Here is a 288,358-nt window from a genome sequence, read left to right as displayed (position 1 = left end):
GGCTCTGCACAGTTTCACAGGGTGCCCTGTAGACAGAGGGTGGAGTTGGAGTTGGAGTTGGCGAAAGGACCCTGGGTGAAGACTTCTATGTGAACCAAAAGTGACGGCTAGGAGGTGATCGCCTTTTCTTTTTGTGTATGATAGATGCTACTGAAGGATTATTAAAGGAGACAGGAAATGAAGCAGGCCTGGGGCCGTTGAGCTCACTATGTGGAAGCAGCACTGGTTCTCTGCTCACACTGTATAGATGGGCGTTCAGAGATTCCTGGTTAACTAGGTGCTTGAATGAGGAACAAGGATGAGCTTTGCAATATACTCAGAGGTCATCAGGAGGCAATGGTATGTGGTAGCCTCAGGGGGCATGGTAACTTCTGTTTTAACTGCAAACCAAGGTAGATGAACTGATAAGCCAGCCCGCTTCATTGTTGGACAGCTGTACTTTCAAGATGCATAGTGTTTTGTATTGTTCTGGGGGTGTTAACTCCCCTCCTGAGAGTGAGGGTGTGTCTAAATCCATGGAATTCAAACAAAAAAAACAAATGAAAGGAAAGTAAAATAGAGGTGGTTCAAAAGGGTGGCACCACGACAACACCCAGTGAATTACATGAAAACACGAGGTTTAAATCAAATGCTTTTCAATCAATTTTATAAAAAAAAGATATATTTATATTGGAAAGTAAGCCAATTATTATAAGTGGTTAATGTTTATTTGTAAAGATTATGTGACTTCACCCACGGCCACCACCCTCCTGCTCCACCCTCCTTGCAATTCTACCTTCATCTGCTTGTCTCCACATGACAAATGTGTCAGGCTTCCTTTGTGCTTTTGCTGCCTGTATTTGCCATTTTTCTGTGGGCACAGGAAATCATTTTGGCTACCTGTACACTCACTGAGCTTTACAACAGAAAAGGAAAACTGTTCAGGGCTGTGAAAAAGTATTCATGTCTTTCAGAATGTCCAGACATTTTTCACAGAGATATGCATTTAGATCTTTCTGTGGCTGGAGCTATAAACAAAGCAAAGTTTAAAAAGTCTGCTGTTTATTTCATTTATATGGAACGGAGGATAATGAAATACACTACCTTCAGGTGGGGAAAACATATTGTCTTATTGTATAGGAGAGTGTCATGTATCCTGGGACAGCTGAAAGAAGAACAGAATCCAGGGTATTCTGCATAGTTAGACGGCAGCTTTTGATTCTCAAAGGAAAACATGAAAATATATAAAGTCCATAAGATCAGATCATATCTGAGAAAGCATGCAGCACAACTTCTGGTCCAGGTTTTGGTCCTGTCATGTCTGGACTACTGCAAGCTCGTTTGATTCACAATGTAGAGGCAAGTCTGGTTTTCAGCTAGCCGAGGCAATTACACATTACTCCTATTTTCATGATTTTTCTTTATTTCTAATAAATTTGCAAAAGCCTCAAGTAAACTTTTTTCACATTGTCATTATGTGGTGTTGTGTGCAGAATTCTGAGGAAAAAAATGAATGGAATAAGGCTGTAACATAACAAAATGTGAAAAAAGTGATGCGCTGTGAATACTTTCCGGATGCACTGTATATATATATATATATATATATATATCCATCCATCCATCCATCCATCCTCTTCCGCTTATCCGAGGTCGGGTCGCGGGGTAGCAACAAGCAGAGGGCCCAGACTTCCCTCTCCCGGCCACTTCTTCCAGCTCTTCCGGGAGAATCCCAAAGCGTTCCCAGGCCAGCCGGAGACATAGTCCCTCCAGCGTGTCCTGGGTCTTCCCGTGGCCTCCTCCCGGTTGGACGTGCCCGGAACACCTCACCAGGGAGGCGTCCAGGAGGCATCCTGATCAGATGCCTGAGCCACCTCATCTGACTCCTCTCAATGCGGAGGAGCAGCGGCTCTACTCTGAGCCCCTCCCGGATGACTGAGCTTCTCACCCTATCTTTAAGGGAAAGCCCAGACACCCTGCGGAGGAAACTCATTTCAGCTGCTTGTATTCGCGATCTCGTTCTTTCGGTCACTACCCATAGCTCGTGACCATAGGTGAGGGTAGGAGCGTAGATCGACTGGTAAATTGAGAGCTTTGCCTTACGGCTCAGCTCCTTTTTCACCACGACAGACCGATGCAGAGCCCGCATCACTGCGGATGCTGCACCGATCCGCCTGTCGATCTCACGCTCCATTCTTCCCTCACTCGTGAACAAGACCCCGAGATACTTGAACTCCTCCACTTGGGGCAGGATCTCTCCTCCAACCCTGAGAGGGCACGCCACCCTTTTCCGGCTGAGGACCATGCTCTCGGATTTGGAGGTGCTGATTCTCATCCAAGCTCTGACACCGGTTGTACAGAGACCGAACAGCTCTTATCAGGGGGTCCAGTACCCCATACTCCCGGAGCACCCCCCACAGGATTCCCCGAGGGACACGGTCGAATGCCTTTTCCAAGTCCACAAAACACATGTAGACCAGTCGGGCAAACTCCCATGCACCCTCCAGGACTCTGCTAAGGGTGAAGAGCTGGTCCACTGTTTCGCGACCAGGACGAAAACCACACTGTTCCTCCTGAATCCGAGAGGCCATGGAGAACGACTTTCGGACGGCTTCGAGGAGATTCTGGTCCACCGTCCGGCGTCTCAGGAGGGGGAAGCAGTGCAGTGTCAACACCATATATGGTGGGGATGGTACGCTGCTGACCTCGACTCGGACGTTGTGGGTCGGTGGGAGGAGTACTTCGAAGACCTCCTCAATCCCACTAAAAAAAAAACATATATATATAGTGAGAGAGAGAGAGAGAGAGAGTGATGTTCTATGCTTCTTCTCAAACCGCACAGGTCTGCTAATGAAAGGTGCCAAGTAATGCCATAACTGTGTGCCATTCCAGACTATTTTCATGTGTAGCTTCTAACTGGTGGAACAAGCTACCCACATCCATTTGAAATTCTGATTTCCTCAATGGTTTAAAAAAACGAAGACTCTCTTGTTTGGTATATTTCTGTCTAAATTAAATTAGCTATGACATTTTGTAATCTAAGAATTGTAATGAGCTTGTTTTTTGTTCTCAGATCTTCACTTGTAATGTTGAATTTTGTAACTTTGTCCTATAACACTTGTTTCTAAACAGTCCCTTAGAGTGATGTTTATGCAATTAATGTTGACCTCTTTTGTGGGTCGCTTTGGATAAAAGCAAACGAAAATTAAAATAAAAAACAATACATTGAAATGGAAATGAAAACTATGTTTCAGTTTGTGATAATGATTCTGTAACATTTTCTGTGTTGTCAGTTGACAGACATTTGCAAGGACCTTTCTCTCTGTCACTTGTAGATTTTAAAAACTGAAATGGACATTTTCAAGGAGCTATCTCTCTAAGTGAAAGCAAAGACAGCCCCAGTCAATGAGGCAGCCTGCTATCATAAGTTTAAATATGTGGGGTATAATACAGACAGTAGGACAGGTAGGAGGTTACAAGTAACAGTTCTATAGGTGGTGTCACACATGTGTGCTTGGGAGTCAACCAAAGAGACCAGGAAATGACAATTCCACGAGAAATCCTTCCTGTCCTGGCCCTTAGGATATCACTTCCTGTGAGCCAGCTATAAAAATCCCTCATCCTCCATACTTAAACAGTTCTGTTTTGGACTCTATCCAGTACACATTGTACTCTACTTTAAAGCCTTTTGCAGCCAGGGAAACTATACGGGTGGCTGCCCCAAGCCTTCATTGTGTGTCCGGCTGTCTTTTTTACAGTGGTTTTGACATTTCTTCCTATTCCCTATTTAGAAAAGAAGCTAGGAGGTTAGCTGGCACATTTTGTGTTAGGTGCATGTCATAGGTGAATTTGAATTTCTAATTTAACAATAGACAATAACTTTGACTATCAAGCCAGAGTTGTCAAAACACAGGTCCTTGAGGTCCTTCATAACGTCTTTGAAAGAAATTAATGAAACCTACAAAACCAAATCATTTCTAGTTTTTATACGGAAGTCAATCTTCTCAGTAGTAACTGTACTATTCCAGTCTCTCAAACAAGTGATGCCATTTATCCACAATCTCAGATAACTGGGAAGTGAGCAGTACTGACCTTTATACTGTTGACCTGCTGATGTCACAGGTAGCGACCTCCAGACATCTTATGGCAGCAGTCACTCTTGTAACAGTATACAAAGAACCTGTAAAATGGTAGGGAAAACAAAATACTGTAAGAAATGATTTTCAACACTTTTAAAATGAGTTCAAAAACTAAAAACGCTTGGCAAAAACAGACTCAGTATCACCAAAAACCTATAATTTACATAAAAAACACCAAATAAAGGCTTGGAAAATGAGAAGAAATTTTAAAACAAAACCAGTTTGCAATCATACATTGCTTCTTTCAACCACACTACTTTTGAAAATTTTCTGTCTATCAACAGCTCTCTGTGCGATGAAATACTTGTTAACATTTGTGTGAAAATTACAGTTTAACAACTTCCACTTGTGGTGTACATGTTCTTGTTGAAGAATTAATTTTAAAATAACAGCTGTCACTCAACCTTTTAACTCCCTTTGGTCATGTCACGTCTTCATTTGAAGTTTGATTTACCTTCTCCAGTATCTCCTCTTAGTTCAGGAATCAGTCTGGTAGCTGGCTTTGGACTTTCTCTAGTGCTGTTATGTGTTTTTTTTCAATGTGTAGACCAAAAGTGCAAATTGTCTTACACGTGACTTCACAAATCTGTGGCACAGCATAAACCTGTAAAGAGTGCTTTATAACCCAACATCCTTTGAGTATTTTAATTGCTTTATTATACAGTAATACAGCTGTCTGGAGTTTGTTTTTTGGTTTTTCTGTCCTAGCCATCGGACCTTAGTTTTATTCTATCTTAATTAGTGTTGCCTAATTTTATTTCTTATATATTTTGTCTTTTTTTCTCTTTCTTCATCCTGTAAAGCACTTTGAGCTACATCGTTTGTATGAAAACGTGTTATATAAATAAATGTTGTTGTTGTTACTGTACTGTCCGGTTGGAGTTTGTGACAAATCTAGCAGGACTCTTAACTCACTTGCTCAAATTCTCCACATTTTCTAACAATTCTGAACATTTGCAAAACAAATAATGTTCAGCTAAGTTGCCTGTCCAAGATAAAAAAATAACTATTACGGAATAGCTAGGACTTCATTCCTAACTCAGACGTCATTTCATTTTGTCTTTTTGTTGTCCTTTAAATATTATTTTATTATTGAATATACAGTATTTATTGACTTATGTCCTATGAATATTACTGTGGTTAATAAATACTTTATATTATCATGTTACTGTTATTGTATTCTTTATGTATAATTGTCTTATGTTTCTTTTCTTCTATATGCTGAGCCTAAGGAGGCGAGAACCCCCTGACACTGCAGTCATGGGACCACCCTGTCCTGTTTAAGAGACTAGCAGGACATAAGCTAGCACCTGTAGCATTACTATAAACTTCTGTTCTTCAGCTCTCCTTCTATTGTATGGATTCACACACATTTGGAAGTTCTTATACTCCTTTTGAACTTTGGTTTATTGTGTCTAGATTTGCTTATAGGTTAAGATTTCTGGATGCAGAACTGGTTACTTCTGGTTTGCCTTAGGTATACCTTTTGACGCTCCCTGTTTTTGGATTTTATTTTTATAAGTTCTGTTATTGTGGGCCAGGGTTTTTACAGCTCCAAGTTTTTTTTCAGCCTCAGTTTAATTTTGGCTCATGCAGGCAGTGGACCTGCTTTTTGAGTTTGGGGCCGAGCTGATTTTGCATTCCTGGCCTTATCTGCAGCCTTAAGGTTTATTTTTTGGAGGAAAGCCCTACAGCAATCATATTACTCACCTGTGATTCTACGTGAAACTTCCTCATTCTAATGTTGCATATTAATTGTAATGCAAGTAAGGCCGTGATGTGCTCAGAGTATTTGTCTCTGCTTTCCTGCACATACAGTACTTGACTGAAATGGCAGGACAGAAAATAAGCAAAGTCCAGGAACAAGAAAGGAAGCCATAAAATTATGACCAGGTAAATAGACGAGGCTCAAAGCCTGAAAGGATACCAAGCAAAAAAAATACTAAAAAGCCAAAACTCTAAGCAGAAAACAGACAAAAATGTAGAAAATCACTAGTTTATCTCTATGAAATAATTTGTTTTATTTTCAGAAACATTAACAAGTGTGTTTGCTATTAATTTAATGTTTTTGTTGTCTTTTAAATATCTAGCCATCCATTATCCAACCTGCTATATCCTAACTACAGGGTCATGGGGGTCTGCTGGAGCCAATCCCAGCCAACACAGGGCGCAAGGCAGGAAACAAACCCCAGGCAGGGCACCAGCCCACTGTAGCTTTTAAATATTATTTTGAAAGTGTTATTGATTTTGTCTCTGTTTCTTTTTACTCTTTAAGTTATGTTACTTGTGGACTGTATGTTGAGCCTAGGGTGGCAGGGCCACCTGAAGCGGAAGCTGAAGAACTCTCCCATTGATATGTAAGATGAAACAGCAGTTGACATAGCTGCTTAGTCATGGCTTCTGCTTGTGATTCCAGATTTTGATTACTGACCCTTTATTGGATTTACTGGCTTCAACCCCTGCTAAATTTTTGATAAACCTATTTTTGCTAAAAAACAAGATTTTTTTTTGTTTATAATTTTTCTCATTTTTTACCCTATACAATCTGTAAGCCTGTAATTTTGGGCTTAGGCTGAATGAGATGATCAGGCCTGTTGTGTTGGACCTGACCTATTGTATGAGGCCTGCATCTGTTCTGAAAGGTAGAATCACAACAGTAATGTACTGCCATCTTAAATAGACCTTCGATTGTGATGCCACGTCAAAACACTTGTTGAGGTCATGCAACATCAACGTTGCACCGTTGCTAAAAGGCCATTAAAAAAAAATACAAAATGGCAGTGACTCCGACTCAATACAAAACAGAATATTCCATGGTGGAAACATCATAACCAAGAGGAAAAACTATTTGTGCAAAAACAAAACAAGGTTCCAATTTAGAAATTGTTCCAAATGGTTCAAAACGCTATGTCTTGACACAGCTATTCGTTTGTGACAATGTGGGGTCTAAGAATATGTCGAGATTAATTTGATATAGTACATTTACGGTGAACACCAGTAGTTCTGTACCAAACACCAGTAATTCTGTACCACTTGAACATTTAGTTTAGTCCTTGTGCTGATCCAGGGTTGCAAAATGAGGTTTTGTTCAACTACCACTAATCCTCATAGTCTGTACTTTGTAATATTCTTCCTCATGATGGTGGGAACAGTCAGTAATTCTAGGGGATAACAACACATTTGCTCTGTGCAGCCATTCAAAAGATGATATGAAGCTAATCAATTAACTTCAATGTAACATTTCCAGTCCCACTTGAAAATAAACTGAAAAATACTCTGTAGAAAATCTGAGATCCCAATTAACTTCCTTGTCAATTAATTACTAATGAACTGGCTGATAGCATTTCATGTGAAGCAATTTACTTCAGTCAAATTAAGATTCCCCAATGTAGGTCATGCGTTTTTTTTGGTTTTTTTTTTTACTTATCATTAAATTACGCACAGCTGCAGGAAAAGCTCTCAGCTGAAATCTGTAACTTGGGCTGGCCAACAATTTGTGCATCATGACAGATTAGCCTTGTTAGCATTTGAATAAAATAGCAGTTTGCTGTTTAGGAAGATTTAGAAGAAATCCCAGAATGAACTGCTGTCAAACACTTGCTTTAATGTTTCCTTGGTTCAGTGGAGGAAATACCAAAAACACAAAAAAGAAGCAGGTTAGAAATATTACTAAAATGATGCTTTGCAGACCCGGGTTCGCTTCGCGGGTCCTCTCTCAGTGGAGTTTGCATGGGTTTCCTCCTGGTACTCCGGTTTCCTCCCACAGTCCAAAGACATGCAGGTTAGGTGCATTGGTGATTCTAAATTGTCCTTAGTGTGTGCTTGGTGTGTGTGTGTGTGTGTGTGTGTCTCCTGTGGTGGGCTGGTGCCCTGCCCGGGGTTTGTTTCCTGCCTTGTGCCCTGTGTTGGCTCCAGCAGACCCCTGTGACCCTGTAATTAGGATATAGTGGGTTGGATGATGGATGGATAGATTACCAATGGCCAAGGTGCTTCTTCATTGATATTGCAGATTATGATTTTGAGGGCATGGCTAAGCAGAATAAAATATTTATAGAATTAACAGAAGGTAAAGACAACATTTTCTCATTACTGTTCTGTGAGATAGTAGCGTTCATGTGGATCTGCATATTCTTTCACTGTCACTGGGATTTTGTCTGAGAAGATGGCCCCACAAGTGTCCACGCAGCACAAGGGGAACGTAAATAAGTTAAATGGTGAATGTTTAGAGTATATAAGTTAGTATACTTTTGTCATGAGTGTGAGTAGTTTGCTGCATTTATGAAGCTTGAAACAAGGATAAACAGAGGAAAGAGCAATGCCTAGTGATGAGTGAAACTATCTGTGTGAAATTCACTAGGTTTTGCTTTAGAAAAACATTTGCTTAGTGACCAGCAAACTTTCTGCCATTGACACAAGAAGAAAGCAGTTTAGTTCCTGTCTGGAAACATTTCTTTGCATTCATTCTGCATGCATCTGCCTGTTACTTGCTGTTTAAAATCATTTCCTGATGTGTGCAGACATTTTGTTAAGCCGTCAGACATGTGTTGTGATTTTTCTGGTAGTACCATGCTCGCTTTGCCAATTATAATGATAATCTTGGCAACTGCAATCCTAAAGATGCATCAGAGATAGAAACAATGCTCAGCACTCTCGTCCACAGTGGTTGGAGGTTGCTTATACTCATCTGTAGGAATTATAAAAGCAGGAAAGAGCGGGTTGCTAGGAAACACAAGGGCTTCCTGCGTCATCTGATTTCCTGTGGAGAGCACACATGAATACAGTATGTACTGCGGTTCATTTTGGTGCATCTTCACCTGGAAAATATGAATATTTTTTTAAAAAAAGCACTGTCTTCCTCTACAGGAAGGTGAATGGAAACCATTTACTGATCTGCTTAGGACTACTTGGGTTATGCAGCTGCAGAAAAAATGCAAGTAAAAGCAGAAGTGTGAATGAGGCTTTAGTGAGTAAAATTTCAAAAGAGAAAAGCTAAAGAAAAGATCATGTTTAGTGAGTTCTAACTTTCATGACTGTAAAACTTTATTCAAAATAAGTACAGTCGACCCTTGACATACGATCGGCCTGACATGCGAAAACTTGATTTACGACCAAAATTTTTGTTTTGATTTACGACCAACATCTTGACCCAAATGCGGTCATGTGTATCCGCTTGTGCGATTGTAAACAAACAGCCTGGAGCGTTTGTAAGCGTCAGTCGGAGCCCAGATACATGCGTTTGTGGACGTAATTTCGGTCAGTGCAGTGATTTATCTATATATATAATTCACGAAGACCATGGCAAGCAAGATGCATAATTGCTAAGGAAGGAAGAGAAGGTAACGAAGGTAAAGAAAGCGATTGTTAAGGGATGTTAACTGGCGGGCTGGCACGGCACATGAAGATGTCATCAGGCTGAGTCAGCACCGGCTTGCTTTGGAGTGTATTATTACAGCAGTTCACAACACGGCCAGCTTTGAACTGAGTGCTCGACTACTGTCATTATTAACTTGAGAAACAGCGATCACAATCGAAACGAAGAAGGAAATTGTGCGGAAATATGAGAGTGGTGTTCGTGTGACCGATCTCGCTAATATGTACAGCATGTCGAAATCCACCATCTCGACAATTTTACAAAGAAAAGATTTGCATAAGGAGGCTCCTTCTAAACAATAATCATCTTCCATTTCATTCTCCTCCTCCTCCCTTCCTACAGCCAAAAGATGTCAAATCAAATGGTGAGTACAGTATGAAATTTTGTTTCTGGTAGGCTAGGCACTTTTATAACTTTTGGTTAGTACATTAGAAAAATATTGGTGTTTTGTAAATTATGCGCATTCTACAACCCTTTTTTATTATGAAAAGGTTAAGTAAGTGTTGCTATGGGAGGTTCGGAGCGCATTATGGGTATTTCTATTATTTCTTATGGGAAAAATAGTCATGACTTACAACCAACTTGAGTTACAACCAGCCCTCGCAAATGAATTGAGTTCATAAGTCAAGGGTCCACTGTATTAACAACGTTTTTGCAAAAGTGAGTGAGAAACTAAACAAGTCACAACCTGAACATAAAAATGTTTGTTTCATTCATAACCAGGAAGTCACTGATAAAGAGGAAGAATACTGGCCTTGTGCTGACTCTGCACACCTTTACAATCAATAGCCGGTCACGTAATGACCCACATAAAAGGAAGACCAAGCTCAATCAGCGAGGGAGCACAATAGTGACAGCCGCCAGCATGCTACTGCTCACTATCTACTCATTCAGGCAAGTCATGTGAGTTTTACCACCTGGGACTCTTATCCTACATCCGGTATTTGTGTTTTCATCCACACTGCAAAACCATGCAACACTGCAGGGCCATTCAAAAGATTATGTAGTTATCATGGAAATTTGCCATGAACTAGGTGTCCCAAAAGCACTTCCAAATATTCCCACTCTACTAAAAGAGAAAATCCAATCCAAGGCCTTGGCTAGACACTAAAAGTGCTACAAAGAATCTTTATAAAACAAAAAAGTTTACTTCCACAAAATTCCCAGAGGCACACAAGAAAGCTCTGTGGAGAACAAAAAGACAATCCAAAGCAAACAAGTCCTAAAACAGATTCCAATATCAAAGTCAAAACATATCAACAACAACAACTTTTATTTATACAGAACATTTTCATACAAATGGTGTAGCTCAAAGTGCTTTACAAGATGAAGAAAGGACAGACAAACTAAATAAAAATAAGATTAGGCAATACTAAGTAACAAAGAATAGCATAAGGCCAAGAGAACAGAAGAAAAAAAAAAAACTCACTTGGGCTGAAGAAAAACAAAAACAAAATCTGCAGGGGTTCCAAGGCCATGAGACCACCCAGCCCTCACTGAGCATTCTACCTACCATAAATGATCTAAATTAGTCCTCGTGGTTTTCAGGCTTCAAGTGGAAGAATTTTATGGTGCTTGGTGTGACAGATTAGGTGCTTGCTTGCACCCTTGCACCCTCAGACACCACGTCAGACACCAGGTAAAAGTCAAATAATGATATTTATTATATCAATAATGTGCACAAAGCACCACCACTCCACTATTCTACAATAAACCAAATAAACAATACTCAATCACAATCCTCCACTCCCAGACGCTTAGCCACCCTGCCTCCCAACTCAGCTCGCCGTCTGGGAGCTCCCACTGTCCTTTTATATCTCCCGACCCGGAAGTGTTCCCAATCCAACAGTCCACAAGTCCTTATTCCTTCCGGGTCAGGGTAAACAATGTTTTTCTCACCCCGGAAGCCCGTCACTCTTCCTATGACAAAGAACTCTTCGGTCCTCCCTGCAGCTCCCTCTCGTGGCCCCACAGGCATCCAGCAGGGCGGTGCATAAAAACTCCATTGTCCATGATGCCCTGCTGGTCTTCTGGGGACCTCCATGCTGCAAGGAGGGCTCCACCTGGCGGCTTGGGGGTATTGGCCGGGATAAACAGCCGGCCATCCTCCACATTGGTTTACTGCCTTCAATCCATCAATGTAGGGACTGCCTGGTGCCCTCATCAGGTGGTGGTGGCACAGCCTGGCACCACAGAAAAAAATCGAAAAAGAACAGCAGAGAAAGTAGAGGTGACTATGAAATGTGGAGCCATGGTGAAAATGATAATTCAATGCACATACAGTATAGCTTAATAGAGCTTCACTAAAATTTAGTTATAAGAAAGCCATGTTAAAATAATTGGTTTTTAGCAAAATTTTCACTGTATTAGCCTGTTGAATTTCTGCTGAGAAACTATTCCAGGTTTTAGGTGCATAACAGCAGAAGGCTACCTCACCACTTCTTTTAGGTTTAGGTCTTGGAATCATAAGCAGACACTCATTTGAAGATCTGAGGTTACAATTTGGAGTGTAAGGTGTCAGACATTCCGAAATATAAGATGGAGCGAGATTATTTAAGGCTTTGTAAACCATAAGCAGTATTTTAAAGTCAATTCTAAATGGCACAGGTAACCAATGTAATGACATTAAAACTGGAGAGATGTGCTCGGATTTTCTTTTCCTAGTTAAGATTCTAGAAGCCGCATTTTGCACTCGTTGCAATCGATTGATGTCTTTCTTTGGTAGTCCTGAGAGGAGTAATCTAGCCAACTAAAAACAAAACCATGAAGTAACTTTTCTGCTTCTTGCAAAGTTATAAGAGGTCTAACTCTTGTTATACAGCATTCCTTAAGTGAAAAAATGCTGTCCTAGTAATTTGATTAATATGTGATTTAAAATTCAAGTCAGAGTCAATAATTACCCCTACATTCTTTACCTCTGTCTTGACTTTTAAGCCTAGTGGATGAAGTTTATTTCTAACTAGCAAAATACCCGCGCTTCGCAGCGGCGAAGTACTGCTTTTAAATTTTTATTACGAAGAAAAGTAAACCTTTTTTAAACTGAGGGAAAATATATCAATAATTATTTGTTAAGGAACTCTTTGTATACCACGTTGTCAGTTCAGCACTCCGGTTGTAATATGACCAAGCTGTGTGAGCTTACTCTTGAGCATGCAATGTATAGTTGGCCATGTGAAAAGCAATCTTGCCTCAAATCAATGGCAACCTTTTATAGGGTCTGTCCCAGAGACTTATTGTCATCACGAAGCAAAGCCTTACTGGTAACTGGAGGCATTCGAATTGAAATGGGAGATCAGAGGGTATAACGGGGATGCGAGGAATAAAAACTCTCTCCCCTAACCAACTGCCAGTAAAAATAGTTGCCTCAATTAGGTTCTTCTGCAGACACGTGACCTGAAGTCTCGTGCCGTAACAAAGTTTCGGTGGCTGTAAGTTTTTCAGTAACATTATTGGTGTTCCAACCTTCAAAATTAGATTATGCTCAGGAGTGCCTGGAGGATTCAGAGTGTGGAGAAACTCTAGCGACAGTGTGTCTATTAACTTGTGGATTTTTCTGTGAGTATTTGGCGGCAGCGTCACAAAGTTGTTTCCGCAAGACCGCGTTAGCTGCGGAGCTCAGCTCGGAGCAAAATAAAGTGAATGAAATGAGGTGAATGGGAGGGGAGATGATGACGTAACTCCCCCACCCGCCTTAACTCTCAATCCCTCCACAAACACACAAACACAGTCTCTTGGATCTCAACTCTCCTTTATATAAATCAGTAAAGAAGAGAGGACTAAACACTAAGGAAAAACAACGGCAAGACTGCGTCAGTTGCGGAGCTCAGCACGGAACGAAATGAAGCTAATGAAATGACGTGAATGGGAGGGGAGATGATGACGTGACTCCTCCACCCACCTTAACTCTTCATCCCTCCACATACATAGTCTCTCGGCATGACAAACGCCAGCGGCAGCGTGTCTGTGAACTTAATTTAAAGTTAAGCTTTACACCTTGCTTTCCTATTCGTTTGCATAAGCACAGTCCTTCACCAGCAATTTTAACTCCGTTACAAAGTGATCAAAAGTCTCGTTTATACTCTGCATCTTCTCATTAAACTTATATCTCGCAAATGTCGTATTCGCCTTAGGCATGACAAATGCCAGTGGCAGCGTGTCTATGAACTTAATTTAAACTTAAGCTTTACACCGTGCTTTCCTATTGATATGTCCTCAAAGGCTTGTTCAGCTTTATAGGGTTGTTCCTCTTTTACTGCATCAATAAACAGCTCGTCTTCCTCTTTATCTGAGACATCACACACTGCATGCACAGGTTTACCTTTCCCAGTCCTGCAAACTATAGCGAATTGGTTCAATTTACCACATTTTTTACACTGTCTTCCTTTAGCTGGACATTGACTTTTTCCACGGTGTGCTTTGTTTCCCCAGTTGCTGCACTTATGAATATGCTTGTATGCGTCACTCGCTTCATATTCTTTTGCTGCCTTCTCAATTGTGTAATGCATTTTTTGTTCAGCACTCTTTGGAGCTCTTGCTTGTTGTCTGCGTACTGCGTTCACAGTCAGTTCATGTGTGCCGCTCGGAGTACATGCATCGAAGGTTCTCAGCTGTGCTTGTGCTCTCTTGTGCGATTTTGCAATGTCCATGGCTTTATTTAATGTTAGCTAAGACCCGGCACTTAAAAGTTTCTCTCGCACTTTCGCTGAATTTGTGCCAAACACTAGTCCATCCCTGACCATCTCATCTTCGTTTGCATAAGCACAGTCCTTAACCCGCAAATATTTAGCGGCAGCGTGTCTATTGGATTGCTGCTGACCGACGGCCTTATATGGGCAGACACTCAATTATGTGGGAGGCGTGATGATGTGGGATGCAACTCCGCCTCACACGGCGACCGAGCTGCAGGCTATGGCCGTATATATGTACGTAAGTAGGTTCCACTTATGACCATTACACGTAGAATTTCGAAATGAAACCTGCCTAACTTTTGTAAGCAAGCTGTAAGGAATGAGCCTGCCAAATTTCAGCCTTCTACCTACACGGGAAGTTGGAGAATTAGTGATGAGTCAGTCAGTCAGTCAGTGAGTCAGTGAGGGCTTTGCCTTTTGATAGTATAGATACCATCATTATATCCATTTTGCCAATCACTAAGATTTCAGTTTTCTTCTTATTTAGTTTGTGAAAATTACTACTCATCCATTCAGAAACACAAGTAAGACATTGGGTCAGTGAACCAACAGAGTTGGAGTCATCAGGCGCTATTGATAAATGCAGTTGTGTGTTGTCAGCATAGCTGTGGTAGCTCACGTTATGTCTTGAGATAATCTGACCTAATGGAAGCATGTAGATTGAAAAGAGCAGAGGACACAGGGTAGATCCTTGTAGAACACCATATAGAATATCATGTGTTTCTGAAGTATAATTACCACAACTAACAAAGAATTTTCTACCTGGTAAGTAAGACTAAAACCAATTTAAGTCATTGCCAGGGAGGTCTACCCACTGACTAAGGCGATTTATAACAATATTGTGATCAATGGTATGAAATGCTGCACTCAGATCTGTGAGGATGAAAACAGATAAATGGCCTCAGTCCGCATGCACCCATAAGTAATTTACTACCTTAACCAGTTCAGTTTCTGTACTGTGATTTGTTTTAAAACCTGACTGAAACTTTTCAAGAATAGCATGTTTATTCAACTGTGGTGGGTTGGCGCCCTGCCCGGGATTTGTTTCCTGCCTTGCGCCCTGTGTTGGCTGGGATTGGCTCCAGCAGACCCCTGTGACCCTGTAGTTAGGATATAGTGGGTTGGATAATGGATGGATGGATGTTTATTCAGCTGAGCATTAGATGCGCAATGATTGCCGTTTCTACAATTTTACTTAAGAAAGGCAGGTTAAAGGCAGGCCTAAAATTGTCAAAAACAGAAAAGTTGAGAGTAGAAGAAAAAAAAAATCCAGAATTTTACAAAAAAAAGTACAAAGCACGGCAAAATACACACGCTCACCAACTCCAGAGAGCATTCACAATGAATCGCCAGGAACAGTTGGGAGACCTTCTGGATTTACAGGATGGAGGGCAGTTCCTGGCAGTATCTGGCAGATGTCCCTACCTCTATGGGGAACCACACACAAAAGACATGTAACATAACACAGGCAAACAGAATACAACAGATAATTAACAAAAACGACATAAAACAACTCTGCAGAATCTCAAATCAGCACAATCCCGTTTCAAAGTTTGCTATACATATACCGGTTGCTTGTTTTCAACAAAAAACCACGACCAATCTAAAATTATTAGTAGTCTTGCGCATTTCAGATTCTGTAATGGCAATCTGTGATTTAAGTCCTCAATTTCTGTTCAACTTGCTTCAATGATTGGCAGCATAGTATGCAGAGAATGTTGTTTTATAAATGGCACACCATTCAGATACAATGGAAGAATTTAACAAATGTGGTAATTTCTGTATCTGTAAGCTCCTCTAATTATGTTATAATTAGATTTGTTTTGCCCATAAACACACTTTATACATTTGTTAAGATCTGCTGAATTATTGAAAGAGTCAGAGAGCTATTCTGTTTTTCTATTCATGTGCATTGTCTGAAGTGCACTTCTGATTTTGGAGATAATTCAGATCAACCCTGGTTGGTGTGTTTTTTTTTTCTTATTTTTTATACTTTTTATATATAATCACCACCTAATTGTGTATATTAACCTGCAAGAATTTGTGTATAATGTGTTCAAGCACCATCTGATGATCTCACTTCATGCATGTGATAAAAAGCTGATAGCCAGAATGGAAAAAAATAACTGTGATTGCTGCTTTACCAGACCAAGAACAGCTTGATGGTATTGCATGAACAGGCAATAAATAGCTGGTCTTCACAAGCCCCGTAGTCAGCTGAATGTTTTCCAAGTCATGTTGGCCATCCTGCTGTGACAGCAGGATGGTGCTGATGATCACTGTCTCAGGACGGTCCTCAAGCCTTTTGGAAAGGATACTGGCATTCCAAAGAAACACCACCATGGGGAACTGGCAGCTCACGTGACCAGCTACCTCTTTTCTTATGTCAGTACTTGTCACCACCAATGGGGTATCCTACAGTGACTGCTGCTGAACACATTGAACTAAAGTAGGACTCCATTCACAAGGCACAGAAGATGCTTGCTATTGCCACCACCCCAGCTTGAGTAACTGATGAGTTTTCTCCTGGAGTCGATGACCACTAGATTCACACAGGGAGATGAGATTTACAACTGCAATCTGGACAACATTCTCAAATAGCATACGGCCAGAACAGTGAAGGTGGATCCTCAACATCTGCCATAATTGACTGCCTTGGCATTCTGTACCCATAAACCCTTCCTTTGTTGCACTTTTGATAGATTTTCTCACATTTTCTCATTTGTTCAGTGTCTTTAGTTTTCATTTAGATTGGACCACTTGCTTGTAGATATGCATTTTTTCATGGGAACAAACATTGGGTTATTTCTCCTGCATGTACAATGTAATATTTATTTGTATTTATCAGAAACAAACACACTGCTAGCAGCCTGCTCTCTAATTCAAACTAAGGACTGCCAGAATTCCTTTTCATAATTATGTTCAGCACACTTGTAATTGAATATCCTTTGGATAAAAGTAACATGAATTACATTTATCAGTACAACCAGAAGGAGACACCAAACTCTTCAACCACACTTCAGGACAAGGGTCCAAACTACTGCAAGACTTGCTACTCTTCTGAGGAAACTGATGGCATTTTCTTCAGTCAATTAGCTATACACTGTCAATATGTTCTTCACTATTTTAGGAGAACGTGGCTTTAGCTGAAGTTTCTCCAATATGAGAGGTATGGCAGAATAGTGTGCAGTACTGCACCTCTGCCTTACTCGAACTCTGGTTTGGTTTAAGGGCAGAGGTGTTTCTGCATGATGTTCTCATGTTACCAATTAATCTGTCGACAACTCCAACTCAGAAAAATTTGGGAAGGTATGGAAAATGCAAATAAAAACAGAAATCAGTGACTAGGAAATTATAGTAAATGATCTTTGACCAGAAAACAATATAACTGCCCATTATTTGATATTACAACTAATGAATTTTGTTGTTTTTCAAAAATAATTATTTTGATTTGGATACTTGCAAAATATTCCAAAAAAAGTAAAGAATTTACCTCATTGTAACTTTGCCTTTCCATCTCACGACACTTAAAATAAACATTTAGGTACTGAAGACACTAATATTTCGAGTCTTTCAGGTATAATTTTCTCCTATTCTTCTTGCAAACAAGTCTCAAGTTGTGCAACAGTATGGGGTCTTTGTTGTCACATTCTCAAATGGGGACAGATCAGGGTTGCAGGCAGGCCAGTCGAGCACCTGCACCCTCTTCCTATGCAGCCTTTGTGATAAGTGCAGAATGTGGTTTCCATGTGCATGGGTGTCCATGGAAGAGATGTAGACTTGAAGGCAGCACATGTTGCTCCAAAATCTGTATGTGCTTTTCAGAATTAATGGTGTCTTAACAGAAATGCAAGTTACCCTTTCCCAGAGCACTGACACAACCCCATACTATCACAGGTGCTGGCTTCTGTAACTGGAAACAGCCTGGATGGTCCATTTCTTCCTTGGTTTGGAGGACACAATGTGCATTTCTTCCAAAAAAGACATGAAATATTGATTCATCTCACCTCACTACACATTACTACTATGTGATGCTCCACTGCAAATGCCTCCAAAACCACAGAAGTTGCAGGCACTTCTGGACACCATTAACGTATGGCTTCCATTTTGTACAGTACAGTTGTAACTGGCATTGGTGACTATAACTACGTATAAAGTTACTTGATGAAGGTTTACCAAAGTGCTCAGTCCATGTGGTTATCACTCATTGATGAACGGCGGTTCTTGAAGCAGTGCCCTCTGGACTATCAGAGATCACAAACAGTCAGCTTAGGCTGCCGGCCTTGCCTTTCAAGCATTCAAATTTCTCCTTGAATCTGTTAATTATATTTTGCGCTGCTGAAGCCGAAATACGTAAATCTCTTCCAAAGTTTCTTGAGAAACATTGTTTTTAAACTTCTGAATGATTTTTCCACGCACTTGTTTTGCAAATTGCCGATCCACCTTTGCCTAAAGGACTAGGCCTTTCCTGGATGCGGCTTTTATACAAACACAAGGTTACAGCATCTGCTTCTGTTCTTTGAGCTACTGTTTGTATGAAAATGTGCTATATAAATAAACGTTGTTGTTGTTCACATCGCAAACTCATTATTGGCCCTAAGTTGCTCCATCCCAACTTTTTAAAATATATGTTGCAGGCCCTTAATGGCAAGAATGAATTTATATTATGAAAAAATGAAGATGACCAGACTAAACACGAAATATCTTGACTTTATACTGTTTGTCATGGATTACAAGTCAAAGAGAATTTTGAAATCACTGCTTTCTGTTTTGAATTGCATTTTTCATATCGTCCCAACTTTTTCTGAGTTGGGGTTCTGTTATAAACAAGATTAATTTTGTTTTATCTAATTTTAATAGTATTATATTGAGTGGCAGAACAGGCACCATAATGTAAAACAAATTCACATTCAAAACAGGAGCGGTCAGAAGTCAAGGAATACACATGAAAGGACTCAGTCTGCAATCAATAATATTCAAACAGATCCATTTTCTTTATTTCTTACAGTACTGAAGCTCATCTTCCTGTTATTTTAATTGTTCAGGCAATATGGCAAGTGACCCATGTCCTTCAATCAGACGGCTACCACAACATGTTTGCGCACAAATGCTCAGAAAGATTCATTATCCGTCCATCCATTTTCCAACCCGCTGAATCCGAACACAGGGTCACGTGGGTAGCTGGAGCCAATCCCAGCCAACACAGGGCGCAAGGCAGGAACCAATCCTGGGCAGGGCGCCAGCCCACATACACACACACACCAAGCACACACCAAGCACACACTAGGGACAATTTAGAATCGCCAATGCACCTAACCTGCATGTCTTTGGACTGTGGGAGGAAACCCACAAAGTAACGGGAAGCGAACCCTGGTCTCCTAACTACGAGGCAGCAGCGCCACCCAAAATTAATTATATGCCCAGCAAATATTTCAGCTAATAGAGGAACCATAATGGTGTCCTGAACCTAAAACATTTCTTTTCCAATTTAAAAATCTTTATACAGTATATAATACGCTACCGTGGCTGTCCATTTGTCTGTCCAGGACTTTAAATCACGTGTAGCTCGCAAACCTTTTAAACTATTGACCTGAAATTTGGTGCACATCTACTATGTGACGTCTACTATCCACATTCAGAGTGATAATTGACCTCCAAGGTTATTCCTCTTTTTATTTTTATTTTATTTTATTGTAGAATCAACTCTTGGCAGCAGACTGCAGAACGGCCATACGGTGCATGCGTACAGGAGCCGTTCTCATCCCTACCACCTTCGCCATCACTTCCACTACCTCTTCATATCACACATCATTCCTGAGGCAGATTGAAGACTTAAGTGCCAGCTTAAGTGATAAATGAAGGAAAACGTACTAAGTACAGTTCATCCAGAAAGTATTCACAGCGCATCACTTTTTCCACATTTTGTTATGTTACAGCCTTATTCCAAAATGGATTCAATTAATTTTTTCCTCAGAATTCTACACACAACACCCCATAATGACAACGTGAAAAAAAGTTTCAAGTCTGGGCTCTGGCCGGGCCACTCAAGAACATTCACGGAGTTGTCCTGAAGCCACTCCTTTGATATCTTGGCTGTGTGCTTAGGGTTGTTGTCCTGCTGAAAGATGAACCGTCACCCCAGTCTGAGGTCAAGAGTGCTCTGGAGCAGGTTTTCATCCAGGAGGTCTCTGTACATTGCTGCAGTCATCTTTCCCTTTATCCTGACTAGTCTCCCAGTTCCTGCCGCTGATAAACATCCCCACAGCATGATGCTGCCACCACCATGCTTCACTGTAGGGATGGTATTGGCGTGGTGATGAGCGGTGCCTGGTTTCCTCCAAACGTGACGTCTGGCATTCGCACCAAAGAGTTCAATCTTTGTCTCATCAGACCAGAGAGTTTTGTTTCTCATGGTCTGAGAGTCCTTCAGGTGCCTTTTGACAAACTCCAGGCGGACTGCCATGTGCCTTTTACTAAGGAGTGGCTTCTGTTTGGCCACTCTACCATACAGGCCTGATTGGTGGATTGCTGCAGAGATGGTTGTCCTTCTGGAAGGTTCTTCTCTCTCCACAGAGGACCTCTGGAACTCAGACAGAGTGACCATCAGGTTCTTGGTCACCTCCCTGACTAAGGCCCTTCTCCCCCGATAGCTGAGTTTAGATGGCCAGCCAGCTCTAGGAAGAGTCCTGGTGGTTTCGAACATCTTCCACTTACGGATGATGGAGGCCACTGTGCTCATTGGGACCTTCAAAACAGCAGAATTTTTTCTGTAACCTTCCCCAGATTTGTGCCTCGAGACAATCCTGTCTCGGAGGTCTACAGACAATTCCTTTGACTTCATGCTTGGTTTGTGCTCTGACATGAACTGTCAACTTTGGGACCTTATATAGACAGGTGTGTGCCTTTCCAAATCATGTCCAGTCAACTGAATTTACCACAGGTGGACTCCAATTAAGCTGCAGAAACATCTCAAAGGATGATCAGAGGAAACAGGATGCACCTGAGCTCAATTTTGAGCTTCATGGCAAAGGCTGTGAAAACTTATGTACATGTGCTTTCTCAAGTTTTTTATTTTTAATAAATTTGCAAAAACATCAAGTAAACGTTTTTCATGTTGTCATTATGGGGTGTTGTGTGTAGAATTCTGAGGAAAAAAATGAATTTAATCCATTTTGGAATAAGGCTGTAACATAACAAAATGTGGAAAAAGTAATGCGCTGTGAATACTTTCCGGATGCACTGTAATTGCAACACAAACACTAATTTATTCAGTTTTAACGTGAAAAGATGTCGACAAAAGAAGAGAAGAAGCAGGCTGCTAGGGTGGAGAAAAGAAGAGCTGCTCAGGAAGCAGCAAGCGCAGCAACCTCTGAGCAAACGAATGCTAAATGTACAGAGAGAGAGGATGAAAACTAGGAATGCCCAAGTCAGGTGTATTCACTGTACATTATCATTACTGGTCATTTAATAATATTATCTCTTGGTGTTTATACTGTATATGTCCTAACTGAACTCTCCCGTGCTGCTTCTTGCTTTGCTTTCCTTATTTTCAGCTGCAAAAGGTTCTGGCAAGCAATGTACAGCAGGTCAGGGAAATGACCAGGATTAATTAAGACGGGCCAAGTGCTGCCAGTTTTTAGGTTCTGTCTCCCTCCCTGCTGTTCTGAACTGGAAGAAACAGATTAGAAAATGGGTGGATTGATATGTTAGCTAATAGTCTTTTTTCTGTACCTAAATTTGCTTGACATTAAGCTAGCTGTTAAACAGAAAAGGGAACAGGACACTTAACATGCCATTAGTGTGCTTCTTCTTCAATATGCTAAGCACGGAGACGAAGACTCTTGGCATGCATGGCTGCTCCTATGTAGCCCATAAAATGACAAAGAAAACAGATTTTTCATTATGAGAAAAAATATAAACATCATGCTGCAAGACATTGTTTTGCATGATGAGATTGATTCCAGACGGTGACATGCTCAGCAGCTTTCTTCAGTGAGCGAGAAATAACAAAAAATAAAAACAATAACCTGAAGCAAGCAATTTGTATATTTTACAGCATTTTAAAATTATAGGAAAAACACACACAGTCATGAGTTGAAGATAAACAAACTACGCTCGTTCCTTGTGGACTGTAATTCTTTCTTCTGTAAAAACAAATGCAGGGAAAAGAATGTTTGCTTTATTCCTCAGTACATCAGATGCGACCAATCTGAATGTGACTCTGTGTGAATAGCACTCCTTAGAATTTTTTATCTTTGTAAACGGTTTTACTAGAAAGCCTGTAACCTTTCCGATAATTTCCAGTGTCTTAAAACCTTCTGTGTTTTGTAGTCTAATTTGTGATCTTGAAGGAAAATAAGTTACAGTTAAAGTGAAGCAATTGGGTGAGATATTCAGTGTGTAGGTGAGGGAAGAATGGGAAAGGATTGCAGTCATCAAGATGGAAAGAGTCCGTCTTCAGATTGGATGGCCCAGCACAGACTCTGCTGCGGAATGGCCAGGATTGGGTTTGGCGGCCAGTTGAGGTCTCCAGGACTCTGACCGCGTCTGACCCTTGTCTTGACTTTCTTACCAGTGATTGAGGATCCCACGCCGGTTTATTTTCTTCAGGGATACCTGCTCTGACTAGAGTTTTTGTTTTCCTCTTCACTGTTGTTAACTGGTTTATGCTACCGGTAGTCACTTTCATAATACTTTGTTTTCCTGTGTATTTAAATAAATCTGTGTCTTTATGTGTACTAATTCTGTATTTAGTCATTTGTATAATGTATACTTGTATTTTTCCTGAGAAATTGGCCCAGTACTTTGCACCTCCATGTAATGAAAAGTGCTATACATAAATAAACTGAATTGAATTGGGAAGAGGAAACAATAATTGTCAGTGTGCCAGGTTATAGAAATAATATTTTGAGTTATTAATTATTCATTGTGAATATAAAGCAGTGGGTCTCAATGTCTGTACACAGGTCACATTGAGCCTTGAATTACAATAATGCTGAATGAGAAAGGGTTGCAAATGGTTTGCTGAATGTCTTACGGTGAATAATCCTCCCAGACAACGACTGGTGGCAATTCTTTAAGGAAGAGGATTAACTCCCCCACCCTTCCACCTCTGAGACAGCAACACTGTCAGTTCTCCAATGGAGTTAGCAATTCTCCAAAGGGGTATTTAGCATAACCACTGGATGACAATTGGTGACAAGTTCTGCAATAATATTACTCAGTCTGCATATTTCCATCCATCCATTATCCATCCCACTATATCCTAACTACAGGGTCACGGGGGTCTGCTGGAGACAATCCCAGCCAACACAGGGTGCAAGGAAGGAAGACACCCCAGGTAGGGCACCAGCCTACCGCAGGGCGCACACACACACACCAAGCACACACTAGGGACAATTTAGAATCGCCAATGCACCTAACCTGCATGTCTTTGGACTGTGGGAGGAAACCCACGCAGACACGGGGAGAACATGCAAACTCCACGCAGGGAGGACCCGGCAAGTGAACCCGGGACTCCTAACTGCAAGGCAGCAGCACTACCCACTGTGCCGCCCTCTGCATATTTCCATCTACCTAATATCAGCTGTTTACATCCATCTCTTTCAGCTACCAGCACTTCTATTCTTGTTCATGCGTTGGTTACATCTTGTATTGATTATTGTAATTCTGTCCTCTCTGGTCTTCCTCACAAACTCCTTCACATACTTCAGTTGGTTCAGAACGCTGCAGCTCATATTATTATCAGAGCCCCTTCTACAGAACACATTGCTCCTGTCCTTCAGCAGCTTCACTGGCTCCCTGGTAAACACTGCATTCATTTTAAGCTTCTGCTTATTATTCACAAGACCCTCCATGATCTGGCACCGTCTTGTCTTTTTGATCTTCTTCATATCTCCACTCCTTCCCGTATCCTTAGATCTTCCTCCTCTATTAATCTTATTATAACTCCTGTTCACTTGACTAACTTGGGGTTTAGAGCTCTCAGTCGAGTGGCTCCTCATCTCTGGATTTCTTAATAGGAAGATATTCGTAATTTTGACTCTCTTCCTACCGTTAAATCTCGTCTTAAAACACATCTTTTTAATCTGGCTTATTCTGCTTGCTATAAACTTTAGTTGATATATTTATTTTTAATTTTATTATTATATTTACGTATTCTGGTTTTATTGTACTGTAATATTTCATTAATTTTATATTGTGACTGTAACTATTAATGTGACCTGTAAAGTGTCATTGTTTACCTTGAAAGGCGCCTATAAATAAAATTATTATTATTATTCAGGAGAATGGATCTCCTGTATGATGCTCCTCAGCAACTGTGGGTCACGAAAACACACAAAAGGAAAATCAGTTTGTGAGAAGAAAAAGTTTAAGAACCACCGACATAAAGGGTTTTATTTTTAACATTAGCCACTGCAATTAAGTTTTCCATACTCTGATATGGTTACGTTGTTGGAGACTTGATAGTTCTATGCAACAGCATGTGATGCCATTACAGTGATACTATTTAAGACAGTGGCCTGCACAATGATAGTTAAGGAAGGGGCTATAAATCACAGTTAGGAGCTTTTTTTTTACATTTTGATCATTAATTGTATGCTTTGCATTTGGTATTTTGTTTTTTCTGTGCTTATTTTGCTTTCTAACTGGAGTCCATTTATTAAGTTTTTTTGTTACCGTGTAAATAAAGACCCTAACTTCCTGATCTTTATCACCCCACTCTCCCCCATGTACAGTAGTTTGATTTGGCCTCCAGGAATCAAAATAATCTAAAAAGATAAAAGGAGAAGAAAGCTGGATTAGGGGCAAAGCAGGCCATCTGAGAAGATAAAGTTAGTACTTAAAGGATTAGTGGCTCTTTCAGTACTGTGAAAGTACTTGAAACAAATTTAAGAATAATTTTAGCATCATCTGGTTTTAATAGGATTGTGCAAATACAAAATGCTCCAAATTCGTGGGATTAAAACCCCACTTTGTACATTTTGTGTGCTCTATCTGAATCAGGGTTGTCCCCCGTTATTCTAGTTTCTGAGTTTTTCCCCAGGATGCCCAGGTCAGATAGATTTTTAAATTTAAATTGGCCTGGTGCAGAGTTGCTTTAAATAAGTATGGTCACAAATATGTAAGGTACATATTACTAATTTGGTAATAGGATTCATTACGGGGCGGCACGGTGGCGCAGTGGGTAGCGCTGCCGCCTCGTTGTTAGCTTCCCAGGTCCTCCCTGCGTGGAGCTTGCATGTTGTCCCCTTATCTGCGTGGGTTTCCTCGTACAGTCCAAAGACCTGCAGGTTAGTTGCACTGGTGAGTCTAAATGTTCCCTGATGGGTGTGTGTACCCTGCCCGGGGTTTGTTTCCTGCCTGGCAGTGGCGTAGCTAAGGGGGGGGCGGTTCTCCCTGGGCGGCACATTTTTGAGGGCGGCATTATTGGCCAGAAGGCTCAGTACAATTCGTGTGTAAGGGGGTTCGGAAAAATATCACTCATGAATGAAAAAAGTCAAATTCTCTGATTTTTAACCACAAATGCTTGAAAAATAATGTTCAGACTGTCCATCAGCATCAAACACAGTAGTTGAAAAGTTATGAGGCAATGACAAAAATAAACATAAAAGTTACACCGATAATAATTTCTAGGAAGATAAAGAACTAATTTATAATTTTGTTTCGTTATTAATCCGAATGCGTTCTTGCTCTGCGCAGAAAACATCCCCACCTATTACTTTGGTTCTGGTTTTCGTAGCGTAATTATATTAAACTACTAATTAGAACGCGGCTTATCAGTGCGTCTATACTATATTCTTGTCTAGTTGATGCTTATAAACGTATATAAAAAATTATTGCTGTTTCTTTATATATGAATAAATCTATGCAAAATGTATCTTAATTTTTCTCTATACGTCATTTTAATTTTCTATTGAAATAGTTTAACATATTCAGATATGTTGGAGGGCGGCAAATTGAAGCGCCGCCCTGAGCGGCACGAACTCGAGCTACGCCACTGCTGCCTGGCACCCATATGTTGGCTCGGATTGGCTCCAGCCGGCCCCCGTGACCCTGTAGTTAGGATATAGCGGGTTGGATAATGGATGGATTCATTACTTGTTATAAATTTTTCCTTTTATTATTTGTGTTTATATTGTACTTTTTGAGCCACCAACTCATCTCTTTGCTGTATGTTTGTTTTTATGGGCAACAGCATTTTAGACTGTTTGTTTGCTGTGATGCTATGTGGTTGTGAGACACGTGATGCATGTGTCATGTGACATTTGACCTGTTCTGTCATATTCTAAAAGATAGCGACACACCTTTTACAATGTCCATACTTTAAGTGTTTAAAGAAAAGACTTCACAAGAGACATCCGCTTGAGCAAACTAATAAACTGTTTTTGTCTTTTGTTTTGCTTTGACTTTAGTTTTTGTCCCTTTGAACTCTGACGATAAATCTAATGATAAGCTGTTGCAACTTTAGAAAATGTCTTTGACTAGTTAAGGGAAAATACCCTAAAAAAGACCTTATGTGGTTTCTGCTACTTGTTATAAACAGACTGTCCAATAGCACACACAGCATGTCCAATTTGAACATAACAGCAGGTTGCTGGGCAATATCTGAGCCCAAGGATTATTACAAATACATGACAGGAGAAAAGCAAAATTGTAGTCAAGAATGAGCCAGGGTCAAAACTCAAAAAGAATACCAAAACATCAAAATCAAGAGATAACACAAGTATGAAGATTTAGGACAAAAGAAGGTCAGAACTTAACTTTAAACCTAATAAAGAATTTGTAACACAGAGGAGCACTTTGCTACCGTATTTACACCAGATTGTATAATGATGTCCCTGCTGTGATGAGCACAGCTACGTAGGATCTTCCGATAAGAGTTGCAGTAAACAATCAAAAGAAAAAAAAAGACATTAAGAAATTTTTGAATAGTTAGAAATTGTCGCAAAGTATAACATAATGAAACAGTATATTTAGAATTTCCAGATTTCAGTGCACCTGTCCAAATCTCATTTACAGCAAAGAAATATGTATAACTAGCCATCCCCCACGGCTTCACCGGCGTAATAGTGAAACGGGACAGTGAGGAGGGCCGTCCAGCTCCCTACTCCTGACGTCACGCTTCAACCTCCCGTCGGCCTGCAGCCTCTGTCTCGGATTAGTGCGAATATATCGCTCCTGCAAGCGAACTATGATTCTTAGCACAATGAGAGAAGTCACAAAATCAACCGGATTGTTCAAGCAAAGTACAGAAAAAAAAAGATCTAAATCCGTTAAGTAGTTCTCTCGTTTGCTAACTAAACGGGGTTAAGGTAACGCTCCGAGGCAGACGCGTGAGTGAGGAGGTCCCCACACCCCTGCCCGCAGCCCGATAAGTCTCTCTCGGATTTGCTCTAATAAATCGGTAGCGCAAGCGAACTATGATACTCAGCGCAATGAGAAAGTCGCAAAATCAACGGAATGTTCAAGCAAATTATAGACAAAAACCCAATCTAAATCCGTTAAGTCGTTCTCTCGTGAAAAGCGGACAGACATACAAGCGGGTCTAAAAAACTATAAGAAATTTCACACTTGGACCAAGAAATTTTTAAAACCATTTCTTAGCGAGCATCTATGGGCCAAGGGTCACCTACATTCCAAATTTCAAGTCCCAAGTCCTCATCATTCGGGAGACCTCGTGATGAGTGTGTCAGTGGTATTTGGCTTTTATACAGTATATACAGATTACCTCCCACTGTCCAAAGACATGCAGGTTAGGTGTATTGGCGATCCTACATTGTCCCTAGTGTGTGCTTGGGGTGTGTGTGTGCCCTGCAGTGGGCTGGCACCCTGCCCGAGGTTTGTTTCCTGCCCTGCTCCCTGTGTTGGCTGGGATTGGCTCCAACAGACCCCCGTGACCCTGTAGTTAGGATATAGTGGGTTGGATAATGGATGGATGGATTACCAAACAAACACAATTCATAACAAAAGCCAAGAACATAAACACAGGAATGATGGGAAGAACTCCTTTAAATATCCATGTCACAACATGAAGCTAAGGGCACAAGAAAGTTGTGACTAAAGTGATGAGGCGCAGTCAGAGTGTGGCTGATGATGGGGAAGGGGAGTGATAAAGTCTATAAATGACAATTCTCAAGCATGGTGGCAATGCTTAGCCACATTTTCCTAAGCAGTGGACACTGGGAAACATCTTGTGACAACACATAATCTAGAATAGTGCATCATGCAACACTAACACTGCTCAGCTGTACTTTCATTTACCTTTGTAATGATCGTTCAGCATTTTCAGCACTACAACCAATCATGGCCTTGTTGTCCTTTAAAAAAAAAAAAACATCAAGAAAAGCTCCTGAAAATAAAAACCAACAATTAGTTTTTTTTTATCGGTAAACAAACATTTTTTATTTGCAGATAACATATGGGAGATGGAATAATCCTCTATAATATGCGCTTGTTAGTTGATCTGATTTATTACAGACAGACGTGTCGCACATTCCCAGACACTACCAGGTCATCACTCCACAAGATGGCCTTCCTTCAGGCCCAAACCCCTTTAACCGGCTTCTCTTGAGTTGGAGAGGCAGGGGATCTGGGGACCTCTCATATAGCAGCACTTTCCAACCTATTACTGAGTGAATTTACTGTACATGGGTTTCAAAAATATATATATGTAGACCTCAATTTCGATTAGAAAATCCCAGATATTGGTCTTTGAGAAACCAAGTTAACACACGTTCATTCCTCCATGGGTAACCCGGTTATTTGGTCATGGAAACCTTTTAGCAGGTTGCAGTTAAAGATTTCATAGCCTGTCCACTGCACTCTGTAAGCCTGTGCATGTGTTAGTTTCACATATACATCCAGCAGCCATCGATAGAAAACAGTGGAAGGATCCAAATGCTTGGGTGGCTGAAACAATCTGCCTGATTATATCAGAATTCCCTAAATTTATGTTGGTGAGGCGCAAAGCTCAGATGCACAATCTCGGGAGACGCCAGCTCTGCGCTGGTGTATTAGATTTCACTGTAGCTGTTAATGATGGTTAAACGTTTTTTAGCTCATATTTATGACATCAGAACATTTTTCTAAAGGACATCGATAAATGGACTCATACATGGAAATACGTATTTTAAGAAACCAAGTGTCTGTCTATTCACCTTCTGGTTTTGTGTGTGCATGTGAATGAGTCCAACCACCCTGCACAGGAACTTCATTTCTGCAACTTGCATGTTATTATTTTTATTATTTAAAAGACATCATTACTTAAAATGAAATACAATTTGAAAATGAATGTATTCCTTAATCTTTAATTCATCATTTCATTTAGAATTTAATTAATTCACTCAAAAATAAATGTATCCATACTTACAGACATTTTGTAAATGTAATTTTTCCATTAATAGCAGGAATCCAAACTTCCCAGAATGCCAGTCAGTCTCAAGGGATTTAACCCCATCTCTCCATCTCTGGGTGAGAGGACACCACTACGATAAAGACAGAACATGCAGATTCTACACAGGGAGTGTCTGGGCCGGGATTTGAACCGAGAACACTACCGCCGTAAGGCAGTACAGTAGTGCCGATTGGTGTACTACCATGCCAACCTTTGTGTATTTCGTGCCAACAATAATATTTTATAAATGTTTTCTAAAAACACATGATTTCTGTTCAAAATTGCTTGCACACAAAAGAATGTGAAAACACTTCATGGAGAAGAGACTCTCTGAGATGAAAGTAAGCAGTGCTAATGAGAGTGAATGATTCAGTTAGTTTGAGAGGTAGTTTACTTCATTTTTGAATTTGACAATTATTATTACCATTCATTAATTAAAGCAGGATTTGACTAATTAACTTAGGATTTGTTAAAAAATGATTTTGACTGATGGATCACATAAAAATTGAATAATGTGGTTTTGGAAAAGTTGCAGAAGATGTGACAGCATCAACATTAATAAAAGGATAAATGTCTGTGTGTCCATTCGGTTCCTATGTCTCTGTCATTCCAAAAGATGGCACATCACAAATATTAACACTTCACTCTCGAATCTCACACCAAATAGTATATCACAGAGGCACACACATTGCATGGTGCACTGCAAACGTTAACGCAGAGGTCTACGTTGATTTCTTAGATTTCAATCTGTCCAAGACGGGTGGCACAGCTAGTAGTTAGAATATTAGTCAGTCAGTCATTGTCCAACCCGCTATATCCTAACACAGGGTCGCGGGGGTCTGCTGGAGCCAATCCTAGCCAGCACCGGGCGCAAGGCTGGGAGCCAGCCCAGTGCAGGGCACACACACCAAGCACACACTAGGGACAACTTAGGATCACCAATGCACCTAACCTGCATGTCTTTGGACTTTGGGAGGAAACGTACGCAGACACGGGGAGAACATGCAAACTCCACGCAGGGAGGACCCGGGAAGCAAAATCGGGTCTCCTTACTAATGGGCGGCAGCGCTACCACTGGCCAGTGTGCTGCCCTAGTTAGAATATTTAAATGAAACATTTGCACATAATTTACAATGGAACAAGACTTAAAACTGAACTACATTTTGTAGGTGGGCATTGGTGCCTACAACTAGACGCTATGCCACACCACTCTGGCCGAAGGCAAATGCCAAGGATACGCCATTTGTAGAAGACAACTGAGCCAAACCAATTTTAGCTTATTGCACTGCTATTTCCAATTTTAACATGAACTCCTAAACATTCATCGATTATCTAACCCACTAGTTTCAAATTTGTCGTGGTTTGGGATAGAATTTAACATGGATGGCACTGGGTGCAGGGTAGGAACCATCTCTGGATGAGGTTCATTGTCCATTCCAGATACTTTGAGATGCCAGCCAGTAGTTTACTGTAATCTGCTCACCTTTGGAGTACCTGGGGAAACACCAACATAGACACAGTGAGAACATGTTAACTTCAGACTAACACACTGGCCAGGGATTTGAACCCGGTTTCCTGGAGCTGTGAAACAGAAGTGCTGACCATCATCTTATGAAGTGAAAGAAAAAGAATCCAGAAGAAACGTGACAGGCCTTAAAGCCAACTTTTATTTATATAACGGTTTTCTTTTGCAAAAAAGAACAAAAACGTTACAGACTCCTAGTCCAACTGTTTGCATTCAGTTTGATAGCTGGAGCACAAACAGGTTCACACAATACGTCAGCCTTGCAAAGCAACCAGCATCCTTATGGTTTAAAGGTCAGTTGTTTTCTCCATTAGGCCACAGCACTTTCGGTCAGGGGTAGGCAGCGGTGCCCATGTTAACAGCACCATTCTGTGCCCAGGAAGTTAAATTGCTAATGGAGGAGTGACCTGGACTGAGGCCAGGTGAACAGCAGTCAAAAGCAGGAACTACAACGAGTAGATAAAAGAAAAAGTAATGAAATGAACAACCCAGGTAACAGCACAAGATCCATCTCGGCTACCCTGAACGCTGATGCTGGTCGGGTTCATTATGGCAGCACTACGTCAAAGGATGCTCAAGGGCAGAAGGTCTCATTTTTTGCCTGTGAATTCATGGGCAAGATGTTACTGTGCAGTTTGTTTGCTCTAAAAGCCCTGGGCACATGCTTACTGTTGCTGGGTGTGCCAGGTTACCATGTGCCATTGACAGTTTGCCAGCAAACACCTTAGACAGTGGAATTAGTGGCGTAGCTCACTGCCCAAAGCCAGAAGCCTGCGTGTATAGGCTTGAGCTATAATGCTTAGAGTAAATGGATTCAAAAACTCAGGAAAAAAAAAACTGACAAAAGTATATTATGGTATGTAGAGCCAGCAGTGATCACTTGTCGAAAAGCTTCCAATTGTTTATTATCGAAACCCTTTTCTGCCAGAGTCTAAGAGTAGAGGAAGGTTAATTAGGCCGTGCTCAGTCCACCAAAGCCTGTGCAGTGGGACCTCTGCTGAAAATGTCTGTGTAAATCTTGTCAGGTGGAAAAGTGTAACAACTGTGAACTGCCTCTAGCGTTTAAGATAGGGGTGTCAATAAACATCTCCTGCCATATAGCCTGCCGTTACGTAAACTAACACTAAACACAGGGTGACTGTTTTTTTAAGTTAGATGGCGATGATGAGGGAGAGCCGCTACAAAAGAAGCCTTGATTTTCTGTATGCACTGCGTGGCACTTAGACTTCGAGGCGGCGTGGCAGCAGCGGGTCATCTTGAGCTAGGGATTTACGCATGACTGAATAGTTAGGGAAGGAATTAGTCTTTGCAAAAGGTAGAAAACAAATTGAACGATCACACCAAAGCAGACTCCACACATTGAGAGATCAAAGTATGAACTACTTATCTAACTCTGTTACATTACAAACCCATTCTTATCGCTGAAACCTAATTAATGACGTGAATTGAAGCACAATGGCATTCGCCTAAAACAGAAGACTACATGCTACATGAGAGACACACGGGCCTCTTACCGTAGCCAGGTTGGATCAAGAGCCTGGAATATTTACACATAAGACGATAACGAGTGATAAACATATTAAAAGGAACGAGCGAAGGTATAGTCAGAGACCCGGAAAAACTGTAAGAAAAAGCCAATCGTCACATCCAATCAGCAATGCATTAAGAAAGGCAAAAAAACAGCAACACCAAAACTTGTTTTGAGGGTCTTTTGGCCATCTCCAACACTTACCAACAGAAAGACAGATTTGTGAGCAAGAAAAGGGAAATAAAACACAATACAGTATGTACTGACTCAAACCAAGGTGGTGAAGGTTTGAGTAAAAGGGTTTAGGAGTGGAGGCCGAGGCCTTTACAAAAATATCTAACTGATCTGAAGACAAGTACAAATTCAAGTCAAAAATCAAAGGTCGTAGAAACATAAGTAGGTTTGTATACCAGGAAAACATTTAGTCAGGAACAGAATCACACACCAACAATGTTTTTATCCTAATCTCAGATACTTAAGGGACTCAGGGTGACCTTCAAATGGCTATTCTGATGATGTCACACAAAGCCTTCTCGGAATGATTGTAATGGAAACCTTGATGGTAAATGCAAGAAATGGCAACACTCAAAATAACATAAAACAGAATTGTGAAATAACACTAAAAAAAACTTTTTCCAGAAGCCTTCTGTAAAAAAAGTAATTCCAAAAATGAATGCTTTGAGTAGAAAACCCTTCCAAATAAACTCATATATGTTAAAAAAGAATAAGAAAATGAAATTAAATTCCAGATCATAATACAATAGAGTGCAGCTGTAGATCTCCATAGCGCTGCTCCTTTGACAAGCAAATCAAAATGCACACATACGACAACGTTTAGCTGCCTTTGCATTGCGTGTCGGTCATGTTACGTGACACCTCCAGTCATTTTTGTCTTTCTTATCATACCCTTGATGAGCATCATTCTCATAAGACATTCTTATACTACGGTTAAGGTTTTAACATTTTCAAAGGAGATCTAGCAATTATTTCTATTAGTCTATCTTGTAAAAGAAGGATTTTTGTACTGTGCTTCTGAGTTCTATTTTTTGTCCTTTTTAGCAACTTCCCTTTACCAAAAATGGTTTTTCCTTCCTAAAATTATTTTCCTCTTCTAAATATATAGCAAAATTTAGTCCAATCTTTCTTATCTTTACGGTTACAGTTAGGGTTGTGGGGGAGATTTCTTACTGTTGAGTAATTTTGACAATCGAGTGGACATGTCTTGTAGTAGGAGTGTCAAATAGTGCTGCTCAGAATGTTGGTTATGTAAGTCATGTGACAAAAAAACCCACAATATAATTGGCTGTTTGGCAGAGCTCCTGAATCACAGAACTTCTGAATTACAGAGCTCCGGAGGTCTGCAGCTAGACCGCTCTCAAAAAATTAGGATACTCTCAAAAACTAGGAAACCAAACACAGGCCTTGCCGTCTAAATACGTGGAACACAATGACGTTATGCATCATATGACTTCCATGTCACGTTAATGACAGAGGGTGTGGTTGCAGGTATGAAAAGAAATGCAAAATGGCAACGATGACAAAAAAAAACTAAATGTCACAGTCATAACAATACAAAATATAACAATAAAAGACTGCACAAGTTTTCAAAAATGGAAAAACATAACGAGTCAGCCAAAAAACAGGTTTCCATGTTGTCCCATTCACTACTGTACGGTATTTCCTCCCATCATGTCCTTCACTCCTCATACATGGAACACTTCTGTTTTGGTACTCCAATGTGATCTTCAGGACAGCGTCAGCACCACTATGCTGTGCACTCTTTAGAAATGATTTCTCCTTTCTCTCAGTCAGTCAGTCAGTCAGTCAGCCAGCCAGCTGGACATTTTCTGTTTTTAAAGGTTACTCTTTCCTAGATCCTGTTGACTTTGATCACATTTTTTCAGTTGATGGGCCACCATCATTGTTTTTACTTCATTTGATTAAAAATCAGGAATACAAATACCATAAAGAATTAATTGATTTAATTTTGATGAGGTGCAAATTCCATTACCTCATTTACTTGCTACCTTTCCAGTAGGTGAAGAGCTTCAGTTTGATGAGATGAAAGATGTTGAATCTGATCAATAAAGAATAATTCATTATGTAGAAAACAGAAGATTAATCCAATCATTCATCTTTTATTGAATTTGCTTAATGAAGTTCAGGGTTATGCTGGCTAAAGCCTATCCTGGTTACAATGGGCGCAAGTTAGGTGCCCACCGTAGATAAAGAAACCGTCCACTACAAACACACACAATTACTGATACTGGGCCAATTAACATAAAACATATCTTTAGGGTGAAATACATGCATACACAGAGTGAACATGTCAGCCATAAAGCCAAGGTGTGAACCTTTCCTCCTAACATCTGCTAATTTCCACACATGCCTTTTTTTATTATTAAGGTGTGCCATATCTTTACCACAGGCTCCATGTGACTTTGGTCTGGCTAGTTGGGTCATAAAAATGGTTGGATGGACAATTCACTGATGGACTGTGAATTCCATCCAATCATTTTTAGTCCCTGGTGCAACCAAGCCACAGGGAAGGCACAAACCAGTGTGTTTCTTCGTGCCGGTCCCAAGCCCGGATAAATGGGGAGGGTTACGTCAGGAAGGGCATCGGGTGTAAAATTTTGCCAAATCAATATGTAGACAACAATACAAATTTCCATACCGAATCAGTTGAGCCCCAGGTTAACAACGACCATCACCAGTACTGTTAGCCAACAGGGTGCTGGTGGAAATTGGGCTACAGTTGGACGAAGAAGAGGGGGGAGACGTGTGCGGAGGCAGGAGGAGAGGAGGAAAGTAAAGAGAGAGGGGATGAGGGTAAGAACTTTGAATATTGGCAGGATGACTGGTAAGGTGAGAGAGTTAGCAGATATGATGGAGCGAAGGAAGGTTGATATATTGTGCATGCAAGAGACTAAATGGAAGGGGAGTAAGTCCAGGTGGATCGGAGGTGGATTCAAATTGTCCTATCATGGTGTGGATGGGAGGAGAAATGGAGTAGGAGTTATTCTGAAGGAACAGTATGTCACGAGTGTTTTGGAGGTGAAAAGAATGTCAGGCAGAGTTATGATTATGAAGCTGGAAATTGGAGGTGTGATGATGAATGTTGTTAGTGCATATGCCCGCAAGTTGGGTGTGCAATGGGTGAGAAAGAAGATTTTCGGAGTGAGTTGGATGAAGTGATGAACAGTGTACCCAAGGGACAGAAAGTGGTGATTGGAGTGGATTTCAATGGGCATGTTGGTGAAGGGAACAGTGGAGACGAGGAGGTGATGGGTAGGTATGGTGTCAAGGAGAGGAATGAAGAAGGTCAGAGGATAGTGGATTTTGCCAAAAGGATGGACATGGCTGTGGTGAATATGTATTTTAAGAAGAGGGAGGAACATAGGGTTATGTACAAGAGTGGAGGAAGATGCACACAGGTAGATTACATCCTATGCAGAAGAGTTGATCTGAAGGAGATTGAAGACTGCAAAGTGGTGGCAGGGGAAAGTGTAGTTAAGCAGCATAGGATGGTGGTCTGTAGGATGACGCTGGAGATCAAGAAGAGGAAGAGAGTGAGGGCAGAGCCAAGGATGAAATGGTGGAAGTTGAAAAAGAAAGACTGCAAGGTTGAGTTTAGGGAGGAGGTGAGACAGGCACTGGGTGGCAGTGAAGAGTTACCAGACAGCTGGGAAACTACAGCAGATGTAATCAGGGTGACAGCAAGAAGGGTGCTTGGCGTGACATCTGGAAAGAGGAAGGAGGAAAAGGAAACCTGGTGGTGGAATGAGGAAATACAGGAGAGTATACAGAGGAAGAGGATGGCAAAGAAGAAGTGGGATAGTCAGAGAGATGCAGAAAGTAGACAAGAGTACAAGGAGATAAGGCGCAAGGTGAAGAGAGAGGTGGCGAAGGCTAAAGAAAAGGCATATGATGAGTTGTTTGAGAGGTTGGACACTAAGGAGGGAAAAAGGACCAGTACCGATTGGCTAGATAGAGGGACCGAGCTGGGAAAGATGTGCAGCAGGTTAGGGTGATAAAGGATAAAGATGGAAACGTACTCACAAGCGAGGAGGGTGTGTTGAGGAGATGGAAAGAGTACTTTGAGAGGCTGATGAATGAAGAGAAGAAGAGAGAGAAGAGGTTTGATAATGTGGAGATAGTGAATCAGGAAGTGCAACAGATTAGCAAGGAGGAAGTAAGGACAGCTTTGAAGAGAATGAACAATGGAAAGGCTGTTGGTCCTGATGATATACCTATGGAAACATGGAGGTGTTTAGGAGAGATGGCAGTTTTAACCAGATTGTTTAATGGAATCTTGGAAAATGAGAGGATACTTGAGAAATGGAGAAGAAGTGTACTGATGCCGATATTTAAGAATAAGGGGGATGTGCAGGACTGCAGTAACTACATTGGAATAAAATTGATGAGCCACAGAATGAAGATATGGGAAACAGTAGTGGAAGCTAGGTTAAGAAGTGAGGTGATGATTAGTGAGCAGCAGTATGGTTTCATGCCAAGAAAGAGCACCACAGATGCAATGTTTGCTCTGAGGATGTTGATGGAGAAGTTTAGAGAAGGCCAGAACGAGTTGCATTGTGTCTTTGTGGACCTGGAGAAAGCATATGACAGGGTGCCTCGAGAGGAGCTGTGGTATTGCATGAGGAAGTCGGGAGTAGCAGAGAAGTATGTAAGAGTTGTACAGGATATGTACGAAGTGTGAAGTGGTGAGGTCTGCGGTAGGAACGACGGATGCATTCAAGTTGGAGGTGGGATTACATCAGGGATCTGCTCTGAGCCCTTTCTTATTTGTGATGGACAGGTGGACAGACGAGATTAGACAGGAGTCCCCATGGACTACGATGTTTGCTGATGACATTGTGATCTGTAGCGATAGTAGGTAGCAGGTTGAGGAGACCCTGGAGAGGTGGAGATATGCTCTAGAGAGGAGAGGAACGAAGGTCAGTAGGAACAAGACAGAATACATGTCTGTAAATGAGAGGGAGGTCAGTGGAAGGGTAAGGACGCAGGGAGTAGAGTTGGCTAAGGTGGATGAGTTTAAATACTTGGGTTCAACAGTACAGAGTAATGGGGATTGTGGAAGAGAGGTAAAAAAAAAGAGAGTGTAGGCAGGGTGGAATGGATGGAGAAGAGTGTCAGAAGTAATTTGTGACAGACGGATATCAGCAAGAGTGAAAGGGAAGGTCTACAGGACGGTAGTGAGACCAGCTATGTTATATGGCTTGGAGATGGTGCCATTGACCAGAAAGCAGGAAACAGAACTGGAGGTGGCAGAGTTAAAGATGCTAAACTTTGTATTGGGTGTGATGATGATGGATAGGATTAGAAATGACTACATTAGAGGGTCAGCTCAAGTTGGACGGTTGTGAGACAAAATCAGAGATCTGAGATTGTGTTGGTTTGGACATGTGCAGAGGAGAGATGCCGAGTATATTGGGAGAAGGATGCTAAGGATAGAGCTGCCAGGCTTAAGGCCTAAGCGAAGGTTTATGGATGTGGCGAGAGAGGACATGCAGGTGATGGGTATAACAGAACAAGATGCAAAGGACAGAACAATATGGAAGAAGATGATCCGCTGTGGCAACCCGTAACAGGAGCAGCGGAAAAAAGAAGAAGATTTTAGTCCCTGGTGCCTAATGATTGCTCCTACCTTGCTTGCTGGGAGAGGCTCCAGTTTCCCTCAGGATAAAGCAGAATTGGAAGATGGATGGATGGATAAGTGGATGGTAAACACTTTCATCAGGATTGTGTTAAAAGCAGGCAACAGCTTTGCAGCTTCTTCAGCAAGCCGCTCCTTTTTTTCTTGTTTTTAATCAGCAGTGTTCCTAACAGCTTGAGCAGCGGATGTAATTTCTTTAAAGCGGCATGCATGGCAATGCCGGTCACATGCAGGTGGTTTGTGCTAATCTGTTGTCACAGGATGATTAAATGAGTCCGCTTGAAAGCAGACAAATAACAGAGAGAGACAGCAGCTATTCCAGGGGCCTTCATTTTATCGAGGGTCAATTGTCACCACTGAAAAAACAATTAGAACGCACTCACTAGGAACCTAACCACTAGCCTCATTATCTGATATTTTGCTTGTTTCACCTTTTTACTCCAGCAAATCATGATATATGCTGTTCATTTTGCTTCCTCTCTTTGGTTCATATGGAGAAAAAAAAAAACTGGCTTGTGTGCGATGCTGAATAATTCCTTATCATCATCTGTGCTACTCTGAAAAAATCAATTGGCTATCGACCGGAAAACTCAGCTTCTTCCCCACAGGCAATGTAACACAATTTAGGCAAAGCTTTGTGCTGGCATTTTTGGTCTTTTCTTTGAATAGAAAACTTCTGCATTCATTATGGAGAAGGCTTCAGTCCTTCTGTTGCACTGACAAAAAAGTGTAGTTCAGGTAATAGAAAAAAGGATTCAGGCGAAAACTGGAATATTATAACACATATCCATAAAGCTGAAAACGTTCCCTGATCACTGTATATTTCTTGTGATAAATGACCTGGAGGTAGAGAAAAAAACCAACTGGAGATCCAACAAGAACCCTCATTTATTACAAGAAAGGTGGATAAAAATATTCAAAAATGAACAGACTATGAGATCGGAGTCAGCTTAGGTCATTTTGTATGGTACCTCTGTAGATAATCACCCCCAACTCTCTCTCTGTCTCATTTTACTTCTTCTTCCAAGGCTGTCAGACTCCAAACTGAATGCCGAGGATACTTATGAGAGAAGAAATGGGCAAAGTGGGGACATGAAATCAACACCTGGGTACAGTGGTGCTGTTTTAAGCACTGAGTCCTGGAATTTAACAAAATGTCTTATGTAATAAGTGTGCACAAAAATCCAATGGACCCCCATGCTCTTTGATTTAATACGCATTTTATCAACATGCACAAAGTTCCAAGGATCCATCAACCCTGCTCTACAAATTAATGCATATGTCTACTACACTCACTGAATTAATGAGCTGTGTTCCATTTTGGAATTACATAAATCCAGTGAGTCAATTTCATTTGGGAAGCAGTTGAGATGATCTTTTCCATGTTCCTCCGAATTCCTTTAAGAAAAGGCCCCATAGTAGCCTGAATTTGTAACTCAACATGCTGCATATTCATTTTTAAACCCTATTAGGGTTGTAGGTGGACCACCCCCTACCAAGCAGCCAAAGATACATGGTGGGCACCCCTCTTATAGCCATCACCTACTTTGAGTGCCAGCCATTGGTTTTCTTGCACAGTGGGTTATTCTTTGAAAAGAATTAGAGCAACTTGCTTCTCAAAGGGTTCTGTAAGATCCATTTAAAGATGTCACACCTTGTTCTTTATCTTTAGCTTCAACTTGTTTCTTGTCCTAACTAATTTGTACTTAATGCTCCACATTCAGCAATCACTTTGGTTTTCTCTTCTGCTCACAAGATGTTTAAAGAGGCATCCACTGCTAACAAACTCTACTGTCAGAGCTCTGATAATCTTGGGAACACCATGATCACATTTCATTCAGACCTCTCTACATGGCTTAGGCCTTACCTATACACTGTATTTTCTTTTATTTTGTTCATCACCTAACCATGACTAAAACAAATTTAAGGAGAAGTAACTTCTTGACTTTCTCACGTGAAGATTAGCAGTGTGCTTTATATTGTAACTGAGTCTGAGATTACCTTTAGGGTCTTATCCTACATTTAGGTTGGTGCCCCAGCCTTTATACTCATAGTCCTATATTACAGTTACTGTAGTAATGCCGTTACCTGCAGTGCCATTAATACACCACAAAAAACCAACATGTGGAAATCTGTTATTAATGTCCACCACCAGTTTTTCACTCATGGAGAAGGGCAGCCAGGCCTGTAAGCTGTGTGTTTAGTGTTCACTGTAGCTCATTCGACATTAGTATTTACAGACATGGCACTGTCCATCAAGTCACAAACAACACACAATAGCCTGACCAGTTAGAGAAGATCTTCAGTAGCCAGGTCAGTTAGCATCATCACTTTTACATTCTCAATTTAAATTTTCTGTAATCAGACATTGGTGTCTCTACTGTAACCAAATTCATGTTTGTCCTTAACATTCATTGTATGTAATACTCCCTTTCTGGAATCAGACTCCTGTTTACTAAGTCAGGGGATGGACCACACACATACATACATACACACCCTCCCAGCCTCACCTCAGCACACACACACGCACACACACACCCACGCACACACACACACACACACACCCACGCACACACACACACACACACACACACATACACACAATCTAATTGCCAGAGATAAGATTTGTTAGCTCAGGCAGTTAACATCTCCCTCTCTCTCTGTTTGTAGGTCCTTGCCATGACTGCACCTTAATAGTTTACTGACTAATAAGACTGAGATACTAAGTTTGTAGTTGGAACTTGCTGGTGAACAAGCACCACTTTTATTAAAACAAGGTGACACTGAGATAATGATTAACCCTCCTGCAGCCTTCTGTTTGGGGTTGTAAGGCACGTCCATAAAATAAAATTCCAAACCACTGCTTTGCTGTCCTTCACTCCTCTGCTCTAAGTTTTTACAAGCTCCACATGCTGACTCTCATTCATCAGCCCACTGCCTCTCCCACCTGCTCTCTCGCAGACCCTCCTTCCTCTTCTCTCTCTTTTTGTTGTCCCCCGCCCCCACCTCTCATCTTCTCTCTCTCTTTCTCTCCCTCCACTGGGTGTGCACTTCCTGGGCCTCTCTACAGTAATAAACCAACTCGGAATCGCTTCTGAAAGATGTGTGCTTCACTAACATACAGTAGGCAGCTAACATCCTTGTGTTTTATCACAGGAAGTCACAAGCTGGACACTGTTTCAGTTTATTAACGTAATGGACACTCTCTTGAATATGTACATTATGAAAGTGACCACTAAGGCATGTCATGTCAATCCTAAATGAAACTTTGATGTGATACTCCTCTTGACATACCATTTTTAAACCGACTTAATATTCTTCTGCTTTTCCTGTAAGATGGCAGGACTAACCAGTAAGTCTCAACAAGATAAATGAGCTGTTTTTACCATGATTTCCTATATTTTCATGGTCACAAGCTATACCTGCAGATAAGTAAAGTGCATGATGCAAGTGGCTGCACTGTTTACCATGTTGCCTCAGTTTTACTGGACCTCTTTCTCACTGCAGCTGCTTATGAGTTTCTAGAAATCCAAGTTCCAATCCAAATTGGACACCAAACTCCCACTACTTACAGTTAATCTGACTATTCTCATTTGTAATGGCTGCTCTGGCCCTCTGCCAGTCATCTTTGTTTGCATCACTGTCAACTCTGTCCTCCATCCTGCTAATCAAGTTACAGAATACAGTCTGTAAAACCTCTTCTATCCCACAGTCCAGAATATCTTCTGAGCCCCGGCTCCTTCAGTCTGCTCTTTTCTGTTGTAATGAACAATATCTCAGTTACATTTACCACCCAGGGGTATCTTAAGTTCAAATGACATTAATGCACTGGAAAGAAGGCACACAGTTTTATAAAGTTTACATGACTGGGTTCTTGAAGGCCCTGGATGTTGCTGGACTGCCTTGGCTAGCACGCCTCTTTGACACTGCGTGGAGGCCGGGGACAGTGCCTTTGAATTGGCAAATTGCCATTTTGGTACCCATCTTTAAGAAAAAGGACCACAGGGTGTGTTCCAACTTGAGGGGGCTCACAATATTCAGCCTCCCTGGGAACGCCCATGCCAATGTTCTGGAAAGGAGAATCCTGCTATTGGTCAAACCTCAGATTCTGGAGGACCAATGTGGTCGTGGAACACTAGACTAGCCTTTTACCCTCATATGGACCCTGGAGGATTCCAGTACACATTTGTTTTGTGGACTTGGAAAATTCATACAACCACCTCCATCAGGGTGCCCTGTGCGGAGTGATATCGAAGTATGGGGTCCTGCACCTATCCTGCTGTTGCTGGCTATTTAGCCCCAATACAACAAGAGTGAAAGCTTGATTTGCATTGCCAGCAGTAAATCAGCCTGGATCACAGTGGGTGTGGGACCCTGCCAGGGCTCCCTACTGGCACCAATACTGTTCTGAATTGTTATGGACAGAATTATAGGTGCAGCCAGTTTGTTGACATCAGTATTTCATCTCTGATTTTTTGCAGATGATTTGGTCCTGCTGCCTTCATCAGGCTGTGATTTCAGACAAGAACTGGGGTGGTATGGAGCTGAGCGGGTATGAGAATCAGCACCTCCAAATATGAGGTCATGGTTCTTAGTCCTAAACTGTGTGGAATGCCCTCTCCAGATGTGAATGAGGTGCTGTCTCAAGCAGAGGAGTTTAGGTATCTTGGGGTTTTGTTCACAAGTAAGGTAAATAGGGGGCAAGGGATTGACAGGCAGATCGGAGCAGCGTTTACAGTCATGCAGATGTTATACCAATTGTCAATTGTGATGAAGAAAGATTTCAGCCAAAAGGCAAAGCTCTTGATTTACCGGTTGATCTACATTCCTGCCTTCACCTAGGCCAATGAACTTTGGGTAATGACCGAAAGAACTAGATTGTGAATACAAGCAGCAGAAATGAGCTTCTTCTGCAGGTTGTCTGGGCTCAGCCATAGGGATGGGGTATAGGATAGAGATAAGAGAACCACAGACATTTGGGAGGAGCTCAAAATAGAGCTGCTGTTCCTCCGCATCGAAAAGAGCCAGGTGAGGTGGTTTGAGCTCCTGATCAGGATGTCTCTTAGATGCCTCCCACGGGAGGTATTTCAGGTATTTCCAACAGGCAGGATACATTGGGACAGACACAGGACCTGCTGGAGAGATTATAGCTTTAAGCTGGCCTGGGAACACCTCAGTATGCCCCCAGACGAGTTGGAGGAGATGGTGGGGAAAAGGGACGTCTAGGCATTAAGACATGGACTTCCTGATGTTTAATCCAGTTTTAGATTGGGAGTAAAGCTAGCAAACAATGGAACAGAACCAGCAGAAGCACTGAGCAACAGGTGAGTGAAAGAATCCCATTAAAGCTGATGTCACATTATACGACTTCTAGTCACAGGGTATGTCAGATTTGCAAACTGCATTTGTTGATCTCATCACCAGACCATGTTAATTTACATGACTAAAAATCACTGGGCATGTCAAATTTAGAAACTTCATGCTGACTTTTCAGCACAGCAATGCTTGCAATTTTTGTGACAGCCAATAGCATACTGCTTGATGGAGCTAGGGCCGTATAAGGGTTTAATAGGAATGACAAATTCACTTGTAATCGCTGCCCTTATTTTCTTTCTTCCATTCTGTTGTGTTGCGTAAAACACTTCTGGATTGTATGCATTGTACTTCTGGATGAGTATTCATTGGTTGTAATCTCCCACTATGACCAGGACTGTTACCATATTGTCTGAGGAGGCCTTCCAACAGTTGCAGGACTGCTTCCAGAGAACCGACTGGGAGGTTTTTGATCACCAAGACTTGGAGAACCACACTACGACAGTCCTGGATTACATCAGGTTCTGCAAGGACAATGTCACCAGGGACAGACGCATAAGGATTTATCCCATCAGGAAGCCCTGGATGACAAGGGAGGTCCATAGTCTTCTGAAAGCCAGGAATACTGCTTTCAGGTCTGGGGATGGGGCTCTTTACAGTGTAGCCAGAGCGAACCTGAAGAGAGTCATCCAAGAGGCCAAGGCAGCATACAGAGGACCATCTGAGGAGCAACCAAACCAGGTAGGTGTGGCAGGGTGTCCAGCACAACACTGGCTACAAATCCAGCAACTCCTCGGCCGCTGAGGGAGACACTTCTCTGGCAGAGGAGCTGAACATCTTCTTTGCCCGCTTTGAGGTGACACCAACAGCAGCTCCATCACAGCCGCCTGTTCAAAACATCAACATGCTCACGGTGGAAGAGTGTGAGGTGAGGCGGGTGATGAGGAAGGTGAACCCAAGGAAGGTTGCAGGACCCAACGGTGTGGCTGGATGGGTGATGAAAGACTGTGCAGATCAACTGGCTGGAATCTTCACTAAGGCCACTGTCCCATCCTGTCTCAAGTCCTCCATCATTGTTCCACTGCTGAAAAAATCCATCACAAACGGTCTGAATGATTTCCGCCCAGTGGCACTCACATTTGTCATCATGAAGTGCTTTGAGAGACTGTGGAGTCATATCATCGCGTGCCTGAGCAAAGCAAAGAGATCCACGGAGGACGCTGTGGCCACAGCCCTTCATGCTGCCCTGACCCACCTGGAGCAGCAGGGGAGTTACGTCAGACTGCTCTTTGTGGACTTGAGCTCGGCGTTTAACACCATCCTCTCACAACGACTGGTGTCCAAACTGGCAGATCTGGTACTTCCATCACTCACCTGCAGTTAGATACTGGACTTCCTGTCTGGTCGCTCCCAAAGAGGCAGGCTGGGTCTCCACACATCCACTGCTCTCAGCCTCAACACCGGGACGCTGCAGGGTTGTGTGCTCAGCCCGCTCCTCTACACCCTCTACACATATGACCGTGTCCCTGCTCACCATAGCAACAAAATCATAAAGTTCGCGGATGACACGATGGAGGCCAGACTCATCTCAGGCAAGGAAGGTGAGCTGGCATACAGGGACGAGGTGGAGCGACTATCAGAGTGGTGCAGAGTTAATAACCTGCTCCTCAACACCACAAAAACGAAGGAGCTTGTTATTGACTTTAGAAAAAACAAAACTGACATTCAGCCACTCATCATTGGCAGGGCTTGTGTGGAGAGGGTCCCGGTGTTCAGGTTTCTGGGCATTGAGCTAGAGGATGACCTGATCTGGAGCGCCAACACCAAGGAGCTGCTGAAGAAGGTGCAGCAGAGACTGTATTTTCTGAGAATCCTCAGAAAGAACCATCTCGCCAAAAATCTGCTCCTTGCCTTTTATCACTGTTCCACCGAGAGTGTGCTTACGTACGGACTGTGTGTGTGGTAAGGCAACTGCACTTCCTCAGAAAGGAAAGCGCTCCACAGGGTCGTCAGGACAGCGGAGAGAACAATTGGTTGTACCCTCCCCACTCTGGAGCAAATCTAAACCTCCCGATGCCGCAAAAAAGCAATAGACATTTCACAGGATTCATCACATCCCGGTCACTGCCTCTTCCAGCTTTTGCCATCGGGCAAGAGATACAGAGCAATGAAAACCACGACAGACCGCCTTAAGCACAGCTTTTATCCAAAAGCAATCATGGCCCTGAACTCAGAATAAAACTGCTCCAAATCATTCTCCCAATAAGTCAACAAGTGCAATTTGCATATATAACAAGTGCAATTCGTTTATTTTGTAAAGTACTTTTATTACTATTCAGTTTGTTATTATGTTCTCTCTTCTTGTCATTTCAACTCTTATGCCTCACACTGAGTCGACTGCACCTTCAATTTCATTGTTCCTTTGTAAAAGTGCCAATGATAATAAAGACCAAGAACAAGAAAAGCTTGTGAAAGCAAGTCAAAATTCGAAACCGTGCTCATTGTGTTTTTCGATGTCGACGGTGTAATTTTGGAAGAATGGGTTCCAGAAGGCACAACAGTTAACCAGCATTACTATAAGGAAGTTTTGATAAAGCTGAGAGAAAGAGTGAGAAAAAAACGGCTGCAACTGTGGAAAAATGGTTTCATTCTTCACCAGGACAATGCGCCTGCTCACACAACACTTTCTGTAAAGCAGATTTTGATCGACAAGTACATTACTACACTCAAACATCCTCCATATTCGCCCGATTTAGCACCGTGCGACTTTTATCTTTTCCCAAAGGTTAAATCAGTGCTTAAAGGGACACGTTTTCAGTCAGCTGATGCTGTAAAGAAGAAAACGGCAGATGTGTTAAAACAGCTGACAGAAATTGATTTGCTCCATGACTTAAACAAGTGGAAAACAAGACTGCAGCAATGTATTAGTGCAAATGGGGAGTATATTGAAGGGGACAAGCATTACATTTGTAATACATATAACATATAAATCTATTGTAGGCACAGAGCTGGACAGTTTGACATCCGTGGAAGAGCGACAGGCGCTGAGCAGGCTCCTGTCAATAATGGAAAATCCATTGCATCCACTGAACAGGATCATCTCCAGACAGAGGAGCAGCTTCAGCAACAGACTGCTTTCATTGTCCTGCTCCACTGACAGAATGAGGAGATCGTTCCTCCCCCACACTATGCGACTCTTCAATTCCACCAAGGGGGTAAATGTTAACATAATATAAAGTTATTGTCTGTTATACCTTCATTGTTATCAATCTTTAATTTAATATTGTTTTTTATCAGTATGCTGTTGCTGGAGTATGTGAATTTCCCCTTGGGATTAATAAAGTTTCTATCTATCTATCTATCTATCTATCTATCTATCTATCTATCTATCTATCTATCTATCTATGCATACAGAGTCTACCTCTGCGACTAAAGACAACATCAGACCTGTTTGAATTTATCTAAACAAGTTGCAGACTAGCTGGTGTGAGTCAATAGGTATGTCAGACCACACAATGTCTTCACAGGAGTGACAGACTGACTGCCTCCGACTCTGCTGAGTATATAAATGAAGATAGTGAATGAAAATCACTGGAGGAGTCATCAGATGTTGCTAGACCTTTAAAAAATGCGCTTTATAAGTTTTAGAAATACAGTATATTATTATGTTGCTAAGTGTGGTTGGAAGCAACATCTAATGGAACTTTAAAATTATAATTAAAATTCTGACTTGTCTTTGAAGCACCCAGACTTTTATAATAATACAAAACAAGGCAGGCCAAAACCACCCATAAACATTGTGCCTAAATACAAGATTTTTATTATTTAATGTATTGTATTAAAAATACCTTTATGGAATGAAAATAAACTCCTCTCATAATGCTAAAATTCTAAATTTAAAAACTTTCAAAATAAAATAGTACAAAGAAACAAAATCTAAGAAAGAAATATACTAAAGAACTAAAAAAGAATAAAAGAAGAAAACAAAGAACCAAACCCTAAATCAAAAGATCGTAATGAAACTGGTCAAATGTTCAACAAACTTCCAGTAAAAGTGATTTGTAATATGGAGCTGAACAGAGAGTAGGGCAAAATCACAAATATCGTAAAACATGATAAAACAAACAGAGGAAAAACAAGGACATGGGAAAAATTGCAAAAAGGACCAAACATTAAAAATTAAAAAGACTGAAAAACAAAAACGAATGTTAACAGGAGATTGTATTTGATCTTTTTATAAATGTGTTTCTGCGTATTGAGTTTTTTCACCTGGAGATTTCATTGCTGACTTTAGTTTACATTTAAATTTGTGTTAATTTTTGTTACCATTTTTTTTCTTGTTTACCTCAAGCCATCTTCTTGGCCACGGGTCATCGTGTTCCAGTTATTGTTCTGAAAGGACTTGGGTCACCAGCATATCTACTAATAATATGGTGGCATGCAGCATGTTCAAGTATCCCTCAGTTGATATTCCACCACCTCTAGTTTCTTTTTCAAGTAGGCCGTAGCGGTAGGTGTTTTCTTGGCTCTGAATTATGCTCTCTCTTTTGAGCTTTGATTTTGTCTTTACTCTTTGAATTTGTTTGCTTTTACAGTTGACTTCTTGTCCTTGACCACGTTTTTGATTTGTGTAAAATTTCCTGGTTATTCTTTTGCTCATAACAATTCTCAGGCACCTTTTTGTGTCCTTAGCAGATGCCAAATGGCCTGTTCTTTTAATCCAATTTCTTGTAATGTACATGTGACAACAATGACTGCATATATTTATAATCTGACAAAATTAGCAGGCCAACACTCAACACCACCTCTGAAGTGCAATCCTTTTCAAAAATATTCAACACACCTCTGGTGAATGCTTTTGAAGAATTTGATGAACACTGAAATTGAACTGTGGATTAATTACATAAATGGACCTGGTCGTGATGAACACAAAGTGGAGGCATAGCTGAAACACGAAGCTGCCACAAAAGTAACCCTCAACATCAAAAGCTACCAATAAGGCACATTGTTAGGGTTAAAGCAAACACAAAGTAATAAAATGCAGAAGATGTAAGAAACGTTGGAGAACACTTGAAAGGCAGAAAACGTGAGTAGAAACAAAATGAAGATAAAGGAATGGATGAGTCAAAATACAGTAGTTATCTTAAATAATATCAGTATCAGATGATGTGAGTGCATCAAATCTTGAGCACTCTTGAGTGGTGACATGTTGCATGTTGTTTGAACATGCAAGTAAGAATTTCATTGTACTCGGCACATGAGATAATACTAATACTACTACTGCTACAATAAAAGAGATATCAACAGCTTATGATTTATTTGGTATTTCTTTTAAGGTTTATATTAAATTTTTCAACATGAAATTCTGATTTAAAGTGAAGAGTATTTTCTAAACTTAAAAAAATAATTAGCCCACTATTGATTTATAACTGAGCTTATAGGACTATAAGGATATAAAATATGCTTCATTTCAGAATGACATTTCATGTGGCAAATGAGTATATACCATGATTTTGAAAGAAATAACTTTAAAAAACATATCCTTTAAGCTCACTAACTATACAAAACTGAATTGGAAAAGACTGGGTTGGCAAGCAGGTTGATCTTGTAACTAGAAAATTCATCTTTTTTTTCCCCAAACATTAATATTGGCTTGCCATATAATTCTTAATTATGTGTTTGGCAGGAGTAAATGTGGTTATTTTTCTCTCTATATACCTTTGTCTAATTTTTTACTATTTTTCATTGTTAGGACAGTAACACATTACTATTAAAATCGTGTTTTTTCTTTTTGTTCTGATGTGCCAGTAGTTTTATTTTATGCTATTTAGATGTTTTATGGCACTGCTATTTTTGTGGTGCAGAACGCAGCACATTGCTCAAAGGAAAGACTTTTCTAGAGACTATTGCTCAAACTTTTTCATTTCATTATAACTTTCTACCGCTTATCTGAGACCAGGCCATGATGGTAACAGTCTTAGCAGTGAGGCCCAGACATTCGTTTCCCCAGTCACAATTGCTAACTCATACTGTAGAATCCTAAGCAATTCCCAGACCATCTAATGCCTGTCCACATGTGCACCTTTTTAAAAAAAAAATCTCCACAGGCATGAAAACGCAAAAATCCACTGTGAAGAGCCTGAAACAGGCTTAGATAAAAAAGGGAATATTATCTAGACTAATGTCCATCATCCTTTTTTTTCAAATGTGTGTTCAGCATGAAATTTGCAAAAAAATGGATGTGAACACTACACTGGACACTACACTACACTACAGCGTCAAAAATTGAACACTTGTAATCACAAGTGTATGTTAAGAAAAAACCTCCAATTTCTGTTCAAATAATCCATGAAATTTCTGGATGACTGCTTTATATCTATGGAGAGTTTGATGTAGCAGTGACCTCCGTAGCTAATTCTGTTGCTCAATGTAGTGATAAAGTAATTGTATGTTTAAATATAAACATGTAAAAAGTCCCGTTAACAAGGTTAACACCAGCACTTCTTGGTGCACACTCAGACGTCAAGCAAAGAAGAAACCGGCACACACTCTGACATTACAAGCCAAAAACTCTGTGTTCTCTGTCTACATGTAAACTACTGTATATTTTAAAAAATACCCAGGAACGTTTGGACAGGGTCTCAGAGGTATAATCCTCCCAGCAGGCCCTGGGTGTTCCTTGGTGTCTCCCCACAGCTGGTCCTACCCATAAAATTTTCACAGGGAGATATCTGGTGGGGGTATCTGTATCAAATACCTGAACCATCTCAACTGGCTCATCTCAATGTTGAGTGTCACTTGCTCTACTCTGAGCCCCTCTCAGATGTCTATGCTTCTGACCCTATCTCTAATGGAGAGAGCCCAGCCATATTGCAGAATGAGCTCATTTCAGCTCCTTATACTGTACAAGCAATCTTGTATTTTTGGTTATTACATGGTTCATGACCATAGATGAAAGTAGAGACATAGACTGATTGGTAAATTGAGAGCTTTGCCTTCTGGCTCAGCTCCTTCTTCACCATTATGGATCGACATAGTGACTGAATAACTGCACTTGCCACCCCTAGTCTGTCTATCAATCTCAACACCTTTTCCCCTCACTTATGAACAAGACCTTCAAGATGCTAAAACTCCTCCACTTGAGCCAAAAACTCACCTCCAGCTCAAACAGGACTGTCCAACTTGTTCCTACTGAAGACCATATTCTCAGATTTGAAGGTGCTGATCCTCATCCCTGCTGCTTCACATTTAATTGCAAAACATCCCAATGCGTGCTGGAGTTCAAATCTCGATGAAGTCACCAGGACCTCACTGTCTGCAAAAGCAATGATGCAATTTCAAAGGCCACCAAACTGGACACACTTCCTTCCCTGGCTGGGCCTTGATATCTTGTCCATGAAAATCATGGATAGAAAACAAAGAACAGTCTTTGAGGAGTCCAACACCCACTGATTGCTCAAACATAACTTTTTGGAAAAGAAAACTTGGTGTAGACTCATAGATCATAATGAAACCCATGTCCTAACTCTGTTAATGTTCTGAATTCTCCTAAACGAGAGACCTTTCCAATCTTTTCCACTCACACAGAATACATTTGTCCCCTGAGACTCCTAGCCTTTTTCACCAAACACCTTAGCATAAATGCTTTTCTGGAACTTTGGAGTCATGTTTGTCATGATATGCTGGGTGATATTTAACCCAAAGACTGACTGATGGGTTGAGGTACCATTGAGACATCTTCAACTGCAAGCTATGGTTATCAGTTGCATTTTTCTAGCGGTACTCCAGAATCATCTATCCATTATCCAACTAAGCTATATCCTAACTACAGGGACATGGGGGTCTGCTGGAGCCAATCCCAGCCAGCACAGGGCGCAAAGTGGGAAACAAACCCCGGGCAGGGCGCCACCCACCACAGCTCCAGAATCATAAGACTACAATTTAACGTTGAATGCAAGTTTCTAGCAAATCCACCAATGCTTTTCCTGCTTTCATTTTTTAAGTAGCTAATTGTTTTTCATTTTCTAAACTTAGAAATGGAGAGGTCTAGCATTCCAGTGGCTTGTTCTGGGTACACTTTTTTCTGATACTATTTCACCTTTTGTTTGCTCATTAAGCAACAGTCTTCTATGGGTGGATGTTTGCCCAAAATAGAATAAGAATACAATCAATAACAGAAAAGCCAAAGGCCTTGAAATGTAAAGTCAATAAGAAATATTTACAGTATTATGACAGTAGTCAGGATGGCCATGAAGGAAATAAGAATGGAGTGTTAGAGATCTGTCAGCCTTTAACTGGCTTAGTGACTATTAGGAAACATGTGGCAGTGTCATCACTGGACTAAGAGAATATTCCTGAACAAAAAAATAATTAATTAAATCAAGCTAAAAGATGAAGATGGTGATAAATCAGAGGAGTCAAAAATGACTGCCATCATGCAATTTCATTTTTTGTTTTTTTGCTTTTGACCCAAAAACATTTTTTTAAGGATCCTTTTCTAAAAGGGCAAGGATTTGTGTTAAATTAATCAGTTGTTTGCTGCTGAGGCTGAGCTTCTGGAAACATCATGATAATCACGATACCATGAATAAGACATGAAGCCCATGTGGCTGTTTAAAGCTGCGCTAGTTTCCAGGATGAAGGTATTTCATGTTTGTAGCTTAGACAGTCTCTGACAGGCTCTCTTCTATTTATGCAAGCTCATGAATGCTAACTAGTATGACATTTAATAGAATTAGCTTACAATAAGCATTTCTATTTGTTTTAATGAACCACAAAGAGATCACAGACTTGTCCAATGATGTGATAAATGTCTCTATAAACTTCAAATAAACTAATACTTATCTCATTTTAATTTTTCATCCTGTTTCACATATTTTATATCACTGCTGTACTGTTTTACTAAATATTTTATTATAAATATTAAAATATTAAATTCTATCCCAGCCCGGAACGCCTAGACTGGTTGATGTTTCACACTCCATCATGTGCAGTCCAGAGCATAAAATTGTAAAATGTAAATGTTATTATAATCTACATCTCAAACATTCATCATTTTTTTGAAAACCTGGCCTAAGTTCTTGCACTAAGATACTGAACATGTTTAATCAAATTTAGTAACAGAGTGATGGGATACTTTCTGGATTCCTGCGACCCTGAAACTGCACTGAGCAGGTTCAATCAATTAGTGAACGTATCTACGTATATTATACATTAAGATCTGTCATACATCACCTGTGGACCAGTTTAGCCTCCATGTGCCTCTGGCCTCTTGCCATTGCCTTGCAATCACTCAGTCATCACCTGACCTGCCCTTCAGAGCCAGGGGTCTTCATGGATACTTATCTGAAAACAGTAAAAATGGAAAGAAAGTATCCTGTTTTTGTACTACTTTAAAACAATATAACTACAAATATTACTTGAAGATATTTCATAAAATCTTTGTTTTCTGGGTTTTCCTGACACATTCACTGACACTTTAATGGTGTTTAGAAGCTCATTCCAACATGTATTGAAATAATAATAACATTCAAAGTGCATTTTTTGGTAAAAAATATTACTGACAATTGCATCATATCTGTGCAACACAGCTAATTCTCTAGTTGTAAAAATTCTGAAAGACAAATGTGTGACCTTTATTATGAGGGGTAGAACATGAATAGTGAGTGAAGGATGGTGAATTATCGGCAGTTAAATCAAAGTAGCAGAAAATGGACATAAATGAGGCTGAATTAAAAGGGTTAAGGACTTAGAACTACTCACTTTTTATCTACTTGCTCATATAATTGTTGCAGTTCTAAGCATTTTTTCAGTATTTTGTTTAAATTATTTATTATTAAGTATATTCTCTCAATTTGGCATGTGATCTATAGGATATGGGTGTACATCCATCCATCCATTATCCATCCCGCTATATCCCAACTACAGGGTCACGAGGGTCTGCTGGAGCCAATCCCAGCCATCACAGAGCGCAAGGCAGGAAACAAAACCCGGGCAGGGCGCCAGCCCACCACAGGGCGTGCACACACACACACACACACACACACACACACACACACACACAAGGACAATTTAGAATCGCCAATGCACTCTTTGGACTGTACATGTTTCTTTTAAATAAGTGGCAGTTACTGTGATTATGTTTTAACACAATAATATCTATAAAATAAAAAATACTATATTTATCTGACTGTGGTCTGGGAAAAAAGGAAATCTGGACAGCAGCATTATTTTGTTTAACAAATGACCAAAACAGCTACTAGCCCTTTATTTAGTTTAAGTTCATAAGCTGGAGTATGGGTTCAGGATTATTATGGTGGGTTCAAGGAAAAGACCATTCCACTTGATGGCAGCTTGACAGTCTGCATGTGTACCACCTTACAGGAGAGTAGGCTTGACTTTTAAAATTAAATTAAGCTAAACTCTACTCTTATTCTTACGTGTTATTGAAGTTTCCCAGGTGTGCCACACATAAACTAAGTGGTGAAATAACTGAGTGAGTCGCTTAATCCTACTTAAGCTGTCAAAATTCATCATCAACTGAACAGAAACCATTTTTCCTTAAAATACTTTTGCAGACCTGAGAATTTTTTGTAGTTTCTATTGCTACTTAAAAATAACAAGGATTAACTTTGCAGTATAGAATGCACTTTGCATTATTGAAACAAAGGGAAACTAGCTATTTGTATTTAAAAAAAATTAAGAAAGTAGGTAAAAGAGCATACCCAAAGAAAATGTTCACTGCCAGCAGAGTGCTGCTGAGACACTCGTTTGCCTGCTTGACCTTCCTTTAAAAACAGGACTAAATGTTGCATATATTGATTGGTATGGATTAGTTTGTTTTTTGACTGAATTATTTTTGATATGCATTTTGTGGTTAATCTGACAGCAGTCATATGAACCCTCAATGAACATCTCTCAGTTAACATATTAACGACAATGTAAATCAAACAATCATTCAATCAAGTTTTATGTTATACTGTCTGAAGAACCTGATTTATCATTGTGATAAATGAATAGGGAAAAAACTTTCTTTTGTAGGTTCAAAATGACTAAACAAAACCCCTGATGAGAGAAAAGGGCATACTGATAGAAAAAAACTACAATCCATCCATCCATCTTCCAACCCGCTGAATCCGAATACAGGGTCATGGGGGTCTGCTGGAGCCAATCCCAGCCAACACAGGGCACAAGGCAGGAACCAATCCCAGGCAGGGTGCCAACCCACCGCAGGACACACACAAACACACCAAGCACACACTAGGGCCAATTTAGAATCGCCAATCCACCTAACCTGCATGTCTTTGGGAGGAAACCGGAGCGCCCGGAGGAAACCCATGCAGACACGGGGAGAACACGCAAACTCCACGCAGGGAGGACCTGGGAAGTGAACCTAACTGCGAGGGAGAAAAGGAAACTCTTATCTAGATTAGTTGAGAAGAAAATTCTGTACGCATATGTGATCTTTGTGATTGGGCTTTGGCTAATAGAAAACTTTGTGCCTGTGTTTGATGACACTCTCACAGCCTGCTGACTGATGGGAATTGGAGTCCACACATCGACGCTAGTTTTCGGATGGCCTATTTTTCACGATAACCCCTCTCACCAATATGACATATAGCATATATTTTAAGTCAGACCAATGACAAAACACAAGAAAATTCTGTAAAAATCAGTTTAGTTGTTTTAGTGCAATTATTGAACAGACAGACATTTAAACAGTTTATGATTTTATTTACTGTATATAGATTTCAACTTTCATATTAAGCAATATGAAATGCATTAATAGCTTTAGATGCAGTCTTATGCTTATCTTTTACAATAATAGATCACTTTAATCACCAGTGGGGTTCTTCTTTTACAATATAATACAATTTATTTTTGTATAGCTCAAAATCACACAAGAAGTGCCCCAATAGCTTTAACAGGCCCTGCCTCTTGACAACCCCCCAGCCTTGACTCTCTAAGAAGACAAGGAAAAACTCCCCCAAAAAAAACCCTTGTAGGGAAAAATGGAAGAAACCTTGGGAAAGGCAGTTCAAAGAGAGATCCCTTTCCAGGTAGGTTGGGCGTGCAGTGGGTGTCAAACACAGAACAGAACAAATCCTCAATACAGCATAAAATTTAAAACTTACAAGTATTGAGCAGAATTTAACAGTAGATGATATCACATAATATGATTTGGATTTGTTTAGAGTCCTGAAGACCTCAGCCATCAAGCTGCCTCCCCCATTTGGCCATTCCACAGATGAAGCAGCGCTGGGCCAGCAAATCCGATTAAAGGACCCCTCTAAGTGCCACATTTGGGTACCGAGAAGAGAAACAGAATAGGTGAGGGTTAGTATCCAATTATAACTGTCATATTACTTATGTTTTAGTGTTAATGACTAACAACAGAGATGCAGTATGTACAGTTAATCAGGAGCTCTAGTCAGGATATGCTAAACTGAAGTAGTGAGTCTTCAGCCGGGATTTAAAAGCTGGGACCGAAGGGGCATCTCTTATAGTAGCTGGCAGACCATTCCACAGTTTAGGGGCCCTGTAACTAAAAGCCCGACCTCCCACTGTTATTTTATTAATCCTTGGAATCATAAGCAGACCAGCATCTTGAGATCTTAATTTGCGCTCTGGTTTGTAAGTCATGATAAGTTGAGACAAGTAAGCCGGACATTGGCCATTTAATGCTTTATATGTTAAAAGGAGGATTTTGAAATCTGCCTTAAACTTAACCGGGAGCCAGTGTAAAGATTGAAGAACTGGAGTTATGTGTTCATATTTTCTTGTTCTTGTGATTCTTGCAGCAACATTTTGGATTAACTGGGAGCTGTATAAAGAACAGCTTGAACAGCCAGTGAACACCGCATTGCAGTAGTCAATCCTACTAGAGATAAATGCATGAATTAATTTCTCACAATCCTGTTTATTTAGAAAGCGCCTTAATTTCCCAACATTTTTAAGATGGAAGAAACATGATTTGGACAACTTTGTAATATGCGCTTTAAATGACATGCTAGAGTCAAAGATAACTCCTAAATTGTGGGCTGATTCAGTAAAATGAACAGAGATTCCAACCGAGTTAAATGATGACAAAATATTGTTGTGATCAACGTCATTCCCTCCAACAATTAACATCTCTGTTTTATCTGTATTTAAAGACAAGTAGTTCTCATCCATTCACTCCTTTAATTCACTAACACAACTAATTAAAGACAACATTGGAGAAACTTCATTTGATCTAAATGAAAGGTATAACTGGGTGTCATCTGCGTACGAGTGAAAATTAACATTATGTTTCCTAATGATCGATCCCAATGGAAGTATGTATAGTGAAAACAGTAAAAGTCCCAGTACTGAGCCCTGCGGGACACCATATCTCACTTCTGTGTATAATGATGGAGTACTGTCTGCACATTTCTGTACATACTGGAATCGATTTGATAAATAAGAACTAAACCAGGTGAGCACAGGGCCTGTAAGCCCAACATCATTTTCTAGCCTGTGCAGTAAAATAGAATGGTCAATGGTGTCAAACGCTGCACTTAAGTCTAACAACATAATTACAGTGGAGTTTCCTTCATCAGAGGATATCAGAATGTCATTTATAACCCACGTTAGTACCGTTTCTGTACTATGACCAGTGCAGAAACCTGACTGGAATTTCTCAAACAAATTGTAATGCATAAGGTGTGACTGAAGCTAATTGGCGACTACTTTTTCTAGTATTTTAGAGAGAAAGAGTAAATTTGAAATAGGTCTATAATTATTAAGTATGTGTGGGTCTAGGTCTGACTTTTGAAGCAATGGTTGAATGACTGACAATTTTAGTGCCTCAGGTACTGTGCCATACAATAATGAACTATTGATAATGTTTAGAATAGGTGCTGCAGGAACATCCATTGTACTTTTTACTAGTTTTGTTGACACTGGATCTAGGGAACAAGATAGTGGGATTCACTTTAGAAATTAAAGTTAAGACTTCCTGTTCAGTTACAGGATTAAAATTACTAAAGTGCTGAATGCAATGTGCAGCAGGGTCTGCTAAGCTAGTATTTGGTTTGTACTGTGATGCCGAGATCTGGGATCTAATATTTTAAATTTTCTCATTGAAGAAGTTCATAAAGTCTGTACTGCTAATATCTGTTGGTATTTTGCACTGTAGATCTGAATTCCCATTTGTTAATTTAGCCACTGTTTAAAACAGTACCCGAAGATTTTTATTATTGCTATCTATTTTTGTAGAATAGTATTCTGAGCAAGCTTTAAAGAGAGCTTTTTTATATTTATTAACACTCTCTGTCCATGCAATTTGAAAGAAATGTAGCTTTGCTATTCTCCATCTCTACTCCAGTTTTTCAACACTCTAATTTACAAGCTTGAGTGTTTTCATTAAACCAGGGAGAGTTTCTATGTGCTTTGATCACTTTTGTTTTAAGGGGAGCCACTGTGTCCAGAGCATCTCTCAAAGTCACATTATAATGTGATGTTAGCTGATCTAACTTGAGAAAGTTGCCTTCCCATGTTAGCTTTAGATTAAAACTGTGTATAAATTACAATTAAATTATCATTAACTTTGCCTGTTTCTTTTAGCTTAGCTTGTCATTTTTTGGTATTTTTATGTATAATAAATGAGAATTGGATTTAGCAAGTTCTGTGTGCATTTGAAAGTTAAAGATATAGGCATCCGAAACGTGTATTGGTTAGAGGCAGCTCAAATGTCGTTATAGGAATACATGCTGGGTATCATTTAATTACTGTATATTTCTTTTCTGAAAGACAAAGACACTGTACAATATGCGTGTACATTAACAGAGAACCATTTCAGTTGCCTTGTGCTCTGTAAAAGACTTGGCCTGAGGTTAATCTGCCATGTGAGGGGAAGGTGTAGAATGTAATGATTGTGATTTCCTTTTACATTTTAAATTACTATGAAAAGCAGTGTGGTTTATATAATGTTTACTAATGTATTTACTGTTGTTTGTGAAAATGACATTGCAATTCACTGGTGTCAGGTGACAAAAGATGAGAGGTTACTAGTTCACTTGTGTTGTGTACCGCTGAAATTCTGATTTAACATGGGAACCAACTCCAGTCTTTACTTGAAAAAGTTAATAAAGGAACAAAATAGTAAAAAGCAAATGCAAAGTGCCACAATGCACACTGTATATGATTTGTACTCTGTCAGCCCCCCCAAGTGCCACAATTTCAAGCAAACAATAGTTGTAAACTTAAAAATGGCTTTAAATTGACAGTTTAAACAGGCAGTTGGCAATTAACTATTCATTTGCTGTAATTTTTCACTATACAAAAAAAAGACACAACAAAAGAGCTTAATCCAATTTGAGATCATGCAAATCCATGGTTTACAGTACTGTGAGGTAAAAAAGTCTATACTCTTGTGCCCGCAATTCCACTGTAAAATGACCTTATTGTTTCCTAACTAGAACATGCTATGTCTCCACAATTTTTCCCACAAGAACTCTTAAGATGACATATACAAATGTTTTGGTTTACATTCCTGTCTGTGCCCAGAAGATATTTTAACAAAATCTCTATGTTCAGATGCAGTCATTCAATGGTTGGAAGAGCAGACAATGGGGATGTCCTTTGGCCTTCACTGTCATTCACTCTAAACCATTTTAATATTATGATAGATCTCAGAATAAACAGACAGTTTTCCCCCTTCATCAGTTGATTAACTGGATTTCTCTTGCTAATTTTCTTACACTAAATCATTCCACATATTTATTATTCTAGTTATTTGAATAATTATTCCACATCGCATAAAATACACACTGCTGTGACTGAAGAACTCTATTAAGTCATCTCAAACTGACTGCATGGTGGTCACTGTTGCTGCCTCGCAGCGTCAGAGCCCTGAGTCTGGGATCTGCTCTGCTCGCTGTCTGTGAATTTTGCACATTCCCCTTCATGCCTTTATGGGTGCTTCACTGTATTCTCCTGTTTTCCTTACTCACCCCAAAGCCAGTGACTCAACATTGGCCCTGCATGAGTGAGAATTAATGTGTATGCAAAATGTGTACAGTGATGGACTGGTGCCTTACCAAGGTTGGGTTTTGCAATCAATAAAGCTGACGGCTGTAACCCTAACTGGAGTATATTTGATAAAAAAACTGATGAATGGATGAAAGAATATCAGCAATTCTACTTTTACTTATTTTTTTACTTTACTGACTTTGTAAATTACATTCCAGTGAAGCGGACACACGTCCATCAAGGATACCATCAGTACTACGTGCCCTACACATCAGCCTAAACACTGATCCCCTAAGCAGTCTGGAGAGAACTGTGTGATTAGACAATATCAAAGTAGTCCCTTTTTTCAATTTGAAGTATAACACATCCCTTTCCCACAGATTTAAGGAAGGTGGGTTTCAATTCTTCAAACCGAGTGAGATAAAATCATAAGCAAGCAAAATAATGCAGTTATCTTCTTGTGACAAAATATTGCTCCATCGGGTGTTATTCTGAATAGCGCTGTTAAAAGATCTGAAGTAACTGGGAATCTAAAAATACCTGACTTGAACAAAGACTTGATCTCAGCGTATGCCATTCTCAAAATATAACACCCAGTGAGGCAGGTTCTTGATGACATAAATCACAATCTGGGGCTTGTCACAAATATATTTTGCAGAACCTAAGTTGAGGTAGGTGTGTGCAGTGTACAATGTATGACAATGCTGCACAAACTGATGGGAACTTTACCTTATTGGAGTTCCATTCACTATCTGAGATTCTGACTAAAAGGTTTCATTTTCAAAGTTTGCATTATCTGATCTAGGAATACCTCCTTGAAATAAACTGATACAGGTGACAGAAGCAGTCTGTATGTTTATCATCACTAGATAGTGTGATTTTACACTTTTAACCATAGACACGTATGAGCAGGCTTGTTTTTTTTCTAAACAAAGTTTCTGACTTGTTCATTGCAAAAGAAATATCTTAGTGAAAGACCATGCCTGAGACAAAATTCACCAAAAGATGCAAACATACTGTTGGTACAGAGAGGGGTCTTTAAATGTCAGAATACAAATTGATTTCCATGAATGATATAGTGCATAAGTTAAGGATGGCTGGAACACATAATTATTATGTACTGAAGCAAATGAAAGAAAAATCTCATCGTAAAGTGTGTCCTACATTAGTGCCATATTTTCAGCAAGTGATGAACCACTGAGTAACTGGATAACTGATAATAAGCAATGGCAGGCACACATACAGTAGGAAATCATACACACTTGATCCAAAGTAGGATTTACTTTCCATGGCTAACCATTCAGAATCAGTTTTAATACTCTGTTTCTTTTCATAGTCTTGATTACATGTAAGTCAGGTCAATTTTAGAAAAATTGTCTGTTTTTAATTTTTGTATTTGACATTTTTGTATTTCAAATGAATGAACTTACAGCTGCATCTAATTAAAAATGATTTAATAATACACACACACACACAAGGTATGTCTATTAAATAACGAGACTGTGATTCCACCTAGTAAACAAAGTAGTCAGAACCGGTTATAACTGCATGCGTGGTGACCTCGAACATGTCTGAACCTGCATGACAAGCAGCAACACTCTATGACGTTCAGTTGATTGTGAATCGCCATTTAGTTTGGTTGTGTTTTCTGTAATGTGCTGAAAAGTTTAAAAGTTGAACAACGTGTCAATTTGAAATTTTTAGTAAAATTGCACAAAACACCAACAGAATGTTTTCAAATGCTTACTTCAACTTATGGGAATGACTGCCTGTCTCGTGTGCGTGTGTCTGAGTGGCACAAAAGATTCAGCGAGGGACGTGAGAATGTCAAAGATGATGAACGCTCTGGACCAAGAACGAGAAAAGCTTGTGAAAGCAAGTCAAAATTCGAAACCGTGCTCATTGTGTTTTTCGATGTCGACGGTGTAATTTTGGAAGAATGGGTTCCAGAAGGCACAACAGTTAACCAGCATTACTATAAGGAAGTTTTGATAAAGCTGAGAGAAAGAGTGAGAAAAAAACGGCTGCAACTGTGGAAAAATGGTTTCATTCTTCACCAGGACAATGCGCCTGCTCACACAACACTTTCTGTAAAGCAGATTTTGATCGACAAGTACATTACTACACTCAAACATCCTCCATATTCGCCCGATTTAGCACCGTGCGACTTTTACCTTCTCCCAAAGGTTAAATCAGTGCTTAAAGGGACACGTTTTCAGTCAGCTGATGCTGTAAAGAAGAAAACGGCAGATGTGTTAAAACAGCTGACAGAAATTGATTTGCTCCATGACTTAAACAAGTGGAAAACAAGACTGCAGCAATGTATTAGTGCAAATGGGGAGTATATTGAAGGGGACAAGCATTACATTTGTAATACATATAACATATAAATCTATTGTAGGCACAGAGCTGGACAGTTTGACATCCGTGGAAGAGCAACGGGCACTGAGCAGGCTCCTGTCAATAATGGAAAATCCATTGCATCCACTGAACAGGATCATCTCCAGACAGAGGAGCAGCTTCAGCAACAGACTGCTGTCACCGTCCTGCTCCACTGACAGAATGAGGAGATCGTTCCTCCCCACACTATGCGACTCTTCAGTTCCACCAAGGGGGTAAATGTTAACATAATATAAAGTTATTGTCTGTTATACCTTCATTGTTATCAATCTTTAATTTAATATTGTTTTTTATCAGTATGCTGCTGCTGGAGTATGTGAATTTCCCCTTGGGATTAATAAAGTATCTATCTATATATCTATCTATCTTTCTAAAAAAAAGTTATTTAATCAGCCTTGTTATTTAATAGACACACCTCGTGTATATATATATATATATATATATATATATATATATATATATATATATATATATAGTGGCAGTAGGGGGCGTTAGTGCTCCCTTGAACCCTCAGGTATGACTCCAAACACCAGGTAAAAGTCCAAGATCCTTTATTTTGTTCTTCAGTGCACCAAGCACCCTCCACACTACTCATATAATAAACCAACCACAATAAACACAATAACCACTCCTCCTCGCCCAGACACTTTGCTCCTCTCCCACCCAGCACAGCTCAGTGTCTGGACTGAGCCACAGTCCTTTTATAGCCCCTGACCCGGAGGTGTTCCTGTCCCAGCAGTCCATAGTTCCTTATTCCTCCCGGGTCAGGGCAATCAGTCTTTTTCTTTAACCCGGGAGCACGTCGTTCCTTCCCGTCACGTGACCGTGACGTACCCCCGGGTCATAAGGCACAAAAGAGGCCATAAGCCACCCCAAAGTGACTCCTGGTGGCCCCCAAGGTATCCAGCAGGGCTGTTTATAAATACTACAAAGTCCATGAGGCCCTGCTGGACCTCGGGGCACTATCCTGCTGTCAGGAGGGCTCCTCCTGGCGGCCTGGGGGTGAGGACCGGCATGAGAAGCCGGCAGTCCTCCACAATATATATATATATATATTAACTGCAGACAAGCAGATTTCTTTGAGTTGAGAATGTCATCTTTCATCTCCTCCTCCCGTTCATTGGCCATTATATTCACACAGTCTGTGTGTGTTCAGTTTATTAAATGTAATGCTCATCTTAAGTCATTTAGGCAGGCTAAGCACTATTTCAGCAACCATAAAAACCTCAAGATTACAATTAGTGTTCTTCTCAAAATCATCAAGAGCAGCAAGAGAAACTTCTCAACTTAATTACAGTGCATTGTATGCACTATTGACATAATGGACAGAGGAACCGCTATTTAAGATGTTAAAAAATAAATAAGGTCATCCTGGGAACCAGTCATCTGATAATCTGTTTAACAACAAAAAAAGAAACAGAAGTGCATCCTAAACAATATGCAAAACTTTAACAATGAGAATGGGAATAGTTCAACCAAAATTCAAAAGTTCACTAAATTTTCTTACCTGGTGTATTTTCAGTGAATAAAAGGAATTCTCACTTTTCAGTCTCATTCAATTGTTCTTCAGTATTTGGAGACAGTTCCCATAATGCCCTATGGTCCATAAAATCATACTATGAAAACAATGTGAAAATGTCAGTGCAAGGCTTTCAAAGTCCCGTACTTAATACAAATTTAAGCTCACACATATGGAAGATTATTTGTGCCAAAATTAAACTCAATCTAACGTGTAAACTATGTTGAAAGGCAATACTTGTGTAAGTGGGAGATTTAGTTTTGGCACGCTTTTATTGTATCATAATTAAAAACATATCAACCAAACGATTGAATGTTTTCACTAAGGCATGCACCTTTTGTGTCAGTTTAAAATGCAATTCATACATAATATATATACTGTATATATATATATATATATATATAGTCACACATGAGTGTTGAAGGACCTCCTCACAGGGTCAGTTGAAGTATGTAATAACCCGCTGGGACGAGAGGGGGCACGACTGCTAACAATGTTGTCCCTTTCTCTCCCTGCAGTGCCAAGAAGCTGCCCAAGGAAGCCACTTAACCCCGCCCCTTCCAGTTCAGCCACCATAAAACTCTGGGTGTCCTGGAAGGAAGTGTCATTTGACTGGCCTGAGCAACCGCGAAACGGAGCTCCACTAGATAGAACTTTAATTTTGCTGTTCTGAAGCTTCCTCTGAAGGGATAATGCTTGCAAGTGTCATTATTTTGTTTTTTTGATCTAAATTACTGTCTCGGGAAAACAAATAGGATGACCCGGTTGACGCTCCAAAATTTACTCACGCAGGTTCCAAGCTGACATTACTGCACCCGTCCACAATATATACATATAAACAACTTTAGAAAACTTAACATAAGAGTAAACTTTATCAACAAGATCTAAAAAATACTTTTGCCATTTCAATAATCACTCCACAGTCCATGCTGATTGAAGTTATGTTTGACACCAGAGTATAGAAACTTTTAAAAGTGGAATGCCTCTTCGCTCAACTGTCGAAGCTTCTTGCCACACCTTTTGACACTGATTGGTCATTTGATTATGTTTACTTTTGGCACAAGCATGGTCTTGAATTAAAACGCAACACAAGCTGAGAGCCTCTAAGCAAGGCTCTGCTTTACTTTTAGTTATGACTTACAGTCTATAGACATGAGTTCAAACTGCAGCTTGCTTTTGTATTGCATTTTAAACTGACACATAATTGTGTGCCATAGTGATTGTTTCATTGATATGTTTTTAATTATGTCATGATTAAAACAGTGCCAAAATTAAATGTCCCACTTACAAATGTATTGCATTTTGTGGTATGTAACATGTTGCTGCATTGCATTTAATTTTGGCACAAATAATTTTTCATATACACAAAGGCCTAATATTTTTTTCTTTTTTTTGGCACACATTTACAGACTTCTGTTTAGTAGATCAGGAAACCTGGTTGGCTGTGGTTTCAAGACTGCCTTGTCAAACATGGCATTTTTTCAATTCGTTTTCCAGTATAGGTATTGGTAAATCTCACTCAAATATCTGGTGGCAGCTTCCATGACAGAAATATTCCTGTCTATAAAAACAAAACACCAGGATGTAATTTACGTGGTTGAGAAAATAGAGCCTTGCATTTATATGATTTATTAGCATAGGAATAAAATCATGGCAAAGTAAAATGAGCAATGGAAGGAGAGGAGACCCTCTAGTAGGCAGGTGCCAGCCAGAAGTACATCCAGGACCACCAGAGGGAGTTTAAAGTTTCTGAGGGCTGCCTAGGAGTAATCCCTGGGTGAGTGTTTAGTTCTGCATGTGACAGACAAGTTAGAAAATGGACGGATGGCGTAACATTCAGGTGAGTTCAGCGACTAAGCTATCTGATATGAAATTTGGAGTGGTTCACATTTTTTAGTTACTTGACCTAAGAGTCAGTTGTCATATTTTTGTTTACCACATAGTTTTGTAACAATAAGCCATATTAAAAAATAACGATAATAGAATGCAATTACATGGTTTAGTAGACTACATTAAATATATACTTTGTAACAGCAATTTACAGTGTCACATGGTTAGCTAAATAGGCTTGAGGTGTTTAACAGCTTTCATACACAGCAGAGTGGAATTCAAGTGATGTAAAAATGGCATTGATTGCTGTGTTTTAGCTTTAAAGGCTCTGTAACTGTTATTTAATTTTGTTAAACATAACAGTTTGGAAAGTATACCAAATTGAACAGTACCCAATAATTACCAAAAGAAAAATAACTATTTAATACAAAATGACCAATACTAGCATACAACCACTATCAATATTCCCCTGAAAGGAGAAAAGCAACTGAAATAAGTTTCTCATCTAGTCATTAATATTATTTAGAAACCATTTAATTATTTAAAAATGATATAAAACAAACGGGAGTGGTCTCCCCTAGACTATCTTGTATATTCAGATATAGGGATGGATATTTGAGGAGTATACCACAAGACAATGATTATATTTTTATACGATGTACATTAAAGAACCATCAACAACAAATCAAATCAAATTAATGATATACGGAACAATTCCTATAAAAGTAAAGTTGAATAAATCGTACCACTTCCGGTTAATGTAAATAGCCCAAAAGTTGATAGAAATCTACGTTTTGTACTTAATACTTGTATGCAAAATTTGGGTGACCTAAATGAAAGCGTACTCAAATTATCGTGTTTACAAACACAAACACGGACAGACAGAAACACAGACATAATTCCAAAAATGGTATTTTCGGACGGGGGGAGGTCTAAAACATTGAGACTCATGAAAATCTCGAAATGGAAATTTTGGAGGATTCCAATACTTTCCCTATACCTCATATACGGGAAAGTCAGGGCGGTGTAAAATGTTGAGATTCATCAAAATCTCAACATTGAATCTTTACTGACTCTATACTTCGTATACAAGAAAGTAAAAACTAATATTTTGGAAATTTGATAATTATCTTAAAGATTTTAATTCCAGTCTGAAGACGAATGGCAGCTCTGCAGGCACTGATATGCTGTAAGTCCAGCTCAGTCTGTTGTATGTTCCACCACTCAGGGACTCTCTCAGGATGTGCAAACTGTAATCCTGCTTTCTCCTTGCAGTCTGAGGCACAGTGAGTCTTTTCAGGCACCACTGAAGCTTTAGACCACAGTGCAGTCCCAGCGGCTCTGATATTCTGCCCTCAGATCAAGTGCAGTTCCCTTTCTAAGGCTTTTTTGTACTTTTATGGCTAATTTGCCTAAAGTAGCAGGAGAAGGGTATTACTGTATGAGATGTGTAGGCACGCCGTCCCTGGTGTCTGACTTACTTCTGTTGGGTATCCAAGCAACTGTAGGACAAGAGAAAAAATATACAAAAAATATAAGATGAAGTAACTGTTGTCAAGATGTATTTGAAATGGTAAAAATCTTTCTTACTTTTATGATAGATGAAATTCACCAAAGCTTTTCAATGGGAAATTGCAATAGGTGCTTCTCTCATTATGTGAGAACTCATCCAAAAAAAGGATTGCCTTTAAAAGTACACTTATAACAACTGGTGTCCTTAAAAGGATAGGTTGAAAAAATATCAAGATATGAAGATGGCAGCTGAGAGGCCAAAACAAGAAGGAAACCACAAAGTCAAAACGTATCACACATATAAGCAAAATGACAGGCAAATGTTTTGGTCTGAAAGCAAAGCAAAAAGCTTGAGCCAAAAGACATTCAAAGAAGTAAAGTAACCATAAGTAAAAAGTTTGTATTTTATCCAAATGCTAGGATACTAATGGCATGATTAGGTTTTATGTGAATTCCTTTGGTATTGTCTAATGTCTTGAACACTGTTTTTCAGGTCCTACTTTTGCCGCCATTTTGAGCGCCATTGTTGGTGCCACTTCCTGTGTTGCTAGGGGTGTAGCTTCTGGGGTCATAACCTATGACTAATCAGCAAAATGGGGTAAAAGGTTGGCTTGTGGTTCATTTCATTATTTGATCTGTGGATACAAAGCACCCAAAAATACTTAAAAGAAATATTTTGTTGTAGTGTTTCTTTCAAGTTTCATTTCATTTGACCTCTTTGCTTGTTTTTTCAACTTCGATTCTTGTCTCTCATTAGGATAATTTTATTTGTTTTGGTTTTGATTTCATTTTTATGTTCTTCTCCCGGTTTAGCTCAGTAAATAAATCACCTATCTGTTTCTCGACAAGACATCTAAGCTGGCTATTCCACCATGTATTATAGCCATATGGTGATGGCATCACACGTTAATTGACATCAATCATGTGATTGGGAGTTACTACAGCAAAATTAAACAAACGAACCACAAAATGGCAGCATCCATTGAAATCTATGATGGTGACGCAGTCAAAGAAAAATAAATTAAGTAATTAGAAATGCCCTGCAAAGAAAATATTTATTTCCTGACAACTGGGGATTACAGAGGTTAAAACAGGGGCTGGAATAGACACACAAAGGAACAACAGAAGAGACCCAGGGAGTAATGGGTGTGTTTCTTTGGTGAGAGTGTGGCCCAGGGTCAATGTATGTCATCAGATCCCAACAGGCAGCAGGTCTTTGGTTTTCTACTGCTTATTTGATATTTTTGTACTTTAGTTCTATAGGATAGCACACCTTTTGTTTATCCCTCCTTATGTGCTTAATTTCCTGGTGCTGTTTTACATTTATTTTTAATCTGTTTAGTGTTTTGTCTCACATGTAAGATGCCATGACAGCACATCTTCTTCTTTACTTTGTCATATCCAAATACTCAAAGCTGGGATAAATGTATATTTCTGTGCTGTCATTTTTTTCCCAGAAGGATATTCAAATACAATATTTGAATGTGTGCCCATTATTAATTGGGATTCATTTACAAGAAGCTTTAAAACAGATCTGATTGAAGAGCAATTAAATACAGCTGTTCAAAAGGTCAAAATCTTGGTGCAAGGCCCAAACCTAAAAGTTCATCAGTCTTCAACAGCAAACAGTTTTCTTATGACTTTGCAACACTTAAAGCAGTATTTTTCAGTTAAAATAATGTGCTATTTGGAGAGAGAAAATAAACAGCACAACGTCATAAAATTTCTCAAGGTAGTGTAAGATTTAGCATGAATAACTTAAGGTGATGGATAAAAGAACACAGATGTCACTAGGCGCACAATGTGAAAATCGAGTGTCATAAATGTGATCGTTATATGGAGTTTATGGGGAAAGAAGGTGTGACAGTGACCTATTTGCTTGTTTCATCCCCAGTGCAAAAATCACTGAAGTAGAAGAACCGTGACTGACTTTGGCCACCAGTGCAGTGTTAATTAAGGTTGCCGCTACATCTTGATGAGGTCAGTATCTCCTCATATCACTGGAGACAGGATTTTTCCAACTGGAACTGAAACTTCTCTCTCCGTATAAGCAATGTGCAATTGGAAGTTTAAATCTCACTTTGTCCCCAATAAGCAAATTGTGAATTAGCATAGGGAAATGCACTGAAAATGGTGAAATGGAAGATTAAAGTATTATAAGATACTTAAGTGAGGATCTATTTTCAGGCTCTATTAAATGTTAAAACAGAAAAAGTTCATTGACAACAGGCGATTCAGCCCAACAAGGCTCTCCAATCCTTAATTCTTCCAACATAACATCAAGTCAGATTTTAAATGTCCCTAAAGTCCTACTGGCCACCACACTACATGGTACCTTACTCCCTTTTTTATTTATTTACTAGGGAGCTTTGCCTCCTGCTCGCTTCGCTCGCCCACCCCTAATATCACCCCCCACCTCAACCCCTGGGGCGCGCTATGCACCAGCAACTTTGCGTTTCTGCCGCTCACGTTGTGAAGGGAGTGTCTGAACACACGCTAAGGAGATGCGGTCGGATGAGCTGCTGGCTTGCTGATGCAGAGCTGTGTGTATTGCTTGTCATACTGCGCGTTGTTCATTTAAAACCACAGCAGCTATCCTTTTGTCTCACGGGACGTTAAAGTGTCTCAGAGAAAATTACGTATCGTCTCCTTCCAAGCCTTCCAATATATTTTTTTTATAACAAAGAGATTTATTTATTTTTAAACATTTTATTAATTTTACTAAAATCAAATAACATTCCATACAAGCAAGTCAAGTTTAACAAAACTAGGTTTAAAACACATCAACCCTCACCCATGAGAAAGAGAGCTAGGCCAACAGAATAAAACCTTAAACTAGTAAAAATAAGTAAATAGATTCTAAAATGTTATTGATTAGAGCCTGCCAAGTTTTGAACAGATCATCTAAGTGAGAATTTGATTTTTTCCAATTTCAAATAATATATAACATCAGTTACCCACTGACTTAAAAGAGGTGAGCTACGATTCTTCCAGTTGAGCAAGATAAGTCTACGTGCCAATAGTGTAGTAAAGGCAATCACAGTTTGTTTGTCCTTCTCCACCTTAAGCTCATCTGAAAGTACACCAAACACTGCTGTTAGTGGATTAGGAGGGATTGGGACACCAAAGCTGTCTGAAAGGCACTTAAAGATTTTGGTCCAGAATGATGTTAACTTGGTGAAGGCCCAAAACATGTGACCCAGTGAGGCTGGAACTTGATTGCAGCGTTTGCAGGTAGGATCTTGCCTTGGAAACATTTTGGACAATCTTAAGTGAGACAGATGTGCTCGATATATACTTTTGAGTTGAGTGATTGTATGCTTAGTGCAAATGGAGCTCGAGTGGATTCTGTGCAGTGCTGCCTTACAGTCTTTTTTCTGAAATGTTTAGTGAGAGATCCTTTTCCTATTGTACTGTGGGATCTTTGAAAGGGAGGGACTTTAAAATGTTATTATATATTACAGAAATGCTGACTGAGTCCTCAAAACTGATTAATATTTTTTCCGGAATAGAAGTAGTTGGGAGGTGAGGAAATTTGCGCTTTTTAGAGCCTGGAGAGCAAACTTGCACACATTACTCCAGGCGAGGCCACACCAGTGTGTTATAAAGCTTGAGCATAACCTCGCTGGACTTGTACTCTATACATTGTGCTGTACCACCTAACATTCTGTTAGCCTTCTTAATGGCTTCTGAACACAATCTGGCAGCACTTCTTCAGATTGACTCACTTGAAGAAGAACTGAGAGCACTGCTGACTTACAATATGTCATTGTTGAAGAGAAATGTGTTATGCTCCCGCTTAGGAAACTTTGGACCTGAACCAGAAGGGCACTGCTGTTGAGAGAAGACAGAGAGATTATCCATAATTAGGATATTATCTCTTGGGCAGAATATTTGCTTTAGCCACTGAACACTTGCCACTTCTGTAGAGGTTGTAGGATATAGACCAGGTGCTTTCTTATTTTACAGCCATACCGTTTATAGTGGCTCATAAAAGACGGCCACCCCATAGACAAGCAGATGTTCCTTCTTATATAGTTTACAGGGATAGATTTTAAATGTGCACAGAAAAAGCATTTAGCTAGAACAAGAATAGTGATGTACTATATATATCTGTTTTATCCACAGTCTGGACGTTATCCAACCAGAAGAACACCTGACTCTGCCCACTGGCACAGTTATTGTAAATGTTGCACTGAGCAGCTGCCCAGGTGTATGTAAATTTAGAGGGGATCAACATCTACTCATATTAATTCAGAAGTTGCTGCCAGCACTGAGTTAACCAACACAAACACACACACACACACAATTGCTAAAGATCAATGAAAGTTGGCATTATGTTTTATCCAGGGTCTCTCTCTTGGGTTGTGTTTAAATCCCTTTGCTATTTGCTTTTTGTTTCCATTGCGGTTCTATTGTTTATGTTAATATTGTTTCTTATGTTAATTATCTTCATTATTCTGTGCTTTTATTTGTTTTATATATTATTTAATTTCCATGCGTTTATGCTTCTTCTCTTCTTTTTCTTGTATATTATGGGTAGTTCCCCAAGAGGTGGAGCCACCTGTCCATCTCCATCAATGACAGCCCTCAATCCTATAAAGGCTGAGGAGGCACACAGTCCCTTGCAATACATTGAATACACTGGTACTGATAAGTGCCTCTTTTGATTAATATCTGTTTTGTGGGATTACTGGGTTTTTTAACATCTATGCTCTGGTTTTGACTTTTCCTTCTGGGTTTTTGTTTTCTGGAATTGTTCAAATTGGATTGCCTTTGTTTGTTTAAAGCTGATGTCACATTATGTGACTTTGGCTGTGGGATAAGTTAGATTTGCCAACTGCAGTCACTGATCTTGCCATTAGGCCATGTCAATTTACACAACTAAAAATCATTGGCCATGTTAGATATACCGAATGGGTGTTGACGTTCTAGCAGCGTTGTGCGTGCCCTTTTTTGTGACTGCCAATAGTCGCTGCATGAAAGATTAACAGGTACTGTGGGTTTAGCCACAGTCTCTGTTCTTTTTTTTACTTTTTCCGTTTTCCATGGTACGGAAAACACAAGACAAGAGACAGATGAACTTATTTTGCGTCAGTACAGTATTGGACTTCCGAATGAGCATTCATTGGTTGTCAGCTCTCATGCACAAACTGTCAGCCCCTACAACTAACTTTATCAGAGAGAAACAGACTATTTGGAGTGGTCACTGGACATTATCTGACTGGAGTATGGGGCCGAATCCCTCTGACTCACTAAGATTAAATAAATGAAGGCTATGACTGAAAAATCTCTGGAAAAGTCACGTGACATAGCCTTAAGGCACCTTTGACTTCAGCATGATTTCTTTATGCTTCTGTCTGTTGATAAAGTTCCACCTATATCAGAATCTGCAGCACAGTCGAGCGTATTTATAGTTTTATCCTGTGAATGAGTTTTAGGGTTTACTCACACTAGGCCCATTTGTTCCATACTGTAACCTGAGCACAATTGCCCCCCCCAACCCTGCGCTGGGCTGCACTCGATGTTCTGGGCCCGGGCAAGCATTCATCATGACCACGCGACTTTGTGTAAAGCAAAGAACAAGATACGAACACGGAGGGACAGCATGTATATCAAAGTGATTTTATTTATTTTGTGTTTTTTTGTCGTCATGTCGATCAGGACAACTCTCTGCCCTCTTTCAGATTTATTGAGTGTGCAGCTCAGCATTTTGCTGTTAATCGTGCTGCACATATGAGACAAATGATGTTAAGGGAGGAATTTGCAGCTTTTCTTGCCAACTACAATTCACGCCCATCTGTAAGGTGAGAATAAAAACCTGTTTTTATTTGACTTGTCACATCATTGACGTCAAGTCTGTGTTCCATGCTCAGGCACATTTAGCCATCACATTGTTCCCAAATCCTACTGAACTGTGCTCAGGTCCACCTATTCCAAGTGGGCCAGGGTTATGGTACAGTTGGCCAAGCACGGAGTGATCACACTAGTCAAACAAACTAGACTTTGCAGGTTATACGCGGACAAATATGTTCAAGCATGGAATGTGCTAGTGTGAGTACACCCCTAATTAGAAGCAATTGATCCTCTTTTTATAATCAGTGCCTGACAGTGAGACAAAGATATCAGGAATTACTTTCAGAGTCATTGGTTTTTAGCACTTTCTCTTCACTCTAATATGCTATTATTGGGGTCCCCACTCTCCCTCTTCATCTGTCACTCTTCATCCACCTCTCAACAAGCCTATCAGACAGAGAGCTGTAGAGCTGAGTCAGAAGGCAATATATAGTATTCACAATAATATATGTTATTTCTATAATATAGATGAGAATAGATGAGACATCAGAAACTCATGATCACATTTCTTCTCACAGACATGAATGAAGTAGTATAGAAATGATAGAAAGCCACACTCAGACTAACATACTTTTTGAAGAGGGATAATCCCATTACTTCAGCACTCATACACAGGCATGGGCCACAAAATGCAGTTTGTAATTCACCCTCACCCTAAAGTAAAATTCAGTTTAAACTGTGACTTTGCAAAGAGAAAAAGCCAAATAATGGAACTAGAAACTGATTTGGTTACTTCTCAAGAACAGCGTAAAGTACAAGAAATAACAACATGATGGTAGTTATGTACAATACAGTATATACAGTAGTGAAGAAAACTGTGCCTCCAGAGCTGGGATAGCATAACGTAACACACTTAATCCTACAGAGCTAAAACGAGTTCTGAGCGGGGCCAGGGCCACTTCAAGCAGAATTGGCTCATGAAAGGAACTCCTCCTTGATGGGGCACCTGTCCATCATAGAGCCCACTTACATTATGGACACACCTGCTCCCACAATCACACATCACTGGGCTAGTGTTACAAATGAGCATAACTTCGAAGGAGGAGTTCTTGTTGTGGGAGGAAAATTGAACTCCACAGACAAAAACCTACAAGCAGAACATTTAAACTCCTGATAGACAGCAACTGGGCTCATGAGAAGCACAGACCACAACTTTCCAAAATGGGTGTTGTGACACTTTGGGGCATTGAAAGCACTGGCATAGACTAATATATACCCTTGGAACAACTCCCGATTTCCTTTCTGTACCATATGGACTCAAGTTAAAATAATAATAACAATACATTTTATTTAAATAGCACCTTTCCAATGCTCAATACAATATAATTACAAGGCATATAAAAATGTATTCAACGTTATACAACACTGAATCACAGCAAATTTTGTTTGTCTTTTTTAAATCTGATCAACTGAAAAGTACTCTTTCATGTCAAAGTGAAAACTGATCTCTGCAAAGTGGTCTAAATTAATCACAAATATAAAACACATTAGATCATATTAGTATTTTTCTCCTTCATGTCAGTATTTAGTATTTAGGCTCCTTTGGCAGCCATGACGGTCTTGTGTTTGTGCGCACAAAGCTCTGTTAGCTTTGCACAAGTGGCCACTACAATTTTTCTCCAATCTGATTTGCAAACCTGCACAAGCTCTGTCAGTTGTCTTGGGGATCGTGAGTGAACAGTCTTTTCCAAGTCCAGGTGGATTTACAGTAGATCTGGACTCTGACTCAGCCACCACAGGACATTGACATTGATGCTTTTCTTCTATTCCTGTGCAGCTTTGGCTTTATGCTTGGGGTTGCTGTCCTGAGAGGAAACAAGTCTTCTCCCAAAGACTGGGATCTTCCTCCAGGATTTCCTTCCATTTTGCTGCATTCATTTCACCCTCTACACTGACAAGCCTTCCAGGGCCTGCTGCAGAGGTGACAGCATGATGCTGCCACCACCAGTGTTTGACTTACGTCAAATACATTTTTTTAGTCTGATAGCCAAAAAGCTGATATTTAGGTCCCATTAGACCACAGAACCTTCTTATGGCTGGGGAAACTCAGCCAGGATGTTATGTGTTTTTTAACAACAACTTTCTCTTCGCCACCCTGTCATTAAGCTGCAACTGCTGAAGTACCCAGGCAATAGTTGTTGTTTGCACAGTCTCGCCAATCTGAGTCACTGTGGCTTGTCATTCCTTAAGAATTCTAATGGTGGCCTCCCTCACTAGTCTTCTTTTTGCATGATCACTCAGATTTTGTGAATGGCCTGCTCAAGGCAGATTTACAGCTGTGCCATACTTTTTCCATTTCTTAATCAATGAGTTAACTGGGCTGGCACCCTGCCCTGGGTTTATTTCCTGCCTTGCACCCAGTGTTGGCTGGAATTGGCTCCAGCAGACCCCGTGACCCTGTAGTTAGGATATAGCGGGTTGGATAATGGATGGATGATTTAACTGGACTCCAAGAAATGATAACTGATTTGGATATTTTCATGTCTCCTTCCCCAGACTTGTGCCTTTCAATCACCACTTGATGGAGTTCCTTGAAGTGTTCTTTTGTCTTCATTGTGTTGGTTAATAAAATAAGAAATGACAAGTGATACTGATAAGCCTTGAGGTTCCTACAATGTCTGTTTTGCCTTTAGAATGTATTCAGACCCCTTCACTTTTTACACATTTGAATTGATCAAACAGCGTTCAACACCCCAGAACTACAAAGTGAAAACACGATTTTAGGAATTTGTACAAATTTAATAAAAATAGAATCCTGAAATTTCACATTGAGATGTGTCCAACAAGAGAAGATTAATTCTGCCTTGTTTCAAATGTTTTTAAGAGCTCTATGGTGAGATGTAGATACTAAACTTGAGTGAGAGAAAGGGAGCTGAGAATTAGGTGAAGAAAGGAACAAAAATAAGCAGGTTAAATACTAAGCTAATGGACGGGTATGGGCAGCGGGCCCTTATACTGGCTTTGTATGATGCCATTGTGGAAATGGCCCAGACACAGACAGGCAGACATGTTGCAAAGTCACCACCACACGTTTATTTACAATATTTACAAAAGTCAGGTGCACACAAACCCTCAAAGTCTCCAAAATCCAGGCCTCTCTCACAATCTGCCTTTCCAATTCTTCAGACTGCCTCCACTCTCGTCTTCTGCTTAGTCCTCTCCTCACCAGAGTCCAGCCTCGAATGAAGGGTGGCGGCCCCTTTTATTAGCACCCGGATGTGCTCCCCTGTGTGACGGAAAGAGCCGGCTGTACTCCCGGAAACTCTCCGGGTGTCCCTTCTTCTCTTCCACCAGCACTTCCTGGTGTGATGGAAGTGCTGAGGTCCAGGGCTCCAAAGGCATTGGGGCGCCTCCTGGCGGTGACCATGGTCCCCTACAGGGTTGGGCTTCCAAGCCCTCTACCCGTGGCCCCCAAAGCAACCAGGGTGGCGGCCCCTACATGATCCAGGGCGGGCGTAGACCCTCTTCCGGTCCTTCAGGGCATCCCGGCTGGGTCGTCGCCCCTGGCATCCCTGACACCATCTAAAGTAAGGAGAGTGTGATGAAACAATGCGTCATGTGAGTCCTGTGTCTCATTACCAAAAACGACCATAGCAACAAAAAAGAACAAGGCGGTGGTTATGCAAACATCACACATAATAGTGTAGGTCATACCATACCTAAAAACAAAATGGCATCTTTGGAATAATGTCTTCATTTTGTAGGTTAAGCCACCCTACTGACTCACTACAAGGACTTTCCAGGTAAGGTGCATTTAAACTACACTGACTACAGACGGGTGATCTCCACAGAACCATATTATTTGACTTCTAAAGCCAGTTGACGGCACCAGTGATGGTTTTAGGCATGTCATATAAATACTTATTCCATCAATTTATTTGTGTTTTATATTTGTAATTGATTCAGTGAAATCTTTTCAACTTTACATTAAGGAGACTTTTTCTGTTGATGAATGTCAAATTCAATCCACTTTGATTGAAAACGTCCAAAGGTGTGCATACCTTTTATAGGCAATGTAGGTGGCAATAGCTTTTTCACGTCTTTGTCACCACTGTAAGCCCTCATTATGATGCATGTCCTTGGCGCCGAGTTTCAAGTATGTGTCCATCAGTTAATCAGTAAAAATATAAAAAAATGAAAAGTAAGAAAGAATTGGGTAAGCAACAGAAACTTTTTTCAGGAAAATGCACATCACCTCCACTGCTGTTAAAAAGATGAATAGCTCAGACTTTCCTGCTGTGCTTCAGTGTACACTGAAAGAATGACCGAGCAAAAATACAGCTCCTCTGACATTGTGCATGCTGCCTATGTGACACTTTTCAACTTGTGTGATGCAATTCATTTTGGCAGATTGTCTGCTATCCTTGCAGAATTAATTTAAACCTGTATTTTCCTGCTGTGCCTTTCATCAGCAGATTAAGTTTACATAAAAGAGGTTGTGAGACATGTTGACTGGGCAATTATGAACAAATGAGACCGTGCATGACGCCAAATAGCTAGCCCCACTATGTGGCTCAGGACAAAGTCAAAGGTTTTTCTCCTAAACTATACAGGGGTCAATGGAGGATCACGTCAGGCAGAATACCTACACAAGCGTTATAAAAGCAGCCTGTATATCAGACATTGCCAGTATAGGCTTAGTCAGGCTCTTATGATAAATATTATACAATCATAAATTAAATGTTCCATATGAAAAGCACATCACACCCACCTCTGTCAACAGCACTTGTCAAAAGCGGATTTTGCATAACAGAAATACATTGAGATTCTATAACTCTGATAATTTTGAATCAACAAAAATAAATTTGCAGCATATAGGACCTAATTTTTAACAAAAAAGATGCTGCTGAGCCATTAACTACGTCTCCTGCACAATGTTTTTTTATCAAATATTCCGTGTATCTCTACAGAAACAGCACCACTTGCTCCTGCTACATGAAACCATTTGGTATCCAAGTGAGTGGGTGTCTTTGTGCCTACTCACTTTCATTAATAATGGGTAGGGAAACAGCTGAAAAGAGGCAGCTGAAAGCCATCATGTACAGTATTAAAAGATTTTAAGTTTTTAGTGAAGCTAGATAACAATGGCTTTACAAGAAAATAAAGAAACATCACAGATACTGTGGAGCCCTGTTAAGCAGGAAGACAAAGAATAAAGCAGACTCTCTGGATAATTTGCAATCTCTATTCTCTATTAAACTGAGCTGAACTGTCTTACATATCGACAATACATGCACTGTGTGCAATGGCCTCATCGTGTCTACCTAACAAAGTGACAACCTCACAGGAGAACAAACAGCAAGTTTTTAATTTCTTTTTTTTGACACATTGAAATGTGCACTCAGGTAAGCAGGTACGGGTAGACAGGGAGTCTTTAGGCTTAGGTAATCATCCATCAGTAAAAAAGGTCTTCTAAGCCTTACGAGGCCAACATGTAAATAACATAAGAAATGACAAATGATATTGAAAAGACTTGAGGTGCCTGCAATGTCTGGTTTCCCTTTAGAAAGTATTCAGACCCCTTCACTTTTTACACAATTTGTTATATTGCAGCCTAATGCTAAAATCATTTGAATGAATTCTTTCCCAAATCAAACAGCGTTCAACACCTCAGAACTATAAATGTTAGGAATTTTTATAAATTGAATAAAAACGGAAACCTGAAATTTCACATTCAGGTGTGTCCAACAAGAAAAGATTAATTCTGCCTAATGTTTTTTAAGAGCTCTATGGTGAGATGTAGATACTAAATTTGAGTGAGAGAAAGGGAGCTGAGAACTAGGTGAAGAAAGGAACAAAAATTAGCAGGTTAAATACTAAGCTAATGGACGGGTATGGTCAGCAGGCCCTTATACTGGCTTTGTATGATGCCGTCTTAAGTAAGGAGAGTGTGATGAAACATCGCGTCATGTGAGTCCTGTGTCTCACTACCAACAATGGCCATAGCAACAAAAAAGAACAAGGCGGTGGTGATGCAAACATCACACATAATAGTGTAGGTCATACCATACCTAAAAACAAAATGGCATCCTCGGAATAATGATAAAAAATAATAACATTCAAAAAGCCGAAACAAGACCCTAAAACTGTGTAACTCAGATTCACCACAGACATTAGGACAGTCATCAGCTCCATGCAGTCCTCTACTGGAAAACCAGTTCTGTAGGCCAAGAAAACCCCTAAATAGGATACAACCTTGTAATACCAAATGCTCTTTCAGCTCAGCAGGACATGTTGCTTGTTTTTATGCTCTTAATGTTGGTTGATCATTGAGAGGTCATAGGTTCAAGTTCCAGAGGAGAGGGACCTTTGGCAGGCATGCCACAAACTTTCTACAATATACTATACAGTTAATTAGTGAATTAAAAACGTCATTAAATGATTTGATAGAAACACTATGTACATGAACCACACAGTTATTCATTGACGAGTGTCTAAAAAAATGTAAAAGCAATACAGAATTAATGATGCTAAACAACAGAGCCGGTCTTTATGATCGCAATAAAATCATAAAATATGATGGCAAAAAACAGCAGTTTGAGAATTTTAAGTAAAGCTTAATTTTGATAGTCTACTAAATCTACTGCCACATCACACATTAAACTGCACCCATTGTCACACCTCCCACTTGCCTGTCAGCCATCAACAAAGATTCATTTGTGCTTCATTGTTCTTTCTATTTAAAGGAAGGCAGCTTCTTACTCTCAGCTAATATTCTATCAATGAGTCTTTTTCCAGTCTCTCAAGTTTAGTTTTATTTGTGACCTCTTGTTTTTATGATTTTGAAGTTTCTTATCTTCTTCTTTGCTCATCATTCTTTCTGATCTATGCCTTGATATTTTTGCCTGTTTTTGACCACATTTCTAGCTACTTTCTGGATTTTCTCTTTCTATGCTTTCATGTCCTCATTTTTGGTTCTGACATTGTTTAAACAATGCTTCTAGTGACAATGCCTAAACAGCTATCACCCATCAAGCAGTTAACAGTAGAAGCTCAATATGGAGACATTCTGGTACATCATGATGATGTAAGCTTGTAGTGTTATAGTTAGCACTTAAGAATTTAAGGCAATTCACCCTCTAAAGAAATGCAGCAGCACTCAATGAATAAAAAATGCAATTAGGTTTCCATGTTATAAGGTGCTGCCAGTTGAGAAAGGCTGGCATAGGACAGAACCTATAAAAGAGGATTATCACCTGGTAAGGTGCAAGAAACCATCAGGCATGATGGCAGAAGGAATGCGGCCCAGCAGGTGCCATTGAGTAAAACCAATGAAGAATAACATGAAGGAAGAAGTACAGCCATGCTGCCTTTTTAAGGGTGTGTTCCAGGGGGTCTGGTGGAAGTCCACAGTTTACCCTTGCACAATCAGATGTCAGAACACAGTCAATGAGGAATGTGAACATGAGGCCTTTTAAAGACAAGCAATTCAAAAGCTGTCTATAGCAGGCACAGAGTTTCAATGGTCCTTAAAGATCTCAAGATTTCACAGACCATTTCTTGACTCCATTAGTGATTTTAGGCTTGGCCAGATGTGACCTCAGTAGGATGAGCTTTTTACCACTGTGGCCTCACAGAACCTGGTAAGTGTATGCAGTCTGTACAGCTTTTTTCCAATTGTGCTTTTCCAGTTTACTTTCATAGTCCTAAGATCATGTATGAGTTCTGATTACTTGTGACTCTAAATTGGGCGATGTGAGTGAGTGTGGATGTGAGCATCCGATTCAATAATGTTTGTTGGGAGTTAGCAGTTAGTCTCAGTTGATGGGTAAAGCTAATTTAAATGTATTTAATACAACTTGAAGGACCTCATACTTGAATACATCACCTTCAAGTATCCTCAAAGTCAAGAGCATGGAATGAAATTCGATGTTCAGTCTTAAATTCTTTATACAGCATTCTCAAGAGGCAGCTCCTTGTAGATGAGCAGACACAGGTGCAAATAACAATGTGTTTGTATTTCCAAAAAGGGATACACTGTTATTTGCATCTGTTTTAGTTGTAAGGCTAAACGCGTGAGTCATAATCAGCTGCGTACATTAAAAAAGAAGTGTGTAAAGAAATGAAGAGTAGTATTTTATTGCTTTAGGATAGATTAAGATTGTTTTTTATACACTTCCAACAAATCTGATTTGTGACTGAAAATTGGCACTTTAGCTGCTTTTTTATAAATAGTACATAACTTGAATGCAAGCCAGCAAAAATGCTCCCCTGGCTTGTTAAGTGGCCATTGTTGAGGGACATCAAGTCTCTCACTAAGCACTAAACACCAATCATGGATTGTTAAATCATCTGCTGAACTGGTGGGGATCATATTTGCGTGCCCTGCATTTCTGAAAACCACTCACTGCATTCTGACAGGACGAACCTCAGAAGTGTGAAGCTCTTGTGGTGTTAGGGAAGAATGTGTACAGACAAAAGAGTGGATCGTTCTGGGGGTATCATTTCTAGTGTCTTTGAGTATGCAGGGGGGTAATGTCCTATGCTTATGGAACTGTAGCACAGCCTTACACCCTGGGAATCTTGGAGTTCATCGTTGAACTGATCACTGGTAGAGAAAGATAAGCAACCGATAAAAAGTAAAAGTGAAAAAGTAATAGAGTCTTTATTTAAAGAAGAATTGAACAAATTCAAATCAATAAGCAAAAGTCTATGTTGTGCCATCCAAAGTTAAACATAGTCCAAACAACACACAACCAAAACATAAACAGCCAAGAAAAAAAATAATCAACAAAAAATGGAAAAAGAAATAATGCGTTCATCAGTTGAACCCCACCAAATTCCAGGAGGGGTGTTCATCGGCAAATTATAGGCTCTGTTCTCTTCTCAATGCTCAGAAGGTTTTATATTCTCTGCCCACTGCTCAACAAAACATGACACCTAAGATTAGTCGTTCCCTTTTCTATCGTTGAGGCATTGGCACTACCAATCCTTGATGATGCATGCCCTGTACTCTCCAATTGAGAAACATATAACAATACTCGCTATGACATGCATTCCCCCAGTCCAGAACTCTGCACCTAAGTGCACTCTTCAGCTGAGCAGGCCTGTGGTCTCTCTCTCTCTCTCTCTCTCCATCATTCCCACTTTCTGGTAACCATTTGACTGGGCCCATCAAAACTCTTACAGCTCTTCTGTGTGCTGGCACTTTAATGGTCTTTCATTCTCTCTGCAGCTACAGTAAAGCACAGGCCTCCATGCAGCGACAAAATTGTCGGCTAACTGGAGTCCCAATAAAAGGTAAGTCCCCATTTCATTATTTATAAAGGTCAAGTAAAGCAATAAATTGTTTTCATTCTTTGAACAAAGAAATATTGTCTCACAACCTGTCACACAGGGTCATCCAGATCAATTGAAGCTGCTAAAAAGAGTTTCTTTACATTTTTTGTTTTTTTTTTGGGTATAGTGTGGTTGCTTTTGCTTTTGCCAAATAACCCCTTCTGAGATGTCTTATAGTCACTTTTCTTCAGGGTCTTATCCCACTTGTTACAGAAATTTGGGATTATTGACTAAGCAGGACCTATATTGAACCAGTGGACATCATAATAAATTGTTTAAATTACTAAATGAATAAGGAAAATAAGCAATGTTGTAATATAATGGTATTAAAAATATTAGTGTTAATGTCTAACAGATTGTAGTCAAGGTGTGGTGTTCTGCATATTCTCTGAGTAACTGTGTAGACTTACATGTTACATTGCCATGGGAGCACTGCTACCTTATAGTAAGATCATGGGTTTGTGTCCCAGGTCCTCCCTTTGTGGAAAGCGCTTTGAGTAGTAAGAAAAGCACTATATATAAAATAGATGTAAGTATTATTAAGTGTGACTGTGCTCTGGGATAGATTGAGTTTCAGTTCAGGGTCAGTTTAAGCCTTGCACTTGAACCTGCTCGGACAGGCTCTGGGATTCTGTAAAAATAAATAGTTATATATATTCAGAAGAATGGGTTAGTGATTCTGAAAGTGAGTTGTACCTCATAGAGTGGTGGAGTCGTGGCTCTGAGGCTAGGGATCTGCACTGGCAATCGGAAGGTTACTGGTTTGATTCCCGTAAATGCCAAAAGGGACTCTGCTCTGTTGGGCCCTTGAGCAAGGCCCTTAACCTGTAATTGTTGAGCGCTCTGAGTAGTGAGAAAAGTGTTATATAAATGCAAAGAATTATTATTATTATTCAGAATTTGGAGAATCAAGAAGGAATAGATACATTTATGGCTGTCTAACCTCAAGAAAAGCTTTGCACCCAAAAGTAGGCCTCATTAGGCGCCTATGAGGCCTAGCTGCAAGGTGAGTCTCACCCCAGACTCGAAAAACAGGTTTCAACAAACAGTCTTTAATGTTCAAAAACGCGAAAAGGGAGAGTTGAACCAAAAAGTAAAACCCTGGCCCTGTACAAAAAAACGATGTTTCTTAATGTTTAAATAATTTATTTATATATATATATATATATATATACAGGGGGTCCTGGGGTTACAACATCTCGACATACAATGTTTCCCAAAAAAACAAAAAAATGGAGATGTGTTTCGGCTTACGCCATTAGCGTCGTATTTACAGACTACGTGGGCGAACTAGTTTGGTTGCACGCAGCGGAGGAATACGCAGTAATGTGGCATATGAGTGAGGGAATTGGCAAACTAGTTTGGTTGCGTGTGGCACAAGTGTTCTGTTTGTGTTGCTTTGTGTGCCGACTTTTTGGCCCTTATCATGGCTCCTAAACGAAAGTCAGAGCCTTCAGATGGTAGTGCTTCAAAGAAACGGAATGCCATCACGATGAAAGTGAATTTACACATTGTAAAGAGATCAGAAGGAATAATGGTAAGGAATTTTTTTTCACACTCATTTTTTGTCATTTTTGTCTGTTACTACAGTAAAGTGTACAGTACATTAATTTATGTCCTTTTCCTTTTTCTGTGGCTTAGTAGTGTTTTTATGTTCTAGATTATGATTTTGCAAATGTGTTAGGATGGGTAAGGGACTTAGACTAGGGTGTGTTTCAAATTACACCAAAATTCAGGTTACATCACTGTTTTAGGAACAGAACTGTGTCCCCAAGGACACCCCGACTGTAACCCGAGGACCCCCTGTATCTTCCAAATGTTAAAGAGGTGGAAAGGAGTACTGCCAAAAAGGGAAATCTGAGGGCAAACAGAACTAGTCTGTAATCAAATACTCAAAGTCCAAAAACATAGAAACTGTACAGTATACCATAAAAAAAGAATTAAAAGATGAAAATACAAATAATAATCAAAAATCCAATGTGTAATGGGGATTAAATAATGTAGTTTTACTTTATTAAATAAGACTCATGTGAATGTTTTATTTAGACTAGATGTAGCTTCATAGTTAAACTGTGAGATCAAGTCTATAGCTATACTATAGCGCTAAAACTAACTGGAGTTTAGGAAAAAGGTTTGGGGAAAGTAAATGTAGACAATTTAACTCAAGGATTAGATCAAACTGTCAGGGACAGCCTGAGGAGAGGAGAACAGATGCAAAGGGAGAAGCTGAATGAGTACAAGTGTTTGAAGGGCTAGCAAGGAAGTTTAGACTACACTGTGGGGCAGGGTTTAGACCACTTTAATAATATAATAACACAGGGTTGAATTCTGAGTGCAAATAAATATGCTAATACAGTGAATTATGGGAAATATGCAAATATAACCAAACATTAACAAAAAGTATGTTTAAGGTCAGGTAAACTAACCAGTGTGTATGCACTCAGGAGCAGAAGGGAAATTGGGGCTTTTAAGGACTTTGGTATTTAAGTTGCAACTCATAATTGCCTTAAAATAACTTCAAGTTGACAGAAGAGCAAGACCAAGGGTAAATTCATAGTTATACGATTTTTACTAATGTCCCTTGCTAGAAATAGCCATCAAGCCATGGTATTAAAGAAAGACCCCAATCTGTGTGATGAAGAAACACTGGCACTTGAGAGAGGCAAATGTGAGTAAATAATTTAGGGATTACAATGCAGTATTGATATGAGAGAGGAGAGAGGGTGTAGGCAGTTCTGAGGCCACACTGAACCAGCATGTTATGAAAGTGCAGTGCCACCTAAAATGCACCCCAACGAAGGAGAAGTGCATACTTCTAAAGAATGTCTCAGTTCGATTAAGAAGCATGAACTCTTTAAATTACACAGATATTTCTCACCTGGTTATACTGAAGCCAATTTCGCTTTCACAGATATAAATTTAAATGATTCATGTTGTATCTTTTCTTCTACTTTTGACTTCTTGTATTTTTCTCTGCAAATGGACATAAGTAATGATTAAAGTTTTAATATTTTTACACTGAAGCTTGCCTTTGTCTATTAATATCATTTGCCGCAATGTGCTTGTTCAGGTGATTCATTATTTGTTTAGCTCTTTCAAAGGTTGTGATCTGGCCTTGTTGGAAGATGTCTCTTGCATGTTTGTTCAGGTGGGAACCTATGCTTGTTCTGTTACAATTGTGCAGCCCTTTCAGCAGTAACAATGAGTTTGTCAGCTTCTGGACCCTGCTAAGGTTTTAAAGCCGAGGTTGCCACCCTTGGTCAAATTGCTCTGTCTGATTTGTGCAGCTCTTTCAAATGTAGTTTATCTAGTAAGTCCCATTATTAGTGCAGTTCTTCAAGAAGTTCTTGGCCTTTTCTAAGGCTTTCTAAAGTGTAGTCCTTTTTGGGGAAGTTGCCCAAGGGCAGCAATATGTCCTTGTCCACTATTGTGTTTTAAGACATGAGTGGTGAATGAATGTCAAATAGATAAGCATTGTGGGGTTTACTTATAAGTCAAGGCTAATAATTTAAGCAATTCCAGTATTTACTTGTCCACCAATGTAAAAAAAAGTACCTTTGAAAAAACACCACAAAAACAATGTCCAAAATCCATAATCAAAGAATGACAGCCAATGAACACAACAACAAATGACAAATTGATCCCACTCAGCCCAATACTGTATAAAGTTAACAGAGTGGTCCTGTCCCCAGAGGCTCTATTTAAAATGCATAAAGCACCTAAGAAAAAGAACAAATATTAACACAAAATAATACTTAAAACAACATATTCATAAAGAAATAATAAGTGCCAAAGAAGAGCAAACATAAACCATAAGAATATTTACAAAATCTTATTTAAAGAACAATAAAAAATTAAACAAAAGGAAAACACACTTTAGCCAGGAATGAAACCCTGGTTGTACCATAACAGTATTACAGTTAAGCTGAGTTTTTATAACCAGGAAGAAAGTTTTTATAAATCAGCTTAGACTGGGACATTATTTTTGCGTTGGTCTCTAAATTAGTACCGTAATATAACCATCTAAAAACTGGCAGGTATTTACTGACATATTCCTCGTGTAACTGAGCATGCTGAACTGTTGCCATCCTTTCAGACAATTCAGCTTCTTTTAGTGACATCTTTAAAGATCATATGCTTCTGTTGCTTCCTCATAGTATTATAACATAGTAAATCCCAGGCTAAATCCATGCTGGCTGCCCACAGAAACACCTGTTCTGAGCCTTTGATCTTTTCCTTAATAATTGCTAATAATTATAACAATAATTGCTTCCATGAATTTACTCGTGTGGCTATATTCTCAATTTGTTAAAGCATTATAATAATGGCTTTAACATTCATGAGTAATAGTTTCCATGAAACAATATTTGTTATGTGACTGCAAATATAGTTCCTCCTACAGATGAAGACCGCTGAAATCCCACAAAGTCACCATGGCAGAGTTTACATTACGTATTTTGTCTTTGTTGCTTAACACATCTATTCCATTCGGGATCACAGAAACAAAAACAGCAAAGCTCATGGCTACTGATGAGTACACTCCCTGCTTTGAGTTGAGGAATTTCAGCAAACTCTGCAAAATGCATTGAACTTTTAAGTGTACCTGAGGGCTAGGGTGGAGTCTGCCAAATATGCTAGGCCAATTATTGGGGTCAAAAACGTGACCTGAGCTGGGAGGCAGCTGCGCTAACTGTTGCACTAATGTGCCTTCCTAAGACAAAGTTTTACTCCATTTCCACAATACTCTCTTATCCCTTATGTCTCTCTGCATCGCATGAGTCCCTATCACTATGACTAAAAAACACCCACTAAGCCTGAGAATCAAGGGATCAGTGTTACATACTCAGTCGGGCTATCCCTGTAACCGGAAGATCTGAGCTCATACACAGTGAGGAACATAATATGCTTAATCTAGCATACAATGAATCAATGTAGAACAGCAAGATATTTTCATAGTATTCTCATTTTGGTCAGCTAACCTACCCCTCAAATAAAAACACTGCATTTGAAGTATTCTCCTTTTGTAGCTATGCATTTAGTTAGACGATGTTTCCATTGCTGGAAACATATCTGGAACTTTTTCTGTAATACCCTTGAATTCCTTTGTCATATTATGATGGATTTTAGAAATGCTTTAAAATCTCCAGCATTTCATGGCATTTTTGAGTTTTTGGAAGAGACACAATGGGCAGATGATCCAATTTGGTAATTCATTTCTTGGTCAGGTGTGCATCATTGCTTAGGGCAGAGTCATGATGGATGATCCACTTCTGTCATTATTGGTCACATCTTCTCTCCTGTCCTGGAACCTCTTATCCACTCAAACAGACTTGACTTTTTTACAACATCCTCACCATATGCCACTTTCAACAGTCCAAGCGTATCAATAGCACTTTGAAGCAACGGTTAACAATACATAGCCGTTTCTGGAATTAACTTGTCACACTCTGTAAAGTATTCATGCACACATGAAGCAGATCCATCAGCACCATAAATTGTGAGGTGTAGTATGCTTATAGTACGCATGCATGAAACTTCTGTGTATGTACGATGCACATTGGGCAGGTAGTGTGAATTGGGTAGTGACATCCCCATGTTACATGGCTCTGTGATGTCACATCGGTCTTTGCAAAGCATCATGAGAAACTGGGAAAAAATGTTTGTCTAAGCTGGCTGTAGGGCAAATTTTAAGGGAAGATCACTGGTGAACCCAGAAGGTTGGCTGGGAAAAATTTTGGTGAATTTCGCCGATCAGCACTACTCATTACTTAACCCTCAATGGTTCCTTGGGGTGCGTTCTGCACCCCATGCCCATTTCTATGGCTACTACCATGTTATTATTAAAATTTCAGCACTTCTCCTCTAGGACATTGTAAGTGCACTAGTTTTTCATACGGTCATGCATAAAATGATAGAAAAAGTGTTAACGTCAATTATCGCTGGCATATTTTCATCGGGGGTGCAATATGCACCCCCAAAAAAACTTAATTTTTGACAGAAGTCTGTGGAGATTCTCAGCTATCCAGGTCATGGTTATCCTAAAAAAGAGTTATGCTGGACTTTGTTTCCATCCAGAGTGCTTTCTCAATTCTAACTGATTGGTTGGCACTGTATTGTAGGTGGATTGGGAGGACAACTGATTCAAATGAACGACTGTCGTTGAACAGAGGCGGTGGCCTTATACATAATCTATCACTGACCTACAATGCAGTTCTTTCAACTTTACCCAGACGGTTCCACAGTCGTTCACGCTGGGAGGATGACTGGTTCAAATAAACGACCGTCATTGAACAGAGTTGAACAACTAGTCCCATTCAGAGGACGATGTCCATTTAGGCACACAGTACATTCCCAGTAAGCCTGCCAAATATGGGATAAAGGTGTGGTGGTGCTGTGACAGTGCCACATCTTATCCACTGAATGCAGAGGTCTATCTTGGGCGGCAACCGAATGAAGTCAGAGATCATGATCAGGGTGCACGTGTTGTGAAAGCAATGGTATCACCTTGGTACAAAAGTGGTCGTAATGTAGTGGGAGATAACCTGTTTACAAGCGTTGCACTGACAGAAGAATTGCTTACACAGGGTATGACGTATGTAGGAACAATGCGCAAGAATAAACGAGACATTCCTCTGAGCATGATAGCAAAAAACAGAGACGAATTTTCTTCGATCTTTGCATTTGATGGCAACAAAACTTTGGTATCATATGTCCCCAAAAAAGGAAAGTCGGTCATCCTTTTGTCGACAATGCATCACGACAAGGCTGTTGATGGTATGAAACAAAAACCAGAGATCATCCTTCATTATAATGCTACTAAGAGCGGCATAGATAACATGGATCATTTGGCCTGCATCTACTCTTGCAAACGAAAAATCAACAGGTGGCCAATGGTCCTGTTCTTCAACATGCTTGACAGAGCTGCCATTGCCAGTTTCGTGATCTGGATGTGCAATAACCCTGATTGGAACAAGTCATCCAAAGCGATACGTCGTCGCCAGTTCATCGTGAGTCTCGGGGAGTCTCTTGTCGAGCCACTGATTAAAAGATGTTTGGACAATGCAGCCCAGCTCAGAAGACCGATCATGGATGCAATCCAACTTCTAGAGCTGGACTCTGGAGAACTAGAAGGAGGAACTGAGAGACCAGCTAAAATGAAGAAGACACAGGGACGTTGTCACCTGTGCCCGCGTGAGTTTGACAGGAAGACACGCAAATTCTGTGATAAGTGCTCTAGGCCTGCTTGTCCAGCACATTCTGTCAATAAATCAAATGTACTTTGTGACAAATGCATATAACTTTAGACATGTCATTTGCAGAAATCTTAAACGTTTGCATCTAAAAGGTGTGATAATATATATTTTACAATCTTATTAGAACATTGGATTTAAAATGGCACTTACATCGCGGCAGTGAAGGGGTCGGCTAGACGGAATGTGCATTATATGACCAGTCCCCTCCGCTGGACACTGCCGCAACCCCATTAACTGCACTATTTCACTGCATAAGCTGTGTATGCATCATGCACTTACCTAATAAACGCATCTTAACTTTAGTTCATTGAATTTGAGCTTGGTACCATTGAATTATATATACCAACGAATAGGGGTGCAATTTGAACCCCAAGGACCTGGAATGTAACTTTCTAACAAGGACCCATTGAGGGTTAACTGACATACTGGGGAAAAAAATAAAAACTGCACAAAATAAAATTGTATTTCATAAAACCAGAAATTTCACAACAGTCTTCAAAATGATCTTTAATACTGCTCCGTTTCTATCATCTGAACTGACAGTAAAGAGCAGAATACACTTGGAGGAGCAGTCACATGACACTTGGAAGGATGTGCCACAGTTTACCATTTGGCACTTTTATGGCTCCTTAGTGCAGTCAATTCTTGCTCATTCTGCCAGGCATGAAGGATTTACATGCAATTAATAACCAAATTATTCCTTTGCTGTGGTTTTACAATCTTTTTTTACTCACCTTTCATGTTTCTGCTGTATTATGGTGTCCTGAATGTCATTTGTAATTTCATGGCAGCTTGGGATAGTTACTAAGGAATAAGTTCCTAGTCAAAAAGAAGTGTCAGGATAATGCTGCTCATAAATTCCTTATTAGTATTATTGTATACATAAGTGAAGCCTTTAGCCCGCATTAGTGATAAATTCAGGATATACGTAGTAACATTTTTTACATGCATTTCTTTCTTTTTTTCACAACTGTAGTACAGGTGGAATAAATGGGTTGCTCAGGGTCACAAAGTGAGTGAAAGTTGGGAACTGTAATAGCATTTTTAATGTTTAAAGTCCAATGCCTTAGCCTCCACATCACACCACCCCACTATGACACCCTCTTTATCCATTATGACACAGAGGGTGGTACTGTACAGACGTTGGTCACTAAGTGATTCCCAAGTGAATCTAACTAGTAAGGTGCAGTGTGTGTACAGTTCTCATGTTACATTACAGTTTGTCATTTATTTATCTGATATTTCTACACAAAGTGATTCATAAATCATAAGCATTAACATACTACGTCAGTCCCTGGTAGGTGGTTGTCTACATTCAGGGCCAGATTGTTCTCATAGTGATTGTTCTTCTCTTGTGGATTTCACTACCATTCAGTTAATAAATTCCCATGTCAAGGGTAACTTGTAAACCATTCAACTCCACTTGACATCAGCTGTGATTAAGCCCAACTTAGAGTGAAAGAAGAACAATCTTCAGATGTTTCCTCGGTGAGTTCAGATTTCATTCACCATAGTAAGCTTAAGTTTCAGTGATGGACATGGATTTCGGCTTCTCTTTATTTTAAGCACCCTTTAATTATTTCAAAATTTCCATCATTTCAAATTGAATGCTGCCATACATATCAGATCTGTTACAGATTCAAATCATAATAGGATAATATCCCAGAGTAGAAATGTGACACTTGCTTCAGTCCCTGTCTATCATAAGACTTTAACTACCGTTCTATTGGAAATGGCAATAGGTGGCTTTGTGGTGGCATTCTTAAAAGAGATAACTTTAAATGAGATTTCCAGTGTCCCTCACTATTCTGAAATATGCAATATTGGTATGATATTGTGTGTGGAAGTATCAATACTAAATATATTATACAATTCTTTTCCTGTTAGAAAGAAGCAGTCTCTTTAGTGCGACATAAGAATCTGAGGCTTGTACTCCTGCTCTCTCTTTTTTTAATGTCATAGTCTCTGACCTGCCTAATCCCATTCACACTAGTGCTGGCCTGGTGCCAGTCCCAACAGAATTTGGCACAAAACAGGAACCATCCCTGGACAGGGGTCCAGCCTATTACGGAGCCTACTCTTTCACATTAGGGCCAAATAACCTAAACAGCCACCTAAGGAAGGAAAAAACAGAATACCCCGGGGTAAGGCCCATGAACAGCTACAAGCTCCACACAGACAATGTCCAGGCATGATCACTTGATCACTAGTCACTTGATTCCTGGGGCATCAGGCACACTGAGGCACCCATCTAAATGAACTATAATAGAGTCAAATCTCTAACCAGTCAAAATGGGGCTCTATGGTGAAGAACTGCCTTATTAAACTTTTTCACAGAGTACACATTTGTTATAGTTGATGGTTCAGAAGCTAAGTTGCAATTTTAATTCTTGTTTAGCCTCATAATACCTGACAGTTGATGCTGTAATTAGCCCACAGACATTATTCGCCTTCTGTCTTTTTCCACCCACCGCCAGAATTCTGTTCAGTGGGATGAATTGCATTATGAAGAAGGTGGAATGATAGCATGACAGGAATGTTTGTGAAGGCATTCAAACTATCAAGTGCACAGCATCCTTCTTGTGCAGAAATGTATATTCTGTACCATTTAGATGAAACCTCTTTTAAGTGAACCGGGGTGAAGTGGTCCAGGTGTCAGAAACTCAACTCCATCGAAGAACATACTCGCGCACACACACACATCGGGTCAATTTAGAGTAGCAGTTAACATAATTTATTTATTTAATAGTTTTGTTATTATTCACATTGTATTTGTCTTTTTATGTTTTAAGCATATTCACAATATTGATTTTTCTTCTCTTTGTTTATGTAAAATGATGTTTTTCTTTGATCATCCATCCATTATCCAACCCGTTATATCCTAACTACAGGGTCATGGGGGTCTGCTGGAGCCAATCCCAGCCAATACAGGGCACAAGGCAGGAAATAAACCCCAGGCAGGGTGCCAGCCTACTACAGGGCGCGCACTCACACTAGGGACAATTTAGAATCGCCAATGCATCTAACCTGCATGTCTTTGGACTGTGGGAGGAAACCCACACAGACACGGGGAGAACATGCAAACTCCACGCAGGGAGGACCCGGGAAGTGAATTCGGGTCTCCTAACTGCAAGACAGCAGTGCTACCCACTGCAGCACCATGCCACCCTTCTTTGATCATAATTTCTTTAATTATTTAATTTATAGCTTTTGTGTTTCTCTGTGTAAATAAATTTACTCTCATGTCCCTTCCGTTTTATGAGTGGTACCCCAAAAGGTTTGGCCACCTTTATGTCACCACTCCTGAGGCCTCCTTCTGACTATTTAGGCCAGTGTGAAGGATGTTCAGCAGTGGCGCATTGAAGCTGTGAAAGAGTTCTGTGAACATTTTTATCTTCCAGTATTTACCAGTTTTTTTGATTATTTTTGTCGGTCTGTTCTTGGATTCTTCTTTTGGGTTGTGCATTGCTTGTTTGCCTTTTAGGCAACTCCTTTTGCTCTTTTGAGCATTTTTGTTATATTTTCTTTAATAAATAAATATTCTTCATTTATAAAGACAATTTGTTGAATTGGCCTCTGCAAGCCAAGGCAGGTTAGTGGACCTGGGTTTAAGCGCATTAAAGAGGATGCCAGGCCTGGACGGTGAACCCTTTTAGAGGCCTCACACTCCTCTCTTGTTGTGGCCCGGACTCCAATTCATAAAAATAAGCATGTCTTTGGGATATGAGAGGAATCTCTGAGTACCCGCTGGGACAACATGCAGACTAAACATATGCAGTAACCCAGCAAGGAATCTAATCTATGTGCCACCATACTGCCTTTGAGACATTGCTCTTAGTGTTATTCTAATGTACACTGCAGTCTTTCCATACTTTTGGTTAGCCTTTTTTTCCTTTACGGGACTGAGTCTATTATAGCAGCATCAGGAACCAGAACAAGACAGAAAATCAGTCCATCACAAAGAAAACTGACATACGGCAACCAAACATAAACTTGCCAGTTAGTTCATATGCATGTCACTGTTGCTGAAAATATAAGTCCAGAACATACATGGATGGATGGATGAGTTTATATAATGAATGGATGGACAAGACTGTTGTCAACTTTATCCAGATTGGGAGGTGAGTCCAGAACCACTGTCCAACGTACTACTGATCTTCTGAAGGGATCTCACGTATAGCCCAATTTTTACACATCTAGACTATGTACAGAGCCTATGAAAAGATTTCACAATTTATTATTAAGCAACAGTAAATCACAGTCAATTTAATTTGGCTTTTTTGACACTGATTAAGAGAGACTCTTTAATGTCAAAATGTAAACAGATCTCTGCAGAGTGGTCTAATTTAAATACAAATATAAAACACTAAATAATGAATTGCATAAGTACTCACTCAGTATTTACTCAGTATTTAGTAGATGCACCTTTGGGGGCCATGACTGCCTGTAATCTGCGTGCTCAGGGCTCTTCTTCTCAGGCTTTCTCAGGTTGCACATGGATTGTGAATGAACAGCCTTCTTCAATTCAGACAGTAATTCTAAATTTAACTGAGATCTGCAATCTGACTTGGCCACTCCAAGATACTGACAAGGTTCTTTTGAAGCCATTCTGTGAAGCTTTAGCTTTACACTTGGGGTTACTGTCTAGCTGGAAAACAAATCTTCTTTTAAGGTTTCTCGCAGGCTGCATCAGGTTTTCTTTGTGGGTCTTCTGTATTTTACTGCAGTCATTTTAACTGCTATCCTCACAATCCTTCCAGGACCTGCTTCCACCACCATACTTTATGATGGAAATGGTGTGTTTTTGATGATTCACGGTGCTTGACTTCAGCAAAACATGGCATTTAGTTTGATGGCCAAAATGCTCAATTTTGGTCTCATAAGACCACGGAACCTTCTTCTAGCTGACTTCAGAGTCTCTCTTGCAAACTCTAGCAGAGATGTCATGTGTATTCTCTCAACTGTGGCTTTCCCTTCCCCATTTGTCTTTCATAAAGCTCGGATTAGTGAAGCACACGGGCACACAATTGCTGATTGTGCAGTCTTTCCAATCTTAGCCACCATAACCTGTAACTCCTTCAGAATCCTCATGGGTTTCTTTGTGGTGTCCTTCACTAGTCTTCTTCTTGCATGCAGTTTTTGAGGATAGCCTGATCTAAACGTATTTATAGTTGTATCATTTCTTAATGATTGATTTACCTGGACTGAAAGGGATATCTAGTGTTTCTTCTATTCACTCACTGACTTGTGATTTTCAATCACCATTTTCAAGAAGTTCCTTGGCGCGTTGATTTTGTTTTCAATGTGTAAGTTCAGCCACAATACTGGCTCAGCACAGGCTGGACCTTCCAGATAACGTGCATTATATTACAATCAGTTGAAACCCCTTGACTACAGGTGGACTCCATTTAACTAATTATATGACTTCTGAAACCAACAGGCTGCACCAGTGATGATTTAGGTGGGTCATGTTAAAGTGGGTGAGTTCTTATACAATCGATTATTTTGTGTTTTGTGCTTGTAATTAATTTAGGCCACTTTGCAGAGATCTGTTTTCACTTTGACATTAAAGACTCTTTCTGTTGATCGTTGTCAAAAAAGCAAAATTCAATCCACCATGGTACGCTTTATAACAATAAAATGTGAACACTTACAAGGGGTGAATACTTTTTTTACAGTCTGCTCTGGTAACAGGTGGTATTGGAAATATAAATAAACAAAAATTGTATGAAGTGATAACAGTCTACTGGCACTAATGTACAAAAAGCATGTACTTAACTTGCAGTGATAAGGTCACTAAATCCATGCATAGCCATGTTTTTTGCACTTCCTTCATTTATTACAGGGTCATGGGGCATATACTGACAGCATTATGCCCTAGGACTCAGCCCCAGACAGAACAGCAGTCCATTGCAGTGAATACTCACTCACACCTGGCTACATTAGCCTCACTGATGGTCTAAAAATGTGTCTGTTTGTTTTGTGAGTGGACCTCAGAATCCCCCCATGAAAGCACAATCTCCAAAGAAATGTGCACATTGCACACTGGGTCCTTAGATTTGGAGCAAAAACATTCAGGCTTAAATCACCAGATACAGCGTTCGCCGATCAAACTCTTTGACCTTCGATTAACTCCGGGCCAGCTAGTTCCTCCGTGAAAGCACTTATGATGGCAGCCAGTGCCCATCATCTTGCCTTTCATCTGCTTATTTTCATTGAGTGGTTGTAAATGGCTGGATACACTTTGCTGTGAACATCTATAAAGTCCTGACAGTTCCAGTATCTTCCATCCATCAACTGCAAAGCCCACTCAATCCATAATGTCAAACTGGCAATTGATTCATTTTTGGGAATTTAATATGGGTTATTATTTAAAATCAGAGGAGGAAACAATGCATCTATAATTAAGTGAATTCAAACAGAAAGCCTACAAGCTTGAAATAAGGAGGAACATGCCAAATAATTGAAATGTTCATTTGCACACTCTAAATCCATTTCTGTGTGCCCTGGAAGTGGCAGATAAGAAGGCCATCTAAGTTGCCGCACTGGCAGAGATCCCGATCGTCACATGAACTGCCTGCAAACAAACACATCTCAATGAAAAAGAATCAAGAATACAGCCCAGGCCAGCACAACAGAGCTCAGGCTGGTGGAGCAGACAGAGCAAATGACCTCACCGCATCCATCCGAAGCAGTCAGGCTTTGCTTTTTTTTTTTATCTTTGACTGGCTGCATAAATAATGTAGGCCTTCTGCAAAGCAAGTGTGCTGTGCGCATGTGGCTTGTTGCATCACCAAAGACCAGCGTGAGACGAAATGGAAAGTGGATTCTCAGTGACCTTCCGCAAGGTCAGACTAGTGGAGAGTGCCTCCCTCTCATGCCTCTGGTCGATCTTTATTCTTCCCCTCCTCCCTCTTTCTCACTCAAATCTATGTAAATATTCCTTTTCTCTCTCTCTGATTGCCCCACCATTGTCATCCTTTCAGTCTCCTCCCCGACCAATATTTGATTTCACAGCTGCTGTCTAATTAACAGAACATCAATGTTATAAAAGCCTCAGCTGGGAGGCAAAAACACACCCGGATTTTGGTTAAATCCCCATTAAAATTCAACTCCTCTTTATCGCTTGGTCTTCTTAAGCCAGTAGTGTACAACTGCTACTTTTAGATAATGACTTACGGAGGTTTGGAAATAAATTGTACTCGGGGCAGCTGCTACTGACTTAGCATTTAGTCAGTGAGCATTCAGCTGTCATCCACAGCATCAGTAAGAACCTGAGTCTGCCGTCAACACTGTTCACATGACTTCTCGAGACATCTGTCTAACAAAATAAACCTTTTCTAATAAAATGACCTTCTTAATTAATACTACCTCAAAAAGCTTTACACAGAAACTGCAGTATAACTTACATAACACACAGAACCTGCAACTTTGTGCCCTGTGGTCTAACGCACTGGAAATTCTGAGAGCAAAGCAAACCTCCTCATGCCAGAAAGGTTTTATTAAAGTTATAATTGGTAGTGAAGCACAGACACGCTGAGAGAGGGGAAAACCCCAAATAACTGAAATGTTCATTTGTACTGTCTAATTCCAGATCTGTCCATTTCTGTGTGTCCTGCAATGGAGTGGATTTCAAAATATATGGTGAACAAGAACATGTCTACCGCTTAAATCTATAGAGCCATAACAGCTGGAGAGCAGTACTGAGGTCTCCATGTGGCTGTGACTGCTTGCATAGGAGGGCACCCTTATCACAGCTCTCTCACCCAGCCTAAAAATCATAATTTCTTTCATAAATTTTGATGTAATCAGCACATCATGTTCTACATATTTAAAACATAATTACTTTAAGCCATGTGAATTTGCCAAAATATATTCGAGATTACTCTATAGTTAGTTTTTCCCATTTTAGTCTACCATAAAGGCAAACCTATTTTAAAAACCTTTGAAATTCACATTTTTTCAGAAACTATAAAATATTTACACTACTGTATATGATAGTTGTTAACTTCAAAAGCTCAAAAAGTGAGCTTTAAACTGAACTTTTGGATTGATGTTTTAAAAGCCCTAAATGATTATGCCAAACCTTGTAGATTTCTGAGAAGTGGTTTGGCATTAGCTTGAATCAACTTTATAAACTTGGGACTTCAAAAGTTCAAAGCTGAATACAGTGGAACCTCAGGTCACGAACATCTCTGAACACGTAGAAATCTGGTTACGACCAAAAGGTTTGCCAAACATTTACATCTGTTCACGACCACACACTCGGGTGACGAACAAGCCAGTTTCCCTTCCGGTGCGTAGGCGCCAATGATTTCCGCACGTGTTCAGTTTCTCCCTGTACTGTACATTGTTCTCGGTGCATCACCCTGAGGGACTCTCCTTCAAAACTGTAACCTCCTCTCAACCCAGCTTCCTCCTGTGGTATAGCGGGTCCACAGCTCCCGTCAAAAAGGCCAGTTTTAATAAATAATCACAGCACTTGTGGCTTAGCGAGGGGGCGTGGTGGTGTGTGGCCGAAGTGGTTCCTGAGGAGTTCGTGATGTGGCCATTTCCCACCTAAGTGCACAGGTGAGAAGTGTTCCGCATCCGTAATTGCCACGACTACCATGTCCTCTTCATAAATAGAAGCGCGAGTCAGCCAAAGGGAAAAAGAAGAGAACAGGAAAGAATGGGAGGTTGCAGGAGAAGGCAGGAAGCAGGAGGAAAAAGCCGGTGCAGGAGACAGAGAGACAGCGAGTGCAATTGACAGTGAGCACGAGAGAGAGTGAAAGAGAGAGCAATCGAGTGTGAGAGAGAGAGAGAGAGAGAGCGGGCGAGCACAGGCAGGCTCGCATGCAGCTGGGCAGGGAGCATGGGTGTTTGTCTCAGTATTATTCAATGTTTTTACATTTAGTTTACTATTACATTGTGCATTCTATCGTATAATTAACTATTTTTGTTCTTAAAAATCTTTAAAGAAAATATATTTACATACAGTTCGTATGGTCTGGAACGGATTCATTGTATTTACATACAATCCTATGGGGGAAATTACTTCGGGTCATGACCAAATCGGGTTACGACCAGAGTTTCGGAACGGATTATGGTCGTGACCCGAGGTTCCACTGCATTTGGAAACTCACCTATAAATCTAATCATATTTTAAGATTATTGAATACAAGTTGTCCATAACATTTCATTAGAATCTGTCAATTTGTTTTTGAGTTACAAGTGTACATAAACTTTTTACCGCAGACACACAAACACATAGGGACACAGACACACATCTTTTCTAAAAGGCTCAAAACATGTTATAGGGATATCAGAATGTGTTTTTCTCTTGAATCCCTTATGTTTTTCATAAAGCAATACTACCTCCACATCTATCTAATATAAAAAAGATAAATGGATATTTTTCCGATATACAAATCCACACCTTTAAATCCATTTGTACTGGAGGAGACCATAAGCTATGTTCCTTGCAAAGTTTTTCCACGTGGGAAACTCTGTTCAGTGACTGCTTCTGCACTTTTCTAAAAGAATTGCATCTATGAGGCATTTTTAGCATGTGATGATGTTTTGCAAAGTTGCTCCCCACTGTTGGTATAGTCAGTGAAATTTTGGTTAAGGGACACAATTTTTGACCCTTTTTTAGTGACTTCACCTACACCTTCTTCCACCCAAGCAGCATGAGGTACCCCTGCTAATATGAAATATTGAGAAAAAAACAAGGAAGGAAGGAATAACACAAAGTAAACACAAACAAAAAAGTTAAACTAAATAGAGAAACCAACCTTTTCTGGGTTCTCAAGAGCCCACCATAAGAGGTTTTGAACTCCTGCCTGTCTCCTATTGTTGCCAGTGGCATAGCTGGGGGGGGCAAGGGGGGACATTTGTCCCCGGGCGCAGCAGCTGGGGGGCACCAAATTGATGTTATGAAATTTTAGAATGAAATGTTTTCCATTCTTAAATGCACTAAAAAGTAAATAAAAAACATTTGCATACTCAGTCCATCACTCCATCAGTATGAGGATATCTTTTTCCTATGTTTTTTATCTCTTTCTGATTTCGAAGCACATATTAGTTCTATATACCCAACAGACAATAATTTATCCCCTCCACTACTCTAACATGCTTGACTCCCACCCAGAAACATTGTTGACGTTATTAAACAGGTCGCACAACTGACATGAGGCATTAGTGTATCATTGTCTAAGTTGTTGCAAACTCCATTTCTGTGTGCCAAGTGATTTGTGTTTATGTGTTTGATAGAAAATTTACTGGGCTGTGGTGAAGTATTCTAGTAGATGGCTGCAAAAGTCTAGATGTTTCCCCATCATATTTTCATACGAATAAATTGTAAGCAATGCAGTTTTTATAAATATATAATTATTTTGCTTTATAATTTGCTATATACTTTCTTTAAAATAATTTTTAAATGCGGAAAAACAATTTTTACTTACAAAAACTAATGACGGATTTAGATTTTAAAGAACACGAGGCGGCATTATCATTTTCGGAGACTTATATGAAATTTTTTTCTTAAAATACTATTATTTTACATACATTTTTAAAAATTTTCTTTCCCTTCCCCATTGCATTTTGGCAAACAGGATAGGGCGCGAAATCTTCAGTTGTCCCCGGGCACTGAAAACCCTAGCTACGCCTCTGATTGTTGCTTGTCCACTTGCCCACTTTTATAAAACAATCCCTTCTCTCACCTCATCTCCCAATTTTATACTGAGTCATTTTTCTCCCCTCAGTGAACCCTTGCACCATTTCACCTCCTAACTCTATGCTCAGTGGCTAAAGGTGGGTTTAAATCTTCTGCTGGAGTCAGAATCACTTTCAGAGTCAAAGGTGGATCTTTCAAGTCTTGTGGCATACCAAGACACACAAACCTGGGACAGTCCCAGAGAACGCTGTACATTTGACTTCTGTACACCTTAAACCTCCAGATTTCATGGAGAGCATCTGGACTGCCATACCTAAAAATGCTATACACTCTACTCCTTCCACTCAGAGATCATTTTATTCACTTCTTGTTTTTTCTTGGATGGAACTAATTCATGTTACTGTTCTAAGATGTCCAGTATAAGCAGAGGGAATTACATTCTTTGGGGGTATCCCTATTCCAGTGCTGGGAAGTTAACTTACATTGTCACTGCCATTACTGTACAGTGGAACCTTGGTTCACGAACGTCTCGGAACACGTACAAATAGGTTTTATGACCAAAAAGTTCGGTAAACTTTTGCATCTGTTCTTGACCATTGACTCGGTATACGAACAAACCAGTTTCCCTTTCGGTTTGTGCGTGCCGATGATTTCCGCACGTGTTCATTCTTTCCCTGCGCATTCCAGCGAGCGAGAGCAAGAGAGAGCACGATACACACACACACAGGCGCGCGCGAGAGAGACACACACACACAGGCGCGCGCGAGAGACACACACACGCGAGAGAGCGAGAGACAGGTTGGATGCATAAGGCAGAGAAGGCAGTTAAAGAATGAACAGGGCTTGTCTTTGTTTTCACTTCTGTTTACAGCAATCGGTGCGTAGCGTGCATTGTTGCAATGTTACTTTTCTTGGTGATTTATTAACTCTTTTAGGGCGGATGTCGACTTTTGTCGACAGGAGGGATAGAGGGCGATAATCAGCTGTTAATGGCGACAAATCTCACTGTCACGTCACAGGCATTCCCTCTGTGCTTGGAGGAATGCTAGACTCGTTGACTCGGCAACTAATCCTAGCTTGTGCGTGAGTTGTGAAATGTAAACATTGGCAAGATGGCATCGACATGTGACAAGGGAGCGAAGCGAGTGCAGGAAAGAAAACACTCGGCAGACAATGTTTTGCGCATTATCGCGGAGTCGGACTCTGATTTTTCAGAATCGGATTTTATTGACAGTGATCAGGAGATCGAGCAAGAGAGTGAGAAGCCGACATCAGCTGATCAAACACCAGCCGATGCCGCGCCAGATGATCTGCTGCCAGTTGAGCACCTTCGCGCAGCCGATGCATCTACGGCAAGGTTCGCGTGGGATAAATACACAGACATTGATCTGTTGAGAGCTGATCTGGCTACTGGACTTCACAAGACGGTATGGCTTGCTGTTGGACACAACAGATCACCAGCTGCTGTACTTCAGGCTGCTCTCTCCTGATGCTGCTTTTCAGCTACCGTCAGACGAGACAAACAGGTAGGCAGAGAAATTTTTTGAATCGCGGGCTGCGTTTGCATCTCATTCTCATTTTTCAAAGTGTAAACCCACAACAAAAGACGAGATGAAGCGTGCTGTGGTATTACAAATAGAGATGGGACAGAACTGGTGATATAACTTCAGGGAGTATTGGTCCAAACGTGCTTTGTCACCTGGTGGCTTTGGACAGGTTATGCAGCATGGTGATAGGTACGTGCTGCTGCAAAGTTTTATTCACTTCTGTAATAAACAGAAGCAAATCCCATGGGGTGAGCCAGGCTATAATGCCATGCATAAAGTTCATAAAGTTTCAGAAGATGAAAAGAGGTGACAAGACGGTTTTCATGTGGGCAGAAAACTTGGTGGCAGTGGAATGGCACAATGGCAAAAGGGTGACTTGTCTCTCTACAGTACACACTAACAATATATGTGAGAAAGTGCAGCAACAGACAATTGAAAAGTAGGCACCAAAGCAACACGCATTGTAAGCAGTGCAATGTGGCAATGACTGAAATTGGCTGCTTTGAGCGAGATCAGACTTTGCAGGGCTTTGCTCTGTAAAATGTATGTGATATGTATGTGAAATTATAGAGTACGCAGGCTCATACAACATGCAAGACAGTAATATTTGTCAAATATTTTTTGTTGATTTGATATGTTAAACAATTGCTTTGTGTTCTTTTTTAAAAAATGTTAGTTTTTGGAAAAATATTCAGCCCTGGGAGATAAGAAACCAAAAAAAAATTAGCCCTAAAAGAGTTTAATTACAGATTTTTCAAATGTTCATTTTTTTCCCTGTGCTTAAAACTCACTAAAAAAAAGTGTTTTTAGCTAGCGGTTCGTAGCGCTATAGCGTGAACTTTTGCAGTGTTAGTTTTCTCTGTTGTTCAAGGTTTTCTCAACGTTATTCAATGTTTTAAAATTTAGTTTACTATTATGCTGTACATTTTATGGTATAGTTAACTATATTAGTGCTTAAAAACTTTAAAAAAACATTACATACAGTTTGTACGGTCTGGAACGGATTAATTGTATTTGCATACAATACTATGGGGGAAATTACTTCAGTTCATGACCAAATCGGTTTACAACCAGAGTTTTGGAACGAATTATGGTTGTGAACCGAGGTTCCACTGTATATGTTTTTGTCTCTCTTTGCTTTGATCTTCCCTTTAGAGGCCTGTGACATTAAAGTGATGAATGTGCTTACAGTATGTACCTCAATCACACTTACGAATTATGTTATGTTTCATGTAACATTAGAATATTGCAAAAAATCCGAAAAGAAAAGGTCATTCAGCCCAACAAAGCTGGTCATTCCTAACCACTTAATGCTTCCAAAATAACATCAGGTCTAGTTTTGAAGGTCCCTAAAGTCCTCCTGTCTACCACACTACCTGGTAGCTTATTCTATGTGTCTATGGTTATATGTATGAAGAACAACTTCCAATGTTTCTGCGATATTTACCCTTAACAAGTTTCCAACTGTGTTCCCGTGTTCGTGTTGAACTTATTTTAAAATAACAGTGTAGATTCACTGTACTAATTACCTTTAAAATTTTAAACACTTCAATTATGTCACTGTTTGCTTAAACTGAAAAAAATCAACTTCTTTAGTCTTTCCTCATTATTCATCCCCTGTAGCTCGGGAATCAGCTTAGTTGCCTTTCTTTGGACATTTTTTAGTGCTGCTATGTCTTTTTTGTAGCCTGAAGTCCAAAACTGTACACAGTACTCCAGATGAGGCCTCACCAGTGTGTTATATACCTTAAGTATAAAAGCCTTTGACTTTCACTCTATATATTGTGCTATGTAAGCTAACACCTCATCTACTAGTCTTCTTAATGGCTTTTGTAGGCTGTCTGGACGTAGACAGTGATGAGTCTACTATGACTGCCAGCTCCTTCTCATCAGAGGTATTCTGAAGTTTCAATTCTCCCATTATGCATTTACATCTATCATTTCTACTTGTAATAATTTACATTAAGTTCCACAAATGTGACCATGTCCCTCTAAAGTTTCAACACATTCTAGATTATCTATTAATTTGGTATTACCTGCACACTTACCCATCAGGTACTTTATATTCCTACCCAAGTCATTTACATATATTAAAAATAGCAGCAGCTCTAGCAATGAACTCTGTGGGACACCACTTTTCACAACTGCTCATAACAAAAACGATGTTTAAACACAACATTACTCACCTGTGTACAGAATACCTTGGGTCAAAGTTTGATGATTGATTCTGTAGTTGTATCCCTTGACACTCGGATAAAGAGAAGTGCTGCACTCTCAGCTTATTTCTCTATGGTGACAGACCTGGAAGACCAAAATGGGCACTGTGAGTGTATTGGGACAGGCTGACTAAAGTGCCAGTTTGAGATGAGTTCAACTGGAATATGCATATTGAGAGGTTATACAGACAAAGTCTGAAAGGATTAAGGTTCAAGAACTCAAAAGTGGACACAGATGCAATTCATATGGGGTCAAAAGGTGGTCAGTACCTGTCATAGTGGAAGGCCTATGATCAATCATAGACACTAGTGATAAAACACGCTGTCAAGGTGAATAAAGAGGCTCATCACGTGAGGATATCCCATCATGAATTACCATTTCCTAATTTATAAACAGAGTTGTTTCAATGTATTGATAATCCTGTTTTCAGAGACTGCATTGTTGTGAATCTAAGCACACGGAGAAAGGATAAACCTCACTGCATTCGCAGGTCTGACTGAATGCAGATGTCCACACACTTTCAAAGTGTGAACTACGAGAGAAATTGAACTTATTGCACCTTGCATCTTTGCCCTTTCAGTCTAAGCAAACAAACACAAAAAGAAAAGCTGTCAGACATAGCATATTAATGGATGGTGTGGCTTAAAACAGACAGTCCCTATGATGAGCAGAAGAGCAACTGAGCTCTCAGACCTCCAAGGGTCACATCTTTATTATGACATGCAGTAAATATAAGAGGAAGTGCACGTTTGATGACCCAGTCACCATGTAATTATATGAATAAACAATATACAGGGGAGCCAAACATCATTTTTTGGCAGAACACAGACACTGATTCTGTTAGGACTTGAAAAAATATTCCTAAATATATGTATTGGGTAATAAGTGTTAGTATAAGTCATCAACACATATGCATACAGTTCATTTAATCACATATTCATCATTGATTGTAACAATCATCTATTGTATATGAACTAGTGCCTGCAATTACACTGTTTTAATCATGATATACTTACGTGATTTACAATTTAGCAACTGTGGAAGGATAGATAGATGACTTACTTCAACTCAAAACATTCATTACATTTTTCATGAGTCTACATAATGGCTTGGGTTCTGAATTTTGTCACAGGAAAAACAATAAAGCAAGTGAACATACCATAATAAAAAGGGGCAACCAAAGGCCCAATGGTGCCATGATCTTGACAGCAATCAGAAAACTAAGAACATATTCAATTTGGCATCATTCTTGATTTCCCACTTGATTCCTAGGTGTTGCTGTCTTGTAGACTGAACTCTCTTTGGACATAAACAGCGAGTGTGAATGTACTGTATATATCCATCTTTGCCCTACATCAGGCAGTCATTGATTTAAATGATTTAAACAAAAGTAAAGTGAGCTTCATGCAGATAGCTTTGCAGAGTGTTGCACAGTGGCACTGAAAAGGGCTGACCTCAAAATGTTTGGATTCTGTTTTTGTTTTCAGCCAACTGTGTAGAGTTTGGGAGGTTCTTACAAAGCTGATATGAGTTCTCCGCAGCAGTTCCATTTTCCTGCCACCGTCCACTTCATTTCAGTTTGCTCTGTGATGCTAAAGCATAAACAAGTCTACTTGTACCTCATCCAGGGTTGGGTTTGGAGCACTGATGATCGTAATACGTGTGACTCATCATTGACTATAAACAAAAGTAGGGCCGGTCACAGTTGAATCTATTGGACCCAATGGGGTTTGCTGAAGGAATGCCTTTCAGATTTCACGTGTGATTGATGTAATAACTGGAGACCAGAGGCGTGAAAAGGTTTGGGGCAGCCACCCGTTTAATGACGGTTTCCGGCTGCAATAGAATTTGAGACATTTCAAAACAGTTGTTTACACAACAGAGTCCAAGACAGAACTGCCTGCCTAAGCAAAGGCAGTGAGCTTTATAGCTCAGAGGGCGGAAATGATGTAGTCCTCTGGGCGGAACTGGAAGTGACATCACCCTTGGGGCGGAACGGAAGTGACCTCATTCTTGGGGCGGAACCGGAGGTGGTGTGTCCTTCCTGGAAATGGCGGCTCCTGGTGGGATTTCCGGGTAAGACCTGCAGAGAACTCAGAAAGAGCGTCAGCGTACCCGCCCTGGGCAGATGTATAAACAGTATTGTCTAAGCCCTTCAGCTGCTTCCCATGCACCGTGTGTGACAAGACTCCCCTCAGCCCAGACCCGTGGGTCGGGCGACCTGCACCGAGGTCGTGGGCCGGGAGAGGGCATCGGCGTTGGCATGAAGGGACCCCTGACAGTACCCGCCCACTAGGTAGCCCAAATATTTGGCTTCTCTCAACCAAGTAACATTTCTTGGGGTTGATCGAGTATGTGCTCCTTCCAGGTGCTGGAATAGATGACAACGTCATCCAGATAGGCAGCACAGAGCGAGTTATGGGGCGGAGCACTTTGTCCACCAGGCGCTGAAAAGTCGCAGGCCCGTGTAACCCGAATGGAAGGACACGATACTGCCAGTGTCCGCTAGGAGTGCTAAGCGGTTTTTCCTTGGGACTCCGTTAAAGGAACCTGCCAGTACCCCTTTGTCATGTCAAGTGTAGTCAAGAATTTGGCTGGTCCCAGTCTCTCGAGGAGGTCGTCCACGCGAGGCATGGGATAAGCATCAAATCGGGAAACTTGGTTGAGCCGGCGGAAGTCATTGCAAAACCTCCAACTGCCGTCAGGCTTAGCAATCAAGGCGATGGGGCTGGACCAGGGACTACTACTTTCCTCGATCACTCCTAGTGCCAGCATTAAGCTTGATTTCCAGTTCCACTTCTACTTTCTTTGCCTCCGGAGTCTGTAGGGTCGCTCACGGACGATCACCCCGGTCAGTCACTATGTCGTGCGCAATCAGAGAGGTCCGACCTGGTTGTTCACTTACCACCTCTGGGACCGGCGGATAGCTGCTTGAGCTCCTGTCTCTGTCTGGGAGATAGCTGTTCGCGAAATTAAGGGCACTTACTTCCGAAGAGAGCAGGGCTGTCGGAGGAGGGATCGGGATCCCTCTCCTTCCACGGTTTCAGCAGGTTTACATGATATATTAGCTCAGCTGGTGGCGATTGGGCTGTTTCACCAAATAGTCGACCAATCCCTTCCTCTCCTTAATTTCGTAAGTACAACTATGAATCCAAAATCAGATGTTCAGTCACTGACCATCTACCGACAAGAACAATGTACGTACCTTAAGATGACTTTATGACAACGTGTACAAAAACACTTTACCTGTGTGTGGTTGTTTCTACCTTAACAACTTGGTAGATGGCAGGTATCACCTTCTCACATTTATTGTGTGGTGCTTATTAACACCTACATTAATAGACATTAGCATTCCTTCTACACTTCTGCTTTCTGGTGTGTTATAGCCAACATTTATGTGTATTTTCTATTTTCTTGTTTTTGTTCATTTTGGGTTAATACTTTTCCTGTTGTTATGTCATTTCTATTCGTTTTGTTTAATATTTGTTAATGACATGCTGTCTCTTTAAATTTGTGGTCATCTCTTTAAATTTGTGGTCATCTCATGTACCGTGTGGGTTGAACCCCAGGAGGCGGAGCCACCCTGACATCACTGCTGCGCTCTCAAAAGGATTCAGAGGCGGTTCATTGAGTGTGGTTAAGTGTTGTTATAAGGTTGGCTTTATCTTGTTTTCTCTGGGTTTGCATTAGGATTACTGTTTTTGGGTTTGGTCCCATTTGGCCTGTCTTGTTGGTCTTATCCCTTTTTGCTATTTTGCTCATTTTGATTTATGTTTCTGTATTTTTAATAAATCTTCACTTAAAAAGATTTTAAGAGTTTTATGGTTTCTCTCTCCACTGTAAGGCATTTTTGCTGTTTTGAACTGTTTTAAAGCTGTTTTAAAAGCCAGTTTCCCCATTTTGGGTCTGCGCAGACCAAACGGCAAACCTGCAGGAACCAGTTGTGGTGAGACTCTTCTGGGTTGGCCAGTGAAGGTCCTGGCCAGCTTTAGTAGCTTATTTTGGAAGCCTCACACCCTATTTCACTATGTTTGTGACTCATTCTCACAACAGCTCTAAAAACTTGGAATTACTTACGTCCTTCTGTTTTTCCAGATTCTTAATATCTTCCTTTCATCAAGGTTGAGTTTAAATTGATTTTATTTTTGCCAGTTTTGTTATTTTCATGTTTGACATTTTAAATGTATCTGTATATAAACAACGTTAGGGGTTGTTCTTCTGTCACACGTTTGCTTGCATATTAGTAGGTTGGGCTAAGAACTTTGATCTTGGTCATGACCTGATAGGTTCTGTACATTCAAAAATGTTTAGGGAGCAGTAACCTGGCAGTCACAAAGCATAGTAATATGAACTGCACTCATGTATTTACAGCAAAGTAATCAAAAACCCAAGTAATAACCACCATAACGACACAAAGAAAAAGAACAGCAGTGACATCTGTTGAGTGTCTAGCAAATAACAGAGGGAGATTACGTGAGGAAGAACATGAAAGAATAAGAAGAGAAGATGCTGAAGCATATAGGTAAGCAAGAAGTAATCCAGAGTTTAGGTAGCAGCAGCTTGGATGGCCACTTCCCTGATGGCCACAATCACAAAGAGTGACATTTGCCAGAAATACATGCTTAAAAAAATAAAGTGAGAGGAACCAATGACTTTTAAAATACTTATAAGACATTTAAAAATATATTATATAAGGACTGACAAACTACAGTGGACTTGTATCCCACCAAGTTTTAGCTCCTGCCTTGTGCCCAGTGTGGCCCAGGCTTCTATTGGACCCATATTGAATACTCTTCATTAATGGGGAGTGGATAACATTAATAGTTATGCCCTTTCACTGTGTGTTGCCCCTGTGTATGCAAAGAAAGAATGAATCATTAACAAAATAAGAGTGGGTGTGAAAATGTGGCCTATTGTTCGCTCACAGTCGATCCACATTTACTTCTTAGTCCTGTGCTCAGCACTGACAAGATATATTTCAGCTCTGCATATCCCTATAATTGAAAAGGTGATTCAATATTGTAATAAAAGCACTGTCTCTGCAAGCCCACCAAGGACACAATATATACATGTTTAGAATTCATGATCAAGTGTTTTTCTATGATCATCACATATTGAACTGAAATAAATGTAAATAAAATACAGTACTGTTTACAGAAAAGTGTTTAAAGAAACAAGAGATAATAACCATAAAGGCAGAAATAAAAAGAACAGCTGATCACAGAAGGCAATTACCTGATGAAGAATGAGAAGACAAGACGCTGAAACACATAGACAAGCAAGAAGTAATCCTGAATCTAGAGAAATTGAGCAGCAAGAAAAACACAAAGGCTTATAGGCATGCAAGACAAAGTCCAGGATACAGAATGCAAGGACGACCCAAAGACAGAAAATGCACAGTGACAACCTAGATCAATAATCAAATGGCTGAAAACGTCTGATCAGCTCAAAGCATTACTTTTACAACCTTACATCAATGTTTCTGTGAAGGCCACTGCTTGGCAAAGTTACATCAACAGTCAGGTCAAAGTCAAGCCGAATTTTTTAATCTTGAAAACAAAAGAATGTGTTGTCAAAACACAAAAGTTCAACTTGCTATATACTGTATGAGAGTTTTTAGGGTCATGTTTCTCTAGTATTTAAATATTTTCTGTCATTTTCAGCTTTTAAATGCCTTTTAAGGACTGTTAAATTGCTTTTATTATAATGTTACCTAATTTGAAATCCAAGTGCATCCACCAAAAAGGTTTAAATCGGACCTTGTGAGGCCATCCCTGAACCCAAGAATGAAAGGATGAGGAGTGACAACCCCAGTCTGCACCAATGACGGAAGAAGCTTGTCAAAACCTCATAACAAAAAATGGCACCACCTGCACAATGTGAATGCAAAAATGCATGGCATGAAATAACAGGGATAGGGATAGTGATAAGAGAGGTTTGTTTGATTAGCCTTTAAATGTTAAAGGTTTCTTGTACTGACCAAGAAATATGAAAACACTATTACCTTTTCACTTACAATATCTGATGAGTGAACGTGCAGCTTGCCTTCATCTTAGAGCTTAGACTTTAAGTCACAAAGTGATCAATTCATTTCCTGCATCTGCCTCACTGTTTGAACCTGAGAGATTCTCTTAGCCTAGCTGTGATCCAAGAGCTGTAGGCGTGTAAAAAGACCAAGGATGAAAGAATACCATTTTTATATATAATACGCTACCGTGGCTGTCTGTTTGTCTGTCCAGGATTTTAAGTCACCTGTAGCTCGCAAACCGTTTGAACTATTGACCTGAAATTTCATACACATATACTACATGACGTCTACTATCTGCTGTCGGGGTGATAATTGACCTCCAAGGTTATTCCTCTTTTTACTTTTATTTTATTTTATTGTAGAATCAACTCTTGGCAGTGGCCAACAGGATGGCCGTGCGGCGCATGTGTACGGGCGCCGTTCTCATCCCTACCACCTTCGGCGTCATTTCCCCTACATCTTCATATCTTAAATCATTAATGAGGCAGATTGAAGACTTAACTGCCAGCTTAAGTGAAAAATTAAGGAAAACGTACTAAGTAATTGCAACACAAACACTGACTTAATCAGTTTTAACATGAAAAGATGCAGACAAAAGAAGAGAAACAGCGGGCCGCTAGGGTGGAGAAAAGAAGAGCTGCTCAGGAAGCAGAAAGTGAATCAACCTCTGAACAAACGAATGCTAAACATACAGAAAAAGAGTATGAAAACTATGAATGCTCAAGTCAGGTGTAATGTGCAATGTGCCATTACTGGCATTAAATAAATGCTTCTTCGCTTGTCTGTGTAATGACTGGCCTTGTTTAATTAGAGCAGGGTCTGCCAAGTTGGTCCTGGAGGGCCATAGTTTCCACAGGCTTTTGTTCCATCCTAATTTCTTAATGAGAAGTCAATTCTTGCCATTACAGTACTTTCTGCTTAAGCGATATTTTCATGCTTTATTTTAGTTGTCTCACTTGTTACACTTTATTTTAGTCTTAAACAGCATTCACTGTTTTATTACTTCTTAAAAGTAATAATGCAAATATCAAAGAAACTCCATCTAAGTTGTTTCCTTTTACATCTGTATGTATTCATAATGAACTACTGGTTTAATAAAATGTCTAAACCTTACCAACTTGGCGTGGAAACCATGAAACACAAAAGCTAATGGAAAAGGGACGGTATTAGCTTCTGATTGCTAGTCCTGCACTGGAGTTCCCTGAGTTTGATCCCCATGTTTTAGATCTTCACGTGGTATAACCATAAGCCCAGTTTCTTTTGGGTGCCCTTAAGCCATGGTGAAGGCTCCCAGGATTTCAGTGCAGTTTTAGTGGAGTTTGATACCCTGGTGGGGATGCCAAAAGGAACACTTCTCAAAAGGGAGTGTAAAATAATAAAAACCACTGCCTCAGTCCAATAGAAGGCAGCGTCAAGATAGAGTGGCCAGACTTCACAAGACAATCCTGGGCGACAAACCCATTAGCAGTAAACCTTGAACCTGCTGGGGAGAACGGCAGGGAAATGGCAACAGTGCAAACCCATAGGTAGTTCTCAGTTATACAAGAATAACACTTAAAAGGACTTTCTCTACACAAGCCATGGGAGAGGGAAGCATCGGTAAGTGACAGGCAGGTCCAAGAGTTTGGTGTTTATTAATACTCACTCCATTATTCTTTTATTTCTTTATTTTTTCAATACCCCTTGTTTTACTGATTATATTTGTGGTTGTTCTGTGTACAGGATCCATTATCACAACACCCAGTGGTGTTGTTAGTCACCTTAAAATGAATTGTAATTCAATTACTTAAACAGGGCAAGCATGGGGTTTACAGTAATAACAGCAGGCTTCGATGGCTTCAACAAAGGAATCATGCAAATTTTTTAAGAAATTGGGAAACAGAATGCGGTTGGATTAAAAGAAAAAAATTAGCTTTGTCAAATCTACATTACACTGACAATTAATTTGGCCTGCCTTGTAAGAACAGCTCTTGTAAAAGCTGGTGCTGAAAATCTAGGTCACTTTAGTTCATTTTCTCTTAAAGGAAAAGTCAGTGGAACAAGAGTTTTTTTATTTTATTTTAACTGACTGCTGCATAAGCAGAAGATTGCATTAGCAACTAGCAAATGAAGCCTCACTATTGACATTTTCAGTCAGCAAGAGGAAGACAGATACAGTTAATAATTCAACACATTCCATCAATTGCAGAAAAGCAATCAAACCTCTAACTTCAGACTCTGTCAGAGTCAGCTGCTTGCTTCCTAATGCATTTTTGTGGAGAGAAACAATGACATTCATCCACTGAGTAATTCTAAAGAGCGAGAATAAATTTCAAAGTATAATGCAGCTTGACCCAAGTAGATCACATACAGATAGCTCCATAATGTATAAGTCCTCACATCCTACCCACTGACAATGAGCAAGCTGAACGTCCCACTTATATCTGATAATCTTAGTTTTTAAACATTCATTTCTTCTCACAATAATACTTTGAAGGTGTAATTGTCACCATAATGCTGCTGCTTTAATACTTTTAAAAACCAAAACAAGCTTAATGATGTGGTAAGAGGTGAAGACTCACAGATCACCCATCTCTATGGATTTTGTTTTCCGAAAACTTTGGATTTTCTTCTCTATCCAAAATACTGTACATGCATGTCAGGCTAATGGCTGACTCTGAACAGGCATGATATAAATGGATAGATAAACATGTTTTTGTATGGAGTGGTGTTCCATCACAGGACGCTATGGTGCTCCCCAGATAGGCACCAGCTCCTTGTGACACTATAATTAGACTAATCAGGTTTAAAATGAATAGTTGGGCAACCTTGATAGGACGCTGTTCATATACAAACACTTTTCCTAAGGATTTCACTCTTAAAGTGGACCTTTGTATTCTAACACATTTTGCCTGTTTGTGAGGCTCTGTCAATAGCAGAACCCTAAAAATACAGACACAACCTACGTCTTTGGACTGTGCACGGTATCTGATATTCTCACAATTATTTTAGTCTTTTTGCTCATAATTTCCTCTTTGTTCTTAACAAATCAGCAAGTTCTTTTATCTCCCATTCAGTGACATTCACTCTTTCGGTTACACTGATGTCAAATTTGCCGAGTGCAGATCTCATCCCCGGACCTTGTCAGTTTACACGATTGATAATTGCTGTGCATGTCACATTCTAGCACAGTCTTGACAGCCAATAGCATATTGCCTGATGGAGCTACCGCTGTATGAAGAGTTAACAGTTTAGCTGTAATATTTGCCCTTTATTTCACTTTTTCTAATCTGTTATGATAAATGAAACACAAGACATCAGACAGACAAGTTTCTCTTCTGCTTGTGAGGTCCAAAACACCCACGTTTCTTATCACTGCGTTCTATACATCTTACTTCTGGATGAGCATTCCTTGATTGTCAGTTCTCATGCACACAAACCCACCCCTCTGACTAAAGGCAACATCAGACCTATTTGATTTTATTGTAGTAAGCCACAGACTAGTTGGAATGAGCTGGGCTTGTCACATTAGGCGACCTGCTTCAACCGAGTACAGCTCTAAGATTATCTACTACAAATGAAGGCTACGACTGAAAATCACTGGAAAGTCATGTAATGTGACATAGCCTTTAACAAAATCAAACCTTAATCTATTGCCATTAGTGAGATCTCCCAGCTGCTCTTACTGGGTCCACATTTAATGGGACACTGGAATGGGCTGAGCTTCTCACCAGAAGAATGACGTGTCTGTGTGGCCTCTCGCCACAGAAAAGGAGGTTAGTCCTTTATATGATCTGGATCAATAAACATCTCCTTGGCTCCATTCACAAATGGAGGTCCTAGATTTTCACCTACAGTCCTGTGACCCAGAAGAAAAGAGGGATAGACACCCCCCACAATGATGAGAGAGACAGACAGAGGAAAATAGTGATGAGTGAAACTGAATTTGAGCAAAACTGAATTCATAACAAAACTTAAATAATAAAAGTGTTTCACAACCACTGAACCTTATGCCATTGAGCCAACTATAAAGATATTCTCCTGTAATTTTAAAGAGAAAAAAAAGCTCACCTAATTCATTTCCTGTCACGTGTAGACATTTATTTTTACTGTCAGGTGCATGTTGGGTGTTGTGATTCACTTACCCGAAACAGCCACAGAGGTGTAAGGCCTTTCAAAAATATCTGGGAAAATGGCCTGAATCCCACCAGCCTGCCCAGAGGAGGTGAGCCAAAAGACAGCCTAGCTTCTACTAGCGTGGCTGGCTTGCGCCTACTACACTTAATTGTGCTTAATTCTTAAACTTAAAAAATGTGTTCTGAAATGTACCAAAACTTAAGCAAAATGTCACACTTGGGAGGGAAACCATCAGACCCTGGAAACTATAGAGCAAAGCAACCAAAATCTTTACAAAATGAAGTTTATGCACACATAATAGAGAAAAACAAAAAAAAGCTCAAACGTGCAAAAAGAGGCACAAAGGAGTTGCCTAAAAGGCAATCCTAAGCAAAGTCCCGATACAAAATCAAGTAATCACAAACCAAAAACAGAGTAGTATAATATCAAAAGTCCAGTAAATCCAGAGAATCGCACCAAACATGAAGGGGAGAACCAAGAATGAAGTGCATACCAATGCAATGCGAAGGGACTACAATTCCCATGCCCCTTATTAGGTCGGGAAGCAGCCCTCAATGGAGATTGACAGGTGACTCCGCCTCCTGTGGAACCACCCACAAAACACAAACAGCAGGAGAGAATATCCATCCATTCATTATCCAACCAGCTATATCCTAACTACAGGGTCACGGGGGTCTGCTGGAGCCAATCCCAGCCAACACAGGGCGCAAGGCAGGAAACAAACCCTGGGCAGGGTGCCAGGCCACCGCAGGGCACGCACACGCACACACACACACAGGACAATTTAGAATCGCCAATGCACCTAACCTGCATGTCTTTGGACTGTGGGAGGAAACCCATGCAGACACGGGGAGAACATGCAAACTACACACAGGGAAGACTCAGGAAGCGAACCCAGGTCTCCTAACTGCAAGGCAACAGCGCTACCCACTGTGCCACTGTGCCGCCCAAGAGAGAATATACACTCTTATATAGAAACTAAATAATAACTGACAATAAATACATAAGTATATAAATAATAAATATAATAGCATAAACGGTAATACTTAAAGGATAAAACAGGAACAAAACAAACATAAAAAGGAATATAAACATAAGCCGGGTGGCTTAAACATGCCATTGTAGTTCATACACGGACAGTCTTGGTGATCATTATCCAAAAGATTCATCCGAAACAGAAACAATATTGAAGCTCCACAGAACTTGCAGAGAGGATATCATCACTCTTAGCTATAGCAATCAAGAAACAGGACAAGATGGTTGGTAAGTAGCAGTAGGGGTGAGTTTTCTGTGTATTCAGTTTTTCTGTAGAGAAAGCCAGTGATGTGCACATACTTATATGGAAATATGCAGCATATCCATCCATCCATCCATTTTCTAACCCGCTATATACTAACTACAGGGTCACGGGGATCTTCTGGAGCCAATCCCAGCCAACACAGGGCACAAGGCAGGAGACAAACCCCGGGCAGGGTGCCAGCACACCGCAGATATGCAGCATATTCCATTTTTATAAATGAACTGTGCTTTTCCGGTATTATGCTAACAAGAACCATAAAATCAAATTGATTGGACTGATGTGCTGCATATTACCTGTGCTACACTACTGCAGAAAAACACAGGTAAACACAGAAGTGTGCACAAGGCTTTGGGAAGCAACTTTATTTGTCTTCCATCCCAAAAAAAAATGTAAACCCCCAGAAACTCTATCAAGCGAAATGTACATTTTGTGATTGTGAAATCACATGCAAAACAAATTTTAGTGTCAGTTTTGCAAGCCTTTATGCAAAACTAAACTTGTTTTGCTCATCAGAATAGGAGAATGATCTTTAAAGAAGAGGACTGTGGGAAAGAAAATGTCAAGTGACTGCTCACAGTAACCTCACATACTTATCCATCCCTATAGAGAAGGGTATCTGCCTTTCATCTCTGTATCTTTATTTGTAATTTTTTGCTGCAGATTTCTTCACAGTGTGAAATGTCCTACACAATAAACGCTGTGAGGAAGACCGGCTTTCTGCCAATGGGTGGGGCCTTTCTTGTGCCAGTTACTGTCAGAATAAGCTCTAGCTCCCAAGTACCGTGACCACTGAAGATATACACTGTACATACACAGGTGGCATGGTGGCATCACACACATGTCTTCAGGGGGCTGCAGTTGATTACCATCCTGTATTTGTGGAGTTGGCACATTCAGCCCATGTCTTTGTGGGTTTTAGATGGATAGCCATTTAAATCCCAGATACGCGACAGACAGTTTAATTGACAGCTTTCAACTGACAAGTTGATAATAAGTGTGTTCTCAATTTTTTTAAGTTATTATTGTCCTGAATGATTTTAAAGTGAGGCAATCTCTTCCAAAAATGAAACTAATAATTAATTTTAACATACCATTACACTGTATTTTCCTGCAATCGTTTCACTAAAGAGTAAATCTTCACTTGACAGCCCTGTTTTTGGCACTTTATTGTACTTGTGTGCAAACAGGTGTGATATGCTGAGAAGAAGCTAAGTCTGCTTGTTTACACGGCTCGTCAATAACCACAGTAATCATAGTTGCACCTTTGGCAATCAGCAGTTGAGCCGTTGTTCAGATGTGCTTCCTTCGGGCACAACGTCTTTATCGTGGCTTGACGAAGAGGGATGGTAGTAACATAAAAGCACATCTTTCTATGCCTGAGTGCACTGATGACTTGAGGATAAACGGCACTTTGACAAAACAGGGAAATATTTCTCAAGGAAGGATTGGAGAGGACTGACGTATTCAGAGAGACACAGGTTTATATCCTCTTATGACTGGCACAAAAAAGCCAGGACAGCATGCCCTTAGTGTTAAAGGAAGCCATTGCTTTCTAATGTTTGTGGTTTCAAACTGGGATCACTTAAAAATCTGGACCAGCTGAGTATTACCACACCCAACCGGGGACATCAGAACACCGAAGACCAGCTTAATAAAAGTATGACATTATTATTATGTGCACTGAATTCCTAGTTACCTTATTATCAGCTTTGAGGGGTTTGGCTTGATTCAGATTTAGGAGTCATTTCAATTTATTCTGCTTGGCTTTAATTTTGAAAGATGAAAATGAACCTTAATTAGAACAAACTCTTTAAAAACCTTATTTTGATTGTTTTCTTTTCAGTACTCTGCAATATACAGTAGTGAAGTATTAAATGTATTATAAAAATGCTTATAACACATATTCTTAAACAGTCCCCAGACTGATGTTTTCTCAATTATGTTGACCTCCTTTGTAAGTTGGTTTGAATAAAAGCTAAGGGAATAAATGTAAACTTATGCAAACATGTGCTGTGAAAGCTAGTGTGGCGTGTAGTGATGCAAGCAGTGGTGGCACTAGAATCTGACTTGTTGCGGCTTAAGCTGTACTAAATAAGCTGCATCATGCAAAAGGACATGTAACAAAGCCAGCCACAACATGGGGAAAAAATCCATGAGGCATATGTCTTAAAGCTGAAAGACGACAATAGCATTTAGCTCGAAAGCCTCTTTCATTACAACCTAAAAATAAGCAATGATTTTTCAATCAGAGCAAACTTTCACTTTATTTTTTAATGATTGCAAAGTAGGTCTTGTTAAGAGCCAGGACAACAGTAAGCTTCAGTAGGTACAAGAGAGATGTCAATACGACATAATAATGACGCTTTTTCTGTGATGGAATTATTGCCACTGTCTTGTGGCATTTTAAGGCTAATATTAAGTCTGGGATTGCAGGGATTCTAGAAATCACCCTTGTACCCACTATTCTAGTCAGAGGACCACTGAGCTTAAAATTGGGCAAGAGTTCAACTGGCAGGAGAAAGACAGGCCAGCAGTAGTTTGAAGCAGATCTGGAACTAAGAAGGGAGTGTATTGGAAAGTGTTTTTTTTTTTGGGCTGCATTAAACATCCCATCTGAGGTCTATGCTTGCTACCTAAAATACTCATGACCAGCCGAGGTATACCAGGATGCAGTATGGATATGATTTCAGACCAGAAAATGAAAGGTAGTCAAAAAACAAGCCAGATTTGAAATCAATAAGTCAGCTAACCCTGTGAACTCGGCTGTCAGGTTTTCTGGCCAGCTGCATAGAAATATATACCTGAAAGGCTGGTATAAGGGCCCACCTATCTATCACTAAAACACTTTAGGCCAAAACAACGGCCTGCACACATCTGTTACATTACGCTAATCTACTCTCTAAATCTTGTTGCAGAGGCATATACTCAAAGGGCAGCTACACCTTCCTGTCATCGTAACCTCACTGGCTACAACACTGGCCTTTGCTATATTAGACTACACACATGATATACTGTCTAGCTACATTGCTATGTTACTTACACAAGTCACGCTGCATTTTGTAGCTGCCGTTACACTTACGATCTCAAATAGGTCAAATGGAAGGCTATGACAGGGAAATTAACAATTTAAGGGTTTGGGAAAAACAGGCAGGGGCCAAAATAGAGTGAAAGTGAAAAAGAACAAGCAAGAAACACAAAACAAAATATGTTACCAAAACATACAAAAACTAACACTAAACGTTTCACAGAAACAATTTTAATTTTCCACTTATTTTCCACTTATATTTTTTTTATTTTAAAGTATCCTTTAATTACAATTATATAACAGACAAGCTGGAAATGATTACAAGTTTTTCAGAAAGGTGTTTAAAATTTTAATACAAAATTAAATTTTCACAGAGTATAATACTGTACATAATTAATTCCCCATGTTTCTCGAAATTCTTCATCCTGATTTGTCTTTTTATAATAAGCAAAACCCACTTTCAGTCTTCTTATGAATAAGCATTTAGACATTAACAATGGATCAGTGGTTATTGTTTTTCCCATCAGTTTATGCCTTGCTCTCAAAATTGCCAGCTTAGATTAACTGAGCAAAAAGTTACAAAGCAGACATTTCTTTTTATATTGTCTAGAGGCATTTATTCCAAAAATAAAAACTTATGAGAAAGGAATTTCAAGTTTACAAAACAACCCATAAAGAAAACTGAATAAAGGTGTTAGTCTATTGCATTATGGAAAATGATGAAAAATTGTTTAATGGTGTTTACAAAACAAACAGTTATCATCAGTACTTAAGCCAAAGGTTTTTATAAAAGAATTAGTGGTAACCGCAACATGCAGAATTCTACACTGCAAACCCCCAATTATTTTCTCCATATTTATTGTAAAGATTTCTCCATGCAGAAGTAATGTAGTTGTAATATCAACCTTTTTAAAACTCTTCTAGTGTGTGTCTGGCTCTTCTTTAAAATGGATGAAATGGGACACTTTTAAACATAAGTCACAGAAATCTTCCTCCTTAATAAACTAAGATAAAACTCCGTCCATGTAATTAATTTTAAAGGTTTACTTTTAGACATGACATCACTGTTAACATTTGGTCTGATCAGTATGCCACACTCCAGAGGTTCTTTGTTTTTGTGCGTGTTCTCCAGATAAGAAATCTTCACAACTGAGATCTGTACTTTGGTTTGTTAACATGTCCAGATTTGTTTTATTAATGACCCCAAATCTCAAACAGATCTAATGCCTAACTCACAAGCTAGTCTAGTGTAAGATTTCTATTTTCTGTTTTCATGATGGAAAACTTTGGTAAATCCTTCACTGATTAATAAGGTGCTTAAACTCTTTGACTCCAATTTAAAAACACAATTCCAGATTAGTATTCAAGAAGCCGAGCTCCAGAGTTCAAGTTCACAACTAATCTTATTGTTTTCATATGCCAAATTTGGAGCATATTCTGATAAAATTGGCAGTGCAGATAGATAATGGTAACTATCCAACATCAAGAAAAAGAATTTGTTAAAATTAAGACCTGAAACCCTACAAAAGAATATAAAGGCTAGACTCCTCATAATAAAGTTTCAGGGGATGCAAAAGCATCCCAAGTCTTGTACTGTTAAAGCACACTATTGAAAATATCAATTAGACTTTGACCACCTTTATCTATACTAATAAAAGGCAAAGCCCTCACTAATGGTCAAAACTGGAACCTATAACTGGAACCTATTTTTTCGTCCATATACTATAATAGACTTCTGCTCGATGCCCAAGGGAGGTGGAGTTACGCCTCCCACGTAATTTACTGCCTGCCCATATAAGGCCGTCTGTCAGCGGCAATCCAATAGAAACACTGCCACTAAATATTCACGGGTGAAGGACTGTGCTTATGCAGAGGAAGATGAGATGGTCAGGGTGGTGTTTGGCACAAACTCAGCGAAACTGCGAGAGAAACTTTTAAGTGCCGGGTCTTAGCTGACATTACATACAGCCGTGGACATCACACGAGATGGCACCAGCACAGCTGGGAACCTTTGATGCAAGAATATCAAGCGGCTCGCGTGAACTGACGCAGTGCGCAGACAAAAAGCAACAGTTCCAAAGAGTGCTGAACAAAAACCGAATTACACAATTGAGAAGGCAGCAAAAAAATATGAAGCGTCTGATACATACAAGCATATTCATAAGTGCAGCTACTGCAGAAACAAAGCACACGGTGGAAAAAGTGAATGTCCCGCTAAAGGAAGACAGTGTAAAAAAAAAACCCGTGCCTGCAGTGTGTCACATCTCAGATAAAGAGGAAGACGAGCTATTGATGCAGTAAGAAACGAATCGATGAATGAAACCTCTTATCTTTACAACGATTGACAAACACGGAATGTAACTTGAACACAACACATCCTACAAATACGACCCTGATTGAAACAAATAATGATAATCAAATCACAAAACATATACTGTATGTTGACAATCATGTTACGTTATTTTTAAAATGTTCCCTTTTCTTTTTCATAACTTCTTTAACACACTACTTCTCCATAAATATATATATATATACCCCGATCTACATACTCTCAAATAGACACGCCACAGGCCGTGGCGCAATTGTAGAGGCTTCGCCTCTAGCGCCGACATCCGAGGTTCGATTCCCGAGAGGGGATGTACTGAGTATGTACGCGCGCTTCCTGGTTCATTTTAACCTCGCATCTCCTTGGTTTGGGACGTATGAAAAAATATGCGGTTAACGCAGAATCATGTTATGTTATTTTTAAAATCTCTCCTTTTCTTAGCACAAGCAGAGCTGAAAAAGCTTCGATGCATGTACTCCATAACAAAAAATAACGCATTTAATCACACTTTCAATTCCAAACAAAGGGGAACTTTTGTCAATGCATGATTTCCTGGTACATCGATTACACTGATGCACACATCACAGCTACAAAAATGTTAGAGCCGCAATGAAGCGCGTTCCTACGACTGATCGGAGGAAAATTTCATTTCAAAAAACTACCCGAGTGAAGCCTTGATAAAAGCATGGTTTTGTGCACACTGAAAAACAAGCAAAATTAGATGCATTACAGAAAGTGGACTTTGTGGCTCTTACTGGGGATCATTGGACTTCCGTGACCGTTAGTAATTCTAATTACATCTAATTACATCTAATGTTCAATGATCACACTGTTTTAGCTTAATATACAAAATAATTTTGGCTAAGGTTACTCAAAGTTTAAAGATTAAGTTGGTCAAATAACCTTTTAAGTTTCTGACTTATTTTTTTAAGAAGAAAAACTGCACTTTATGTTGAAATTTTGGTTATTATTATTTAAAGACAATACCATTCTGAAAACGTACTTAAAGTACTTAAACTACCACTTTATTTTTAAGTCTGCCCAATTTTAACCAGGGATGATATTTTTGTTTCTGTTTTGAATTCAAATGCAGTTTAAAAGCTTTTTTTTCAGAAATTAAAACAGCTTCAGTTTACAATATTCATGTCCATGTATATTATTTGATTCTGTTGCCCACTAAAACCCTTTTAAATAAAAAAAAAAACATTTACGATTTGGGGCAAATTTACGTGTGCGATTACATACGATTAATCAAGATTAATTATTACACAGCCTCTAATTAATTGGATTAATTTTTTTAATCGAGTCCCACCCCTAATATATATATGTAGGTATATATGTAGATTTGTATATATATGTGTATATACTGTACAGTATATATATAGATATGTATATGTGTATATATGTATATATATGTGTGTGTGTGTCTGTGTGTGTATATATATATATATATATATATATATATACATATTTATATATGCCAGCAATACTCATGACAATGACAAAACAATTACATTGTCAATCATGTTACGTTATTATTAAAATGTTTCCTTTTCTTTTTACTTCTCCACTGCCAAACGCGGTTATTTTGCTATATATATATACTGTATATAGATAGATAGATAGATAGATAGATAGATAGATAGATAGATATGACAACAACACTCATATCAATGACAAAACAATTACATTAACAATCATCTCACGTTATTTTTAAAATATTTCCTTTTCTTTTTCATAACTTCTTTAACACACTACTTCTCCGCTGTGAAGCGCGGGTATTCTGCTAGTATATATATATATATGCCAGCAACACTCATGACAACGACAACACAATTACATTGTCAATCATGTTATGTTATTATTAAAATGTTTCCTTTTCTTTTTCATTACTTCTTTAACACACTACTTCTCCACTGCGAAGCGCGGGTATTTTGCTAGTTATTCATAAAGCTTCAATTGGTGATCTGTCTTTCTGTGTTAACCGCATATTTTTTCATACGTCTCAAACCAAGGGCATGCAAGGGTAAAATGAATTGGGAAGCGCGCGTACATACTCAGTGGACCCTCTCTCAGGAATCAAACCTCGGTCGTCGGCACTAGAGGCGAGGCGTGTAGTTTGTCTATTTGAGAGTATGTAGATCGGGGTATATATATACATATATATATATACCCGCGCTTCGCAGCAGAGAAGTAGTGTGTTAAAGAAGTTATGAAAAGAAAAGGGAACATTTTAAAAATAACGTAACATGATTGTCAATATGCAGTAATTGTTTTGTGAGTGTTATGAGTGTTGCTGTCATCAAGGATTTGATTATCATTATTTCTTTCAATCAGGTTCGTATTTGTAGGATGTGTTGTGTTCAAGTTACATTCCGTGTTTGTCAATCGTTGTAAAGATGACAGGTTTCATTCATCGATTCGTTTCTTACTGCATCAATAAACAGCTCGTCTTCCTCTTTATCTGAGACCTGACACACTGCATGCACGGGTTTTTTTTTACACTGTCTTCCTTTAGCGGGATATTGACTTTTTCCACCGTGTGCTTTGTTTACACAATAGCTGCACTTATGGATATGCTTGTATGTGTCAGACGCTTCATATTTTTTTGCTGCCTTCTCAATTGTGTAATTCGTTTTTTGTTCAGCGCTCTTTGGAACTGTTGCTTTTTGTCTGTGCACTGCGTCAGTTCACGTGAGCCGCTCGGTGTACATGCATCGAAGTTTCCCAGCTGTGCTGGTGCCATCTCGTGCGATGTCCACGGCTGTATTTAATGTTAGCTAAGACCCGGCACTTAAAAGTTTCTCTCGCAGTTTCACTGAGTTTGTGCCAAACACCACCCTGACCATGTCATCTTCCTCTGCATAAGCACAGTCCTTTACCCGTGAATATTTAGCGGCAGTGTTTCTATTGGATTGCCGCTGACGGATAGCCTTATATGAGCAGGCACTAAATTACGTGGGAGGCGGAGTTACGCCTCCCACGGGCATCGAGCAGAAGTCTATTATAGTATATAGACAAAAAAATAGGTTCCACATATTACCATTACGCGTAGAATTTCGAAATGAAACTTGCCCAACTTTTGTAAGTAAGCTGTAAGGAATGGGCCGGCCAAATTTCAGCCTTCTACCTACACGGGAAGTTGAGTTGGAGAATTAGTGATGAGTGAGTCAGTGAGTGAGTGAGTCAGTGAGGGCTTTGCCTTTTATTAGTGTAGATAAGTGCACAGAACAAAGTAAAAGAGGGTGAGTCCTCAAAAAAGGCCCATAAACCAGCCAGGACTTTTTCCTACAGATGGTTGATGAACATCAATATTGCAACATTGGTGTCAGTCGTCGGATACAACGTATCATCGAAGCTGCAGGGAGGAGACCTGGCTAAGCATGTTTGAATAAAGCTCACAAAGAGGAGGTAAAGGCAGCAAGGACAAAACCCATAATAATAGCTCACAAAAATAAAAAATCATTGTTCATTCTTAAAGTACAGTTTCCACAAAGCTCAGCCTTGGTATTTCCTTGGCAGAAGGTAACACTAAATGGTCTCTCTGGCTGAATCACCAGAATTGCTGCTCATCATTTCATCAACACTCTCTCTGACTTCCTCTGTTAAGTACAAATGATTCAACCATTAGTAGAGTGCTGTAACTCCAACCTGCGAGTAGGTAATTAGTCCACCCACTAGCAAAAGTGATGCTGAGTCCTACACACAGTGACGCATTAACGTTGGAGTTAGAGCTCTCCTGCAAGCAACAAAGGCAGCATGCCAGTCGGATAGGCAAGAAGGACCATGTCTTCGTCTTTGAACTATATTGTAGGGGGTGTGTAGACATGGTCCTTCATGTAGTGAAGCCAGCAATTAAAAAGATCCATTTTAAGGAAGCAGTTGAGAATAAAATTATTAACTACAGAGCAAACTTTCGAAACAATTTTTCTCCTTAATTTTTCATGTTAGCAGATATTCATTTTTTGTTACAATTAGGGGGTATGTCGTTAAATCTTCAAACAAATTCCATGCAATAAAGTATATATTATTCAGCATTTTACGATGATAAATACAACCCCAAAATGAATTATAGGAGCATTTAATCACTCATTTCTTGAGTTCCCCTAATTCAATGCAGTGTTATGTTTGGATACAGCCTGTCCAGGGAGCATCTGCTGCTGTGCAGCACCAGCCCTACATGAGTGTTAGAGCACATTCACTTTGAGTAGCAATGCATCTTTTGAATGTGTGTGGACCCAAGATGTGGTCAGGCTGGAATTTGTGGACAGGACCCTGGAATTGCACAGCAGCCACTGCTCTGCAGTACAGAACTATTTTTCTTTAACATTTGAGCATAAGTAGGTTAAGTGACCTGCCAAGGTTACATTATGTTCTCTGCTTCCTTTGAGCCCAATTTACAATGTTTTTGTACCTTTTAATATATATATTTAGGGATTATACAATTATGGGAACAAATTACACAGATATAATGTAAATTAATATGAAAACAACTAAAGAGAGCTAAGCATTTCAAGCTATAGCAAAAATACAAATATTCTGAAATGTTGAATAAATGTAAAAAAAATCACATTGCTGTGCTTCTCTGAACACAGAATAGGAAAAGAAGGAAAAGCTATGCTAATTAAATGAGATCAGTTAAGGGGAAAAACAACTCACCGATTGTGAAACTGGTTAGAACAAAAACTTTCTGCCACAGGGGTGTCTAAGGACTCAGTTTGAGACTGCAATTTGTTAACCACTGGCTGTTCAAATCATGCCTTATGTAGCTTTCAGTTAATTCAAAAATATTGATTCAAGAATCATTATAGGAATTAGAAAGTACAACTTTATAAGCCCAGTTCTGACTGGACTTCCAGTTAGGTTAGAGCGGATTTCAAAACGCTCCTTTCTATACATAAAGCCTTAAATGGCCAAGGCACCACTTAACTATTTGAAAAAAACAACTCATTAGTTTCATGTCTTAGTGCCTCTCTGAGGACAACTTGCCACTCTTCATTCACATTCTTCCAGTCAGAAGAAAGCAAACATTTTTTCCATGGTTGAAAAACAGTAGATTTAAAGTTAAAAAGAGTGAGATTATTCACAGAAAAGCAGGTGACTTCTGAATAGTGTGCTGGCACATAATTAAACAGTTACCTCATGTATTCCTAAACACTGATAACAACACAGAAGCACGTGTAGGCCTCAGACTGTCATGAAGTACAACAGCTCCTCAGATAAGCCTCTCTTCTGTCTCTTGATTTCACTTTTCACAGGCTGCTATGGAGGAATCTCATTTATGGCACTCTGCCCACAAGCAGCACCAGCCCATCAACTCCAGTGGGGCACTCCATGTAGTGGGGAAACTCAGGGTCATTGTCACTATCTCTAAGAATGTGTCATTTTTACAAAACAGCATTCAGCTAGCAAAGCTGTAAATAAAGCTGGACAAATGGACTCCTCAATGTTCATTTTTGTTTTTTGCATTTTTCTTAACCACATCTTGCTATTTTAGAAATGTACAAAAGAGCCATGCCTGAGCAGGGAATGATGGATGTGATCTAGTTGTCAGGTGTATTAACTGACACATAGCCGAACAGAGTTTTAATGATTTTATTCTAATTTATAACTTGGAGAGCAGCCAGAAGTGCCAATGTGTGGGCGAAGTGGTGTGTTGACACAGAAAAGACAAGCTGACTCTCACCTCTTAGAAATCTTGTTTTAAGGGCTACAGGCTTTGTGAATGTTTGAAATATTTATTTTACTTTGTAGGAATTTGTGAAAATCTCCCTGTATGTAATCATGATAGAAAATGTGTGATACCGTCATTAAAAACTGGTCTGCTAAACCACTTCAAAATATAATATACGAAACAAGGTGCGTAACACAAAGAAGGATTCATCCATTTTAAAGTCCTCTGTATTTGGGGCTGTGAAAAAATGTGAAATTAACTGAAAATGCAAATCTACCTTAAATTAGAACATCAGAGCAATTTTGACAAGAACGGCTATTCATCTTAACAATCCTATTCATCTAATATCACCAAAATAAATTCAGATTTAGTATTAAAGGCCCCTAAAGTATTTCACTCTATCACACTATTTATCACTTATTCCACATGTCTTTGGTTCTTTATATGAAAACAATTTTGTAACGTTTCTGCAAAATCTGCCCTTACGTTTCCCAATGTTTATACTGAAGAATTTATTTTAAAGTAACAATCTCAGTCCACTGTACTAATTCATTTTCAATAATTTTAAACACTGTAATCATGTCACCTCTTAATCTTTATCGGCTTAAACTGAATAGGTTCAGACTCCTTAAGTCTTCCTCATAGTTCATACCTTGCACTTCCTTGGTCTAACTAGGCAGATTTACAGTAACCATGGGCCTGGGTTCAAATCCCGGTCCTGTTACTTTCTGTGTTAAAACTGGTATAAATAATTTGTGTTGACTCCTCTGATGCAGGATATATTGATAATAATGTGATACATAAAATATAATTCAGTTTCAAATTTAAAAATACTTACATGTGAAGATGAGCAGTGCTGGCCAAAGCACACATTGTGATATATATATACAGTATATACAGTACAGGCCAAAAGTTTGGACACACCTCCTCATTCAATGTGTTTTCTTTATTTTCATGACCATTTACATTGGTAGATTCTCACTGAAGGCATTAAAAATATGAATGAACACATGTGTAGTTATGTACTTAACAAAAAAAGGTGAAATAACTGAAAACATGTTTTATATTCTAGTTTCTTCAAAATAGCCACCCTTTGCTCTGATTACTGCTTTGCACACTCTTGGCATTCTCTCGATGTGCTTCAACATGGAACAAAGGGTGGCTATTTTGAAGAAACTAGAATATAAAACATGTTTTCAGTTATTTCACCTTTGTGTCCAAACTTTTGGCCTGTACTATATATATATATATATATATATATATATATATATATATATATATATATATATATATATATAGTGGTGAGCGGCTGGGGGCGGTACCCAGCTGGGACGCCCGGAAGGACCAAAGGAGGGATTACGCCTCCTCCAGACCACGAGGGGGCAACCACCCTGGTGGCTATGGGGACCACGGGAAAGAGCATGGAAGCTCAACCTTACAGGGGCCTGTGGTCACCGTCAGGGGGCTCCCAAATGCCTGAGGAGCCCTGGGCGTCAGCACTTCCGCCACACCTGGAAATGCTGGTGGAATGATTACCAGTGACTTCCGGAGTGCTTTCCAGGTGCACAGGGAGTGCTGGCAGAAGTTTGTTGGGAGGCACCTGGAGCACGTCCGGGTGAATATAAAAGGGGCCGTCTCCCTCCATTCAGGGGCTGGAGTTTGGTGGAAGAAGATGAAGCCTGGAGGAGAGGAGTGAGACAGTGAAGAGTAAAGGCATTTTGGAGAGGCCAGGACTGAAGGGTGTTTGGTACGGGGTACTGGGTTGTGTGTGCACTGTAATTAATAGTACAATATGAATAAACATGTGTTGGTTGCTGAACTATCAGTGTCCGCCTGTCTGTGTCCAGGCCAGTCTCCACTATATATATATATATATATATATATATATATATATATATATACTGTATATATATATATATATATATATATACACACACACACACACACACATAGATATACATACTGTATATATATATCTATACTAATAAAAGGCAAAGCCCTCACTGACTGACTGACTCACTCACTCATCACTAATTCTCCAACTTCCCGTGTAGGTAGAAGGCTGAAATTTGGCAGGCTCATTCCTTATAGCTTCATTACAAAAGTTGGGCAGGTTTCATTTCGAAATTCTACGTGTAACAGTCATAACTGGAACCTACTTACGTACATATATACGGCCATAGCCTGCAGCTCGGTCGCCGTGTGAGGCGGAGTTGCGTCCCGCATCGTCACGCCTCTCACGTAATTGAGTGCCTGCCCATATAAGGCCGTCCGTCAGCAGTAATCCAATAGACACGCTGCCGCTAAATTTTCGCGGGTGAAGGACTTTGCTTATGCAAACGAAGATGAGATGGTCAGGGATAGACTAGTGTTTGGCATAAACTCAGTGAAAGTGCGAGAGAAACTTTTAAGTGCCAGGTCTTAGCTAACATTAAATAAAGCTGTGGACATCGCAGGATTGCACAAGAGAGCACAAGCACAGCTGAGAACCTTCGATGCATGTACTCTAAGCGGCTCACATGAACTGACTGTGAACGCAGTACGCAGACAACAAGCAAGAGCTCCAAAGAGCGCTAAACAAAAAACACATTACACAATTGAGAAGACAGCAAAAGAATATGAAGCGAGTGACGCATACAAGCATATTCATAAGTGCAGCAACTGGGGAAACAAAGCACACCGTGGAAAAAGTAAATGTCCAGCTAAAGGAAGACAGTGTAAAAAAAGTGGTAAATTGAACCAATTCGCTATAGTTTGCAGGACTGGGAAAGGTAAACCTGTGCATACAGTGTGTGATGTCTCAGATAAAGAGGAAGACGAGCTGTTTATTGATGCAGTAAGAAAGGAACAACCCTCTGAAGCTGAACAAGCCTTTGAGGACATATCAATAGGAAAGCACGGTGTAAAGCTTAAATTTAAATTAAGTTCATAGACACGCTGCCGCTGGCGTTTGTCATGCCGAGAGACTGTGTTTGTGGAGGAATGAAGAGTTAAGGCGGGTGGGGGAATCACGTCATCATCTCCCCTCCAATTCACGTCATTTCATTAGCTTCATTTCACTCTGAGCTGAGCTCCGCAGCTGACGTGGTCTTGTCGTTCTTTTTCCTTAGTGTTTAGTCCTCTCTTCTTTACTGATTTATATAAAAGAGAGTTGAGATCCAAGAGACTGTGTTTGTGGAGGGATTGAGAGTTAAGGCGGGTGGGGGAGTTACGTCATCATCTCCCCTCCCATTCACCTCATTTAATTCACTTCATTTCGCTCCGAGCTGAGCTCCGCAGCTAACACGGTCTTGTGGAAACAACTTCCTGACACTGCCGCCAAATACTCACAGAAAAATCCACAAGTTAATAGACACGCTGTCGCTAGAGTTTCTCCACACTATGAATCCTCCAGGCACTCCTGAGCATAATCTAATTTTGAAGGTTGGAACACCAATAATGTTACTGAAAAACTTACAGCCACCGAAACTTTGTTACGGCACGAGACTTCAGGTCATGTGTCTGCAGAAGAACCTAATTGAGGCAACTATCTTTACTGGCAGTTGCTCAGGGGAGAGAGTTTTTATTCCTCGCATCCCCGTTATACCCTCTGATCTCCCATTTCAATTCAAATAACTCCCAATTTTGCTACGTGATGACAATAAGTCTCAGAGACAGACCCTACAAAAGGTTGCCATTGATTTGAGGCAAGATTGCTTTTCACATGGCCAACTGTACGTTGCATGCTCAAAAGTAAGCTCACACAACTTGGTCATATTACAACTGGAGTGCTGAACTGACAACGTGGTATACAAAGAGATCCTTAACAAATAATTATTGGTATATTTTCCCTCAGTTTAAAAAGGTTTACTTTTCTTCTTAATAAAAATTTAAAAGGAGTACTTCACCGCTGCGAAGTGCAGGTATTTTGCTAGTATATAATAAATTAAGTGAATGATGGGGAGAAACAAGTATGAATTATAGTAAAGTAAAATATTTTTATTTTATAAAGTGCTACACAAGTGAAGTATGGTAAACATTTGAAAACACAACAGGTATGTGATTAGGGCCTCCTGTGCTGCAATCCAGCCAATGACAACAGGGTACTAGACAGGACCTCCTGTAACAGATAGTAGGGTAAGAGCAGTGGCATTGTCAAGGTCTCAAGTTATGTTTTTATCTAACAAATAAAATCTGTTGCCAAGACATTGGATACACATCAGCCTAGATGACTGCTTCCGCCTAAAAAATATCCAGTGAGCTTGGGCACTATGTAAGTTCAATCATCTCCAGTATCTTGACAAATCTGACCATGCCATGATTATGCTTGTTCGCAGCCATAAACCGAAAACTAGAACAGTCAAAGCCCACCAGTACTATTAGACGCAGACGGACTCCTGAGGATTTTGGAAGGCTGAGGAACTGTTTAGGTGTCACAGATTGCAAAGCCATGGAAGGCTGGTGTAGCCGCCTAGATAAATATGGTGATATTGTAACATCTTACATCTCCTTCTGTGAAGATGTTTGTCTCTCTAAGAAGATCACTGTGAGATACAGCAATGACATACCGTGGTTCATCAAGGAGCTGAGGGTTCTCAAAGCTGCTAATGACCAGGCATACAGGCCTGGGAACAGGAATGAATATTGAACTTCACTGCGGCATTTTAATAAACTTCTGAGAGTTGCAAAAGCCACTTTTGAAGATCAGCTGGAGAAAGGCTTTAATGGTAACTGTCAGGCAGTGTGGAGTTTTCTGGAAATACCTACAAATTATAGGCAGAAGTGCTCCCAAACTTTATCTTCCCCCATTTCAAGCTAATCATCTAAATGAGTTTTATTGCCGGTTTGATAAGAACATCAGCCCCGCTTCGTCTCTGACCCTCTGCCGTCTATATCAACAGTTCCCCTCTCTTCATCTGAAAACCATTTCAGCGTCACTCTCCCCGTTTCAATGAAGTCCCCCCAGTCATTCCTCTCTGCTCCACCCTATATTTTCTGTGAAGCCATAGAAGGTACAAATATTTTTCAGGAAACAATATTAGGAAAGAAGCTGGCCCTGATGGAGTCTCACCTGGTTCTTTTAGACATTGTGCAGACCAGTTAGCACCTGTCTTCACTGACATATTCAACACCTCCCTGCAAATGGGCAAAGTTCTGGACTGCTTTAAGGTAGCCACTATTCTTCCATTTCCCAAGAAGGATAAAATCTCTGAACAAAATTACTATAGGCCATTTGCTTTGACCTCTGTTGTTATAAAAATATTCAAATGTCTTACGCTTTTCTACCTCAAGTCCATCACTGACCCTCTCCTTGATCCACTTCATTTCTCATATAGGGCAAATTATTCAGTGGAGGATGCAGTTAATTTATGCCTCCACTATATACTTCATCACATGGACTTGCCTAACACCTATGGGAGGGTCTTGTTTGTGGACTTTTGCTCAGCCTTTAATACCATTAGTTCAGAGTTGCTTCAGAGTAACTAATCCGGTTAGGTGTACCCTATGGTGTCTGCCAGTGGATTATGTGTTTCTTGACAAGTAGGAAGCAATATGTGAGACTGGGCACTTGTATGTCAGATCCAATGTCAATCAGCATAGGCTCCCCCCGCAAGGCTGTGTTCTTTCACCCCTCCTGTTTTCACTTTATATAAATGATTGTAGATACATGGACAAATCTGTCAAAATCCTAAAGTTTGCAGATGAAACAACCATTTTGGTTCACATTTACAATAATGATGAATGATAAGAATGATGCTGTTGTAACAACTTGGATCTCAATGTTTTTAAGAGGTGCAAAAGAGGATTGATTTCCACCAACAAATCAACAAGTGTCCACCTTTGCAACTCTATGGTTCATTCATTTAAATTCCTGAGGGATACTTTCACTAATATATTAAAATGGGACAAGCACATCACCTCCATCATCAAGAAAGCCAAGCAGAGATTGTTTTTCCTTCGCCAGCTTAAGAAGCTTGGCATATCAGGGAATATATTGTTAAATTTTTTCTCAGCCATCATTGTGAGTATTGCAACCTCCTCCATCACTGTTTGGTTAACTTCTGCCTTCTCACTTTGCATTGGGTGATTTCTTTAGCTGAGAAACTCATTGGCTGTTGTCTCCCAACATTAAAAGATCTGTTTATTGCAAGAGTGAAAAACACAGACAGAACAATTGTAGCTTACTCTACCCACTCCAGCAGCCATTAGTTCATTAAATTGCCATCAAAGAGGAGGTACAGCTCTATTACGACCCAAACTTCACACCATCAATGCAGCTTCTTTCCTCAGATTATTCAGATCCTAAATATACTTAGACAGGGTTACTTCTAACTGTTTTTGCAGCATATGACTGGTAACTCTGCTGTTTGTCTGTTGTTCAGTTTAGACTATTTGACATCTATATTACTTTGTATAGTTTTTCTGTTTATTTGAATTAACTATTGAAGTTTGTAAATGTTGTACTTGTATAGTGGTTTGCACAGTGTCAGGTTAATGGTTGAAATTGCGTTGTCTTGAGTTGGTAGTGTCTTGTATCTCATGTTTTGCACCTAACCACGGTAATTTCTGGTATGTTTCACATGCTAGCAATAATGTGATTCTGATTTTAAATAAACTAACTTCACTAAGATAAACAAGTGATAATGCACAGTTAAGCCATCAAAGTATTTGTAGTGTCACTTTTGTTAATTCACATGCACAAAGATCAATGTCATGTAACACATTTGCGCTTTGTGAACAAAAACAAATCAAGACAGTAAGAAAAGTACTTTTTCAAATGAGAAATAACCTCCAAAAAATTAACCTTAAAGTCAAAAATATGAAAATTCAGCACACAAAACGACATGTACAAACAGTGCGAGACCAAAAACAATGAAACACTTCACAACATAACAGAACACAGGGAAAAATCATTAAAGTAACAAGAACTCAAAGAAGAGAATTAACAATCACAAAACAACCACAAAAATGCTGAAAGGGTACATTTTAGAAGAATACAGAAAAAAATGTCAAGAAAAACGGAAGCCCTACAACCCCAAAACAAATCATGACAAAAAATGGCCAGAACAAGTCATAATTTTGCTTCTCATATGCAAAACATTTATCTCTAAACTTTTGAAATCATACAGATAGTTTAAGGAGAAGTTGTTCTGTGATGGATTAGGGTGTTGCTCGGGCACAGTTGGTTTTCCTGCTCTTGTCACACCTAGAATTAGAATTAGAACAATCTAGACGAGAACAGGCCATTCAGCCCAACAAAGCTCGCCAGTCCTATCCACTTGCTTCCTCCAAGAAAACATCAAGTCGAGTTTTGAAAGTCCCTAATGTCTTACTGTCTACCACACTACTTGGTAACTTATTCCAAGTGTCTATCGTTCTTTGTGTAAAGAAAAACTTCCTAATGTTTGTGCGAAATTTACCCTTAACAAGTTTCCAACTGTGTCCCCGTGTTCTTGATGAGCTCATTTTAAAATACAAGTCTCGATCCACTGTACTAATTCCCTTCATAATTTTAAACACTTCAATCATGTCACCTCTTAATCTTCTTTTGCTTAAACTGTAAAGGCTCAGCTCTTTTAATCTTTCCTCATAATTCAACCCCTGTAGACCTGGAATCAGCCTAGTCGCTCTTCTCTGGACCTTTTCTAGTGCTGCTATGTCCTTTTTGTAGCCTGGAGACCAAAACTGCACACAGTACTCAAGATGAGGCCTCACCAGTGCATTATAAAGGTTGAGCATAACCTCCTTGGACTTGTACTCCACAGATCGTGCTATATAACCTAACATTCTGTTAGCCTTCTTAATGGCTTCTGAACACTGTTTGGAAGTTGATAGCTTGGAGTCCACTATGACTCCTAAATCCTTCTCATAAGGTGTACTCTCGATTTTTCGACCGCCCATTGTGTATTCAAACCTAATATTTTTACTTCCTATGTGTAATACTTTACATTTACTGACATTAAATTTCATCTGCCACAAATCTGCCCAAGCCTGTATGCTATCCAAGTCCTTCTGTAATGATATAACGGATTCCAAATTATCTGCTAATCCACCTATCTTGGTATCATCTGCAAACTTAACCAGCTTGTTACTTATATTCCTATCTAAATCATTTATATATATTAAAAATAGCAGCGCCCTAGCACTGACCCCTGTGGAACACCACTCTTAACATCGCCAGTTCTGATGAGGTTCCTCGCACCATCACCCTCTGCTTCCTGTGTCTGAGCCAATTCTGCACCCATCTAAAAACATCACCCTGAATTCCCACTTCTTTTAACTTGATGCCCAACCTCTCATGTGGCACCTTATCAAATGCTTTCTGAAAGTCCAGATAAATAATATCATAAGCTCCACTTTGATCGTATCCTTTTGTTGCCTCCTCATAGAATTCCAACATGTTAGTAAAACACGACCTCCCCTTCTGAACCCATGCTGACTGTTCAGAATAACTCCTGTCCTTGTCATGTGTTGCTCAATCTTATCCTTAATAATTCCTTCCATTAATTTTCCTGTGATGCTTGTTAAGCTTACTGGCCTATAGTTGCTTGGATCTGCCCTGTCACCCTTTTTATATAATGGGATGATATTTGCCATTTTCCAGTCCTTTGGAATCTCTCCAGTGCACAGTGACTTCCTAAAAATATGTGTCAAGGGTTTATATATGTACTCACTAGCCTCCTTAAGAACACGAGGATAAATATTATCTGGGCCTGGTGATTTGTTTGATTTCATCTTATTTAATCTGAGCAGCACTTCTCCCTCTACAATTTCCAAATCCCTCAGTACCTCCTTAGTAGTTGTGTTTACCTCTGGCAGGTTATCCACTTGCTCACTTGTAAACACCTCAGAAAAATGTAAGTTTAGGGCATCTGCTATTTCATTGTCTGTATCTTTTAATTCCCTTTACTATTCCTGATGAACTTGACCTCCTCCTTAACTGTTCTTTTACTACTAAAATACTGAAAGAATCTCTTGGGGTCTTCTTTCGCCTTATCTGCTATATTCCTCTCCAACTGTCTTTTAGCCTCTCTGATATCCTTCTTAATGGTTGCCCTCATTTTCTCATACGCTACGGTTCTCTTTGCAGTCATTAGTCTTATATGCCTTATACAGCAGTTTTTTCCTTTGCAACTTCTTTTTTAAATCTTTATTAATCCATCGTGGAGATTTTTTAGTTTCCTATTACTTCCAAATTTAGGTATGTATCTGTCCTGCATTACATGTAAAACATTTTAAACCTGTTCCACTGCTCCTCGACTGTCTCCACATTTAAAAGCTTATCCCAGTCTATCCTACTTAGACTTTGTCGCATCTGCTCAAAATTAGCCCTACTAAAGTTCAACTTAACAATTTTAGTCTTTGCATCTGTACTCTTACAAAATACTGAGAATTGTATTACATTATGGTCACTTGACCCTAGTGGTTCAATCACCTCTACACCCTCAATTCTATCCTGATTATTACAGAATACTAAATCCAGATAGGCTTCACCCCTTGTTGGTGCTTTAACATGCTGTGTTAAAAACAGTCGCGATTACTTCTAAAAACTCCTGCTCTTGTGCTCCTCCATCTGTAAGGTTATCCCAGTTAATATTTGGATAATTAAAGTCCCCCATGACTATAATATCCCCTGTAAACTTGCCTTTTGATATTACTAAAAGATGTGTGTTGAAATTACTGTCTGAATTGGGTGGTCTATAACACACTCCTAAAATGAGACCTTTTTCCCTAATATTTTCCAGGCGAAGCCACATGTCCTCACTAAGATGGGGCTCATCATCCAACTGAAGATGACTTACATTTAATTCCTGTTTGGCATAAACAGCAACCCCACCTCCTTTTCTGTTCTGTCTATCCTTCCTAAAAAATGTGTATCCCTCTATGTTACACTCATCCCCATCTTTGTTATTTAGCCAGGTTTCCGTTATTGCTATAATATCATAATTGTGCTCTGCTACATACAACTCCAACTCACTTACCTTATTTTTGATACTTCTAGCATTAAGGCAAGCTATTTTTAATGTGTTAATCCTTCTATCTTTACGTGTTTGCTTAAAATTTACATTACTATGCATTTTTATTTCTACACCATTGTTTGTTCTTCCATGTATAGATCTAAATCTGGCCTGTCCTAAACTCCCTGCCCCCATTCCCTAGTTTAAACAATCCTCGACTAGCCTACACATACGCCTCCCCAATACATTGGTGCCCCTCCGGTTCAGATGTAACCCGTCACGGCGGAACAGGTCCCATCTGTTCCAAAAGGAGTCCCAATGCCCCATAAACCTATACCCTTCTACCCTGCACCAAGATTTGAGCCACGTTAAGCCTTCTAATCTCCTCAATCTTACCTGGACTGGCGCGTGGCACAGGCAGAACTTCGGAGAAGACTACCTTGTCAGTTCTGCTCCTCAGCTTGGTACCTAACTCTTTGAATTTGGATCGCAGAACTGACAGACTACCCTTATGTATGTCATTTGTTCCAACGTGGACAATGACAACTGGATCCACCCCGCTCTGGCCAAGAGCCTATCCACCCTTCCAGGAGGTCTCCCACCTGTGCTCCCGGAAGGCAGCACACCGTGTGAGACTCTCTCTCTCTGGAGCACACCTGCGCTTCAATCCCCCTAATGATTGAGTCCCCAACTATCACTACCTCTCTCTTTTTGGGAACTGGTTTTGAGGTGGCCCGTTGGGGCTCCTCAACCCTGCCTACCACCTCAGAATTATCAGAGTCACCGTCCAGCTCCGCCAGGACATGATAACGGTTAGACACTTCTAATTCTGGGGTTGATGCCCCCGGACAGTGTGCACCCTTTACCTTACGCCTTGCGACCGTGACCCACCTATTCCTACCTGTCTGGTCTGGAATCTCCTCCCGCGCCACCTTAGGGGTGCACACTATCTCTAAAGGACACCTGGGCCAAGTCCGCCAATTCTCTATTACAACGCAGGTCAGCCAACTCCTCCTCCAGTTCAGCGACCCTGAGCTCGAGGTGCTGGATCAGCTGGCATCTCTTGCAGATGTAGCCCTCATAGACAACTGGCTCTTCCAAACCATCATCTAAAAAGTCCAACATCCAACAGGACTTGCATTGCACTGGCCTCATTATTAAAATTTGATTTGGGATTACTAAGCTGCCTTAACTATATATTTTTTTTTTCTTAAAATTAAATTTCTTCTTCTTTCAGCTGCTCCTTAACTTAAATGGTAACACTAAGATCTGCTACAGATATTTTACACCTTTTCCCCTTAAGCTCCTGTACTGTTCTCCCTCTCAGCTGCCTGCTGTTTGCCTTTCTATGAGGTTAACTTTACTTTTCTCTGTCTCTTCTAGCTTTGCGCTCTTCTTACTTATAAGCTCTTCACTCGCACTGTTTGTATTCCCCCGTATTAATGAACCAATACGCTGTCGCCCACTTAACTGTTCTGCCTCTGGACGGCTAAGGACTGTTTAACCTAAACCTACGACTGCTTAAGATAATAGCTCAAGTGCTCAATGTCAACTGATTAAATGTCATTAAAGGACTTCATTCATTCACCCTTTTTCCAAATCCACTTTGTGCAGCACCTGTTCTTAACATCATTAGATGCACAGTAACAGCCAATTTTTGGACAGGGCACCTGACCATTAAAGGGTAGGTACACCAACATGCAGGGCCAGTTTAAGGCCGGAAACATCTCTGAACCCACCAGGATATGGGAAGGACCTCTATACAACAGTGACCAGGAAAAATGAACCAAACCTTGCCACAGCAACACTGAACCAACCATTAAAATACCATGTTAACCAGTCTGTATCATTTTTTGGGGTTGTTGATAGTATATAGGCAGACGTCTGCCTAGGTAGACAAAGAAAGTGAGTGGAGGGGGGCAATTATAAAATAAAATTGTAATAAGAATATACAGTACATAAGATACAGAAAAGAACTAATTATTAAATGTCAGACACTGTTCCAAGTTAGCAGTAGTTTTCATTTTGACATTAAAGTTCTTATGTTAATCAGAAGAAAAAAGCCAATTAACTCTTTTAAGATTCCTTGAAGGGCAGCATGGCTAGCACTAGTGTTTCATGAGTGCACAGTTTCAGGGTCCGATCTTGCGTCTGATCATTGCCTGTGTGTGCATGTGATTTCTGGAGACTCTGGGGTTCCACCTGCTTTTCTAAAGATGTGGTGCTGTCCCTATCATACAGGCAAACTAGATGGGAGTCTAGGACAGCAAAGATTTTACAGGGGTGATATTTTGTGAACCACCACAGATGTAGCTATAAAACACTCTGAGGCAGCACAATACAAAGGCCACCCCTAAAACCTAATAAATTAACTGTGTAACATCACACTCAAAACACCAAGGGGGACCCCCCACTTGCCTGCCAATCTTTTGTTCTGCACGATTTTGTTTTGTTGTCATCATCCCTTGAACATCAGAATTAAATGGCACTTCCTGAAGAACCCATTTCATTTCTTTATTTTTGTTATTCATCTTACTCATTTCTTTATTGTTCTTGTTTTATTTTACACATAATGCATAATGAGGGAATTGCTGTATTTGTACAGTCACTGTATTAAAATTGGATCTTTTTGAATAATGATAAATCTATCAATCCACTATTACTGTTGCCACTGAGTAGCACACAAGAAAATAAAATTGATTAGATGCGAGTGTGAATAAGAATATAAATAAGTCTTAAATGAATAAGTAGAACACACATTTGTATTTTCATCCTTTAGTATGTCATACTGTTTTTACAGCCTTTTCCCTTCTATTATGACCCCTTTTGTCCCAGAACGGGTCACTTCACTGTAAGTGCTTATGCGCCATTGATCAAACTTAAAGCAAAATTCAAACTGCTATAAGTATGTCTTAGGATCTTGGTAAATCGATTCTGAACTCGTAGCCCCCTCAATTGTCATGCGGAGCTTTTTGCAGCAGTGCCTCTGTTGCCAGCAAACAGAGTGCTGCGTCAGGCTCTTTCTTGTCCTGGGATGCAGAGGCGCTGCCTTTTAGGAAGCACTGCACTGCCTGAATGTATTGCAGAGGTGACGGTGTTCTTTCTTCTTCAGGCTAACGTCAGCATTTTGAAAAAGATAGCGTGCTTGTGGACAACAGGCTCGCTGAGTGCTTACTTCGAATAAGTGAACTTCCCAAAATGCGCAGTTGGCCAGGCTGCAGACACTCATTCACCCTTAACTTTCTTGTTCATCTTACTGTGCACTGCATTGGAGGCATCTGTATTTCATAGGGTGACATTAACATTGTCTTTGAAAAACACTCTAGGTAAAGTAAAAGTCACTAAAATAAAGCCAAATGAGACGTTCGCTGAAGTGTTTGCCTGATGAGGAGGTGGGACCTTGCTCATCCATCTTCTTGGTTATGTGACTATCAAATAATGGAAAATGTTTATCTATAAAGCTTTACTATATCAAATATTTCTAATATGTTGGTTCCTGCTTTGTGCCCAATGCTACTTGGGTAAACTCCAGTCCCCAAAGACCACAAAAATGGATTAGACAGATTCGGTAATGAATGGATGGAACATTGAGCTGCAGAAAAGTCCAACACGCGAGTAAAGTGTAAATTCTTTAGTGTTAATACTCTTCTTTACTGTATGTTATATGATCTTTTCTTGTAACAGATACTTCTGTGTTTTCTTGTTCTAACAGTCTGTTGAGCCATGTTTATTTAATTTTTGTTACTCTATCATGAATATATATTTTGTGGTCCACTGTTGAGATTTGTGATTAGTATTTTTAATTCTCTCTTTGGTGCATTGTGAGTTAATTCATTTTTCCTCTAATGGTTGCTATGGTAGTTGAGTATTTGTATTGAGACTGTATGGCTAAAACATGAATACTGAATGCTAAAATACTAGAAAGCACTGTCCATAAAAGAAGAATACAATGGCCAGGGCATGAGAAAAGATTTGGTTTCCTTCACAGAAGTGTAAGAAATGACAAATAAGAAAAGCCATGTAAGGCCCAGCAAACGCTGCCTTGTGTAATGCTGGTGTCCACAATTCCATTTGCAGATCAATAACCATAAAACACTAACAATCCTTGCATGCATGCTAATAACAATTTTTACAAAACAAGTGAAATAGGTCATTGACAACCTTTTTAGTACTCATCTCCTCAACCAGTGACTCCTGCCTATCAACCTATTTGTATGTGTGACTGCCCACAACATCAAAATTAATTCCTCATACTCCAAAAACTGAAAATGCTTGCTGACTGATCGAGACATTGACACAGCGTGTGACAACTCGGACTTGTTTGTCACTATCAGGGTCTCATTTTGACAGAGGAAGAAACCATGCTGCTCAAACACAAAAATTGAGCTTTCATGTTTAAAATATGAATATCCTCAACCATTCTCTGTGCTATTAGTTCCATTTATCTTAGGATCTCCCCGGAAAGGATTTTAAAACAAAAATTATTGTCCCAGCTCTGAACAGAATAATAAGAGAAAATTGCTGCCACTGTTAAATTTTAATTTTTTCTGAAATGTAATCTCTACTCTATTAAGGCTTTGAATATTGGATAATTTATTAGTAAACTGTAGTTCTTTTATTTCTGTAACTTGATTTGAATTTTACATGTTACTATATTTTAAAAATTTCACACCATCATTTTTCTAAAAATTGAATACTGCTATTCTATGTCAAGGTTGCTATTATGTATTGATTCATCACTAGGGGCGTGGCTTGTGATGTCACTAGAGTGACAGTATAAAGGTCACTGTTGCAGGACCTTTCATTATCCAATATTTGTGGTGGCTTTATGAAACTTTCAATTAAGGATACATTTTCTTATTTCTGAATTCAGCTAAAAGGTTCCGGTTTGCGTTTAGGATTTGGGATTTTTGATTTAGGACTGAGTTAATGGCTTAGACCTGCTAGTTTCTGACAAACATCTCCCTGAAGGCTTGCTACCCAAAACATTCTTGGTAAAATCTTTAGAAAAAATCTAAATGTTTATTACATCATGATCACCATCCATTAAAGCTATAAAAGCAAATCCATCGGTGTGGTTGGATCATGATTTGCACTGCTATTACTTTCTTACTGACCATTAGTCTAAGCGAACCTCACTGAATTTTCTTCGCTTCAAGCTTGTAAAAAACATGGAAATGTTCAGGAATCTCACCGAACATGGGCTAAATACATTTAAATCAATGCGGAAAAAGAAACTAAACTGGATTGGAGTTGATTATACTGTGGTGGACTGGCACCCTGCCCTGGGTTTGTTTCCTGCCTTGTGCTCTGTGTTGGCTGGGATTGGCTCCAGCAGACCCCTGTGACCCTATAGTTAGGATATAGCGGGTTGGATAATGGATGGATGGATGGAGTTGATTATAATGGTGCAGTGGCCTTTTAATTGTGGCTAGGGGATTGTTTGCCAACTATCCCAGACCAATTATTGTGGCCAAAAACTATGACCTGAGCTGTGAGGCAGCAGTGCTAACCATTGTATCTCCCTAAGATAAAATTATGTCATTGATCAGGATGTGCTGTCACTTTCTACAGCTGGTTCAGTTACAGAGAAAACGCACTTTCACACAGACAGTAGTCAGAGAAATTCGGGATCAACTGTAGTCATGCACAAGTCTCATATCTTTTGGTAATAAAAGTCACAGGGAAAAATTTGGCGAACAAGGTCACCAGTGAAGCCAGCAAATATGCTGCAAAGATCAACATTACTGATCATGTGATTATAGGTTCAATCCTTAAGTGATAATAATCTACATAATGTATAAAACACGACAAAATCTTGTTCACTGGTTTTTCAAGGAGGTTGAAAATCAGTTATGTATATTTTGTGCTATTGTGCTTGCACATTTCACTTCACAGAAACTTTCCTCTCCGTTAACGGATTGTACTTCCTTCACTTTGTTCCTAATCCAATAATCACTTCCTTTTGATTTTTCCTGCATGCTAGGTATTTTCTACATGAATACACACTTGTTATCATGATGACTTATGGTTTGTCCCAAGCCCAAAATATGATACACAGTGTGGCCTATCAGGTATTCATCCAAATGACCAAAATTATAAATGTCACTATGAAAGTACAAGCAAATGTGTGTGAAATGTCTTAGTGAAGATGGTTTTTAAATACAGCAGAGAATAAAAACAAAGGTACAATAAAGCTTAAAAACACTGATCGTTGCATTTTGTTCAGCATTGCCTAAACCAAACCATTATAACATAGCTAACACTGAGCTGCACTATTTTACTGAAAAAAATCAATAATACAAAAAACTATGTGATTATAGAAATCAATATTAAGCATTTATTGGTTTGCAGGTTGGAAAATTTTTGAAGGCAGTGGAACAGAGAAAAGGCTAAAATCAGAGCAGTTTAATATATTACAGGAAACTTGCAAGATGCTAAATTCAAATCTGGAATTGCACTGGCTAAATTGAATGTGTTTTGGGCCTGGGCACAAGTTGAAACATGAAGATTCATAAAAATAAGAGAGAATAAGCATCTATTGGAATTTTAAAAATGTCGCTGTGGCTGCAAAGGCAAAAAAAAAAAAAAAACTTGCAGCAAGCAAAGGATTATGTAATCCTTTGGTTTTGATTTGAACATACCATACATGTAGCTTGGAAAGATTACCTGATTGTGAGATACTTGTTAACAAAAAGAAACAACACAATTATTATGGTGCTTCTTCTTGACATAAAAAAGGGAAATAACTAAATCAGTAATGCCTGTAGGTTCAAAGACAGTTTTCGTAAATATGCTAAGTCAATTGATTAGGGATTATCAAGTGAGTAGGTTCACTGCAGCTTTCCTTTAAAACAATTCTCTTTGTTTTGTGTGGTATCCACTCTCTCTCCATGTCCTACTTTCATTACAAAGCTGATGACAAATAAGCCGACAATCTCAGCTACCAGAAGAGTTGTGCACTCTAGGAGGGAACAGCAGACCCTGAAGGAGGCCCAGCAACCTCAGGAACAACATCTCAACTCCATATTGGAGGCTCTGGAAATCACCGTAAGGCTCAATCACCATGAAATGCCAAAGCTGCATGCTGTACAGCTAGGCTATATATATATATATATATATATATATATATATATATATATATATATATATATACATATATATATATATATATATATATAACCACAGCTATGTTATATGGTTTGGAGACGTTGGCAATGACCAAAAGCAGGAGACAAAGCTGGAGGTGGCAGAGTTAAAGATGCTAAGATTTGCATTGGGTGTGACGAGGATGGATAGGATTTGGAACAAGTACAATTAGAGATTGCATTGGTTTGGACATTTGCAGAGGAGAGATGCTGGGTATATTGGGAAAATGATGCTAAGGATAGAGCTGCCAAGCAAGAGGAGAAGAGGAAGGCCTAAGCGAAGGTTTATGGATGTGGTGAGAGAGGACATGCAGGTGATGGATGTGACAGAGCAAGATGTAGAGGACAGAAAGATATGGAAGAAGATGATCCGCTGTGGCAACCCCTAACGGGAGCAGATGAAAGAAAAGGAAGAAGAAGATATATACATATACATATTATATATATATATATATATATATATATATATATATATATATATATATATATATATATATATATATATGTCCTTTATAAATTAGGCAATAAATGTACATGGTGTACATGAAAATCCCCTGGGATGGATTGGTGTCACACGCAGCAAAGTAGATTATGTGGGATTATGTGGGAATTTTAAATCACATATTAATCAGATCATTAGGACAGCATTTTTTCACTTAAGAAACATAAGTAAAGTTAGACCTCTTATATCACTGAAAGATGCTGAGAAATTAGTTCACGCGTTTGTTTTCAGTCGACTAGATTACTGTAATGCACTACTCTCTGGACTACCCAAAAAGATATAAATCGTTTGCAACTAGTGCAGAATGCAGCTGCTAGAATCCTAACTAGGAAAAGAAAATCAGAACACATCACACCAGTCTTAGCATCACTACACTGGTTACCTGTGTCATTCAGAATTGACTTTAAAATTCTGCTTATGGTTTATAAAGCCTTAAATAATCTCGCCCCATCTTATATATCGGAATGTCTGACACCTTATATTCCAAATCAAAACCTCAGATCCTCAAATGAGTGTCTCCTTAGAATTCCAAGAACAAAACTTAAAAGAAGTGGTGAGGCGGCCTTCTGCTGCTATGCACCTAAAATCTGGAATAGCCTGCCAATAGGAATTCGCCAGGCTGATACAGTAGAGCACTTTAAAACACTGCTGAAAACACATTACTTTAACATGGCCTTTTATAACTTCATTTTAATCGTAATTTAACTTAATCCTGATACTCTGTATGTTCAATTCATCATAACAACTATTCATGGTGGCTCTAAAATCGGTACTGACCCCTACTCTCTTTCTGTTTCTTTTTCCGGTTTCTTTGTGGTGGTGGCCTGCGCCACCTCCACCTACTCAAAGCTTCATGATGCTCCAACAATGATGGACGGATTAAAAGGAAGAAGTCTACGTGACCATCATCATCATCAAGCCCTTCCGTGAGAATCCTAAATCCAAAGAGGACTGTTTCATTTATGTTAGGTAGAATGCCCAGAGGGGACTGGGCGGTATCATGGTCTGGAATCCCTACAGATTTTATTTTTTCTCCAGCCGCCTGAGTTTTTGTTTTTCTGTCCCCTGGCCATTGAACCTTACTCTTATTCGATGTTAATGTTGATTTATTTTTTATAATTATGTCTTTCATTTTTCTATTCTTTAATATGTAAAGCACTTTGAGCTACTGCTTGTATGAAAATGTGCTATATAAATAAATGTTGTTGTTGTTGTTGTTGTTGTACCAGTAAGGATGGAAGGATGTATGGAAGGAAGAATACAGTATAGCAAAATTCAACACATTTTCTGACCTCATCATATTTGTCATGCATCCCAAGCTGGAGTGCGCAAATTCCAAAATTCCAGGTTCTTTAGCAATGGCTGCCTCTCATATCATTTACTGTGACTCTGCTGCTGGTACTACAAAAAAGGAACATACTGTAACAGGCAGCAAGCGTCAACTCTTTAAGCCTATTGTAAGTCCCATAATGGGTTCCCGACTAGGATGGAGTGCGGTGTGCCTCACCCAGCCAGGAAGATAATACAAGGGAATCATGTGGATGGAGGTGCAGCCTGGCTGAGTTGGTTTCCAGCCTTAATTCCAGTCAGGAGGAGGAGAAGGAGGTTGGGAGCATGGGAGCCATGTCTCATGTATCTACAGTAAGTGTATTGATTTAGACACACTAATGTCAGTTAGTAGACTTGATTGTTACAGATTAATGCATACGTAAGTACATAATGGACTAACATATGTCAGCAATTCAAGAGTCACTTTGGTCTGATGACTGTCAGCTTGCACACCATTTGACTCACACATTTGAATCACCCTCTGAAAATCACTGGTGTACATTGTGTTCTATGTTGTACTTGGATGAACAGTAATTCAGAACCCAAGTTCTTAACATGAGAGTGCATTCAATTGTATAAGCTTGCTTGTTTAGCATAAGCTCACATATTCCCATATCTCACCTTGTTGGCATCTAACAAAGTTTTTCCTAAAGTTGCAAAAGGCATCTTAAAAACCTGCCTATTGAATTTGTCAAATTAATAGCTTAGTTACAGTGAATTGAATGTCAGGTGTCTTAGTTTTCATGCCTAATGTAGTAAAACATAGCTTCAGGCTATCCATATGGTTCAAACTGCTATTTACTGTATTAAGCATGCTATTACTATCTACAATGCTTGATGCCCATGCAAAATGCCACCTCACAATGCTGTTTATAAATTGCAGAAGCCTCAATTTACTTTAGCTCAATCTGTCCATCCATCTATTTAACATTCAGCATCTGTTGAATATGTGTGTCAAAGTGGAAAAGGAGTGGATCAGGAAGGTATGGAATTGAAGCTGAAGTTGTTACCAGATTACATCTGGAGACAAGAAATTCAAACGTGATCCACATGTTGCCAGGTTTACTGGGCTGGCATTCTGTCCAAAAATGTTCTCCTTTGCACTATGTGATGCTGGAATAGGCACTGAATCTCCTACCCCATGACCCGAGTTGAGAAGATAAAGGAAGGCTGGCAGTAGTGCAGAAGGAATAATGACATTCAAAGCTTCATGAAATAAAGGAAAAAAAGAAGATAATGGGCATTTTTTCCCACTTGAATTATGACTTAAAAAGGTAGGACGTTGCTGGTTATGTAACATGTAGGTGCTGTAGGTTCCCACTTGCATGAGTAGACAAAGTGAATGGGGGCTTACATGAAGTGAAATTGTACAGCTTGGCTGCCTCGCTCACGCTGTGTGGGAGTGACCCACGGCACAGGGCTTGCAAGACTATGAATGCCTACAGATGCCTTTGTGCCTCAGTGTGTGTGCTTGTGGGTGGGCGGGTGTTTGCCTGTGTATTCCTCTCTGCCAGCCTGCACTTATATCCAAAGAAATTATTTGCAGGCTGAGGCTGTCGTCATTGAAACAAAAAAATGAAAGTACAATTTAGACATTTTGAACAGAGTAACAATAGATGACTTGTCCATAAAGTTCATTCTCTGGGTTATAACTCAGCCCCCTGAACACTCTGACTCATTGTCAAGAAGGCCAAAATGTTTGGTTTAAAACATGACTGAAACAGCACAGAAAGGGATTCTAAGATGAAGAAATAAACAAAAAAGCCTGGTGATGGAGTGAGTGAATGAGTGAGCAAGTGAGAAGAAGCTAAAGTTATCCTGCCCCGAGGGTTGGTTTTGTGTTTGTGCCTGCTGTTGTCAGGACAGGCGCTGGCTCCCCATGTCTATGACCAGACTAAATAAATTAATGAATGATGGGTACAGAGCACAAATTCAGTGACAGCATTGTGAAACATTCGCCAAGTTACTGTTTACCTCTTCTTTGAGTCGACTCCACTTATCATTTTCAGCATCTGTTTAGTCAAATTTAGAGCCACCAAGGGCTTGCTCTACAAGTAAAGGTTGCACAAGAGGGCCTCGTTTGACATTATTTTTACTTCATGTGTTTGGGGGACTGTGCACAACAACACTTCTTCTTACTGTGACGATGTTCACCCTACAACAGAGGTGTCAAACTCAATTTTACTGAGGGCCTAAAATAACATTTGAAACAACCAAAGCAGCCCAGAATATTTAAAAAACAACTACTGCCGCTTTGTTTTAACAAACAAGACGCACAGGTATGTCTCTGCTCATTACCATCATATATTTTCCTTCTTGTCCCTCTAGAAACTGCCTTGCTCTTTTATCAGCTTTTCTTTTCTTGTACATTGCAGAACATTAGGAAAGCTACGAGCAGCCATGGGACTGAAATCAGCACTGAGTGAATAACTTACGTCAGCACATAAAGTCGAGTGAGAACAGCAGTCCGGCCACATGTAAAAATACAGTTAGGTCCATAAATATTTGGACAGAGACAACTTTTTCCTAATTTTGGTTCTGTACATTGCCACAATGAATTTTAAATGAAACAACTCAGATGCAGTTGAAGTGCAGACTTTCAGTTTTAATTTAGTGGGTTGAACAAAAAGATTCCATAAAAATGTGAGGAAACTAAAGTATTTTTTAACACAATCCCTTTATTTCAGGGGCTCAAAAGTAATAGGATAAATTAAATAACTGGAAATAAAATGTTCATTTCTAATACGTGGTTGAAAACCCTTTGCTGGCAATGACAGCCTGAAGTCTTGAACTCATGGACATCACCAGATGCTGGGTTTCCTCCTTTTTAATGCTCTGCCAGGCCTTCACTGCAGCGGCTTTCAGTTGCTGTTTGTTTGTGGGCTTTTCTGTCCGAAGTTTAGTCTTCAACAAGTGAAATGCATGCTCTATTGGGTTAAGATCAGGTGACCGACTTGGCCATTCAAGAATTTTCCACTTCTTTGCTTTAATAAACCCCAGGGTTGGTTTGGCTTTATGTTTTGGGTCATTGTTTATCTGTATCATGAAACGGCGTCCAATCAATTTGACTGCATTGACTGTCACATCATCAATAAACACTAAACACTAGTGTCCCAGTGCTACTGGCAGCCATGCACGCCCAAGCCATCACACTGCCTCCACCGTGTTTTACAGATGATGTGGTATGCTTTGTATTATGAGCTGTTCCACGCCTTCTCCATACGGTTTTCTTGCCATCATTCTGGTAGAGGCTGATCTTGGTTTCATCTGTCCAAAGAATGTTTTTCCAGAACTGTGCTGGCTTTTTTAGATGTTCTTTAGCAAAGTCCAATCTAGCCTTTCTATTCTTGAGGCTTATGAGTGGCTTGCACCTTGCAGTGCACCCTCTGTATTTACTTTCATGCAGTCTTCTCTTGATGGTAGACTTGGATATCAATACGCCTACCCCCTGGAGAGTGTTGTTCACTTGGTTGGCTATTGTGAAGGGGGTTTCTCTTCACCATGGAAATGATTCTGTGATCATCCACCACTGTTGTCTTCCGTGGACGTCCAGGTCTTTTTGCGTTGCTGAGTTCACCATTGCGTGCTTTCTTTCTCAGGATGTACCAAACTGTAGATTTTGCCACTTTTGCCAATTTTGTAGCAATTTCTCGGATGGGTTTTTTCTGTTTTCGCAGCTTAAGGATGGCTTCTTTCACCTGAATGGAGCGCTCCTTTGACCGCATGTTGTCTGTTCACAGCAAAATCTTCCACATGCAAGCACCACACCTCAAATCAACTCCAGGCCTTTTATCTGCTTAATTGATAATGACATAACATCGGACTTGCCCACACCTCCCCATGAAATAGCCTTTGAGTCAATTGTCCAATTACTTTTGAGCCCCTGAAATAAAGGGAGTGTGTTAAAAAAATGCTTTAGTTGCCTCACATTTTTATGCAATCGTTTTGTTCACCCTACTGAATTAAAGATGAAAGTCTGCACTTCAACTGCATCTGAGTTGTTTCATTTAAAATTCATTGTGGTAATGTACAGAACCAAAATTAGAAAACAGTTGTCTCTGTCCAAATATTTATGGACCTAACTGTATGTATCTAAAGCAAAGCACATCTGCTTACACCTACATTAATAAGCGTCACAATTAGTTGGCACTTAAAAATATCGTAATAAAATGGGTGTAAAAGGCACCACACTGGACCACACAGACTGCATACTGAGTTGGTCAGAAATGGGCAGTGACCACATTCTAGCACAACTGGAAGTGAAAATGTGTTTTCAGTTTACAAACAACAATCAAGTCAGCAGAAAGACAATACAATTGTGTAGGTTAGTGGAGTGGCAGTGGTCAGCCCAGACACCTGTACAGATGTAAGGTGAGTGGAGTGGCAGCAATGGCATATATTTCATTCATAAGACTGTCACACCTTTGGCATCATGTTAAAACAATTTTCTTTTCAGCAGTGTGGCATAACACCCACTTTTCACATTTTCTTGTTGTGTCACTTAGGCTTTCATTCTAACTACAGGTTAGTATAGTAACTGTGCAGATAAACGTGAGTGGGCATTGAAGATGTATTTTAATGCCAGCTAAACTATAGATGCATGTAATCTATGTACGAAATGCATGATAATGAGGTCTTTAAGGAAAATAACTTGTCACAATCTGTATGTAACATGTTTTCAACACTGATGAAGTGAGCTCCTGTAAAAAGCTTCTGTGTGTCTTCAGTTGGACAACCCTGGCCTACAACATATTGATAAGAAAGTGGAAGTGCCTTTACTTGAATGTTGTTGACTGCATCACAACTCCTATTGGTCTGTTGAGTGGCAAGAGGAGAAAAATGAGTACTCAGAAATGATGATGGAGAATAAATGTTTGTTTCTTTTTGAGTAGGTGAGCTTCATGAGATAAAAATATCAACGTCTCACTAGAAAGGAAAAATATAATCAGGTGAAGATGAGTGTAAAGAGTGGAGATGAGGGAACGGCGGGCCAACAAGGGGGTCAGTAAGTGCTAGTTGTCGTTAAATATATGTTCTCAATTAGCACATAAGATGTTTGACAGATGAGAGGAGACAATTCAGTACATTATGCTTGTTTGTTTAGCTAATAGCTACAAATGGCTAAAAGTTGTGAAGGATTTTGCTTCAACTACATGGCTTGGTAGTTTATTCCAGATTGCCACAACTCTTGTGAAAAACTGTTTTCCCTCTTCAAGTTCATAGTTATTGGACTCCTTGTTGGGGATGATGGATATATCAATAGGATACCCTGCCTCATCATCAAAGCTGACAGATTTACCATTGTGTTAATCATCTAAAACTTTCACACTAGTAACAATACACCTGAAAGGTACAAACTTCAACTGACGTATACTGCATTTTAAGTCTTCAAGCTGTCCCTTGACTTTCATGCTAGATAGAAAAGGTGGTCATGAAAAACTGAGTTACATTATCTGCTTTTCTAAATTTTGCCTCCTAATCATTAACTGGATATAATTAGAAATCTGAAATTCTCCTAAATGAACACATTTAAAAGAATATTACTTTAGAAGGAAGTCTTCCCTCTATTTGTAAATAAAGAGTGACATGTGGCTCAATTTGTAATATTTCTGCTGCCACACTACACAAAGCAGTAGCACAACATTATAACAACAATAGCACAGAAAGGTGAATGCAAGCAAAATATTGGCAACTAAATTCCAGCAAAACTTAGACATGAAATTACAATAAAAATAAAGTTTACATAGATAATAAATAAAAGTGATGACACTACATGAATTATGTTCAGATTCTGACATGCTTGGGATGCCAAGTCATTGCCAAGTACACTTAATAACACACCCACTCTCATTTACTCCGGTCACTTTACTGTTGCCACTTAAACTGACCATTGGCTTTTTGGAATGTGGAAGGAAAACTTGGATACTGAGAGGAAAATTAGAAGAATATACAAAATTCACATTGAATGTGATCGGGAAAGGATTTGAACTGGTGGTGTGAGGCTACAGCACCACTGCACTGCATAGGTATGGAAATACACTGATTTTCAAACCAATAAAATTAGGCCAAAACTAAGAATCCTGCTTAGACTCATTTCCTCCCTGTAGAAAGTGTTAAAATATAGTCCAAAGGGAGGATTAGTCTGGTAGTAGTTCAGTACAAATCATGACTGCTCAAAAGAGTTCCAAGAAGCCATTCTCTTTTAACTTTCTGCAATTCTCTCCCTGTGATAGATAGATAGATAGATAGATAGATAGATAGATAGATAGATAGATAGATAGATAGATAGATAGATAGATAGAACACTCAATTATTTGCTTCCATTTACTCATCGATAGTTACTTTGTTCACCCCTCAAATGACTCCACATCTGTAGTTTAGTGTCCTTTCCCACAAAAAGCTTCTGCAAGAATCTGTACAGAAATACAAACGTATAAATTCAAACATTGTAGAATACTTTTCTATATAATGTTATGACACCTCTATGATATTCTGACTTCAGTCTTTCAATGAAGCATCTTTTGGGTCTTCCAAGGTGTCAGATAACAATGACTGACTAACTAGCAGACATATGAAATCTTAATTTGTTTTCTGTAGGCCCATATTGTAAGAGCCTGCTACAAGGTGACAGTGACATCATTAGAACACTCTAGACGAGAACAGGCCATTCAGCCCAACAAACCCCTCCAGTCCTATTCACTTATTTCTTCCAAGAAAACATCAAGTCGAGTTTTGAAAGTTCCTAATGTCTTACTGTCTACCACACTACTTGGTAGCTTATTCCAAGTGTCTATCGTTCTTTGTGTAAAGAAAAACTTCCTAATGTTTGTGCGAAATTTATTTTTAACAAGTTTCCAACTGTGTCCTCGTGTTCTTGATTAACTCATTTTAAAATAACAGTTTCGATCCACTGTACTAATTCCCTTCATAATTTTAAACACTTCAATCATGTTACCTCTTTATCTTCTTTTGCTTAAACTGTAAAGGCTCAGATCTTTTAATCTTTCCTCATAATTCATGCCCTGTAATCCTAGAATCAGCCTAGTTAGTCTTCTCGGGACCTTTTCTAGTGCTGCTATGTCCTTTTTGTAGCCTGGAGACCAAAACTGCACACAGTACTCCACCCGAGGCCTCATCAGTACATTATAAAGCTTGAGCATAACCTCCTTGGACTTGTACTCCACACATCGTGCTATATATCCTAACATTCTGTTAGCCTTCTTAATGGCTTCTGAACACTGTCGGGAAGTTGATAGCTTAGAGTGTCCTTTCCCACAAAAAGCTTCTGCAAGAGTCTGCTACAGAAATACAAAGGTATAAATTCAAACAAAGTTCAAATTCTAAATGGTTACAGAGTATCTCTTTGACTGCTTTTCACTTTTGCTGAAAGAGTATGACCCAGATTTGTACCTGTGCGTCAGTTCTTGTAATTAGAGTGTACAATTACCTTTGATCCACGTTCACTGGACCCCATCCAAATCCATGTAAAGTACTGTAAGGGCTGTAAAATCTCAGAAATGCCACCAAAACCCTCGCTTTATTTTGCTTTATCAGACTTACTGCTAGAGCCTAGAAGGTGGAAAAAGAGTCTCTTGTGGTTGTTGGGTTACTCTGTTGTGTTAACAAAGGTTACTGATAATCATAAATATGTCAGGACATCAAGAATAAGTAGTGCAATATTCTCATTCTGCCACCTTTGAGAATATGGTAAAATGATAGGCCTGCTTTTCCTAATCCCCCCATGCACATTAATTTCATTTTGAGTGCAAGCATGCTACACTAAAGCTAAACCAAAATGGGAGTTGATATGACGTCTCCTGATAAGACTCCGTTGTCTGAGGTTAAGTCAAAGAACATTATGCATTATGTGCCCCTAGTTTTTTAACTCAGTGCTGGGAAGGAGATAAGCTTAGTGCTTGGAGATTTCCTGATTTAATCCCCATGTCTCCCTCTGGCAATTTCAGGTCGAGCAAGCGTTGTCATGCAGAAATTCCATATGCGCCAATGTGTGCCTTCAGGGAAAGAAGCTGATAGACGTCTGGCAGAAGTGAACTATTGTTCACACCTTTCCCAGGCATAATGCAATTTCCCAGCTGCATTATTTAACACTTTAGCTTATTCTTTTTTTCAGTTTTAATGGATCAATAAGATCAGATCCATATTAGTAAAGGTAAACTTCAACTCAAGGTTAGCTCGGCAAAAATAACATATTGAAGAAGGTAAGCAAAAACATGTTTCTTGTTTTTCATTCCTTTTTTGCAGTAACAAATATCAGGTTGCCACACCTTGGCGCCACTTGAGAAACTGAATAAAATGGCCACAGATGCTATTTTTTTCCTGTGAAAGTGAGTGAGACGGCCACACCCACATGTAAGGGAGGGGCAGCAGAGGGAGTCTCGACAGTACTAATGAAGCAGCCAACGCCTATGTGGCCTGTCAGAGCCTGAATAAACAATGCAGTTGCCACGGCTATCATGTGAGACCAATGCCCTTCTTAACCATTTCAGGCTGCAATTATACTATATAAATAATAAACTGTACTATATGAATAGTAAATTACACTATACAGAAATATATTTCCTCCACCTCCGAAGCACTGACAGCTCCTTTATACTTGTCAGTGAGCTCCTGCTATAACACACCACCCAAACTTGATCATCTTCTCTTTACATTTTGCATCATTTTAATGACCTAAAAAGTTTCATGCATTGCCGCCTTGTGGCATCTTGACACACTGCAACACTGACCCCAAATTTTCTCTGGAAATGCCAGATTGCCATGATTGTGTTCAATACTTCTATCTCATCTGCCTTCCCATACCAGAGAAGTTTTTTAAAATAAGCATAAAATCTCTCTAGTCCTGAAACATGAAAATCACCCTTATGAGAAGGACCTAGGAGTCATACATAGTCATAAGAGTCACACATAGTGGACTTGTCACTTTCAACCTCCATGCAGTGTTCAGAAGCCAATTAAAAATGCTATGAGAATGTCAGGTTATATAACACAATGTTTAGAGTACAAGTCAAAGGAGGTTATGCTAAAGCTTTATAACGCGCTGGTGAGGGCTCAGTTGGAGTAGTCTGTGTAATTTTTTTTACTCTGGTGTAAAAAAAAAAAAAAAACTGAAGCGCTAGAAAAAGTCCAGAGAAGAGCAACTAGGCTGATTCAAGGACTGTAGGATATGAGTTATGAGGAAAGACTGAAGGAGTTGAACCCTTTCAGTTTAAGCAAATGGAGATTATGAGGTGTCTTAATTGAAATGTTTAAAATTATGAAGGGAATTAGTACAGTGGTTCAACAAGAACATGGGGGCACCTTTGGAAACTTGTTAAGAGTAAATTTTGCATAATCATTAAAATGTTTTTAGCAAATGATGAGAAACCTAACGAGAACCTTAGGCACATGGAATAAATTACCAAGTGCTGTGGTGGACATTAGTACTTTAGGGGCATTCAAAACTCAACTTGATGTTGCTTTGGAGGAACTAAGTTGATAGAAGTGGCAAGCATGATATAACTGATCACTCCTGCTCAATTGAAATTTCAGGGCATTTTATGCATTTACTTTTTGCAGCCACTAATGATATTGACTACAGTGCTGTTTTGTTTTCCATTGTAAGCGATGGCATGCATCTGCTGGTGTCTGGTCCAGGACAAGGCGCAGTTCATTACTTGGCCAGGAGGAATTAAGAAAAACGGGGAGACATTGTACTTGGAGCAGTGGCTTCCCTGATATGCTAGATGGCAGCACACCCAGACACCCGCAAAGCATGTGGGGAATTTTAGTCCCATGGGGGTAGACTGGTTGGATTCTGCGGGGGCTGCCAAAGGGAGATATTGGGATTAGTAACCCCTGCTTTGTAAGATTTCCAATTGACCCGGAAGTACTTCCGTCGGGCTATGCTCTAGCCCCAGAAGTACTCCCGGTTACAAGAAAAAAGGAGCCGCTCTGCCACATCCATCAGAGCCAGGAGAAGAGACAGGCAACATTCGCCTGGAAGGAGTGGAGGAGAAAGAAGAAAGGAAGAAGAGAAAGAGTTGTCATTTTGTGGTGTGATATTGTAAAAGGAGTCTTTTATAAGGTATTTGTTAATAATAAACCTTACATTTTACTGAGGACTTGTGTCTGTGTGGTTGTGTTTCGGGTTTAGGGTTCTCTAGCACACCCTGTGGTTCACACCATACATGCTTCTTTCTGTGGAGAAACATTTGAAAAATGTTGTGGTTTCTAGGACCCTTTCTGGTAACATTACATGGGAATTGATAGAAGATGAAGCACAGCTCTGCCAGTCTCAAGAGCTGACTCTTTATGTAAAACACTTTCCTTTGGAATGCGTCATGCATGTGATCGTGAGGAGTATCTCACGAGCTATGGTGAGGGGAAACACAGAGGTAAGTCTAGGGGGGTTACACACTCAGTAATGCCGTTTCCTTTTCTATCCTTATAGTGGAGGAGAGGACCAAGGAAGAAGCCTGATGTCACTTCTGCCTCATTGCCACTAGGCACACCCCTTGTTGCTCAACACATCCCCAGAAGTTGGAATTCATTGAATAATCAACTTAGACAATACGCAGAGCTCCAAATACACAAACCTGGAATCTCAGCTCTTTAAGGAGCCTTTGCGCCTGCCAATTTTTTGGTTTCATTTGCCTTTCAAACCTTGGACATTAAACAGGTTTCCTGTGGGGCCCAGCCTCTTCTCAGTTTCTTTGTTCTTTATTCACAAAGTACTTACTGTAAATGGAGGCAACGGCAAGGGCAGAAGGAGAGTTATCTTTGTTTTAATTTCGATATATGAATAGATACAGTAGCTTTAACAGCTAGATTGTGAAAAGATGGATGGGTCTTGACTGGACAAAAAGCAGAACCAAAGAAGGAAGAAAAAAAATCAATAAAAAGAACAATGAAAAGACAGAATAGACAAATTAGATTGCAAACAAGGATAAGTAAAAATGTAGTCATGTTCAAAAGCTAAGGAGGATTTATCAAGAAACCTGTTATGACGTAGGGGTTCTGAAGTATGCAGAATCCATTTCTGCACATATATTTCTCATATGCTTTCATTTTAAAATCATTCTTATTTTTTGACATTTGGATGTCACTAATTTTTGTTTTGTTTGTCTATATTTCTAATCATGTTGTTGTTAACAGCACCATGTTGCTACCACATGACAACTGAAAGTTCCAAAACATGGCATCATCAGGAGGGGTACATTTAGAATGACAGCTTGTTACTCATAGTGATGAAGCTTGTGGATAGTGTGATAAACCTCTGTGCATTTATCTACTTAGAACTTTTGCCTGTTTTCTTATTCTTTACATTCCATTTACTGACCATTTTCATTTTGTCTTTTTTATCTTGCAGAAGATACTGAGCTGATAGGCAGTTACTGGGAACTTTTAAATGATATTGTCAGTTGAGTCTCAATGGCCAAATAATTAACATTTCCTAACAATGGCAAGAGAAAGGCCAACAGGACAAAATCAACTTCTCCCCTCAGAGGCCTTACCCAGCGTGACTCTCATAAAAACCTATGAGTCCTGTATTAGTTGGGGGTATACGCTTTTGCACATATTACATTCTTAGTATATCTATATTAGTTAATTATAAGACCTTCCAAAACCTACTCTATGTCCAGGCTGCAGTTTTTACTTTACTCATAATTATTAGCATTTCTAATGCAGACTGGAATCATTTTATTAAAATTATGTCACATCTGTTTCTGTTATAATATTTCTCATTTATGAAGTAGTCTGTTTCTGACCTCACCAGTACATATGGTGACATCCCAGAGCAGCAACAACATAAAATATTGAAATATTTTTTCAAGAGGCACAAAAGTTACTGATGAATCATTCTGGTAAATTTAATGGAGACTCAAAAGGCAAGCAATAGTATGTGGCACTGGATAAATCCAAACAGGCCATAACACTAGCCAGATTAAAAGGAGCAAATGTCAAACATTCCGGTCAAGTCTGCAAGTGAGTACGTCTGCAATCTCAACTGATCTAACGTGATCTGTATTTGTTTGAGTGGCTAAGGTAAAAAAAACATCAGAACAAACCCAGTACAAACACCAAATAAACACCTTCTGCCACAAAACCAACCACAATTAAATTACTATAATACCATGTGCCAAATAACAAACGCAATTAAGAATGTATGCTGCAAACATTAAGCAAAAGAAAAGTATTAAAATGATGAAACCCGAGTTTTGCAAAATGTTCTGAAAACCTGGTGACCTTTTCAGGCTACCAAATCTCCTTACATTACGAAATCTGGCACTGAGACTTGACACTGTTAGGAATTAATTTGGAGTGGCAGAGGAACCAATAAAAAGATACCTTCCTTAACAGCAATCAAAGCAAGTGAGGGTCAGTAAATAAAATTAAAGCTGAAATTTATTTTAAAAGAAAGGATCTAGATAACCTAAATGTTACAATGACATTTATTTTCTTTTTTTCTTTGTAATTCTTTTAATATTTAAAAAGTTTGGATGCTAATCCATGATGTGAAACTTTGCATACAAGTTGATAAATATTTTGTATGTCTTTATTTGTAACTTAGACAAAGCAATGTAATATTAGTGTTACATTATAGATCATCACAGCAATGGTTTGATGGTTTAAGAACCCCTTGCCCCCTTTAGGACTGAGTCTCTTTGTAATTTTACGACAGGGTTGAGGGGAAGTGCATGAAACAAGTTTGGTAAGTGTTTCTCTGCTCAAGTCTCTATCTCAATACCCATAGGAAAGCCAGGCTGCCTATCTGGCAAGCTTCACAGGGGTAGGTGTGCCCCATTGGTCTGAAATATGGCTGTTTGGAACTGACTTGTATCAGTAGCATTTAAGTACCATGACGCCCTATTGGCTGTAAGGGTTGGACAGAAAACCTACAAATTTGCTTGCTTTACCTCACTCTCTCTCTCTTACCAAACTGATGAAAGACCATCTCACACCATGAACTGAAACGGACAACACAATGAAGAGCAACTAGCTCGGCAGCCATATTGAGAGAGGCATGCGGACTGTTCTGAACAAAGCTGACCACAAAATGATGCCTTAACTAGAGACATTTTAAGTAACTAACAAGTCTGTGTGCCGCCTGAAACTACACATCACCATTTATCAGGTTGTATGATTGCCAATATTCAAATGTTCTTTGCATATTGTTATTATTTATGAATATTATCAATAATACATTATTTAAAGTGTAACTTAACTCCTGCTTGTCTTTTACTACATTTAACTGCCTGAGGTTATACATGTAGAAGGGAAAATTTATATGGTACAGTACCTTATAAACAGTGGAACGTCTGTGAGATTTGAGGCATTCTGACAAAGGCTACAAATTAATAATATAAAAGGGGAAAGCAGAGCAATATAATACTCTACCAAGACAAAACAACGTCCATTGACATTCTTTTAAATGCAGCGTGTCATGTCACTGTCTGAAATGTGTTTGGCAAAGGAAATCCATACCCTGCATAAATATGGTGGTACAAATTAAAGTAATGCAAAAAACAGTGGCACCCATCAAGCAAATGCTCAACATAATGATGGCTCATTGCTCTAAAACATAACAATGATTAAAATAAGTAGCAAACATTTTGTTATCCTATTAGCACTGCAATGCCCATTGACAAAATGGCTCCTGGAAAATAGAAAATTAACAGTCAAGCAAAACAATACAAAAAAACAAAGAAATGAGACCATAAAATACCTACAAAATGCACTCAATTCGCTGTAGGAAGTGACAACATGTAAAAAATTCTGTTTGCTAAACATATTAATTTTGGGATGCCTATTGTTCCTTGCACAGCATTGTCATATAAATCTCAATAAAGAAAAAAATAAGAATCAACATAAGGTGGAGCAATGGGGAAATACAGTATTGACAGTACAAGTTAGAGAACATTTTAATATCAAAAAATGCTTTCTTATTTCAGACAGGCAAAAAGAACATTATAAACCTAGTCCACTATACAGCACTACTACCAAATCAAAACCCAAAAACCTTGGTCAAAAGCTATGTAGTAAAAATTTTGAGAACCAGAGACAAAATAACCAAAATCGTAATATCTGGGAATATCCACAAACTCTAACACGAAGTGAACATCAGATGCTGAGGCCCACGTGACCACAACGCTGGCAACCAGGACTTGCGTTATACTAACAAGCTCGCAGAACGATGTCGTCCATATAGAAAAGAAAATGCTAACAGAAATGGTATAAAAATAATTTACAAAGGCTTATACAAAGTTTATCATATTATTTAATTGGACAATTAAAATCTCCATGCTTAAAAACCTCCAAATAATTTGAAAATTGTTTTCTTATAATTACATAAGAGCTAATAAAAAAAAATAATACCTTAGTATCTTTATGCAAAAATTTCAATCTGTTATGAACTAAAGAGTTCTCAGGCACAAAGTCACAAAAAATACTCAGAATGCCCATTAAGGGAGAAACCATCAAACTACGGCTAGACAGAAAAAGGGCAACATAAAATCTTTGTAAATACAAATAATTTTTTCTAAATAAAAATATATTTTTCAAAAATGCTGTATTGCACAAAATAGGCTACGAGGAGTACAACAGCAAAGACAATCCAAGACAAAGTCCCAATACAGTATATAAGGAATGGTTTAAAAAACAGAGCAAAAAAAAAAGCAGCAACATACACGAGACAACTCACCACCTCCGAGAGCTCATTCAATGACCTGCAAGGAATTGTGGGTTTTCCTTAGGCTTTTTAGGACAGCCGGCAGACCTTTACAATGATGGACTGAGGATCCCCTTCTCTTGGGGAACCACCCACAAGACACACAGAACGTAACAGTAAATCCATACAGTAGATACATAGAAACTAAATGACCAACAATCTTAACATAAAGAAAAGAATCAAAAATGAAGAAAAAGAAAAGGCATTTTGAAACGTGACTTATTCAATCTACAGTATATTGAGCAATTGACAGTCATAATTTGGCACAAAATTCTTTTCTTTCCCCTGTTCCCCATTGACAGTCACAGCCAGTAGACATCTACAATATGTCATTCTTTTTCGAAGGTAAGTAAACATGACATGCCATGTGCTTGTACATCACAATGTTTACCTTACATTTCAAATGACCACCTAGCATGATAGCACTGTATAATGCTGAGTCGTTTAACTTTACTTTCTGGGTCTCTTTAAATAAGGCTCATTTTTCTTTTCTCCTTTTTGCATTTTTATGTCTTGTCCTGGAGGTCTACAGTGAATTCCTTTCCTTTTTAAGAAATGGCCCATGTGGAATATCGGGCTATTGTTTCTCCCTTTTGTAGGTAATGCACTTTAGGACTCTGGAGTAAAATGGGAGTAGTTTATAGCCAGAAGCTTCTGATTATAACCCTCAAGATATCATTTCTTTGTATTTTTTAGGGGTGCACCCTTCACTGGAGGGGGATATGTAACAGTCCAGAAAAAAAAAACAGTTTTCAGGCTTTTTTTTGAAAACCTTGAGCCTGAATGTGTGGCATATTTTAAAATTTAAGTGAACACTCGGACAGGATCTGTCTTGCACCTATGACTGCCACACAACATCACTGGAAACACAGTGAGAACTTAAGAACCTTGCAAACCAATTACATTCACAAAGATCCAAGCAATAATTCAAAAAGTAATAAAGCAGGAGTGAAAAGAATGTGTTTTGATGATTCTGCTGGGTCCTATCAATATGACGTTTGCTTGATTTAATCTGCTCATTACCCCAGCAGTTAAAATTGTTTTTATTTAATTAAACAATAATTTCCATGATGATGCTCTGGAGTTAAAAAAAACAAATTGTTGAAGTAGTATCCTTGTTTGCCAAGTAAGAAGCATTGGCATACAGTATTCCTAATGGACTCCCTAACAGTCCTGCATGGACAGAGAGAACGGCACCACATCACTCGAGATATCAGAGTATGTATACAAGAAAGGTACTGACAAGATAAAAAATAAAGGAAAATCTACGGTGAGAGAAAAACAGTAAAACAAAAAAATAAAGATTTGCTCTCTGTGGCCATCAGGTCGCTTAGCTGATGGCAGCACTGGCATTATCCAAAAACACTTAATTCCTTTCTACCAACTATTCACTCAAATATCACTGAGTAAGGGAGGCCTTCTGGATGCTGGAGTTGGTTGACCATCTGGACCAATAGTCACATCCAAACCACCACATCCTTTGTATTTCTCTTCCAACAATTTTGCTTCTTTCTTTTTTTTCCCAAAGTCACAAATATTCAAAAACAGTTCAAGACCCCAACAACATCTTTTGTCTCTGTTTGGTGTTCTCCTTCTCTACTGTAAATGACATTTCTGACGTGCTCCGCAACCTCAGGCCACCACCTGTGCCCTGGACCCCATTCTTTCACAACTTCTATTGTTCATCTCTCCTTCTTTGATGCCCTACATCTCTTTTTAATGTTTCACTGACCTCTGGTATATTTCCTACTGATTTCAAGATATCTAATGTTATCCCTGTTATCAAGAAATCCTCTCTCAGCCCATCTGTTGGTGTCATTGTATTTGAGTAGACTAAAAGAAACACTATGATGCTCTTTGTGTGACTTGGCAGCCAATCCCTGTGTGGTCACTGTATTTAAAAATTTTATGTGACAACACTGGGGATGTGTATACCTAAAAAAAGCCTGTGCCTCAAATGCCGAGATTGGCACCTCATTTCTCCCTAAAGTAGTATCTGTAGGTGTTCCTGGCATAAGTCATGTTTAGAAGAAGGCGATTTATCCACATACTGTACTTAGCTTGTTTGTGGCTAATCAGGAAATGATTGGTTAATTTGCTTCAATCTTCAGTTTTGTTATGTTTCACACAGCAATCTTTCAAGTGAACCAGAAGTAACAATGAACACTTTTACTGGGTAGAAACTATTTTTCCACATGGAAAATTGGCCTGATGGTCTGAGAAAAGCTACACTTGTACACAGTGGTTGCTGGTTCTCATGTGACATGGTGGGCTGGCCTGTAATCGCTACAGTATTTTGGAGGGCATTCTTTAAGTTGTCATAGATGAATACAAAACCTTCTAAGGAAGTATCACCAGATGTCATGTCAAGAGAAAACTCTTGTGGAAAGAAGGTAAGCTTTCACAGTTCCAGTGACATGGACAGCAGGGGCTTCAGCCTGAGTGAAAACTTTAACAAGAGAAGTCATACATCTCTGAAAGATATTTTGCCTGTATTTAAAGGTTGTCATTAGTTGTCAGTTATAATCATCAAAATTAAAAGAAATAAACATTTGAAATACATCAGTCTGTGTGTAATGAATGAATCTAATATACAAGTTTCACTTTTTGAATGGAATTATATCAAAATAAATCAACTTTGTCATGATATTCTAATTTTATGACCGGCACCTGTACATCTTCTAAATAAGCATGGGTGATTGAATTTATCTGAGTTAGACATGATTTACAGATTGATCAAAAAACTGCAGCATGGACTGGGGGTGTACAACTGGCAGGAGTTTATCAGGGAAAGGAAACCACAACTAAGACACAGGGCAAGACCGAGACCCATAGGCAGACCCCATCCATGACAGTGAGAGTCATAAGTAGCACCAGTACAGGTTCTGAAGATGCCAACATCAAAACATGGAGGCTACTGGGAGGGTATACACTGAATTCATGCTGCATGCTCAAGAAGAACCAACGTGAGAGTGTTGGGGTGAAAGTATGCAATGTTCACCCAGGATGTGAAGGGGCAGATAAATGAGCCCTGGACATTTATCTAATAATACAGAGAAAATGCAGGAGGATAGGAAAGTCTCTCTACCACTAGGTACCACACGGTTCCAGAACGGAACATACTGTATGTAATCTTGGAGGCCTGGTTCTTTAAGGATAACTGAAGACACGGTGCTGCAGGAAGACCAGGATTCACTATAAGGAATTCTATACTAGTACTCCAGATATAAATAGAGGACCACATATGACCCCAAAGGTAAACCTGAGGCTTGGCTATAAGTGACCCTGAGGTGGAATTTCAAGGCACATCATTAAGTGGAGAGCAGTGAACACTCAGCTAGCAGAAGAAAGAGACTGTAAGGTACGGGGAAATGAAAAGGAGAGATTGGATGTCCTGAAGGTTGTTTAGTTGAGGTATGGTGAAAGGTGTGGCAGACGACCAGGGACCTTGCCCCACCGGGATGCCTGGACCTGGGAAGGACCAGGAGATGGGCCATATCTCCTCTGGGTGCAAAAGGGCAGCCCCCCTGGATTTCATCAGGGGCCCACAGATACAGAGCTGGGGAGCTCAACCCTGTGGGGACCCATGGCCACCACCAGGGGGCGCCCGGATGGTCCTGAAGCCCTGGAGGACAGCACTTCTGTCACACCAGGAAGTGCTGCCGAACCAGGAACTGTGTATGCCTAACCAGGAACTGTGTATGCCTGGAGTGCTTCTGGGTGCAAGGGCAGCACTTCCGCCACACTAGGAAGTGCTACCAGAAGACCATCACCGAATACCTGGAGCACATCCAGGGCAGGATAAAAGGGGCCACGTCACTCCATTCGAGAGGCCAGAGTCGGGTGGAAGAGGACGGAGCTTGCGAGAGAGGAATGGAGGTGGATGAAGGAATAAGGACTGAGTACATTGTGGTTTGTGCGCGCTATTGTGTGTTGATGTGTCACAAAATAAACACCCACCTCAAGGTACGTTAAATAATGTAAGTCCCAGGAATTAACAGCATTTTCATGCCTTTCTGTTCATTTGATTCTTCGCTTCCCTACTCTTGTATCCCACCCTGTTGTTATTTCTTTATTGCCTTATTTGAATTCTTTTTAGCAATCAGTGATGCTCACCAAATGTTGTAAGGGTTGGCAAAAGATCCAACAGTCCAACTGAAACCAATAATTGGCCATCTGAAGCTTAGCTGACTTTCAATGACTAGGTGGTGGTGCAGAAAGGACAATTTATAGCAAAATTAAAGTAAATCTCAAAACATTACACTTATCTAATGAAAAGGACAGGATAGTTTCAGAGAGAACAGAAAAGACACAGGAGGTGGCAACAAGAAGTCCTCCATATTATTTGCCATGTGGTGTTGAGTGAGAGAAAGCACATATCTTGCTTTGCTGAAAGTCAGATTTTTAGTCATATTTTTCATGCAGCAGAGTTAACTGCCATTGCACATTGTTACCCAGCAACCTCTCGCTATTCTCAGTGTGTGTTGCAGAAGCAACGCCTACACCAGCATAGCAAACACATACTACAAGTGTATGGGATAGTGAAGAGCTGTTATAAAGATGTGATTTTAAATTGTCATGCTGCATCCTTTGGACATACACATCACCATACCTGTATGTCTTGAACAGGGAGTTTACCATATGTAAAAACATGGAGGTCACACTTTGCTTGCAGGTTGGGCTAAGGAGGGCATTGGGCTGTTGAAATTTGAGGTTTTATTTTATTTCTAAAAAGCACAACCTGTTTCTAAACACCATTCTGTAGCATGTTTGTCTTTTCATGTTTTCTCTATCTCAATATGGTATAGTAAGTGCCTCTCCTCGAGCTAGCATAAAGAACAAAGATGTTCCTGTTTTGTGCATTGAAATTACAAAGCACTTTATGATAAAGTAAGGGGACTTAATATGTTGATCAGTAATGGTTGCTAAAAAGAAACTAATGGATACTTGAGGGGTATGCTTCAGCAAGCAGAATGCGAGTAAAATAAACATCCCCGCACTGAATACTCAACACTTTAGACCAGTGGTTCCCAAAATTTTCATAATTTTATTTCCATTTTTAATTCAATGGGAGAGGACATGACATCTGCCAGACCTGATGCAAACCAGTAACTCACTTAGTAATAACTGGTTGATGAAGCCTCTACAAATGGTTACTAGATGGCACTCTACAATAATTAAGTTTCTCAATAGTTTAACTAGTTTGTCGAACTTTGTATTCATATACAGTATAAATACAGGTGCTGTCGGTTTCGCACGGTCTTAGCGTTGAAATCACTTTCGGAGATTGATTAAGCCAAGTGAAGTTTTTGAAATATTTCTTCTCATATATATTTTTAAAAAGGTATCGGGTTTTACTAAACAGTAATAAGCGTTATGAGAGTGAAAATAAAGAGGGCATACCGTCAACCAGACTGTGAAGAAGCATAGCTATCGAAGACAGTTAATTGGACTTTGGTTTTACGTTGACAGAGTTCAAAGATGAAGAGAGGCTACGGTGCAAGTTTTGGCACCAGAGTGCATGCTACCAAGTAAGTTAATAATACATTTTATTTATATAGCGTCTTTCCCATGCTCAAGTTGAAAAGCCATTTAGAAACCAATCATCCTAGCATGGTTAGTAAATCTCGTGACTAATTTACCAGAAAGTTAAGAGAGTTAAATCAACAAAAAGGTAGTTTTCATAAGCAGGCATCAATACCAAGCAATGCATTGCTAGCATCTTACAAGGTGGCACTTGGATTGGCCGGACTTCTCTCATCCATGCTGGCTGGCTGGCTCATCCTCTTTCTTTCGCCCCAATGCCACACTCTTGCTCTCCAAGCCTTTTTCCTTTCCTTTTCGTCTCTTTTTTTTCCCCTCTCCTTCTGTGGCTTCTCTTCTTATATGGCTCCGTGGGTGCAGCATCTCAATCGCGTTCAATTACATTTTTTTGTAAATGCAAGTTTTATTTATTTTTACTTAACCCTTTAAAAATAAGTATTGGGTATTTCACAAATTAGAATTTGGGGGGTTGTGATAGGGTTGGGAAAACCTGGATTCAGCAAGTGCACCGAGAATCAAAATAATTTGGGAACCACTGCTTTAGACTGCATCACAAAGTCATGAATACCCAACTCTAAAAACAGTTACTCATTATTCCAGTCAGAGCTCATCTCGGCAGAAATTAGTGCAGTGGAAGATGGCATTCCATTGGTAATCGAATCACAAAATTAATAGCTGCCAAACAAAACTAGAACATTAATAAAATACTACTAGATATAAAAATAACACGTGTGATTAAAATCAGTTGTATCCAAAATTGGAGATCCAGTTTACAAGAAAATATGACAACCACTGCAGAGTACAGATGACAAATGAGAAAGAAAGGAATCCATAACAAGAACAAAGGAAGGATCGTTTGGTTCAAAATTGGCCTCTAAGGCTAAAACCTGACGGCTGGTAAAGAAACATCTACTGAACATGTTATGGTGAGGAGTCATATTGGGTCCTGTAGAAAATCGAACTTGCAAGAAGTGGTTTGACCAGGGATGCATAGATCTTTTATTGAGCTATACATCTTTAGATAGATGATAGGATCTTCAATAATGTACTTTTGTGTCTGCTCTTTTTTGTTAAGGTGCTCAGTGCAGTGTATTTTCACACTGTTTGTTACAGTTTTCTATTATTTATTCAAATGCTTTTCAGTTTCATTCAGTTTTTTTCAATTACCTTCCCAATACCTGTGATGTCATGCAAGTGTGGCTACATGTGAGTGTGATGCTATGGAGCAATGGGTGTCACAGAAAACTGTAACACAGCATGTACAGCTGTCAGAAGGAGAGGGCTCTTCTTCAGAAGATTTTTAAAAGAGTTTTTGAAAGAAAATAACTTTGCTTTGAGGCTAAAAGAAAATAAAAACAATGTTTTTGGTTTGGGGCAAAAAGAACACAGGCCATTTATTTTTGGAGTTTGTCTTGCTGGTTTAGTTTGTGGAATTCTTAGCTTTGAAATGAGCTCTGGACTGAGTAGAGATTCCCAAAAAATTAGTGTGAGGTCTTTTTGTATTTTAGAGCTGTGAACTGCTTTAAGTGGCACCTATCTTTTTCTTGTATTTTATCTTCTGCCTATGGGGCAATTTCAAACTGTTAGCATCTTTTTGCGTTCTGGGAGCTTTTGCTTTTATGCAAAAACATATGCCCCGTTTCTTACTGGCAACAGTCAACATTACTGAGTCAGCCAAACCAGCACTGTGGAATACGTTCTGTTTAATCTTGACATTTAGGTGTTGTTTTTAGCATCCCTGTCCACTTTACTGAGTCTCACACAGCTGTATGATCCACTGAACACAACTGCCCAGTCACTGCTTTGTTTCTGTTTGTCCCATTGATCTGGCTTGTGGTAGCTGCCACTACCTGTACACCTCTGCTTTGCTTGTAAAGTCCACTGAGCAAGACCAGACAGCAACTTCCATGGTCCTGTTAGTGCAACTGGCTCTACCCACCTGTCTGCCCACTTCAACTTATAGACAACAGAAGGATGTGGACGGCTGCACTAAAAACAATTTGATTATTTGGTTTTTGACTCTATATTTTGGCTTTTGACTCCTAATTGGTTTTGACCTTTACCTATTCTTGATAAAGTTTATAGGTAAAGCTTTATTTTCGTGTTTTGACTCTCATTGTGTTAATTGATTGAGAAATTGAATTCTGTAACTTGAAAAATATAAAAAAAAAAACAATCCATCTCAACTTCTCAAGAAAAAAAAATATTGTTTTGTTTTTATCTGCCTGACTGATAAACTGCTAAACTTTCACTTAATTTTTCAAAGAATTAAACACACCTTTCTTATCCTTCTGAACCTAGGCATTATTCTTTATATGGAGAGATGTTACACTAGTGTAATTAGCCGGATCCAAACTCTCTCTATTGTCTTTGATTATTCTACAGAGAAGAAACTCACTAGGAGACAGTCATAATCTAGTTTTTAGGTCATTATATAATCATTAATTTTTGTTATTTTCCTTATTGTTTTAATTTATTGTTTTGTCAATTACATCACACAATATCATTTTGTTTAGTCGATTCTGTCATTTCCTGTATTTGTCAATGTGACGGTAGTGATATTTTTTTATAAAAACGATGCCACTGACATCATGTGATCCGTAGCATCATTATATGTGACATCATCACGCCACTTTATTTAAGACAGCAGCAATCCTAGCTTTGGAACAAATCCCTCTGTGCTTCACAGTTTCTTTCAAACAAATTAATCTTTGTTTGGGACTGTAACCATTTTGACCAAGAATCTTTCCACTCACTTTGAACATGAAGCAGATTGTTTGCCTTCCTATGTACTGACTCAGCCAGTTTAATCAACTCTGCTAATGTCTCCTCTGTTTGAAATCCTCCAAATTTCCTGATCATGTTATTCACTTTCTAATTTGCCTTTTTGTGAGTTAAAACAGAAAGTTAGGAAAAAGAGCAAACTAAAAATGTTTTCAGAAATGAAGCAAATATAAAGTGAACAGAAAGCTGTGCAAAAACAAATAAACAAACAACTTTGTTTCAGTAACTGATCTTAGAGATGTGAAGCCTGCTACAACAAACAGGCAGTGTCTATGCTAGTGGACCTCTAAGGCTTTTGAATTCAAACCTTGAGGTTGAGTTTAGCTACTTACACTGTGTGACCATGAGCAAGCCACTTCACCTGCCTGTGCTTCAATTGAAAAAACAAAAGAACTGTAACCAATTGTATCTCAAATGTTGTGGGTTGCCTTGAATAAAGGCTTCAGCCAAGTACATTAATAATAACACTTCAATACCTATCAAAATATTTCTGTTCAAACTACAAAACCCTCAAATTCCCCAACCTGAATGTTTTTCATAGGATCCACTAAACTGCAGAAGATGTATGTATCAATGCCAGTACATACTTAACCATCAACCACAAACATATGCCTCAGCCAAGCAGAAACCAAAATTGTCATGGCTGCAAACAACCAAAATTCAATACCCTTCATGATTATAAATGGCTGTGCTTAAAAACTCAGAACTTTTTTGGAAGAGAACCGATCGGGGAATCACTCAAGTAATCCTATACCTTTGATAGGCAGGAGAGGGATTAGTGTTTAGCAGAAACAATCAAGTGTCTAAGAAAAGGGGCAAGGAATCTAAAGTGCCCACTGTATTTAGAGATTGGTAAGGTGGACATTTGTAGTCAATCCCAAATAAGAATGTTTTAATGTTACCAGCCCTTTGCTGGAGTTCTGATCCTGCCTACTCTGCCATTAAAGTAAAGTAGGTGGCCTTCAGTGTGTTTCGGCCGCTGACAATAACTACATTTAATTTCTTTAAATCCACAGTTGATAAACAGAAGACCTTACTCCAATGTGTTTCTTTATTTTCAGTCAGCAGGCTTATTTGCCATGAAAACATACTAAAGCAAGCAGCCAAATCAGACCAAGTGAAACTTTTGACATACACAGTTTGTCATTTGTTTGCTTTCTGGCTGTGGTTTTCCATCAGTTAGACAAGCCATTCTGACATTGCTCTGTGTCAGCTCATTGTTGGGTGTGTTTCTAGGCAGGGTGTGTAATTCAATCTTTAACATTCTGACAATACGTGATCAAATGAGTCATCAGACTCCATTGACGAAACTGTCTTGGACGCTGCAGGCATCAGCACTAGGTGTACTGAAAAATGTCTTTAAAGATCACTCCTCCCTTGGCAGCTGGAAAAAGCACTGTGGATCAAAATGGGAAGTGGCAGATCAATAGGCACTGGTCTAAAACAAATAGTTTAAAATAATTACAAAGCTTGTGGCTCAAATGACTGTGGAGTTCACATCATTTCCAGAAGGCGAGAGCCATCCAGAGGAACACCGCACGATGTGCCAGTCTTTAAATGTGATTGTAGTGATCCATCAAAGAAGCAGACATAATGGTTAAAAGAATGCCTATCTATATATATAATTCACTAAGGCAAGACACCCATGGATATACAAGACAACCATGGAAAGCACACTGGAAGGGGCGTGGATTCACTGAGCCGCGGACAAGTAAGACACCTATGGCGCCTGTAGGAAGGAGCCACGCCCACCAACTCCTGGCACCTCCGAGCCACGTTGACTGTTCATAGAGGCATGTTTCTCGCGGAGGTGAATCACCATATGCAGTGTGTAAAATGGTTTGCGAGGGGTATCCCATGGGATCCTTAAAGCAATCCTTTACAATTGAGGTTAAAACAAAAGAAAGTAAGCAGTCTTCAAAAACCGAGTTTTCGTTTATGACACAAGACTGCGTGCACCAAAGCAAACTGTTTTACACGCTACATACAGCAATTCGCATCCGCGACAAACCTGCGTCTTCTTAGATGCTCCTGCAGGAACACGGAAAGTCTACGTGAGTCACAGGTGCATGTGGACTGTGCAAAGACGCCAAGGACTCAAGTGACGAGTTGGAGGTGGGCACATGAGCGATGGCGGTCCGCCAGTTTTCAGTCACGACGATTGTGTGTTGGTTCGTTCCGTGCATTGTTACAATGTTGCTTTTCTTGCTGATTTATCACATTACCAATTTTTCCAAATGTTAATTTTCTCCCTGTGCTTAAAAATCATTAAAAAACCGGCCTGATTATGCGGTGAATGGTACGCCGCGCGTTGGCTAGTTTAAAAGAATTCACTACCCAACGACAACTAAAAGGCAGACAAGAGGTTATACACAAAACGGCAATAGATAATGTGGGAAATTAAAGGCTACGCTCACATTACGAGTCTCATTGCTCAATTCTGATTTTTTGTTCAGATCGGATTTGCCTGTCTTGACAGTTCACACTCATAAGTACAAGTGACCTGAATCGAACTCTAATATGAATGCATCCGTCCTCTGAAACAGCATACAGTCATCTGGATCACCAACAACAAAAAATGTCCTATTTGTGAGACAACTCGTGATATCAAAACCAACAAAATGAAAGCACTAATAGTTATTGTATACATCTCATTTTGCTCTGGAGGAAGGCAAACATTTTGCCAGCTGTACATGTTTTCGCAGCTATTGCTGGCACTGCTGTGCCAAGAGATGTATGGGTATTAGAAAAGAGCCAGCAATGGTGGGACCGTGACTGTTGTCTCCTCCATTGTTGTTTTGTCGCTTTGCCAGTGCTAGCTGATGACACAGCACTCAGCCCATGAGTAGGCATAAAAGCACATGAATTTCAATCTAACCATTCTCATTCTTGTTGCATGGCCATGAATCAGATACGCATCTGATCTAGGACCACATATAAAATTGATTCAAATCTGAATTGAAAAGATTGCATTTCTGTGTCCACACTGCCTTAAAAACATCAGATGTGTGCCACATTAAGACAAGAAATCGGATTTGAGTCACTTCAGTCTGTGAAATGTGAATGCAGCTCCAAAGTCCAAAACAACCCAAAACTCCAGGGACAAGTCAAGGTCAAAAACACATGAACGATAGAAAAGGCAACACATCAAAGAACTCTTGATAGGTAGTTGTTGGAAAGGCTAAAACTTGAATTTCTGAGGAATACTACCACCTTTCAGAGTTGCCTATCATGTGATTGTTTCACAATAAGTGCTGCTTAGCAATGGGCACTAGTGGGAGGCAAAAAGGTAAGCAAATGGAAGACCTAGTCTCATTCCTGAAAATTCATGCATTGAATTTTCTTCTGGGTGTACTGCTTTTAGTCCTATACCTTAAATGCATTGACTGTAAAAAGGGCAGCCATTAAAATGAATTCAAGATTGATAGCTTGGAAAATGACCAGAGTCAAAAGGCAAAGCAAAGGTCAAAGCCAAAACTCAAAAAGAGGGAAACGGCAAAGAAAATCACAAACCAAAAAGTACAGTCAAAAGACAGAGCTTTGTTTCAAAATAAAAGTAATCAAAGTCCAAAGTAAGTCATATGCAAGTTTTTTTTCCAATCTCAGGTCCTCAATATTTTAGAGTAATATACAGGTGTGTTGATGTGGTCACAAATGGTGTGGATCTTGGTGTTTAAGGAGAAATCCCAATGGAATTAAACAATGCAAAACCAACAAAATAGCGATGTCATTTCCAAATCAAAGGGACACTGAAAAAGACTGTTAAAAATATCACATTTCTAACCCGAAGCTCAATATTCTGACTGCAGACTTGGATTCCTTAGGTGATACAACACCAAATGTAGTATTCCAGCTTCAGGGAAACCCAAGAAAAACAAAAAAGAAACTCAAATTATAACAGAGAATCATATTACTAAAGACACGAGTGTTCAATTATTAGGGGACTCTTAATCATCAGCATGTCCGGTGAGGGTTTCCTGGTGCCCTGTTCAGGAACAGTTCTAATCTTGGTTTGAAGATGGCAGTTAGTGAATGGATACCAGACTCTGCTGATGCAAGAGCACATACCAAAATGCTTGCTTTTCCTAGTATGAAGCAAGTAAATCTTAGTGCTAGATGGCGTGGCTGCATCACTAATCATTTGGACACAATAAATCCAGGATACAGGTTCAAATTCTTCTTTGTGATTCTAACCTGGCCACCTTACCTGCATTTTTTTTCACTATATGCAGAAACTGCAATCTTTATATGGTGTCACATTAAAACTGAATGAGTGCTTGATTTAGCTTTGAAGAATTAATGCTATTTGCGTATCTCCAAACACTAATATGTCCACTACTGCATTCCAGTTCCATTACAACAATGTAACCATCCATCCATCCATCTATCCACTTGACATTTACTTGCAGGCTCAGGTGTAGTGCAAAAGACAGAAGCAGTCACCCATGTCAGCAGTATTTCTGAAAACTCTGATACCATGAACGCAAAAGCTGTTTTTTATTACAGGCGTGACATATGGAGCAGCATTACCAAGAAACTTCAGGAATAGCAGTTAGTTTCTTCTACTTATTCAAAGGCATACACCAAAGCTGCACAGTTAGGCAGACATTTTTATGTGTGAATGATCAGCTACACAGATTTTTCCATTAGTACATGAGAACACTTACAGTAATTTCCGCCTGGTAACGTGTGGAAAACCCTCAACACCTACTTTTATGCTGTATTCCTGCTATTTTGAAGTTAAGGAGTTGGTAATGAACATAAAATATTGTTAGATTTCCAAAGCTATGCCATCGTCCACCTCTGGCAGTCTCATATGCTTCTTCCCCACTGGCGTCATGCTGCTGACTCACCTCCCTCACAGCTTCATTCTGTGCTGTCAGATGCTGCCTGTCTCGTCACATCCGTGTACTCCAAATGTGCCTAACTATTTTTACTCGGATGGGCCCGCATCACTTGCTCTGATTTTCATGCTCCCAGAACAGAAGATCCTGAGGCATATGAATAAGAACTCATTCATCAATCCATTCATTTTCATTTTCCAGGCCAGTGCATAGCAGCAGCAGATGGAAGGCCTTTTATGATAAAGAAGACCTTCAATAATAAATATTTGTTGTTATAGAAGTATTGGCCACAACAACCATCAAAACCATTTCAAAGCCATTGAGGAGGACTGCCGGCTTCGTGTTCCAGTCCTCACCCCCAGGCCGCCAGGAGGAGCTCTCCCGACAGCATGATCATGCCCCGAGGTCCAGCAGGGCCTCATGGACTATGTAGTGTTTATACACAGCCCTGCTGGATACCTTGGGGGCCACAGGGAGTCGCTGTTGGGGGGTTTGTGGGCTCTTATGTGCCCTATGACCCGGGAGTGCGTCACGGTCACGTGACAGGAAGAAACGACGTGCTCCCGGGTTGAAGAAAAGAACGGTTTACCCTGACCCGGAAGGAATAAGGGACTGTGGTCTGATTGGGCAGGAACACCTCCGGGTCAGGGGCTATAAAAGGACTATGGGCCAGTCCAGACACTGAGCTGAGCTGGGAGGTAGAGGGGCGAAGTGTCTGGGCGAGGAGGAGAGAATATTATTGTAGTGGTGTTTAATTTATGAGTAGTGTGGTGTGTGCTTTGTGCACAGTATTGTTAATTAATAAAAAGTCTGGGACTTTTACCTGGTGTCCAGCGGGGTACCTGAGGGTTCAAGGGAGCACTAGAGCCCCCTACTGCCACACCGTACATTTAGTTTAGCACGACATTTATATTCTTGTACGTTAAAGGCCCCACAAGCTGTTCAACATTACAGGTTTTTGAACTTCCGGTATGCCTTTAAGTAAAGGGATAGGGTGAAGGAATTTTAACAGATAATCACTGATGGATGCAAGCATCATCTTCATACCTGAAAAACAGTTCCCACACCCAAGTACGCTAATTCAGGGTTGTGGGGGGCCAACTCTTATGCTGGCAGCACTGGGTGCAAAGGCTGGAAATGGACCTGGACAGGGCACCAGTTCATTGCATGGTCGCATGGTGTACCATCACACTCACATCTTTGTACAAGTAGCAGCTGTAAAGCAATGGAAATGTCTAGGGAAAGGAGGTCTGAGCATTCAGCTATCCTGTCTCACATCACTTTTCTCAAGAAGATTTTTGTGTAGCCTAAAGATACAGTAGCATCAGGTGAGGTCATTGGAAAAGAACCTGTTGAGCCTTGAACAATTCAAGAAGTCATTGTGTGTTAATTGTATGTAAAGAAAGCCCAGCTTTTGTGACCTGTGAATAGTAATGCTACTTTTTCTTATTAATATGGTGTGGTCCCTTATTAATAATTTATAACTGTGTGCCTTGTGACAGACTACAACCAGCTGCGGGGTTTGTTCTTCTCTTGCACCCAGCACTGGTGGAATATGCACCAGCTACCTATGACTAGTTAGAAAATGGGTAGATGGATATGTGTAATTACTCAAAACCATTCAGAAAAGGACAACATTAAGAACAAACCAAATGAACACCCATCTGTCCTTCTGTTAATTTTCCAAACATAAACCAACTTTGGGCTCCAGAACCCCATCCTGAAAATACTAGGCACAGAGCAGGAACACAACCTGGATGGATGCAGGTCCATCTCTGGACAAACTCTTAAATACAGAAGAAGGGTAGAATTAGCCAACAACTTAATCTGATGTACAGGGAGGAAATGCATGGCAGACTTAGGAAAATGTTCAAACTTCACTTACAGGGTCATCTGAACCCTGTTCCTGCACAGTTCATCTGTTCGATCCTACTCATCCAGTTCAGTGGTACAGATACCAGAGCCCAAAATTAGGTGCATTGTGGATCCCAATCCTGCCATTTCAATGAACAGGCACATTTAAGTACATACCTACCCTCTTTCAAATTTGCTTTCATTTGACTGACTAGGTACCACTTTGGGATGTGAAATGAAAACTGGAGTGGGCAGAGAAACAGTCACATAAAAACAAGGACTCTGCACAGGTCGTCACATGAAATCCAGGAGGGTGGAGCTGTGGCCACCATACTTTCCCAATATTTTGTTCATTATTGCTGTTTGTTACCCATGGAAGTACTCCTGATTATGCATGCAAGATGCTGTGCTGAGGAGTATCTTGGGTAAAATGCACTAGAGATAATGCTGAGCTCACAAAAGAAGGGGCGAAGCAAAGCTCAAAGAAGAGTGGAAAAAAAAGAGGCCAGTAGTCCTATGAGGTGTCATTTCTCTTTCTCATCGGAGACAATCAAGTCTGTCACATCTCGGCTGTCAGCTTGTCTATTGCCTCCCGCCTGAAACGAGCCGAGCAGTCGTGTGCTTTTTATAGACTCTCTAGGGCACACTGCTGTTCCTGCAGCTCAATATTCCATTTGCTTTATCTCCTTCGCGCTTTCATTTCTATTTTTCGATGTGGTATCTGGGGCAGAATTTGAATTAAAAATAAAAAAATTCAGCATCATGGTTTAGCAACCTGTATTGAGAAACCTCAAAGCAAACATTTATTTATACTGCAGAACAGACTCTGATTCTTCATAGCTCACTGTTTTTAGAATCCAATATTTTTCCCTGGTACACTTATATATTTTTTCAGTGCCTATAAAAAGTACTCAATCTCTTGTCTTTTAATCATTGCTTTGCACAATGATGAATTTCAGTGATAACGTGGGATAATGTGGGATTTTCAATGATAATTTATCTGGAATCTTCGAATTAAAAAGAAATGTCTAAAATGGTAGTAAAAGTAAAATGCTACTTGTCCTTTAAAATTTAACCTAAATAAATAGCAAAAAATGCAGATTCCCTAATTGTCTACCAGGCTTCCAGTCCAGGACTGCTTTCCATGCTGTAGGTAGTGCTGAAAATTAATTGTTGGATGAATATCTGAATATTCATCTTGCTTGAGTAAAGTCTTTTAGGATCAGTTTCTGACAGTGCTGCCATTCTGTTTTATTCTTCACTGTAGCATTGCTCAAGATCAAGAGCAATTGTCCACTTTCATGCATGGTTTTGGTCATTGCACTTCCATTAGATGACCCAATGCTATTAGATAGCAGGGAAGCTTTCCTCCTAATGTTTTTAGTCATTCATGCATCCATTTTGCCTTCTCTCTTGTCAGACCCTGACAAAGAGAAGTATCCCCTCCAGATCATCAAAGTTCACGAATGAAACAGGAAAGTTTGGAATTGCATTAAGTTTTGCAAGACTGTCAGGAAAATTGGCTTGCAGGTGATTTCGCAATTGCAATACATGAAACTCACTAAAGAGTTTTTTGGAAATTTTAAAGGGTTTTTTTGGGGTGAATAACAAGAAATACTCCTCTCTAAATCCTTGTTCATGTTTACCCATGTAATTTTCTGTATCTGTGTAAAATTTGTAAACTGTGCCACACTGATAAAATCAATACTTTCTATGGTCTCTCATTCACAACTGTGCCAAGGAGTGCTGTTTGTTTTATAAAAATGTGACAAGCTGCAAATTTTCCACACGTAGACACACTAAAACTAGCCATTGAGGAAATCACTGTGTTTCCTCCACAGTACACAGCATACAGAAACTTAGCCAGCATTGCCAAAACCCCTCCTTGTGACGTAGCAACTACTGAATCCTAGTTGAGGATATGCACACTTCTGGTAATTCTTTTTTAATTAATAACTACAGATCTTTACTTAAATAGTATATGATAGGAAGACAGATGTAAAATGAATGCATGTAAACACTTCTAGAGAGGTATTAAATTTTGCACACATTGTTTTGCTCATCACTATGAACGAATTTCATCTTGAGATCATCAATGTTACACTTAAATCTAAACATTCCATTTTGGTCAGACCATCAAATCCTCTTGCTTTTCATCTCAAAATCTTCTGCTTTAGTACACTGACATCAATCTCACATTGAATAAGAACAACGGATGTTGGAGTCAGCGATACAGTTTCTCTCATTTTAGCAATGAAATGCTGAATTTCTTTGTTAGTGTCCCTCTTAATTTGTGAACTTTCAGCCATTATATGCAGTTTTGAAAAATTAGCTATTTTTTTCATGTTTATAGAGTGGGATTAATTGTGGTTATGTGAAATTTGGGGAGAATTTTTTATACCCGCTCCTCGATTGGAATTTTTCCTATTATAGATTTGGTTTGAAGATCTTTAAGTATGCTTGATTAGGTACTGTAGGATGCACATATTTAAAATTAAATTTGTGTATAAACCTTCTCTGAGCATGGGTGGATGACAATTACATTCTAAATATAATATGTATAGGCTCTATACAGTTATGACACAGGAGGAATAAAAACCTCCAAAGTGGCACTAGAAAAAGGAAGATACCATGGAGTTCTGGACAGAAAATGTGCCACTGAGGAAGGCATTAGCTATAAAACCAGAGCTAAAGATTACTGGATCAGAAAGGGGCTATATTAAGGGGTTGGTAACAATATCTGGCCATACAAATGGCTGTGCTTTATAGTATAGACTCATAAAGTGCATGTGGCAGAAAGTGTGGAGCAGTGCCTAAGGTTCTTGGTCAATTCTTACCTCTGCTGCACTGTTTAAAAAAAATGTAAATGAATACACTCACTGAACAAATTATTAGGAACACCCGTATACCTGCTTATCCATGCAATTCATGTGGCAGCAGCACAATACATAAAATCATGCAAATACAGGTGAAGAGTTTCAGTTAATGTTCACATCAAACACCAGAATGGGAAAAAATGTGATCACAGTGATATTGACTGTGACATGATTGTTAGTGTCAGACAGGCTGGATGAGTCTTTCTGCAACTGCTGTTCTCCTGGGATTTCCACAAACAACAGTCTCTAGAGTTTACTTGAATTGACCCAAACGCATCCAGTGAATAGCAGTTCTGCAGATGGAAACACTTTGGCACTTTGTTGATGAGAGATAATAGAGGGGACTAGATAGTTTAAGCTGACAGAAAACTATGCTAACACAGATAACCACTCTGTCCAACTGTGCTGAGCAGAAAAGCATCACAGGATACATTGAACCTTGAGGCAGATGGGCTACAACAGCAGAAGACCATGTTGGGTTTCACTCCTGTCAGCCAAGAATAGAAAGCTGAGGCTGTAGTGGGCACAGTTTCACCAAAACTGGAGAGATGAAAACTAGAAAACAGTCTGGTCTCATGAATCTCGGTTTCTGCTGAGGCACACAGATAGTAGGATCAGAATTGAGCAGCAACAGGATGATTCTATGCACCCAACCTGCCTTGTATAGTATAGTGCAGGCTACTGGTGGTGGTGAAATGACATGGGAAATATTTTCTTTGCACACTTTTGGCCTATTAACACTCATCAATCATCCTATGCCATAGCCTATGTTAGTATTGCTGCTGACCATCAGCATCCCTTCATGGCCACAATTTACCCACATTCTAATGGCTACTTTCAGGATAATAATGCACCATGTCACAAAGCAAAAGTGTTCTTCAGCTAGTTTCATGAACATGAGTGATGAGTTCAGTGTTCTTCAGTGGTTTTCCCAGTCATCAGATCTGAATCCAAGAGTCCACCTTTGCAATGTGGTAGAACAGGAGAATCACACATGTCACAATCTGCAGAAAGTGTGCAATGCAGTAGTGTTGGCATGGACCAGAATCACAAAGGAATGTTTCCAATGTCTTGTGGTATCCATGCCACTCTGTTTCGAGGGCAAAAGGGGCCTTTCTAGTATTAACATAATAATGCGAGTAGCCATCTAATATAGCATTAGTTTCTATGATGTCAAAAGCCATTTGACAAATATGCATCATGTGTCTAGCAACTGCACTATATCATCACAGCCAGACACAAAAAAGAAGATGCCCAAGAAATCTAGAAAAACAAAATGGCTGTGCTCATACAGTATATGAGAGGCTTTTACATCTGCTAAGAAAGGCAAAGAGCAGCACAGAGAACTGCCTGTCAGGGAATGGATGAATCTAATATTTCACTGAAATGAACAAATAATAATGGTCAAAAAATAATATAAACTAAACAGAAATGGTTCAAAGGAATTTCTAACAGGATAAGTCAAATCCTGTTATTCAGTTACTTGGTCCAAGTTGGTCCATTGAAAATAATTCAGTTTATTCTTACACAGTTCTCTTATCGGAAGGCAAACTCAGATCAGTTATAAAAGACTTATCAAGGCAATAGGCTGAGCTAATAGCTACATTGTCCCAATATCTTAAAGATTTTGAAATCTGTCAAGAACCCCACCTCAGCTATATGAAGTGTTTTCTTGTTTCTGTCTTGAAAGTACTTCTCATAGCCTCCACTAGATGTAATGGGAGTATGTGATTTTCTGTTCAACTGAAAGAATTCTGGTGAATGCCTTTCCGAACTTTTAGATCTGAATTAGGACCCCATGCCCTCTTCTTGGCTTAAGACTCAAGCGTTTTAATTCCCTGTCAGAGTAAGTTGTGTGTGTGTTAGTTATATGAAGCACCTGATTGTGTTTCTCAGTGCAGCTCCCAGATACACAGAAAAGTCCAGATCATTCTTAGTAGTGTACTAAAGAGTCTGTGCACAACATCCCTTGATTTACATTCAATAACTTAAACAACTTAACCGAACATTTTAATTCGGAATTGCTAGGAGGATAAGAATGTTGTCTCAAATGTACTCATCTCTCTTGTATAATTTATGTTTCTATTCCCTGCATATAACATTTTGTAATTTTTAGACTAAAACTGAAAATCCAGGGTTCCTTAGTTTTCATCCATCTTTGCCATTTATTACTCTCCCAAGATATAAGACAATAAATTACAAAGAAGATAACCCTAAAACAATCTGCATGTATTTTGCCTTAGTTTTGCAAAGTTATTGACATCATCAAGGAAGCTGATCATTATTTTGGTTACTGCCACAACAAAGAACAAAAAATAAGAACAGTCCTCCAAAAATATAGAAAAAGACTAGACTTTCCCTAAATACCAGCTTGGGTCCCAGGAATAGGTCTCACTGTAGGCAGCCTAGCCCCAACTCAAAAGGTAGGATTCGACTTGCAGAAAAGAGGCTAAGGCTGTTAAAAGTTCAAAAATGCCAGAAAGTCAAATAAAATGGAGAACATTAAAGCCATTAAATCACCAACAACTAAACAAAATACTTAACAAGAGTTTATTATTTAAAAAGAAGACACAAAAAGGAAAACAGAACACAAAGTGACCAAAAACAGATGTGCCACTAAGGCAAACCTAAAAACAAACTGTTAATTAAGGTAGCACTGGGATGCAACATAATTTGAAGGGAATGACAAGAAGAATAATCATTTAAACAGTCATGAGATCATAACCAAAAGACTAAGAGAAGGGTTCATCAAAACCAACTAACAAAGCAAACAGGTAGTACATTATCGGAGTCCATCAAACTTGGATAATTATAGTTCGATTACACCAGTCTTTAAAACATCACATAATTGACATGGCACACTTGACATCGGGGACCACTCTCTGCAGCGTCCACAGCCATGAAATAGTTATCACAAGAAAAAATAGTGGTGAATGGAATTAAAAAAAACCAAAGAATTGTTAACAAATAATGTTCCTAAAAACATGGGAAAAATAAATACATTTTCACAAGCAAAAGCTTAGACAAGTGATGAATCTTGACACAAACAAACTCAATATTCCATAACCAGGAATCGGTACCTTAAATGAAAATGCAAGGGTCTAAATTCTGAAAATTCACAAATAAAATCATAAGAGAAATTACGTGAATCAAACTAAACAATGCCAAAGCTGAAGTGAGAATTTCAGCTTCTCCTTAAATACCTGGGGCAGTCCACTAGCTGCACTGTTAGGTAGTCCTTAGGCTCCACATAAAGGAGGCAGATCTGATAGCAAAGAATATTACACACAACTTTAGCATAATACAAAAAAATTAGAAACACACAAAAATAACACCATATTAAATAAATAAAAACATGTAGAACAAAACCAACAATTAATAACATAACATTCAAATTTATACTTAAATAAAAACAAAAAGAATGAACAAACAAATAAAAAAACAAAGCCAGAACAACACCCTAACAATTTCCATGTTGTTTTTTCTCTTTTTGAACTTCTTTACAAATCATAATTGAGATGACTCACACAAAATTGCCCCTATAACACACAGGTCCAATGCTCTTACACTCCTCCGATTTAAAACACCACACGAGTATAAACTGCAAAGCCCTACCATCCATTCAGCATAGAGAGGGTTAAGCGCTGCTCAAGTTTTATGCCTCCAGATTCCCACCACTGCTTGACATCCTCTTCAGCTTGACCTCTTTTGGCCTCAGGCCTTTTATCTATGTTGTGACAGAATCTCAAATTCCCTCATGTCTTTGTAAAAATCTGGACAAGAGGTCCACCATTAATAGCCTTGGGATGGGAGAGCCCCTGCCTTAATTATCCTTTTCAGCACTAGCTTAATGAGCAAAAGAGAGGGTTAAAAAAGCTAACACCCAAAAACCATAAATCAAAATAATTAGGTAAGAACTCAGTTATGCATATTCTATTCAAAGTCCCTACTGTTAAACAAACCAATCATTCAACAATCCCCAGAGTACTGCGTCTCTGTCAGTCACCCTGCTCTTTGCCAGGACACGGCAGTCCCTGCTCTTTTATGTCATTTGTATCCTGGCACTTCAAGGACTGCAATAATTTCCAGTGTACAACACTTTTTTGCTGATTTAAAACAAAAAAGGATGTCATGCCTACCCTGTCCTGCTCAGCCATTTCTTTAATAGTGTCAGTGACCTCAAGGTGAGCACATAGATTCAGTGCTTCGATATGCACCCTACATACCTTCCTGTCTTCATCGCTCTTAATCCTGATGCCTCAGGATGTTTTCCTTTGACAAGCCTGTCAAAAAGTAAAAGAAAAAAAAACTATTAAAACAGGTTTAGACATGCAGGGCAGCAAAGCATTGCTTTGAATGCTGTTCTTTGTGCTGTTTTATGATTTTGTAAAACTTTCTCAAATACCACTACAATAAAAAAAGGGAACAAAGACCTGATTGCTATAACACGTCCAGACCAAAGTTGCCTTATTCAGGCTTTAATGCCTTGATCAATAAGAAGAGAGAGGCAGATTCAAACATTGCCATATATAAAAAGTAAGCCTTGATATTGTGACTCTAAACTAGTTTTAGCATCCACAGCACATAATAGCACACATTTGTCCGTTCATTCTTCTTGTTTTTAATACTCACTAGTGAAACACAGGAACCTAGGTTAGATATAAACAACAGTAAACTCTCTACACTTGTTACAATGTAATCACATGTCAGACAGACATTAGTATTTTATACAGTATATATACTAGCTGTGCTACCCATCTAAGACAGGTTATAATCGAAATAATCAATGTAGATCTCAGCATATTCAGATTTACTATTTACAGTGAACAATCTATTGGAAAGTATTTTGTAATGCAAACAGTAATAAAATGTATTGCACTTTTCATTTCAACATGTGACGCATCACAAATATTAGCTCTGCTTTTATGAATCCCATTACAAATGGCATATAATAGAGTAATAGCAACTGGACAGACATACAGATGCACACTTTGTTATAGCATATAAGCTGATTTATGTACGTCCAGCAATTACCCTATGTTGGGTGTATTCAGTTTTAACGTTTACAGTGCACCATCTACTGGAATGTATTTTGTAATGGATGAAGTAATAAAATGCATTGCTTTTTCTATTCCAACAGATGGAGCATCACAAACATTAGCACTGCTTTTAAGAATCCCATACCAAACGGCACATAACAGAGATAGAGCAACCACAGATATACACTTTATTAAAGTGAATAAGCTGATTTCTGCCCATCCAGTAGTTCACTCTGTTGGATGGATCTTGTTTTCTTTAAATGGATTGTTACATGCAATTTCCCCTACATTTATGGTTATTTTTTTTTTTTGCATGGCATTGCCCTAAAGGAAATACTTCTGTTTTTTAAATGTTGACTCTTTTGAAATGCAAATGTGCCATCCATAATATACACTGCCTCTCGATCATTTTCTCTTTTCTCATCAGTCAAATATTTATTCTTTTTGTATCTGGTTGGATTTCATAATTACACTCCTTCATTACACACTTCATAATTAAACTCCTTGCTGGGTTAGAACCATGAACACTTTTTCTTTGTATTTCCTGGTTTAGTGTGGTTTCATCAATATATGTTTAACCCCTCATTAATAAACTGGAGGGTTCATTGAAGAAATTAATCATTCATACAACATGTAAGCTGGACAAAACTATTGGATTTTGTGTTGTTTCCTCTACTGAGCTCCTGTTTGTGTTAAGCTGGACTAACTGGAACATACACGCAAAATGACATGAGCATCCACTTAGCTGGTTTGGAATAATGCATGGTTTTAATAGTGTTGGTCTTCTGTGTTTCACTCCTCAGTGAAATTCTTAAAACACCCAGAAGCCAGGCGGCCCGGTGGCGCAGTGGTAGCGCTGCAGCCTTGCAGTAAGGAGACCTGGGTTCACTTCCTCCCTGCGTGGAGTTTACATCTTCTCCCCGTGTCTGTGTGGGTTTCCTCCCACAGTCCAAAGACATGCAGGTTAGGTGCACTGGCGATCCTAAATTGTGCTTGGTGTGTGTGTGCTCTGTGGTAGGCTGGCGCCCTGCCCGGGGTTTGTTCCTGCCTTGCACCCTGTGTTGGTTGGGATTGGCTCCAGCAGACCCCTGTGACCCTGTGTTAGGATACATCGGGTTAAAAAATGACCAACCAAGAAGCCTACATTTTCAACGACATGAACAATAATGTAAATTCAAACTTTCTAAAAAGAAGACATGTGATGCACGATTTTTGTGTTGGTCACACCATCCGTGATTTCCATTTAATCACTGATGTGGGATGTAATGTTCCATCTACAAGGCCAAAACTAAACAATATTCCAAATTCATTTGCATCAGCTGAACCGTTTTGGCACAATATGTGACATGGTTTTGGATGTGCACGAGAAATCCTGTTTCTTAACAGAACCTTTAAAAGGCATTAAATTTGAGCTTTTAAATTGCATTAACAATAATATGTATGCAAAATTTCATGAACTTTGACTCAGCAAATTTAGAGTGATGTATTTTTGCCTGCCTCATCCCCTTTACTTCTCAATTACATTTTTAAAACATGCTGTAGCCTGGATTCTATGTTGGTTCATCTTCATTATGCAAGCAAGATGTCATTAAGACTAACATTTTTTGACATGCCATACAACCAATATTTTAAGTTGGACCAACAGAAACCTATATGCAAAATTTAGTGAAAATTGGTTCAATCATTTTTGTGTGATTGGCGAACATACAAACAGACAAGATGCTATATGAGGGTTGAAATGAAACCTTTAGTGATTCAAATGGATAAATAACATCAAACAAAGCCAAAACAAAATCAAAAGACAGACAGAGGATATTACGATTTCACTTATATAGACGATTTATATTAGTAACTGATGGACAAAATATGATGGTGTGCAGTACAATTATTTTTGCAGGACAGTCTAACATCCAGTCCTTCAGGAGACACTGGTGAACTAAAGTGAAAAGTAGGCATTAGTATTTTGAAAATTGTGTTTTTTATTATAAGCGATCACACATTACTAATAATTAATTAAACTCTCTAAACATAACTGCACCTCACAGAATTAGGGGGCTTCATGTCATTCACTCACACTGCTTCAATACTGGAGTCTCATAACAGTTTTGAGATTAAAACTGGCATGAACTTCGATGAAGAGAAAAATAAACATCATGTATGAGTCTACCTCGTTTCTGTATGCTTAACAAATGATCAAGCTCTCTCTTTTTTATATTGTGCCTTGCTTGGCCACAACCTTAATAATAATAATATTAATACATTTTATTTCTACAGCACTTTTACAGTGATTCAAAAGAGTATGTTAGGAACAAAAGCACAGCAAAGATTGCACGAATAACACAGGAAACAAACTATTATCAAACATTAAACACCAAAGAATTGATAGATACATAAGTTCTGATTTAGGAAATCAAATTTGAGCTTAATGCTGCCATTTTAAGATTTGCCCAGTTATTATAATGATTTAGAGCTTTGTTATATGCTATAAAAATTTCTGCACTGTTTATTTAGCTTCATTTTAATTTTGATCTCTTATTTAAATTTTTACTGTTGCTTTGTTGATTTTGTCACTACATTTTGCTTCAAGGGTACAGTCATTTTGGATGTTTTTGCTGTGAGTAACAACTCACCTTAGCTACCTCATGATGGCTTGAAGCCATGACATCACAAACACAATGGGATTTAAGATAGCTGCATGCTACTGTTAACGTCCAAGATTCTAGATTCTATAAAGGACTTTATGGTGTGTTGTTCTTGCAAAATAGTGCTTCAGCTTTTTGGACTTTTCACCTTATCATTTTTCCTGTCATTTTTTTCCCACTCATATTTCACTTCAGTACTTCTGATTTCTTTATAATGACTGGCTGTGACCCTAGCACATTAAGTGACCATGTATATTTGGCTTAATTTCCCAGTCATGAGCAATATACCTTAACCCTGCCTCGCTCACTTTTAAAACAGAACAAATAACTTCAGAAAATGAATGAATGTTAATTTATTTTTTTACTAACAACAACCATTTACTGTAACTCAAGCCTCTGCAACCTTTCTCCTAAACCTTGCTGGTAGATGCCACCTGTTACATTAAAATTAGTTTTTCAACTAGAACAGAGGTAACAGATGAAAGTTAATTTAAAATAAAATTCTGCACAAAAAAGTATTTCTTCATACAAAGAACCACAGATAGGTGGAATAAGTTGCCAATTTGTCTGACAGATAGTAGTATTTTGGGGGCCTTCAAATCTTGACATTTTTGTGTCAAGTGAATGGAAATTGATGAGGTAGGTTAGGCTAAATGACCTGCTCTTGTCAAAACTTTTTTTTTTTTTTAATTCTAATCCCAGGGTTGACATCATATGAGGAAAAGGCAATACATGCCACAGTCAGTGTTAGGATCAATTATTCAAATGTCATAAAGAAACTTGACAAACATAGTCTATACATTTACGGGGGGGGTGAGGCTTGACAGAAATCACTCAAGTGTACACTTCTGGAATTTTGCTACAATGTGCTCTATAGTAGGACTAGGAGTTGTGAGGCTGGTTCACTGTGGAATAAGGTGTTGTGATTTAAGAGGCTCATTCCAAAGGAAATGAAGCCAGGAAATTAAGGACCTAATAGAAGATATAAAAATGAGTAGATTGAGAGCAGGCTAAAGTATTACCCAAAGAAACAAAAATGAAACCCAACTAAGTAACTTACAATCGGCATGTAAACAATCATAAGACAGATACCAAGCAAAATGGTCCTAAGCCGATTTAAATTGGTTAATTAATAAACTCTTTAAATTTAAGGAACACTGTTTTATCCAAAGTGTTTACAGTTATCCTCTCCTCTGAAGCCAGCCTTTTGAGTTTGGGTGCAGGTTGCCCATGGTAAGGTCTGTTTCTGAAGGCAGTAAAGTTCTTGTCTTTTTTCCATTTATTATGCAGTCTCTTCCCCTTTTTTCAGTTTAGTGTCACACAGGAAACCAGTCCATCATAGTGCCCATTCAAATAAACACTTATTAGGCCAATTTAGAATTGCCTAACTTAGAATTAGGAATTAGGATAGAATTGACCAAATACATACATTTTTGGAAATGTGTGAGAAAAGCTAGAGTACCAGAAAAAAACACATACATGGAAGAAACTTGCAAACTCCACACAAACAGCAAGCATATATAGGATTCAAAAGCAGGACTTGAAATCTGTGAGACAGCAGAGCTAAACGCTGCACCACCCTATACCACAGTGTGCTTGGAGTAGTATAGTTTTTACAGTGGAAAAAGTATGAAATATCTAAAATGTTAGGGAATACAGAATGAAATTCTGTGCTAAAAATTAAACAAATTTAAGTTTTTTTGCATATAAAAAGAGACACTTTGCTTGTTCGGCTCCTGTTACAACTAATTGATGAGATTTTTGCATCCTGTTGTTTTCAGGGTAAATAAACAAACCTTTATTCTGCGTTAAGGTCATGAGCAAACACCTCTGTGCGGGATGACCTTCTCAAGCATTAATTAAATAAAGAAAATCTCACCTTGCAAATCTCTGGCACTCAAGATGAATCCTTAACTAGTGGCCTTGGCAGAAAATTTGCCATGAAAACTGATTACATCAATGCCCTTCAAATGTGCAGGAAATGTGTGACCATTACACAAATTAAAACATACGGTGGAAGGTAGCTTTGCATACTAAACTTACAAAGGTAAATAATTTTATATCCTGTGAAATAACTTCTCTTTTAAGCTCCAACTCATTTATTTGTCTGTTTCCAGTTCCCAATGTGCTTCAGCTGGCATCATGGCAGAACAATTTAACTGTAGATAGTGGTGGTGAGATGGGCTTGGATAATAAAATAGGCTCAAGCAGGAACAACTTAAAAATGGGACAACCTAATTAATGTATGCATTTATACGTTTTTTTATACCAGCTTCATCCAAGGCCTGGGACACAGGAGCCATATCACATTCCAACAGCAACAGACAGAAGAGAAGAATCATTTGGTGCACAGTCACTGGGATACTTTGGCAAAATCTCTTATGTAGCTGTCATGTGATGAGAGAATTTGGTGTAATAAAAATGTATATATCTCAGTGAGTGCTCTGACATTCTGTCCAGCAGCCTCTTGAAAAGCCCCAGTATGTGTAAACTATTAACTGTTTTCCTAGTCTTAACCCTAACCCTAAGCCTAACCTTAGAAACATATCTGAACTAATTCACCCATGACATTCTTTATGGTATTTTTGGACTCGGGGAGGTCTAAAACGTTGAGATTCATCAAAATCTCGAAATGGAATTTTTGGAGGATTCCAATACTTTCTGTATACTTTGTATACAAGAAAGTCAGGGAGGTCTAAAACGTCAAGATTCATCAAAAACTCAACATTGGATCTTTGTCGATTCCAATACTTTCCCTATACTTTATATGAGAAAGTAAAAAAGGGAGCAAAGAAATGAAATAAAGTAAAAAAATCGCAATTACCATAATGTCAGGAGAGCATATATGGAGAAGTGACCCTTATAATCGAAAAGATTACGGGTGCTCCACCCTTTAAATAGAGGCCTTCAAGAAGCGAGCAATAAAGGTTTGTGTATATCTATGCAGGCCAGTAGCCATTATTACATTCAGTAGTGTATACACCTAATAAATTAGAATAGTACAAGTACATGTAGGAATTCATTTGAGTGACTCTGGGAATAGTAGGAACACTAGCAGAGAATATGGGAATAGTAGAAACACTAGCAGAGAATATGATTTGGTTTGAGAGAACAAATCCATACACAGTGACGAGGTCCCTTGCTAAAGAAGAGGCCTCATTAGAGATACCACAGCTAATTCACCTTCCAGCCACTATGTATTTCCATTAACAGCAATAGCTGCCCACATTTCAAACATCAGTCTTGGCCAGTTTTAGCTGGCAATAAGAGTCATTCTTGTCCACCACTTTGTTTTATTTGGCCCCATTTCAATATTGCACTCCATCCCAAGAACACATCCAAAGTACACTTGTTTTTATATATTTTGTTTAAATCAAGGCCTAAGCAGGTTAAATGACCCTATGTACCATGGTCAACATAGGAAAACCTGGCAGGTAAAAGCACTTAGTTACTGTAGTTACTATGATGGAAAATAAAAGAGATGAGATACAATCGGTTATCCTCTGTAAAATATAAAGAAATGAGACAGGAATGTTTTGATGACAAAAAGAACTTTCCACTTCACCGTGGTGAGGACATTTTCAATTATATTAGGAGAACAAGAAGGGAGGCTTAGGAAGTCTTGACTAGGACAGGACAGGCCTGGACAGTGAAGGACAGGTGGCCGGTAGCTGGGAAAATGACAAAAAAATAAGGAAATGCCTATGGTGTTCTGAAGAGTCTAGCCAGTTTGAAAAATGCTCTATCAATTAATTGAGATTATATCCATCATAAGATGTAGATCTACTGCAGACTGCCACAATGTACAGCTTGTCTTTTTTCGACCATATTTCAGGTAGCATGCAGACTTCCCACTGCCTTTTAGGTTTCAAACTGCTTGCAAATACACTAGCAAGATATTTGCACAGGGCAACACTTCCTCTCAGTTACTAGTCATCCTCCCTGAGGCAGCAGGCTTTCCTGTGCAGTGGCGGTCTCAGCCCTGCTCTGCATCCACCCTTTACATACTCTTAATTATTCATTTTCTTAAAAAACATGTTTTAACAACCAGTTTAATTGTACTCACAAGTGAGTCGTGGCTTTGATCGAGACATACTTTCCAGGACTGAGATTGATGGACTTCAACATATCATGTGTATTACAGTGTAATCTGCCAAAGAGAAGAAGGAAAAATTTTAACCATATTGTTAAAGATTATAAAGGAGAAGACACAGTGTCTTAAAATAACAGAAGGCCAAAAGCATGGAGTCACAGTAATGAAGGGCTGTTTGTTGTTAGTATGTAAATGAAAACTCTTTGACCAATAACAGCAATAAGGATAGTCTAAACACCATATTATTTACATCTTCCTGTAAATATAATACAGAATGCCATATTAGTATATTATCAGTCATAATAATATTTATCTTTTAAACTAGGACCAGTTTTATCCAATTCATTGGCACACACCTGCCATGCAAGTTACAACTAATAAAGTAATGTTTCTTTGCATTCATGAAATCCTGTCAGGGCATGACTTCTGGAATTTTCCGCAATGCTGTCATGCTTGGAGGAATCAGCATCTCTGGAGTCTTTCGGTCAGTGAAGAAAATTTTTGAAGAAAATAATAAATAAATGTGCCAAATGAGGTGCTCGAGCTCCCTCTACAGCTGACAGCTGGTAGCAATCCACATGCAATGTTTTTGTCAAATGACAAAATGAGCAACAGAAAAAAATGCTTAGCTTTTTTGTGTCGATTGAGATTTAATAAACTTCATAAGTTGGAAAATAAATGTTTATTTACCTGAGCATTCAAGGTCCACTTAAGTGGGATATACAGTAGTAGAAGCAGTTGTCAGATTATGAGTTTTAAGAGGACATTAAACATGTCATATATGAAGGTACATTTCCTGAGAATGAAGTCCCATATGGGCACTTACGAAATGGGTATCCCTTCTGTGTTTTAATGGGATAACTTTAGGAAAACTGCACAGTTTAAATATGTTTATGCTAAGCATCATTTCCAAACTTTAATTAATGTATTGGTTTTTGGAATACATTTATTACAGTAGAGGAGCTTGGGAGGTCAGAACCTATTCAAGTACAACTGAATATAAGGCAGGAACCAAAATGTGAGGACGTATTCTCAGCTTTGCACCAGCCCCACCTTTCCTTGGAAATGTTTCTTCTGGCTCCTGCCATCTTCATCTGTTGAATGTCACTACAGTCACATGATTATAGCTAGAAGAGAATACACAGAAGATAAGAAAAGAGAGACTGGCCAGACTACTTCACCCTTACATTTTGCATTTTTCCCTTGAAGACTACTTTTAGTGAATTTTGTTCTTATATGTAATGTTTAGTGTTTTTGTGGACTTGTCTGTTGGATTTTGTCTTTTGTCTCAGTGTTTTCATACTATTGACTGTGTATTGTTTGCTTTTTGACCATTTCTTCAGATTACAGGCTTCAGTCTGCATCCCTGCCTTGGGGTGACCTGTCTGGCATCTGGGAAGGATTATGAAAGCAAAATCAGGGGCTCATGTTGAGCAAGCAAACCTTGAATGCATTAAGTAGCACTTGCCTGACACAACACTGAATTGGGCATCAATGTCATGCACCTTTTTTAAAAATTACTGCATATTCTACCTCTAGGGCAGATCATTAGGAAACACAATATTTCTCATCCCTTTTATGCTGATGATATTCAGCTCTATTGGTCTGTGAAACCTAACAATATGTGCTCTTTGAAGACCATTTCCCACAGCTTGAGGAAGATTAAAGGTTGGTTGACACATAATTTCCTCCTGCTGAATGAAAGTAAATCAGAGGTGATTTTGTTTGACTGTTTAAAAGTATTGCAAGGCTCTCCAAAAGCCTAGAGCACTTGCCAATAGAAGTGAAATCACAGGTTACAAATCTGGGGGTGACTTTTGATCCATATCTCAGATTTGACACACAAGTAAACTCGGCTGTCAAGGCTGGCTTTTTTTTCAGCATAGAATGATCTCAAAGGTGAAACCAATACTATTGTTTCCTGATTGGAGGAAGTGATTCATAGATTTGTATCTTCCTGTTTATTGTAATTCTTTGTATATGGGTATTGGTGAGTTGTCTTTGCTATGATTGCAAATGTTATGATGAGTACACTTCTGTTTTACTTTGCCTTCATTGGCTTCCAATTCATTTTAGGATTCATTTTAATCTACAAATTTTTTGATTTAAAAACTTTAAATGGCCTGGCCCCTCTATTGGGCCTCAATCCAGGTTAAAGGTTAGGGGGGGGATTGTGCCTTTGCAGTAGCTACCCAGAAAATGTGGAATAGCGAACCCCTCAGTATTAGAGTTTCTCTTTTTATTACTGCTTTTAAATATCGACTAGAAACAACTTGTTTCGTTGGCTTTTGAGTCTGTCTAGAAACCTTTTTTTTCATTCATTTTTTATTTTAACATAATTCCTATGAATTTTCTTAAAAATGCAGCTAAATTTAATTCTGAAAGTAAACTCAGTATTTATTCTTAACCACTGGAGTACTGACTTCACCCTTTGTTGGTTGTTAGGTCGGCTGATTCTCTGTGCATAATTAAATTTCCCGTAAGATTATTCAATTGAACATTATGCCCACGACTTCTGCAATGTGCTCCCATTGTTTGAATAGTTGTGTCGTTTCCTGAGATGTTGACTCTTGTGCCTCCTGGCAGCTTACTAGGTCTGGTTTCACTAACACAGCCCACTAGATACCTTGCATAGTACTCCATGCTAACATCATTCTGGCATGTTGACTCTTCTTTTAAATGAATCCTAGTTTCACTAGGATTGCTCTTATAATGATATCAGCCACAATGGTTTAATAACCAACCTTTACTGGAGATGCAACAGCTAAAATTACCGTATTTGAATTTGTGCTACTTTCAGTGTCTCTTTACATTTTGTCCAGTTGAATTTGGATGTTCTACTTCTTCAGGAGTTATATTTGTGGTCTTCCGTTTAGACTTTAGCTTGTATCACTTGTTGACGTTTAATTTCCTAAGGAAATCAAGCATGACTTTATTGACCTCAAGTACATATTTGCACAATATTTTTACAATTGTGAACAATTGGGATGATTTTTGGGAAAGGCCTGGATTTTTCAGAAGAGATGGTCTTCATCCTAACTGGAGGGGATCTTATGTATTATCCCAAAATATGGCAGCAAAACTGCCTGGTTGACTGATTAGAGCACCATCCAGGCCGCAGTCATGTGATCTTAAATCACAGGCTGTTCTTTATCCCACCTGTTATTTTCCTGAAGCTGTTACCCATAATCCCTGTTGTGGGGCATCCAGTAAATTTAGTCTTGAAACAAACCATAAATTAATTGATAACCAAAAAATAAGGTGTATAATTAGACCAAGGGATAAAACTAGACACTCCACCAGGGGCATCTGTAATAGAAATTTAATTCAAATTAAAACAAAAAATATATCAGCAGTTCAGAAAGAACCATGCAGTTTTAAATGCTGTTCATTGAACATTCGCTCTCTTGGCACTAAAGCTGTTTTGGTAAATGATATTATATTAAGTACAAAATCTGATCTGTGTCTTCTTACTGAAACCTGGCTTAGTAAATGTGACACTGTTCCCTAGCTGAGGCGTCACCAGATGGATACTCGTTCCTTCATAAGTCTAGAGATTCTGGTCGAGGAGGAGGCCTTGGAATAATTCATTGTAACAAAATGCAAATCACTCCTAAAAATTTAGGCAACTTTACATCCTTTGAGGCATTCATTTTAAATATTAAAACAGATTCCAACACAATTATAGTGCTAGTCTACAGACCACCAGGGCCATATTCATTGTTCATGACTGAATTTAGCAACCTTCTGTCTGATTTGGCAATAAATTATGATCACGTAGTTCTGATGGGGGATTTTAATGTACACATTGATGTGGAAACTGACACTTTTAGCAAATGTTTTACTTATTTGTTAAATTCAGTAGGATTTTGTCAGATTGTCAAAGGTCCAACTCATAATCATAACCATACATTAGATTTAATTATAACTTACAAAGTTGAAATTCAAAATTTAAATATTACTCCATTAAATGTAGTTATTTCCGATCACTTCTTAATTACGTTTGATTTAGTTCTGCCCATGCCAGCACTCAGAGATTAAAACAAAGACAGTGCGACATCTAGATTGTAATTCTGCTTCAAAATTTATAGATACCTTGAGTAAGTCGAGTGTAATTGTGGAAAACCATTTAGATCAGTTAACATCAAATGTAAACGTGGAAAACAATTTAGATCAGCTAACATCACATTATAATGTGACCTTGAGAGATGCTCTGGACACAGTGGCTCCCCTAAAACAAAAGTGATCAAAGCACATAGAAACTCTCCCTGGTTTAATGAAAACACTCGAGCTCTTAAATTAGAGTGTCGAAAACTGGAGCGCAGATGGAGAACAACAAAGCTACATGTCTTTCAAATTGCATGGACAGAGAGTGTTAATAAATATAAAAGGCCCTCTTTAAAGCTCGCTCAGAATACTATTCTACATTAATAGATAGCAATAATAAAAATCCTAGGGTACTTTTTAGAGCAGTGGCTAAATTAACAAATGGGAATTCAGATCAACAGTGCAAAATACCAACAGATATTAGCAGTACAGACTTTATGAACTTCTTCAATGAGAAAATTAAAAATATAAGATCCCAGATCTCAGCATCACAGTACAAACCAAATACTAGCTTAGCAGACCCTGCTCACATTGCATTCAGCACTTTAATAATTTTAATCCTGTAACTGAGCAGGAAGTCTTAACTTTAATTTAAAATGAAGCCCACTACTTGTTCCCTAGATCCAGTGCCAACAAAACTAGTAAAAGTGCAATGGATGTTCTTGTAGCACCATTCTAAACATTATCAATAGTTCATTATTGCATGGCACAGTACCTGATGCACTAAAAGTGTCAGTCATTAAACCTTTACTTAAAAAGTCAGACCTAGACCCACACATACTAAATAACTATAGGCCTATTTCAAATTTACCATTTCTCTCTAAAATACTAGAAAAGTAGTCGCCAGTCAGCTTCAGTCACACCTTACGCATTACAATTTATTTGAGAAATTCCAGTCTGGCTTTCGCACTGGTCATAGTACAGAAACGGCACTAACACGGGTTGTAAATGACATTCTGATATCCTCTGATGAAGGAAATTCCACTGTAATTATGTTGTTGGACTTAAGTGCAGCATTTGACACCATTGACCATTCTATTTTACTGCACAGGCTAGAAAGCGATGTTGGGCTTACAGGCCCGTGCTCGCTTGGTTTAGTTCTTATTTATCAAATCGATTCCAGTATGTACAGAAATGTGCTGACAGTACTCCATCATTATACACAGAAGTTGAATATGGTGTCCCAGGGCTCAGTACTGGGACCTTTACTGTTTTCACTTTACATGCTTCCACTGGGATCTCTCATTAGGAAACATAATGTTAATTTTCACTCGTATGCAGATGACACCCAGTTATACCTTTCATTTAAATCAAATGAAGTTTCTCCGATGTTGTCTTTAATTAGTTGTGTTAGTGAATTAAAGGAATGGATGAATGAGAACTACTTGTCTTTAAATACAGATAAAACAGAGATGTTAATTGTTGGAGGGAATGACGCTGATCACAGCAATATTTTGTCGTCATTTAACTCAGTTGGAATCCCAATTAATTTTACTGAATCAGCCCGCAATCTAGGAGTTATCTTTGACTCTAGCATGTCATTTAAAGCGCATATTACAAAGTCGTCCAAAACATGTTTTTCCATCTTAAAAATATTAGGAAATTAAGGCTTTCTAAATAAACAGGATTGTGAGAAATTAATTCATGCATTTATCTCTAGTAGGATTGACTACTGCAATGCGGTGTTCACTGGCTGTTCAAACTGTTCTCTATACAGCCTCCAGTTAATCCAAAATGCGCTGCAAGAATTATTACAAGAACAAGAAAATATGAACACATAACCCCAGTTCTTAAATCTTTACACTGGCTCCCAGTTAAGTTTAGGTCAGATTTCAAAATCCTCCTTTTAACATATAAAGCATTAAATGGCCAAGGTCCGCTTACTTGTCTGAACTTATCATGACTTACAAACCTGAGCACATTAAGATCTCAAGATGCCGGTCTGCTTAGGATTCCAAGGATTAATAAAATAACAGTGGGAGGTCGAGCTTTTAGTTACAGGGCCCCTAAACTGTGGAATGGTCTTCCTGCTTCCATAAGAGATGCCCCTCGGTCTCAGCCTTTAAATCCCGGCTGAAGACTCACTACTTCAGTTTAGCATATCCTGACTAGAGCTGCTGATTAACTGTACATACTGCATCTCTGTTGTTAGTCATTAGCACTATAACATAAGTAACATGATAATTATATTTGAATACTAACCCTCACCTATTCTGTTTCTTTTCTCGGTACCCAAATGTGGCCATTGGTGCCACGGCCCACCTGCCAAGTTGTTTGCCTGCCTATGGTAAAGTCATCCCTGATGGAGGATCACAGGAATCATGGGAAAGAGAGGTCCTTTCATCGGAGCAATGTTTCAGCCGTGGCATGGCCAAATGGAGATGCAGCTAGATGGATGAGGTCTCCAGGACTCTAAAAATATCGAAACCTAATTATGTCATATCATCTACTGTTAAACCGTAATTCTAAAATTTTTATTATGCTGTCTTAAGGAATTGTTCTGTTGTGTATATTGTATTGTATTGACCCCCTACTTTTGACACCTACTGCACGCCGAACCTACCTGGAAAGGGGTCTCTCTTTGAACTGCCTTTCCCGAGGTTTCTTCCATTTTCCTACAAGGTTTTATTGGGAGTTTTTCCTTGTCTTCTCAGAGAGTCAAGGCTGGGGGGCTGTCAAAAGGCAGGGCCTGTTAAAGCCCATTGCGGCACTTCCTGTGTGATTTTGGGCTATACAAAAATAAACTGTATTGTATTGTATTGTATTGTATATTTCAGAAGCATCAAAATGTTACAAATATTATAAGTACCTTTCAGATTATTCAGTCTAGAAATGAAGTTTATAATTACAGAGAAACATGTTACATGTTACATGAAACAGCTCGACCCCCTATTTACCAGTGTTGTTGTATTGTGGCCCAGTTATTCTACAAGGAAACTTGTTAAGACAGCTCAATTTTTGTTGAGATATCTTGAACAGATTGTGCTGTAGACAGTTTCAAAATCTCAAAAATCAGCCATTGAAAAGCACTGGCTAATTTGCAAACACATCTATCTTAAAATGAAGAAACTTAGTGTGCAACTTCAACTATGAATTAATTTACTCTTTCAAGTTTACCTTGACAGTAGTTACACCAACTTGTAAATTTTGCAGATGTTCCTTTTTCACCTCTGACAGACGCTAGTGACGGCAAGCAGATTCCCAGTACAAGTTAATTAAAAACCAGCAGACTGTGTGCGCTGGGCACACACATGCACAGGACAGCAGCCCACTATTGGCAAGTCCAGCTCAGTGCATGTAGATACCTCTGCATACAACTCCCTCCTCCCGATGGTTTAAGACAGTTACAGTATGTTAAATGACCTCACTAACCAAAAAAGTATAAAATGCAAGCAAGAAGAGCAAATAGTTATCTAGATATGACGTACCTTTGCGGCATGTATTTAGTTAGTACTGTTTACCTTACATTAAACCAAGCTTACAGCTCCATTATCTGTAGATTATAATGATTTATTATTTCACTGCCAGTATAATTTACTAGGGTGGACGGCCATTCAGGTGGCAAGGACAGTCTCATTTTCAGGCCGTGTGTCCCAAAAACTAAAGAATGTCAAAATGTCCTGGTTTTAACAGAATGCCCATCTAATAAAACATTGCTCTGCCAAAACAAATATCCTCATAATACGTTTAGATCAGCACATTCTAAGCATACCTCTTTGCTTCCCAGGCTCCCAGTCTGATATAAAATACATATAATTCCGCTGTCCAAACACTGACACTGACTGATTAAGAAGCTATGTTACTGCTATTTATTTGTTTCCACTTTAAGCACTATGTAGAATCATGTGTTTTCATTTGTGGATGTGTTTTAATTACCCCCCCATGTACCAGAAAATGTTACATGGAAACTCTGTCTTTGGATTTGAAATGTGATGTAAGCACAGCACGACATCATTAAAATGTGAACGATTAAACAGAACCATCATTAAAACTAATTTTCACAAATATCATGTGTAAATATTCACCAAAAGGCACCACAATACATTTAAGTCATTGACGATCCTAACAGCGGCACACAGCAAAGTCCACATGAATATTGGCGCTGTAATTAAAGTGGTCTGGCTATATTTGGGCTGACCATCCACTTGACTTGGCGATTACATGCGCAACAGGTGCAAAACAAAATATCAGCCTAAGTTAGTTAACAATCTTAACTCTTTGGAAGGCCTTTGACTTTTCCTAAGAACTTCTCATCCTCTGCTGATTATTTGTGCTTATGTTGCTGATCTTTTACTTTTACAAAAGCTCAATGTTTATGTTCATTTTGAAGATTTTGGTATCACTTCTAAATTTCTGGAATTATTAGACCCCCATCACTATACTCACAGTATTGAGGTACATAATTGACCAATTACAAATAAATCTCTTAACTATTCAAAACCAGACAGGTGATGGCTTAAGTAATCGTGATAATAAAGCAAACTTATGGAACTTTCTGGTTAAACCAGTAACCATGACAATTCAGTATTTGATATCTCATGCTTTAGAAAGTACGGTATCTTTGAAGTTCCTCTTCCCTTCTTTACCACCAAAATTAGCCTTCTCTCTGACTTCAGTTGCTATGCTTATTTCTATGTCAAGCTAAATAAACAGGTGTATATATGCTTAGGGAATCAAATAGGTGCATTAAGCAGTTAGGCTAAAATATAACAGTGATGTACTAATTATTGGTAACCCTCAAATTGGGCTGCATGTGCTTCACTCTTATGGATTTTACTATAGTCAATAAAAGTCTGAGAATGATTTAATTATCTTCTTGCATTTTGCCTGAACAAGATGGTTCTACTTCAAAAATATCCATATATTTAAAATGTGGCCTATCCTGTCCTGTCCTAAAAGATATTCCAGGCTTGGTCATGAATGTCTAAATAGCAGTATGATGGACAGTTAACCTCCCATTTTTCAAACAGTAGTGCTGTTGCCATCCAGCTGCAGCCTCTCCTCTTTTCCAGTGACAGACTTTACCCATGGCAATTCAGTTTTATGAGCCAATACAGTTCTAAAATTGCTTTGGTCAGATGATCTCTTCTCTGTTCTCTGAGTCTTATGACAATAACATGCTGTCACTGAATTAGCTTCCATGTATGTGTTAGTGACAGACACATTTATTCTTTTTCCACCTCAAAATTATGTCCAACATTTACCCACTGGTAACATTTATATAAATATCTTTAGGTGCATGTGCATGTGTGTTCAATAGCAGAGTTTGCACCATATACCCTCTGAATGGCTTTCTATTATGTTTACATGATGACCCTTATTCATTTTCTGCTTTAAGTAATATGCTTTGCCTAGAGCAGGGTAAAATAATTTATTTGAGTGTATAAGCAGGAATGATTTAAGCATCAATAATACCAGACTTATTATTTCTTTGTTATCACATCAACCTCTACTTCATCCCACTAGTTTTAATCAAGTTTTTTTCCCCACAATGTTTCAGAAACTGGGAGCATAACTGAACCTTAGGTAAGCTGATTTGTGCTCTTTGTTCAGTAAAATGAAGTTCAGCATGCCACAGAAGAGTGATGACTTGTTACATGTTAGTTAAACCTAGAAGTAAGAATTTCATTTTAGTCTGTATGTGTGACAACCCTACTACTGCTGTTACTACTGTTTACTGTAGTAAGCATATTTCAGTCTGTTTGTTAAGCAACTTCATTCAAAATTAAATCAATATATGAAACAAATGTATTATTATTATTATCAATACTATTTTTTTAAACTTTATTTTTGTATTTAAACTTTGATAAACCTTATGTAGGCTAAATAAATTTAATGAGTGTAGCTAAAAAAAGGCCTTCCACAAACTACTTGACAACAGAATTCACATTAGAGTACAAAATAAGTCCAAAAATGCATAAATTGTACAAAAGAGTAGATATAATTAATTTTAAAAAAAAGTAAATGATAAAACCAAGGGTGTAACTAAATGTCAAGTCACTGCCTAAAGTACTCAGCTTGAGTTTTGAGATGCCCCCTTTAAACTGTGGGAGAAAACAAAACAAAGGAAAACAGAGCACTAACATTGCGTTCAAGACAGCTCATGGAAATAGTAATAACCTGAAATTATCTTGCCTGCTCTTTAAATGATAGTTTCCAACCACTAATTTAACCATCCACAGTAATAAAGTGCTTTTTTCCCTTTCCTTTTACAAAGTCTACATTGTCCAAGTCTGCTAGTTGCCACAGTAAAGCACGCCTGCTGACCAACACATTGGCTGCATTAAGCAACTCATTTTTCGTCTGAATAAAAAGCTCCCAATTGTTTAGTGTTCTGGATGTTTTGCTCATGGCTTTCTTTTCTGTGATTTTGCATTCTTACCTGCGTATTCCTTTGTTATGTATTCATTTTTTTGCACATTTTTAGAGCAAGACATTTGGATTACAGATTTTAATAAAGTGTTTTTTAATTATGCATGCTACCTTCTGATATCTCAATAATTTTTTTCAACAGATTCAGGTCTACACCTTTGTATCAGCTCACATTAACGGCTCAGTGTGACAGCCTCCTTCATTGCCCTCCATTCCGGTAAGATTGCTTCCTTTTCTGGCAAGCAACAGCCAAAGGGTCAGGTCATAGGGGATTGTGACGGCCTCTAAAGGTAAAGTTGGGCTGCATGTGTCGAACACCATCTGGTAATGATCAGTGCTAAAAGACCTGGGGCCTCATGCATAATGCCGTGCGTAGAATTCGCACTATAACATGACGTAACCACAAAAGCCGAAATGTGCTTACGCACAGAAAAAAACAGATGCAGGAATCTGTGCGTACTCCAACTTCTATGTTTTTCCGCTCCATAAATCCCAGTCAGCGTGAAAAGTAACGATCGTGCACGCGTGTGCTGTCCCGCCCAACTCCTCCCAGAATTACGCCTCTTTGAATATGCAAATCAATATAAATAGTCCTTAAGCTCGGCGTTCTGTGAAAAGACAATGGGAAAAGCATGGGGGAAAATATAAGAATTTCAGTGAATACCAAGTGGAGGCAAAGGAAAAACATACTATTTGTTGATTTAAACAGTGGAATAAACAACAAAAGGAAGTTGATCGAGTGACATAGCATGTCAGAGAAACTCAAAAGCTCAAGTTCACAAAGTTGCACAGTGCCAAAATAAAAAAGAAGTCACATATCAAAGTTACCGTGAAAAGGGGAGTCATAGACCACTGTCTGAGTACCATATGAAAGCTTATTAGGGTACAGAGGAAAACAAAAATAGGCACACAGTGGGGAAAAAAGCACGAAATGTCAACTTTAATCTCGAAATTTCCACTTTAATCACGTAGTTTATTTTGTCATTAAAGTAGAGCATCATAAACTTCATCTTAAATTCATTTAATTTACTAGTTTCTCAAATCCCATCATAACTAAAGTAGCACGTTAAATGCTTTGTTTTGTATTTGATCTTCAATCTGCTCTGTGTGTGTGAATCACTACGTCCGTCCATTCTTTCTTTTTCGCCGTCAGGACACATAATCCATTACATTTGTGATATTACAGCTCTCTGAATAATTAAAATACTGAGAAGTATACTTGATATCATTATCATGATGATTGGAATGAAAGCATGTTATTAAACATGGGAACACGATGGCGCAGTGATTGTTCGTGTCTCACACAAGATGCTGCTCGCCATGCATGACCTTCAGTGAAATAATTTATTGTAGCAGTACTGTCTTTTTCAAACGTACTAACCTGCAATTCCTGTCCTTACTTTTCTTTCCCCAAATACCCAATCACCACATAATCAGCTCTGTAATAGATGTTAAGCTATCTGTAAGCTTACAACGACGATTCTTCAAAACTTTTAAGGAACACTGAAATATCTTCATAGTATGTGTTTAATTATTCTATTCATCTATCCTTCTAGTGTCGCGCCAGCCTCAGCAAATATACAGCGCTCTTGGCAGGAACAATACGTGAACTTGCTAGCGCTGCGGCACCGTGTCCTCACATGTTTAATTATTAACAATACAGATTATTTAAATGAAGTTAAAGTTTTATCTGTATAATATAATCAACATATTTTGCTGCATTTCATCTTAAAAATGATATCGTCATCATATGTAAATACGCGCTTTATAAAGTGGTGTAGGTTGTGTAATATTATAACTGTAGTGCAAGTTTACACTGGGGTAATTGTAGTTATAAGTACAAACTGTTCTACAAGGAGCAATTGATTGAGTGTGTTTATAGTTCTTGGGATGAAACTGTTTCTGAACCACAAGGTCCATACAGGAAAGGCTTTGAAACGTTTTGCCGTGGCTTTGGCAGCGTGTGCTTGATGCTGTATCCCGATAATTCTCTTTCCGATCAGCTGCTCCTGTGATTCCCCACTCAGATACAGTGATATAAATACTCTGAATGGTGCAGTGAGAGTAATATGGAAAAAGATGATCCGCTGTGGCAACTCTTAAAGGGAGCAGCTGAAAGAAGAAAAAGAAGAAGAAGATGGTGCAGTGAGAGTAACAACGCTAAAGCAGTTATGGTATTTGGAATACTATGGCTATTCCCTGGGCCATTATATTGTTACAGGTAATCTACAATCAGATGCATTATACTAATAAACAATATGCGGTTAGTTTCAGTGTATTTATAAAGCCGCGTCAGAAATGTGGTTCTAAGAAATAAAGGGTAACCACACAGGAACAGTAGCACTGCTTTGACGCTGGGTGCCGCCAGTCTGCAAAACCGAGCGGAGAACATCCGTAAGACAGGGTATGAGGTACTGTGGAAAAGTGTGTGGCTTTACGCCAAGTGTAAGTTTTATACATCGCGATTTGAACGTGGAAACATTCTTACGCAACATTTCTGTGCGTATGCACCGCTTATACATGAGGCCCCTGGTCTTGCACTGTAGTTACAAAATTTAATAACAGTACAGAAAATCTCATCAGTATTATATTTTAAACTGGGAAGTACTAATTTGATGGGAGTGTTGTGCAGTGGACAGTGCTTCTGCCTCACAGCTCCTGAGTCTATGGTTTGATTCCAGTCCCAAATACATCCTTTTTCTCCCACAATAAGTAACCTGATTCATGTTGTTATGTTTCAGACAGGTCTGGTACTCTATATATACTAAATACCCATTTGTTTAAACTCATTGCAGGTTAAAAGAACAGGCAACAAGTTATTTGATTCTTGCTTTAATTTTTCAAGAATGCTTGAAGCCTTCAATTGTCACATCATCGTGAGACTTGCTAAACAGTGTCATTGTGGAATCTTTCAAAAATGTTGTCTGATGAGTAAAAACAAAAGTAATAAAATGTGTAAAACAAAAAAGCAAAAAAAAAAAAAAACTTAAATGCTGAAAAACAAAACCTAATACAGTATCTCGAACATAAGCACCAGAGCAAGACACACATGTAGTGTCCTAATCTGCACAACTTTCTAGACTTGGTGTTTCTTGCATTGAATAGGGTAGCACATGGAGCCCCAATCCTATGATAACTCTGCTTCATGTATATAGAGTGGAGGAAGGTGGCCTTAGCCACCATCCAACTTTGCTTTCATCTTTTGTAGTATATTATGTGTCTCTTTTTTTTCTTCTACTTAAACTCCTTGCTTGATTTGCTTATCTCTGGTTTGCCTCCCCTTTTTTACTCTTTTGATTATTGATCTTCAGCTACCATTTCAAATTCTCTTCAAACAGGCCAAATTCTGTATCACTGGAACCCAACTGAGGGTGCAATGCAAGATTAAATGTGAAGACCCCAATTATTGAGATGGGAGAAAGTGTTGGGGTCCATCTCAGAATTATTTTTCAATTTCAAGGCAATTTTTCTTGCTATCAGTATCCACTGAAGTTTAATGTTGTTTATTTATTTTTTTTATTAATTTGTAATTGTTCACCTTTTAATTTGTAAAAACTGCTGAATTGCTTTCTACTTGTGCTTCTTAATGTAGAGCTAAGGCTGGCAAGCTCTCTCTTACCCCTGCAGATCTACTGTTTTTCAGCACTTTTAAAGAACCTATCTTGTCTCAGTTTAACTGCTGAGGTGCTGATTCCACTTCATTTGTTTTCAGCTCCCATTCTGTAAGTTACCCGATGCAGTTGCTATGTTTTGGAGTCACAAACATAGCAGATGAGGTGAGGCCTGCAGAAAACTCCACAAAAGAGAGAAGCTTCCATTTGACCTTTAGGAGCTTAATTAGATACTAATATCAATAAACACAAGAGGAAAAAATAATGAACCTGTTATCTCATAGTTTACTTTGAGAGCTTTTTTTTTTTTTTGGAAGATGTGTGCTCTTCCCCATTATTCCTTGAACTCTAACACGATTATCTGAGAAGCCTCCTTGGTTTGTTTTTTTTTACCATTTACGTACATTTTATGTATTAATGCTCTTTTGTTTGCAGTTGAGGTTCTTTCTTTGTAAAACTAATTTCTCATTCTAGTCGTTAATTAACCTATTAGTTTAATTAAGTAATAAGCTAATGACTTCTTGTTAGGCTTCTACAGTCTTTTACCCTCAGATCACATCAAATAACTTAAAATTCATTATGTAAACATTTTGCTTGACTTAAACAAGTCTCGTGGGGAATAAAAATGACAAGGAGCCAAAGACATGAAACATATTTTACATTTGTGTCCAGCTTGATTACATTTGATTTTTGAAGTGCAAAAAAATCTGATTTTTATATGCAGATGTGAGTTTAGAGCATAAAGGGAGATGAATTAGAGGGCTTTAGTATGACAGATTTATGATGCTGTAAACCAGGAATTAAGGAGCATTTTGGTTGCTATAATCAGTACATAATTATCTCTTTTACTCCCTACAATCTTGCTGACATTCATTTATTTCTCCCCTTAGATAACTGAAACTCTTGGTGCCTGCTGCTTATATGTAGGTTTCTATCAGCATGCATGTCAGAAGCCACCAAACTGAAAAAGGGATTCTAGTATTCTGCAGAAAGAAAAACGCTAAATCCTGTCAAAATACACATGAAAACAGCCAATGGTGGACTACTAATAGGCTAAAACAGATAAGGGGTAGACGAAACCCTGTGAAGTCTGAAGCTGTCCAAGGTGCTGCTATCCACCACACTACTGTGTGTGTAGCTCACTGTTCTGTATCCCTGCATAATGTATAGTGGTGTGGTTGGTTGGCATAGCCATGGGTCCTGGTCATATTAAGGACAGAGGTATGAGGGGCACTATGTGGTTGTATTTCATTGTTATACATTTTGAAATATTGACTTGTTTTCAACTTAAACAACTGATCATAAAAAGGCTTAACTCTCAGATTTCAATTTTTCAAACAAACAAAGGCTTTAATGAACTGACGTTTAAAATATGGTTCTAAAGTTAATCACCTATGCCTCCATGCAAAAAGAAAAGCATCACACAACTGCTTCCAACAGACATTCTGACATAATAAAAAGAAGAAATATTTGCAACCAGCCTTCAGTCCTCATTCGAAAAATACAAGCAACAGAAAGTTATTTACTGCTCAAGTATGATGTTCTGTCCATCCACCTCTGCATAGGACACTTCACCTTTTTTTACCTTAGTTTGCATCATTTAAAAAATAAGAGCATTTCTGCACGAGTCTGGCATGTGGCACTTGTTTTTCTAACCTCATTTGATGGTCACCAGCCCGGAGATGGAGAAAGTCTGGATTGGCTGGCATCCGCATACTGGAAATTTCTGAAAATGAAGACACAGTCCAAGATTTGTTGAAATGACTATAGGCAGCAAGGAGTATCAATCAAAATTCAGCACATCACTGTTTACTTAATAAGTGCTGCACTCATACCCATTATTTAACCATCAATTTTTTTACCATTCATTTACCATTTTGTACCATTCATAAGCAAAGATTTCCATATGTCCCTTTTCCCCACCACCACCTTCTCCAACACCTCTGGGGGTATACTGAAGCATTCCCAGGCCAGCCAGGAGATGTCATTTCTCCAGTGTGTCTTGTGTCTGCCCTGAGATCTCCTCCCAGTTGGATATGTCCAGAACACCTCCCCACATCCTAATCAAATTCCTGAAACACAAAGGCCAGAGGTGACAGCTCAATAACCCAAAAGTAATACCGGTGCCACATTTTCAGTAGTCCGAAAATTGCTATTTTTAGGTATCAGGAAACATCAGCAACCTCCACCCTACCCCATCCCGTGTTTTCTCTGGTAGCCCCAAGTGCCCCAGCATCCCTGAACCCCAACGCTTCTTTAAAGAATCAGGCACTCTTCGCTTTCCAAACCTGACCTGTTTCACATAACAAGAAACAGGACGCATACGTCCCATTCGATAACTTTGTACCGACACAATACTGTCAGTTACTTTCTGGACTTTCATAACCACCTTTGCGTCAAACAGCTCGGCAATGTCTTCTTGGCTAACTACCTCTCCATCCAGTTGGAGTTCTGTGGAAACATGAAAAGCTTAATCCCCTGTCTGCTGTCCTGGTAGGGTACCAAAACAAAATTGGAGGTCATACTGTCCCTTGGCAGATTTATGTCAACATTATTGTTATTGCCGTCCCTTCTATCAACAGACTACACATGGTAACTGGGTCTGTCTTCTGGTGTCAGCCTGTTACCTGCCACCACCCTGTCATAATGGCACCCACTCACACATTACATGAACCCACTTCTAATAATTTCAAACAAAATAATGTCTCATTTATGTCTCCATATTAACAAATGATGAGTTGAACATTACAGTGTGCGTGAAGCAGCTTAGCATACCAGCTGTGCCTACTCCATCAGGGTACCTACACAGCAAGGCAATTAAAGGAGGAAAGCAGTGAGCTTGAGATAAACCTGTATGGACCAAAGGCTTAAAAAAAATGGAGACATGCAGGTTTCAGCAAATGGACCTTATGCAGAGACCCTCAAAACAGAAAGAGGAAACACAAGATCTGCTAGACAATCATCACCTTTCAAAGAAGACTGCAATATTTGCAAATTTCAAATGAGGATTTTGCTAATTATGTTATGTCACCCGCTGTACACTATTTAAATTTATATTCTAAAAGTTGTTGTACTGAATGTTTTCCATACACAATTACAAAACGTATGAGTATTGGAAAGTGGTCTGAGAGGTGAACAATAATCAGCCAGTCTTACTGTATTTATATTAAACAACATTTTTCAAACCAAAAATCCTGTATTATTATTACATACTCAACTTGTAAATATAATGAAACTATTGACTAATTTTTTGCAATCGTTTACTCCAGGTTGGGGTGTGGAAGAATATATGCTCAATGTGTATGTGCCTCTTCAGGGATTATTTTCTGCACTGTGAACTTTTAAATCCTATCACTAGCAAAACACACTGTATGCTGTTATTTAACAATAAGTAATGAATTGGGCTTCATGTATGTTAAAGAAAATAACATGTATGAAACTATTTAAGTTGTATTCAAATCTGTTATCTTTATAGGTACTTATTAAGTACATCATACATATAAAATATTTTCACAGGGAGTCAGTAGAGGTTTGTGAAGGACAGGCAGTTACTGATAAGACAATTAATTATCTCTGTAAGCAAAAAAATGATAAATATTTGCTTACTAAGGGTCATCACACACGACCTAACTCTTGTTGGTATGAAGTAGGTTGACATTGATTGATGGAAAGGCAAGAGTGGGGGGGACGATGTTTAAGCTATAAAAATGCAGACTGCTTTAACTCTTTGAGGGCTGAATATTTTTTGCAGGCAACCCACTTTTCTGAAAAGCACACAAAGCAAAGGTTTCATATATTGCTGTGGCTGCTGTCGGTGCCTATTCAGGGTCTCTGGTGGCTGTGTAGGGGGCTGCTCGATGGCTGGTAGGAATGCGTGGTGGGTGGCTGCCTGACTGCCTTTGTATGGCAGTGTGTGACACAATCTGGTTTGTACCTCTTGTCATCGTAAGTGGTGATCCTCCCAGACGAACGTTGCTGTAGGCGCAACAGCTACACAAGCGTGTTCAGCACTGCTATCAGCTGGGGAATGACCGATCAGCTGAAGCCGGTTCCTCACTTTCATTTTCGATCTCCATCTTCAGATCACTTGCCTCAAAATCGAAGTCTGACAAGTCAGAGTCCGAGTCGGCAATAATACGCAAAATGTCCTCCACCGAATATTTTGCTTTGTGCATTCGCTTTGGTCTCCCGCCAGACGTCAATGCCATTTTAGTGGTCGTTTGCTCTTCACTACTCATGCATGTGCAGGTAATTGAGGTCAAATCAATGAAGTTGACTTCCGTCTAGCAAAGAGAGCCGAACTAAAACAAAGCAGCAAGTTTTATGGCTGATTACCATCCTCTATCAATGAATTTTGACAAAAGTCAACATCCACCCTGAAAGAATTAATGATAGAATTTAGTACTTAATGTAAAGTTGTGGATCTGCATTAATGTTATTAAAGAACTCTTATAGTTAGATAGATGGACAGATAGACAGACAGGCCTGTAGGGGCACCACAGAGTACCAAACCCCAAACATAACCACACACACCACAAGGTTAATTACATCCCAAATACCTTTAACATGCTTCTTTTCAGTGTTTGCACAAGCACAATGCAATTCTCTTTGTATACTTTCATCCTCCATTCCTTCCAGGCAAGCTTTGTCCATCCTCCAATCCAGACTCCAACTCGAATGGGTGATTCACAGTAACTCCTTTTATTTAAGACCTGGGAGTGCGTTCCAGCGCTAAGACTTGTCTGTTGAAGGCATTTGCAGGTCATGCAAAAGTACAAATTACAAATTATTGATTGCAAATCCCCACAGCACCTCCCGACTGTACCCTTAGAAACCAACAGAGCTAACTACAGTTCCCAGCATACCCTGCAGGTGTCCAAATGGGTAGAAAAGTCCAGTCATGCTGCCATCTAACATATTGGGGAAGAATTAAGTCATTAACAGTTCTCTCCCAGGTCCTTCAATTGCACTGGCCTTTGGGCCGGGTAAATATCTTTGTTCCATTCCGGCCGGGACACCCCCATGCATGCTACCCATTACATTAGACAGATCTGCAGTAAATCAAATACAGTTGGAAGGAAACCTGGAAATGATTCACAAAACACTGAGACACCACCAAGGTGCATGCGACCATCTTTCAGGTCCACTCAAGCTTTACACTCTTCAGCGCTTTGGATTGAGATGGTGTACAGTTTATCTAATTTGAATATTTGGATAAAATTGCCATGTAATTCACTTGCCAATTAAGACCTGTCTTTTTTTAAAACTTTCCATTTTCACCCATCCATACTGCAATGCTGAGTTGACGTTTTAAGCAGTATGCGGCTCTGGAGAGCGATTTCAAGTCTCCGTAGTCACTATTTTCATGTTTCACTCATACGAAGGTATGCATTAGTCCTCCACAGTTGTGGGAACATTGCCACAGATAACTGCTATGTAGCCATCACAGAGCATTATTCAGACTTGACCAAAATTACATGCCTACTTGGTTATAAAGGTGCCACAAGTGCAGCTTCATTTTAAACCTCCCATAGGGTTTCGGCTCTCACCAAACAGCAAGTGCCAAAGACTGACATCCATCTGCATGAAAAGGCCTGTTTGCTTTCCTGACCTGAATTTGACTTTTCTCCACTACATCCTATTGCTCTTGGCGCTCCTTCAGTAAATGCGGAGTGGCAAAGAGGTTAGCACTGGTGTCTCACAGATCCAGGATCCTTGGCTCAAATTCCATAGCTGGTCATTGTCCTTGTGGAATTTTTATATTCTCTCTGTGCCTGTGTGAGTTTTTTCCCAGGTATTCTGCTATTCCTTCCACATCCTCCAAAGCATGCTGGTCAGCTTAAACGGCATTTCTAAAATGGTTCAGTGTATTAAAAATTGGAAAATCCATCTTGGCTAGTTAAAATATGTTAGTTTATGAGATTTTACAATTTTGGGGAATGACAATTCTTGCAGTCCCTGACTTACTAGGATTACAAGTCAACTCTCTGTGTTTCAGAACAAATTACATTCACTGGAAAAGACTTTTTTTTGTGTTTTTGACCTCATTCCTTAAACAAACAGGTATCTCCTAGACTGAATTTCTTAACATCTTACCAGTTGTTCTGTATAACCCTTTGCCAGCAGACCATCTGAGATGATTGTTTGGGAGTTGTGGTGTGAAATTGTGCATGTAAAATGATAAATACTCTGTACCTCTTTATTTGTAAGTCAGACAGAGCAAAAGAAGTATTTGTGTTTTATTTCATTGATATGCTTTCATATCAAATCCAAGAGTCTTTAGGACGGAGTCAGGAAATGAATTTTAAGACAGGGTTGGGAGAAGAGCCTAAAACCAGTTTGGCAAGTGATTCTCTGCACTATCAACCCGCACTGGAAAGCCAAACTACCTAGCTGGCAAGCTTCACTCAACAAATGCTTTTTGGGGGCAGATGTAAAAATAAGCCAGTAACTGGGGGATGTGTTGCACCAGAATTCTGTTGGTCTAAAGTTGGCTGTTTGCGTTTGAATAAGAATCAATTCTGTACCTCAATGCCCTATTGGCTGTAGAATTTAAACAGAGAATGTATACATTCGGTTGCTTCACCCCTCCATATCTCTCTCACAGCATCTCGCAAACCATGGACTGAAAAGCACAACTCACCAGCCATACTGAGCCAGTTCTGAGGAAAGCTGACTAAAAATGATGACTTAACTAGAAACATTTTAAGTCTGTGTGCCGTCTGAAACTACACATCACCATTTATCAGGTTATATGGTTGCCGATATTCACATGTCCTTTGTTTATTGTTATTATTTTATGAATATTATCAATAATACATTATTTAAAGTTGTAACTTAACCCCTGCTTATCTTTTACTCTATGTAATTGCCTAAGGATATAAATGTAGAAGGAAAGGCAGGGAGAAGTCATAAAGTAAAATACCTTATCAACAGAGGTAAGCCAATGGGATTTGAGACATTCTGTCAAAGAATACACATTAAAGAATACAAACTGGGAAAGCAGAGTCATATAGAACTCTACCAAGAAAAAACAGGAGTAAAAGAACAGAAGTAATAATCTCTTCTGCAGATCAGCCAAGCCACTTTGTGTTTTCATGACTGGCATAACAATGTGTGAGAGTATACATGAGTGGGCCTTTCAGCACTGTTTCTGGTGAACCAGACTCTCTAGTAACACTTCTGATGCCAGACTCTCTGCTGTAAGACTCAAGCTCTAAGTATCTGGATTACAGAACAACTCTTTTAATCAGCGGCACTAAATAAGAACTCCTCCTCAGCTCCAGTGTCCAAACAGGCTTCTAACTGTGAAGGTATCTTTTATGTATCAGCAGGCTCTTGTTCTCTTACTCTGCCTTGTCACACTCACCCCTTCTGTTATAAAGTCTAGTCCCCTGTCCAGGTCTTGCTCCCACCTTGTACTTGTTGCTGCTAGGAAAAGTTATAGCTCCCACTGTTGTGCACAAGATGGTGAAAAGACCCACAAACCAGGCCTTACCCCAGGCAGGCTAACCCCAAACTCCACAAGGAGCCTTCAACCTGCATAAAAATAAAAAGTGGCCCTGTCTTTAATAGATGACGATATACTATAAAATGTCCCAAAATCAACAAAATATATAAAATGCCCTACTAGGGAGAGGAATCATACAGCCTCTGGCTTGAGAGACAAGTCCAATGCAGAATCTTTATAAATGAAGAAATTTATTTGAATTTTAACAAAAAGAATAAAAATGGGAATATGTGAAAAGGAAGCAAAAAAGGTTTGATTAAAAAGACAGCCCAAGGCTGACAAGTCCAGTCCATTACCCAATATTCAGAATCCAAGGACAAAGCAAAAGTAATTCAAAAACCATTAAAGTCAACACAAGGCTTAATAAACGGCATTCTTCAAATGTCAATGAACCACTAAAGGACTCAGACACAAATATAAAGGCCGAGTGTGGACCGTTAGCAGGGAAATCAGGGTGGCCCCACCGCTTTGTGGTTTCACCCAAAATATACAAAGAATGTAAAGATACCATACATAAAAATTAAAAAAATAAATAAAAAGTACATAATACTTAAGCAACTAAAGACCTTTTTCTTTCCATACCTTAGACATTTGATGGCTGTACAGGTGGGTGCTCCAGTGAAGGAAACGGCTGGGCAGCTGTGCCTATCTAAAGCAAGCGGTGTCCACAGAGTGCAACACGACCCATTCGTGCTTACGGAAACGAAGAGGCATACCGGCTCAAGGAACAATGCTGCAAAGGAAAAGGAAAAGTTATGAAAAGCCATTTGAGTGAGTGTTTGAGAAGCACATAGTAGAAAAAAAAAAGATATACTTAATGGAGTGAAACTTAAGTTTGGGTGTCCAGGAAAATACCCTCACTCATAGGTGATAGTTGTGAGTATGTAGAGATCTTTCCTGATTGAAGTATGTAGTGTAACTGGAATGAATTCATAGAAGATAATTGGAGGACAAAATCCTGCAGCAGGAAATCAGCCATTAGTGGTTATCTTTTTGCTTTTGGGTCTGTTGTCATTGGAGTGTGTATCAAAGTACTTCTGAGCAATTGAAAGGGAAAAAGAGAGAGTGCCAGGGACTCTTTACTATCCTTAGAGGTTAGAATGGAGTTAATTGGGTGAACTGGATATGGCTTTATTTTTCATTGTTTAGTTTTTCTTTTGAAAACGCTTTGGTTTCTCAAACAGCTTGTTGAGGAATGAAAGTAAAGGATTAGAGTGACTGTTGTGTTTTTTCTGATTTTGATTTTTCTTGTTTTTATAATTTTGACTTATTCACCTGGAAAAATGGTTTCGGATTGATTTTTAATGAACTTCAATTTTGAATACCTTTGATATTTTTGCTATCACCTGGCTTTAATTAAGAACTACTTTTTTTACCATCAATTATTTTTGTGTGTGTCTCTCTCACCCTGGTTTATCCTCACTTATGAAGTGCAAGATACCCAACAATATGATTGGTGCAAGTGAGATGGTGTGCATGAATTATCACAATAAACCCAGGCTGTAACATAACACCCACAACTTTGGACTGGATTAAACAGCTTTATCCCAATAACTAATCTTCACTGAACTCAGGTGTGTTGCTGCTTTTTGAACCCATTCAATATCGTCGTCCTTGAAATATTACCATATTCCACACATGCTGATTCTAGGGCTGTCCTTGATCAGCATTTTCACACTGAGGTGTTTATTCTTACTTACTTTTTAAACTACATGCATTAATTTTAAGGACTTTGCAGGGAATGCATGTTCAAACATTTCAGTCTCCCATTACCTCTCATTGTAGATTGACACAGGTCGATCAGAGTCTAAATGGAGACACCTTACATACAAATAATGAACAATCAACACCAAATATCTCCCTAAGAGGCGGGACGGCCTGCCAGTGGAACAGCCTTTTCAGCTGCCTTTACATCTCCTGCATGACTTAATAGTTAACGAATTGCACCAAATGACATTGTCAGGCCAGTTCCAATTTTTTAAGTAGCTGCTGTCAGCTGAAATAAAACAGGCTAATAGGCCACAGCAGCATTGAAGGAGAAATGTGCTGCACACTAAGCACATGCATTCTTTCCACAATAAGTCACAAGCTCTATGGAGTCATGTGGATCTAAGAGATGAAAACTCCATCAGGCCAGACAGACACAAAAGTTTAGTGGTTTGCAGTTCATTTAGGTTATGTCTAATGTTCATGTGCAGCTGAAATGTCCATCAGAGGGTGTTAGAAATAAAGTTATCGGCACAATGAAACTGCTCACATTTTGCAATAATTTCCCAGCAGAGCTAACAGACATCTTTCACTGCAGGCTCTGCTGCATCACAGGGAGCAATATATATGTTGAGGTCTGTTTTAGGGTTTCCTCCTACTGTTAGGCTGCCTGCCATTTCGAAATTTCCCTGCTGTGTTTGTTGAGGTGTAAGTGGTTTTGAATTTATGGCTTGTTCCTGTTTAATAGTTCATTACGGGCCTCCTACAGCTCTATGTATATAGTAGCTGTCCATGTGGCGTAGTGGTTAAAGCTTTGGACTTCAAATGAAATTTGTGTTCAAATCTGCCTAATGACACTGTGTGACTATAAGCAAGTCACAGCACAAAAGAAATGTAACCAGTTTTACCTCTCAAATGTTGTAAGTCACCATTGATAAAGATGTCAGCCAAATAAAGGAAATTAAGTTCTAAATTAAGTTCAGTGAACTAGAAAATGGGCATTTTTTTTGATAAGAAATAAATATTTGGTTGGAAAAAGAGATGTATGACCAAAATAAACAAGTAATATAGTAATGCTCTGTTAGATCTGGGTGATACACTAGATCATAATGATACTGCTTATCTCAGGGTGCCTGGGATCAAATCCCAGTCAAGGACTGTAATAATATGGAAAACTAACTGGACTCTTTCAGCTACCGCAGTTTTAAATGGTCTTAATTTCTGTCCCGTTGGCATGTTTTTAGTTATATTGCCTCTCTAAAGGCATACTCAAAGCAGCTTAGAACAGACGGAACAGAAGACCGTCTCTCAACGTTATTGTCTTTGTTTATTTCTCCTGTCTACTAGGCATGCTCATTTTGTGAGTGCTGAGGCATTCCTCCTTGTTATCTGTATCTACTTATATAATTAAACACAATCACTGATCTGTGTGGTTGTCCAGTCCATGCAAGCAATATGATTGGTCAGTTTGGCTTTTGTGATTGTGAGACACGTGAGAAGGAGTAAACACGTATGAGGCACACAGAGTTGCTTTTGAAGACAGGAAGTGCAAAAGCGGACAGGAATTGAACTGGACCCCTTGAAATGAGAATCAGGCTTTATGGGAATGCACTTAAGCGAAGGAGAACTGGTCAAGGGAGGTTCAGACATACAATCACACAGAAAAAAGTTGCTGAAGGTACACATAAAACAAGAGAAATCAAATTAAAATTTTTTGAAATTATTCTATTACCTACAGAATCTTCAACCGGTAACGTGGCTAATTGTAAACTATACTTTAAATACATAGTAAATAATATACAAATACACCATTAAAATAATTGAACTTTTTATCAAATAGAAAGACAATCAATTATTAAATCTTAATCAAATTTAACAAAACCAAGTCAAATTGTTAAACCCTAACCAAATTAAGCAATTCTAGTAAAGTCAGTTCAGAATTTCAGCCAGTTAGTTGAGCAGTTCATACAAGTCCATGTTTACTGTCTGAAACTGGAAAAAGATAAAAGTTCAACCTGGATAAACGCTGCTTTCCCACTAAAAATTCCAAATTGAAGGTTTTGTAGAACTTCTCCAAAGAACAGCTGAATTTTGTCATTTAGTATCAGAAAGGGAACTTTTGACAGTAAAAAGTATGCAATACATAGAATATTAGTTGTCTGCACATTTCAAAACTCACTATTACAATACTACAAAAATATAGCATCAGCCGTTGCATTTAATACAACTCTGAAGGCATGTCATTTAGGCTCAGTATTTTTGATAGAGCTGCAGCCAATGCTTTCCATATTGCTTAAAAATGGCGGTGATAGTCTTTGTGATCTCCAGTTCTTTCCCATACACTTCACCATGTTCTGCAGTGACGCTGGCAATTATTGCCATTTATATCAGATGTTGATACTGCACCGCCTCCTTTGGGAACAGAATATTAAGAGTGGATATGTGAAGTGCCCAATAAACTTAATGAAGTGTGCTGACAAGGTGGATGAGACAGAGTATAGGAGTTAGGTGCAAAACCAAGGAACTATTTATTAATTTGTGCTACACCAAACAGCCTATTCACTATTCTGGAGTGGATGTGAAGGTGATGCATTGTTACAAGTACTGTGTTTTTTGGTTTTGGTTTTTTAACAGGAGACAGCCTCTTTTAAAAGTGGGTTGTGACATCCTTTATATGTTCTATGACTCTGTGATAGCCACTGTAGTGTGCTGGACCGCTAAAATCACTTCAAGAGAGGCCCACCAAATAAACAAGCTAACTAACAAGGCAAGCTCAATTATAGGATGCATTCCAGTCCCACTGGTGGTAGTAGCAAAGAAGAGGAAGAAGACAAAACTGATAGCCATTACTAGCAATGCTGCACATCCTCTGAGACACTAGCAATAAGTTATTTCAGCCAAAGAATTACTCAGCAGATATGTGTCAAGAAACACTGCTGGGGCTCATAGATACCTACAGCAATATGCCTGTAAAATGCCTCATTGTTACCTTAGCTACATTAGTTTTCTTCTTACTTACTCAATGCAATCTATAACATCCAAGTGAAAGGCATCACAGCTACAGTTCAGAGTAAGTCAATCTGAGATGAAACATTTTATCTGTGTGTTTTCATTTAAGGCTGTAAAAAAAGGGGCGATTCTTTTCTACACCCACTGTATATTGTTACTACCCAAAACGTCAATTCACTATGAAGTATTTGAGCTAGCTCTTCAACACTACTACACAAATGGCAGTCTACACATCCAGTAATTGTGCTATTTGCATTAACATGGACAGTGATGACAGGAAAGAATTTGCACACTTCAACCTGTTCCACATTTCCATCTGTGCATTACACAGGTAACTCTCTGTAAACAGACACTTTCGTCTGGCACAGATGTGTGCACTATATTATAAGGGTCTATCAACACAAAGCCATTTTAATGAATTAATTTAAGGGTACAATGTATAGGTTTCTTGGCATTTCCTTTTAAACGTGAATCTTAAAATATAACCAGCATGAAAAAATGTTAAATAAAAAAATAAGGTAACAGCAGCAGGCTTTACATTACTTGGAAATGCCGCTCTGCAAACTAATAATAGGAGACCCTGTAAGCATTCTTAGACAAACACAGAAAAATGACACCATTAGACAGATCTACTGTACAACATCATCTGCATTGACAGCTTGTTAACAAAGAAAAGGCAATTCATCATATTAACCTCTAAGATCAAACAAGCACAACTATTCATTTCTTATTATAGAAAATGAGGACATTGTGATGACCGTTTGAAAGAAGCAAACTGCACACTGTACTTTGTACTAGAGGATTTAATGAATTTTGTATGAATTCTCAGAAACTATTAATCATTTCAAATATTAAAAATTAAAATTCAGTGCATTTACAGTGTCTTTGATATGCATTATTCAGTCTTTTTAAAATATTAGAAATTATATTTTAGTATTGCTCACCAGGAAGAAAAAAAAAATGAAATTGTGTCTTAACATTCTGTGCAGACATTATGAGACATTTGCAAGTGTATTGTCCAGTGCTATTAGACAACTAAATTGTTAAAGGAAATACTGTACATATAGACCCAAATTCATTACAAAATCTGGATTATTGATTTTTTACTGGTTGACAGACTCCAGCAGGGTGGTTTCTGGATTTAGGGGATCAACATCAGCCCAGTAAGGTAGAATGTAAGGGAGGGCAGCTACTCTTTTTTCTATTAGACGAAAAAGATGAAGTGCAACAAATTCATTTCCTTTGGCAGATAAATGAAGTCCATCCGACAAATACGTTGAGAAGTCCTGTGCACAGGAAACACAAGGAGGATTGATTTAAAATATACTGCAGATTAAGGACACATAATGTAACAATTTTTTTAAATAACTAAACACAAATAAATGGTAAAATATAAAAAGACCCTGGTCAAGATCAAAATACTGTGTAAAATTCCTCTAACCATTGGCAATATTGTTATAGTATATACATTGATGATTAAAATTATGTAAATTAAACCTGGTAGCAAACTTCTACGAGTCTTCATATGAACTCTTATACCTGGCACTGTCAGCAGAAGCTACAACGAATCACAAATATTTTCATTCAGCAATTTATTCATGAAGGCTGGATTATACCATGATATACTGTATTAAAGTTCACGCGGTTTCCTTGTTTAAAAAAAAATCATGTTTTAAGACAAGTCTAACTAAAACAACAAGAATAATTTACAGCATTTCTTGTATAGCCCAAAAATCACACAAGAACTGCCTCAATGAGCTTTAACAGGCCCTTTATTCCCCCGACAGCTCCCCAGTCTTGACACTCTAAAACTACAAGAAAAAGCTAAAAATGAAGCATTAAAAATTCAAATCATTATTATGTACAGTATGTTTATTAAATTAACACAATTCACTTCAGCAGGCCCAAAATATTTAAAAGCAGCACCATAGATATATTTGATAGTTTATGAACATAAATATAAAATAAATTTAAAGCTAAACCTTTCAACATAGTATAAATGCTCTATTCTGTCTGTTAGTCTTAAATATTACAATAATAATGCTTACCATATGTAGTATTTGCTATTTACCTGGTCATTTTGTTGCATCAATGTCCAAAGATCTAGAACTTCAACTTTACATTCAGATGCTACCTGGACACAGGCCTGAGCATACTGTCCAACCACTGCATTGAGTCGATTTAAAACACACCCTAAGAAAAAAAATATACATACTCTAATAAAAAGCATTACAGACAATGCAAAACTATCCACAGAGCACTCATTTTTCAGAGATATTTTCTAGGAAATGTTGCAAACACTAGTGAACAAATTTATTATGGTGCCTGCCTTACAATATTTAATACTGTGATGATTTTTTTCCGTTCTTTTGCAATTTACTGAATAATGAATCAATTTTGTTATATTTTGCAACTATTGGTTTTTAATTTGTCTGAAGTTATACTTAAAACCATATCTATGTAAAAAATGGCAATGTATAATACACATAGTTCAGAAAAACAATGACTTTATTCCAATTAAACCTTTTATTAATTGTGGAAAACTGATCTGAACTTTATCAGTTGTCTCCGCAATTTACATTACATAATACACAAATCTGTAACCTTGGCTTTGACTAACATGTGGATCATTATGCATGCAGCAGGTCTGTAACAATAGTTGGAAATTAAAGGTTTCATTTATTTAAATGTACAGTATACCAATGTGCTTTTAAAATTTTGTGGTCTACACAAACTTTCATACATAAGCAAAACTTGATGAAAACTGATCAGTTATCAAATACTGATAAAACCGCTCTGTATTTCCCCATTTTTGGTGGGCAAAAATATCATTTATTTTATTTTTTCCATCCACATGTTCACGCACAAGCCTGATTTACACTTTATGTGGCAACTTTATGGTCAATCTGGGAGTAATGCATTTGAATATTGCAGAAGAATGTGAGGAAGAACTGCAGGCAAGGTTACTTCTACACAAAATTCTTACTACAATAAGCAAAACAATACAGTTAATAGCCACCATAAGGATAACAGAAGATGAATATATGAGGATATGTACAGAGAGAGGACAATAAATGAACAACACAAAACAAAAATCTAAGGCAGCAGGATTTTATCTTCCTCTCTCCTACAGACAAATGTACAAAGTTATGAATGTATTCCCTTCCTTAATTCTTGCCTAAACAATTGCGTAAGGAAACGTTCATTCAGGGCCTGGTTTTAAAATGGTTTCAGAAGAGATCTAGTCTCTTGGCCACTTACTGTATATTGGCCATAGTTGTTAATTTCTCAGCATTTGCGCAATTTTTTAGCACTGCTGATTTTCTTCATGGATGGCACCGTGGGTAGTGCTGCTGCCTCGCAGTAAGGAGACCGAGTTTGCTTCCCGGGTCCTCCCTGTGTGGAATTTGCATGTTCTCCCAGTGTCTGAGTGGGTTTCCTCCGGGTACTCCGGTTTCCTCCCACAGTCCAAAGACATGCAGGTTAGGTGCACTGGCGATCCTAAATTGTGTGTGCTTGGTGTGTGCCCTGCGGTGGGCGGGTGCCCTGCCCAGGGTTTGCTCCTGCCTTGCGCCCTGTGTTAGGATATAGAGGGTTGGATAAAGGATAGATGGATAATTTTCTTCATAGCTTGCCTGCACCGATGCGAGTTTACACATTGTTTGAATCTGCGGCAGAATGTTGGTTGCTTTAAATTGATGGAAGGTTAGTTTTCCTATATTAAAATTTAAGGGAAGGAACATATAAAAACACATATAAAAACAAAACAAAACTAATATTCTTCATAACAAGCTGGTTTTACCCTGTTACAAATAATAGAGTCCCAGGGTACTTGTTTGTTTGTTTGTTTGGATTCCGGTCATCTCAAAGAACAGAGTGAATCTTTTGTACTGATTTCTTCAGAATTTTTTTCTAGGGTATGTAGAAGGATGCTGAGTGTGCTTTGCTGTATTTATCTAGATTCTTCTCTCTCTAGGTTTTGACCACACCTTGTGTTTTCTAACCATACATTGTCTGAAGTTTTAGATGCAGAGGTCATCTTTCGCTGACATAAAACATGTCTGATAAGAGAAGATGATCAGCCAACTATTATCTTCAAAACAGACATATTGCTTTTACATCCTGTCTCACTTGCTTATGCACCTTGTGGTTCTTTTGTGAGCCTGGACTCAATGCAATACTGACATTCAGCTCCATTAAGGATTGCCCTGCTCTTTAGATCAGAGCCAAACACAAAATGCACAACTACTGCCATCTATTGGAAAATAAAAGCAATGCATTTTGCTATACAAGTATAAATAAAAACATTTCTCAACATTACAATGAAAAATTCTGATGTTTGTATTCAGTGTATCAGTGACATATAGCCAAAAAAAAAAAATTGTAATACTCCACTGAACTGAAACCCTGCAGCACTTAAACACCTGCTCAAGGAAAATAATCTACACTCTCCTGTTTTTGACAACTTTAGAACAATTTCCATTCTGCATTTTTAGGCAAAATTCTAGAAGAAGCAGTTTTTCTATAATTAAATGACTGTTTAAATAAATATTCTATTCTTTATAAGTTTAAGTCATGTTTTAGAACAACAGCAGCCATTTGTTCTTATTTAGCGCAGCATTTGACACTGTAGTCCGCAGCATTCTTATAAATCCCCTTAAGTCAATGGGTAAGTCTTTCAGGCAGTGTATATATTGGTTTCAGACTTAACAGGTAGAAAATTTTTGTTGGTTTTGCCGATTGTAATTCAAAGTTTAATGATACTGTATACACTGTACAACAATGACCTATTCTGGGCCCGCTGTTTTTTTTTCCCCAATTAATATGTTCCCATTAGGCCAGCTTACACTGAAACACAAGGTGAACTAACACAGCTATAATGATGACATCCGGCTTTACTTATCTAAAGGAAACCCAATCACCCTGACAAGCTGGGCTCTATGGCCCAAAGTCTTTCAGAATGGATTCTCAAGCTAAATAAGGAAAAACAGAAATCTTTGTGGTTGTCAAAAATGGAAATAATAAAAGGTATTAGTAATAAACTTGATTCCTTAGCATTAAAGTCAAAGCGGAAGAAAATAATTTAGGTCTATTCATGGACTCTGACCTAAACTTTAAAATACACATTAAAAATAGGATTGCATTTTTTTCATTTAAGGAACATTGCAAAAGTTAGGCCTCTTATTAATACTGCAAAATGCTGAGAAATTTGCACTTTTGTTTTAATACAACAAAATTACTATAATACACTCCTAACTGGCCTACTCAAGAAAGATGTTAATCAGCTGCAATTAGTTCATAATTAAACAGCAACAGTCTTAACCAGAAAAAGGAATTTAGAGCATATCTCACCAGTTTTAGCACTGTTACACATTTCTCTATTATAATAAAAAAAATCCTGCAACGAGACAAGACTTTTTGGAAGATTTTTTCAAGTCCCATGAGTTGAGACTTTGGCCATGAGATGTTTTCAAGTCACGTCCTCCTCTCAACCATAGAAAACCATGCACATGATACTCTCACCTCTCATTAATGTGAATCCTTTTGACAGACACAGTTCTTGCTCTCTCAGCTCTTAAAAATTTTAACGTTTTCCTCACCAATTAAGAAGACATGTCAAAATCTTATTAAAGAATTTCATCCTGAAGGTTTATCAACAGAAGAAATCAGTACACTGGCAATCCTAGCACAGAGAAACGATAAAGTCAAAAATGTTGATCGGTTACACTGCAAATTGGTTAAATGTGTATCAATAGACTATGCTGAAACAGTTGATGGTGATTGTGCAGAAGATGAAAACATCAACTTACAATATTCTGAAGAATATCTACAACTGTTAACACTATCTGGTCTTCCACCGCACAAATTACTGTAGAAAGAAGGATGTATCCAAGAAAGGTAATGAAATACATCTTCCGCGGATAAGATTACACAAGAAAGGAGATCTTGATATGCCATTCGCATTAAAACGTCAACAGTTTCCTGTTAGAATGGCTTTTGCAAAGACAATTTACAAATCTCAGAGCCAAACATTCGAAAAAGTTGTTTTATTTAATAGAGCGAAAGAAGCAAAATTCAACCGCCGACAGTTATACGCAAAATTAAATTGACGAAAATTACATTTAAAAAATTTTTACTTAAGTTTTACAGTAAAAGTGTAAGTTTAAAAAGTTTGTGTGTTAATTTCAAAGCCAAGCAGAACAAAATCATATTACGCAATAAACAACACATTACTTGCTGTAATGTAAAATAGTTAGTAAATTGTACATCCGCATTCCCATACACAAGTGGCAGAACTGCATAGAGGCTAGCGTGTAGCACAACCACAGGGGTTGGCGAACAAAACTGCCGAACAAACCGAGCAGGGGGCAGTCTCCTTTAAAATTGACTTCTAAAATACTACTAATACCATATAAGCCTTAAATAATATTGCTCCTTACTATATTTTGACTGCCTTTTCCCCTACATTCCAAATCGTAACCTTAGACCTTCTAATAGTAGTCTGCTTATTATTCCAAGAGTTAAGTATTTAGGAAGTGGTGAGGCAGACTTTTGCTGATACGCACTAAAAATCATGTATCATTCACCAACAGAGATATGTCAGACTAACAATCTGGATTATTTTAAAATTTGCCCTTTTTGTAGCTACATTTTAGTTGTATTCCTAATACAATAGATAAGCATAAAATTATCACATCCTTCAATTAATTTGCAATTCTTATTAATATCTAAATTTCTTTACTTTGTTTTATGTTGTTATCTGTGGCAGTGTTCTGCGCCACCACCACCTGATCAAGACACTACAGCCCACCTGTGGTGCTCAAATGAAGCAGCTGTCCAGACCTACTGAATCAAATAGTCTGGGATGAACCCTGGATACAATGAAGAACAAGTTAAGGACATTCATACTAAGTAGAATGTTCAGTTGGGGCTGGGTGGCCTTTTGGCCTTGGAACACCTGCAGCTTAACTGAAGTTTTTTTTTTTTGTTTAATTGCCCATTTGACATTATCATTGTACTCAGAATACAATACTATATACAATGACTCAACCTATCTATTCAAGATATTCTAGTCTTATACCCAGGGGTGTGTCCTTAGTCCCCTTCTGTTTTCACTATACACACAGGATTGTGCAGCCAGGCAAAGCTCAAACAACATTGTAAAATTTGCACCTGCACTGCCTCAAATCAAAAGCAGAAAGAATGAGAAGGAGCTTCATTTCCCAAGAAATTTAAATAACTAATTATTTAACCTTGTCAGGCCTTCCTCAAAATTGTAAATACAGTCATCCATTTTTTATATTTTGTTACTACTATTTATTAAGCTCTCTATCTCTAATTATATATATATATATATATATATATATATATATATATATATATTATATATGGCCCAGGAGGACCAGAGGAGGGCAGGAGGACCGCGAGGGGGTGTCCGTCCTGGTTATGTTGGGGGCCTCGGGTACAGGGCTTGGAGGCCCAGCCCTGTAGGGCCCCGTGGCCATCGCCAGGCGGCGCTCCGGTGCCGGAATATCCCGTGTGGTCCCCGGCCAGGACGCCCAGGAGGACCAGAGGAGGGCTTGTGCCTCCTCCAGACCGCGAGGGGGCGATCGCCCTGGTTGTATTGGGGGCCACAGGTAGACGGCTTGGAAGCCCAACCCTGTAGGGGCCCGTGGCCACCGCCAGGCGGCGCCCAGGTGCCTGAGGAACCCTGGAGCCCAGCACTTCCGCCACACCAGGAAGTGCTGGGGGGAAGACGACAGGGGACACCCGGACTGCCTCCGGGTGCGCAGCCGGCACTTCCGCCACACTGAGGTGTGGCTAGGACTGATTGCCGGGAAGCAGCTGGAGCCCATCCGGATTCCCATTTAAGGGGCCGTCTCCCTCCAGTCAGAAGTGGATGTTGGGTGGAAGAGGACAGAGCTGGAGAGAGGATGGGAGGCGGCCAAGAGAAAGGCACAGAGACTGTGAGGCCTGGACATTTGGGGGAACGGTGCTGGAGGCACTGGGAAGTGCACTGACTGTAAATATTTGCAAAATAAAGGGTGTGTGGTGAACTTATGATGTCTGTCTGTGTGTGTCCGGGTCCCAGTTCACTATATATATATATTACAGTCCAACATCTGTCTGTCTGCTTTTCATGCAAGAACTACTTAACAGATTTAGATCTAGGGTCTTTCTATAATTTGCTTGAACATTCCGGTTGATTTTGCAACCTCTCTCATCACGCCAAGTATCATAGTTTGCTTGCGGTACCGATTTATTTGCGCGAATCCGATGGAGACGCAGCAGGCCAAGGGGAGGGAGGTTGGGCCCTCCTCACTCATCTTATATCCACTTAGCTAGCAAACAAGAGGACTACTTAACGTATTTACATCTGTTTTTTTTCTAGAATTTTCTTGAACATTCCAGTTTATTTTACAACTTCTTTCATCGCACTAAGAATCACTGTTCGCTTGCAGGAGCGATATATTCGCGCTAATCGGAGACGGAGGCTGCGGGTCGAGGGGAGGGGGAAGCGTGACATCAGGAGTAGAACGTTGGTCTACCTCTGGTCATGTTTTGGAGCGTACTTTGCCTCCGCTTAGCTAGCAATATCTTTTTGTTTATTGATTTTTAAAATGTGACCTGTTTCACTACTACATGACAGGATCTGTGGTTAGTACTAAATAGATCTGAAATGTACAATAATTGCAATATACATATAGTGTGTGTATGTATGCTGTTAATACATCTTAATAAATAAATCTATTTAGTTGCCATGTATATTCCAGTTATGTTTTCAAATGCACAACATGGATATTTGAGGATATTACCATTTTTTTTTCTTATAGTAACTAAAATTGTACTTTTCCTGAGCAGATTTTACTGAGCTTTGTTTCGATTACTTTTGCTTGAGTAATTTCCATGTCTGATACTTTTAACGTAGTCAACACCTCTACTTAAGTAGGATTTTTAATGCTTTTTCCATCTCTAGTATAATTAATAATAAATAAAAAAAAAATCACAGCTTTTTGCATTTTCTATGTGATTCCCTGAAAAACACAAGAGATTAATAGATAAAGCATTTCAGCTAGGGAATTGTTTGCCTACAGCATGGTATGTTTGCTTCGATACTGCATTTTGAAATGTCTGCGAAGAGAGTAGTGACATGTGCAAGAAGCAAGGTTAGTGGCAACAAAATTAAATTTTCAGGAGGAAGATCTCTACTGATTTTGTAATTAGATGTGCAACAGATGTAGAGATAACATCTTTTATGCTCTTCTAAATGTACAACCTATTACACACTCCAATGTTCTATATAACAACCATTTAATCTTATAAAATGAATAAATGGGAGGTGAACAAAAAAGAAAAAGCATGCAGAAGAATAAATAAATAAAGCAAGTGTCCGCTCTGGATTTTGTGTTAATTCAAGAGTAGGTGATCAAGTGTAATTGAAGGTTAACTATTATAACTTGGAATTCTTCAAAAGTTACTTGTCAACTCCTAAAAGTAGCAGATAACTGAAGTTCATGGGCTTCTCCAGGTACTCATTTCCTCCCATATGCCAAGAACAACCATTTTAGGAACTCAAGAAAGGTCCCAACCCAAGTGTGTGTGTAGCACCACAACTGACTGGCATCTTGATCAACTGATGCTTGCGGTTTGGTATATGCCAAGTGCCTAAATTAAGCTTTTAAAGGAAATATTATTTGGATCAGTTGGCATTTATTAATGTATGGTACTGTAAATCATAACACCTATCCTCATCTCTTATAGCATACGATGAGAAAAAGGTCAGGTCGGCGAGCATGAACTGGTACAGCACGTTGCCACACGACGAAACAGCTCGGGATCCTGGTTGGCAACCCCCCCAGGCAGACACTTGGTCCAGTCCCACCCTCTGGAAATGACCCTCTATCTGCCACAGCCAGGTGTTACATGGTCATCGCATTGGCCTGGTCTAACTACTCATGTCTTCAAAAATGAGGATCTTGTGAGCCGGGTCACCCTTGGGGAATCGCGCCACATGGCTGTACTGCCGTAACTGACACTCCCTTACAATGCAGGTAATGTGCCTCATTTGGGACTCCATGAGTAACCGCTCATTCAACACAAATTAAAACCAATGGTACAAAAGGCTTCTCCATTCTCAGGTCAGTGGATAGTGTCAATGTCTTACAACCATATAGCAAAACAGGAAGCACCAAGACTCTAAAGACTTGGACAGTCGTCCTTTTGCATAGATATCAGGAGTGCCAAACACCCCTTTCCATGACCCCCCATGCTCCCCCAATCCGTCTACTGACTTCATAGGAAGAGTCACTAGAGACAGAAGTATCACTACCCAGGTAAGTAAACCACTCAACAAGGTCAACACTCTCTCTGCAGACAGACACACTGCTGATGGCTATGCCTAAGAGGTCATTAAAGGCCTGAATCTTGATTTTTACCCAGGACACTCAGACTCTTCACTCAGTCTCTCGAGAGCCTTGATCAAAGCCTCCATTGACTCTGCAAAGATCACAGCATCGTTAGCTAAGTCAAGATCACCCAGTCCATGCAAGCAATGAACAGAGTAGAAGAAACACATCCCTAATGAACCCCAGAATCAACTGGGAAAAACACAGAAGTTCTGTCTACTCTCTGCACAGCATTAACAGTACCGGTGTACAGGCTGGTCATGATATTCAGCAGCTTTGTTGGAGCAAGGTCTCAAAATGTCTCAAAGGGCAGCTCGATCAACTAAGTCGAACGCTTTACAAAAATCGACAAAGGCTGCAAAGAAATTCTGCCAATATTCGTATTTGCGCTCCATGAGAACCCTCAGTGCCAGGATGTGGTCGATGGTAGACTTCTTAGGCGTAAAACCAGACTGCTCTGGTCGCTGGAAGGTGAGCAAATGATCACAGATCTTATTGAGGATGACCCTAGCACTGACCTTACCCAGCGTCGAGAACAGTGTTATCCCCCTGTAGTTGCCGCAATCCAGGTGATCACCCTTCCCTTTCCAGATAGGGATGACAAGTCCCATTTTCCAGTCAGTTGGGATGATGTCAGTCTCCTAAATGGAAGCAAAGATTTACTGCATTGCCAGGAGTACAGCCTTACCACCAGCCTGGAGAAGTTCACCCCGGATACCACAGATCCCTACAGCCTTTCCTACCCTCAGTTGGTTCACCACCTGTGCAATCTCAGTGAGATTGGGTGGTTCACAGCTAATTGGAGGTTCAGCCTCAAGAACCGTTGACCCAGAGATATCCAACGTCCTAACACAGCTGGTCACAACTGCATTTTCATTTTCATGCTAGCAAATGAAGCAATATTCCTCCCTGCTTGTTTTTTTTTCTTGCATAATACAGTACTAATCATGTTGAACTTGAGCATTAAGACATGTGGTCATATGATTTTGTAGCTGGTAAAAAAAAAAAAAATGTTGTGCAGTTTGTTCATTCCTTCATTGACATGGCTGCAGATTTTATATCTGCATGTAAAACACGCTTCTAAATGTAATGTAAAAATTTAATTCTTAGCAGCTCAGAAACTCTGATGTAACACATAAAGAGATACTGTGATGCATCTTTGATACATGTGTGTTCATCATGAACATGATCTTACTGCATGGGATGTAATTTACTTATCAATCCTAAGTAAACAAAAGTAAACTTGGCATCTCAACCTAAACAAGTACTTTTAGGAAACTATTCATGTCAAATGTACACATCTATACTGTGAAACTTAATTTTCAAGCAGTTTACCACAAGAAAGGTCACAGCAAACAGCGTGTCCTCAAATACAAAAAAAAAAAAAACACACACACTCCTTGCTGTTTCTATACAGCAGAGTCTAAAGCAGTCTTTCGTGGACTCTAACCACCAGTTGATTCCTGTCCTTTTCATTAAAATAGAAAATAAAAAAAACTCTCTGCTAACAAATTTTGAAATTACTTTGTTTATTGGGGTAATTTAGGAATCCAAAACTCTGTTATAATCTTTAGAGAAAGAAAAAGAAACCACTTAAGCTGTAATAAAACTGAAGAATTATAGAGATTATAAACACAAAGTGCTTATGACTAGGTTATAATATCTCTTGTAGAGTTATGCAAACATATATATTGTATGTATCTGGTGATTAAATTAATAAGCAACTCCAATATTAAAGCTATTAAAGTAAGTTCCTCACTGCAAACTTCCTGAAAACCTCATCACTTTGAATATAGTAGAAATGAGAAGTGTTTTGGTACAAATCCAAGTTTACTTTACCTTTAACAGTGCACTCTTTCGTCCATGCAGCTTCATCAAGAGGTGGTGGTGTTATAAGAATAAGTCTGTCCTTTGAGATGTCAACAGTTTTCAGATATTCAATCATTGCTTTAAGGTTCTCAGCATACTCTTCCAAAGGAACATGCTGCTGGGGGTTTTTATCTGTTCAAAGTAAGAAAGCAAGTTAAAAAACTGTTGCTTCTATGCATATTAGAACATTCCATCCATTGTAAGTCACACTATTACCTACTCCAAAATCATTATATCACTATGTCATACACATTTTCCACAGTATTACCACACATTAGATAACAGCCATGCCAAATAATAATGAATCATTACAAAACATTCATTGCCAAATTCCTGGTTAAATGCAATTACCTTATCAAATTTAGACTTATGAATATATAAACATGCACAGCTATAAACTGAAATCTTTGACATTCTAGATCAGTGGTTCCCAAACTCTATCCTGGGGACCCACTGTGGCTGCAGGTTTTTGTTCCAACCAGATTTACAATCGGTGATAATAATCGAAAACAACTGATCTCATTTAATTAGCTGGTCTTTTTTACTCTTCTCTTAGTCTGTATTCAGAATGGTTTTTACATTTATAAGACATTTAGAAATATTTCTGTTTTTTTCTAAAGCTATAAATGCTTAATTCTCTTTTGTTGTTTTCCTATTTTCCCCTTCGTTTAACCCTCATAGTGACAATTAACAAACAGCACAGCAGACACCCAGGATGACGAAAGCAGCAACGACTTCAGTATCAGACTTGCTAATTAGTAAATAATTAAATAACCAGAACACCTGGAAAAGCAGAATTACAATTAGGTTGAAAATACTGTTAACGACTTAAACAAAAACTACATACAGAATTCCCCATATAACTGCTTATTACATTTTAATAAAAAGCTACCAAACTTAGTTCACAATTTCTACATTGACTCCAAAACACAGAAACTGGGAAATAATGACTGACTAAATTAGGCTAAGAATCCAAAGAAAAATGGAAGAAAACCTGCAGCCACAGTGGGTCCCTAGGATCAAATTTAGGAGCTACTGTTCTAGAGTATAAGTTGAAAATATGATACTACAGCTACCATTGTATGTTTTCAGAAATTATGTAATTTTTAGTTAACATATATAAAACAAACAAGCCTTCCCCATACCCACAGACACAACACAGTCCCAAGCACTTAAGCACACAAGTAAAGCACTCTTCTTTTCATTCTCTCTCTCTTTCTCTCCCTGGCACCACCACTCCTCCCAGGCAACCTTGTCCTCCTCCACCCGACTCTGGCCCCTGAACGGTGGTCACTGGCTCCTTTTATAGTTCACCCAGAAGTGCTCCAGGTGCTCGATCACCGAGTTCCGGCTGCACTTCTGGGTGTGATGAATATGTTGCCTATAGGGGCTCATGAGTCCCAAACACAGCACCCCCTGGTGGTGCCTGCGAGACCCAACAGGGCTGCACCCAACTCCACTTCCCATGGAGCCCTGTGGGAAACCAAGGCACTGCTCCAACCCAGGGGAGTGGCCATCTAACCTCCTGGGGGAGGTATGGCTCTTTCTAGGGCTGCTCCCCCTGAACATAGTGTGCAAGGACGTCCCGGGCGAGCATGGGACCCGCCACCCGCCACAATGTATACATACATGAAGCCATAACAGAATGAATTATTAAACATAAGGAAAAGGATCGAATGTAATCCAAGGGTTAAGTAACCACAAGAGGTCTCTGCCCCAACTTGTAGAAACTACCAACGTCACATTTCAAGATTAGAATGAGGTAAATGAGTCAGCCATGATAGAAGATTTTAAAGACTGTGAAATGGAGGAATGATCTTGTGACTGAAACTTAATTGCAGTAAAGAATCTTTTTGTATAGAAACAACTAAAGTTTAACAAAAAAGCTAAGTTTAGAGAAGATATTTTTTCTAATTTTTACGTTCAGGCAAACCAGAAGTGGAGACTAAATGATGGGAAAGCCCATATAACCCTCCTTTGAAGCAATGCCAAAATCAACAGGGCAATCTGCAAAACACCTCTCTGAAGAAGGGTTCAGAATAATGGGAGAATCGACCGTTACGAATTACTGGTGGCGTTAGTTGATTGGAGGAGGTAATAAAGTTCTGTATATTATGAGTCAGATGACATGATGTGTTAGATGAGGTAATATAATCAGAATAAAGTATAAAAGCAGATGAATTGTTTAATTGATTGTTCATTCCAAGGACTGAGACATTTGTGCAAATAAAGAAATGTACTGCATTCTCATCCATGACTGACTTCTTTGAAGACGGAGGAAAGATACAAGCTATTTTTATTTCATTATTCCTGTGCTTTTCAGGGGTAAAATAGGTTTATTTTCTGTCAGACCCTGTGTTGGCTTTTGTTTTTAAATCAAAACTTTCTGCCAAAAAAACAAAACAATACATTACCTTTAAGTGCGCAATCATTTGCTCCGAAGAAGATTGTCACTGCTGCAACATTCTTTGAATTGAGGCTATCGTTGACAATTTGAGGAAGAATAATCCGTGCCCATCTGCTATTATAACCAGACAATCCCCGATTTATTACATCACATTTCCTTAAAAAGAAAAGAAAATGTACATGTCTTTTCAAATTAAACAATACCCATAATCAGTCAAACAAATATGACAGACACATAAATTTAGGTAATGCTCTTTAACAGAAATTTTTAATGCTGTTCTAAAGTTGTATTATGAAAGAATGAAAGAACAGATAAACCCTAGAATGCACTCACAATAAAATGATAAAGGTGTGTGTTCAGCACAAAAGAAAGCATCACGGTAAACACAGAATTGTATGTTGCCATCACAAACGCAGTTGTTCAGTTTTAAGTGAGAGTGTGCTGGGCTTGTCAGGGCTGTGGAGGCAGCACACAAAACGTTCGACTCCAGCTCCTCAAATTAAGGTACCACCAACTCCAACTCTGACTCCTCCATGTGTAATTAGACTAATTGACTATGTTGATTGAAAGCACACAACACACAAGATTCAAGCATTTCATCACTACCAGCGTGAATCATCAGGTTATTTTTTAAACACTCTAACCCAGTGTTTCCCAACCTCTGTCCTGGGGACCCCCTGTGGCTGCAGGTTTTTGTTCCAACCAGATTCATAATCGGTGACAACACCTGATAACACTGATCTCAATTAATTAGCTGGTATTTTTTTTCTTTTATTCTACATTCAGAACAACACAGCAGCATACATACATACATTTATAAGACATTTACAAATATTTCTTCTTTTGCTATAGATTTAAATACTTAACTCTCTTTTCTTGATTTCATTATATTTTGCCTTTTCTCTGTGCAGTTTGCACCCTTTGTTGTATTTTATTAATGACAATTAAAAATGAGCAGAGCAGACACGCTGGCGAACAACACTGAATAATCAAAGGCTGCAAGTACTTTAGCATCAGACCCACTAATTAGTAAATAACGGATTAATTAAACAATTAGAACACCTAGAAAAGTAGAGTGAAAATCAAGATGAAAATATTGTTAGAAAGAAAAAACACACATTATTCCTATATAACTGCTTGGTACATTTTAACATATATATATTTTTTTTACCAAACGTAGTTTTCTAATTTCACCGTTGTTCCCAAAACACAGAACTTGGAAATAACACATCACTTAAATAGCCCAGGAGTCCAATTAAAAACAGAAGCCGGGTGGAACTAAAAACCTGCAGCCACAGGGGGTCCCCAGGACCGAGTCTGGGAAACACTGATCTAACCTGTTAAGTTTGATAAGCGACAAGCTGTAGCGATGTTGCTTCAGCTTTTACACACTGATTAACATTAATCAACAACAAAAAACTTACAAATTTAAAAAAGATGCTACATTTTTATCAAAAGTCTAGAAGAAAAAAGTTTCAATTTGAATCGGTATATGACAATTTGGAAATGTTACACATTTTATTACAATTTATATTTTGTCACAGTCTGTACATTTTTACTCCAGTAACCCAATAATCGTTCCGACTCCACAGCCCTGGGGCCTCATGTATAAACGGTGCGTACGCACAGAAACGTTGCATAAGAACTTTTCCACGTTCAAATCGCGATGTATAAAACCTACACTTGGCGTAAATCCACGCACTTTTCCACCCCCTGAGTACTGCTGCAATAAATTATTTCATCGAAGTGAAACACATGTTTAATAACGTGCTTTAACTCCTATCATCATGAAAATGATATCACGTATACATCTCAGTATTTTAGTTATTCAGAGAACTGTAATATTACGAATGTAATTGATTCTGTGTCCAGTTGGAGGAAGAGAGCCAGTTTAAGAAGCAAGTAGTGATTCACACACATAGAGCACATACGAGTAGAAGATCAAATACAAAGCAAAGCATTTAACGTGCTACTTTAATTACGATGTGATTTGAGAAACTGGTTAATTAAACGATTTTAAGATGAAGTTTATAATGTTCTACTTTAACGACAAAATAAACTACGTGATTAAAGTGGAAATGTCGAGATTGAAGTGGACATTTCGTGCTTTTTCCTCACTGTGTGCCTTTTTTCTCTGTACCCTAATAAGCTTTCATATGACACTCAGACAGTGGGCTTACAACTCGGCTTTTCACGGCGACTTTGATATGTAACTTTTTTATTTCCGGCACTGTGCGATTTGTGAATGTGAGCTTTCAAGTTTCTCCAACACGCTATGTCACTCGATCAACTTCCTTTTGTTGATTATACCACGGTTTATTTGAACAAATAGTATGTTTTTCCTTTGCCTCCACGTGGTATTCGCTGAAATTCTTATATTTTCCCCCGTGCTTTTCCCATTGTCTTTTCACAGAAGGCTGCGCTTAAGGGCGATTTATATTGATTTGCATATTCAAATAGGCGTAATTCTGGGAGGATTTGGGGCATTACATAATGCGCGTGCACGAGCGTTAGTTTTCACGCTGATCGGGATTTATGTAGCAGAAGAACGTGGAAGTTGGAGTACGCACAGATTCCTGCATCTGGATTTTTCTGTGCGTAAACACATTTCGGCTTTTGTGCTTACGCCATGTTATAGTGCGAGTTCTACGCACGGCGTTATACATGAGGCCCCTGGTGCTTGTGTGGTGGCTTAACATAAAACTGGTTTAACATTTGGGGCTATTGATTGGGAGACAGACAAGTACTGAAATGACTGCAGTAATTTAACATTTGTTTGCCCTGAAATTAGAGCTTACCTTACCAGCTTGCTAGCAATTACAGCTCCCCATCCATTTGAGTCAAAAGAAGACTAAATTAAGTGCAGAAAAGAGAAAAAAAAAAAAGTAAAGTACTACAAGAAATAAACAATTGTTAATATTTGAAACATTCTTTTTACTTTTGAAAAGAAAAAATATCTAAAACATACTAACTGATAAAAACTGGTTAAAAAATAAATACAGGTAAGCTATTTCCTATTTAAATAACCTTAAGAGTGCCTGTAGAATACACTGAACAGTAGAAGCTAAAAGACTCACTTCAAAAGGTTATATTTAAAATTTAGAGATCAAGCTGGGGGCGGCACGGTGGTGCAGTGGGTAGCACTGCTGCCTCATAGTTAGCAGACCCGCGTTCGCTTCCCGGGTCCTCCCTGCCTGGAGTCTGCATGGGTTACCTCTGGGTACTTCGGTTTCCTCCCACAGTAAAAAGACATGCAGGTTAGGTGCATTGGTGATCCTAAATTGTCCTTAGTGTGTGCTTGGTGTGTGTGTGTGCGTGTCTCCTGCGGTGGGCTGGCGCCCTGCCCGGGGTTTGTTTCCTGCTGGGATTGGCTCCAGCAGACCCCCCGTGACCCTGTAGTTAGGATATAGCAGGTTGGATGATGGATGGATATCAAGCTGGTGAAATCAGCCAGAGACAGAGTGTACAGACAACAGGAGACTATTCAACCCTGGTGAGGTCCACAACAAATAATGAAGAGTAAGAAATGGAAATTTAAAAAATGTGGAGCAATCTCGGCAAACACTTAGAAAATGCAATTTACTATATAAAAGTGCAGAGTGATACATTCACAAAAAAAGAAACAATATTATAAATGAAGCCAAAATATAGGAAGTAACTGTTCAACCACTGCACAGAAGCATTACAACTAAAATTAAGATATTAAATTTTATTGTGAAAACTATTTACAATTAATTACTCAGAATGTATATATTGCTCTAGTGAGTCTGGAATATTGTGTGCAGTTCTGGTCATTACATTCAGTGTCTGAAATGGAAATGGCGATAACTGTTGTTGTACTTCTTGAAATAGAGGAGAGTGATTATTTTGGGATTCCCCCTTGAAGTTCCAAAGGCTTGCTGATATGCACAGATTACACTAAAAGACGACAATATTTCATAAGTCATACCTTTTGAACTGAATTCTAGATGCATGGAATTTGCTGCGAGTGTTGCTTAGTATTAGTTGTTTTTAACTTCTAAAATAGTTGATCCAAAGCTGCAGATTTTCCAGTGTATGGCTGGCTGAAAATCGTATAAACATCTTACTTTGTGTTTAACAGGAACTTTGGCTTTCTGTATCTCCAAACTAATCCACATCAGATCATTCATATTTTGATAGGTACTACTCATGTTCTCTTCTCTTTAGTAACTAGATGCTGGTCTAATTCAGTAGGAATTAAAATAGTAAAAATCATTTCATGTCTATATTTCCTTTGTCTTTGTCATAGTTGCATATATGCTGTACCTGATACTACACATAACAAGGCTTTATCTTTGGTACTGTGCTCTGGCTATTTAGACACAAAATACATTTAGGAATTATCTGATATATTTTTAAATGTCTCTCTGTACTTTGTATTTCTCTTTGCAGCGAAACATGGCATGTTTGATACCTTAGTAAATATATTTTATAGTTTGTGCATTTACTAAGTAAAGCAAGCTCTTTCCAGTTGTATCCTTCTAGTCATTGCAGACTTTGTCATGCATGGAAAATATGCATTTTAAATATAGGTGAGCATTTTTTTTTTCTTGTATCATTTTAATGCCTCAAAGTTTGATTATTTCAGACAAGGATGTACAGTAGTTGCTTAAGAAGAACTACAGTATAACATGAAAATCTGAAAGATATGATGTGGTTTAGTATGGAGGTATAGAGGGACAAAATTGCTCTAAAGCAAAATAAATGTTTAATTCTGTTTTCAGCAAACTATAAACCGGCCCTCTTGGGAGTTGGTGGCAGGACTGGCACTCCTGTCACCATAAAAATATCTCATACTGTTCCAGGGTCGTGCTGAGGTGCCACCCGCTGCACTCGGGTCCCAATCCAGGTGGCTCGTTGTGTGAAGAGAAGAGTACAGCAACGTACTCCCTCAGAAATCGGCAAATATGAAACCGTGGACCAACTATTTTAGATGTTAAATAGATCCAGTACTACATAAGAAACCCTTATAAATCTCATGCATCTAGCATAAACAGCTCAAAAGTTATGACTTATGGAAAACTGCCTTTTTTATAGTAGGGTTTATTTTTGTTAAAATTAGGGTCACATTCCCCTATTCCCATTCCTCAGTATCTCAGGAACTGCATACTTGTCTTTGGGTTCAATAACGTTATTTCAACAAGTATGAAGCAAATCGGAGATAGTCGGTCCCGAGGTCTCTGTTGATTTCACGTGGATTAACCCCCGGGGTGTCGTTTTTTTCTTTTTGAAGTTAAATGTACTCTCCAACTGTGTGTTTCGGGCTCGTTTATACGTTATGCGGTCCCTAAGACAAAGCTCTGGTTATTCACCAGAACTCAAGTACTATTATACTGTCGTGGGCTTGCGCTATATTAAATTCCTCTGAAACAGACTGTTACTTGTCACGTTGCCCCGTGTAATGCAGTCTCTCACGTAAAATACTCTTATATCATATTTGCCAATGAATGCTCTCCGTGGGATTCATTCGTGGTGAACGACAGCGTCACATCGCATTTCTATTTTACCCAAGGTATTTTGAAAGTGAGAAATAAATAGACAAGTAAGAGTGATTGACATGCGCGGGAGCCAATCAGTCACTTTGTTAGCTGAATGACGTAGAGAAATTGAAACTACTATTGAATAAACGAAATAATAGCCGTCTGAGCAGGTGGAATCCTTAAGAATGCAAGGTGTTGATTCATCCTAAAATGCCTGTAAGTAACAGCTGCACTTGGGTGCTCAACCCCTCGGCTTCGTGTTCTTATTCTAGTGCACCCATAACACCCTAATAACGTGCCTCTTCTATCCGGTTGATAAAAGTAACCACAGCAAAACTAAACGCACTCCACTTTCGTTCTTACCTGGGTTATTGAGTCCCCGAATAATACGACTTGCGGCCACACAATGCTCCGTACGCGAGACATGGCTTTACTCAAAGGAAATATGAAACACCAACAGAAGGCGGGCAAGGCGGTTTTGACGCGTTCTGTGACGTAGTGCGCGTGCACGCGCAGCACACGTGAGACGCGGACTCCAAAAAACTGTAGGCGGTGTTCGGTGGTTCAGTCTCCATCGAAGCAGCGTGGATTACAACTCATCGAAAGTTTGTACCCTTACGTTCTTTTTGGCCAATGAAGAAGACATGCTCAATTGGATTTAAATCGGGTGACTTGGCTTGAGAGAGATATTAGAAGCATGAGTTGATACAGCACTTTGCTGCACGCACCACAGGATCCCAGATTAGGACACGAGCGCTGCCATGCAATAGGTGACACCTCAGCACCACACTAGTTCAGATGGAATGGGCCAATATAAGGAAAACCCCCAAGTTTTCCCCTGCAAGTTGGAGTAGCCATTCAAAATTTTTTTTAGCTGTGTTCCCTTAACTGAATATGTTTGGGATCATTATCTTCTTGTAGGATGAATCATCGACCAGTGAGTTTGAAGGCATCTGATGGAACTTGAGCAGATAAGACGTTTCAGTATGCCGCAGAATTCAATGTGCAACTGCCTTCAGCATTTACATCATCAATGAAAATAGTGTGCCAGTACCTGTGGCAGCCATACATGCCCAAGCCATGACACCCTCAGCGCCATGTTTAAAAGATGAGGCAGTATGCTTTGGATCTTGGGCGGTTCCTTTTTGTCTCCGCACTTTGCTTTTGCAGTCATTCTGTTACAAGTCCATCTTTGTCTTGTCTATCCACAGGACCATTTTCCAGGCACTTCTAGGTCCTTTTTCACAAAGTGCAATCTGGCCATCCTGTTTTTGTGGCTAACTAGTGGTTTGCGTCTTGCAGTGTGGCCTCTGTATTTCTATTCATGAATTCTTCTGCATATAGTAGTCTCTTGGCACATCCACATCTGCCTCCTGAAGACTGTTTCTGATCTGAAGGACAGAAATTTGGGGCTTTTTCTTTACCATAGTGAGGATTCTTCTGTCATCAGCAGTGTAAGTCTTCCCTGACCTACCAGTGCCTTTGCAATTACTAACTGCAAACTCCCTTGGTGGAGGAATGATCTGACCACCGACATGAATATACTGCACTTCCATCTGCTCCTGTTCTGCGGGATATTTAGGATGTGGAAACCACTGCAAGGCCTTCATCAAATTCCATCACTACATAACTTCTCTCCAAAGAACATGATGTTTCCTTCCTGAAATCCAGAGAACTTCAGACACAGAGGGTTATTGAGTCGTTATTTAGCCTGTGGATTCTAAAAGTACCTTTACACAGAAAATTGATCCTGTCATTGTTATGCAATGCCCCCTTGTGGCCACTGGTTTCTGTGGTTTATTTAATTCTTGATATACTGTACAGTACATGTTCTTGTGTCTTCACTCCTTGCTGCAAAAGGTTTTTTCCTTTGTTGCTTCTACCACACAATTCTATTATACTAACAAAATGAAACAACTTTAGAGGAATGGGTGACCTGGGACTCTAGCTGGACATGCACTACAGTATACTAAAATTTAATAATGGAGCAGCTTATTGTACACCGTACTCTTGTCTAGACACTTTGTAAATAGCAAGATGAGCTGATCCTGTGGGTGAACTTTAAATCTTTCAAAGATTACTCAATGACTACCTCCTCTTAGAAGAACATTTGTTGCAAGTCCAACAGAATCATTAATGAGGATGTGGTTGTCCTCAGACCCAGATGCAACAATAAAGTCTTTTCCAGGCAAGACTTGTTTGCACAATTGCATGCCCTGTGGTAAGAGACCATCAACATGCAGCTTCTGCACAACATCAGGGGCAGGATTCGCCAGAAGCACTTTGTCTGCAGAATCTTCCTCAGACAATTTCTTCACCACCTGTTGAAGTGGTAAAACAGGCAATCACACCATATTTTTAAGTGGTCTGAGAACATTTAAAAAAAAAATTATACATGAAAATTCATCCAGTGGACCATACTGTCACACCACATCTGCTAAATGTACCAAGGTGTGCACATTGTTTGGCTCTCATTTTTTTGCCAATGAAAATGTTTGCACGTCATCAGGGAGAATTGTTCTGAGAACAACACATCCAGTGTAAGGAAGAAATTGCTGGAATTTTGTTGCCTTCTATCAATCCAACTCTTCCTAGGTTTTTGAGTGAATTTCATTGGTATTTGACTGTTCAGTCCTAAAAGATGTTTGGATACGTCTTCAGTATTGCACCGACCAAGCGTCGTTTTCAAAGGAACTTTCAGCCACATCTATAGTAGTTACTGCATGACACCAAGACAAACTAGATGCATATAGTCAAGTGGATACATCAATACATACTGTACATACACAGGACCCTACGGGCATCTGAAGCATATGTGAACAAATACTGTAAAGCAAGAATGCTTTTAAAAGTAATGCCATGAATAGTTTTAATTAATCAATAAACATTCTAGAAAATGCATTAAACAGAAAAAAGTTCAATGAAATCAATATTAGGTGTGACCACATTGGCCAGTTCTCTAAGGTTCAATAGCAGGTACTTGTATGGAAGGTTGTTTCAAGTTTGTAGAACTTTCCACGGTTCCACTGCAGGCTTTAGCTGTCTCACTTGCTTTTTGCTTCTGTCTCTGCAGGTAATCACTGACTGGCACATTTATGTTGAGAACAGGGCTCTGTGGGGATGACACCATCTGTTTCAGAATTCCATGTTCCTCTTGTCACTGCAGATAGTTTTATGATTTGTGCAGTGTGTTCAAGGTCATTGTCATGCTGCTGAATTAAGTCTCCTCGATTGCACTGCATGATGGATAAGACTCTGCTTATACTTCTTCATAGTGAGGGGCAATCAGTTTTGATCAAATCACCAAAATCTGATTTTGGAAATGAAGCCCCAAGACTTATTACAATGTGCGTCACACAGACCAATCTCACTTCTGAATAATGATGTTAAGATACTCTCCAAAGTCCTAGCTAGAAGGATTGAGAACGTGCTTCCTTCAGTAATATCACAATACAAAATGGGATTTATTAAAGGCAGACACTTAGCTTTCAATCTTTAATACCTGTTTAATGTAATATATTCACCCACAAAGTCTAACACCTCGGAGATCTTATCTCTGGATGCAGAAAAAAACATTCAATATGGTTGAATGCGACTATATATTCACTACATTGCATAAATTTGGGTTTGGCCCGAACATATGTGCATGGATCAAACTACTGCATTCCAGTCTGGAAGCTTCAATTAACATTATTTAAGACTACTTCAAACTAGAACATGGTACTAGACAAGGATGCCCCTTGTCACCACTGCTATTTGCAGTCGCCAATGAGCCATTGAATGTTTACTTTCAGAATACTTCTGAGATATTCCAATGGTTTGTGCCAGTTCTGTGCCAACAGTGGTGTTGGAAAAGGGAAGCTTGCTATATTTCTTGTTTGCTGCACTCATTTCCATGTTTGACCACTGCGTTTCAGTTGTGCTTCTGCAGAAGAACTTGGGCAGCACATCTGGTAACACCTGCCTGTCAAGAAATTTCTGCTTGGGAGAGACATGATGATGCATTATGGCCACGTCATATCTTGTGCTTTTGCCATAGTGTAGGATTTGCAGGTTTAACTGCCCCCATCTACCACAACCTCACCATTTTTGTCTGGTTGTCCCAAACCTAGTTTATTCCTTCTTCACAGCTGTTTCTGTTTCCATTAATCACTTTGTTTCAACCTGTACATTTCACCATTGATCACTAGCACTTGTTTGTTATATCTGCTTAACCAATCACTTGGCTGTATGAGTACAAAGATCTCATTTATTTAACTGGAAGTGCTCTATTTTTATGCTAGTTTCTTTCTTCAGGAACATTTAAATATCTTAATGTATTGCTTCACTTTTTGGAAAAGTAATGTTTAGAGCTCTACAGCAGACGGTTTTCCATCGACACACTATCCAGAAGATGTAAAATAACCATCCAAGGTAAGTATTTCTGTAAACTGTCTAAAGGCCGTGTCACATTAGATGCCTTTTCCAGCAATTTTTAGTCTTAGCCTTCATTTACATAATCTTAGTGAGTCGGAAACCATTGGCAGCACAATCCTGTTAATCCATTCATGTAATGTGACATATCCAGAGACTCACTCCAACTTGACACTGACTTGCTCTTACATGACCTGATCACCAACAATGTTTAGAAGACTTACAGAGAAGCCAGGACAATATTCTCTTTTAATTAAATAAACTAAGTAGTTAGTCAAAACCTCCAGGAAGCAGGAGATGACCACATTACCATCTAGAGTGGCAAGAATGTTGTGAAGACTGTCAGTAGTTGTAGATTTTTTGGAGTCACAAATCTATGATGTCCCAAGTGGGTAAAATCACACCTCAGCTATAGTCAGAAGAATGCCGGGATGATTCCACTTATGCCTAGATTTTATAGGTGCACAGTGGTGTACATCCTCACAGACTTCACCTTGGTACCTACTGAACTGGGTACTACGGAGGGTGGCTCAGATTACAAACACACACCACACACAGTAATTCTTCTCCCTACTCCACTTTACCAAATGATACAGGACCACTGGTACTCGCATCACTAGGTTCAGGGTTACTTTTTACCCGACGTCATAAGCTTACTGAAGTCTGGGCCTCTCTGCTTAAGCTGCTGCCCCCGCGACCTGACCCCGGATAAGTGGAAGAGGATGGATGGATGGATGGATAAGCTTACTGAGCAGCTGCTCATTAATACAACAGTCTCAACTATTACATGAATGGGCACCTGTGCTGGTGTTTCTATATGTATATTGTCTGATGTCCAGTTTAATGTTTGATGTATACATGACGATGTGAAAGAAAGAACCTTATGGTACTGTGAACACATGAAAGTTTTAACTACATGGACCACAAAGTAGATTGGCCTGACAGGATTCCACATTATGTGAGAAAGAATATCAGTCCTGCGACAGTGACATGCTAATAAATTGATTTATAACTCCAAATTGATTAATGAAAGCATCCATTTTACGGACTAGCTTACAGTGCTAGGAGGATTTCACCCTCCTCCTTCTGGGATATACTGCGGTTCATGGAAACATGATTAAAATGAATGGATGAATGAATGAAATAGAGACAGTATCCTAGTATTCAGACATCCCGTTTCTTTTTCAAGCAATTATTTTAAATAGTACAACAAACAGTATCCTCACTTGTAGGTAGAGAAACTGGACACACTAGTGATATAAGTAAGCAGCTCAACATGTGGTATATACAAAGGATCAAATACCGTCCAGGTTATGTCAGATGTGCAAAACTCTACCACATTTTAAAATTGTGTCACATACATTTATGCCAGAGGTCTCTGATATACTCTAAAAAGAGAAACATATTTTTCTATAAAATATTTTACTGCATCGGCTTGAAAAAATGTTTTACAACTTGAAAGACATACACATTAGCAATTTGTTATCAGACATCACTAATGAAAATTGATAAACCTCAAAAATAATAACTTTCTTATTCACAGGCAATCAGTGATTTTCAATCTGTATTTCAAAGTTTAGGGTTAAGGGCATCATAAAGCCTCTGCACTGCCAGTTCCACCATTTCCTTCAGTGACTCATCATCTACACTGCCCTCTTCATAATCGACAGACTATTAAAAAAAAAAGAGAAGACAGAATTAGTTTGACAGTAATGTACAAACATGTTTCTCATATCCTACTACATTTTATGTAAGTAGCTTGCAAAAAAATAATGACTTTCAAACCTTTAAAAGTAAAACATTAATATATATTTTCAATTGAAATTTGTTAAACCAGGGTTTACTTTAAAAGTATCACCCCTTAAAAAAAATCACATAAAACAATGCTGTATTTCCTATATAGATTCTGCAACGTCTCCTTGTTTTTACCCCACGCATACATTAAGAGAAAATACTCACTCGTGTCTCTAGGCAAATATATGCGGTTTTTCCATCCACGGTAACTGAGAGATCTTTTTCATCCTTGAAATTGACACACTCTTCTCCAAACATGTCCCTGAATAATACAATAAATAATAATGTAAGTGATGTGAAAACACCTTTCAGTTGAAACTGTGCCAGTACCTCTTATTTAAGTAAATCACTTTAATATACTTTAATATAAAGGCTAAAATCTGGACAGCTAAAATTATTAAAATGATAATCAGATAATTATGAAGCTACAAAGTTAACTGTAAATAGTGTACTTACTGTAACATAATCTCTAGCCTCTTCTTATATACTTCCATATCCACAGTGGCAGCTTTGTTAAGTGTTAGGGCTACAATTAAGGAATTAAATATTAACTTGCAGTTTATACAGTTATGAATGTTTTCTGTTTTCTCAGTAAGAGATATATTATACGCATGTGCCATTTCCATCTTCACTTTGAACTTGCACTGTATCTACATGCATATGGCACCATTTATTATATGCAAAAGGACAATTTTTAATTAATGTTTAATATTTTATACTTGCTATTTTAAAATTACTTTACAAAGGTGTATCAAATAAACATGGAATAAAGGGAATCCTTATTCTTAACTACACATAATTAAACATCAAGTTCAAACAAAGAATCTTTTTAAGTTCAATGTAAAACTAGAGCCGCTAACTATCAATCACATAAGAGGTGTCTCAAGTTGGTTTTCTCATGTAAACTGCTTTATTGTACTATCTAGTAAATAAGCTTTTGGTACAATGAGAGCAGACTAGTCACAGACAGAAACAACTTCGAATTGGTTTCAACCAAATGCTGATGTATATGGGTCCTCATAAGTGTGAGCACAATCAATGAAGCAACATGCAAGTGTATATCTGAGGCTTCATATGGATTTCTTAAATTGGTTTTAAAAGTGAATTTCAATTTTAAATGATTCAGGAAAAAAAAAAAGGTTAATCTAAAACTTAGGTAACTGCAGATGAACAATCATTGTGTTCACAGTGAAGTGCAAACTGAAAAATAGTGTACCGAGTGCCTACAAAATACTGCTTTGTGTTAGACTCAAGTTTGCAAATAGCAATATGCTGGGCTGTTTATTTGCGTCACCTGCTTTGTGCCTTTTTAACTGACTGAATATATTAATGAAATGAAACTGAAGCATTTGTTCCAAAGCACTGTACAGTACATGCACAACATAAGAATTAAAGGGCAATGCAAAAATATATTCTAGACACTGAATTTCATTCAGCAATTATACCAGACATAAATATTCAACTTTATTTATAATAATTATTTACCTAATTTAAAAAATGAATGTATGTTTTAAGTAATGAAAAAAATGCTAGATTACTAAAATCAATATTTTTTTCATGTAAAGCTTACAAATAAATATTTCAAGTAAGTAAAACGATGATGATACTAAAACATTTTTTGCCCCCAAACATTCATGATGCAAGAGGCACAGAGAGGATAACATAAATTATGCTAAAATGAGATTGCAATAACTGCATTGTTTTGCTTTCTAATTGTAACTAGCTGTATTACCTGTCTTTACCTAAGAAATATCCAAAGACAATGGGCCTTAGTTATAGTGCCACTGCTTAATCAGATGTATCAGAATTACTATGCAACTAACTTAGTACTTTTTTTGTATACAATATTTGTAGTCCCAAACCACCCCTTTTTTAATCCAGGGGCTGATGTTATTTGGTCACTGGAGCTTCTTACTCTTGAATTTGCTACATACAACTGCACATGATCAAAACATTCCTGCCACTGATTAATTCTTGCGTTTCCTAGTGACTAGCCTTGGATTTTGTTGATAGTCACTGCAAAATACAATTTTAGAGAAAACTATTCTTTTGAATTGAAAAGGGTAATCAGTAAGAATAATGATAATTTTGGGAGATGTTACTATTATTATGTTAACGTCATTCACTCAAGCTTTACTTTTGAAGTTTTTCATCAGTTTTATGTTGAAGCTGCTATTTTTTTTTCTTTTGCTCTTGCCATAGCCAGACAATAAAGTTGTAGCACTGACTCACATTGTACTGAAACTTATTACAAACAATAATAAAGTTTAGAGGATGCACTTTTAGTCGTGCAATAAATTAGGGTTTAAGGAACATTTTAATTTTAAAGTTGTTTCCTATAGTGGATGAAATGGAACAAAATAACAGCAGGTACAAATGATTGTTTGGAAGCTTCTTAAGAGAAGCTGAGGTGTGTACCCAGTTCAAACACTGGTTTTCTCCCCGTAAATGTACTGTAGTGACATCTTTGTTGGTAAGGAGAAGACATTAGAATCTGAAATGTTAATAAGGAAGGAAAGAATTTTTTATAAAGAAGTAAGGTTCAAAGCAGAAGAAAAGTAAGGATTATACAAAAGAGAACAAGTAAAAAGAAATAAACTCAAAGAGTACAACGTATGGAATGTGTTAAATAAACTGAGGCAGTTGGACGTAAGGAAACCACTTCTCCTGTACTCCTTTCTCCTTCCCTGGCAACCTGACTCAAGCTGTAATGCTAAATGTGTCTGTCTTGAGCTTTGCCAAACCTTCCTCCTTCCACTTCACAGCTCACGCCACATTTCATCCCATCCAGTAGCTGAAGAGAAACCAAACTGCAGGAGTTACTCTGCATTGTAGATGTCTTGTTCCCACTTGAGATGCATTACAAATTCTATAGGCCATTTTAGTCTAGGGGTTAATCTTGAAGATTGGAGAGGGTTTATTTTAGTATACGATATCAAGGAGCAGGTCTGGAACTTGAGATGTTGACGTGTTGACTTTATTACAAGGATAAATCAAAAAGCAAGGGCAATCTGAAAATTAAATGATAACCTCAACAAATAGAAGCCGATGCAATACAACATGCTCTTAATGGCTTATCGATAGTTTGAACATGCATTGTGCAGAGTTCTCCTATTAGTTGAGTTGAACCCAAAGTAATATGAACATGGATGCTCAACTGCATGATTGCACCATTGTTGAACAACACACTGTTATGAGATTATTTTGGGCAGAGGGAGTGAAACCTTCTGAAATTCACGGAAGGATGTTGGCATGTGCAGATCAGTAAGCTGTTTGAGTAGCCATCTTGCACAAACTTTATGGTACCCAAAGTCATCGTGTTCTAAGGCATGTGCAGATCCATAGCTGATATCTAAATGTGCAGCAACAGTGGACTACAAAATTTGCCAGTCTTCTCTGATGAAGGTATTCGCCATGTCAATGTCGGCTTATGTGCATGATATTAATGGTCAACATCGAACCACTGAACACACATAGTGAGCTTTGTCAGTTATATCTCTTCTTCCTCCTTTAACCCTTCATAAACATTTGTTGAGTCATGCTGTTTTTACTTGTGTTCTGAGTCAACTTTTTCAGTGAATTTAATGGTCTATGAATATACACGTTAAAACGCTGCAGCGTCACAGCATGATTACATTTCCAATTAGACAGTAATGTTACATTTCTTTAGTTATTCGTTTAGACATGCAGTCAAAAGGTGAATGCTGAAATCTGCATCTATTTTGGCTCTTCATTACCAGCTCTCTTAAAGGCAGTTCTTTTTACGGATTGTGACACACCATTTACTTCAAATACATAATTTGCAGTTCATATTTTCAAGAATATGGCTGTCAATATTTTCAAGCTCACATCAACTCCTTCACTGTGGCTGTAATGCTGAACAACAGACAGCACACACAGCACCTTTAACAATATATCGTTCACATTTACCACTCATCCATTGATGCCGTCAAATGTCAATGTATAATCTGATGCTCTAGAAAGTTTGTCGATTTTTAAAAAAGGTTTTTTAATTTTTAAAACATGCAATGTTTTCTCTGCAAATTTGGCACACATTTATATGTCTAATAAGGTTTTTTAGGAGACTTTGACTGTAGACAGCTCATTGTAAACCGAAGCTTGCTGTCTTGTGGGACCAAGTTAATGAGAGCACCTCATATTTTTGCAGTTCAAAATCACCATCCCTACTTTGAGCGGTCTGTTTATGAGGCACTGGGTCGGTTTAGAAATGTGAGCTGTGCAAATGTTCTCATCCAAATTTAAGCAAAATTCACTTGTGGTTGTCTCCAGACCTATATATTATATGTCTGCCTTCAGGGAGACTAGAACACTTGTGACACAGGGAAACTTCATTTTTGCATTGATGGGATTGCTACTAAAGCAATGATTTACTTTTTAAGTGGTGCTTGCATGGACAGGCATAATGTCCACAATCAAAATTAAGTGACTGAATTTATATGTTCACACATGTCACATGATGTGTACAGTTTTCTTATAACTGGAAATTACTGTAAACCAGTAAAACCTGATTTAGCAAAACTCATCAATATGTTCACCTTTGCTCCAATCCACCTTAAAATTCATAACATTTTTGCAATACTTTACAATTAAAATGTAAAAAAAATATACTACCTTTCTGAGCCTTGGGGTTGGACTGAACTTCCAAAATAACTGTGGTCACTGCATCTGCATACATGTCATTTAAAGGATTTGCAATCCACTACGAAGGAAAAAAAGATACATTTTTAATGTATTATTTTACATAGTATTTTGTATCCTTAGCAGATGTACAAAATTACCAAGTATAGTACTGATTATAAATTAACAACTAAAAACAAGCAATTACCTGAAAAATCTAAATAACTTTTTGTAATATTTTAGGGTGATTACTAGGGAGGCAGCTAGAGTTAATATTACTGCCTCATTACTCCAAAAGACTTAGTTTGAACACCAGCCTTGTTATTATGTTTTTTAACAGGTGCCATGGTATTAATCAGACTCGCTAATTGACTCGGTGTGAGTATGTAAACACACGTGTGACTGTAGAATGATCAAATTCACCATCTCTGATGTCTCCAGGCTATACCCATTCCAGTGTAAATTTAAACAGTTGAATATTCTCTCCTCATTTTTTCTTCAATTTTCACTATCAGTCAAATTTAAAAATGTGTGCTGTTTGACTACTGTCTAATCTTTATGTATATCCTCTTAATCTGTTTTTCACTACTCTACCTTTTCATAAAGACCCAATTCTGTCTGCTTAACCTATACATTCTCTTATGAATATCTGCTCATGACCTATCCCCTCTACAAAACACACTGCATTCAGGGAGATATTTCTATCATCCAAACTTTCTTATATCAATTAGTTGACATTCATAGATTATACCATACATCAAAGAAATTCCACAGGTTGGCAAACTTGTTGCCGATCCATCCAGCAATTTATGTTTCATCAGGAAGCCTGGCATTTTCTTGTAAACATTCTGAAATGTTTCTACACTAATGTTTCTACTTTACTCAACAAACACATTCTTTTTTCCTGTCACATCTTACTTCTCAAAGAAAATTTTGTTTTCTTCACTTTTTTATTATCAATATGAATCTCTAACCTTAATACCAAGAGTGTGCCATATAATGAATGTTGCATATTTCAAGAAAGAAGCTTATAAATACATGACTGACAGCAACCACTCTTCCCTTCAATTATCAACCGTCTCAATATCAGATTCTCAGCAGCTGTTGAACCAATAGGATAATAATCTTTTTTAAAGAAGGATTTATTTACATAAAACAACAATGCACTGGAGAAAGTATAAGAATTTAAGTTGTATATTTACTTTAATGAGTAATTGTCTCCAGTAATGTTAAGTGAATATGGGTCCAGCTACTGAGATTTTGTTTAATGTCCTACCAAAAAGTCAGTCTTTGAAGATGCATGTGTCTGCACAAAGCAAGAGCATTTTCTTCTAGCAGGATTGAGCTGAACTCTTAGACTTTTCCATTATTATGTGCTCTATGATAAGTGGAGTATAACCAGAGATTACAATAGCATAACAATTAAAAGATTTCATTGTAGATATTAAATTGTCATCAATTGCAGTATAATTAATCTGTGAAAAACCAGGATGGACAAGAGAGAAAAAGAAGCAAGCAACATTCCAAGACACTTAATAGGACAGACACAACTAGTTACATATATTTGTTTCTGGTGAAATACAGATAGCTTAAGTAACTTACTCAGAGTCTCACAGGGATCAGTAGGGATAACGGAACTAAACATACAATACATCCTTGAGTTTGGTATCTAATTCATTAACAAATATACCACAATGCCTGCTAAATGTTTATATGGGAAATGAAAACTCTTCTAATAGATAATATTTTATGATTTTCAAGTATGTTTAAAAATGCTCATGTGGTTTTAATTAATGATGTTACAGCTGAGGAAGAGACATTAACAGCAGGTTTTAAAAATACAATTGAAGCATCCTGCTTTAATAATCTTAAGGTTATTCGTGTTAGGATGTGCATACATTAACCAGAATCAATTTGGTTTCATGCAGTTCATCAACTCCAATAACACAAAAACCCTGAATGTCTGACATCTCTTCAGAAACAGAAACAGGAAGAGCTCTGTGAATCAATCAATATTCCTCCTCCTAATTTTATTATGAAAGCTTCAACTGATCTGTTACCTGCGGTTTCTCTAAAGTCCACACTTTACATAATAAAAACCGCAATCACACATGCATGGTAATGTACTAATTAAAGGTGGTCTGGTTTCAAGCCCAATTCATATATAAAAGATTGTTGTGTCTTCAAACTCACCTCCAATACAATCATTCCTGATTCTTGAATAAGAGTAATATTTTTGAAAACTTTCAATGCAGTTCTGTCAAAACAGTCAAGTTCTTCAACATCTCCTGAAATAGCATTAAATAGACATGCATAAAAAAGGCATGCATATTGGATAAAAAACTTGAAAATTCTTAAGGTTGAGCACTCATTAAACACAAAAAGTCCAGGGAGTAAAAACATTTCAGTTGTAGGTAGCTGTAATAACTGTCTGTTGACCAACATAATTAAACCACAGGAACCGGCTATAGTCGGTTCCCAATGCAATTTGCCAGTATGCCACAGCCAAGTATATTTGGCAAAGTACATTAGTTGAACGCAGCAACCAGCTAAAGTTGGTTACCTGTGCAATTAGCCAGCACGCCGGAGCCGAGTATATTCGGTGATGTAAATTCATTGAATGCTGCAACCGGCTATAGTCGTGTCGTAGTGCAATTTGCAAGCATGCTGGGGCCGAGCATATTTGGTGACATACATTCATTGAACGCCGCAACCAGCTATAGTCGCTTCACAGAGTAATTTACCAGCACACCAGAGCTAATCAGTCAGTGCCCTATATTCATTGAACAGCCAGCTCATGAGCACTGCCAGCTCCTGGCAACACTGCGGCCTCACTGTCCCTGGGATTCAGCCGCTGCACTAGACGAGCCTGCAAGCATCAGCATTGACCTCTGTGTGCTTGCATACAGCCAGTTCACGCGCAGTTGGCTTGGTGATTTACTGAATTTCATCAATGGTGTCAGTTGCACCTTGTACATATAATAACAAATTGTTGCAGTAGTTTGTTTTTTAAGTTTTTACAGTTCATTGGCAGTGTGTAAAATGATCTGTGTTGCAGTAATTGTGATACTCTTTGCATTACAAAAAAAAAAAATGTGTTCCATTAAAATTTCACATTTACTTTGTGAATTGTGAGGTTTACTTAAAAAGTGACCAAAAGGTATTTGGCATCCAGGGGTGCATTAACCCCCAAGTATGTGGTGGTTTAAGGGTTAACATAAAATATATAAGTATTTATATACAAACCTGTCAAAGTCAGTAACTGATTCATCAGCAGTGAGAATGGTGCAGTGAAGGGAACAGCTTGAGTTTGTTTCACAGTGCTCATAGACAGATCTGTATATTCTAAAGACATACATAGACATTACTGAGGTGAATGCACAATTGAAACATTGACTGTGTTTGATCACAGCTCTTTTAAAAGACACTTACTGGATAAATCTGATGGTGTCAGAATATGGTAGTTAAAGTTTCGTTTCACTAATATTCCTGAAACTCTCTGACCTTGCTCAATCTTTTTGTCTGCTAAGGAACCCATGACCTGAAAAATTATTTCAAATTAGTATGAAAAGCCTTGTAACTTTTGAAACACAAAAAATAGACATTTTCTTTCTGTTTATTTCAAATTAAAAATATTTAAATTTATACATCTTAGAAAGGTTATTACTATTAACAAAAAATATTAACTGAACAGATTTTCCTAGTTGTCTACTTAACAACATAAGTATGAAAAATAGCTTATTACTTTAAAATAAAAACTGTATTTACTACAAAGTCAAATCTATACATACTTCAAAACTGGCAGAATTTGATGGCTACAAGATTTCATCTAAGCATAGTAATATGGCAGTATTAACCATCTGACTAGCTGCTAAATCTTTTCATTTTTGACAAACGTCAATAAAATCTCTGAGAGAATCCCTGTACTATTAATAGTACAGTCCCTATAAAGAAATCTCCTTACAGGAACAGATCAATAAGAGACAACAATAGCACTGTGGATAAAAGAACACTATGACAAAAGCACGCAGGGCAGAGGACAACACTAGTGGTTCAGTCACATCAGCTGTTGCAGACAATCAAGCAGGTTTACATTTAAAGAAGCCTGCACTGACATCAACACTGCAATCTAATTTTAAGTTTCGGAGGGGTCAATTTTTCAACTTACATCTGTATAATGGCAAGTAAAATTATAATGAATTAAGCCAAAAGCAGCTGAAAAATGTTTAATATGTGTTGTTCTGAGTCATATTTTTTTCTCCCTCATTCCAATATTGTCTTTTTTACATCCATTGTAAACTACAGAAGCTTTCTTTCAGTGCCTACACGTTTTCGTGTAGGCACTGTGCCTGAACTATTTCCTCTTCATTGGATGCTGGTGTTTCGTACATTTCTTTCTCCAATTTGAGAATGTGAGGGTTGCACTCCCTTTTAATATTTTCCTTTGACTAGTTATAATTGCATACTGACTCATCATAATTACATTTTAGATACATAAAATTTAACGCGGATGCACAAAATTCAAAAGGGATACTGACAATATATATTTTTGTCTTTTCAAAATGAGAATTACAAATGTCTACAATTGACTGATCAGAATGTAAACTACAGATATTTTAACAAAATTCACAATTAATACAGCTGAAACACTTAAATTGTTTCACTTAGACATACATAAATTACTATTTTGACTGGCCAAAATTTTAATGTAAGATACATAAAATTATTTTTGATTTCAAACACGTTAAAGACATACTAATTTCAAAACACTAATTTCCACTGATTAAAATATTTTCAATTCAGTTTCTGACTAGTCAAAAAGTTAAACATAACATTGCATTTCAGGACATTTTGTTTGTTAGATTCATCATTACTTTGAAAATTTTGTCAAGGCAATGGAGAGAAACGGCGATGCTTTTCAGCATTTAAGAAATAAGTTTGGTCTCAAAAAAAGTGAAGCCAACATTAAGGAAGGTGTTTTTGTTGTTCCTGAAATCCGTGAACTGACGCCTGACGATGAGTTCAAAAGGAAACTCAAGCCCAATGAATAAGCAGCATGAGAAGTATTCGTGCAGGTTGTCCAGAATTTTCTTGGCAGTCACAGAGCGGAGAATAATGCTGAGCTTGTGGAGAACCTGCTGAAAGCATATCAGCTTATGGGAGCCAGAATGTCACTGAAGATGCATTTTTTACATTCTCATCTCAACTTTATTCCACCAAATTTGGGCGATGTCAGCTATGAGTATAGGGAAAGATTTCATCAAGATATAAACGTGATGGAAAATTGATATCGTGGGAAAATTCACTCCGAGCATGATGGGTTACTACTGTTGGTTCTTCCAAAGAGAGACAGATGTCCAGTACAAGCGTAAAAGCATGCTGATCTCACTTTTATATTGAGGTAAATTGGCATAAATATACTTTAACATGTCTCTGGTATCGTCTTCTGGTTTGTTTTCAGAATAAAACACATCAAAACAATTTTGGTGGGACAGAGTTCAAACTCCAGATATCGCCTTGATATATTATATTGATATTCAAAAGTGTCAAAACATCAATGATGTGTATTTCAAAAACCTGACATGCTAGCTTAATTCTGATTTCATATATGAAATCAGTGAGAAAAATCTAACCAAAAATGTTTCTTAAATGTACACACAGTATTACAAAGTACAGTTTAGACGTCTCTGGTCAACATCTGCCTAATGTATATTATATTGTACTGTACATGTCTGTAATTCTGTATTCATTTCTCAAACATATGTTGGTGACATTTCATGTTCAAACGATGACTATGATAATTTTGACTTTCAATATTTACAATGTGATTTTTGTCTAATTAGAACGTATTTATGGCTGATTGATATAAGCCATTAAATGTAAAGGCTTGCAAACACATTGCTATTAGACCTTTTCCAGTAGACTAATTTATTAGGCATTTAAGTAATATTTGAATTTAAAATTTGACTAGTTCAATTTAGAAGTTCAAATGTATTATATTGAATTTTAATATAATCTAGATTACTCAAACTAATTAGAACCATCTCTAAAATAAAGATGTAACTGGAAAAAAGTCTTCACTAGCTGAAATACAGGAATATCAAATGAGAAGTTTGAATAGTCAAAACAAATTGTAAATGTCAAAACCTCTAACAATCAAAAATAAACTAAGAATTAGCATGAAAAATTAAATGTTAAAGTGGCTCGCCATACTCATACCCTTTTAGCTTCAATTTTAAAGTTCCATTCCAGAAATTACGATTGTTTTGCTAAATGCAAGTTTGCAACAATACATATAATGCTAACTACAAAATAATTTTTGCTCATCTTGCTATGTGTCAAATATGTTGTACAGAAAGGACTAATACATATTTAGTCCTCATTCATTGATCAAGAGTCCTGTCTTCAATTCAAAAGCATGTAAAGGAGTTTCCTGTGCATGGACTACAGTACTTGCATTTTCCAAAGTTACTTATTTAACATTATTTTAGCAAAAACTGCATGTGTTTTCCATGTTCTAAGCATATGATTGGATTATATGAGATTTTTTTAATGGACATTTTTGATAATGCTTGCTGTTGTCCAGCGTTGGTCATTTTTTGGTAGAGTATTCCTTTAATAATTGACACCGCATACTGTATTGGCACTGCTTGGAAACATCAAAGTTTCTGAGCTTGAAAGTAGTCTAAAGGAGTGACTATTAATGAAAGGATGATTAAACAGAAAAATATAAATAATAGTAAAAACTACATAAAATGAAGCCATGGGTAGATCCCAGTTAAATCATGACAGGAACCAATTCCAATTTGTCACTCAAAAGTGATGTCTGAGACAACCACATTAAAAATCAAAAAAGAAGAAAATCTTGGAGCTTGTTATTTTTTCAATGTACTTTAACCTAAAAAATGTTTTGTGATTATTAAACCATTTTTAGATTAAAAAAGAATTATATATATCATGCAAAATGGCCACATTTCTACTTTAGTTCTATTGAAAAATCCTACCTTGGCCAGTTTTTCTCCTCTGAAGTTAAGAGTCACTGCCTCAGTGTTGCGTGGATTATGGACTTCAATATGAGTTTCATTATTATCTTCATATTCACGAATAAGTGCAGCTTTTAACCTGGCCATTTCATTCTGTTCACCATGAACAAGAATCTTGAGATTAAAGGAGACACAAAGAAGGAGAATGAAAAATTTACTGCATACAACAAAAGTGACATTAACTCTCCCACATTTTTTTTGCCTTCTGTTACTTCTAAGTGTGGATGGTCGATAAACAGTCATAGTTAATATAAAAATATATATGATCCATGTGTGTAAATCGACCATGTTTATTTTTGTGAACAGATGCTTTCACAGAAGCTACAGTTACTACAGGCATTAAAACAGTTTTTAATTTACATGGCATGGCAGGTAAAATATACATCATTTTTTAGATAAGTCTTCAAGAGCCTTAGAGATTGTGTTTGGGGGAGACAGACAGTTATGTTGTTTGTCTATATCCATGTGTTTTGACTTTCTGTTCCAAGTGCCAACTGTGAACATTAATTACCCTACACTCAAGAGTTTCTGAACTTAAATTGCATTTTTTTTGCCCTTTTAAATAAAACTGGAATTGGAAATGTTTAAAAATTGATTCACACGTCTTCCTGTATAAGAGTCTAAGACTTTTCTTAACAGATTAGTCAACAAGTATTATAGTATGTGCTCTCATGCCACAAAAACATTAAGACATTTCTTTTATTTTATAATAAAGGAACAGTGTAGTGCATAGTATCAGTGCATCTTAAATGATCCTGAGATTAACTTTTCTTTATTCTACTAACACTTTACGGCCTAGAAGCCCACTATCCAAAACTTTCGTAATGGCATGACCAGGACTGAAATTTCCATGGTTTAAAAACAAGCTGCAAAGACTTCAGCATTCAATAAAACCCTTCAAGTTCAAATTTATCTTCATGAATATGTAGTAAATAAATAGATGCTAATTTCTCTTTCATTATGTGAATAGGCAGAGAAAAATAAATTAATACAGCTGTCAGTGCCATTTATAATCTGCAGATATTCTCATTTATTTATGCTGTCATGTTTTCAATGTCAGGCACTTGCTCATTAAATCGTACACTGAGAACACTGTAATCTTTTTTTTTTTTATTTAGCATCCATCAAAACTGAAAAAAATGTCAAAAATCATTGTTAAGAACACAACAGTGAGAAATGTTTTCTGTGAAATTCACTTTTTAAAGCTTACCACATGTGGTGGTTTCAGAGCCCGGATGAATTCACTTGTCTGCTGATAATCTGTATGGGCTGAAAACGAAATGTAATCAACAGACATCTTCAGTGGTAACTTCTGTCCAGACATTGTAGTAATCTCTTCTGGCTCAGACATTATGTGCTATGTAAAACAAAATAAGAACATAGTAAGATCTTTCATGGCTAAGCAAGCACACATTCTCCATTCAAATTTTTTCAATTTAAAAATATGGAACTACTCCTTGGATCTTTGCATCACAATTTAAAATACATTATTAATGTGTTAAAATGAAATACCATCTGCTGAATTTCTTACTAAAAATATCTGTTATTATTCCTTCCATACATGTATTGATATTTGCAAATATTGTAACAAATTCTGCATATGCATTATTAAAAAAAAGATGGAATATATAATTGTTTTATTGTGCACCAGCAAACTTAACACAAACCAAAAAAGTCTTATACCCTATAAAAAAGTCAATTGACAATTAACTAATGAAGAATATATTAAACTGTAAATGATGTCACTTCCTAAATGTTACAATATATGAAAGCTTCTTCATGAAGATTTGTTCATTGTGTCATTTTATATAGGTGAACACAACTGTAGTCATAATTGGTTTGTCACTGCACATGAAAATACAAGATATTCTGGTTATAAAGTTTACTACTTTTTACAAAACAAAAACAATTGGAAATAAACATACTCTTTCACGATAGCCAGTAATTACTACATGGATTTCGTGGCGTTACTACCATGTGAAATCTACAAAGTGTCAGTTTCCGTTAATAACATTGTGGCAGGTGTGCAGCTCCTGAATGATTAGCATCACAAATTTGACATGTCAAGATATGTGACATTATAATAAGTGAAAATAAAATTGTTAAGATCCTTAATATATGATTATTGTGAAGTTACAAACTTTATTACCCAATGATATGTGGCATAATATATACCTAGTAGAAGGAGCTGCTGTTCCAATGACTAATTTGCATTCCTTCAAAAAAAAAAAAAAAAAGAAACAACTACTTGTGGAGGATTTAATGTAAAATTTAATGTAAATTAAAATTTGTTTTAAAAGTTAAAGGGTTAAAGTGAGTATAGAAGAAATGAATCGATCCAGGGATACTTCCTACATTGTGCCCACTGCAGCAGAAATCCACAACTGTACATTGGATAAGCAGGTTACAAAATAGATGGATAAATAATTGAACAATAACCAGGTTTCCATCCAAGGAGTTTTTGCGAAGAAATATTTATCGCTTCAAATTTTAGCTGATGGAAATGCTAATTATCGATAAAATGTTGTACATGTCGACATAATATTTTTCCGTTTAACTTTAGCGCATAAATTCCATATCGATACTTCAGATGTCGCAAAAACTACATTGGAAACACTTTTTGTCGGAAAAAAGGGTTTTAACGCAAATAAATGTGTCACATGATACATTTTCATCACGTGTAATCAAAACAAGAATAGCTGAGTGGTTTGCATGGTCTGATGAAGAGACTCGTTATTTCTCGTGATGAGCCAATGCAGTAGCGGATAGGCTGGGTCTCCTGCTACTAAAAGGGGTACCTGAACTCCCTCCACATCAACTGTAGCCTGGGGGTGTCTCTCAGGATGTCTAAATAATACAAAAACCGCAAAGGTAATTTACTGTGCCAGTCAAAATATTTAATAAACCATGTGTTTCATTATCTAAACATTTTTTTCTTATTATTAAATGGCAGATGTTTTAGCATATATGAGAAATTCTCTCATTAATATTAACTTTAGTTTTTTTTGATTAAACGTCGTTATTTTGTATTAATTCAAATTTCAGTTTTAATTAAAAACCTTAAGGGAAGCAGGTTACAGTACTAATTCAGTTGTTATCGCACTGAGAAGGGATGTTGAAAGGTAGGCTCACCTGTACAGATCCGATGCTGCAAACACAGCTGCATCATGGGCACTTCCAGGAGTGCCAACGCAAATGTCGTTTCATGCACCTGTCATCAACAAGGGCCAGGAGAACAATAGATGGCCACCCTTTGCGATTAATGTAATCGTGGTAGCCTTCCGTCGGGGGAAGAATCGGCACATGCGTGCCATCCAGCGCACCATAAATCTGTGGCACAAGATGCACCAAGGAATTGCGATATGCAATTTCATTGGCCTCCGCTACAGTCGGAAGTCTGATATAACGCCGCATTAATTTTTCTTTAATAGCGGTGCACACAGCATATACACATCGATGCATGGTAGTTTTACTAACCCCGAAAGTTTCTCCAACTACTCTATACTCGGCGCAGGTTGCCAGCTTGTAAAGGGCGATGGCAATCCGCTTTTGGGTTGGAACCGGTGGTCGGTGACAGGACTGATGAATCCACACAACATCTCAAACATCGGCCGTGTCATTCTAAAATATTGCAGCCAGAGATTTTCTGTGAAGTGTCTCCCCACCACCTCCTTCCAGAAGGCCTTATTCTGTCATCTCTCCCATACCCGCACTGGGGTACTTTCTTCGAGCTCTAGGGCTATCAGACAAGCAACTGCTTCATTCTGCTGTCGTCTTCGGATATTATGTACAATTCCAATTATTTGTGAAACTGAAATAACAGTAAGCTGGCAAATAAAAAAAAACTGAATAATCTCTCAATTTCTTTGTTTAGTGGAGGGGGTGTAACGTGGAAAACAAAAGGTAGATAATTTGCGACACACACAAAATTATGTATGGAAACAGCTCAAGGGCAGATTTTTTTTCGCGATACAACAAAACTTATGCGACAGTTCGTTTTGGAGGGGATGACGTCATCACGCACACCATTTTATCGATAAAAAGCCAGTTGGATGGAAACAGGCTGGAGACAGCAAATTTCACACATTTTTTTTACGTATATTCTGCTTGTCGATAACAAAACGTTACAAAAAACTGGATGGAAACTTGGCTAATGAGTAGGTGGTAAAAGAATTCAACAAGTATCAGGAGAAATACATTTTAGCACAATATCAATGAAATCAGCTTTCCACTAGTTCAGAAAATTACAAAATTCAGTCACGCTGCAACTGTATTCATACATAATGAAATAGAGGACATGTGATCTATATCTAATGTCAAAGAAACAAACAGTACATGTGAACTCCACTAGGAATACTTTGTATACAAAGCTATGACAGACAATTTGGTGTCACTCATTATGTCCAGGCCTACCTTAGCAAGTGTTCCTTCAACACAGTAGCCTGCAATAATGACACCATTCCTTTTGTCAGTACACCAACTTTCAAACAATTCCCTGGACAGTCCACTCTGCATCATACCAGGGGAGGCCATTACTACACTGGGACCAATATCATCAAAATGATCCATGCTCTGTGGAGGAAAAAAGTGTCAAGATATATCATAGTTAATATCCAAAAAACTTTTTATTCTTGAAATGTTTTGACAAAGAATTAAAATGCTTAATATTAATTTTATACGAAGAAATTTATCAAAAGCAAACAGAATCTAATTATTACTGTTTACTAGTTCAAGACAGCATATTAAAAGGCTACACTGAGTAAAAAATTTTATGTTTTTACGGGTTTTTTTGGCACAAACATTAACCAACACATAAACCAGAAAGTGTTCATTAATTAAAGTCAAAGAATATCAGTTTAACTAAAAATGAAAGCAAGAATTTGTTTAAAGGGAAATGTTTTGTCAAAGCAATTAAACTGTTAACATTTATGCTATCAAGAAAGATAATCACATTTCAGAATATACAGAAACAATACTACTGAAGAAATTCAATTTATCACCTGTATCCTCACTAACGTCTACAAATGAACATAGGGGAACATTCTGATTAGCTGCATCTCAGTCCTGTTTAGCATCTTTTGTAGTCTGAAAGGCTCTACAGTGACTGCTTGAAATCGCCCAGATCATGACTGGAATCGCACTGCCATAGATACAGAACATTTATGACAAGACCCCCAGAGAAAGCGACCCATTGGTTAAAGACCCAATGAAGCCCAGAAACAAAACTGTTTACCTCTAACATTTTATAAACAATGTTGTAGTATTCAGTGCTAAACCAGAAGACTACCTGTGGCACAGTTATTTTTTTTGGACATCTGTGTCTATTACATTGTATTATAGTATATACTGCACTGTTGCTATACTTTGTTTCTATACAGGCTGGACTAACAAAAAACAATTGCTGCTATACTGTAATGTAACAAAATAAAATTTTTATTATGTGCCATTTAAAAATGATCAAAGATACTATTTGCCACAGAAATACATTCTATAGACATTATACTAGAGTATTACACAATGCATGGCCACTTTATTAGGATATCATCCCTTTATGAGGATGGTAGTCAGTGCTGACTTCAGCGTTTCTCATATGTAACAGATTGCACAGCAAGCCTGAAAAAGTTAGATCACAATTTAAGAGCACTAGATCTGCAGCTGGCCAAGGCAGATTTTCCTTTGAAAATCTTTTGCTTAAAAAGGCAGCTTTCATCACATCTCAGGCTTACCATTAGTATCTATCAACAAGAACAGGGATTCTTCAGTTTTCAAAATGTTTGCCAACCCACCAGAAGACTGTTACCTGGCCTAATGCAATACCACATACATTTTTTCACTGACTTTAGCAGGACTTGGCTGCATCCTTGACTGCTATAATCCATTAGTGACCAGATACGTGGATTCTTATGGTACCAATGTTGTACTGAAAGGGAGGAATCAGTTGGCAGACCCCAGTCTCTACAATAGTATATACTCTTTTCATTAAGCATCTATTTTAGACTTCTGTGACACTGATGTATTCTTAAAGTTTTCCTCTTACTGATAACTTATGATACCACATTTGATGCCCAGTTGTATGACATATTCAAACACACCTACGTCTTCAGTCTTACCTATTATTCAATGAATTGACTTAGCCACCCTCCTTAAAACATTTTTTTGCAAATAATTCTGTTATTAACTTAGCCACTCATTTAGTGGTAGAATAGTAAGGTATACAGTATACAGCATAATAAAGAGGACACTTAACTTACTTTCAAGTTGCTGATGTGTTTAAAAACAAAGGGGTTGTTAATGTTGATGGCCTTACGAATCTTGTCATTCATTGCATTGACATAGGTCTGGTAAACGGCCATGCACTTCTTTGCCAATGATGAAGCATAATAAATTGGAATGTCATGGAGCTCGGGATGGTTCTGCCAGTATTCATCTGTAAATTAAGAACAATTAAGTAAACCGGTACAGTTTTTAAAAAAGATATCCCCATGTATCTTGAAAAATACTTTATTTTAAATTTGTTCCTTACTCTCTACTCACCTAAAATTAAGAGAAGCTCCTGGGCTCTTCCCAAGGCAAACACAGGAATAAGACACCTTCCTTCTCGATTCACAATGTCATGAACAGTGTTACAGAATCTGGCTTCCCTCTCTTCCCTCTTTTCGTGAATATGAGTTCCATATGTGGATTCCTGAAAACGGAAGAATGTAAAAAAAATTTTTTAGAACAGCAATTCTTTGATCATGTCATTTTATAGCAGTGGTCTCCAATTTTGGTCATGGAGGGTTATGCTAGCTAGAGATTTTTGTTCACACCACTGACTAAATTACAAAATAGTTATTTTTGTTAATTAGCAAATTACAGGTTGACATTCAAAAACCCGGCCATCGATAATCCGGTTCCTTCACATTTCCGGCATGGATTTCAGAGTGCATTTTCAAATTTACTGCGTTGGCGCACACTGTTTTCTGGAGGCGCTGTTTATGTTTTGATGGCGCTGTAGTTGATAATCAGTTGTTGGTTGCAGCTGCTAACAGGCATTCCTGCTCATTCCTTCTCATTTTATCATTTATTTGCTGCTGTATAGCTCCATTATGGATTCAGCAAAGAAAAGAGGTGGTGTAAAATGTAAACATTGTGTGTTGTCGATAGCAGAAAAAGTGGAAGTGCAAAAAAAAAAAACTTGATAGCAGCGTGTCTGTGCAAACCATTTGTGAAACATATGACATTGGCTCTTCAACAGTGTATGAAATTAAAAACAACAAAGAAAAACTATTAAAGTTGTTTTCTAACAGTGGATCAAAAAAGCAAATATTTGTAAGAAAGTCAATGACGGAGGGAAAAAGTTCGGAACTAGACCAAGTTCTAGTCATGGTTTAATCTTTGTGTAAGTGAAGGTGTGGAAAGTTCTGGTGATTTTATTAAAGGAACAAGCCAAAGTGGTTCATGAAGAGCTGGGATTGCAACACAAGTGTGAATATTCAGAAGGTTGGCTGCATCGTTTCAAGTCGCGACATGGCTTACAGTTTCTTGCGGTGTGTGGGGAAAAACGTTTAGAAGACAAAGATGTGGCTAGTGCATATGTGGATGAATTTGCGAAGTCAGTTAGTGAAGAACATTTAAGTCCTGAACAAGTGTACAATGCTGACGAGACTGCCTTGTTTTGGAGATGTACGCCAAAAAGAACTCTAACAACTGAGGATACAGAATCGTCATCAGGGTTTAAAGCTTTGAAGGATCGCGTCACGGCAATGTGCGATTCTAATGCCTTGGGTACCCGTTGATGCAAGATGCTCGTTATCAGGAAAAGTTTACATCCGAGGGCCTTCAAGAGTATGACACAGTTTCCTGTTCATTACTATGCCAACAAGAAGGGCTGGGTTACATACTGATATTACATTGGATTGGTTTCAAAAATGTTTTGTTCCTGAGCCTAGGGCTAACTAAAATTCTCTAGAACTGTTTTACTTAGTTGGTGAACACTAAAATTTCATTTGCTTTTCATTTAGTGTTTAATTTTCTTTCTTTAAACGACTGTAAAGGTAGTCATTTTCTGTTAAATATATACAGCACATCCAAAATCTGGCATTTTCAAAAATCTGGCACTCCTCAGGTCTGGAGGTTGCCGGATTTTTGAATGTCAACCTGTACATAACTGCCTGCTAACATTCTTCTGTGTCCAAACTCCTAAAGGTAAAAATTTTGCAGAAAAAAATATAAGTGGACCATAGTGTGTTTGCACCTCTCAAAATCTTTCTCCATGTAAATATTGGATTCAGACAATCACTAAAAAGATGAACATATCTTAAAAGAGAAGAGTAATTTTAACAATAAACTAGACTAAAGTAAAGTCAAGAACAAACAAGTTAAAAGACTGATGACTTGTGTGGACTGAAAACTGTGACTGCAATAAGCAATTTTTCTGAATTTCATAGGGAAGTAAAATTCATATCAAGAAACGCTGAGGAATAGCGAAGGTAGATATAATGACTTAAAAAATTAAATAAGAATATTATACAAACATTAGCTTAACTCTCACCTATGTAATCTCACACACAGGCTACATATAAATATATACCAAACAAAATTCCAGGCAAAAAGTAAACAAAACAAAAATCTATTAATCGAATGAAGTTATACAAGGTCCTTTAAAACAAAAAAAAAAATTCTGGAGCAATGCTCATATTGCAGTCCCTTTCACATGCAGGTGTTCCCAAGAAATTGATCAGTAAATTCATAGTCAAAGGCCATGTGCCCAATCTGGAGGAAAAATGCTCAGCTATTGACTAATTTAAAACTTTCTATAATTTTTGGGTTAGTAAATATGTGAACAAAACTAGAAAATTGTTAAGTGTGAAAAACACCACACTTTATCATCTAATATAAGTGGATGTTAAAGCAAAAAGAACGGACTTGGATTAAGGCATCAGAATTTAAACTATGCTTAATCATTTTTGCAAATCAGAGCAGAGTCAGAGCAGTGAGACAGGAAAATAAATAGTATGTTGTGAGGGGATGTGACTGTATATTTTACTAATTAAGATAACAAGCTAATCATTTAAGACTGCAAAAAGGCTGATCGTGAAAGTGAAGTGCAAAAACAGATCAGTAAAACATTGCTGCTTTGCATAGAGTGTCTGGAGTAACATGATGCCAAAATTAGTGTAGATAAAACAACTAATCATTCTTTGACAATCAAATGTCAGCTTTTCCTTCAAACAAGACCTTTTTAAAATTAATTCAAATTATATTTGAATATTGAAGTTTGATCCAACAGCACTTGAATATTGATATTTGAATAGTACCAATGCGCTTGCCAACAATTAAAAAAGCTCTGTTAGAAAGTAAATCACTCACATGGTGAAACTGGAAATACTTACAATAATAAGAATATCAGGCTTGACACTAGGTATTTCTGCTGCCATTAAATGCCTGTCCTCCTGTCGAGAGAAGTCTCCAGTATACAGCAGCTATAAAAAATAGAAAATCTAATTTACTTATTGACTCAAATTTTGAATATTCTAATATTAAATAAAAAAAACCAACAAGACAGCACCTTCTGAGTTTTATATATATATATATATATATATATATATATATATATATATATATAGAGCCATGCAAAACACATTTCTATTTATAAAGTTCAGAATCTGATTTCACACAAAACTGTAACAATTTGCATACTTAGTCACTGGCTCATTAAATTGGCATGTAATATACTGCCATTAATAACATATAGTCTACAGCTTTGTTCCATTTTTGTAATGTGTTCTGTTGTATATAATGCTCCATTCTTCAAAACTATAGCCTCCAGTTTTTTGAAGGGCCAAGAAAACAGAAATCTACTTTGCACTCTGCATTCCGGAACCTAAAATGAAGGTTCAGATTTTCAGATCTGGCGATTGATGAGGTCATGGAAAGTGCTTTAATTTATCCTGGTGTTCTTGAAATCATTGTTTCATTAGTTAACACTGTTTAGGGGGCATCATCATAATGGAATGATGGAACATCATTGGGGTATATGGCTTGTACCATGAAGTGCACCTGGTCTTGTAAAATGGACTCATATTGGATGGCTAATTCTACCACTATGGATCCCATTCCCTAGTTTAATAGATTACAAGAGACATTATGAGTTGAAAGCCTTATTTGGCTTTCACTAAACATAAATCCATCCAGAAGTAGGAAACAGGGTGACTTATTAGACCCTATTACTTTTTTTTTACAGCACCCAGAGGTGCAGAATTTGTGCTCATTTCACCAAGTTATATATCCATGCATGATGGACATGATTGTAACAATGACTCCAGTTTTGTGAAGCTTACTCCATACACTTTTCATTGAAACTGAGATGTTGATTCAGTTCTGTGGTAAACTCCAAAGCAGTAAGTTTGAGACATTTGTCATCTGTCCTATGAAGTGCTCATGTATCTCTTTCATAAGCTGTGACTTACAACTAATGTTTCTCTTTGCTGCAGCACTTTGTTAATGTTTGGCACATACCGTTATGTTTGGTACGTTCAATAATGTTGCAGTTTCTGTGACCAATTCACCTACAATTCAGACCCTAACTATTATTAAGCCACTGGAGAACATGGCTGCTTCATGTCGCTTTGAAAACTCACATACCACAATGTTAGATGTCACATCTCTCTTATAGATGACACAAAATCCTAAATAGCACTCAACCAAATGTTACTCAGACTTGGCAGGGGAATTTGCAATTGCAATTTAGTTACTTATAAAGTTAGTCCTTATTCACGTGGCATTTCTGTTATTTTGCCCATTCTCTGTACTTTACGAATAACAACATTTGCTAGCTCTCACAGTGCAGAGTTTAGAATGTCTGTTCTGTAGCATCCATTAATTCTACAATTACTTGTTATACTAGGGTGTTCAGGATTACATCCAATTTGTTATAAGATATTTTTCTTGATATACTGTAAACATTCATTACCACCTTTCCATCAACAAAATGATAGTAACAGAAAACAGAGAAAGGAACCAAAATAAGGCTGACAGCCAGGTTCCAGCTCTTTGCCCATGCATGAACTCCAAAGTAGGTGTTTCAGTTTATGTCTTCATTATAAAATATATTATGTAAACTGCTACAGATATGGCATGGGGAAAGAAAAAACAAGAGAAATGACCAGTTTACTGCACTGGATAATAAATGAAGTAAATCCTCACCTTTACACCAGCTATCTCAATCATGAACATGGCTGCTCCTAAAACATGGCCAGCATGGTAACACCAGAACTTGATCCCTGCTACTTCTCTCACTTCATGGAAGTTAATTGTTTCAATTTTGTCCATGCTCTCCTCCAGATCTGTTTCTGTGTAGAGCATATCATCTGCGGAAATATTACTATATACAAAATATGACCCCATGAGAAAACAAATATTATCCAAAAGTACACAAAGGAATTCATTACTCATTTTCAGCTTAGTACTAAAATTAATCATTACTAGTCATTATACATCTCATTTTATGCTTTTCATAATGTATGTGACTTTGTATAGGATGTTTTCCTAATAATTTCCAAATATTGACATCTTATGAGGTGTTTAATTCACTTTTGTTTTCGACTAATGCCTAAGCCTTAATTTTCTTTGGAAACAATAACACATTGAAGGGTACAGTAATTGAAAATTGCAACACAAATGTAGTAAGTAATTTCTGAAATGTATTTTTTTACTTGGCTCCTGTCACATAAGCAGTCGATTAACTTTACAAATTTGTATTTTTCAGTACAGGGTCTCAAAGTCTTACAGTCTTCCCTGACAGCTTCAGGTGCAAAGACAAATTAAGCATGGAGGGAACATCAGGTTATCATCATTCACAAAGCTGCGTTCCTTTGTACGCAGAAGCACAGAGACAACAATAATAACTCCACTCAGAATGTGTCAGGGTTAAAAGTCCAACTGTAACTTCTTGCGATGTGAAGAAGCAATATTAACCACTGCAACAAAATGTCACTGTAAGCATGCAGTAATTTTCTTTCTTGTTTTCAAAGAACGGAAGAATGAAGAGTGAACATACCTGACTTTCACATAATCTGACAGAAGCCACCTATAAATAGCTTTAGTTGCATGAGTCATGAAAGTTCTGCCTTTAAAGCTCGTCTTTTGTAAAAACCATGGCAAAGCCCCACAGTGGTCCAAATGGAAACTATAAAAGAGATAACATATTTTTCTACAGTTGATTGTAAATGTAAAAAGCGTCAGAAAAAAATGAAAACATGACTCACTGACTGATGAGGAGCAGATCAATCTCTGCAGGATCAATCAAGTCAATATAAGGCAGAGCATCCATTCCCTCAAGACCAGGGTGTATACCACAATCCAGCTGTAAGACGTGAAAATGAAACAATTTACTGAAAGATTACACAAAATACAACAATTTGGAAAAAAAGTGTCTGACATCTGTAAATAAATATAATTCTTTAATGCACTGCTAAGTCCAATAATAAAGTCTATCAATAAGGTGCTTCATGAGAGGCTAGTTATGAATGTACAGTACAAGAGAAAGGAATCCATTGTATATTATACGGAAGGGTGCATTGCTAAGTAAGTGAGGTAAAATCCTGCTGTGCAAGAATCAGAGCAAAGTACCTGTTATTTTACTTATTTACATAAAAATGTAAAAGTAATTTTTACAATACAGAATTAACCACTGCAGACTTGTTTTGATAACCTCATTACAAAAGTTACTTTATTATCCTTTGGATTTGGCACTGGAGCATTTTTCTTTTTTTTTTGTTCTTTATTTCGCCTTATACAATTTCCCGTATTAGGAATCTGTTAGTTTTCGCATACCCCTTGGGGTCAGAGTGCAGGGTCAGCCATTGTACAGCACCCCTGGAGCAATTGCTGGTTAAGGGCCTGGCTCAAGGGCCCAGCAGAGTAGGATCTCTTTTGGCAGTGACAAAGATTCGAACCGGCAACCTTCGGGATACCAGCACAGATCCTTAGCCTCAGAGCCACCACTCCGCCCTGGTGATAGCCACATTTAACATGAGTGGAAAAGCAAATACAGACAACAATCAAGTCAGCAGAAAATATAAAAGCATCACGTAGGGTGTTGGTGCCAGACAGAATGCCATGGGAGAGCGGCCAGCCCTGACAACTGTGCAGCTTTAACAAGTGAGCACAGTGGGTGATGTCGAGCTAGCAGCTCATTTGTGAGACTGACACACCTTTGCCATTATGCTAAAACACTACGTGTCTTTACAACAGTGTGGCATGTCATCTTTGCACTTTTTCTTGCTGAGTTATTACGATCAGCCTGTTCCCATTCTAACTACAGGCTAGTAGCTGCAATGCATCGTGCTGACATGTCAAACGAAAGGGGACACCTCTTGGATGAGAACTACTGTTCTAGAGGACTCTGTTAACAAGGATACAGGGTACTGAAGTGGCTAAAAAACTCATATAATAATAAGCTGTATATTTGGTCATGTAGGTTACAAGACATAACTTAATCTTAGGCAGCAGAACAGAATTATGGCGCCATACTTGGAATTCTCTGTATAGCTGTAGTACCAAAGGCTCAGAGAAGAATACCAAAACAGACTCAAAGACTTTAGTTGTAACAGCTATGAGGAACTGATTTAAAGAGAATAATCTTTTAATCTTAAGAAAGTGGAGATTAAGAACTGAAATAACACAAGTCGTCAAAACTTTGCAAGAAGTACTTACAGCACATTCTGCCAGAGATATTTTAAAATCAGTTCTTCAACAAAAACAGTGAGGCAGTGTGATACAGTAGCATGGCATTTTAAATCACAATTTTGCTAGTTCAATCCCTACCACCAACTCAATGTGTTAAGTCACATAGCCAGCCAGCACTCTGTTACATAACATATTAAAAGAAAAATGTATCATATTCTAACCTTGTGAACTCAGGTTGGGTTAAAGTGTCCGCCAAATACAGAAAAACAACACAAGCACAAAGGTACCTAATGAAATGTAGTTAAAATGCAAACTTCACACAGAAATTAACCAGTAGTGTTATTTAAAGCAGCATCTTGCATACCAACAAAACAAAACTTGATAATATTTTGGTAACGGTAAGTGAAGAAGACAATCAACTATTTTGGGCTAACATGCCTTAATCTCATAAAATCATTTTTATTTTTACATAAAGCTAAAGACTCACCATGATTTTTCTCCCTTTAAACTCAAGGATAATACATGATCGACCCACTTCTTGTCCAGCTCCTCTGTTGAAACATATGAAACAGTACAACTTGTAAAAAACACAATTATGCATTACCCACATCCTTTACTAGACTTGACACACTGTGCTATATATATATATATATATATATATATATATATTTACATAGAAAATCACCCAAAAAATCCTGTACCATCAAGAAGTGAAGTATATATATATTATATATAAAATATACATACATACATACATACAGGGTGGTCCAGATCTAATTATGCAGATCGAGATCAGCTTTGATTTATGTGGGGACGATTCCAGTTCGGCGCAAAGGCGATTCTTCATGTTGTCAGTTCGCACACTTTTCGATGGTACAGGATTTTTCGGGTGGTTTTCTATGTAATTAGCTTAATAAGTTATAACATAATGAAAATTGCATAATTAGATCTAGACCACGCTGTATGTATATATATATATATATATATATATATATATAATATAAAATTATTTCAAAATATCAGTATTTAAGGGTAACTCCAACAACCCACAATAGAAAAACTACATACCCCAGATTCTCAAAAATGCATTGACTTATTTGTTTGAAATTTGTGGATGTTACAGTAAAAAGAAAATGAGCTGCCCCGTGTTTTTCTTATTTGTCGATATGTGTGGAAAATAATGCTGCAGTGAGTGGGTTACTCCTATGCATGGCATCTCTTTCTGTTTTTTTTTTTTTGCTGAGTACTGTGAAGGAATCGTACACAGACATGTATGCAAATGGGAGCTGAAGAGGAAGGATAAAAGTTCTGAAAAGCGTAAGGAAAAAGTGCTTAGCAAGCTGCATCAATTGGTACATGCTGTACTCACTAATTTGTCGACTTCTAGTTAACCCTTCGTAGCCCTTATGACGCATGTCTGATGGGGATTGGTATGATTACCCCCTTAGATTATTGATCTCGCCTATACACAGTATCTATACTTTAAATAATAGGGTGGGTGACAGTAGACCTCGCTGGTAAAATACTTGCAATATTTTGGAGTACCGAGGTGTCCCCTTAGAGGGCAGACCACATACAATGTGCTGCTACGCTCCAGTTTGCAAAGCAGAACAGGTATGTCACTGTACAGAATACCGGCTCACGTCAAGCCCTGGGTACAACACAAGTAGGGAGTGACAGCATGCCTTAGTCAGTTTAAACACTTTCACAACTCATTAAAGGGATCCGCTGCGGCCACAAAATAGAAGGGGTGGACACTGTACATAGTTTATGATATTATTGACTTTCACATGTTCTTATCTGTATAATGCTGAAAGCGTTCAGTTCATTCAATGGGACATGTAAATGTGCTGCCTGCAAACATCAATGCTGTATGTAATAAGCTGATGATGATTCAGTTTATATTGCTTTTGATCTAAAAACTCCAAAACATTGTAATGTTCCAAAGATTATAGATTAAAGCATTACATTAAAATCTGATTTAAGATAACATTTTTATAGTATGTGCTACTGAGTTAAATTATATGTATACCCAAAATTCCCATTATTCCAACTAATTACCTGTTGTAGTTCAAAAGAAAAGTTTCCTGTAAATTGTGTGCAGTGACCATCAACAAAAACCAAATAACTAGGAAAAGCAAGAACTGATCTACAACAAGAATGTTTCACTCATGGGCAATTGTATGTAGCAGATTCAACAGTAAGGAGCTCCAGTGAACAAATATTATCATCTCCAGGTAAATGTAAAGATAATAATAAATAAATAAACAAATATTGTATAAATAAAAGTACTCAATCCGTTACATAGTACTTCTGATACATCTAGTTAACCAGCAATACTATAATCAACTGCAACACAGCTAGTATTTCTTTTTTTTTGTTTGTTATTGAAGACAAATCTGAACAGCAAGCAAACGGAGACTGCTTTACATTTATTTGGCTGACTCCCTTATCCTAGGCAACTTACAACATCTGAGATACAATTGGTTACATTTTTTCTGTTTATCCAATTGGAGCACCGACGGGTGACTTGACTAGCTTAAGGTCTCACAATGTCAGTAGCTGGATCTGAATCCACATCACCTGAGGATTTGAAATCCAAGGCTTTACACACCACTACATGTTTTCAGGTTGATAAATAAATACATTTACTGTATAATGGAGAGCTTGCTTAAATTGGATATATTATGATTTGGAATAGCAGTAAAACCGAATACAGTTATTGGCCCTGCGACGGACAGGTATCTGGCCAAGGCCTATTTCCCATCTTGCGCCCAGCGCTGCCCAGGAATATTCACAGTTAAGATAAAGTCTTAAGTGAATTAAGCGAGCGTGAGAATATTAAGTTTCTTTACTCCATTTTAGCATCCAGAAAAAAAAAATAATTAAAACGAGGCTCGTGCGCGGTCTTGAAATTGCATTAGATCATTCACGTTATTATAGTATCAATGTCTGCAGCTACAGCAATTTTAAATAGAATATGCAACGATCCGACTGCTGTACAAACTACTCTTCAGGAGGACCTTGGCTCGTAGCTAAGTAGTTCTGCCCTGCTTTTTTCCCTACAGCCTCTATAAAATAAAGACCTCACATTATCTTTCATCTCCGAAGATGCAAAACAACAATTAACTGCTTTTGACAATTATTGTTAATTTTTAATATCCTGTATATATCTATAAAACTCTTTCCACGTTGCATACTTGTACTTTATTACTTCAAGGATGAGATTAATAAACAAGCTGCAAGAATTCTTTTAAAAAACAGTATTTTATGACTGTTAGAGCTGATGAGCCTTTTAAGCTCTGCAACGTTACTTAAATCTACATATGCAAGTGTACTTTAAAAGTGCAAATAACTACAACCCAGGATATAAACATCACCGACACGAGAAACAGCAGGAGTGCGGAACAGGTCTTATTCGCCATCGTTTTGTCTACCCTCGTGTCGCTCGAGCTTTATACGGCTTGATGGAATTCAAGGACAATTTCTGAAAACTACACAAGAATTACCAGTCATTTTTGAGCCCCTCTGCCGCTATTGCTTTAATCTATTGGGTATTACACAAGTAGTTTTCTCTTAATACAACAGAAAATTTACAGTGGGCGAAATTGTAATATTTATGTCAAAGTTGCATTAAAATATCCGACCATGCATTTTAAGAGGAATTTTTAATCAGTTCCCACGTTACAGTATAATATTAACAGACATTCACTCACAAAGGTCTGATTAGAAGCTGGTCGCTTTCTTCAGCCGGTACCAGGCTATCTGCTTTCCTTTTTGCAGCCATTCTGTTTCAAATAAACGATGATAATTACTAATCTAAAGCATAATCTTTGCCGGCCGGACTATGATCAAATTTCTATCAAAACGGCGAAACAGACCGGCGGAAGCATGAACGCTACAGCGAATGCACTTCCGCTCCGATCGCGCTATGTTCGTCCGGGAAACAAAGCCTTGCGTTGCACTCAGTTCCGACATTACCACTTTGTCCGAACATTCATTTTGCTGTCAGAGATGCCAAAATTAAGATATAGCTCAATGATCAAAACCGCTTAATCCCAGTAACATCGGCCTTAAACTAAAACAATAATAATTCTCCAATCCGGCATTTATAAAAACTGTTTCTGTTCGTTTCAATGTGTTTTTATATATACATGTACCTACGGTGCTTATGAGGAAATAAGACGTCTCCTTATCCAGTGAAATGAGCAGAATTCCATTTGCAAGTGTTACGGTCAGGATTACCTACAGACACAACTTCTCCCCATACTGCTGTTTAATTTTGGAATAATAAGCCTTAGAAGGAAAAAAATATATATTTTTTAATTGTCTTTTGGTAAGTCGACTTATAAATTATTTTTTAACATATTCTGACTTCCCGCTTCGAAGTAATTTAATAGTATGTACCGCTGCCATGGGAGCAATGCCTGGTGGTCTACCCTTGCTAAAGATATACTGTATGATTAAAAATAGTCATGCAGATCTTGCAACAATTATTTCTGTCAACGGATTAGCATAGCAGAGAAAAGTGTTTCAAGTTTATAAAGGGTCCATTAAACCCCCTTTGTGTTGTGCATTTAAAGTGGGAATCATGGGAAATGGTACGGTCACTTACACTGACATACAATTTGACGAATAAAGTGAAATACGAAAAAGATGCAACAGTTTAATACGTTGTATCGTTTTTTTGATTTGTAATAAAATTTCAAACCTTTCTGAAAACATGTTTGGATCTCGTCTTCATGGGTTATTAAGTGTAGATTGATGGCAAAGAGGCCAATTTACCCATTTAAAATTAAATCTAAAACTCCAAGTGAAGTGTGCAGAAAGTGAGGGGGTCTGAAAAGTTTCTGAATCTACTGTATATGAATTTATTCCAGATATAATAAATGAAAGCAGCATGAATGGTGAAAAAAAGTAAAGAACCTATCTGTGGTATCTGCATGTGCATTTCGAAAAATTGTGGCTTGGTTCTGCGGTGGACTGGCGGCCTGCTGCCCGGGGTTTGTTTCCTGCCTTGCGCCCTGTGTTGGCTGGGATTGGCTCCATCAGACCCACGTGACCCTGTAGTTAGGATATAGCGGGTTGGATAATGGATGGACGGATGGATGTGGCTTGCTTTAATGAAGGATTTTCGACAAAAAGAATTGTACAGTAAATATTTAGAATGCTGATATCCTGATCTGTTATACATATAGTAATGCAGAACTTAACTATCTCTTTATATTACTTGCAAAATTCTTCATCCAAAAAATGAAATTTAGTCACAGAATTCCACATTACAGGTTATTTATTCATGAATTCAACTTATTTGTATAAAAGTACTACAAATAACAAAGCAAACAAAATGCTAAATCTATGATCGCAATGACAATATACTGTATGTTAATCTGTAGTAAAACAGTTTGCCTCTGTGTTATAATTTAATATCCCCTTGGAATTCTGCAATTATTCAAACAGGTCATGTTATTTTCTAACCCACTTAATTGTGAGCAGGGTCACCCAGGGGCTGGAGCCTGTCTCTGCAATCATAAGGTGCTAGGCTGGAACAGACCCTGGACAGGGCGCCAGTCCATCACAGAGCAAGTACACAAAAACACACACACGCACACACACACACCACTGGGCCAATGTAGCATCGCCAATTCAACTAACCAGCATGTCTTTGGACAGTGGGAGGAAACCCATGCAGGCATGGGGAGAACGTGCAAACTCCATGCAGGGAGGACCAGGAGGTAAGCCTTGGTCTCCTTACTGTGAGGCAGCAGCACTACCATTATTATTCAAATATGTTACCTTCTATTTTCTAGTTTGGAATCTGTTGCTACAATGTATTTAATGTATATTATTTACACCTGTACTCTATTCATATAATGAAAAACTTTTTTTTATTTAAAAAAAATAAAATATATAAATAAGATATCTGGGAACCAGTTCATCATATGTGGACGACATGTCCCATGACACTGTGGCCACCAAGAATACAAATAATATGAAAAACATTTAGCAATGGCCAAATTATTTTAACAGCTAAAATACTTTGTAACAGAGCAATAAAAAACAGGAGTATACTGTGCTAATGTCTTCAGCATCATTTTAAATGGTGAGACCAGAGTCCAATGGTACAGTATTGGGTAGGTACTGTACAGTACATTAGTTTTGGTCCTTGTGGGTTTAGATAGATAGATAGATAGATAGATAGATAGATAGATACTTTATTAATCCCCAAAGGGAAATTCACACACTCCAGCAGCAGCATACTGATAAAAAAAACAATATTAAATTAAAGAGCAATAAAAGTGCAGTGTGTAGAAGGAAAATTTTTTATTAGCATAAGAGAATAGCAAAATTAACATATAGAGCCATAAAAAGTAATTAAAAGCTTTTAAAACATTAGATTAAGCATAAATTAGAATATTGAAGCAAATACGATAGGTCTAGCAAATATTTAACTAAAAATCAGTTATATTGCATTATTTTATAGGCTTACATTAAAGTTTCCAAAGTAAAGAAAAGAACAGCTAATTGATACACCGAGACCAGTTTTGGACAGGATAAGAGTTTGAGAACACCTGTGATTCAAGGCTAGGAAGAGATAACATAGAGAAGAAGCCTCTAAGAGCAGCTGGACTGATGAATCAGCAGAAAAGCTTTTACTATAAGCAGGGTCACGCTGACCTAATGCATGAAGAGAAAATCTTAGTAAATGCAGGCATTAGCAAAAATATAAGAATATATTAGCAATTAACTTTAGTGTAGAAATTAAGACAAATCAAGCATGCCACGCAATGATCAAATGAAAGCACATACTATACTTCTTTTTAATTAAAGATTAAAAGCTTCAAATCACTATTGTAAAAAGTTTGGAAGGCTTAAGAGAGGAAACCCATATATGGAACTGAAGCCTTGGCCAGTTAGAGAAAATGGAACAGCATAGAAAGATTACAAATTCCATAAGGGGGCCAGTAATAGGAAAAGTAAGGAGATAATAAGGGTTCCCATGGAAACTCAAGGTCCAGCCGGACAGGAGTAGAGGGTAGACAGAGGAGTTACTGGGAGGACACCATCCACCCAGTCTTAGACCAATCAAAATAAGCCAAACAGACACCAAGAGGAACAATGGATAGTAAACCAGATGCAGAATGAACTAATTGAATGAGCAAAAATGATAAGAAATTGTTATAAAAACTTCAATGGCTGTAATGATCGGCGCTCAATCTCATTCGGCCGAATTGGGTTGAGTCCGTGTGGTTGATTTATTGCAATAAAGCCTTAAAACTCTGTCTGTCTATCTCGAGTCCTAATAGCCTTTATTTTTAGGTAAAAAGCCTTCTGATGATGAATTTTTCGCCACGACAAGTGCAAGTTAAATAATGCAAGGTGGAGAGTGTGAGGCAGGCATAACAGACAATAACTTTGTATAATGTTAACGTTTACCTCCCCGGGGGGAATTGAAGAGTTGCATAGTGTGGCGGAGGAATGATCTCCTCAGTCTGTCAGTGTAGCAGGACGGTGACAGCAGTCTGTCGCTGAAGCTGTTCCTCTGCCTGGAGATGATCCTGTTCAGTGGATGCAGTGAATTCTCCATGATTGACAGGAGCCTGCTCAGCGCCCGTTGCTCTTCCACGGATGTCAAACTGTCCTGCTTCTTTCCTACAATAGAGCCTGCCTTCCTCACAAGTTTGTCCAGGCGTGAGGCGGCCTTCTTCTTTATGCTGCCTCCCCAGCACACCACCGCGTAGAAGATGGTGCTCGACCACAACCGTCTGATAGAACATCTGCAGCATCTTATTGCAGATGTTGAAGGACGCCAGTCTTCTAAGGAAGTATAGTCGGCTCTGTCCTTTCTTACACAGAGCATCAGTATTGGCAGTCCAGTCCAATTTATCATCCAGCTGAACTCCCAGGTATTTATAGGTTTGTACCCTCTGCACACAGTCACCTCTGATGATCACAGGGTCCGGGAGGGGCCTGGGCCTCCTAAAATCCACCACCAGCTCCTTAGTTTTGCTGGTGTTCAGTTGTAGGTGGTTTGAGTCGCACCATTTAACAAAGTCCTTGATTAGTTTCCTATACTCCTCCTCCTGCCCACTGCTGATGCAGCCCATGATAGCAGTTTTCGTAAGCGAACTTTTGCATGTGGCAGGACTCCGAGTTGTATTGAAGTCCGATGTATATAGGCTGAACAGGACCGGAGAAAGTACAGTCCCCTGTGGCGCTCCTGTGTTGCTCACCACAATGTCAGACCTGCAGTTCCCGAGACGCACATACTGAGGTCTGTCTGTAAGATACTCCACGATCCATGCCACCAGGTATGAATCTACTCCCATCTCTGTCAGTTTGTCCCTAAGGTGCAGAGGTTGGATGGTGTTGATGGCACTAGAGAAGTCTAGAAACATAATTCTTACTGCACCACTGCCTCTGTCCAAGTGGGAGAGAGATCGGTGTAGCATATAGATGATGGCATCCTCCACTCCCACCTTCTCCTGGTATGCGAACTGCAGAGGGTCGAGAGTGGGGCAGACGTGTGACTTCAGGTGGTGAAGCAGCAGCCGCTCCATGGTCTTCATCACATGTGACGTCAGAGCAACAGGCCAGAAGTCATTCAGCTCACTAGGACGTGATACCTTTGGGATTGGGGTGATGCATGATGTTTTCCAAAGCCTCGGGACTCTCCCCTGTTCCAGGCTCAGGTTGAAGATGTGCTGTAGAGAACTCCCCAGCTCCAGCGCACAGGCTTTCAGCAGTTGTGGCGATACTCCATCTGGGTCCGCTGCTTTGTGGGCACAAAGTCTCCTCAGCTCTCTGCTTACCTGGGTTGCTGTAATTGTGGGTGGGGGGAAACTCTCTCCTTGCTGGTATCAGCAGAAGGATGGGTGGAGGATGCAGTACTCTGAGGTGATAGTGGGTTAGGGTGGTCAAACCTGCTAAAAAAGGTGTTAATCAGATTTGCTTTCTCCACGTCTCTCTCGATGGAGGCACCCCTTTTGAGCTACAGCCAGTGATGATCTTCATCCCATTCTACACTTCTATTCTGCAACCTTTGCTCCAGCTTTCTCCTATACTGCTCCTTCGCTGCCCTGAATTTAGTTTAGTTTTTGTCCTTGGGATTTAAAGGAGACCTCTAGGTTTAGTGAGTGATTTAATGTTTTATGACTTTATGTGATGATCAAGAATTTAAAGTCAGTATATGGCAACTCAATGAAGTGTGTATATATCTGGAGTTATATGTTTATACGTCTCAGTTCTAGTGCTGATCGTTGCTGCCATGTTTTGAATGAACTGCACGGCAGTAAGTGCTCTGTTCAAACAGGCATACCATAAATATTACAATATTCAGTTGTGCTTGCAACAAATGAGTGAGCTAAATTTGTCAATATCCTGCAACATAAGCAGTTATTTCTAAGCTAGAAAAACTGGTTTTAGAAAGGGCAGAAGTTTATACCCATTGTAAAGACAACACCTACATTTCTCATATATTAACTAGTGATGCATTTGAAGAAGTATTATTTGGTTTAAATGACAAATATATGTCTTTGGCATAGACATGAAAGCTAATTCTGTGTTTCCATGTTACATCTCCTGTTAGCAATATGTAGAGAGAAAAGAAAACACAGCAGATTCAAGGAGCACCACACCCTGAAAGAAACCTCTGCAGACAGGAAGTCTTCATACTTCTGCACTCACTGAAAAAAAATACAAATGACGTCAATTGAAAGCAGAGCTTGAGGAGCCAAGTACATTCTCCAGCCCGTGGAGTAGAAAGTTATGATAAACAGTAACAAATGACAACAGGCCTGAATTTACAATGCAAAAAAAAACCAAACCCTAACACTACCCTTAACCCTAAAAGCATCACCATTGTGGCATATCCTGCATCAGACGAGAATACACTTTTATTTACAACACGAGATAAAGCAGTTTCTGAGGTGTGACAACGGCAAAATCCAGAATGCAGTTTCTCATAGACTTTTTTAAAATAAGATTCAAGCTAACAGAAGTCTACCAGTGGCTACTTTGATGGAAACAGGAGCTGTGTTATTTAGTAATGATTTATGAACTTGTTATGTGCAATATCTGTTGTACAACTGTTGCAAGTGAGATTTTTTCAACAAACTAGATGAATTAGATCTAAAGGACAGGTAGTAAGATTCATTTTGGAAATCTGATGTGCTGTATTATCTTTTCTTCTGTCATAATTTTACATGTACTAGGATGGTAGATTAAGGAGTGAAATAATAGGAAGCATTTCTGCTAGATTCAGGAACTGACTGAAAATGTGTAACGGTATGTTATTTAGTGTACAGTATTATTAAATAAATTCATGTTTGTCTAGAATTATACATTAAATATGAATAATAAGCAGAATTATGTTGGTCATTTCTCATTTTTTATTTTCAAGCTAGACATAATCTATACTAATAAAAGGCAAAGCCCTCACTGACTCACTCACTCACTCACTCACTCACTCACTCACTCACTCACTCACTCATCACTAATTCTCCAACTTCCTGTGTAGGTAGAAGGCTGAAATTTGGCAGGCTAATTCTTTACAGCTTACTTACAAAAGTTAGGCAGGTTTCATTTTGAAATTCTACGCGGAACAGTCATAACTGGAACCTACTTTCGTCCATATATATGGCCATGCGGCTACTGCGGAAATCATCTTGCATCCCACGTAATTGACTGCCTGTCCATATAAGGCCGTCCTTTGCTGCGGTGTCTTCATTCCTTTCCTTGCTTTGCCAAGGAAGCAGCCTTTTTATTTAATCCACGGGTTCTCTGCTGTTTTATTGTTCGTGTATTACGATTGTTATAGTTATCGTGTAGGTATTATAGACTTAGTTTACTGTTCAGGTACCCATTTCCTTTATTTAATCCGCAGCTTCTCCGCTGTTTTTTTGTTCGTTTATTACGATTATAGTTATTTATTGAATCAGGTCACGTCTCTACAAAACGACCTAATTGAGGCAACTATTTTTACTGGCAGTGGCTCAGGTGAGAGAGTTTTTATTCCTCGCATCCCCATTATACCATCTAATCTCCCATTTCAATTCAAACGCCTTCAATTTCCAGTAAGGCTCTGCTTCGTGATGACAATTAATAAGTCTCAGGGACAGACCCTACAAAAGGTTGGCATTGATTTGAGGCAAGATTGCTTTTCACATGGCCAACTGTATGTTGCATGCTCAAGAGTAAGCTCCGTGCACAGCTTGGTCTTATTACAACCGGAGTGCTGAACTGACAACATGGTATACAAAGAGATCCTTAACAAATCATTTTTGTGTATATTTTTCCTCAGTTTAAAAATGTTTACTTTTTTCTTAATAAAAATTTTAAGGCAGTATTTTGCCGCTGCGAAGCACGGATATTTTGCTAGTTCTGAATAAAACTCAAGGGCTGTTCATCTCTCCACTAATCTAGAAGACAAATTAAGAGTGCACCGTTTATAGAGCTTTCTTAAAAAAGTTTATACAGTACTTTCATTCTATCCAGACTTACAAATGCTTTATTGACCAGTGTTTACTCTAATTTATGGCTGTAATGATTATTACAAGTTAAACAACTGTATTTTAAATATACATTTTTTTTTTGGATTTTAAATATTTTTTAGTGACAGGGAAATAGATTTTAGGGGCATTTCAAAATGGCAATCAAAAACCTTTTTTTTTGATTGAAACGTCAAAACTTCTTTTTTGCAAAGTCAAAACCGAGCAATTCTCTACAATAGTTTAGTTTTAATAAAACACTCTTTTAAAGAACTTTGTTTTAGCAAAGTTTGGACATGAGTGAATGCGTGTCCGCTTGCTGTCTCTGGATTTAACAGTTTATGTTGACTCAGTATTCGTATTGTCTAAGCAATGTGCAGAACCGATTAAAAAGGCAGGTAAAGTTTTAGGTTATATTATAAAACTTCTGAATATACCGTACATTGATGATTATTATGTATAGACTATATAACACACTCATGGGACTGCCTCTGGAGTATTGTGCGCACTTCTGGTCATAAAAGAAGACATAGCAGCAGCACTGGAAGCTGTGCAGAGGAGAGCAACTAGAGCATCCCAGGACTTTAGAACATATCCTACAATTACAGACTCAGAGAATTAAACCTGTTTAGTCTCGAGCTGGGGTGGGGACCTAATTCAAGCCTTCAAAACTCTTAAAGGATCAATAAAATAGATCCAGCAGAATTCTTTTAACTAAATTGTGAATTTCATATGGAGGACACCAGTGGAAGTTAATGGGAAGTGCATTTAAGACTGAAGCCAGGAAGCACGTCTTTACTGAAAGAGTTGTGGGAATCTGGAACAACCTACCAGGACATGAAGTTGAAACAGAAACCTTGACAACCTTTAAGAAGAATCTGGGTGAAATATTGGGAAAGCGTAGCTATTAATTAAGCAAACCTGTTTAACGGACTGAATGATCTCCTCTCGGTTGTCAGATTTCTTATGTTCTTATTTTCATTTCAGTTTCAAAAGTCTCTTGTTCTTTGCAGATGTTCTCCAGGAAAACACAGCAAGAAAATGAATGCAGTGAATTTTATTTCATATTAATATTATTAATTCTTTCAGGGCTGATGTTGACTTTTGCCAAAAGGAGGAACTGATGATGGTAATCGACTATAAACTATGACAAAACCAACCATTATATTTTAGTTGGTCTCTCGTTGCTAGAAGGAAAGTTAGCTTCATTGGATTGACCAAGATTTCCTGCACCCGTGTGAGTAGTAAGGTGCAAACACCGGCAAAAATGGCACTGATGTCTGCCCACAGATCAAAGCGAATGCGTAAAGCAAAACACTCTGTGGACGACGTTTTGTCTGTTATCTCTGAACTGGAGTATGACTTGTCGGACTCAGATTTTGATACAAGTGATTGAAAATGAAAATGTGAGGTTCCAGCTTCAGCTGACTGGTTCCCAGCTAATCGTTGTACTGACAATGTTCGCCAGGGAGGACGGCCACTTAACAATGATAAGAGGTAGAAACCAGATTTCAATGCACTGTGACTGTCCCAACCACGCAAAGACAGCCTGGAAGCAAGCCTGCTGTATATTCTTGGCAAACTGGCAGCCACAGCATGCAGCGACAGATGTTTTATGTTGATTTCTGTGTGAAACCATTGCTTTTCAGAAACTATGTTTTTTGGAAAAAAATATTCAGCTCTCAAAGAGTTAAAGTATTTTGTTTGACTTTTTTATAGTTTTTAACCTGTTTCTGCCACCTTCAGATACCAGACATTTAGATTAAATGCAATTACAATGGCTCTCACATTATTCATTTTGCAGAACAGCTGAATTCCATGTGATCTACCTGTGAACATTTTCTTATCTCTTGTGCTAGTATGTACTGTACAGAGAGAGCAAAGAACACACGCGCTGCTCATTTTGATGCAATCAGTCCCATGAAGGAGCCACTTCTCCAGAACAAGCAGGAGTTTGTCAGCAGTTTCCATGACTACCTGTATAGTAAAGGTCATCAGGTATGATATATCATTACATAACATTTTCAGGAACAGCTTGGTGAATCATGGAATCAGACAATTAAAGGGTGTACAATTACTCTGACTCTGCTTGAAAAGAAATGTGATGAGTTAACAGCAGCAGGTTTGAATACACTTTCATTCCAACGGCTATTCATCTTCTAAATAAGTTCAGTTTTAATACACATACACAGGCAATTGCATTAATCATCAGTCAAGTCTATATGTTATTTTAATTTTTATGTCTAATATGTTTGTTCTAATGTGTCACCATAAGTATTATGCTCACTAATATACTTTATTTATTTGTACTAAGTTTATGTTTCATGGGTGTATTCTTCTTTGATGTGCTTTTAATTTTATGTCGTGGTATCTCTGTAAAGCCTACTGACAAACCATATTTCTCTCTTTGAACAATAAAATTGAACTGACTTGAATTGAATTGAATCTACACTTCGTGCTGGACCCAGATGATAGACACATATTGTAAGTTTGGGTTATGGACGCAGAAGATATGTGTATGTGTTTGACTAACGCCATTATTGTCCAAGGAGGCTAGGAGAAATACTCACAAAGGAAGGAAAATTGGTCAGTACATAATTCTACCTCTTAATGGCTTTTATTTATTAGCTGGTAACACTAAATGTACATGATGTTAGAAATTGGGTTAAGAGTAGTGTTAGGGTTTGTTTTTTATTTGTATTGTAAATTCATACCTGTTGTCATTGGTTCAACGGAATCACTGCACCCAAAAACAAAAATGTTGGGACGCCAGTTGGTTTATCCCATCTAATTCCTTTTAACAAACTCAAAAGAAAACAAGCACTAGTTTGTGTGAGAAACAAAGCCTTTAGTGAAACATCTAAGCATAGCCTTTGTGGAGCTCTCAATTGGCAGCTCTTGAGCTAGTCGCTTTGTGTCGGAGCTCTGTCCGGCAGTGCAGTTGGTCCACAAGTTGATGCCACCTTCTAGGGGTGCTTGCTTTATACCAGTCAGACCAGAAGGGGTGGATTCAGTTGCCCTCACTGGGTGTCTTTCAGGACTGTGGAGGGAAAGGAAGATGTCACAGTTAGTGACAGCACCCCCTCTCGTCCTTAAGTGGTGTTACATACCTCAGATGAGCCTGGAAGGTGATCCTCTGACACGTATGCATGACACAGTGTCCTTTTGCTTTAACATGGTTGACAGCTAATTTTAATAGCCATTGTGCTAAAAAAGACTATCTGTTAAATAACACTCAAATCATTTTTGCATGATGACCACTGACAGACAGTGTTACAATTCAAATATTATCCATACAAATGCAAATTTTATAATATTCTAATAATTGAGAACTGTAAGGTTTAGATGGAAGTTCATGAATAACATGTAATATATGAAACATACATGAGTTGAATGTACCTGATACTGTTAAGTTATCTCTGTGTGTGGAAGTAATTAAATATTCTTAAAGGATTGCACAGAAAGTGCCTAATATTGTGATTCATTATAGGGGACTTCGCAAACCAGAAAGACTGAACAATCTGGGCCATTACCATGTGAACATTCTACAGTAGAAAAAAGAAAAAAAACAGTAATTACCAAAATGGGACCAGATGGAGTCAATCTTTGTGTTCTTAAGGCTGGTGCTGGCAAATTTTGTCGCTAAGGCTCCAGAAAATGCTGCTACTGTGAAATGCATCCTGCATTTTTCCTGTCCCAAAGAAGGCAGACGCTTCTTCACCTAATGACTGCAGACCAGTGGCACTTGCGTCTCACATCATGAAGACCATGAAGAAAAGAATGGTCGGAGCTATATGAGTCCTCTTGTGGTAGACCACCTGGACCAACTGCAGCTTGCCTGTCAGGCAAAGATTGTTGTGGACGATGCAGTTATCTGTCTCCTCCACAAGGCTTATTCTCACCTGGACAAAGCTGGCAGCACTGTGAGGTTTATGTTTATGATTTCTCCATTACCTTCAATGTCATCCAGCAATCACTATTAGGGGTAAGCTCAAGATATGCAGGTTGATGAGCCTATGGTGCCCTGGATAATGGACTATCTGTCAGGCAGACTGTAGTTTGTGAGGCTCAATGACTGTGTTTCTGATATGGATGTGAGAAACACTGGAACACCACAAGGATTATTCCTGTGTCCTTTTCCTTTCACTCTGTACACCTCCGACTACCAATATAACACCAGGTCATGTCACTTGCAGAAATTTCTGATGATTCTGCACTTATGTGGTGCATTAACAGAGCATAGAAGTCAGGTGGAGAACTTTGTTTCTTGGTGCAGAAAGAATTGTCTGCAAATTAATATAAAAAAAAAAAAAAACAAGGAACTTGTTATTGACTTTCACCCCATCAAACATCATCTACACCTGATCACCATTCAGGCAAATGGTGCATTGCTACAAGTACTCGATGGTTCACATCAATGACAGTCTAGACTAACACAGAGGTACTGTATAATAAAGGGCAGAGCAGACACATATATTTATTAGACTGTGTTCCTTTAATGTGAGTAGTGACATACTTCATATATTCTATAACTATGTGATGGTTTGTTCAGTTTTCTACACTGTGGTGTGCTGAACTGATAGGTAAAGTCACTTCAAAAAAGGTCCATTGAATCAACAACTAATGAAAAGGGTAGGCTCAGTTATGGGATGCACTTTGGAGCCCTTGGGGGGTGTAACAAAGGAGTGAATTTAAAACAAAACTGAAAAAAAATTTTCAGCAAAAGTATGTCAAAAGATGCTACTGGGGCTCCTTTATACCAACAGCAATATGCCCGCACAATGCATTACTGTGACTCTGACAGTCAAGCCAAAGGGTTTCTTTCTTATTAGGTACTCTGGGGTGTATTCAGACCAAAACATGTGTATATACAGTGGGTACGGAAAGTATTCAGACCCCCTTCAATTTTTCACTCTTTGTTATATTACAGCCATTTGCTAAAATCATTTAAATTTTTAATAATAATAATACATTTTATTTATAGGCCTTTCAAACACTCAAGGACACCGTACACTTTACACAACACCCAACACACAATACAGTACAGTGTTTACATAGAGAAGGCAAGTTTAAAAAGATGAGTTTTAACTGAAGACTTAAACAGAGAGAATGAATTAATGTTTCTAATCTCAGGAGGCAGTGCATTCCAAAGTCGGGGGGCAGAACGACTGAAAGCTCTGTTCCCCATTGTGGAAAGACGAGCGGAAGGAACAGTCAATTTAATTGAGGAGGATGATCTAAGAGTACGGGAAGGGGTGACGATGTGGAGAAGGTTAGACAGGTATGGGGGGGCTAAATCATGAATAGCTTTAAAGGTTAGCAGAAGGATTTTAAACTCGATGCGGAACTTGACAGGGAGCCAGTGAAGTTGATGCAGAACAGGAGTGATGTGGTGAGTAGAAGGAGATCTCGTGATAATACGGGCGGCTGAGTTCTGGACTAATTGAAGTTTGTGAAGAGTTTTTTGAGGGAGACCAAAAAGAAGAGAGTTACAATAGTCAAGGTGAGAGGTGACAAGGCTATGAACAAGAACTGTAGCAGAGTGAGGGGTGAGAGAGGGGCGGAGACGGTTGATATTACGTAGGTGGAAGTAGGCAGATCGTGTAATAGTATTGATGTGTGAAAGAAAGGAGAGGTTATTATCCAAGATGACACCAAGACTTTTGGCCTGAGAGGAGGGGATAGAGTACAGTTATCAATTATAATAGGGAAGTTATGGGATTTGGATAATGTGGATTTTGTACCAATAAGAAGGATCTCTGTTTTATCACTGTTGAGTTTAAGAAAATTAAATGTAAACCAGTTTTGATTTCGCCAGACAGTCAGTAAGGGTGGTAGGTGGGAGGGTGATTGTGGGTGAAGTTGAAAAATAAAGCTGGGTGTCATCTGCATAACAGTGGAAATGGATATTATATTTCCTGAAAATATTGCCCAGAGGAAGGAGATAGATGGTGAACAGAAGGGGGCCCAGGACAGAGCCTTGAGGCACTCCTGAGGTAACGGATACAGAGTGAGATGAAAATGATTTGAGCTGTATGAATTGGGAGCGCCAGAAAGGTAGGATGTGAACCAGTTATAGACATTGTGGGTGACACCAATGGAAGATAGTCTATTGAGAAGAATGGAATGAGAAATGGAGTCAAAAGCCGCACTCAAATCAAGTAGTATGAGGATAGAGAGTAAGCGGAGTCTGCTGCCATGAGAAGATCATTAGTTATTTTGATTAATGCAGTTTCTGTACTATGGAGTGGGCGGAAACCAGACTGGAATTGTTCATACAGGTTATTCAGGGATAAGTGAGAGTGGAGCTGTTTGGCTACCACTTTTCTAGGATTTTAAATTTTTTCTCATTAATGTACACACAGTGCCCCATATTGACAGACAAAAAGAATTTTTGAAATTGTTGCAGATTTATTAAAAAAGAAAAACTGAAATATCTCATGGTCCTAAGTATTCAGACCCTTTGCTCAGTATTTAGTAGAAGCACCCTTTTGAGCTAATACAGCCATGAGTCTTCTTGGGAAAGATGCAACAAGTTTTTCACACCTGGATTTGGGGATCCTCTGCCATTCCTCCTTGCAGATCCTCTCCAGTTCTGTCAGGTTGGATGGTAAACGTTGGTGGACAGCCATTTTAGGTCTCTCAGAGATGCTCAATTGGGTTTAAGTCAGGGCTCTGGCTGGGCCATTCAAGAACAGTCACAGAGTTGTTGTGAAGCCACTCCTTCGTTATTTTAGCTGTGTGCTTAGGGTCATTGTCTTGTTGGAAGGTAAACCTTCGGCCCAGTCTGAGGTCCTTAGCACTCTGGAGAAGGTTTTTGTCCAGGATATCCCTGTACTTGGCGCATTCATCTTTCCCTTGATTGCAACCAGTCGTCCTGTCCCTGCAGCTGAAAAACACCCCACAGCATGATGCTGCCCCCGCCATGCTTCACTGTGGGGACTGTATTGGACAAGTGATGAGCAGTGCCTGGTTGTCTCACACATACCGCTTAGAATTAAGGCCAAAAAGTTCTATCTTGGTCTCATCAGACCAGAGAATCTTATTTCTCACCATCTCAGAGTCCTTCAGGTGTCTTTTAGCAAACTCCATGCGGGCTGTCATGTGTCTTGCACTGAGGAGAGGCTTCCGACAGGCCACTCTGCCATAAAGCCCTGACTGGTGGAGGCTGCAGTGATGGTTGACTTTCTACAACTTTCTCCCATCTCCTGACTGCATCTCTGGAGCTCAGCCAAAGTGATCTTTGGGTTCTTCTTTACCTCTCTCACCAAGGCTCTGCTCCCCCGGTAGCTCAGCTTGGCCGGATGGCCAGCCAGCTCTAGGAAGGGTTCTGGTTGTCCCAAACGTCTTCCATTTAAGGATTATGGAGGCCACTGTGCTCTTGGGAACCTTAAGTGCAGCAGAAATTTTTTGTAACCTTGGCCAGATCTGTGCCTTGCCACAATTCTGTCTCTGAGCTCTTCAGGCAGTTCCTTTGACCTCATGATTCTCATTTGCTCTGACATGCATTGTGAGCTGTAAGGTCTTATATAGACAGGTGTGTGGCTTTCCTAATCAAGTCCAATCAGTATAATCAAACACAGCTGGACTCAAATGAAGGTGATCTCAAGGATGATCAGAAGAAATGGAAAGCACCTGAGTTAAATATATGAGTGTCACAGCAAAGGGTCTGAATACTTAGGACCATGTGATATTTCTGTTTTTCTTTTTTAATAAATCTGCAACAATTTCAAAAATTCTTTTTTTGTCTGTCAATATGGGGTGCTGTGTGTACATTAATGATGAATAAAATTAATTTAAATGATTTAGCAAATGGCTGCAATATTACAAAGTGTGAAAAATTGAAGGGGGTCTGAATACTTTCCGTACCCACTGTATATATTTATTTATTTAATGAGCTTCTGTAAATAGTCAAATTTCCCCCGGGAATAAACAAAATCCTACCTATCAAACAAAGATAAAGAGTTGGGGGCTCCACCTTGGTGACCCATATAACTGATTGTTTGGAAAAATAAATAATAACATACAATAATTGCAGAAACGTCTTCACAGAGGTGAGTTCAGGACTGAACTGAAAACAAGTTGGCCAGTTCCTGGATTGTTAAGATTAAGAGGTGGGCCCAGGTGTACAGAAAACAGAAGCGACATCAACGATGGAGTGGCAGTCAATTTTCTGTTCTGCAGAATTAGGAGGAGAAGGTGCATTTGAACACAGCACCAACCCTTGGTTCAGTAGGTAATTACTGTCACCAAAGCCCTTAAGCTGTCTCTCATACGCGAATTAATTATAAAGTTCTATCTATTGTCAGCTGGACTTCTGCACAGGATATACTGGACTGCAACCCAGAGACCAGTGGACTACAGGGGCCTGAAAAAAATGTGTTTTTTTGTTTTTAAAAGAAATATTTTTTCCTCTGGACTGGTTGATTCCTTCCTCTTTAACTACTTTGCCGTTATTCCTGAAATAAGTCACCCACCACTAGTTGCATGCATACCTTCATCCATTAGTTTATGCAGCTGAAGTGAACTTGCAGGTAGTGAGTGATGGAGAACGCCTGTTGGAAAGTATTTGTGGCAGCAGGAGAGCTGAACACTGGTTGTTGGAACAGAAAGGGAGTGAAGAACAAAGCGATTTGTCATGTTATAATAGTGGCAGTTCTTCAGCAATGGCCAGTAATAGTGAATCATACAAAAGTAATGGTTTTGCACAAACTGTAAATTCTGATGCCATTTCCGAATATGTGTGGTATGACAAGAGTACTGGGCAACTTTTGAAGCTGCTGTTTACTGATCTCCAAGGTGCAAGGCAGCTTTATCAGGTACAGATGACCCTCATAGAATTTCAGTCTGTTTATAAGTGATGGCATATTACCGATAATTATTTCGGAGACATGTGGACATACAAAGCAACTTATCCAACACAGCACACTGAAACCAAATTACTGTATGCTCATGTGGTTTGGTGTCAGTTATGACAAGCTACTAGCTTTATTTGCACTTATTGTACATAATAATTTAAAAGACTGAAAATGAAATGTATTGACCAACAAAACCTTAATTTGAAACACCTTATTGACCATACTAGATATGAATTATGAGTGAAAACCATTTTCAGTGCACATTTTAGACTGTTTGCATTTGATTGACTTCCACTTACCTACCACTGCACATAGTACTGAGAAATCCTTTCTGAAAATAAAACTTTTCTCTACACTTTACATACCTTGGCAGGATGTTGTTGTTGGAAAATCACATGGTTTTGAAAGGCAGTTAAGTGATACAAACTGGACCTTGTACAATGAGTCAAGCACATGTCTACAGAACAACAGGTAAAGTTTATTGGT

General features: G+C 38.7%; 2 protein-coding genes and 1 long non-coding RNA gene across 6 annotated transcripts; all 3 read right to left on the bottom strand.

The window, feature by feature from the left end:
• Positions 1–55,795: 55,795 nt before the first annotated feature.
• On the bottom strand, positions 55,796–215,663 carry LOC120526038. 4 transcript variants are annotated; one of them, XR_005633065.1, is made up of 9 exons: positions 211,650–215,663; positions 208,117–208,299; positions 205,214–207,933; positions 190,521–190,594; positions 189,441–189,524; positions 181,920–181,976; positions 103,647–103,761; positions 63,515–63,623; positions 55,796–55,903 (listed from the first exon to the last, which is right to left on the bottom strand). It is a non-coding gene; the product is annotated as an uncharacterized LOC120526038 (long non-coding RNA). The 4 variants fall into 4 exon arrangements; XR_005633066.1 differs by lacking the exon at positions 63,515–63,623; XR_005633068.1 differs by lacking the exons at positions 55,796–55,903; positions 63,515–63,623 and adding an exon at positions 76,208–76,246.
• A 20-nt stretch (positions 215,664–215,683) lies between these two features.
• iah1 (isoamyl acetate hydrolyzing esterase 1 (putative)) lies at positions 215,684–236,457 on the bottom strand. The gene is made up of 6 exons (XM_039748881.1): positions 236,330–236,457; positions 233,264–233,316; positions 230,473–230,621; positions 228,029–228,190; positions 217,855–217,976; positions 215,684–217,069 (listed from the first exon to the last, which is right to left on the bottom strand). Exons 1-6 carry the CDS (start codon positions 236,390–236,392, stop codon positions 216,887–216,889), a joined length of 732 nt encoding a protein of 243 aa, XP_039604815.1. The 5' UTR covers positions 236,393–236,457; the 3' UTR covers positions 215,684–216,886.
• Positions 236,458–241,537: 5,080 nt separating this feature from the next.
• On the bottom strand, positions 241,538–271,458 carry cpsf3 (cleavage and polyadenylation specific factor 3). Its single transcript, XM_039748880.1, has 18 exons — positions 271,242–271,458; positions 268,013–268,076; positions 266,103–266,200; positions 265,895–266,023; positions 265,042–265,219; positions 263,229–263,318; positions 260,389–260,539; positions 260,106–260,281; positions 258,268–258,426; positions 255,065–255,211; positions 253,816–253,968; positions 250,244–250,352; positions 250,058–250,156; positions 249,005–249,099; positions 246,806–246,893; positions 242,630–242,699; positions 242,339–242,435; positions 241,538–242,050 (listed from the first exon to the last, which is right to left on the bottom strand). The coding sequence occupies exons 1-18, from the start codon at positions 271,310–271,312 to the stop codon at positions 241,949–241,951; spliced, it is 2,076 nt and encodes a 691-aa protein (XP_039604814.1). The 5' UTR covers positions 271,313–271,458; the 3' UTR covers positions 241,538–241,948.
• Between the last annotated feature and the right edge of the window lie 16,900 nt (positions 271,459–288,358).

Source organism: Polypterus senegalus, chromosome 3 (assembly GCF_016835505.1).
Source record: "Polypterus senegalus isolate Bchr_013 chromosome 3, ASM1683550v1, whole genome shotgun sequence".
NCBI classification, from domain to species: domain Eukaryota; kingdom Metazoa; phylum Chordata; class Cladistia; order Polypteriformes; family Polypteridae; genus Polypterus; species Polypterus senegalus.
Note: the sequence above shows the minus strand (reverse complement) of the source record. Positions and strands in the feature narration are given on the sequence as shown.

Excerpts from the sequence above, each read along its gene's own strand:
- iah1 (XM_039748881.1), bottom strand. The coding sequence starts at position 236,392 with ATGTCTCGCGTACGGAGCATTGTGTGGCCGCAAGTCGTATTATTCGGG. Across the intron at positions 233,317-236,329 it reads TCGGGGACTCAATAACCCAG|TCTTCTTTTGACTCAAATGG; the intron begins GTAAGAACGAAA and ends CACTTAATTTAG. Across the intron at positions 230,622-233,263 it reads ATTGCTAGCAAGCTGGTAAG|GAAATGTGATGTAATAAATC; the intron begins GTAAGCTCTAAT and ends TTTCTTTTTAAG.
- cpsf3 (XM_039748880.1), bottom strand. The coding sequence starts at position 271,312 with ATGGCTGCAAAAAGGAAAGCAGATAGCCTGGTACCGGCTGAAGAAAGC. Across the intron at positions 249,100-250,057 it reads TCAGTTACTGACTTTGACAG|GAGATGTTGAAGAACTTGAC; the intron begins GTTTGTATATAA and ends ATGCTATTTCAG. Across the intron at positions 242,700-246,805 it reads CAACCCCAAGGCTCAGAAAG|CCCTAACACTTAACAAAGCT; the intron begins GTAGTATATTTT and ends CCTTAATTGTAG.